The following is a 275,589-nucleotide window of genomic DNA, read 5'->3' as shown; positions in this document are numbered from 1 at the left end:
GTGACAGTTGTGAGTGTGCTCCCAGCATGTGCGCATTCTTCTGCACTCGAACAGGGTGAGGGGATCCATAGTTATGCATGTGAATTGGGAGTTGATTTTCATCCAACTGTGCTGATTGCTCTCCTCACTATGTATGCCAAGTGTGGGAGCCTTGTAAAAGCCCTTAGGTGCTTCAATCGTATCAAAGAGAATGACAAGGGTGTTGTTGCTTGGAATGCAATGATCACTGCATATGCATCTCATGGGCTTGGCATTGAAGCTGCAGCAGCATTTGAGGACATGGTACGATGCAGAGTTTTACCAGACGCGATCACATTTACCGGTTTGCTCTCTGGGTGCAGCCACTCTGGGCTGGTTGATCAAGGTTTGAAGTATTTTGATTCAATGAGGGCAGTTTATAATGTGGAACCGCGATTGGAGCATTATGCTTGTGTTGTGGATCTTCTTGGCCGGGCAGGACGGCTTGCGGAGGCCATGGAAATGATCGACCAGATGGAGCTTGAACCTGGCCCAAGTGTTTGGGGTGCACTTCTGTCAGCTTGTCGGACTCATCGGAATTTAGAGATTGCAGAAATTGCAGCAAACAAATTGTTCATATTGGAGCCTGAGAACAGTGGCAACTATGTAGTGCTTTCCAACATGTATGCAGAGGCTGGACGGTGGGAGGAGGTGAATAGGTTAAGAGCTCTTCTCAAGGGCAGTGGACTTAGAAAGAGCCCCGGCTGTAGTTGGACTGAGATCAACAGAAAACTCCATGTATTCTTTGGTGGCGACAAGGCTCATCCCCAGGCAACAGAAATCTACTTGCTGTTGGAAGATTTGCCAAAGAAGATAAAGGCTGCAGGATATGTTCCAGACACCAGTTTTGTGCTTCATGATGTGAGTGAGGAAGAGAAGGAATGCAATCTCATTACACACAGCGAAAAGCTGGCTGTTGCCTTTGGCCTTCTAAACACATGCCCTGGTACAGTTTTGAGGGTGACGAAGAACCTTCGTATTTGTGGAGATTGTCACATGGCCATTAAGTTCATATCAAAGATCTATGAGCGAGAAATCATAGTGAGAGATATAAATCGGTTTCATCATTTCAAAGATGGCTCGTGTTCCTGCAGTGACTACTGGTGATTATATGCACAGAATGCAAATCTACAACAAGACTGGAATTGGACATATTAATCGGTTTCATCATTTCAAAGATGGCTTGTGCTCCTGCAGTGACTACTGGTGATTATATGCACAGAATGCAAATCTACAACAAGTCACTGGAATTGGAGATTGGAGAACCAAACTTGGTATTGAGTTTATCAAACTACTGCCAAATTGATTGCAGTCAATCAAGAAAAAGAAGCGCACACAATTCAGCACAGTTAGATGATGAACAAAAGGTATCTGTTGATTATAATATATAACGTGAAAAACTTGGGAGTGTATCGAAGGTGCATTCCGGTTGTAAGATGTATAATCTGCAAGATAGTTTATCTATTTTTGCAGATATATTCTTGACCGCATAAAACTGAATAATGTGCAAGGTAATTTCACTTTATAATCCTATTATAGAACATGAACCAAAATCTATGTTGCTTGCAAACAAGGGCAGTTTTGGCTTTCTTAAATTGCTTATTTTAGGTATGATGCTTCTCCTTTAAAGAGTGAAATCTGTCATCGATGAGAATAGTACACTCTTAATGTATTTCACAATTCACAGGTGCAGTGCATACCTGTGCAAATACATGATTACATCAAAAATAGACCTTATATGCAAGAAAGATGAGTTTGTCCTATGTTTAATGAAATGATTATAAAGTGAAATTATCCTGCAAATTATTCATGTAACCATGTAAGATATATTTAGTATAGAGCACCCTGCTAATTGGATTTTTTTTTGGAGATAACCCTACTGTTAACCACTGCTCAGTGCCCATCAATATTAATTGAGGAGGTATTTGAGAAAAGGATTTAAACTGCCAAATCCAAGTATGAGAGATAGTTGGCTTCTAGTTATCATTTTCCTAAGAAAGAAAAGGTCAGATATTTAGAAGCTTCAGAGGAAGAGCAAGGGGCAAGCAACTTGTAAATGACATTAATATTACACTGGACTTAGAAGCATGACAATTGCACACCACAACCTTGACTTATAGATAAACCTTCTCTACAAAACCCTCATGGCTTTTTAACTGAAATTCCAGAAGTATGACAAAACTCTCTACAAAATAAGACTCCTAACCTATAGTAGTGAACTTAAATGACAGATTTTTCTGAAAAAGCTACTAGAAATTTTTATATATCATCTTTCTCAAGCAATTCCAAATGCACTTTGGAGCATTTCCCTTAGCTGTGTAATCTCATCTTCTGGCAGGATCACCATTAAAATTCTCCCTTTGCCATCACCACCTTGATGCACCAAAACTGCACCTTCTCTGCCTACTCCATCAATGCTATACTCCACATGAACTGGCTTCTCACCCTTCAACTCTAGCCCATAAAGATCAATCCCTTGCATGTCAACAAAGGTCAAATTTGCACCATAAACTACAACATCTGGCTTGCCAGTATCCTTATCCACCAGTCCTTCAACCATCTTTGTCTCATCAGTTCCTTCCTTGGCTATCAGCATTGCTAGCTCCGAGAGCTCAACATCGGCAGCAGAGTAATCTAAAGCGACAGAGCTTATCTTCTGCTCATTGCTCAAATTCCCAATGCCTCTAAGTGGATGATCACTTCTGCATATGGTTACTGTCTTGAGCTCTTTCCCTTCCCTAACCTTTGCTAAGTTCTGCCAAACTAGAGCCGAAATCATCTCAAAAGGAGTTGCTTGGCTTGACTGCATCAGATATTTAAGCATGGCATCAGTGATTTGAAATGAATATGTTTCCATTTTACAATTGTTTGGAGATAGCCAAGAATCTCCAACAGAGTCAACTAGTTTTGCTGATAGTGGTTTTGTAGAGGCAAGTGAATCTCTTGCAGCCTTTTCTGATTTCTTCTGGGTATTGTGGAGGGTATAAGATTTCGGTGGTGGACTACCACCAAGTAGTTTTCCCCATAAGTTGATGCAGTTTGTTGCTGAAGCTGCATCACCAAGGACATGAGCCCAGCTGAAACCAATTGCCATTCCTCCACACCTGAACCTAGTGAACTGGTGCCCAAAAATTTGTTAGAGCAATACTATGAGTAATATAATTGTCATTCTTACTAGGAAAACAAAGTTATATGCCTGAAGTATTCTTATACAAAATATCTAACAAATCAGAAGGTGCAGACCGCACCGAGAAAAAAGAAATAAATCCTGAGATCACCCTAAGTTTGCTAACCGTATAATTTGAACACTAAGAAAATGAGATTGCATTGCAAACAAGTATAGAATCAATTTAAGATAAGAAGACAAAGGATTACCTGAATATAGACCATTGGAGAGAAGTGTAAGTCTGGACCAAGCACATTATCTGAAACAAGGTACCTCCACTGAGACAATTCACTCACCTCCAACCACTCCTCAATTGTCTTACTACATTTTGCCTCTATGATCCTCACACCACAATCATTACATTTAACAAACGGCCGCTCAGTCTCCGATGATCGCCATATTCTTCCACTCACCGCAAAGTAAACATCGAGCCACGGGAACATCGGTTCCTTCATCGACAAAATCGCTAGGCCATTAATGATTTCACTTTGTCTAAAGTAGTACACACCCCTTAAGTAATGTAGCTTCATGGCTAAATCCATATTGGTTAGCTCATGGGCGACAGTCTCTCCGGTCACCGACGCAGGCACCACTGTCGATAGTGTGTGGCCATAGACAGCCTTCGACTCGCCATTAACAAGAACAACCATTGTTTGTTTTGCTATAGGAGTGAACCAGAGAGAAGAGGTAATAAATTGAGGCATTTTGGGGACTTAGAAGGGAGTATATATTGAAGGGGGAATAGAGCCGGGTGGTAAGGGAGGTGAACTGCTCTTGTGACACATAGTAGATTTAAATGGCAGGACCGTTGGTAGTTAAAATTGGTACTTGGCCAAAAAAAAAGGATAAATAAAGAGGTGGGTAGTTGGGTGGCAATGAATAATGGAGATTTCTCTCAGATAAAGTTTGAGGACATAAAATTCCTTAGATTGAAGTAGTTGTGGTGGTGTTCACTTTAATAAAAATTAGATATTTCTCTTCGTTGCAATCTTTTAGTACTTGTTGTTCAGCCTGTGAAATTAAGTTTATGGAAGTTATCTCTCCTTCCTTTCTATTTATCTCTTTATATGTTCACTAAAGAAGGATGGAAGATTGCTCATTAGCTCACATCATCCTTAAATAAAGAAAGAAAAAGTATGCATTGGATTTGTTGAGAGACAGGTGGACTAAAGAGCCAAAGTTGTCTTTGTATATAGAAACCAAAAAGGTACATAAATTAGTTGAGTTAGATATGTCTCCTGTAAAGAGAATTCATTGGATTTAGACTTTAGTCTTTCAATTTGCAGTGGTAGGAAGAGAAGGTTAGGGAAGTTGGGAGAAAAGTAGGTTATATATTGTGGAAGAAAATGATGACCATCCAGAAGACTTGTAGATGAATCATTCATGGATAATAAATAGCACTTAAACAATAAAGCCTGCTTATATTACATTGAGACTGAGATTAATAAGAACAATAGAAATTTTTTCCATATGGAACTATATTATATATTTATTTAAGTTTGAAACTTACAGTTAGGGGGTGTAGCTCATATGGTAGAGCGCTCGCTTCGCATGCGAGAGGCACGGGGTTCGATTCCCCGCACCTCCATCATCGTCTGCTTATATTTTTTTCCTTGCGGGTTGGAATTGGATCCTTTTTCCAAACACCCACCCGGATCCGATAACTGATTCACAATATCAGACCAAGAATAAATACTACTAACTCATGCTCTCAAAGAGGAATAAGGTCGACCAGGAGAAGTGCGATAGAGCGGAGAGGAGAGGAGAGGGAGATGGATCCACAGTTGAGAGAAGTAGGTCAGCTCTTTGGTCGGTTCAAAGCTGCACTTGTGAGGAACGATTTCGATACCTGCAGCAATCTGCTCTCCCAGCTCAAGGTAAGAATTTGTTCCTTTTATTTCCGAGATAAAGAAATGAACAAGAAAAGAGATCTGTTCATCCTCCATCTCTTTTTGTAAGATTTAGAAGGATAGTTTCTTTTCTTGGTCTTAGGCGTTGGAATAATTCGTGGCGGTTTAGGGCATTTTGCTCGTAGGATCGAGTTCCGATTTTCTTGTTTCTTGGATTGGTTTTTTTGTTCTTTTCGTGCTAGAAAGGGAAATGGCATCCCATTCGGAGAAAATTCTGGCAATTCTTTTACTTCTCTGTTGTTCGTTCTTGATGCCTTGTTCAACACGCTACCACTTTCTTGATCTGTAGCGCATTGAATTCGTGCAGTTCTTTTACCATCTCTTTATGCGTAGTAGAAGTTAACTACAAATCCATACGGCTTACCAGCCACGCAGACCAACATGATCCAATCCGTTCACTTATTTGGGGCACTCAATTTAGGTCTGCATTTCTATTGAATTTGGGTCGAATTGGGTCAATTACAGTGGCAGTATTTGGTTTTCTATTTTCAAGGGGGACTTGACTGTGCGTAGGAAGGCGAGCTACCATGTTAAATTCTGTACTTGCTGAAAATATCATGAGTCTTGCAAAGGCACATATTTACTACAGTTTGACATCCCATGAATAAGGATGCACCTGTGTCCCCGACTTGTGCTCACTGAAGATTATCATGCATACCTTAAGGATGCGCTTTGAATATTTGTTAGCTTGGAAGGACCAAACTATTTGATTACCTGTAATTCTGTTATTGTTTCCCTAAAGCAGGGCATATGGTTTTCATTGCAGGTGCTCTTGACAAAATTTCCTAGCCTTCCTCCATCCTTCCAGCATACGACTAATGCTGTTGAGGAGCTGACAATAGCAAGTAAATTTTCAGATTGATCATATATATTATAGACCTTATTGCTGTTATGCTGTTATATTTATATGAATACTAATTGATATCAACTCTACATTATATAGTCTTATGCTGTTTCCATTTTATCTAACTCTGGCATATTCCTGTGTTTCACATCTTACACCTTTAATCCTGGTCTTAGATCTAATTTCTTGATATCATGTTGGAATTTTTTTTGTCATGCCTGTTACATGACCTCAGTGTCTAGTGGTTTAAGTTTATTATATTGGTTAACACAAGGATTGGTTTTTGTTATGTTATTGTTTAGCTAAGAAATTGCAAGATCATAATAATCAAGTTTGATGATGTTGTTTGAATAATTTCAGGGGATGTCTATGAGCATGCTGTTGTTTTGAGTGTCAAGACTGAAGATCAAGAAGCCTTCGAGAGGGATTTCTTTCAGCTGAAACCTTATTATACTGATACATGGTAGCTCAATTTACATTATTTTCCTCGAGTATCATGTAAAAGCTAATCTTCCTTATCTATTTGTGTATGCGGTCCTATTTAGATTAGGATTGTCACAGAAACTCTTTATTTTGCCAATAACATAAGAGCCTTTTCAAGATATTGCTTGGTCTGACAAATTATATGCTAGTGTATCATTATTTTAGATCAAGTATACCCATGCCACAATGACAGATACCATGTAATAGGTGAGGGAGATGAGAAAGAAGTAGGGAGGTCGTGAAGCATTAGCTTTGGCCCGTCCTATTGGTAGGGAGGGAGGAATAGTACTAGAGAAGGAACAAGAGGAAAGAGAGTGATAAAAGTGATCCTTGGCATCTGATATGATGTCATCATCCCTGTCAAAGAGGATGCCATGTTGCTAGAATATGGCATCTTTGTCATTACAGAGATACCTCTTCACAGTCTGGGGAGGAAATAGGTTTATCCTAACTCTTCCCCTTGTTTGGAATTGCAGAACGACATGTGCTGCCACTGCTGCTTGACACCATTTTGTCTTGAGTGATACTTAACAAATGGCTTCGGTTTTTGGGCGACCTATGATATATTTAAGTCCAATCCATTAAGACCTAGCTGCACAGATAGTATGCGTAATGTGCATATCTGAATACATGTATAGATGACTTTGGATTCCTTTCTAGTGGATTCAGGACTTAATTTCTTTGTCAAATATCAGAACTGGAGCTATGTGAAGTGATTGTGAACAAAAATAATGCTTGAGATATTTCTCTAAATCAAATGGTGACAGTAAATGTTTTACACTATTAAAAAGATGTAGATCATAAGTAAAAGTCCGTCTGAATGTGACAAGCATTTATATGTGGTACCAAAATAGTTTATGTGTGTATGAGTTTATGTATATTAGACTGTTCTGGGTCTATTGAGCTCAAATGCTCTTCTAGCATCTTGTTATCTTGGAATAGGTGACAATTTTATTGGCTCATGTCCTTCAAAATATGAGTGCTTATGCTTTATTTTTTAGATTTCTCCGACTAATGAGGAGCAGGCATTGTTTTTAAAAGGACTGGAAGGTGTGGCATTTAAAAGGTAACGGAGATTGATTATGAAGGAACATAATCTTGAGAGAAAATGGTAATTCAGGAGAATATGGCACTTTGTTAATGCTTTTGGAACTACAAGCCATTATCACTATATTAGGAAATTTTTGAAATTGAGCTATATAATATATATTGACACTTTACTACCGTAAGATAGATTTATAGAGCTTAACAGAGATCTGTTTGGCAGAAAACCAAATTAGCACTTGTTGCAAGCATTTGAAATACTTTAGACATGATCATGGGCAGGCAATCATATATATGAACCACACTATGATAGGAATAACTGGAATGTTGGATGAAAAATTATCTTGAGATAAAGGATAATAATTTGTATTTTTATCTCACATTTAAATTATAATCGGCCTCGAAGGAGAAGAAATTAGTAGTATAGGCCAAATAGTTTGTTCATTCTTTGTTGCTTGATTTCATTTTATGATAATCTTCCGTATTTTTTAGCTCCATCGAGTTTCTCTGCACAACCTAGTATTTGTTGTATTATCAACATTATCTGCATGATTTTGCATTGTGTTCAACCATTTTATGTGTCTTTTTGTAGTGGCATTCTTCCTCCATCACCACAAGAGTACCCAATCTTAGGGCTTAACCTACTGAGGCTTTTGGTACAAAACAGAATAGCAGAATTTCACACTGAATTGGAGCTTCTTCCACCTGGTGCTCTAGAGAATCCTTGTATAAAGCATGCTGTAGAACTGGAGCAGTCATTCATGGAAGGTGCTTACAACCGTGTCTTAATTGCCAGGCGGACTGTACCACATGAAACTTATGTTTATTTCATGGATCTTCTTGCAAAAACTGTGAGGTTAATATCTTGGCCATCCTGTACTATTATTCTTTATTTCAGTTTCAGAAGTATAATCAGAGAGGTTTTACAACCCTCTGACAATTTTGCAGAGATGAAATAGCTGGGTGCAGTGAGAAAGCCTATGATTTTTTGTCAATTAATGATGCAAAGAAGATACTGATGTTCTCGTCTGACCAAGAGCTTTTCGAATATATAAATCAGGTACTCTTTTTGGGCCTTTAATATGGGAACTTCTTTTGTCTCTTCGTCTTTAAGAATGATAACAGTTTTTTTTTTAAATTACAACTTAATTTCAGTGGCATTGTATCTCAAATTTAGTTTTCCTGGCTTACAGGGAGTCTCTTCCTTCTAGTTTATTGCATAATTAAAGCAATCACTCTTATATTTGGCTCCTTTGTATGTCCACGGGACACATTTTCCTGCAAGAAGGATGTAACTGAATGAATGCATTTCTTTTTACGTAGTACAAAAGATTATGGTAATTTCACTTAAGCATTTGCCACAATATGCTGCAAATGAGCAAATCTATTGAGTTAAGCTTCCCTAGGCTCTCTGCTTAGCTACACTTTGGAAATGAAGATAGATGTTGAAGAAAGAAAGGATATTTATGGTACAAAATACACTTTTTGACGTTTCTTCTTTATTGTTTCACATTTTCTCAATTCCACTCTGTATAGGGTAACTTCATTACCGCAAAAAAGTCTCTCTCTCGATAGTATTTCTGCTCTGCAAACACCAACCCCAACCCTAATCAATAGCTGTCATCTGTCTTCCCCTCTAGTCTATTTTTTTCAACTCTAAAGGATTTTGAGGGACAAATCTGGACTTCATCAAAGAAGGTTGGTAAACCTTTCAGGTGGACTTGCAGAATCCCTGGTAGTTTTCTTTGTTGTCCCATTCTGCTTTGGCTGTAATATGATATCAATTTATAGATTGACAAGTTAGACATCCAGGTTGTACACTAGCTGAATTATATTGTTTGTGAAATCTTGCTGCAAAGCTGATGAGGTGATTGTTATGGTTGTCCGACTGGCTGATTACCATCACTTTGTTTATCACTCCTGATGTAACATCAACTGATCATATAGGTCGAAAATCTTATTTCTATGGACAATAGATTCTTTATCTTTGCTCGTCATCTCTGTTGCCATCTCAAATAAGGGCAGTCTGATGTCAGTTGCTGTAAAACTATTACGCCATGTTGGAAACTGCATGGATTTAGGTACCTCTCTTGCATGGTGAACATCTATGCAGGACAAGTGATGCACTAAAACCTAGTCCTATTATTCCTAATATGGTACTTGTTCATCCACCTGCATCATAATAGTCTATCTGATGATGCTCGTCTTCTAATTTGCTGTTGGCAGGAACGCCCTGAGTGGGAAATTAAGGATGGATCAGTTATCTTCCAAAGGGCCAAAGAATCTCAACCCTGCAAGGAAATACCGTCACTGCAACTGATCAACCAAACACTGAGCTATGCTAGAGAGTTGGAGCGCATTGTCTAACAATTGAGGAGCTAGGCTTCCTGTTTTCTTTAACCCCGGTGAAGTGATCGGTTGTAATATCCCAAGGTGTATTAGATGCTGTTCTATTCTTCCGTGATTCCATGAAGCTCAACAGTCACTCTTGTGTTGCAAATATATCAATCACTCTTCTGATCGCATGTCTTTGGTAGACTAGCGGATTGGAATACTGTGCTCTAAGTTGTTTAACCTGCAAATTTTGGTGGTGGTGCTTATCCGTTATTACTTATCCTCTGACACTTTTTATATATCATTGCTTTGTAATGTGTGAATGGTACTTCGTACAGACGGTATATTTATTATCTTCCTTTATTTGATGCAACATAGAAAAGGTCCCTCCTGTGCTTTAGCTATATATCCTGAACAGGTCACATATGCCCTCCGTGGAAACAAAATTAAAATGTATATAACATGTGAGCAGCAAGAAGAGGGGAAAGAGGAGGGAAAAACTATTTGCTCAATAAGACGACGCATAGTTATTGCTCAGACAGCATTGCGCAACAATAGAGATGAGGAGTACGAAACAACGGATAATGATGAGAAATAGATACATCACAGTAATGTCCCACAGCATCATTCATCGTTTCCATTTTCCCAAATCCAACAAGAAACCAAGCAACCAAAAACAAATAGGAAGCTGAGAGCCACCACCAAAATTTTATGACATTGGGGAAAAACGTACTGCCCTAATAACAACACATTAGAGATTGCTCTAGCTTACAATAAATTGCAGCAGATCCGATCCAATCCGATCCAGATACTTCACACTCATGTCAGTCGTACAGATCTTTTAAATGCAATGCAGAATATAGTAGAGATCGTGCAAACTTGCGGCATCGTTCTAAAAAGTTGTTGCAGCAATACTATCAACAGCAGATTACCAACCGAGATACACATGCCCGTGCCACAGGAAATTGCCTTACTGACTGTTGAGGCCGTCAAAGGGAGTAAAAGAACAAACAAAAGCTTGTGCAACACAGCAGTTGTGCTATAAAAATCTCTCCTTTTCTTTTCTCTTCTCATTCACGCCTGTATTAAACTCGGTTACACCTTTTACCTAGAGCACGGCAATACAAAATGACAATCCCGGTCTGCCAGGCGTAAGAATTTACACAGATTGGCAACATGTCAAGCAGAAGGAACTAAAATTCATCCTTCAATTTTCATGGACTTCATCTGTGCTATTGGAGGTGTCGATTTCAGCAACTTCTTCAGCACGTCAACGATGCTTGAAAAGGAGGGACGCTTTCTTGGATCACTGCATAAGGCGGAGGTAGTAGATATTCTCATTCAGATGATTCACATAATAAATAACAAATACTGCTAATGTTTAACAAATTGAATAAAACAACGTACTACTATCTCTATTATTACAAACAAGCACAATGCAATACCCCTGGAGCAGTAAGTTGTGTCAATTGCCAGAATACCAGTAATTATGTAGAACAGCATGTAATCAACTTTACCCAACGCAAGATAAATACTAACATTCGATGGAAAATACTAATAACCTTAATTCCTTAAGCCAAAATTGATCCAACAATGCGACTATATCTTGCTGATCTCAAATCTGAGGACCCATGCATGCCCTTTGTTGTCATATTTTCATGAATATCATTAAGTGAACATAATATTTAGCACAGAAAATAACATGTATCCTTCCGCCCTGGCTTCACAATGGAATAGCTATAATTACATCAAAAAGTGGCAGCAGCAACTCTGATCAACTAATTAGTCAAGTTATGGAGATTCGAGGATTCACTAGAATACTTCCAATATCTACATCTATGTGATTCAGAACTAAAATACTTCCAGAAGCAATTAATGCAAAGAAAGAAAAAAAATTGACAAAGTTACAACATCTCATCAAAACCTACTTCTTCATACCCAGAAGCCAATCTGAAGTAATAAGAGGACTTACTCATCCCAGCAAGACTCGAGAAGCGCTGCTAATTCCGGACAAGTAACTTCTGGGATTGTGAGCCTTCTGTTCTGAAATGCTACTGCTCCAACTACCTGTGATATTAGTCCATTAACTATCAGAACAAACAAAAAGGCATGTGGTTGATCTTTGTTAAAGAAAGTCATAATGGCATTGATGATGAAGATTAAAATGAGAACCTAAAGTGGAATTTTTATCAAAACTTGAGAGAGGAATACCTGAGCTGCACTAAGACCACCCCATGGTTGTTGCATCGTTAGAAGCTCCCATAATATCACTCCAAAACTGTAAACATCAGACTTCTCATTCGATGGTTCACCACGAAGGAACTCTGGAGCCATCCATTCAGGCTGCAAAATGTATTTCACATCAAGAGATCTTATCATAATCCAAGGGCAAAAGCTCACTTGAAACTGCAAATAAAAGTGATATTGTCTGATTTTCATCTCACACCATGAATTAAACTTACATCATATAAGAGTCGACAACCATCATAGTATGTTAGTATATAAAACATGTATATCTACATTTATACAAAAGAATGCCAGCAGTAACACATAAATGGACAGTTGGAATCTATTCACAAACACATGTAATAGGTTTTTGTGCCATTCTTTGTACCAATCAGCATTAACAAAAGCACAGTACACAGGTACCACCATAATGCACTAATATTGAGCCAAAACTTAACATGATACTAAAATCATAGCATAACAATGACCATCAGATTATAACTGAAATCACCGAATGGTCCAAAACTGCAAAAGTATTACTGCTTTTCATGTGGACCAAAACAGAGTATAATAGAAGACTATGCATGATCCAGTATTAGGCAAATCCAAAAGAATATACTTCTTTTTATGGAACAATTTATGCCCTTATCTTGTCTGAGAACTCATGTAAGTCTATCATTCTTTGTACTTTTTTAATAAGAAGAGCTATTAGATTCATAGCTGAACTCAAATCATATGCTCAAATAAACATAGTAAAGTATGCTTTGAGAACAAAGCCGGACAACATAATAAAAGATGCGTTGAGAACAAAGCTGGTTAAAATAAAATAAAAGAGTGCTCGGAAGACAACCAGTTAGGAAAGAATCAATTTCTTGATGCTAGTGGATTTTACGTTCATACAATGATGACACGTCTGGATATTTCCCTAAAACTAGAAAAGGTCCAGACATAAAGAAAGGAGCAATGTACAAATAATTACAAAGGCATACGAATAAGATGAAATCTAAAATTAAAGCATTCTGTTGCAAGACGAAATTTGAAATTCCAGTCAATAGAACACTTCCAATCAAGAAAAGGTAAGCTATTAACTTTCCAGCAGATTGTTAGACAGACAATTAGTTTAATGACATTAAATTGTAATGCTCACCGTTCCAGCAACAGATTTTGATGATATGAATGTATTTGCCTTGAATCTCGACAAGCCAAAGTCACATACCTATCGACATAATATTGTAAGAAAATAGGGCACAAATGAAGATATAAAAACTTGATAAAGTCATGATAGATTAACATCTAACCTTTACCGACCAGTTCTTATCTACCAATAAATTCGGAGACTTCAAATCCCAATGCACAATAGGAGGATTAAGACAATGGAGATAATTTATGCCTTTGGCCTGCATATGATGTGTCATCCAATCAAATAATAATTGAAATGATGCTGCCTCCCCCCAAAAAAAAAATCCTTCACTCACAAATTAGATTAATAATATACAAACCACGTCTAATGCCATACGCAATCTATGCCTCCTGTCCAAAATTTCTCTACCAGATGCTCTATTTATGAGACGGAAAAGACTTCCCCTGCTTCCAATAGTGTGAAACCTCAGTAAAAGGACCAGTGATCTAAAGTAGAAAAGATTCTCACTAAGCAAAGGAACATTTCCTGAGTTACCTTGGCAGATATTCCGTCACTATTGACAGGTGTGGGCTCTTCGTGACTGCACCCATAAATAGGACAACATTTGGATGACGGACAAGTTTCATTATTGCAACCTGGAGGTGAACATAACACATCATCAAGTTGTAGGAAATCAGTCCTAAGCAATAATTGATAAGCTCATCTCACCAAAGGTGCTTTTGCATTAATATGACAAATTAGAATTGCAGCTATGATCCTTTCTATTTGCTTTCAGTCGTCATGTAATTATAAGTGAAGATAATCCATTACTGCATCCTGAAGGTGATTGCCATTTATAATAACTAACAACATTTATTTCGGCATCAAATGATGGGAAGAATTTTATGAAGATTATACATATCCTTGATACTTCCACGGACCTAGCAAAATTGTATGCTGAACATCTTATTCCTGCAGATACCTGTATATAAACTTCTTTCAGATTATTCTGAGTGTCATCTTTAGTAAAGGAGGGTTTCCAGATAAAGCAGGAGAATACAGTCCTAACAAAATGAACTTGTCTATCTCATGACCAAGTGGATTTAAATAGTAACGAGTCTCGAGGAAAAAGGCCAGGATTACTTGAATGAAGTAATCAATTGAATCTTCAATAAGTTACCAATCATCCATTCTCCGTGTCTATAACAGACACTCCTATTTAGCCCATGTCTGTCCTCCCTTGGGCTATGCTAGTCCCACAATTAAATCGGAATGTATCCTTTTGGGCTCACAAAATAGATATAGCATTTGGCATAAGGATTACATGAGGTGTAACAAATAACAGTTATGTCACTTTGAAAAGGAACGGATAGCTGCATAAGAATCTCAATCTTTGTCACAATGTTTCATCATTCCTATTACAATTCAGAATTTTGTTAATTATTCTAGTATTAGGAATCAAAACTATGGCTGCCAAGTCTCCATTAAGGTAATAAGGTACTAACTACTACGGTACTGAGATAGTCCATTGCTGTCCATCTTGGGTCTCTACCAAGTTGGTTCCCCATGGCCCATGGTGTATCATTCCAGTTCTCTCTCTCTTGCTCCAGTTAAGGGTCAAAGTAGGCTACAGAAGTGCCTCACACTGAAACGGAAGATATCAACTTCGGGAAGGGGGGAACATGTAATCATCCATGGAAGAGCAGTATGTAGAGATTTATAAAATTAGAACCATTTCCTTTACCGATTAAGAAAATTGAAGGTTTCTTTACCAGCTTCTCAATAAAGCAAAATAAATGAAAGCAAATACTCTATCAAAATAAACAATATAAACCCTAAAATCAACATGTTCATGGCCTCCATAACCTGGGTCCTGGGATACAAGAAGACGGCTATATTGATTAATCATTTTGATCCCATGATACGATATTAATAGCCAATAAACTATTGGACAGCATGTTTGCTCACAGTTAATCGAGAACTTGTAAGTAATTCATTCACGAAACATGTTTGATCTTATAAATTTGACTGCATTATGGATCACAGAATAGAGTTGCAATATTTAAATTCATAAAAGACTTGAATGGACTGATATCTGCAAAAGCTACAAAAGTCAAATAAGATTGAATTTTTGAAATTGATAATTGTATAGTTCTTATACAGTAAGATTAAAATTATATGCATGATCTATTCTACTTCTTAAGACTTTTTAATGACTAATTACTAGATCTTATAATAATGATATTCCAACTATCAATTGTCAGTTAAGGATGCATGAAAAGTGGGATAATTCTCCTTAAACCCCTTGAATTATTATTGTTTTCATATACACTTTCTGAATTTTTTTATTACTCATATACACCCTCTGAATTAAGAAAAATATTTACATATATCTCCTTATACTAAAAAAAATAATAAAAACTATACCGATCTGATTAAAAAAAAGTTCAAGAAGTGCATATAGGAAAAGGTAATAATTTGGGAGGTCTAACTGAAATTATCCAAAAAAAAATACTTGCATGTGATGTCCAAAGTCCAAACATTATCAAGTGACAACATATCAGTTTGGTATTAGTTTCTTTTTAGTGAATCGTTAAGGTTAATGACTGCAAAATAATATTTCTTCCATTACAAGAACAAAGATCAAGAGTGAAAAAGTACAAACTAAAGAGATTAATCTGCAGAAAAGGTCATGAGTTTGCTCCTTTCAAGAATAAGCAAATATAAGAACATCATCAGAGTCAACTTGATTGTATAATTTATCACCTCTCTCAGAAATTCCTTGATTTGATCCTCATGAAAATCTTGATCAATAAGAACCTTCACAGCAACATCCTACAGATAGTACACTTTGTTATTTATGTGTTACAAAGAATCCTGAGTTCAGCTCGGAAAAAATAAAAGATCCAAGACAACAAGGAAACACCAAGATGAATATTTGAGTCATTTGCTCATACTTACTCCAAATTGCAGTGTAACATTGTTAAGTATATGTTTCTGTTTGCTTTTTCTACTTCAGTGACTAAATGGAAGAAATCCATATATGCAGACTGATAAAGACAGTGATATGCATAGGCCTACGAATGTGCTACCTTCTTTGAGTCTCATTTTACTCCAAGAATCTCATGATAGAAAATGGAACTTCTAGTCTTCTACATTTAACAACACTATAAAATAAGAAAATACTATCGTAGATTCATATAGTAACCACAGCTGTCTCCTTTCAACTGCACTGATTGAAGCATAGACAAGAGTGAATGTCAATGTCAATTGAAAAGGAAACACATAAAGGCAAACTATTGGACCATAAGGTTCCACCAAAGTGCCAACCATTAAATATTTAGTAATATCTCTTGATTCTGCACCTGGCATCATGTACTGCTAATCAATTCTTCGTATTATGTGAAGCTAGAGTTGTACGGACTATGGATTCTTTCAGTAGGATAAAGCATGCCAGTCAGCTGGCTGAATGGCTAAACCAATTAGACAACAGCTAATTACACACTCCAAAAACCAGGAAAGCAGCTGCATCATGATAGCATGCACTTCATGTGAACAGTTTCCATTCAATGTACAGTACATAAACTATATATCTGCATAACTTAAATGGGTGGCATCAAACGCACTAAGTGACTTGATTTTAATACCAAAAGAATTAAGTACTTACAGATCCATGCCATTCAGCATGATAGACGGTCCCAAATGAGCCTGTGGAGCAAATAAGTAGAATTATGGTTAGATATGAAAATCATAGCATGGATTGCCAAATAGAGTAATAAATTAATAATATCATGACCACAGAGGAAGACAGACCAGCTCCGATGCGTTCCTTGATATCCAACTCATCCCATGATATCTCAAGCCAATCCATTGCAAGAGATGGCTCAAGAGTCAAGTATCTAGGTATACTGACATTCTGATGGCTCCCTCTGCTCCCAACCTTGTCACTAGTGTCTACTGATCTCAATTGCTTAAGTACTTCTATTTCAGACAGGTTATTCCACTTCTTTGTCAACTGACCACAGCCTGAGACTGCACCTTCTTTACATGATACTTGGACAGAATTCATTTCTCCAGGTCCAATATCAATAGGGTTTCTTGCAAATAGATCCAGTACACCTGAAATGAATCTTCTGATCAGTAATGAAGAATTAAAAAATTGTATAAAATAAGAATATGACAAATACGATAACACCGACATAACAAATCTTCAAAAGATAAAGTGTGATACAAACTAGATATAGTTCCAACATACCAAGTTTCCATTCCGATTCTTTAACAAGAGAACCACATATATATATATATATATATATATATATATATATATATATATATATATATATATGTATGTATGTATGTATGTACGTATATATGAGTACAAACCCAAATAAAACAAACACCAACAAGATAAAAATTGTAATTTGACTCTAGAATATTCCTTCAATACAAATATATCCAACATATGGGCAACCTCGGACTCCTCCCCTCATCCTTCCTGTGTCCAGTTGCTCCAAATCCAACATACCACAAATCTCTAGACCATAACAAAGAACACCAGCAAAATTTAAATTTACCAATTCTATTTCCACAATTTCCCCAGGCCAGATGTCTTGCACCAACTTCTACTTCCCAACCTGAATTACTCTCTTGTTCAAAATCTATCTAACCCAAAACATTACACAACTTTGACAAGAGATACAAAATATATATAGGAGTTCTCAATAACTAAATATAAGAAGTAGGGAAAAAAAGGTCTCTATAGATCATAATAATCATCACAATAACAACTATTAAGAATACGTTCCCTTCAAGTTCATAAATCATACTCGAATAATATCCAAGCTCAATATCTGACATTAAAATATCACCACACCTAAGTAAAGAATAAAGCCTCTTTTAGGTTGTGTTTGGTTATAAGACTGAGTAAGGGGGGATATGTCATCTCTAGACTTAATCCCAAGGGATAACATATCCCTTGGGATTATTAATCCCATGTTCTAAATTTATGTCATTATTTGGTTTATACGGACTATATATGAGATAACTAAATAAAATTACATTATTATATTTGATAAAAAATTTAATAACGTCCATTACTATTTTAAACTAATGTTGATTATCTCAAACTTAAATTATATAATGTTAATTATCAAAATTAATCACATGCAATTCAAAATAATCGAATTAAAACTAAAAGTAATAGAAATAATAGAATAAAGTTAATATTAACATGCTTAATAATAAAAAATAAAAATGTAAACCTTTATAATGTAGCAATACTTCAAATAAGATAAATAAATAAATAAATATATATATATATATATAACTATGTATCTAAATTTATTATTTATTATATAAGGGTCATAAAACAATAGGACCCTTATCCGCTCACTTGGGATTATATAATCGCACCCCATAGGTAGGCCTCTTTTGAGAGATATGGCATCCCATCCAGCTTCCTAATCCCGTATATTATTTTCATACCAAAAATTGAAGATGCTCCGATAATCATCAAAATTAATCACTAAAGGCAATTCTCTATCTCATATGAGATATTATAATGAACATAGGAACCTGTAAACCCTAAAATATCAAAATAACTTTACTAATTTAATAGGAAAGGCCAAATTTATGCACAAATTAGAACTGCTCTAGCACATTCACTTTTCTTGGCAATGCATTCAACAAAAAGGTGCAATCTCAGAGAAATTTGCAAGACAAACAAAAATTGTTTTTGAGACATTGAACTTCTAATGTCTCTAAGATTGAATACGTGGACAAACCCCTCATCTCCAAGAGCGAAGTTGAAGCTAGTTCCTAGCTCATAGGAAATAAAGTTGGCAGCAATGCAGTATCTCCATAATGCTATGATTATGCTAGAGTACTAGGGACTTGTTGCTGAGATTTCAGAGTACCAAAAGAGTATGTATCTTTGTACTCAGAAGTCAGAACCACAATCAAAAGTATATTGAAGGTACCTTTATGATCTCCAATCAGCGTCCGGTTCCATGAAATCTCCGGAATATAAGTATTTTTAGAACCCGTTAGATGCGAAAGTTGGAAAGGTGACGGTACACAGGAAAGTAACTGGCCATTAATTGATGAATCTGGATCATAGATATTTCCTGGTTCTCCAACAAGATCTACTACATACTCCCTGTTGGAGATCACATGTACAAAAAAAATAAAAACTGATCACGAATTTCAAAATATATACATATGTCCATGCTCATTTACAAACACAATTAATCAACCTCAACATCAAGTCCATCATCAAAATCATGGCAAGTTTATGTGCAAATTAAGGTCCTAATCATGTCTACAAGGCCCTCACGAGCTTGCAATTCAAAAGCATTTGGCTCTCAATTTTCCCTCAAAAGCATTTGGCTTTTCAGAATTGCCAGATGAAACAGTTGGTTCTCTTAATCTTTTATCTTTATCGAAAATCAAAATGAGATAAGAAGATGAAAGGGGAAAAGTTAGACATTCATAGTTAATATGTGAAGCAATAACAGACCCCATGGACCACAGATTGCAAAGGATTCTTCTTCTAACATGTTATCAACATGCATAACAGAATATAAACCTGAAGATTTGATCAGCATCTGTATCCTAACTACATGTTCATCTCAATGATAAAAACCAGAAAGACAGAATTATGAACCCGATTGAAGTCAAAGATCATTCTAAGAAAGAAGTAAGAGTGACTGAAATAATCTCAAGTGACATGTTAGTCCAGGTGCAGATAAGGTTCTAAACTCTAAAGCCTGCAAGCATATGGAACCAGCCAGGTGACTCTTTGTAGATCTAACACAAGAATCGTGAACATGAAATTGCACAAGTCATACTTCAAACTATATTTACTTATTTAGAACAATTCAAACTGATGTGCAAGTGAAAAAAGAAACCATTTAAAAAAAAAAATCTGCTACTTTTCATTATTTTCTATCATTTTGTGAATTCTTTTGTTATTCCTAAGAACACTTCTAATATTTCTAAGTTTTTCTATATCTATAAGAAAAAACTGAAACCAGCAGAAAATCTGAAAACATTTTATGAATCATGACCAAAAAGCAACTAGAATCAGAACTTTAAACCATGGTTCAAAAAAATTGGTATTTTGGGATATTAGATGTCAAAGAACTGAAGTCAAGAGAACACTCAATATGATACTTCCCACATTTAGTTGATCTCATAGTTTAGACTTTAAACTACACATGTCCTCTAGAACATATAGATAACCCAACAACATGAAAACCACAAAACAGAGAACAACAAACCACACACATGCACTGATTCACACAAGGAAAATAACGTGAAGGAAATCAGTAGACATTCAGAAAAGGCCAGCCAGTAAGATGCTCTTTTCTCTATGAACACAGGAATTTAAAATAGAAGATAATGTGCAAAAATAAGAAGATGAGGATAAGAAACCTTCCTCAAGAATCTCCTCTTTTCATCAACTTTAACAAGGCATGAAGAACGATGTGCTGAAGAACAGTATTTGCAGCCTTGAGCTATCCTACATGGCAGACCTATTAGATCAGCGAGCTCCTGCATTTTCGAGGACATAGTGTAAGAGAATCAAAGATGAGAGCTACACAGATATTTACAAGTGGCACTGGACAGAAGCAAAAAGGTATTTATCATCCATCGACTCAACCTTAGTTCCAAAGAAATTTACATGATATCAGTATGTTCCACACGTTATATGTAACTACAATCATCGGTACAAAAGCCCCTTCATACACAATTCTCCCATTATTTTACTACCCATAATAGTGTTAAGAGAAGGCCCATCTCTACCTCGTGTCAAATTGACAATTTATTATAAATTATATACAAATATATAACTGACTGACCATATATTGTGAAGTGAGGGGGATAAAATATGGGTCACATGTTGGACCAGCACATTGTGATATAACATACCTTGAAAAGGATAGCACGATGCCTACAAAAGCCAACAGATAAGCTCCCAATAGGGACAACAATGCACTGTTGTTGCCTCCTCAATTGTTTGCTACGTGATTTCCATTGTCTATATAGATCTCCATCCTCTGATTTCAATGAACCCCTTCAAACTCACAAAGCAAATTATTCAGACTCAACAGCAGAACTTTAAAATATCAAAGCAATCTGTATCATGGACATACCCCATGAAGTCAGAAACGAGTCTGGCAAGCTTTTCAATAAGATCTAAGGTTATTCCTAAGGCATGATAAGACTCCAGTGCTATGTTTTCAAGTTCAGTAAGGCCAGAATCAACATATTTGTCGACAAGAACAACTTCCACTGAAGACTCACTAGGAGCAACATCCCTAAGAGCTCTTAATGTGGGCAATCGTCTTCCTTCCTTTGGTTCATTGCACATTTCCCACAGGTATGGGTCCATACCTAGAATGCTGTAGAATCCATGGGTTATCTTATCTGAAAATGATAGGCAACCATTGACCTGCAAACAAAAAAAAATGTTTAGCATATTTAACAGCAAACTAACATACGCATCTAAGGGGTCTCCTAGCATTGTGGATGTCCTTAATCATCAACAAGGAATTGATCGCCAAGTTTCTTTAAGTAAAGTCACGTAGGCCTTATGAATTCGTTCAATAAGGTGATTCTCTAAAAGCTCAAAGAAGATGTTAGGTGGTAGATGAAATACCAGGCAATAATGGACTTCATACGGATAGGTGGGTACGAGCAAAAAAGAAACAGGAAAGCAAGATAAAATCTCTACATGTCCAAATCCCTCACAACAGCACGAAGTTCTTGCCGACCTTTTTACTTCACTCTCTAATACCCATTTGGATCCAGGTATAGGGTTCTACCCGGAAGGATTTAACATCTCAATTTCATAATCCCAAATTGAAAAGTCACGCAAGTCAAACGCTCTCTGCTTATCAGAAATATGTAAGATAAGATTGTATCAAAGGGGGCAAAAATAAAAAAATCCAATTTTGGCACGAAAACCGTTTTTAGAAGAACATACCCACAGTCGATAAGAGACAGCTTCCGAATCCGACGCGACTATGGAAATCTCCCTTGCTCCCTCCTGTATAATTTGCGGCTGGTCCGCCAAGAACGCCTGCGAGGTGAGCCGCATCGCGAGTGACAGCTGCAAGTAGTAGCCCTCCGTCGCCCTCTGCGCCCAACTCCGGTCCATCCTCGTCTCCTCCCCCCTCACATCTTTATCTACATCAAACACCCCCAAAGCCGACCCCGTACCCTCCCCGGTCACCGTCGACCCGGATAACCCACTCCCCTCCACCGTAAACAAGCTCCCGCCATAGCTACTACACCCACTCGGCAGCCGCTGCAGCGGCAATGAGCTCCTCTCGAACTCATCGATCATATTCCCATCCAAACCCTTCGACTCCAGCAAAGGGCGGCTACCCTCATCATCCGCGAACCCTAGCCTCGACGACGTAAACCCTAATCCCAAACGGCTACATGAGCGATCGGATCGCAACGGGGGATCCAAATTTACGTTATGGCTGCGACGTCTGTGAGGCATCGTCACGGGCCTCACGGGTGTCACGGGGCGATGGCGGAGGATCCCTCCGCATCGCTCGATGGCGAAACCCTCTCTCCAGGACGGCGCAAACTCTAGCCCACTGATCCAGAACAGAGGAGAAAGAGAAAAGGATAAAAAAAAAAAATTAGGGTTTCGCGGCGGTGAAGGAATCCGAAGGAAGACAAAGGAACTGGACGTGGGAGGAGGAGGACGACGAGGGAGAGGTATATAATGCCATGGCGGTGGAGAATTGAATAAAGATTTAAGCGCGAGAGACTAACATGCACCGGGCTCAGATGCCTATGGGGGTCTGAGGGAGTGACACGTGGAGATGAGAGAGTTCAGGTGGCGACACGTCATCGCGGGTTTTCGTAATTTTTTTTTATTTGCTTACGGCGGGAATAGTACATTAGTCGTTACTAACGACTTCGTTTTCTAATTTTTTTTCTTTTGATTTTTACATAATTGCCACTGACATTTTTCAAAATATTATAACTATCACTATATATTTCAAAATATTATAATTAAACCTATCTAGGGGGTTTTCTGTGATTTAATTAGAAAGAGAAAGGGTCAAAGTAAAAATATGAAAAATATTGGGTGTAATTGAAATAAGTACAATGGCTATTTGCCCATACTAGGCCTCCTTAAAAGTTTAAATACCTAAATAAGTTTATCTCCAATATCATATTAAACAATTAATCGATCCAGAAACTTAAACTATGAACATTTTATATCTTAAGTTGGTGACATAATTAAATGCTAATGATGAGGATAATCTCACCAATCTAGTTAATTTTACTTTAAAAAATTATCTTATAAATTAAAACTGCTCTATGTCTCTTTTTCGTAATTAGAAGGGTCTAAATGTAATTAACACTTTTCTTAATAACTTTTCCTGGCGTCTTACATTAATGGCACCTCGTGAGAGCATGTGAAGGTCGTCGTTGCCAAGCTTTTGGGAGTTGGTCTTTTTGACTCCAAGCAGCAAGCAAGGCTTCATAAAATATCTCAATGGATTCAAATAGTGCATGATATTATCAAAGATACAGCTTTATTGGTTCCTCCTATTTATGTGGATTAAGACACCATAACAAGGACTGCTAACTGCTGATTTGATAGCTAACAGGTTGCTTCAAGTATCATCTTCTTTTATTTTCAACCCAAAATAAATAATTAAAAAAAGATTATTGATATTAAGGATAGCAGGCTACAATGAAAAAAATATGATCCATCTCATGGGAGATCTATAGTTGGTGCTTAGACATAAATTTTGATGAGATTCCTCTCAGAATAGCAATAAACAATCATTATAACTCCTCTCAGCCACCCCCCCCCCCCCCCCCCCCCCCAACCATCTCCTTGTGCCTCCCATGATAGCAAACTAGCTTTGATTTCAAGTCCTTTCCTACAGAAAAAATGGATGCATCTCTGTAAAGTTCAAAAGGAGCACAGGGAGATTGGTTGTTAGATAAGCCACGCCTGTAGGAAGTGAAAGAGAGCCTTTTTCTCCTTCCACTTTTAGAATGTCCTTTACTCTATGGCACATACTTTTGCTAAGATAAATAAAATAAAATAAATATAGTCTTACTTTATTCCTCTCTGTTTCTACCATCCATATCAATATCACTGCCCTTAGATTTGGGCAAAACTTTCTTTTATCTGGTAATCATGCTCCAACAAACATGGAAAGAGACACCAGAGTTAATAAATAAATAAATTTACCCATAAAATAATAAGGGAACATGGTCTCTTCTCCAGTCAATGAGGGTAAACAAAGTAGGAACATGGTTGGATTATTTTAAGCAGAGTATGTTTGCCATCATGCAACATTGAGGAGAGAGAGTGAGAGAGGGTTGTGTTCTTATCTACAAGCTCAATATTAATTGAGAGTGGAAGGCTATGGTTCTTTTATCAACCAATTGTTTAATTATTATTGTGCCTTGATGAGCTAATACTTGGGGGGACAAGGGGTGCTCTTTGTCTCCACTCATTTTAGCAATGGATGATGGCTTTAAAGGGCACTTACCATTATAATAAGGGATAATAGTGCTTGTCACACTAATCAGATGAGTAACCAATAAGGAATATAGTATAATTCCTTTATTTCTTGAGTCAACTTCAAGAACTTGCTAATAGGAGTTGCAATTCTGGCTATTCCTTTAGAACACTCATTTAACATAGTTTATCTCTACAGATTAGTATGTTTACTGAATTCAACAGAATATGAAAGATTTGGGCAAAGAATTGATAAAAATGCAATTTTATAAACATAGAAGGTAGAGGACTTGAGTCATAAGATAAATGCATTCTAAGTGATGTGTGCTCTGGTATCCACTGAAGGTCCAACCAGCAAAGTGCATCAAAGGAATGCCCACTGAGGAATAGCTAAGAAAACATCCATATAAATGATCTAGACTAGCTTCCTGTCTTAGTGGCTAGATGCCACCCACTGATTCTTTTGTTTAATATATGAAGCTAAAATATTAGCTAATCTCAACAATCTCAGCAAAAAGATGGGAGCAAGATTTAAACAAAGACAACAAATGAAACATAGAAGATGAAGAATGTCGACTACAACAGCTGGTGCTTTGCCTTGGTCCTATTCATACAATTGATCTGGACCACAAGAGTATTTAAATGTACAAAAGCATCACAGATCTTTTTATTCCATCTGTACTTCATTGCTCCAAAGCAAGCTGCTTGTGCCGATGGAGATCGTTGAGGTACCTTGAACAAGTGTAATCTTCTGAGTCGCATGCATCAAACAGTGGAGCTGTCGCAACTTTAGGTTTCATTTCTCTTCCTATGAGCTCAACTGATCCTTCGTCCCCCCTTAAAAGCCGGACCACCTAAAGTAATAGGAGATTGCTCACTAAAGTTACTAGGTTCTTTCAATGTTGAGAAAAAGAAAATGTTTAGTTTGATAACAAGCTTACCAGATTCATACTAGGACGTGAGTTAGAGAGGTGGTGAATGCACATGGTAGCCACTGCTAGTGCACGCGTCATCTCTTCCACATCATATGCGTCACCAAGAGAAGGGTCGGCAAGGTCTTTCACATTGTTTGAATCAAGTAACGGTTTTGCCTAATGCATAGCAAGAAAGTCAAGGAAATCTGATTCACAATTTAGTCATAAACTGATAAATTACAAGTCCTTTGCACATAATATATCTGTTGTTACCATCCTGTAATGAATGATCCATGTAGCCTTCAGCATATCAGCTACTTCATTACTTATGCTATCATTTAACTTCTAAGTACCTAATGAGATTATGAACACAAAGTTCAGAGATAATCTTGCAAGGGGAATTTCTATGCAGCAAGAAGGTTTGGTCCAACATGAATTTAAGTTCCAGGTCTGAAAATACGTTTATACCTGGGTTTGGATATTGATGATCTAAAGATGCGGTGTCAATCTTACCTTGCTCAAATGATCAAATTATCAGATATAAAGATGTCTGAATTCAAAATTTGACCATTCTTTAGGCTTCTTTTGTGGATCCTAAGTGCAAATTTACTTGAGGCATAAACTCATTACTAACGCAAACCTCTAGCATCCTAAATCCTAAGAATCACATTGATATTAATCTAGAGAACTCCACAGTCCAAGGTAGATGGCAAAGTTCTTAGTGCAATCTAACAATACCCATATTACTAGGCTCTGTCGAGAGGAATCAACTGCCTTCCGTCCTGTTACAAGCTCAAGCAGCAAAACTCCAAAAGCAAACACATCGGTCTTCTCGTTCACCAACCCATGCATGAAGTATTCTGGCGCTAAGTATCTGAATCATCACACAGCATACTAAGTGAAAAGTCACAATTAGGTACAAAAACTTTCAGCAAATGATGAATTGGTCTCACCCAAACGTGCCTTCTATAGGGAACACAATATGCTGAGGCCAATTGTCAGGAAGCCACTTTGCAAGTCCAAAATCGGAGATCTGCATTGGGGAGAGTATATTTATCATGTAATGTTCAGATGATGGAAGGAAAGACTTGGGGGCCTGGGGTTTGACGGTACCTGAGGTTGGTAGTCTTCAGTTAAGAGTATATTGGAGGCCTTAATGTCTCTATGGATTATGCGCCTGTGGCAGCCCTCATGAAGATAAAGCAGCCCTTCAGCTACGCCTATGGCAATGTTAAACCTGACCTTCCAATCAAGGCCCTCCTTTGAACCTGATCCACTGAACTCCTTTTCATCACTAGACTAAATCGAAGCAGTGCAAGCTTGATATGTACATTAGTGATGAACAGTTATAAAGGTGTTGCTGATTGGAATTAACATCTTATATTTTATAATATTCCTAGCATAACTGGAGGGTTAGTTCAATATAATTGAGCAAAAGAAAAGAGATGCCTATTATCACATTAATTATTTGGAATCATGATCCCTGTTAATGCCTCTGCTTTTATCATCTGAAACATCGAATGTCTGAATGAGAATCAAATAATATATGATGGGTCCTGTTTTGGAGTGTATTATAGATTGACATAGCAGAACAATTTAAACTTTGTCATCAGTTCAACCAATTCATACTACATTATGCATTTAGATTTGACTACCTAAAATTTCAGGTTAACTGTCATAAAGCATTAAAGTTGGTTAACTGTCATAAAACAATAAAGTTGTTATTCAGTAGCAAAGAATGATTTTTATATGGTAAGGTGTTTCAAATTTGCACAAACAGCTTGTTGTGCATCACCAATTCCTTCAGTAGTAAGACTGCCTACTTTTTGTTTCCAAATAACACTCAAATATGTAACTGTCTATTAGAAATTTAAACTTAAGTAACAAGCTGAACGATCTGGTCATTGGGATTAGACTAAGCAATATGAATATTCACCAGTTAGGTTTCAGCGAGTTGTAGGCCCATGATCTAGTACTAGACCTCTAATCAGGCTGTACTTTGCGATGATCTCTGTGTCATTGTAGACCACTTAACCAGCATCTACAAATTGACAATGGTTTTGGCTAGAGAAAAATAACTATATTAAGCCCATATTAATTAGATTATTCTTTGTGATCTAGTCAAGCTGGATGACTCCTTCAATTTCTTTCCTAGTGTGGCTAGAAAAAACATACTGTACTAAGATCAAAACAAGGCTCAAATTTGCTATTTCAATCCAGCCCGACCTAAAAATTTTATTGTATAATACAATACTTTTATTGTATTGTACATGCTAAATGGGATATCAGAGAAAGAAAAAAAATATACCATGGAGTACAGAAGCTAGGCTTCCATGGGGTGAGAACTGGAGAACCAAGTGCAAGCCCCCTTCTACGCTGAACCCCAGGAGTTGTGCAGCATTTGAGTGATTAACATGGGCAATGATTCCAAGCTCAGACAGGAAATCTGCAACCCGATCCTCCTCATTGTTGCCCTTCGTCAACCTCTTCACTGCCACAAGTTGACCATCACTGAGACACCCCCTATACACTTCTGCATGTCCTCCCTTCCCAATCAACTTATCTAATAAAATTAAACATGAACCGATGGTTTAGTGATCAATTGAAAAAACAATTGGAGGTTAAAAGTTCTTCTTATTGTGACGCAAGAAGAATACAAGTGCTTGAAGCTTAGATTATTATTTATACTTCTAGCATTTGAGGAAATCCTATTCTTGACCTGTATTTTAAGCATGATAAGTCAGAATATATCTTTAGCATTCACTGTTTTAACCAGCTGACTAGATCTTAGCATGCTGATCAATAAATTTAAGATAAATGAAATCTACGACAAATATATATGCATTCTCTTCACAAGTAGTACTTAAATTTCTTTTATTGGCTTTTGGAAATTGTGCTGCTAATTTCTTCATCTTCGGGATGAATGTAGTAAAACAGATGAAAATCCCGCAAGTAAAAGTAAGTTGCAAATAGATGTATAAATATTACCTGGATTGAAGCCATCGGTTGCAGTTGCAAGCTCCTGGTAGTCAAAGCTCCTCCAAGTAGGCTTACATATTTCAAACTCTGGCATTGTAATTCTGTTTTCTGTCTGATCCTTAGCAATCCGAATCTTTTCCAAGCACCTTCGAAAACCTGAGCTGGTGGTTGCTGGTGGAAATGTTGCCACCCTCATCATAGATTTCTTCTTCCTCGATATGAATCGACCAATCAAATTCCTCCACTGCAAACTCTGTGGTTCTGACACCAACTTATAAGGAGTAACTGATTGATCCACAGATGAAACTTCACTGCTGCTGCTGCTGGTGCCACCATCAGAATATGTAGTCGATATTGGAATCTCTAGTACACCTCGTGGAGAAGTTTGATCAGCACACTCTTTACTGTCATCAGCTTCTAGTTTAGAGCTTTCACTATTTTTTTCTATCCCTGGTAAAATAAAAATCATCAAGAAAATTAAAACTAGCCTCATGGAGGACAGCTTCTTAATTTTGGGTTAGTTCTTCTACTACCATGTAATACGAGCAAAAGACAATAATATGAACTTGGTTTCTGTCTTCAATTCTTTTAATAGATTCTCTACTTGGGTTTTCTTTGTTTTGTGCTATAATATTCAGAAAAGATCAAAGAGATTCAGAATATAAAAGAAAGGGCAAAGAAATCACTCAAAACAACTTACCATTAGGGGTATTTGGCTGATCAATGGATGACATTTGATTGCTGCTGCTACCATCAAAATCTGTACCACTTGATATTGGAATCTCTACAACATCTCTAGGAGAGGTTTGCTCTTCATAGTCAATTTTCTTGTCATCAGCTTCCAGTTTAGAGCTTTCACTGTTTTCTTCTTTCCCTGGTAAGTGAAATGGGTTTTTTTTAAAAAAAAAAAAACCAGGTCAAGCAGGATACCCCAATAAAGTTTTGGTTCTTGTTTATTTAATTTCTACTTTGAACTCAAGATTCTTTAGGAAATACTTTAAAGAAGTATACAAGGAAAACGTCAACTTAAATACAACTAAAAATTAGCATTAAATTGGATAACATAGGAGATATATCCTTATAATTTAATTAAATTTCTTAAACTTATGAAACAAGGTGGAAGTACACAAGATATTTATTTTTTTTTCCCTCTTTCTTCTGAAACACATTTCTAAATTAAGTTCTTGGACTCTTTTGTTTCAAAGAACTAAAAGGCCAAACAAAAGTAATCAGAAAAAATGGACACTGGCCTCATGAGGGCAGCTTCTCTCTGCAATACTTTTAAGTAGATTGTTCACCTGGATTTTCCAATATTTTCTCTACACTCTTCAAAAAGGAATAAAAGGCCTTTAAGAATATATATATATATATATTTAAAAAAAAGTGGGAAAAAAATTAATTCTTTTTAACAGCATCAAGTTAAACCTTACCTTCTTCAGAACCCAACGAATCCTTTGGGGTCTCATCTGTACTTGGCTCTGGGGATTGAAGAAGATAGTCTATCATTTCCATTACCAAACACTATTTTCAGCAACATTAAGTACAGCTTACCTTCTTCAGAACTAAAATCATCCTTTGGGGTTTCCTCTGCACTTGGCTCTGGAGATTCAAGAAGATAGTCTATCAGTTTCATCACCAAAGACTTCTAAACAATGGTTCTCTCACAGAACACAATATATCCTAACACTATAGAATCTACTGAAAGCTTACCTTCCTTGCAAGTCATTTCTAAAAACTCTCTTGGGCTTCCTTCCCTCCTATGACTTCTTGACCAAAGAACAAAAAACTTGAATGGTAGGAAACTATCTTGGTGGTCTTGGTTTTGGGTCTTTCTGGGAGGAGTACAGAGGGAAGCAGTTGTTTTCAAACTTGGCAGGGCATCTCTTGGGCTGCAGTTACTCTCAAAAGGAGGGAAGGCAAAGGAGGAGTACACTGCTGCACTGGAATCAAAGGGATGAGAGGAGAGCTCTTCTTCTTAAAAGGGTGCAGGTTGGTCAAGGTTGGGCACTACTTTTGGACTTGGGGTTCTTGTGGGGGATGGGGGGTCCCCCGATGTCATGGAGGAATTCATGGTAAGAAGAGTTGGTGGTGGAATGAAGAATACTTAAAAGGGACCCACAAAGGGAAATGGTTGGATGAACATTTTAGATTTCTTCCTTAATTTTGATAACTAAGTATAGATACTTCGAGATACAGATAGATTTGCTTCACTGTTGAAGACAGTGGAAAGCTACTTACCTTGGACAAAACTCATTTGTCTTTTTAAATCATTGATCAAATTATAAAAAAATTTCCAAGCAAGCAGATATATACATTTCTTCAACCAAATCGCTCTCAAAATGATTTCCTAGCATTTCATTCTAAGCTATTCTACTCCATTTATAATATTCTGATAGATATATTGGAAAGCTTAGTAATATGATAAGATTATCTAGCAGGAACACTTCCTCACATGCCATATTTTGAGGTTAGTCCAAGCGTCTTTTTCCCATTACTAACGCATGCACGTGAAAGATTGAGACCTTCTTTGGCTCTTATTAATAAATTTTTCTATCAAGAAGACTAGAAGCATTTTGGAGAGGGTAAAGATTGAGAGGTTGGAATAATAAAATTGAGAGTCTTAACTCAAAACATAATTCACTTTTAATCAGAGTTGATCTAACTCGCTGGAACAAATTTATTTATATCAAAGCCTAAGTTGTATTGTTGTCTGTCTTTCTTTTAGAATTCACCAACTACATTGACAACAAGAGTTCTATGTTATGAGCTAGTAGGAGTCAACTACTGAGTTACTCATGTCAACTTTAACAATCTTAACAGCTTCAATCAATAAAATACTCAAAAAAAGCTCTCACTTGATGAGACTACACAAGCATGGAGAAGTGGGTAAACCAAACCTAATCAAGCACCCTAACTGAAACTAACAAGAGTGTTGCTACCTTATCTAACTTCTCCAAGTCATGAGCTCACACACAGACAGCTTCCATATTTTAATCCTTGAGGTCAAGATTTCTGACTTGACTTTGATCCATAACAACTAAACTAGTCAAAGTTTACAGGTGCTCCTAAGCCTACCATGAAGTGACCTCAGTAACAAAGATTGAGTCAGTCTACAACTCCACTTGGTGGATTTAATACCCCCACAATAATTGAAGTTGGTTTGGTACTCCTAACTTCCTAATTCTCTTCTTGTTTGCTTCATTTATGAGGTGAGGGAGTGATGAGAACCTGAAACACTTTGGAGAGGTTGGCAATTAATTGTTAGCTTCAATCTTGTCCAATCTGAGATCAAACTGGACTTGATGTCAAACTTGGCATGTTATGATCCCAAAAAGAAAAAATAAAAATAAAAAAAAACTTGGGCATTCTACAATTGTAAAGATTAGAGTTAATTACAACTAGATTTTATAAACTATTGCCCATTTTAACATAAATACATTTTGAATCATGAGTATGAGAATAATTATTTGTTTAATCCTAGGAGCATTAAAGATGTGCTTAACACTAAGTACTTAAATCATGATGCTGGATGTTGTTTTCCTCTTGAGTAAAATATAGGCTTGTGGCCTGTGGTGGGTCTTTTGGCATAATAATAAAGCATTAAAACCCTCATACTATTAGATTATTGTAAATCCTTTTAAGAAGTATAAAAGGGTATTAAAAATCCACTCTAATTAGCTTCATTGGCACTTTGACACTATTTCTTCTCAATGGTCGTGCACTTGTGCTTCTTTTTTGTTCTAATCTCCGGCGTAATCTAAGGAGGGACTGTCTCCGAGATTTCTTTGTTATAGAAATTTACATTTAACACCCTTTCGCTTTACGTATTTGCAGTTTAACCCAAAGTATATCCTGGAAATAGTTGGACCGGCCCATGCTCTGTTTTCTGTGGGCCGTTTTAGGGGCAGGCTGGTCTATGGGCAGTCCCGTTGAGAATGCAGTGGCATTCGAGCGGATCGGAGCTCCAAATAGTCACGTAGACATTCATTCAAACGACTGATGGGCGATAAAGGATGGCTTTATCCGATCACAAACACTGGTTCACATTTTCTTGTGTAATTGGAGCCATGTTCTCCTCCTCAATCTCCACTCCTTCGTCTCTCTTACGTCTCCTTCCCACCCCTACCAAGCTCCCGAGCATTCCCCGCTTCTGCTTTCCCACTCCCGTCTCAATTCCCAACTCCAATTCTAATTACGATTCTAGCCCACATCCTACTCCCCCCGCTTCTCCCCTCCCCTTCTCTGAACTACGCCCAATTCAACGCAGAGAAGCCTCCCTCGCCCTCGCCGCCCTCCTCTCGTCCCACCTCCTCGGCTTCGCCGCTTCTCCCGCGTCAGCCGAAGCGCCGCCCGCCGAGTGCCAGCTCACCGTCGCCCCCTCCGGCCTCGCCTTCTGTGACCGCGTCGTCGGCTCCGGCGACGAAGCCACCAAGGGCCAGCTCATCAAGGTGTTTGCTTTTAATTCTTTTTTTTTTCTTTTCCTGAACGAGTTTATTGCATTATGCAAAGGAGCAACCTTTGATTATGATTTATGTGGTCCTTTGGGTAGGCGCATTATGTGGGGAGGCTGGAAAATGGGAAGGTGTTTGATAGTAGTTATCAGCGCGGGAAGCCGCTCACTTTTCGCGTCGGTGTTGGTGAGGTGAATCCTTAGTTATTGTGTTGCAATAATTGACTTGTTTTTATGCATGAATAAGTTGTTCTGTAACTTTTTATGTCAAAAAAGAAAAGAAATACTGAATGCTCTAAAGGATCATATGTTTATGTTGTAAATAATGAACTACTAGAAATGACAATTTAATAGCAAATAATGTTTTTGTGACCAAAATAATATTATTCGTTGCAACTGATTGGCTTATGCTACATTGTTGTTTAGGTCATTAAAGGGTGGGATCAAGGAATACTAGGTGGTGATGGTATTCCAGCCATGCTTGCTGGTATATAGAACACAGAATTGCCTTAGTTTAAGTTGATTAAGCATGATTTCATTAGTTGCTCAAGTTCCTCTTTGCAGGTGGTAAGCGCACATTAAAGCTTCCTCCAGAACTCGGATATGGTATGAGAGGAGCAGGGTGTAGAGGAGGTGAGATTTCCTTTGTTTCACTAAATTTAGTTGTCGCCTTACATCTTCTTTGATACGAGTCTAACAATTCTTAGGCTATCTTTGGTGTCGATGGTTGTTAAATGGCAAGTATTATCGATAGTACCAATTTGACAAAGGAAAAGCTAATAAGAAGAGAAACCACTTCGGTTGCTCTCTCTACAATGAATTTTCTCTGTTTTAGAGATGCCTTATTGAAAAGGCAAATAATTCAAGGTCTGCTAGGTTGTTTGAATTGCACGAATCAACTTATTTGATTAAGTAAATTTGTGTATCTGTGATACGCTGAGCTACCCTGTCAGAATCGTGACGTACCAAGTGGCCAATGAGGTGTGAATTGTGATGCACCAAGTGACCCTATCACAAGGTATAACCAAACAATGTCTATATCACATCTGACGCAGTCACGTGTGATCCCCTGCCACCCAATTCCACATACCAAACAGACCTTCAATGTTCTTTGGTGCTGTTAGATAAGTTGCTTCAAGATATACATGGTTTGGTAAAAGTAAATGGTTGATGTCATGTTAAGTTATATAACAGCAAAGAGACCGCAGAAACTAAAGCAGATTACCATTCAATTATTTTGGCTACTATCTGTATCTTTGATATGAAGTAACCCTAACTTATTCATGCTTAATACGGTCTGAAATGTTGACGTCAGTTGCTCGATTCCTAAGTCTTGTCTACTCCCAGAAATTGTATTTGTGTCATGTCTTTTTACCTCCACATCTTGTATGAGCTGGATTTATATCTCACCAGAGATTCTATGTGCCATATGCCCTCGGTCCATGTACCAACTATGGAAGTCAGCTTGAATTACAATCAGCACTATGTCAACGTGATCTATGCTGACAGTCTGTATGTTGTATTTCAGGTTCTTGTATTATTCCGCCTGATTCAACTCTTCTATTCGATGTCGAATTCATCGGCAAGGCATGATGTTTTGCCTTGATGATTTTGGTGAAGAGGACTGATCGAGTTGGTCACATTGGATGCTGCCAATTGAACAAATTAGCAGATTACTTCATCACACGTTGTGAGTTTGTGACAATATCTGAGATGGTACATCATTCTGGATACCTCCGTCGAGAACCCTGCAAATTTAGTGGGAAGCATTATCGTGTAATATCTCTTATTCTCCTAAGACCTGTACCAGAAGATTGTTCATATGCGCTTTCGCCATGCAAGCAATAGTTCTGTTAGATGTATCGAGATCAATCAATACTTTTCAATTAACTAAGAGTGGTCATGATGATACAAGCCACTGAATTTGCAATGTATCATGAATGCTCGACTGTCAATGCAACTGTAAGCTACTGAATTTGATATATTTCATACTGCGGTTATGGGTACATGATGAATAAATGGTGTTTATCCGGTTGTCCCAAGATGTGTGGCACTGGTTCATGTAATCTTATGCCAAACTTCTTTATGTATGCATAATTATTCACATAACTTCATAATTTAAAGCGATGATATCACCTAGAACAAGAGAACTTTATACATATTGTTTGCATGTTTTAATACTTAGGGCAAATTTGCATCCAACACCCTACCTTTTCACATATTTACGTCCCATCTTTTTAGTATTTATAACTCGCACCTAGTCTTTTGCTAGATATTTGCATAACACACCCTTTAGATCTTTAAGATGTTCAGCAAATTTTGGTAAAAAATATAGGTTGCGATTTACAATTATTAAATACAAGGTGTAAAACGTAAAAATCTAATAAAAAGAAAGTAGGGTGTTTAATACAATTTTCCCTTTTGTTTACTTATAGAAGTCGGTGACGTCTCCTACTACGCTCTAGCTAATACCGCCAAGTCGGCTGCGTTATATTTACAATTGCGTCCTCTATCTGTCGCCGGTGACGATACGATGGTATCCGCCGAATTCTTGCAATACGGTAGAGAACGACCTCTCTATGGGCCAAGTCCAGCAACCAATTTCCGCTAGTCGCTGCGATCGTGTTCTTCGCGAGAGGTAAGTTGCCAAAATCCCAATTCCTCTTTCATCTATCCCTCTCGTTGTTTCTTTTGGAAGCAATTTGATAAAGAATTCTTCTATTTTCTTGATAACCTTCTGATGTATTAGAAGAATAGCTAGGAAGAGGTATGAGAAAGTCGAAGAATAGCGAATCTTTTTTATTAAGTTTAGTCCAAAGAGGTATGAGAAATTCTTAATTAATAAACCTAGTCAACTCTTTCTTCCATTTGGGATCCATGTCGTTCTTGGGCTTGGAAATTGGGATGGTTCTGTAGTTTGTGTTAGATTTTGAATGGTTACTGAGCTTGCTCTTTTGGCGCTTTCTTGACGTTTGTGTGTGGAAATCAAATTTTGTTTAAGACCTGCGTATTAAAGTAGCAAGGGAGTAACTCAAGCTTCTTCCAATGAGATGGAGTTTTAAGTTAAGGATTCATGATTACATCACTGTAGGTCACACAGTCTTTAGTGGTATATAGCATCATGGGCTCAAGAACTGGTATGTTTCACTCAAAGATTTGTACCTCCGTGTTCCATACTGTTACGTCTATTTCGTGGACTTTTTCATATATAGCATCATGCTCTATGAGCAACTTGAACCTTGTTTGAGAGCACAAATTTTTTCAATTAAATTTGTGAAACAGTTATTAGATGATCGATCTTAGATGACCAATCTTTTCTGCAGGCATATCTGAACGATCAGATTTCATTAATACTGGGACAACTGTAACTATCGAGAGACAAAACATGGATAGTCCTTCTTGTCAAGATGATGAAGTCTTCTTGTCATATAAAAAAGACTGGATTGAGTATGCCTAATATTGTTCAATGGTTTCTTTGAAGTGAGAAATTTAAGAGGTTTCTAACTATATCTTTCTATATCTCCTGTGGATTATTTGGCTTGTAGAACACAGGATTTACTTAAGAGGAAGCTAGTTCTTGAAGATGATTTCAGATGGATGGTACCTTCACAGGGGTTCAGTCCAGATGGAAGCAACAAAAGGGAGAAGCTAAAGTTTATTGGTGGGGTTGACATGAGCTTTCTAAAGGAAGACCCTTCAGTAGCTTGCGCTGCTCTTGTAATCTTGGATGCTGATACTCTAGAAGTTGTCCATGAGGAGTTTGATGTTGTCCGCCTGCAAGTTCCTTATGTTCCTGGTTTTCTTGCTTTTAGAGAGGTACCAGATATTGGTTCTTGTTTCTTTGTAAAGGATTTTCTTTTTTTGGCTATTCATGTTTTTACTTTATTTTTTGGTTAATTGTTGCTACATGATCAAATTTTATCTGAATTAATTTATATTTTAATGTCACAGTTTGGATAAGCTATTAAAATTACCTGATTTCTCCTTTATCTGCAGTAAATGTGTGCAGAATGATGAAACATTTGCAGTAGTTTTGTATTGATGTAATTTAACATATATACGTAGCACTCACATGTAGGAAACTCACTAGCTGCTTATGGTTATTGAATCAATCGAAAAGAAGCTACTTGTTTAGTCAACCGTGTCCCATGCAAGATTGTTGGTCACTGCTAATTTTATATTGTCCCTTTAGTCAAAAGTGCATTAGATGATCACAATTAGTGGTTAACCATATCCTTGACATTTGCAGAATAGTTCATGATAACAAAATGGACTTGAGGAATCTAGTGACCTAGATCTGTTTCACTTTGAAATTGCACCCGAAAACTCCATTTTTGTTTGTACGCACTACGCAGACTCTTTTCCTTCACTTCCCATTATAACGTTCAAAGTTCAAAAATCCACTTTTTATTTATTCTAGAATATGCATATATTCTATTGATTTCTCTCTTTTATCTAACATGTTATCTACAATGAGAGAATGCTGACTCAATAGGTTCAGCCACCTACATAGAGATTAGAGAGTTCTTTTTTTTTTTCTCTAGTTCAGTTAGGTTCGTCAGTATGCTGGTCTAGTAAGTATTTGCATTGTATATTTTCTTCAAATTGTTCAAAGATGGAGTAAAGGAATTACTTTTGAGTGTTGCCATGTATGATAGACCAAGAATTGGTTGTTACCTTGTCTTTGCTGAGTTAGCCAAATAAAAAGGTTGCCCTAATGAACAAGGTTCCCACCAACATGAGATCTTTGGAGGGATGATTTATTTGGCCTTACTGTCATTATAGTGACATAAATTTCACTGATCGAGCAAAGTAGGAGAACCACTAACATATATGCAAAATTAAAAAAAATTTAGAATTCCTTGTGAGCTTGTTGAAGTTTCTGTAAATGACACTTGTAATAAGTTTTGTGTTGCTAAGTATGTCATTTCTCATATTGCAGAGCCCAATTCTTTTAGGACTCTTGGAAAAGATGAAGAGTAATGCTTATCCTTTTTACCCTCAGGTAAAATCTGGTTTTTGTTGCACTTGCTTGTGAAGATATTAGTCATCAAATGTTTAGATTTTAAAATGCATCTCGTTCTGAGATGCTTATATGCCAACTTTTCAACTCCTTTGCAATAATATAACCTATTTCATGAATTTTCAATTCTAACTGGCATCACAGGCAGAACATCTATTTTCTTGAAATTGTCACAAATATATCACTCATATTTGATGGTCATGTAATAAAAGAGTATAATCATATTACATTCTATGTTTCATGTAACATTCATTATTAAATGTTTTATTAACTTTATGGTTAATGTGGATTCCTGTTTTTCATGATAAGCTTTTCTGAGGCTGTAAGCTTTGTTGGCCACATTTGAGATTGATTATATAATTATGTAAACCGGTTTTTAGGTATACTCTATAGAAGATTTCAAATATTCTAATTAATTAGATTGACTAAAGGAATTCCATAGAACATATCTCTTAATCTAACAACAGTACTTGATGTATTCTTATTTCTGCTGACTAGTTAGAATAGATATACCATGCATGTGAAAGATTGAATTAATATTTCATCTGAAATCTATTTTAGCATTTGCTGAATCAGTTAACTGTTTCCATCTTCTGACTTGATATTTTCTGAAATCTTAGTAATTGATGTAGAGCTCCAAATGAGTTGTGCACACCAAATCTTCTCATTATCTTTTCACATGAATTACCATTTCATGAGTTCTCTGTCAGCAAAAAAAGTTACAAATTGTTTAATTACATCAACTATCTTGGCCAACATAACTCTTGTAGTGGCATATAGTATTTCTCATTATTGTGAAACAATCTTAGTTAGTTGGACACAGTTACTAATATTTGCTTGTATCTTCGATTTTTTTTTTCCTTTTAGATTTCTTTTTCTTTTTCAACACAAGAAGAAACCTAAGTTGTCGTTGTATCAATGCTGCCAGTTATTGATGGTCGATGGAAATGGAATACTTCATCCACGAGGTGAGTATCTCTAATGTGTATTTCATGATTGCTCTCTGAGAATTTATTGGTGCAACATGTATGTTCTTTCGAGATCTTAATCTCGTTGGAGAACTGTTTCATAATTTTCCAAACAAAGTTTGTGCCAGATTATCAGATACCTTTCCAATCAGAAGATAGATTCACTAATTCTACCTCTTTGGCAGATGAATAATCAATAATTTATGTTGAATATAGACTAGGGTTATATCCCTCGGATGTTCTCTTTAGAAAAAATGTGCAGTTATTTTGTCAGAGCAGAAACATTGTTTACTACCTACTTATTTGGCTGCATATGTGTTTGCAATCCACTCCCTTGGCAGTTTCACGGAAGAGGCCAAATGATGTAGAAAAGATAGGCCATATGAACCTTTCCTTATCATATATACAACATTTACATAGAAATGAATTAGAATAGTGCTTTGCTCCAGTTTCCTACTTCTTTTACATGTATTAGGGCATATGTTGTACTTTCCTATGTACCAAAGATATGGCATTATGTCTCAATGTATTAAATTCATGACTGTAGTCATCAACTGAATTCTATTTATAGGAATCTTCATTCTATTAGACACCTCCAGACTACCTCTTTGGTTGGCCCACCTAACATAAAACCTGCAAAATTGCCATCTGTATTTTTTTTTCTGAAAGAGTTAAACTGGTGACAGATTCATAAAATCCGTTCTGTAATACCGCCTCTTCATTGCATGCACAAGAACATTTCTGGTGACCTAGTAAGGCAAGCTAATTTCAACTGTTAATAAATTGTTCTTCATGTTCTTTCCAGAGTGCTCTAGATGGATACTGCCAAAGAAAGAGGATGAATTAAAAGATTGAACTCCACCATATATTCTTCTAATGTTGGTTCTTAATCCATGCTGGAGCATGTCTCCAAGATTTAATGCACTCGACTTTTGTTTTAAATAAGTTGGCTCATTTTAACTATTGATGCATCATATCTGATCTATGATAACTCCTAAATTAAAGTGCTCTATCAGGATTTGGTTTAGCTTGTCATCTTGGTGTTCTTGGAAACCTTCCCACCATTGGGGTGGGGAAAAATGTAAGTAAAATCATTACCCCAATTATTGTGGTATACAAATTTGGATTTTTCTGATTGAGAGCATGTGTTTTAACTTTTAACTCGTTAATCTGGTGATCTCAGGACTTTTATTTATGTCTAAGTTCTTTTTCTCTCTTCTGGTCTTTGTGAGATAGAATGTGAAGAAGGAAACCTTTTTAATGTTTTCATGTACTTTATAAGAGATAGATATTAGTCTATTACTGTATGGGATATGAGCTTATCAAACAATTAACCATGGTGCTTGTTTAGCATGAAATATTAGTTTGCATACATTCCCAAGGATTACTCATTTGACCTACGTCATTAGTTGGTTGCTTTTATGCTCACAATTGAGCATAATAGGTGAAAATCAGTAGTGATATAAGGCTTTGCTTTTTTATGTATCACAGGATAATCCTATTTATAGTCTTGGGCTTTCATCTGACTCTTAGGCTTCTAAGGTTTGGAATATAGAGTTGAACTTTCACAACAATTTTGAGCTTGTTACAACTTGGACCATAGACAGTCCTAACTTGTGTAACTCTTGATGGTCTGAATTGCTCTTTTCTATTGAATTTTTGGCCAAACTGGTCTTCTCGCTAATTTTATTTTGCAAAATAGATCATGCTCTAAACTTAATATCAAAACGGGTCAGTTTACTGTAGTTTATCATTAAAACGTTGATAAGATCAACTTTTAGATGAGTTTAACATCTTTTCTTCTAAGTAAAATGCCGAATTTATTAGCATTTTACTTTTAGATAAAAATGCTAAAGAGTTTAACATCTTACTTTTTGAGAAATCGCTGAACAACTGAGTGTTTTTCTCAGCAAAAAAAATGGACAAAAAAATTTTAAATTAAAACTTGGAGTTGTCGTCCTGTTTTTGCGATTTTGAACCCAATTTGTTCGAAGAATGGCTACATCTATTGGAACATTAAGCACAAAATTATGACGCTCTAGATTTTTTCTTTATATTTTTGTTTATATCTTTCTTGTTTGAAGTCCAATTAAGATCTGATCGAAATTATTATATTCTTCTTTTTTTTTTTATCTTCATAATGGCATATCATATGTCTAAAATAGACTATTGCTTAGAAAGTTATGAACCTTAAAACTGAATACTTCACCTTTTTAAATAAGATGTTGAACAATTTAATATTTTTAACAATAAGACGCTTAACTGTTCAATATTTTTTTGTGAAAATGATACAATCATTTTTTCCCTTAGTACACTAAAACTGTTCGACATTTTTATTTTAATAAAAATGCTAATCTTATTAGCGCTTACTTCGAAGATAAGATGCTGAATTCATCTAAAAGTTAAAATGTTGATAAGCTCAGCGTTTTTCTAACAGCTATAGTAAATTAGACCCATTATGTAATTAAGTTTAGGGTGTGGTCCATTTCGGTAAATAAAATTTGAAAAAAGGCTAGTTTGGTCAAAAACTCCTTTCTATTGGCTAAATTGCTAAATTTTCATTTTCTATTTTGTGACTTTTGTCTTCCAGCTGCATCATGTGGATGGACTTGTTCAGTCTGAAGTGAGGCAATATCTTGAAGCAGGAGGAAATTGTCATAAGGAACTATTCTCATTAGTTGGACAATCCGGCAAAGTATGGGGAGTGGTAAGAGTATCTGAGCTAAGTCAGTGTTGCATGCAAAAATAGAAAATATGACTAAATCCTCTATGGCTTATTTTGTCCTTTTTTCCACCCCACAAACTAATGTCTTTTTAAACCTTCAATTCACTACCTATTGTCTGAAAATTTAAAAACTGATCTAGAAGATATTTTTTGAATGAAAATTGTCAAGTAAATGTAAATACGATACTCAAAAGCAACATACAAACACATGAACTTTTGTAAAAATCTTTTACCAACTAAGGCTAAAACACCATGGATCCCTTCTTTGGGATTAAACCAAACATTATAATAGTTAGCAGTTATAAACATACTGACAAGTCATCCGTTGTTCCTCAAAACTATCTCTGAAGTGATTTGCTTGACTCCTCAATATACTACTCCTCATGCTTGATTTATAACCTTAGTGACTTTTGAAATTAAAAATCGACCTCTATAAATTTCACCAAGATGAAGCAAAGCAAACACTTCACCCACGTGAACGATCAACACACCTCTTTTGGTCTTCACTGGAATGTATGATAGTCTCATGGAGTCGTACCAATCCTCTCGACAATTTTTTTCTTTAATAGATCCAAAAAGGAGTTCACCGATACATTTGAATAACCAAAGGCCCCATTTGAATGCCCGAGCGTTCTGTGCCCTCCATCCGTGCCACATTCAAACGCCAATTAAAGTTCTGCCCAAATCCTGTTTCGGGTGAAATCCAAATCCATTTGAAACTCATTCAAACGAGGTTCAAACACTTCGGCCACCTTGCTCCTGGTTAGGAACATTCAAAAACCTTTTGAACAATTTCAAATGTTTGATGACTTCAAAAGTTCGCACGATAAACTGTCTTAAAAAATCCAGTCCGTTCAAACGTCTTTGAACGATTCCTTGCAGTAAGACTAGAAGCTTTGATTTCCTTCACTTTGCGTCGTCAACCATTAGATGTGTGGTACAGTTTTTACACATGAGTCTAAATCATTTACATCATATGTGACTTTGTTTTATCACAAATTTGCCGATTACAAAAATTAGCAGCGTCCTTTTGATTTATTGGGCATTTACATATGCTTAATTGGAGATCCACAACTCATATCCTTATACAAATAGGAGAATTTGCATAATCTGCTGCTCAGTTAATTATTTTCTAGATAAATTGATGGTAGTATTTAAGCTATTGAGGCATGAGATATCATTGCTTCATTTTTTAAAGCTATTGATGTATGAGATATCACATTAAAGTTCAGCTCCCTGCTTCATTTTTGGATTCATACTGGAAAATTCAGTCAGTTGCACTATACAAGAATATGCAAACCATTAATAATCGTGATAGTTTTTTGGATGTATATGCTCATAATGAGCTAGTCATATGTGGCATCAAAGTCTCCTTAGATAATGCTATAGTGTTATTTTACCCGACAACATTTCTGTTTCAGGCAATGTGTGCAAGCTCTGGCTCATCAAAACCCATTTACATATCAGTCGGCCATCGTATTTCTCTTGATTCAGCCATCATGATTGTGAAACTCTGCACCAAATTTCGTATTCCTGAGCCTGTTCGGCAGGTAATATTTAGTGATTTCTTGAAGTTGTAGTAGTTGGCCTCTCAATAAATTGTCTAAATTGTTAGGTAATAAAGTTTCAAGTAAGTCTCAACTCTGCTTTCTGCTCTGTTGACGCAGACACTCCAAATGCAAGATGAATTTAGAGTTCAGCAATCTTCTTAGTTGTTAGGGTTTTGAAGTCCTTGTCATATGATGAAGGGCATTTAGCATATGATAAAGGAATTCCATGCATGTTTACGGTAAAATGTCGTGATATAGTATAAGAGCTTCATTTTTGTCTGCGAGCATTATAATTCTTCAAAAATTGCCATTAGCTAGTTCCTGGTTATCCATGAAAATTGTCATGTTCCTTGCTTCCTAAAGTGATTTCTTTCTATGTAGGCTGATATAAGATCAAAGATATTCCTCCAGAAGCAGAAAAGATCACTCCATATAACAAGTTGGTATACCAATCTTCACCTCAACATTTTTTTTTAATCACCGATCATTTATTTATTTTTGCTTCAGTAGATTGCTTCTTTTGGATGTCTTTTTATGCGGCAAAAAGTGATATCGCCATATAACTCAAGTTTAAAAGACAATTGTTGGATGCGAACATAATTATATGTTCAGTGCAATTATTTTTACTTCTCTTCTTGCCTAGCTACCTTTATAATATTTTGGAGGAGCATCAAAGAGATTAATTTGCTTTCTATATATATATATATATTTTTTTTTTTTTTTTGTCTCAGAACAGTAAGCTGCTGCAGATTAAAGAGCATAAAACCACAAAACAACCTATGCCCAGATTTCCAGTGGGTGGCCTTCACGTAAATCTTACGACGTAAACAACCTATGCCCAGATTTCCAGTGGGTGGCTTTTACGTAAATCTTACGACGGCTCGGTTAAAAATATGCGTCAACATCGAGTATCTAGCATAACTTCTCTGAAGCAGGCAGTGAGAATATTTCTTTGATCTTTTCTTGTCATTATGACAATGATGTGACGAGTTTGAGTTCCTACGATTCAAATGTTTTCTGCAGCTCACCAGTACGAGAGACAATCTTTATATGCAATGTAATGTCACAAACACGATCTAATTCCTGCCCTTGGAATAGCATGTGATCTAAATTTAAGAGGTGATCGTTAAGGCTAGTCTTGCCAGCTATGCATGTCTATTCTTATATTAACTTCACATGGAATATTTAGTAAATTGATTATTAATATATAAGTAACTAAAATATCTTTATAGAGAATTGCTCTTGGTCTAATAAGATATAATATTTTTTAAATTCGGCTTGATATGTCTAACTCAAATTCGATATTTTATGGGCCAGTAGACGGTAACAGGTTATAGTATTTTAGTCCGACTTGAACCAAGCATGGCTTAATAGATTGGTGGGTTCGATCATGAACAAATTTTCAAACCTAATCGATCTAAAAAGTCTGTGAAAAAATTAACTTAGACACTCATATGCATTTAAACCCTATGCAATGATATTAACAATTTGCTTAAATAAATGTGGAATAAATATCAAAAAGTAAAGTAAAGATGAACACCAAGATTTTTACATGAAAAAACTTTAACGAAAAAAAAATCACAGATCCAAACTCGAATCAAAATCAATTATTAAATTTATAGCAGTTATAAGACTGACTTACAAAACAACTTATCGATCCCTACAATTTTGTTTCTTTCGCTAGAAACGAGAACCCACGATTCATCGCTTTCCATGATTGATCTCCAATTTCAATAGCCATCGAGATTAATCTTTCGTCTAGAGAGATTAATCTTTCGTCTAGATGACCCTTAAGACGAAAGCTTTGTGCATTGTAAAAAAGACGAACCTTGTTGGTGAAAGAACGTTATAGCTTTAAAAAATCATTTTCAAAAGCAATCAATCACCCACCTCTCTAGGGTTAAGGCATCTCAACCCTTATATAGGTTAATAAAATAAAGCTAAATCCAAGTTAAAACAAAACTCTTGAAAGTCCAAAAATTTGCATGTTACATGAGTGCATTCGAACGTGGCCCAAGTCCGTTTGAATGGTCAAAACACGTTCTATATACATGCGAACGTCTGATTTTGCGTTCAAACGTGTTGTAGGGTGTGTTCAAATGCTGCACTAAGTGCGTTCGAACGCGTAGTTCAAATAGCAAACTTGATAGTTAAATGCAGAGTACATGTTCCTGTATCTTTAGGTAAAATTGCATACTTCTTCAACCATCACAACACCGTTTAATTACTTCAATAATGATTCTAAAATCGTTTCATATACTAATTTCAAAATTAATCTTTCACTTTAATATTCTTCATCAAATATTTTATAACTGTCATAACTTGTATATATGCTCATGCATAAAATCTAGACACATTATATAAATAAATTTATATTTTAAAATATAATTTATCAATTATATTAGTACAAATAAAACCTAACAAAACAGATCCAGCATCGCCTCTGTTGAAATTGACCTGATTAAAAGAGTTTCTGTCGTTCTCATATGCATGGTTTTGTATCTCACTTAATTCTGGCGGACCACTTTATTGGAGTCCATGAAAGTTTAAAGGAACGTTCTTTTTCTTCTTATATTTCTATATTCTACCTAACATTTTCGGTTGAGCTTTCCCATTTCGTACCTAATCACTAGTATTATGCATTGCTGGACACCAAATTCATTCTTATTCGTCCTATTTAAAATGTGAAGAAAATAGATAGACATACCTTGCAACCATTATGATCTTATGAGAGCTCTGTTAACTGTTAATCACTCTACTGACCAAATTTCTTTATCTCAACTTTTCCCACCTAAAAGTTGAGATGAAGAAATCATCACGTTTTTTTAATCTCAGCCAGTTTAACACTAATTTTGGCTTCATTTTTAATGGGATAAGTGAATGTTTATTTACTTACAAAACCCATATTTTATTTTGATTCCAAGTTCGGATTATATAAGTAGAATAAATGAAGATTCACCCTATTTTAAACAAATAATATTTTTGTCCTCAAATCCTCCATGACATTGGGAAAATAATTTATTTATTTATTTATTTTTAAAAAAAAAGAGTTAAGGTAATGGCATGCACATTTTCCCTTTTATTTAACTCTCTGATCCACCATCTGAATTGAAAGGGCAGATAAAACTTTTTTATAAAGATATCTACGCAGTCGACCTTACTAGTGGGGGGTTGTTTATCTATTTCTTTCCATCGTTATTTGGTACCCTAATTTCCTGTCAGTAGATAGAACAGAGTAGGTTTAGGTGAGACTTGACTTCGACTCAGCAGCAGCCGGCAGCCTTTCTCTCTTCTTCTTCTTCTTCTTCTTCCTTTCCCATTTTCTGAGAGTTACTTGGGTCCTAAATGAAAGGTTTAGGTGCAAACCTTGATGTATGTTAGACCCATAGTTTGTTCTTCCACTTAGATAACTATATATATATATATATATATATATATGCTAGTTAGTAAGATATGTTCCAAACTGCTTCACTATCTCCTAAAACTAAGCAAATTTAATTCTTTCCTCTATGAATCAGAATTTCTTTTAGCACTCTAACTGGCAATATTTTTTAGAGCAAGAGCTATTTTCCAGGCACTCACAAAGTCACGGAGTGCTGTAGAGTTGGTGGTTTAACTTTTTTTTTGATAGATGCTGTTTGTCTTCATTGATTCCTTCTGATAATTGTGGCTCAATATTTGATTGTTTTGGCTTTTCCCTTGGCCAAGTAGGTCACGTACCTACTTAATCACCAAGCTTACCTACCTCAGTCTCTCTTTGGTTGATCAATTAGGGTGTAGTACACTTGGAAATGGAGGAGTTGAGTTGCAAATATATCAAATGAGGATGCCAGCCTTCCCATATGTGGGAAAAAGAAACATATCTACATAAACAAAGGTTTTGATGAGACATAAAGACATAAAATAAAGTTTATATCACTCTAGCTCAATGGTTGAAGTCAATACAGCCGATGATGAAAGTCAGATATTGGGATGATATTTGGTATATTTAAGCTAATGTAATAGTGTTCAGATGGTTAAAAAGAATTCATGTTGTATTAGTATTTAAGTTTCCACTTTTCTTAAACATTGCAACAAAGTCTATAGAGGTATGATTACTAATGGAGTGGAATGGAATTTTGCTGTGATTAGTTGACATGGATCATCAAGATATTGTGGAAATTGGGTTAGGCAGGGTGGGTTATATAGTCTACTGAATGATAGGTTTGTTTTGTATTTTAAATAGAAAACAAACAAAAAAGGAGGGCCTTATGCAGTAGAAAGTTGGCCAGTCAAATTAAATTAAATTAAAAGTTGGCCAGTCAATTTGAACGCCCAAGTTCGTCGATTTGATTGCAGAGAAAATGCATTATGCTGCCCTTGGATTAATCCTCCTTTTTTATTTTGATCCTCTTTCAAATTGGATAATGTTTTTATAGTGTTCTTAATCTTAAATACAACCAATGAGTAGAATTTGTAACCTGTTGTGTTCTAAGTTCTAACATATTGCACATTTAGTCTTTCCATGTATTATATATTTTTTTTCCTCAATGACTTGATGCATACCAATAAACTGTTGAATTCATTACTTGATCAAACAATTAATCTACCTATATTTTGTGGAGAGATAAAAGAAGTTGATTTATGAAATGAAAGGCTTGTTTTAATTAATAGACCACCTAAAAGTCAAATAACGATTAATTATTCTGGTCATATTAATAAGCACTTCCACTCAATTTTGTTAAAAAGTCATAAATTTCAGCTTCAGCTCTTTGTCCAAGAGAAAGAGATATATATAAGTATTGATTGTTCTTTATAGTTCCACCATTGTTACATAGAATATCCTACTCATTTGCAGGGCCTCTGGTGGCCAAGTATTATCCTATGTTCTTATAACGTGTTCTTTCCTCTCTCTCTCTCTCTCTCTCTCTCTCAATTTGGTGAGACTTCTGGTCATACTAATAGGCACTTCCACTCAATTTTGTTAAATAGTTATAAATTTCAATTTCAATTTTCACCATTGTTATCTAGAATATCATAGAGTTAAATATATTTTATCTTCTTTTTTTTATACCTAAAATTATTTGACTTTTTTATACGTTGAAAAATCTGAAATCAGTTCCTGTACTTACGACTAAAATGATACTGTTAACTTAATAAGGTACGGCCAAATTAGTACTAAAGTCAGCTGACAGGATTATTTCTCTCTATTTCTAATTTTTTAAGTACAAAATTGTCATTTTCTCTTATATAAGACTAGTCTTTCTTGTTTTATCCATTTTCTTTTATACTTTTGTTTTCCTTCCCAACCAGTGGTCTCTTTCCGACCATCAATTTCGCCCATATGTGACTTGTGCCAAATTTTAAAAATCTAGGAAAGGAGATAATGTCCCTCAAATGGAAAAAAAAAAATTTAGGTAAAACCCGTCAATTAGCCTAACAAATTGACGGAGTATTTTGATCATTTGGTTGTGTCCCATTAAGTTAAATAGTAAATCTGACGGTATCATTTTAATCGTAAGTTGTAATTGATTTGAGATTTTTTAAATTAAATAGAGTAAAGTAATTTTAAACATAATTAAAAGAGTAAAATGTATTTAACCCATATCGCACGGCCTCACGTGACCAAGTTTTATCCTATGTTATTACTTCGTATTCTTTTCTCTCTCTCCTAACTTGGTGAGCCTTCCCCTCTATAAGTAAACCATATTCTCCTTCAAACTCCTCATCCTAGATTTGTTAATCTCTCTCTCTCTCTCTCTCTATAGATTTCTAAGAGATATGGGTATAAGCAAAGTATTCAGGGTGACTGTTAAGGCAAAGGAGACAGTGGCTGCCATCCTCCCTGTGCAAGAGCACTGGCTCCAACTATCCAACCTTGACCTACTCCTCCCGCCGTTGGACGTCGGCGTCTTCTTCTGCTACAAGAAGCAAAGCGCGACGGCGAACCCCTTGCTTTCGTTCGCCGCCATGGTCCGTACTCTCAAGGCAGCATTGGAGCAGGTTCTTGTCACCTACTACCCCTTCGCAGGCGAGATCGTCGTAAACTCCCTTGGTGAATCGGAGCTTCTTTGCAACGACCGTGGGGTGGATTTCATCGAAGCCTATGCCGATGTCGAGCTCGCAGAGCTCAACCTCTATGACCCCAATGAGAGTGTGGAGGCTAAACTGATGCCGAAGAAGAAGAAAGGAGTGCTTTGTGTTCAGGTAGCTACTCTCTCTCTCTCTCTCTCTCTCTCTCTCTCTCTCTCTCTCTCTCTCTAAAGTATACGTACACAAAAGGGTAGCCCTGAAACATGATAAATGATTATTACTAATATCGTTCTTCGTCAACTTAAACTTTCTATAAAAACTAATAAATAATATAATATGAGAGCATGTGTTCCTGAGCTTAATTAATTATTTGATACTACACAAAACCGTTAGATTTGTTGTCCAAATATCGATTACAAGTAAGTCATTAACTACAAAGAGTTAAGTGTGGTAAATGAAAGTTGAAAGAGCACTTTGATAATTAATCTAGCTCGTGCAGCGAGGAAAAAAAATAGTTGATTAATTGTATATTAAGCTTTAATTAGCGTAACTCTAAAGTAGACTTTACCAAAGTTTGAGATTTCACTTGTCCATCACACATCACACATCACACATCAAATAATTGGACTTAGCATTATCATGCGTGGTTGTTGCCTTGTTGGATATCATTTTCAACATCATAGAGCAGCATCTGTGCATATCTAATCATATATTTCCATTTTTTTTTATCCTCCGAGGTAACTGACAGGATTATCATCCCAACTAAACTGTTTATGGGAAAAATAATCATGCACTAACATAATTGATACAAAATAGAAGTCATGTCCTATCAGACCACAATAGAAGTTAGTCAGAATAATGATTTGGTCAGTTTAAGGCTTATTTTCTTAGAAAGATTAACCCAGTTGTTCAATTTAGTATTAATAGAACTAAAGTAGTAGGTAAAATTAGAGGATAGGCAGTTGACCGTGCAGTACGAAGAGAGATCTTGCGTGGATATGGTAGGCCAATGAGTTGAGTATACCCACTCAAATACTAGAGAATTATTTTTGCACGTCACGACTTGCTTTCTTTATATTTACAAACAGGCAACAGAGCTCAAATGCGGCGGAGTGGTGGTGGCGTGCACCTTCGACCACCGCGTCGCCGACGCCTACTCCACCAACATGTTCTTGGTGGCCTGGGCCGAGACGGCGCGGTCGAAGCCTCTCTCCCGCCTCCCCTCTTTCCGCCGGTCATTCCTGGCCCCCCGCCGACCGGGCTCTTACGACCCCGCCATCGGCAACTTATACCTCCCCATGTCCTCCATCCCACCTCCCTCTAGCGCCCTTACTGAGTGCGTCAACCGCATCTACTACATCACCGCCGAAGACATCGCCCTCCTCCAGTCATCCGCCGGCAAAGGGAGGACTAAGTTAGAAGCCTTCACCGCCTACCTCTGGCGACTCCTCGCCAAATCCTTCGATCAGAAGGAAAAGAAGTGCCGCATGGGCGTCGTCATCGACGGGCGATCGCGGCTTGCTGCGTCTACTAACGAATCCATGGAGAATTACTTCGGCAACGTGCTATCGATCCCATACGGGACTTCGGACCTGAAAGTTCTGCTTGAGTGTGAGCTAAGTGACGTGGCTGACGACGTGCATGCATGGGTGTCGGCCGCCGCCACCGGAGAGCATTTCTTGGGGCTGATCGACTGGGTGGAGTCGCGGCGGCCGGAGGCGTTGGTGGCGAGTATATACTGCGAGGTGGAAGGGTCAGGGCCGGCGTGCCTGGTGTCGTCGGGTAGGGGGTTTCCGGTGAGGGAGGTGGAGTTCGGGTGGGGGAAGCCGGTATTCGGATCGTACCACTTCCCGTGGGGGAGCTCCGCCGCTGGGTACGTGATGCCGATGCCGAGCCCCAGGGAGAACGGAGATTGGGTGGTGTACGTACACGCCATGCGCAGCGTAGTAGAGCTGATCGAGGAGGAGAAGCCGGTGGTGTTCCAGCCTTTGACGGCTGAGTACTATCTTGCGCCGGCGGAGGATAATACCATGCATGGCCATTGCTATTAATGGAAAGTGACCAGTAATATATATGATGGGACTATGCATGTTTTACTACTTACTAGTATGGTTGATTAGTGTTATGCTAATGTATATAATAAATATAAGGGAAGATGGAGTCTGTAATCTATTTATATATGTACGAAGTAAATATGATTGAAAGTACTAAATGTATGAATTTGCGTACTGCATTCGCTCTAGTTTAGTTTGGTCGAAATTTAAATTGCTCATAAACTTTTATTTGTGACTTTTGATCTTTTTAGACGATGCGTAATCATTAGACTTTTTCCATTCAAAGATTTGAATGCAGACAATTTTCAATTGGGATTGTTATTCTTTCTGGTTTGTTTTCTTTGTTTCTATGTTCTTATGATATTATCTTATTAAGATAGGAGGAGTCTAGTACGACTGAGACTTTTTTACTTATATCTTTCTTACATAAACTTTTATTAATATTATTTTAGATATATTAAAAAGTTTTATTTAATTATCTATAATTTTATTTTTTAATCTTTAAATTCGATTCTAGAATATTGAATGAGCTTTCTATTTGCATCCAAAGTAATATTGATCAGTATAAATATACGAGAAACATAAGGATGGATTATATCAGTTATTAATAGATAATATTATTTTTTTTAGTAGATTATATTAATTTGAAGATATTATGAGATAAAATTATAGAAGAATAAGTAAAAATAAAATTGATCGGAGTTTATATTTAAAAAAAGAAAGATATGAATAAAATAACAAGACAAAAATGAATTCCGTTAGGGATATTTTTAGCTCTTAAAATATCAAACTTGAATATGCATGATTGTAAGAAATCAGTAAGTTAGAGATATTTTAAAGGTATCGATCATCTCTGTGCATGGAAGAGACCAAGAGCTAGCTCGATGAATTCTCCATAAGTTATTTAGCTGTAGCTATTCTCGGCTCTGTACATGTTGTACATGGATGCTACTATGCTAGGTGGAGGCAGAGCAATCGAAGAGTAGTCCGTGCTCAATGCTTTGATGGAGATGGAAGAGCTACCATCACTTGTGGGGTGTTTGATGATGAGTGGATTTGCATGATAGCATTGGATTCATGTCGCCAATAAGCTTGTTCTTAAATTTATATATATATATATATCTCACTGTGATTCTTCTTTGCATTAAACAGCACATTTACTTGGAAAAATTAACTACACACAGATTAATTATGGCTCGACAAACTTCTAAAAGCTTAGTAAGTGTGTATATATATTCTTGAACAAAAAGCAAATAAATTAATGGATTACCTAATATACTCATAAAAGAAAAACATTCCAAAATTTGAATAACCCGGCAGCTGATAATTTTACTTGGGTTATAGAGAAAAGTTTTAGGTGCAACCTTGACGTATATTAAACCTATAGTTTGTGCACCCACTTAGATATCTATATGCTAATTAGTAAGATATGTTTGTCTTCTAGATTCCAAACTGCTTCACTTTCTCTTTAAAGTTTAGCAATTTTAATTCCCTCTTCCATGAGAACAACCTTCTAGCCTTCAACTATCATTTTGTTGGCACTCTAACCGGCAATATTTTTAGAGGAAGAGCCATTTTTTTCTGGTACTAATAAAATAATGAAGTGCAGTAGAGCTGGTGGTTAAACTAGAGTTGATAGATGGTGTTTGTCTATTCCCCATGGATCCCTTCTCATAGTTGTGATTCGATAATTGACCCATCACTACTCATTGTATCTAAATTGCACTGATTAGTTGATCCATCACCACGATTTAATGATGAGATGCAGTGAAAGGTAGGCTTCATCTAGTGGAAAGTTGGATAGTCAATTTGAAGTTGGTCCTCTTAATTATTTCTTTATCAACCCCAGCACATCTTTAAATTGGAAAACGTTTCTAGTTCTTTGTAATATTCTTCTAAATGCAGCTTATGAGTACGATATACATGTGGTAGGTTTCTAATCGGATACTAGTTGGGGTAAATGTTAACAGTTGTATTTAAATGTACTACACTTTTATCTCTATTAATGTCTATTCTTTTTACATCTATTATATTTTTTGCACAGTAATTTGATACATACTAATAGATGGCTGGAGCAAGATTTCCATTCCTAAATTTAAAAAGAAAACAAAAGTATCGTTTTATATATCTTGGCCAATTAATTAATTTGCATTTTCTAAAGTGGATATGAAATTTTCGTAAATCTAAATTTAAGTTTGAGATAGATATTTGAGTACTACAACATCAAATAGAAAAAGAGTCCGAATAGTAGGCGCATGAGCTTATATATTGTTTGTAAAAACTATAATGGTAAGCTTATTTATATGAAATAATGCCGGTAAGAGAATGATGAAAAAAAAGAGATTAATTATCTAATTCATTGAGTTTTAAAAAGTATTGTCTTTTATTATTTTCTTTTGGAGAAAAAAAAACAATTGGCATTAGATAAAAAATAGACATTTCTCTTCCCACCAAACAAAAAAAATAAGAGAACTGTGGTCTGAAAACAATATAATATAATTGAGTGATTCTGGGGTGGGTTTTTAAAGCGCAAACCCACTAATCTTTTAAGTGCAAAACGCTCAAACTATGCCCTCTTAAAACTTTTATTTATATTACTTGGACTCCTCCTCTTGGTCTAAATTAATATGAAACCATTATTTCTTTTCTATTCTCTCTTATTATATATATAAAATATGAGAAATTTTTAATAAAATTAACATAAAGTTTTTCATCAGAATAGATATTAAAATGTTCTGATTTTACATATAAACAAAGGGATCATTCTAGGATTTCGTAGAATTATTCCAAAATTATTGGATCCTCATATTATTTATATTTCATCTACAGATATCATCATAAGCTTTCGTCTTTGTAGACGAACTTGATGCAAGTGAGTCAGGTAGTCAGTAGTAATATAAGTATGATTAGTAAGTTATTTTATTACTTCTGTTAACAATGTCAGTAGTAATTCAGTTAAAAGTCAAAAGGGTAAGTTACTTTTCGCCGAAAGTACATGATGATAGAATGCTTCTAACTCTCAAATCTCTTTCAAGTTATGTCTGTGTGAATGTCAATGCTTGTATTCCCTGTATAGCAAAGAACTCTTATCCATCTTCTCTTAATGGAAAGAAGAAAAATGTTTGAATGTATCAGAGTTGCTGAAAGGCAACATATATAGTGCAATGAGGCAAAAGGAAAACACTGCCCAAATTAAATGGCCTGCGACATTTGACGCCATTTCTTCAAGTTGGCCACCAACCTACCTGCATTCTGATGCCTAATATACAACCTACTCAATGAAAAGATAAAACCCAGCTAGGTAAGTTGGTCAGTTATGATTAATAGTGTAACCACTCCTCGGGACATTTGTCTTCTATGTATTGAAGCTTTGAAAGTTTGTTAAGCTAATCACTGTAAGAGTTGTAATCTTTCTATATGGCCCCTCAAGATTATCACTTAAGTTAGGCTACCATTTTGCACTCAGTCGGATTCTATTGGCTCATAACAAAAGTCATGTATTAATAAAAGAAATATAAGAGACTAGTTTACCTTTGGAAATTAGTAAAGAGGTTGACTGATATTTCTTTATCATACTATTACTTTCCATCAATTTCATTTCCAGGAATATATTATTTTATGATGACAAATTTGTAGACAAAAACAGTAGTAAGTGGAATGGTACCCCTTAATTGGTAGAAAGGAGTACTAATACATTTAATATTTTAATTAATTTTATTTGTGTACTTTTTTTTTTATGAGAAGAGTATGGGCTTATACACTGCAATGCAAACCTAGATAGGAAAAGTTATTGAGATAGAGAGGAGAGTACAAAATGTGAGTTTTTGAGAGAGAAGATAATACACTTGATGTGGCTTTTTAAGAGAGAAATGACAGTTAATTTGAGTGTCGTCTCTCAAGATAAATATATAAAAAATTTATTATTAATTTGGTGGTACAAAGTGAGAGGAGTGATAAATATAAATTAAGCCTAAGTGATTATTTAAGTTATTATACTAGTATAAATGTTTATCTCAAAATAAGCTAAATCTTATTTCAGAAGAAACTAGTTCTTTTTGGATTTTTGGACGTTGTTGCAAATCTTGAGTTGACATGCATGAATTGGTATTATTTGAGATTGTGATGGTATAATATATTGCTATCTCATGACTATATATTATATGATCTTCGACGCTATGATTGGTAAGTTTGGCGGATTTTGGAATTCGAGGTAATCTCCTGTCAAATTGGAGTATATTGAAACTCTTTACTTTGACAAATTGGAGCTTTTTTTTTTTGTTGAAAATTTCATTTATTAATTTATTGAATTTTTTTCGGGGGATATGCTCAAGGGGAAAATAGTTTTAAAATTTTTCATAAATCAATATTTGTATGTTTTAATTGTTCATCGACATTGGATCATACTTATGTATTTTGATAAATTATTTTAACGTGAAATTGCTCGAAGGTGATTGAATATTTTGAAAGCATTATGTTACAAACAGATTTAATTCGATCTGGACTAGTTCGAAGACGTGACTTTTGAAAAAAGCTGCGGATGATCTAACCGTTCGATCTTCCTGAAATTTGGATATGTTGTCGCACTTAAAAATAACTTTCCAACAAATCCAAAATCTCAGAGTTTGGACGGCTAGATTTTGAGATATCGGCCCAAAAAGTGGTCGAAGGTTGGATAAACCCTAGCTTGATAGCTCTTCAATGGCTAAATAGGTGCTATGTTAATTCCTTAGAGTGAAGGAGGAGAAGTTGTAATAGAAGAGGGGGATTGAAGTTAGAAGAAGCCGATCAAAGACTTGAGCAGTGAAAATGAGGTGGAGAAGGCGCCAACAGCTAGAGCAAGAGAGAAACAGATAAATGCACAATATCATTTTTAATTATCAAATAAACGCTAATTAGGGTTTCCTCCACATATTTATAGAGGCTCAGCCCAGATACCTAAGCAACTAAATTGAAATCCTAACAAACCAATAATTTTCACTGCGGTGCGTTTGAACGCATCCATTCACATTCGAACGCTCAAATATCATTCTCTATCGTTGCAAACACGTGCGGACGTTCGAACAGCCTCGTTCAAACGCAGATCGTCGAACACCCCTTTTGCAAAATGTTTTGTTCTCTCAAGTAAACACAAACTAGATAAATAGACTTATCCCAATGAACCCAATGCCGCAAGTGGATCCAATCCAATAGAGTCGTATCACATTATCTTTCCTTAATTATTGAATTTAATGTGTGATAAATTGATTTAGTGTTTAATTTGCAAATCTTTTGTCAAATTAGTGTTTTGTTTTATACATTTGCGTTTGACGTGTGTCTAGTGTTTTGGGAAGCATTATCTATTGTTTTGTTTTGTCCACAATCAATTGGATTCATGTCTTAATATTTACAATTTTTTTTCTTAGTCTCGACTTTGCTTTCCATATCTTTGGACCTACCTTATTTATTTCTCCCCTACCTCCGAATTTTAAATTTTATACAATGTCATAGAATTTCAGTCGTAAAAAAGGAGATTATTAAAGGTAAGTATTAAATCATTTCTCTATGTTTAATTTCACCTTTGTCACATAAACTATCCTATAGTTGTTAAAGAAGACCACTAGGGACGAAGTTTTCTCCTATCTTCTTAACTATTATATATTCCTCTTTGGTGAGCCTTCCCCTCTATAAGTAAACCATGTTCTCCTTCAACCTCCTCATCTTAAACATAACTCCTAGCTTACCCAACACACCCACCCTCACCTCTCTTTCACTTTCTCTCTCTCTCTCTCTCTCTCTCTCTCTCTCTCTCTCTCTCTCTCTCTCTCTCTCTCTCTCTCTCTCTCTCTCTCTCTCTCTCTCTCTAACTCTCTCACTCTAAGAGATATGAGTGGAAGCAAAGTATTCAGTGTGACTACTAAGGGAAAGGAGACAGTGGCTGCCATCCTCCCTGTGCAAGAGCATTGGCTACCACTCTCCAACCTTGACCTACTCCTCCCGCCGTTGAACGTCGGCGTCTTCTTCTGCTACAAGAAGCAGAGTGCGAAGGCGAACCCCTTCGCCGCCATGGTCAGTACTCTCAAGGCGGCGTTGGGGCAGGTTCTTGTCACCTACTACCCCTTCGCAGGCGAAATCGTTGTAAACTCCGTTGGTGAGCCGGAGCTTCTTTGCAACGACCGCGGGGTGGATTTCATCGAAGCCTATGCCGATGTCGAGCTCCCAGAGCTCAACCTCTATGACCCTAATGAGAGTGTGGAGGGTAAACTGATGCCGAAGAAGAAGGAAGGCGTCCTTTGTGTTCAGGTTGTTGCCTCTCTCTCTCTCTCTCTCTCTCTCTCTCTCATATAAGTATACGTACACAAAAGAGTAATGCTTAAATATGATTAAAATCAACTTGCTTTTCATGGGAAATGCTCATGCACTAACACAAGTCCAACTAGCTCATGACTGAGATTCTTAGTTACATTTCTGTGTGAATATTAGGTTCATATTTAGTGGGGATATTTTTACTGGAGTACTATATGCGTATTATTTAAGTCCATTTGTGGTATCTCCAGAGAGTTAGGACTATCGATTATCTAAAAATAAACAATAGATAACTGAAGGAGGGTAGGCAAGTTCACCGTACTATCTAATTGGTGAGAATCATTGCATTGCATGGCTATGGTAATTCAATAAGTTGACTACCGACTCAAAGTCTATAAAATACTAGAGAATTATTTTTGCAAGTCACTACTTGCTTTCTTTATATTTACAAACAGGCAACAGAGCTCAAATGCGGCGGAGTGGTGGTGGCGTGCACCTTCGACCACCGCGTCGCCGACGCCTACTCCACCAACATGTTCTTGGTGGCCTGGGCCGAGACAGGGCGCTCAAAGCCTCTCTCCCGGCTCCCCTCCTTCCGCCGGTCCCTCCTGACCCCCCGTCGACCGGGCTCTTATGACGTCGCCATCGGCAACTTGTACGTTTCCGTCTCCTCCATCCCCCCTCCCCGTCGCTCCCCGACCGAGGCCGTCAACCGCATCTACTACATCACCGCCGAAGACATCGCCCTCCTCCAGTCCTCTGCTGGGGAGGGGAGGACCAAATTAGAAGCCTTCACCGCCTACCTCTGGCGACTCCTCGCCAAATCCTCTGATCCGAAGGAGAAATCGTGCCGCATGGGCGTCGTCGTTGATGGGCGTTCGCGGCTTGCTGCGTCTACTAACAAATCCATGGAGAATTACTTCGGCAACGTGCTATCGATTCCATTTGGGACTTTGGACGTGAAAGTTCTGCATGAGAGTGAGCTAAGTGACGTGGCTGACGACCTGCATGCATGGGTGTCGGCCGCCGCCACCGGAGAGCACTTCTTGGGGCTGGTCGACTGGGTGGAGTCGCGGCGGCCGGAGGCGTTGGTGGCGAGTATATACTGCGAGGAGGCCGGAGGACCGGCGTGCCTGGTGTCGTCGGGGAGGAGGTTCCCGGTGAGGGAGGTGGACTTCGGGTGGGGAAAGCCGGCGTTCGGGTCGTACCACTTCCCGTGGGGGAGCTCCGCCGCCGGGTACGTGATGCCGATGCCGAGCGCCAGGGAGAACGGAGATTGGGTGGTGTACGCACACCTCATGCCAAGGATAGTGGAGGTGATCGAGGAGGAGGAGCCGGCGGTGTTTCGGCCTTTGACGGCTGAGTACTATCTTGCGCCAGTGGAGGAGAAAGCCATGGCCGTTGCCATCAATGGAAAGTGACCAGCATAATATATAATAGTGGAGATGGGACTATGCGTGTGTTACTACCTAATTACTATTGTATGGTTGATTAGGTTATGTTATTGTATTAAAAGGGAAGGTGAAGTATTCTCTTCTTCTCCTTCTTCTCCTTCTTCTCCTACTCACCAGTTACTACTCAATACTAGCAACATTTAGCACCCAACCCATGCTAGATGCATGAGGAGATGACCCAGTCATCAGGGCGGTAGGATTCCAACTCGATCATCGTCCTCCTCCGCAGCAAAAAGAGGGTCAACCTGCACCTCCAAAGAAGCATCATCACTGGGGCTGCCAGAGCCAGACGTACCAAACTAGTTTCGATCACGAACACCCATGGAGGCAACCTGAGAATCTGTGTTTCTCTCGAGGGATCAGGACATGAACTGATCTGATAGTAAGAAAAGCAAGAATTTGGTATACCCAATTCCAACCAAACCTCGCTATATATATATATATAGGTGGCTATCTAATTGACTTCCGTTGAAGAGAAGCTTGGAAGTTGAGAACTCGCGTCCTTGTAGTACGTACGTCCATGGGCCTTTAATAAGCATCCTGATTGTATCTTCCTCAGAAGCAAGATTGAAAGAGGTATAACCCTTCTACCAAATCCGAATCCACGAATGGCCTCATAATCAACCAGATTTTAGCTAGGATCTCGCAAAGTGTAGTTAAAGGAACAACCTAGAGGTGGAGTCAAACTCCGAATTGCTTATCAAAATCATCGCAGGCGATCCGCAAACACCTTCGGATGCTATCAAGCTTAATTGACGATTGCAAATCGCTTATCTTTTGTATTCGTTTTTCTACTCATACTTCACGGTGGGTCCTATTAAAAATTGGCTCAAAACTAACAAAATTGTTCCAACGAGTTAACTACATTCATTGAATATTACTAACATTTTAAATTTATGTGCTACGAGATGGAGAACGGTTTGGATTATTGAGAGTTTGGAAGGTCACGATGTTCCTATAGTCTTCCAATGGTGCATCTGCGTCTGAACGTTATTCATCCGTTTGAAAAGTTTACAAAAACGTGTTTGCAACGATGCACAGACGTACAAACGTTGTCCATCTGTTCGAACAGCCCGTGATTTTCTTCTCCTTCGAGTCATCCCTATAAATACCTAATTGAGATTTTATAGCATAATAAACTTTAGAAATACTTGAGAGAGGAAACTACTATTGTATTCAGAGTTCTAGAGTTCAGAAAACTCTTTGTATTTATATTCAAATAGTGGATTGAAAATTTGTATCATCCACTGACGTAGGCACATCATCGTACCACATAAAATCTTACGTCTCTCTTTATTTTCTCTGTGAATACTTGCATTTGGAGTTACTTATTCATGGTTAGATTGATCTCTATGATTTCTTTACTCTTCGGCATCATATTTGTGATTTTTCTAATTTGGATTGCATTTGTCCATTACTATTCCATTGAGATTGTTATTGTTTGATCAGGAATTCACTTCCCCTGCCCTGTTCCCTCACTCCATGCCACTTAATTAATCAAGTAGATCACCTCTCTTACATCAAAAAAAGAAAAATTAGGTAGAACCCAAGAACAAGGGGGTAGAATGTTTAACAATCATTTGGTATATATGAACCGTAATGATGGAATAATCCAGAAACACAGGGTGTTAAATATAAAAATTCATTCTAACTGATCTCCCCCTCACCCCCAACCAAAAGGGCCCGAACTCTCATTCTAGGGTTTTCTTTCCTTCTGTGGATTTGAGAGAGAGAAGGGGGTGGAGAAGGAAGGCGAAGAGAGGCAAGAATGGGCGGCGGAGGAGGAGATCACCATGGACACGTGGACCACGGTCATGCGCCGGACTTCCGTAACAAGGTATGGAGCATGACGGGTGGGCCCTACTGCCGCCCGAAGCACTGGAAGCGCAACACCGCCATCGCCATGGTCGGCATCTTCCTCGTCTGCATTCCCATCGCCATGAAGTCCGCCGAGCTCGAGGTATCCTTATCTGACCTTCCCATTTATTTGATTTTGTTTTTATTGTTACCTATTTCTTCGAAATTTCTCGTGGATTTGGCATCCGCCGCGACGGAACAAACAGATCTGGATAAATTGGTTATAAATCTTCAATCTTGTAGCAGGGCAAATAGAAAATTATAAAGAAACAAAATCATTAATTGGGGTTTCTGATGGATCTCCCAAATACCATCACATTTGGTGGTTTTCGATGCTGAAATCTTTGGTTGCACGATCTACCTGGAGATCTTAATTCGAGTATGTAGATGAATCTTTATAGTATTTTGTTATTAATTTTGCACTGGAAAATGGTTTTGCGTGCAATTGAAATGCTTTTTTTATATCAAAGAGAGAGGAAAATGTATGAGTTTGGGTACATTATATTGGATCTTGCATCCCTTGTGCTTCTTGCATTTACTTCCACTTAGGTTGTGTTTGATTAATGGAAAGTGAAGAAAGAGGGTGCTAGTTTTCTGAATGTCTACCATTTTGTGGTGTTCAAAGGAAAAAACTGGAGTGAGGAGTGAATTCTCCGCTTACTTAAATCCATCAAATTTTTTTTCATTTCACTTTTTATTTTAAAGGAAGAGAATAATATTTTCTACAGTTTTATATATTGCATGTCATCATTAATTGCGATAATTACTCTACACTTTCACCAAACACTTCTAATTTCTACTAAGAATAAGAAGTTCTGATCATTTACTAAGAGTGACTTTAATAAAAACTTTCATCACTTTCTTCTCTCCATTTATTATCAATCACACACACTATTAAATTTAGGGTTATTACAAGCACATCTCAGAATAATTAATGAGAAATACTACAAGATTATTGCAGCATGGCATGTCTGTTCATTAGATTGTTAGACAAGTTGATAAGATTAGTGCAACTGATATAGAAATGGATGAGTAATCTTACTAGCAAAAATAGTGTTCAACTTGAAAATTAATGTGAGAGACATTTAAAATGATTAATGCAATCATGCAGAGACTGCATATAGTGCCTGTAAGGAAAAGCAATTTAATTTGAGTAGAAGATGCTACTAAGGAGCGCAGTGTAGGAACATGTGCAAAATAAACATTGATAGTAGTAACAAGAATAGTGGGTGTGAAATTCCATATTATTGTTGACAGGGTTTTAATAGATTATAGGTTTTAGACTGGCAGGTAGCAATCATTTGTGCTAGGTGGGTGTCTAATCTTTGGGATGGCTTAGGTATTAATAAGTAATAACTAAAAAAAATATTATAGGAATTCAGAGTTTAAAAATAATGCATGAAAACCAAAAGGTAATAATTAGATTTCTTATTAAAATCATAGAAAGCTACTAGGATCCATTGATTTGGAAACACCAACAATTATTTTGAACTTTGAGAATGTCCTACATAGCAAAACATCACCTAAATTGCTAGGAAAGATGCCTGTGTTTTAGGCAGGTTTTGCATAAGGGGCATGACTATGAAGTATGAAACAAGGTGGCTATTTTAGAACAACAGCCATTGTTTTACACTTGAATATAACTTCCTGATTTCATGAAACTGGAAATGGGAGAGACATCCACTGTAAGCAGGAAGATGGAGTGATCATGACCACTCTTTTTTGTTAATAACTGCAATAATCTTGCTGCTTAATTAAGGTTGGAGCTTAATTTTTATAAATCTGATCAGTGTAAAAAAATATTGAAAAATAAGAATGGTATAAACGTCAGAGTTTGTTGTCACAGTTCACAAAAGTATAGCTTATTATCTTACCTTAAACTCGAAGGCCACTAGGTTGGTAGGGACATGTTGTTAGTCTTATCTACAGTATTCTGAAAAGCAGTGGATGCTCTTGCATGCCCTGTTGAATATGCAATCATCCCTTGATCATCTTACATGAACCACATCTGCGTAGGGCCTAAGCGCAATTGGGCCATAAAATAATAACCTGACAAGCTGCCTATGGCCACATAATATTTGTAGTAGCTATAAGAGAAATAAGAATGGAATATAGATGAATCGATACTTAAAATAATTGAACACGAAGTTGTATGGATAAATCATTGTTGTTTTCATTCTGATATCTATCATTCCATTATTAGAATGTTTGGTTCTGATATTTGCTTTTCTGTAACTTCAGTATTATCTTGTTGATACAATATCCTTGAACATAGGGGCTTGAAAAAATTTACTATTCTTATTTCTTCTTGATTCTTTTATGTTATTCTTTTTTTGTTCGTTATGTATCCATAAATTTTCACCATATTTAAATATCTGCTTAACACAGGCATTGTAAGGTATCTCTGGTCCACTTTATCATACAATTTTGAATTAAAACTTGTGCGTAGTTTAGTTTTTTCATCCTTCTGCTTTTATGCCTTTGAATATAAAATATGCATAGGACTTGATGCATTTTGTTTCATTTTGTGTTTCATTCTAGCATGAAATTTCTGGAAGAAAGGCTGAAGCTCGTGTTTTGTGGATACTTAGTGACTAGTGATAGGTAGAACCTTTAGGTAATTTCAGCTAATAGGTTGGTTAGCGTTCATGGAACAGTTCCTGCTATGAATTTCTCAGTGCAGTAACTTGTTTCTTACTCAAATGTTTTTTCACTAACAATCATTTCTAAAACTCCAAGACTGATGAATTCTTTTCGTGCAGCAACGACCCCATTACCCGGTCCGCCCGATACCTTCACAGCTATGGTGCAAAAACTTTGGCAAGAAAGAGTACTGATGCATGACCGACATTTGCCAACAAATATTTTTCTGTTTGCAATCTTGCTAAGTTCTGCAATCAGGTCCCTGCTGCTGTAATAAGGATACAAATGACCTTCTGTGGATGTGTATACATTTTATTTTTGGATATACTGCTTGAGGTGTTTCTAGAGTGAATAAGAAACTCTGCCTTTTCTGGGTGGAAATGAATTGTGGCCAAATGAGCTAATGTCGGTTTCTTTCTGCCAAAAAGGTGGTAATAGGTTCACTGGGACTTAGAACTCTTTATAATTCTGTTGTTAAGCGATACTATCTGCATTTGAAAATTATAAGTTGCTAGTTGATGAATTTGAAAGAAACTTCTTATTTCCAGTGGGAATTGGCTGATATTTCTTCCTTCGGAGTTTTTAGCTCAATACTTCTGAAAAGATTAGAAGGTGGCAATAGCATTCTGTATATTCTGATGGACAGGTTATGTCGTCCTCAAATTCGAATTTGTTCTAACTCAAAACAAGAGGATTTTAAATGCTACATAATCTATTGTTGCAAAACCAAGTGATCCCAAGCGATCAACTGTTCAGGAAGGCGAGGCGTGGGAGGTGGTGTGCCCCTAGAGAAATTTCATTAGTTGTAAACAATTCTCTACGGCAGGATTAGAGCCTTAAAAAGTATTCTTAAGATTCTGCTAATTGAGATGCTTCTTGGGACCTGTACCTGCTATAATGTTTAGGCCTGGATAACGGTAAACTAGTTACAACGATCAAACTCAAGCACAGATTAAGGTTAGCACACTAATCTCAGCCTGCCAACTTGCTTGCTCCACTTCACAGATCATATCCATATCATACAAGACTTATTTCAGTTGTCATCGAAAGTTGACTTTAAATGTATAAAGATCGCCATGACCATCTGGTGATTCTTCACTGATGCAAAATTCATCAGTGGCAAGAGACAGCTTGCTTCCTTTCATTTTTCTGCTGAGGGTAACAACACTTTGTAATTGCTGCAGAGTCTCCATTTTCTTATAATTTTGTGTACAACGAGGTCTGAATAAGTGAAGTCCACAAGAACTTCTCAAAATATTAATGAAACTGTGACCTCTCTACAACTGAGTTTGGGGATTGTTATGTGATCTGTTTACATAATATACAACATATAGGCCAAAAAGGAAAAGAAAGAAACTTTTACACCGAGGAACGCAATTATGTATATACTCTGAATTTGTAGACTGACCTTGAATGGCTTAACCCGAAAACTGAATAGCTGCCAAACTAACCGCAAAATTTGATGAATGATCAATCAAAATGCAGAAAGAGAAAGTCTTTTTTCCCATGTCAATCAACATCATGAACCCATGATAAATCTGCCACAGCAAAGTTAAAACAGTGAAGAAAAGGACAACCAGGGAAAGGATAGTAGAAAAAAGATTTCTGACGAATAGGTAATAGTACAACTTTATCATATCACTGCAGACTGACCAGAATGCTAGATTTATTAGATGAGAATGTTGAGAGGCATATTATGTCACGAGTTTTAAAAAAAAATGAACACCAACATTGACTTATTGACAAACATGGAAATGACTCAAATAAATAACTAAAAGAATTATTCAAATATATCACCAAAGACTAATCAACATTATAATCTGAGAAAACAGAATGTATGTTGGCCTTGTACTCTCTGCATCACTAAGGATCAAATATAATTTGGTTATAAACCTCTTTCTCATTAAAGTAATAAATTGGAACTCAAGAATAGATGATGGCAGAGGGGATAGAAAAGAAAAAAGAAAAAGTAAAATGACATGTCAGTTAAAATGCAATGAGAAAAGAATGTGGTAGGATCTGACTATTATAAACCATAAAAATAATAATAATAATAATAATTTTATGCTACAGGAGAAATCTGCCTGCAAAACTAAATATCTGATGCATATCCAACTTGTTCACATTTACCACATTAAAGGAAATATTATTCAGTTGCTTTAAACAGTTTAGCAGTGATATTTTACAAGAACCATGACATGGTTATGTGCTATGGTGCAAGTCATTTCCAACTGTACTGGTTGTTGTATACCGTACACTAATGAGGCAAAATCATGCTCATAGCTAAATCTTCTAGCAATAACTGTACAATCCAATGATGATATGTCATAGTACTATAATTTGCATCAAAACAAAATATTATATCCTTTATTTCTAATATGCATTGTTGCAATAGCAATGACCATATAGAGAGAATTATCTCTTGCAGACCAAAATTTAAGGAAAAAACCTTGCAGCACAGCTTCCACTGCTGCATTTGGAATAAAAGCCCAAAACTAATTATCTGATGCATATCCAACTTATTCACATTTACCACAAAGGAAATGTGATTCAGTTGGTTTAAACAGTTTAGCAGTGAAATTTACAAAAATCATGCCATGGTTATGTGCTATGGTGCAAGTCATTTCCAACTGTATTGGTTGTTGTATAACCGTACATTAATGAGGCAAAATCTTGAGATACTCATAGCTAAATGTTCTAGCAATAACTGTACAATCTAATGATGTTATATCATATTACTATAATTTGCATCAAAACAAAATATTCTATCTCCTTTATTTCTAGTATGCATTGTTGCAATAACAATGAGCATATAGAGAGAATTATCTCTTGCAGACTAAAACTTAAGGAACAAACCTTGCAGCACAGCTTCCACTGCTGCATTTGGAATAAGAAGCCCAACAATCCGCTGATTGTCAGTTGTTGTCTCTAAACGTACAACACGTATCCTTTTATGACTTTGCCGAGCCTGTAGGATTGTTAATGTCAGCATAAAATAGAATAGCAAAACAGAAAGTTTTAATAGACCAACAAGGTGATCTAGATGGTAACATCAAATCATACAGTAATATCGAAGTATTATTTATGTTAGACATTAACTATGTTAGCATATACAATATATTCACTTAGGTCTAAAGCTAGATATAAGATGTCTTTATCAGATCAAGGAACCATTTATCTTGTCTCAAGATTATACATACTAGAAAATCTTCATTAGACTATTCTCTATTTCTGAAACTACTAACTTGCACATCTAGCGCTCATTGTAAATCTATCATTTAAAGAGATGCCATCCATCTAGCGCATTAACTTTGTAAGTGTGAATTTATGTTCGTGGATAACATATACTTTAAAATATTGTATACAATCTAGTCTAAAATTAGGTCTAAGACATGTGACTTGTGGAAGAACGTTCGTGCGAAGATCGAAGAACAAAAGTAAAAAATCAAGTCAACACGACAGAAGTTTAATTCTACAGGTTAAGTGTGCACCCTAGCACAAAGTTTACATACGAATCTGTATCTAATTCAAAGCAGGTCAAAAACAGAAATTTCTGAAACTGTTTCAAAACTTGGTATTTCTTTTTGAGATTCTCCTAGAACGAATCAAGAACATTCTACTAATCTTATAAAAGGACGTCAAATGTTAGATTAAGTCAGAGAACTCAAGGAAAATCAAAGATTAATTGTTTAAACGGTCTACTTTCCTCAAGGAGTTTATTTTCTATTAAAAGTTGAGGAGAGCTTTCTCTCGTCTGTTGCTTGGAGATCATCTACCATGTACTGAAGCAACAGAAGAGCTTAAAGAACAGCGAACACATCTACTACCTTCATCGAGTGATCCAAGTAGAATCTATTTTACCAGTAGATCATCGACGCAGAAAATTCCAGCAAAAGGGCTTCAATCCGAGAGACCATCCAGAGCACAGTGACAATGGTTGTAAATAAATCTTGTACCTATATTTGAGTGTGAAATAGATTCATCCATGAGAGGTTGATTGAATCCACATTTTTTCTTTCTTATTTGAAGGAGGTATTTCTATGTTAAAAAAATTGTCTCGATCTTTTGGTGTGTTTTAGTCTCAATTTAGATTTTGCTTTTTTTATGTCTCCTATTTGATTTCTGCGTGGATCACAATTTTTGGTGATCCTTAGACAGATCAGCTGAAACGGATCAAGAGCCATAGCCAATCCCGATCCTAACTTGCAACTAGTCTGATGATTGGTTTCGGTCTAGGATTGGCCAGCATCAGGCTATCAATTGACGTCTCTAACATATCAGCCAAAATTCAGTTGAAACCAGCTGAAATAAGATTTGTAAAGGTTTAAGTCAAACATACATAGATCCAAATCGAGGAAACATTAGTAATTGATATCCCCATCGGCCTTCTTTTTAAGTTTTCAGCTTTCTCACTCACACATAAACTCCTCCCACCCTCGACATTTCACCGAGCTCATTTAGTGGCTGATCTGATGAGCTCTTCCGAATGCTCCACACTTTGGTGAGTTTGGATAAGTGCTTTTTTTTTTATTCTTTTTTAAAATCTCAAAATCCTTTTCTTATTGAAACACTTAATGCATCCATGCTCCTAATAGTCCTGGATCTTGATAAAGATTGACACTACCCATCAAGCTACCCAATGTAACCTCCTTTACCCATGCTTGCTTCACTGAGTACTCACAACTATAAAATATGAATAGACATATAATAAGTTATTCAGTACACTTATCTAACAATTGATATCTTCCATAGGAACATAAGTATAATGCTAGTAAACATTTTAGTGCTGCTTGAAGAATTTAAGATAACATCCACATTTATAAAAAGATTGTGGAGAATAATGCCTCAAGTATTTGTCCCAACTATCCATTGATAAAGCAGGTTAAAATATGAACTCTACCTGCTTAGATAGAGCCTTTTCTATAGTTCCCCAGACAGGAAAAATGAGGCCTCCCAAAACATTGACATCTTGTAATCTTCTCCCTACAGTACAATAGCTGCCGACTTTACATTTGGGCCCATGCATGCACTGAAATAAGAACAAGAACCCATAAGCGATGATATAAAAAAATGATGACATTCTAAAGATAAAGAAGCAGACTTCTGAGGTTATATTTCTAGCTAAATTAAGAGAAAAAGAAATACACGCAGCTCAATCATATTACAATTTACAAGGTATATTATTAGGACAGCACTACATGAGCCCTAATCTATCGTTAATAGATATTTTTAGATTGAAAGAATTGTTAACTAGATCTGTGAAACCTGCCAATACTTAATGAAAACATATATCTAGGGGTGGAATAGACAAAATCATGTGTGGATATTAAATCCATGTTATCTCCAGGGTTTAATGTGACACGTATATGCAGGACAGAGACATGATACTAATACGTCAAATGTCAATGATTCCTAAGGTCCAGAACTTTTGGTATCAATGTTATTAAGATTGGTGCCAACTTATAGAAAATGCTATATTAAAAAATACTGAGAAATAAAAATAACCAGTTTTAAAATTATCATCAAGCTAATTATGGATTTATGGTGCATGTTTCTTACAGCTATTATGATCCATGAACATTATGTCACTACTTCATGCAAGTAATTTCAATCCATGTAAATGTGTGTATGTTAGACATAACTGGGTGACTAAATCAAACCAAACCACTACTTAAAATAAGAATATTTTCATCTAATCTCATAGGTGTGCAACCATATTAGTAGATTAAATGATGGAGGAAACAAATTAAGAATGTGATAGAAGTACTCTGAACTATAAGGATATCAGTATAGAAGACAATCGAGGAGGTGCCTATTGCATAGAACCAAACCCCTTCTTCCGGCTTCTAGAAGACCCTAGAGAACTTTGCTTGACAATTGAATCCTCATATAAGGATCTAGAGTAACAAGTCAGCAATCAACAACTCCATATAGAAGTGACATTTCCACACAATAGACAAATCATGAAGATTGAAGCATCAAAATGGGTTTCTTTATAGCATATATGATGGTCTCGAAGACCACCACCATAATTTATCTAGGAATTTGTTCAAGACTAACAGTGCTTACAAAGGACTTTGCCTCTGATTATATCTTTTTTAAAGTATTTATGAACTAGCAAAACTGATAAGCCGTTGCTGATTAAAATATTAGAAACCTAGAAGCTGAAAAGGCTGACAAGAAGATTTTGTTTGCAATACGTATGCAACAGTTCTCAAATGTTTGTAACTTCTCCCATCACAATGGAGACGGCTACTAGATTTAATCAATCAACTTACAAAAATTATTGCCCTTTGAAGGGTTCATTGGAAAGCATCAACCCCTGTTTCAGACCATATGGATGCTAAAGTAGGAATAAAATCAGTCAGTGGCCTATCCTGGTGTGACAATCTAGCATAACAGGAAACAAATGAAATATGAGAAAAAAGGATGACCGTGTTTACTTTATAGTACACGAGAAGCAAAATAGGTTATAAGTAAGTGGTTTCAAGAATGAACCAATCATTGTCTGAGTAAAACTTGTGCTCTAGCTGTTTAACCAATTATGTTTATCTAATATCAAATTTTTAAGAATAAAATAGGAAACTAAAGAAAAAAAAAAGATAAATAATAATAGAGAAACCAGTTTACAATTTATGAATTACTAAGTTAATCAAGAACCACATGTGCAATTGTTCGCATGCTATGAAACAATATAAATGAATCAGATCGATATAACTAGAATTCAGACGACCTTCTAGGAGGTAGCTTTATGGACAAGGAGAGCTAGAATTCAAAATAATATAGTATCTAACTATAATCAATTTAAGACATGTATTAACATCACAATGGGTGTAGAACATAATGCACTTAATTGTTGAAAAAGGAAAACTATTTAGCAGTTTTGGTACGTGGCCAACACAACCTAGTATTAGCCAACTCCACCAAAATCCGACCGAAACTAGAATCTTTCTTAGTTTTGGCCGTGATTTCGGATCGGCATCACCCGATACCGATAAGTATTTGTATCGGCCAATACTTTGAACCATGGTAAAATCTATTAGAGCTAAGTCAAGCCATCAAAGAAATCACTACTTAAGGAAGCAAGTATAACAAACTTATATGACTGATGTTGCTCTCTCATGATACTGAGTAATATATCAGAGAGTAAACAGAAGAGAAAACATCTAGCTCCTAAGGACCTCAAACAAACTTTCCAGTGGACAAGTTACCTGTTTAGAAGACACCTCGTACTCATCTTGCCAACCTTTGCTGGCTTTCTCAATTGATGACACTTTTCTGTACTTACTTTTGAGTTCAGACGAAGGCATCTCCCTGGTGGTATTACACAAGGAATAACTACAACAGAACATGAATTTGTAGCAACTATGATGAATCTATTGCAATCTTAGGTACCTTAATGCTTCACCAACAGCAGGACGAATTATCTTAAATACTCCTGCGGCTGACCTGATGCAATAGATAAAGAAGTATACAAATGCAGGTCAAACATTAATACAGCACAAGCAATCGCAACTAATTTGAAAGTGGAAACATCAAGGACTTGCAAAAAGAAACCTCGGCAAAGAAAAGAGAAATGCAATGCATATGATTGTATGTGGTTTAACTATATTTTGACGATCATACATGCTACTTAGTTACTATATATGTGGTCAATGCAATTATGCAGACAAGATAGTCTCGCAAGCTAGGCAAGTCGAGGACATCCAAAATTAAAATTATATCTATATTATTTGTTTATTGATTTATTTCATGTAGCACTAACTAGTAAACATTTGTAAGCTTCCTTTGTTTTAGATATTCTGATGTGCGAGAATTGCTGATATCCCTATTTATGTGTCATAACAGCTTGCCGTACAGATGGCATCTTTCAGATGGTTACAGAAAAAACTTACTAGCAGTTTGGAATAGTAAAAATCCACCATTTTGTATTTGGCATACTTATACAGAGTATGCAATAATAATTTACACATAATTCAGTAAGATTCATTGGAAAATAAGGTTGACAAGATTTAAAAAATTAATATGTATCCTTCCACTATATATTTGCACTATGACTTCTAATATAAATTCGTTCTACATGAGCTTATTGTTCATTAGAGATAATTGGATGAATTTTGTTTCGCAATAAAATACTGATTGCCTGAATTCATTATTTTAAAAAAAAGTAAATAAGGATTTATGGCACTTTGACATACTTTAAAAATAAGTGCAAACTAACATAAGTTATGGTGTTCCTTTACTGGAGAGGTAATGCTTAAAAGGATACAAGTAAACTCTGACTTTCGGTAGATATATCTAGAAACATGACGAGCAGATTGCACCATCACCTCTTTATCTAGCAGATATAGCAAGTCAGAATATCTAATCTAAGAAAGCTTGAGCTCGTAAAAGCTACACCTACTCAATATAACCTATATCAACTACTGTATAAGAGACAAAGAGAACCTTCTCATCTGCAACTTGATCCGTGCAGAAAAAAATTAACAAAATTAATAAAGAAGAAGAAGCTTCATGGATAAAATTAGGTAGTTAAAAATTTTGCGGACTCCACATGATCTCGCAAATCTTACGGTAATTGTTCTTGTTACCCAGAATCATAGACAAGAACAATAAAATGAATAACTTGAAAGTGCACTGCATGAAATCACTGCTAAGAAAAGATGGATACCCCTCTACTGCTAACATAAAATGCCTCCTGCCCATCCATTCCCTTTTGGATTCGTAGAATCCATCATTAACTGAACTAGCTCCATCTTTTTGCCTATCATCAAGAAGAGCTTTTGCAGACTAACATGTCCACAAATTGATGTAAGATAATCAAGAAGAAAAAATATTTCAGTATTGAGAATTAACAGATCAATGGAAGTTCTCAGAAATCATATTTTACCTCCCAAGTAGTTCCCCGATCAATGGTAAAAGTAAAGAGAACAGTAGAAGCACCAGATAGGCTATCAACATGAACAGTCTGAAAAAGAAAACTATCACATAAAGCTGTAGAAGAAACAAAAATAATGTGGTAACATGCCATTCCAAGAAATTTTACCTTGGGTTGTCCCTGCATTTCAATTATGTTAGCTTTGATATCAACAATTCCAGAATCAAGTTGTCCTTCATTACGTGCATTGTGAATTAAAAGATCAAGAATGCTGGTGAAAAGTTCAAATAGCCTGACATATATGTCCAAGTGTTAACTGATGCCCATCAGAAGTAAACTATCATCATTGAGGAAAAGTAATCAACAAAGTACAGGCCTATTTTGGATGTCAGGAGGCAACCCCAGAAGACGGTTAAGAAAACGTCCAACATCGTGCATATCTGAATCCACTATACGACCAGAAATCTTTCCAGAATCTTTTCCATTGCCTGTATTGATCATTTGCCATAACAATTAGTAAGCAAATCCTTTTCCCGATGAAATAGAGTTTGGAAGATCAAAAAGGGTTAACTGGCACAGCCATGTTGGTTGGTTAACAAAGATTTCGGAAATATCCTTTAAAAAATTGGTGCTCTTGCATTATAATTCAACAGCCCACATAAGTGAATTAAGAAAAGAAGCACCACAATGACTGGACATAGCTAAAATAGAGTCATAGACATTGATATCTAACATTAAGCAGTTATGCACTATTGCACTTATACATCAACCGAGATCACAGTACACATGAAATAATTTAGGTTTGAGAAACAACCAGGCTTTCTCCCAACTTCCAAAGCAAGTTCTAATTTCTGACATGAGTATTCAACAAGATACATTGAACATATATTAACAGACACTTTTGGACACGGGATTGAGAATAATATTACACTGCATTTGTTTCCTTCTTTTGGGCTAATGTCCTGATTAAACATACATGAAAATAAATAATTTATGCAGTATTGGTGATTCAGTGCAGTATTTACTCCTGATAATCAAATTCATCAATTACGAGTAAATTGGTATTTACTACTTGATTGATTCATTCATTGACCTTCTAATTAAAAGAATAAGAAGAATCAAAAGTACTCACACAAAATAGTGTCCCTGACGATTCCTACTGATATTAAAGCAGCTTTTGCTTTGGTGATAAATTCTTGAATGCTAGCTGGATTCTCAGATGAACATCCAGGAGGCACAACTGCCAGAGGGTCCTGATAAGCTTGAAAAACTCTTTGCTTAGAACTTCTCTCATATAGCAGAAAAAGGAACAGTGAACAGGTCTGGATAGAACTTGATAAAATTACAAACCTGTTCCATTATTCCCCTGTACATCATCATGAGGGCCCTCTTTCCATAATTGCTATCATAATTAAAAGCACTCAGTGAAGGTCCAGCCCTACACATGTTAACCAACAATGACTTGTAGAACATACAAAATTTTATTGTTCCTACTACTGTACCGATGAACAAGCTTATCATATATCTCAGTTATAAAGAATAAACTATGATCAGCTCACCTGCGATCTCCTTGTGTTAAAGCTCCAAGTGTCTCTAATCTTTTTGCAACTATTGATGCAAATCGCCTTTCACCACCAAGATTTGTGAAAAGAAGCCTAGACAACATAGATAGCAAAGACTGCATAGTCTAAGATAATACATCAAGAACAGCTGCTTAAATTCTATGGGCAAGAGAGTTTTTTTTTAAAAAAAAGAGAGAGAGAATAATTTATGAAATCCTACATCTCAATATTTTAGGGCAATCATATGAGGGTATTTTGTATGCATCCTCACATAGATCAAAATCTCATGTGCTTACCATCTTTCCAGATATTGAGCAAGGAACTCTGTCAATGAAAGGGTAATCATATGCCCTCTCATTGCTTTCTCAAAGTTATTTTTCACCTTATTCTACCTGTTTAAGTGCCTTCAACTACAATAGACTACCTCTTTCTTACTATAGCTCATGTGGTCTCACCTGGGTATGATGGAGGCCTTAATATTCAATACCCAGCAACACCACTTAGGCACTAACCCACCTAAACAATCTCATCCCAGCAACACATAATTTTTGCACGTGCTTTTTAGTTGCTGAACATATTACCAGCAAAGAATTGATAGAAACCAGCTGCATGATAATTGTTTACTTTTAATTAGTTTTGTAAATGAAAATTGAACATATCAGAAGCATCCAGCTATCAAGAAAGTTTGCTTCATTCTGCATGCATCTGAATAGCAAGAAATTCAACAAAGGTATGAAGAGTCGTCTTTAACAACCATATAAAGCCCATCAAAAAGAACGAGATTAGAGGATCAGCTCCAGAATAAGCACTAAAATTCTGATTCAGTAATTTCACTTCAATGGACCAGTCCCAACGTATCAATTGCGCAGCCATGACAAGTACTTTAAAAGTAAATTTAATTCCTCAAAGTGTGGTCAGCTAAACTGATAACTAGTGACAGTAATAGAAACTTGAAGAGCAGTTGGACATGGTTTTTCTTGCTCAAATCTTTGGTGTCACCAGTATTCAACTGTAGTGCAAGCTGAAGAAGTTGCAGTTCAGCTTAGTCTCATGGCACATCCTACTTCTCGTGCTGCCAGTACAAGATGTGCCACCTAGCAGAAATTCAGGTCCTTATCCCGCACTACTCTTTAATCTTTTAATGATTTTACATATAATACATATACCACAAATGAAACATTTCCAAATTGCATTTAATTTTGTCAAAGAGAAGTTACCAATGAGTTAGTAATGCCTAGAACACAATTACCTAAATCAAATACTATATGATTGAAACGAAGGTGAGGAAACCAAGGGGAAGCATTGCTTCACTGTAATAAGAACAAACCTATATTGAGGCGCTGATGCTTGATTAGAACGATGAGTTCTTCCAAACTGTTGAATTGCACGGTCAGCACTCCATGGAAGCTCAAGTGTTAAGTGTACCCTCCTATGCTGAAAATTCCTTAAGATTCAGTAAAGGGAAATCTTCCAATAAATCTTGATGAAAACTTAATCTAGGTTAAAGTGTAAAGCTCTAAAGTCTAGACCTGATTTAGTGCCCTTCTATCAGCTTGCAGAGAGACACCGGCGGATCCAGCTTCTGAGATTATAGCAACCAACTTTTTTCCATCCATAAACAACTGCTTCTCATGCATGTTTATCATTTCCATTGTAACTTCCTTTCTGGAAAGAAATGCACAATGTAAGTTTGACTTAATTCCACAAGGAAAAAAAATTAAAGATAACAAACCCATTCTCACGTGTTCCGCGCCTGATAAATAACGCCCTTTCCACCTGATGCCCTTACGAGCATACCCCGGCGACCAGTCATTTCTGCAACATTCTCAGGGCCCCCTAGCTGCAAATTTGCAAACAAAAATTAACTAGAATAATTAATATATATATATATATGACCTAAAGTCAACAGAACCAAGTCAGCAGTGACTTATGGGAAAAATCAGTGTTTTAAAAAGTGTTTGGGCGTCTGCACATGCAGCCGTCCCACATAGGTGGGCTCTAGCGATTGACAGGGTTCAAAGCGGATCGGACTGCTCACAATGCAGATCGGATCAGTGACTAGATGGGATTTTTTTTTTTTTAAAAAAAAACTATGTTCCTAACCCCAATTGATCCCATTATGCCAAATCCCTTCAAAATCCCCAAATTTTAATCCTCTTCCTCTATGCTCCAAACCCTAATTGATCCCATTATCCCAGATCCCTTCAAAATCCCCAAGTTTTAATCCTCTTCCTCTCAAGTAGGGTGACAGTCAGTGGCTAGTGACAGCTCAGCCGGCAACCATAGTGGTCATCTCTTCTCCTCCTCCCATGGATTCTTGACTCCTCTCCTCCCACCTCTTCTCCATGCTCCCCTTTCTTCCCCTCAGCTTCCTTTCTCGACCTCCACCCTCCTCCTCTGTTGTTTTCTTTTCCTTTCTTCACGTTCTCCTCCGATGCAAATTTGCTACCTCCTCCTAACAGCACTGCCCCCATTGATTTATTAAAAAAGCAATTAATTACTTGTTACTGCTTAGCGATTAATGTGAACACTGTGAAATTGTGATTTGGTTATTTAAGTAGTTGAATTAGTGGTAAATGATAATAGTGTAACCTAGAGTCTTAGACTATTTAGTAATTTACTGTGAGTTCATTATTAATAATTGATCATGTTATTTGTTTACTACATTTATACATAAAATAGTTTATTACTAATAAAACTTTATATATACTATATACTATATAGTATATGTTATATATAATTACTTTTAATTTTTTACATATTAGAAATGTTAAACTACATAGGCGCCTGCATACTATCAAGACATTATATGGTAGGGTCACTGCCCACATACCATGGGCAACTTCTATAATATTGGATAAAACTATAAAAGTATAAAGGTTTAGTTGCATTGACCATTAAGTCTCTCTAGTCATAATAAAAACAACATATTATAACAAGTTAATCCCAAAAAGTCTGACCATGCTACCTGATCAATTATATCATCAAGAGGATTGTTAGGCAGATCCAATGACCGGATTATCTCCAAGATCTTTAATTTTCTCTCCTGTGCAGCTTCATACCTGATAAATACAAAATCTGATAGCAAACTATGGTATGTGGTGGCTTTTAAGTATGTCTAACATAGTATTAACTAATTTTCAGCTTTTTGAGAGCATACCTCTTCGAGAGTTCAGCAATGTAGGCGTCTCTTGCCTTGAAATATTCATCCGTTTTCTCCTTGCATGAGTGGCATGACCAATCATCAGACACTACCTCAGTCCAAGGAGGTACTAGACAAGCAGGATGAACAAGTCGACTACAACAGGAACAGCGAAGCAACATCTTTTTCTCCTAAAAGATGATGACAAGTACATTACAAACTTAAGGAAAAGAAAGGAACACATATGTAGCAAAAAATAATCACCAGATAATAGAGAATTTACTACTAACCAGAGAATATAGTATATCAGAAATTCTAAGAAAAAGTATGAAGATCAAAGAAATATGTTACATAGGGAAAAAATAACCTCTTCACTGTTGCAAATTTCACAGATTTGGAACTCCTCATCCGATTCTGTTGACTCCTGATCAGAGTCAGCTGCAATGACCATAGGAGATTCATTATCACGTGAAAGTAAAATCCAACCTTGAAAAGAGTTACCCTTGATAGCAGAAATATAGAATACACTGTCTGTTTCAGATCACATTAAGTCACATATGACAGATAGCACCATGGTACAGCCCTGCACATAGCATTGGCATTTCAATAAGACAATAATGGTACTCAAAAGTCCCTCTCAATTGACACATGCCTAAATCTCCCCAATTATACAATGCAACTCACATCAAAACTTCTTTTTTTCCCTCATCCTGCTCAATTTAAAGATCTCCTGACTTGTCAACCTGTTAACCCACTGTGGCCAGTTAGCCAAAATGTACCCTAGAAGAACCTTCAACTAGAGCAACTATAATTATTTCCACACTACGCATTTCTCCATCCCCTTTTCAATACCTTACATCTCAAAAACTCTAGGACAACCAAGAAAACAAGGTTTTAAGCCACGAGAGTCGTGCAGTGCACCATATGTCGTGATGGTAAGATGCTGGCATGAGAATAGGAAACCACCATACTGGCCTTCATCACCTTCTTTCATCATCGAAGTGCCTATCGAGGGAGGATCTGCCCCATCTTGCTACCACTTGAAAAGACAAAAGGGGAAGAGTTTTCCTCCCATTTAATCAGTTAAAACAAGATGCGGAGCGGTATAAGGACTTCTCTCCGAAGAAAGACGCCAACATGGGATGGGCCACCCCTTCTCTCCAAATAGAGCAGTCTCAAAGGAGGAAGGGAGGAAGGGTCTCTCTCAAGCTAGGTGCTTCAGCACACCTCCAAAATGCAGAGAGGGACAATTTACTAACATATATTATGTAGACAGGCCATTTAAACAAGGTGTACCAATGGTTTTTAAATCCTTATAAGGAAACATTTTAGTTCACATATTCCCAATTTACATTTCAATCTAATGTCAATCAACTTCCTCTCTAGTTAAACATGTTCATCGGCATCGTAAAAATGTGGATGCAGTTTAAAGTGTATAACGATAAAAGGGCAATTTAAAAAGCTTGACCTCAATGTTAGGCAGATTGTGTTGAAAGATATTATATCTACAAAATCTGAATCAATCAAATTTCAAACTACATATGTACTTATAAACTATACCACCTTAGTGTATGATTATCCATATGTAACTTCTCGCTAATTCAAGCAATGTGATATAGACTGTAACTAACTATGGAAAATATATGATGCTCACCCAGAGATCCCTCTACGTTTAGACTTAAATAAATATCTTATGTTCTAGTAACTAAGCAATTTAATAAATAATTCTGCATCTTATATTTGATGGTCAATTGCAACTAATATATAGAAGCGAAGCTCACCCAGAGATCCCTCATCACTTTCACCATCACTAACTTGCCACTTTGCAACTTTCCTGACTCTTCCTTTGTAAGATACACCAGGTGTTGCAGAATGCCGCTTGCGTTGGAGTTCTTTAACACTTTCTTCACCTATGACAATTAGTGAAAAAGGATAACATATGCAAAACTTGAAGAATTAAAGTATGCAAACAAGTTAAAAACAAACCAGGTATTGAATCAGGCTTTAGTGGAACAGGATAATTTTCTTCTACCAATTTAAGAAGAAGCTCCCTAGGACCAGATACGAAGTCATCTAATTCAACACCCTGCTCCAAGACTCGACAAATAAGCAAAGCAACATTTAGAAAAATAAGCCATCAGCGGGTACCCCAGTAGAAAATTCATCACCAATGTTCAGACAGGAAGAAAAACAGTTAAATGAACAAGAAGAGAGCACACATATTTTGTAACAGCTTCTTCAGTTCGAGCCTCTCCAGTGCTCTGAAGACCAATAACCACACATTTATTTTCTGCTAGGGCTTGCTTAGCCAGTCTCACTGCTACAGGTACTTTGGCTGACATACACATGTGCCTGAAAAAACGCTGCAAAAACTACAGTGTTAAAATTTTACCTTTAATTTATACATAACTTAATAGGAAAAAGATTCAGCTTATAAGCATTCACTCGCATTTGAAGACACTGGTTGTATCCGAAATAGATGTTCAATGTCATAGAGAATACCCTAGAAATGTATCTATAATTTCTAGAAGACTAAATGCTAAAAGCCACAAGATTAAAATGCACACAAACACAAGTACGCAAAAAATAAAATCAAATATAATAAAAAAGTTTAAGATATAACCTGATGGCTGGCCCAATACAGCCGCCAAATTTGGCTTGTATTTGGCTTCTCTTCTGAAAGAAATGCACTTGCTGATAGCAGTTCAACGCGTAACTCGGCCCAAAACTCAGCTGCTTTCTTATACATATTCTGCATTGCAAATTTACTATCAAATAAAGGCTGCTCCAAAATATATGCTTTGAATGTATAGCAATCACCAGTAAACAGAAAGCGTACATGAAAGTCAATTCACTTTCACCGGCTTCTAAGGAAAAAGAAAATTGAGGGAAAAACTTAAAGAATATAATCCTGACTATCAGCAAATTCTGAAACTAAATGTTGCAGCAAAAGCTGGCACATTTAGCCAGTGCCAAGTGTATTCTGATGAACAGGCCAAACCACAAAGCGCAGCATGTGTAATGAGTTAAAGCTTCAATTTAATGATTTATAACCACCAAAATAAAAACAGCAGTGAAACTTCAAATAAACAAGCAACTATAAAGAAAGTTAATACATAAAATCTAGATGATTTTTAACAAATAAAAGGCAGAAATATTATGTATCAAAGGAAACGACCATGTCATTGGCCCTAGTGTATGTTCTCTCCAAGGTTTCCAATGGTTTGTACTTTATAATACAAAAGCTATAGTCTACATTAAGTATTGGTCAAAGATATAACATACCGAAAAAAGACAAAATTAGCCAATTTTACCATACCCACTAATAAAAGAAGAATCAGTAAGACCAGCATATTTACCTTCAGAAGTTGCAAGTATAAGATCACCTATAAAGAAGCGGCCTCACTCAAATGTATAGCAGTCTTTCAGTTTTCTTACTTAAAGTTTCAATAAAGTAAAATTGCCATACATCAGCTATAAATATGATATTAATCAAGACAGTAGGGCAATTTATAACATAAATAATTTGCAAATCTAGCATGTAGTTATATAGACCAAAGAGCAAGCAGTTTAGAGACCAAAAGAAAAATGAAAAATACAGATGCATCCAAGTATATGCAAATAAGCTTAATATTGTAAATGCCGGACAGATTATTAAATAGAAATCAGAAGGCTCCATGGAATATCTGCAACCTACAAATCTGAAACTAAGAGAACTTATAAGAACAGGACTAGTCCTCTATTGATTTTAATTAATAAATGGAAACGGACAACAAAAAACTAAATATATTCAAGGTTTTTTTTTCTATACTGAGAAAACATTAACAGTAGCAAGGGGAATACTCTCTTTACCATCATTCTTTCCTCCAGAGGTGCTTCTATTACTTCGAACTCTGCACCCTTATAGCTTAGAGTGCGACAAACGTACATGCCCCTAGACAAGGTATTTATATATTGTAAAGATATCCTTTGAACCAAAAAGCACTTTGTAACAACTTCTAAATTCTAACCTAGCCTTCATGTCCATTGCAACAAGTTCAAGTGCTCCAACACCACCTTTATCAAGAACTCCTGAAAAAGATTTGTTTATAAGAAAAAATAAAGTTGTTTTTGCTACAAATCATGCATTAAAAAGTATACAAACAAAATAGTAAGAAGAAGAAGAATGGCAAACTATTCAAGTGTAACTAAAAGGTAAAGAGTAAAGAGGATATAGGAAAAGACCGAAGACAATATTAGTAGTTACAATCTTGGAATTCCACTTTGAACTGTGTGAAATTTATTTTTATTTTTTCCTAATATTTCGGCCCTCTACTCCTCTCCAGAAATTGATTTTCATGATTTAAAAGCTTTGGAAGTGATGTCAAGGCAGGCAAGCGCGTAACACACTCATGGCTTAAAAAATGTTATATCAGTTGATACATAAGGACTGTGGATATACTCCTTAAGGTGCCGATATGTGATTAACATGGGGCAGCACATCATTCTTGACTTGCAGTACTTCTTCTACATACTCTCTTCTTTGTTTCAAATCCTAAAGTTAAGACAATACCCTGCTTTTTTATGGTTGTCACAGAACACCGCCTAAAATTCATCGATGTGGTTGACAAAAAATATTCAACTGTTAACCTCTGTCCGGTCTCAATATTACAACTAACTCTAAATCTGTTAGTACTTTCTAGATATTAAACATTGAAAGAAAACGTTTGCATTAGGATTTGCAGACTCAGTTTGTCAGAGGCTTAGTGGCTCTACTGTTCGCCTCTATATTTGATATGTGGTGTGGTCCAGTTAATCAGTAATGTCAACTAATCACCAATCTGTATCCGTATGATTTGCATTACAAAAATTTAGCCTGATCAATGACAATGAGTACAATGTTCTATAGAAACTTTTGGCATGGCCTTTGCCAGGCCCTGTTGGAACCTAGTAAATACCACATCCATGCATCAAAAAAAGTCAATGGGGGAGAAAAGCCTTGCACCATCCACAAGTCCTCAAGATTTTGTGCTCAAGAGTACTAAATTGTCTTAGGAGGAGAATGTCAGAAATGCAGTTGCATAATTATGTAGCGTAGTCCTTTTAATAAACTAAAAATAATGTTGTCCTTTCAAGTTTCAATGCAAGCAGGTATAAGTGAAAAATGGAAGAAAAACAATTGTAGATCATACCAAGATGGAAAGAACAAGCGAAAAGTGCATGAACATTGATATTTGTCATGAAAAGTAAAACTGTAATCATTTGTCTCAAAATGATTACCAAGATCCAACATTTAATACCTTTTCTTCTTGAAAATGAGAAGAAAATAATTCATGCCATACAATCAAAGGATTGCAAAAATTAAGCAGGATGGGAGAGGCAAACCTAAGAAATCCTGAAATTTAGAAAAAGATGTTCCAGCCCCCCAAAGTCCAAGCCGGACCATGTAACCCATGTTTCGTGGCTCAGAAGCACCAGTTGCTGAGCAATAAATAACTCGAGCCTCAGGTAATCGTGCCTGTAATGTGTTAACATTGTGCTCATGTACCAATACATACACAAAAAAGAAAAGTAATATTTACAGCATTTAAGACCAAAATATCAATAAAATACATATACCTGGATCTCAAGAACAGCTTCACCTGTACGAGTAGGTTGCCCTCCTGCCTCAGGAACTAGATTCTTGGCCTTGTGGCACTGAATGAAAGGTAGTCTTCAAGTAATCAACATTCAACATAAATGAAGATTGACTAACATAAAGACTGAAAGATGGAGCTGTCGTTAAGCCATCAAAAACAGAAAGCAATACATCTTGGGGTACCTCATCAAACACAAGAAGACCATCAAAGTCTGACCCACACCACTGCACCAACTGCTGCAAACGAGAACGCCCTCTCTCAGATGATGCTATCAGGCTACTGTATGTCAAGAACACTACTCCATCCTTGATACCAACAGCTTTGGAGTCTAGCTTAGAATATGGAAGCTTATTTAAAGCATGTACTGCAGAACAAAGATTGAAGTCCTCACATTAATCAAACATGAGAAAGAATTTGTCGCTACAAATAAGAGATTTACATCAGCAATACAGGTGATAATTGACGAGATGTGAGACCAGTGACCAAGAGATAACTTCAGTAGCTATTATTGATAATAATGAAATAAATTCTTTTACGCACGACCACATACCGTGTTTCTTAATAAATACATACACGGATACTTTAACCATTATGCAACAACACTAGGTCAGTATAGGTAAGAACAAGGATTGTTGTGACAACCAGCAAAGGATGTGTTGATAGTTACCTTCAACACATGTAGCACCAACATCATCCAAATCTCTACGAGCATCGAACTTTAAGTCTGACCCAACAGAAATCCAACTGCAAAAGTGCCGCTACAATGAGGAGAAAGCAATGAAAGACAAGAAATTTAACATCTTAATAGTTTAGAAAAGAGAGAAGCCTGAGAAAAGGGAAGATGATCAAAAGATAAACAACCATGAAGTGCGACAAGGTTAACAGAATTAAGTGCAACATCCAAGTTTAAATTATTCAAATGCTTACAGTGCTTTACGTCTGCGACGTTGCCAATTCTCCCAAATCAATCCAGCAATAGTTCGACCCTTACCAACACCAGCTCCATCACCAATGAAAAAACCTGCTCTTGAACCATTTTCAAGATGATGGAGATGTCTCTGCATACAATTAGAAACAGAATAACATCAATTAAACAGTCAGCCAAGAACAACCAAAACATTGCCAATTGAAAGGTAAAAAAAGAATAACCTGACAGGCATAGACTATTGTTTCGATTTGCAAGCATGACAAAGCCTTGGTTTCATCAAGTTCATCAATTATTTTCAGATTATAAGTCGGTTCTGGAGGTTGCACAGCTGACAAGGAAGAGGTTTCAACAACAGGATCTGGATGAGGCTGACCAAGTGACAGCTTGGGAGGGCACTGCAAACCAAATACATATATGGTAAGAATATTACTATACTATGAGAATATCTTGCTAAAAAGAACAGAGATTGACAATACATGGAAATAAAGATGTGATGAGCATCTATTCCATGAATCCTAGTTTCGGTCGATCCCAAGAAGGATCGGCTGAAACTGGTTGAAATGTTTTTTTTTTTAAGATTTAGGTTGGAGAAAAATAAATCCAATTTGAGGAACATTAGTAATTAATTTCCCCAATTTTCTCTTTTTACGTTTTTAGCTTTTATTCTCTATCTCTCACACACACTCTCTTTCTATCTTCACACTTCACCAAGCTCATTCAGTGGCCAATCCAACGAGTTCTTCCGACTGCTTTGTACTTTAATAAATTCGGATAAGCATATTTCTTTTCTATCATTCTCACCAACTATTTAACTCCCTCTTTCTTACTCATGCAAAATAAGAGTGAAGAGAGATAGAGATCTCTTTTCATTTTACTTCTGCAGCAGTAATTAACAAACATAGAGAGCTCAAAGTTCATTATGGCTTTGAATGAATTTTTTTTTTAAACTTCATATGTGAGTAGTTTTTAATTTTTTGTCTTTCTATCACTTTTTCTATATATTTACAAATTTTTATATATTTTTAAATAATATTTACAATTTTACGTTATAAAAAATTGTTTAATCTTATCCAAGCTGCCGATTCAAATCTCAAGTTTCAAAACCTTGATCTATTCCATTTATTTTGTAATGAAATATTAAAATGTACCTACATAGTCCGTAAAGGTTTCACCAACAGGACCACCTTCATCTTCTTCTCGCTCCACATCGATAGCAACCTGGGCAAGATATCAAGTATAATACCCAAGAAATGTCAAATTTCAAACAAAAATTTAATAATCTTTCTTAAAGTAAGAACATGGCAGATAAGATAATCCTCAAAGGAATGAGAAAGTTGTGGCTAGTGAGACCTGACTGCGCTCTGTATTACTGCTGGATAACTACTGGCATAAAATGGAGTGAACAAAAGTGCAGAAAATCCTACAACTGTTCTTCTTTATAATAAATGGAGGTCAATTAAGCTATTCTTTGTCATTTTAAATTTGATAATCACTATTATTTGTTTAACAAAGAGTAAAAAGCATGAGAGAGCATGGGAGACCTCCTCCTATGTATCCTAATGAATTGAAGAAACATATCAAACAGCATCACAACTTCTGATCATTAGTTTAAAAAAAAAAAAAAGTTAATTTCCTAATGAGTTGAATCATGAGGCGCCTTCTTTATTCCGCTTAACACCCCCCGCCAAAAAAAAAGGCAAACATCAATACCTAGATATATCATTATTAAGTAAACATGTGACACATATGGTGTCAAGAGTATGATAAACAAAACTAGGGAAACGTCACCCAATGAATGGGAGAAAAATTAAGTAGAACAGTATAAAACCCCCTACCTAAAGAATGAACGGGTAGCATGTGAATGTTAAAATGAACAAGGTCCACTAAGTTGACAGGACGGCAGCATATTACAGGATTTTGTGGTGGCATGTGTTATCTACATTCCTTTCTGAGTATTAGCTCAATCTTTTCTACCTCCTGCTCTTTCCATTTCATCTCAAAATTCAAACGTAAATAACTGATGAATCATGCTTCAGATAGTTCGACGAATACTATATCTAGAAAAAGCTACGCAATTAAGCCAGTTGGGTTTATCGAAATCCGGACCAAAAAAGGTTAGCCTTAAAAAGAAATTCTCGAATTGCATCGAGAAGAAACAATTTAATTAGTCAAATTAGTTTATCTCAGTCCGTACCAAGAACGGCATAGAAAAAGTAATATTTTTTTTACATGTCGCACCTCATTGATCTCCTCCGGGGGTTCCTGAGGCGGCATCCCTGGCAGCGACGGTGCCCCGGACGAGGAAGCCCCGAAGAAATGTTGGAGCTTGGAGAGGTCGACGGCGAGGTCGACGCCGCACTGGGGGCAGGCGAAGCGGGAGAGGCCATGGGGCACATTTAAGATAGCCTTGCATCGGGCGCAGGGGAGCTGGATCTTGGTCGGATCGATGCCCTGGGCCTGCGGCGGAGGTCTCCTGGGAGGAGGCGGGGCCGGTGCAGGCGGCGAAGGGCCTTTCGCAGCTGCGTTGGCCATCAGCTCCGGCGGAAGCATCTGTGGGAGCTGACACTTAGGGCAGATGAACTCCGTCATCCCCGGAGCCACGGATAGGATCCCGTGGCATCCGGCGCATCGGACCTGGCAACTCCCCGGTGGCGCTGGCGCCGGCGCCGGGGGCGGGAGGGGCGGCACCTGCGTGCGAGGACCCGACGGTTGCCCCATTCCCCCCCTCTCTCTCCCTCTCCCTCTCTCTCTCTCTCTTAAAATCTCTCTCTCGATTTCTTCTCTCTTTAGCGTAGGAATTGGAAGCGAGAGTGAGGGAGGGAGGGAGAGAGAAAGAGAGAGATGGGAATTTGAAGGTAAAGGGAGGGTTTCGTTTGGTATAAAATTATCTTCCTTCTTTCAGAGCGGGATGAACAGGTAGGGGAGGAGTTCGGGCGAAAAGGAGGAAGGTTTAGATGTAATAAAATGGAGGGTTGCGGGAATTTTGCTAATGGAAGTCACGTGCCGCTCGTCACCAGAAGTAGTTATTTAATGGAATTGTTTTGCATTTACACCCTCCTAATATCTTTTACTTGTTTATGAACCCCTCTTGAAAAGAATTAGTTTGTCTTATTAATCTCTTGATGAAAAATTAACACGTGTACTTTTATTTTTCTTTAAGTCCTTTTATTGTAATTAATATTTTTTTTCCCAAATTTTATCTTTGGTGCAATAGTGTAGGTTTGACCGAGTACTTAAATTAAAAAAGTAACTATATTTTTTGATTTTATTATATAACTTATAGTTATTAAATGCTTGGATCAAAGTCCACAATTAAGGAGTTTAAATAAAAAATTAATTATATTCCAAATTTTTACTTATTTCTTAGTTTGTATTAAACAAAATGTAAGTTGAATTCAAACTTATTATTTACTTAATAAACAACCAAAATATACAGTAATTACATAATTTAACTGTATAATAAGTTGTAAATTTGATTAATGTCATTTTGCTTAGCATAGACTAACCATGGAATTTATTAAATATTTATGTAATACTTTATAGCTAACTAATATTATTTTGAACTTAATACATTATATATGCATATGTGAATAATACTATCGTCCTTATAGTGCAAAATAATAATATTATTAACATAAAAGAATCATCATATTATGGTTGGATGATCATTTTATTCTTAAAATTATAGCAAAAGAGGGCGAGAAAAGATCAAAAACATGAGAAATGAAAAATAATTAAAAAGATACCCTAGTAACTTTGTTTTCCGTTCTTATGACACTAATTAATAATATTTATATGTACAAAATAAAAGAAAATGGCGTACAGCATCTTATAAGACACACAAGTAAAGAATTTTGATGCACAAAATTCTAATGGGAATTGGCTCACAGATACTATTAATCAGAATTACATCTTATATCACACACTAACACAATTACTAATTTATCTTAGTATCTATACCATCAATCTACTTTATATCAAATTAAAGATCATTCATGATAATTTCATAAAAAAACACATATTTTTCAATCTTTTTATTTATTTTTGTATCACATCAAAAGTTATTATCACATTCTTATTCCAGAACACAAGTAAACATAAGAATAGCTATTCCTAAAATAAATATTTTCTTTTAGAAATAACAAAAAGGAATACATATTTCTAACGTGAGACGAAGCCATGTGAGTTCAATTGTCTTAACTCACTCGTCCAGAAAAGGTCGATGTTCGCGTCCGCCTCTAATCTTGAATTATGTATAAAGAAAATAAAAAATAAAAAACCGGCCTGTTTAATCCGTCTTTTGGGCCGGCGAGTTCTTATTCCAATGAGCCCAACGTATGAATTGGGCCGAGGTGAGCAAGCCCAAATAACTCACAGAATTCTTATACTATAACAAATAGTGGGTCTCCTTGGCAAAGGCCCATTAACCCCCACTAAAGTCTCTTATTTGCATAGATACCCTTTTAAATTTTATATTTATGTTTGTACTCTTCAGAACATATGATTCGTACGTGGGTTACCTTTCAAGTTTCTTTTTTTGGGGTATACGTATAATTAAAGAATTTAGAAGGGTGTGAATGCAAAAGGGAAAAAAAATTGAGAGGTTTAACGCAATGACGTCCTACTATAGTGCTCCTGACGTTAATGCGCAGGTTAGCCGCACATTTCCAATATTTAATCGTTTTTAGGATACACCTCATCATGACTGCAGTTAACGGACACGCACCGATCGACAAAAAACCGAGCGTGAATATATCAGCATTCTTACAAGAAAGTCCTTATCATTATTAATATTACAATTTATTATCTAAAAGCGAGTGAGGCCGCCAATTAAGCGCGGTCAATTCCTCCCGTAAACTACGCCGCCTTCCTCCCTCCTCCCCCCCTTCTCCTTCCCACTTCACCTCTCTATAAATACCTCAAACCCCCCGCCCTCCCTTCTCCTCCTATCTCCTCTCTCATTCCCCTCTAAAAATAGTAAACTAATAATTAAATCACTTCTCGCAATGGCTCCTAGGGCAAAACCAAACCCCGCCGCAATCCGATACCGCGGCGTGCGGAAGCGGCCGTGGGGCCGGTACGCGGCGGAGATCCGCGACCCGGCGAAGAAGTGCCGCGTCTGGCTCGGCACCTTCGACACAGCCGAGGAGGCCGCGCGGGCCTACGACGCCGCCGCCCTCCGGTTCCGCGGCCCCAGGGCCAAGACGAACTTCCCCGTATGCCACGTCAGCCCAAGCAGCAGCACCGTCGAGTCCTCCAGCCGCGAGGCTGCGGCACCGCCGTTCCCGTTCTTCGATCCGATCGGCAGATCCGGCGCGGATCGCCGCGGTTTGCCGATGGATCGGGCGGCGATCGTTAGCTCTTTCCCGGATTTCGGCCGGGCAGAGAGCGACTCCGATTCGTCGTCGGTGGTCGATTTGCCGGATCTAGCGGACACGAGGAGGGTTGGTTTGGGGATCGATCTCAACTACCCGCCGCCGCCGGAGGCGGCTTCATTAATACAGTCGATTTAATTCTTCTTTTTTTTCCCTACTGTTGTTAAAATTAGTATATTGTGAGGTTTTATTTGTTAATATTTAACTACTATTTTTTTCTTTTTCATTTTTGTTGGCACTGAGAATTGTGAGGCGTGATGCTTTGTAGCAGGGGATCCATCTCAGGTGTTGTAACTGAATTATTCATAAGTACTATGACTATTTGCACGTATATACCTCTAAAATTTCTTATTTAAATTTTATATATCACATTAAAGATAAGTATTACACTCGTATACCTATTTAAAAAATAATAATAATAATATATATATATTAATGTTTGTCTCCTGTAACGAGGCGTTAAGATGTCTACGTGTGAATATAAACTCTTTGACTGGCGTATACGTAAATAATAAATCGAAAACCATCGAGCTATTTAGTTATTAAGAAAGATATTTAGGCATCCAACTCGTTTTAATTACCTGTGATGGCCCCACTTAAAAGGCCGCTCTTAGCGTGTCGACAACGTCAAACGCGACGCCTCTACCACGTGTCACAAAAATGCTACTAAAAAAAGAAAGAACTTACCACGTCACAGCATTCCATATCAGCTAGGAGGGCATCTTTGTCGGCCGCCTTCCGCGGGCCCCGCGCGAATCCACCCACCAGATCTCGCCGCCTACCGTTTAGTTATTAAATAATCGTTAGATTTGTTAAATTTCTCCGCATGTTCCCTCAGAAATCAAACCACTCTAATCGCAGGTTTTTGACCAAACTAGCCCTCTTTTCTATTCTTTTTTACCGAAATAAATTATCTCTTAAATTTTATTATTAAATAGGATCTAATTTACTATAACACTAATAAAAATACTAAACTAATAATTAGTTCAGCATTTTATTTTTAAGTATAATATTCCTTAATTACTGAAATAGTAAATTAAAAATATTTATATCATAGAACGCTAAATTAATTAATATTTTTACTTAGAAATAAAATATTAATTAGTTCAACGGTTTTATCAGACTACCGTAAATTAGATTCCTCTATATAATAAATAAATAATCAATTTAATTTCATTTCAATATCCCTTACAAGTAAATTACAATAAGCCCAAAGATTCAAACAAATCTAAATGTGTTCAAACACCCGACACCAGTGATCCTTTCCTTTTGTACATCCATTTCTAGATTTCCTAGAACACGTTTTCTAATGATGATGTTACATAAAAACAGTACCAATTTTTTCCATTTGAATCTCTCAAAGTGCTTAAAACCACACCCAAAAAATATGACTTTCATTTCAAATGTACCTTCCAATCTCCCACTTTAATATATTTATGATAAAATAAACTTTACTTAATAATAGTATATCACAAGTGTGACAAATAAAAATATTTAGCATGCTAATCATGCCAGGATAAATCAAGGCAACATGGTCAACCTAAAGATATAACTAAACAATGAATATTTAAGCACAAGGTAATTATGCACATCATGCATATAAATTCAAATCTTGTAAAATGTTTTGCTGCCTCTCATGGGCTATTTGTTGTGCTTCTTGTAGAGTATCATGTCCAGTTACATGCCAGTCATTTCATAAGAAGCTGGCAATATTACAGTAGACTATCTTAGGGTTGTTACTTTAATGGAGTCTCTCCCCCCACACAGTGCAATGACCAGCCTTCTTTTAAAGGCATCGAAAGTGTTCCAAAAAGAACCGACATCTGTCACTATTTAGTAGGTAATCCAAAGCAAACCTCTCAGAATTGTACAATATAAGATGCAATTAGATCTCAGTGCTCCGAACAATGAACCAAGTAGAAGACCATGATGGCAGCTGCCACCTTCAACTCCACTGTGGTGAAAACCTTCATGGCTGTTGCAATTCTTGCTCTAGTTCTCTTCACTTATGGTATCACAAATGACTCACAAATCCATCTCTCTCTCTCTCTCTTGGTGATAATTTAAGGGTTCCTTTTGTTTTGTTCTTTTCTTGGTCTTGCAGGGAAAGCAAGGTATGTTTGTGAAGCGAAGTGTGAGGAGATAGCAGACTGCAACAGTTTCTGCCTCAGGTTCTACCCCAAAGGTGGGAGCTGTCTTCCACCTCTCTACCAGTACTGTTGCTGTGAAGATTTGAGAAGAATGATCAATTAATTCCATTGCTGCATGGGTATGAACCCAAATGGTCTTGTCAAGTAATCTTCTGGGATTAGTGCCATTGTTGCATGGTAAATATTTTTGTATATCTGTGTTCTTTGATAGAAGATCTCCCAGATCTTCTAACTTTTTCTATAGATCTTGCTGCTCAGAAGATTAACCACGTATATTTCCAATCACATCTCATCGACTCACTTAACAAGGATCAAGAAAGAAGGTATAAACAAAGGCATATAATCTGCTACCGATCTTTCCCAAACCTTCTATTTCTTACACTAATCAAAATAATAAATACATAATTACACTAAGGACAACTAAACTGCTGCCCATTTTATACGAGCACCTCTCTATTAGTAAACAAACTCCAAATAATCATTTACCCAACTTCTTCTTTTTCTCAACAAATAAAAATATTTGATCGAAGCCATGCTATTTTTGACAGAAAATTTTAAGATAAGTAATAAAAAGGAACATTTAAAAAAAAAAACAAAAGAAGATCAAATAGAATCTAAGTATAATTATCCCAATAGTTAATTGAAAAGTTAGAAACGCTAATTGAAACAATAACTAGGAACGTAAATTGGGACTTTTGCGGCTTGTTATATAGAAATAATGGAGCCGGCCAAAAGTATACATGGGCCAAAGGACATAGCATAATCACATGACATCACAGTAATTAATAATTGAGTCCTTATAGGTTAATATATTCTATCCCGAGTAATCTTATCCCATACTAAAAAATCTTTCAATAATATATATAGTTTCTTTTCCTATTAAATAGTAGGAAACACTTCAAGAACTGAGTGCTTAACCACAGGCGTAAGATAAAGTATAGTTTGGATGGTCCTTCTATTTGACTATTTTATTGAAAATATAACGATCGATGCAATTAAAAAGTGCTAAAATACCATAGCATAGAAAAAGGGTGCAATTCTTCACTTGCTCAGCAGTAGATCAAAGCTAATTAAATCGTTTCCTTCTCCAATTATCATGCTCTCTTCCTCCTCTCCTCCTCCTCCGCCGCCGCCGCCCTCCTCACCGGATCCTCCTCCTTCCCTCCCACCACGCTCTCCTTCACACTCTGCACTGTCTCCTTCGCCGCCCCCCACGCCCCCTCCGCCGCCTGCTTCGCCTTCTCCCCCACGCTCGCCACCGTCTCCGTCACCTTGCTCGTCCCCTCCTTCGTCTTCTCCGTCGCCCCGCTCGCCGTCTCCTTCGTCTTCGCCTTCGCGTCCCCGGCCATCTCCTTCGCCTTCTCCGCCATCTTGCTCGCGGTGTCCTCAGTCTTCTCCTTCGTCGCCTCAGCCTTCTCTTTCGTCCTCTCCATGCCTTCCTCGCTGGCGTCCTTCGCCTTCTTCGCCGCTTCTCTCGCCTTGTCGCGGATGTCCTTCTCGTCGTCCGATGAACTACTATCGTGAGCCTATCAAATTAATTATACTCGTAAATATCTCGATATGATACCATAGAGCTGGATACGGAGTTTCAAAACCAAAGTACCTGTGACGATTTGTGTGCAGCTTGGAATGAGAGGCGATTGGGTTTGAATGCGGATGGGGATCGAAGACCAAAAGAAGAGCCCGGGAACGCCTTGGCGATCATGGCGTTGACCAGCGAACTACCTCTTGCTCCAAATGTAGCAGCCATGGATTAATTCTTGTATGATATCTTCGGAATGGGATTTTTATGGCACTGTGGGAGAGTTCGACGAGTTATAGAAGAGTGCGGGGGAGGGGATGAGACGTCGGGGAACCGACACGTGTTATGACACGTTGCATGCATATTGGGTTGTAGGAGTACACGTGGCGTCGTTTTTCCGTCTCGACTACCGCTAGCTGTTGAAAGTTTCCATGAGAGTTTTTTTGTCTGTCGATAGAAAACGAGCCTGAGTATTTAACTTAAAATAGCTTTTAAATATATATATATATATATAAATTATGTTTGGTGAAGTAATGGCTAGATTTGCTAAATATTTTGAATGAATTCACTTGCAGTAAGCTTATGTTTGGGATTTAATTAGATTTTCTTTTGAATTATAAAGCTCATCTTCCATCAAACTCTAAATCTTTACATTTTGAATGAGGGTCCAAATTTAAAATCCGCTATAGTGCAGTGCAACCCATAAATTTAGAGCCAAACTTTAAATTATTATTCACTTTTAATATACTAATTCTGTATAAGCCACTATTTTATATTTTATTTGTATATTTTGTTTTATAATTTAACTACCTAAACTGAGAGACTGTGGCTTATATAATTTATATATTTTTAATTATTTATTTTTTAGATTTTTTAAAGTTAATATTAGCCTTCGACCCATTAAGCCAAGTGAGTCATCTAGCATATATTGAGCATTATCAAGCCAAGTTAAGCTGAGTCATACTTTTCAAGCTTGAGCTGATCTTTTTTTATAATTAAGTCTAGCCGAGTTGAGTCTATCTCACTCAAGCTTAGTTCATTTACAACCATCAGTTACACATTCAAATTCATCTCTAAATAAATTTGCTGTGGGTAAATTATTTGGTTATTGTGAAGTAGCTCGGTGGCGTGACAGCTAAGAGCAATATCTCGATAGCACTATGTTTTGAAGCCTAAATTGGATAATTTCTTCAGTTGATTCAAGATTTTGGTAGAGCCTAAATATCTTTATAATAAAAGAGTGTTGGTAATTTTACTCATCCATATTTAACCTCATAACTTTTAAATATTTTTTTTCTCATATATGATAATTAAAAAATAAAATTTCCTATGATATCTAAGTTGACATGTTAAACTATATAGGCTTATAGTTCAAACAATGCACAAAATGATAACTGTATATCTATAGTTTTAGTTTTTAAAGAATATTTGTAAGTATTTATGAATTAAAGCTTTATTAATAAATATGTAGGAAAATCCAAAAAGAAGAAAAAGAAAAAGAAAATAAAAGGAAGATTGTGGTTTTCATAGCCGTTACGGTAGTACATTATCTTTAAACTCTCAGAGAGAGCGAGAGCGAAGGATAGGGAGTGAGACAACCGCGCAGGAGATTTCGATTAGGCAAGAAAGAAACAAGAATCCAAACGCCACGTTTCCGCCTCCCTTATCCTCCTCTCCTCTCGAGCGAGCAGAACCCAACGAACAAAAGGAGGAACGAAGCCCTCACCATTTCTTGGCTTCTTGATTGGAATCGGGGCCAGAAATCATTCGCGCGAATCCGGTTCCAGATTCTGATGGCCCCTCCATCTCCATCTTCAACTCAGTTCTCGAATCCTCTCGGTTTGCGTGGAATTTCCCCTCGTGGAGTGTAGAATTCAGCGCAATGCGAAGATTTTAGGGTTCGGAAAGTTCGAAAGATGTGGCCTTTCGTTCATGAAATTAATGAGCACTTGTATGTTTTCCTTGGGCGCGATCAATATATTTCACGCCGGGGAAAGAATTCGGAGGAAGACTCATGCCCGTAATATGTTTGGTCTTGGTTCCCAGAGAAGGCGAATTGATTATTTGGTTCCCTTTGCGAAGAATAAGAGGCACTCCAGAAAGAAGTCTTGGTGGGAGAGTCTCTTTTTTGATGACGATGGAGAGGACATCCTTGGCGATGCCGATTCTTCAATCGAGGATGTTGAAGGAGAAGGAGTTCCACAGAATGAGAAGTTTGAAGCTTGGAAGAGGAAGGCCGAGGCCATTGTGGAGTTGCGGGAAGCGCAGGAGGACGTGAGGAATGAGGAAGGTCGGGCATGGGAGGATTGGGTTGGAGATGCGCACAATTCATCATGGGATCAAGATTTGGGTGAAGGACAGGAGCTGCCAGATGAGGTCTTTGATGATCCGAATGAGATAATGCAAGAGAAGGGGCTTGTTGGAGCCATCAGGAATGCACTAGATGGCAATGATGATGAGATGTTGTTTGAGGATAGAGTTTTCAAGTATGCCTCGACAAACTCGGTATGCCGAAAACCACTTGAACTGTTATACCTGCACCGACCTTCGATGCTTGTACGCTTAGTATAGTTGTATGCCTAATTTTAGTTCATTTACTTTGTGAGCGCTAAGTCTACCTTGAACCCTTTCACTTAATCAAGTTGAGTAATTAATAAGTGCACTGCGAGGCATCAATATCATTATTGAAGATACAGATAATAAATCATGATGCTGAATGTAGAGGTTGTAACTCCTAAAAGTCTAAAATACTTCTCATGCAAAAAGAGGATATCCATTTCTGTGTTTGCCCTTCCTGGATATCAGAGTGGTCTCATTGACTTCGTAGGATCCATTTAGGGAGATTGTTCGAGACTTTTTACTGGCATAAGAAGAAGTTCAACATAATCTTTTAGATCAATTGCAAATCAGATAGTTCAAATACATTTTTCTACCTAACCTTGTCAATACTTGACACTTAGGTAGTCAGTTTGACGCATGGATGCAATATAGTATTTGTAAAAAACACAGAGGAACCAAGATGAGCCAAAAAATGTTCTCTTCCTAGAGTTTGGTTAAGTATGTTATAGTTCCTTAAAATTAAGTGTTTTAACCCTCACATCTCAATTCAACTTCACACAGCTTTTATCAAACCTCAACCACTAGGTTCCTTAAATGTCATATGCAAGTCACATAACCCAAAAGATAATATTTTAATAAGACTGCTCTCCTAATATCTGATGGACTTAACGAGCCTTTTTGACTTGAATTTTATCTGAAATGTTCCTGCATCAAAACCTCTTGGGGTGAGAGAAAACTGGGATGATGATAAACTCAGGAAGTCGCTCGTCAAACTTTGTTTGAGATAATATAGTGTGACATAAGAAGCTCTTAAACATGAGCAGAAATGGTCCATTTTGTCAAACTCACACAATAATCACAAGGATAGAGTTTTTCCTTTCATTTCTTTTAACTCTAGAGATGAAATCTGCAGTCATATGAGCCACTTTGATAATGGTGAAAAACAGCAGAAAGTACAACAAAGAATGAGTAAGACTCAATTAGGAATAAAGAGTTCTGGGTTCTAGAGCTGAGACGCAATTTTAGATCTGGAATTGTTTATCAAGAGAGCAGAGTGCTTACAGAGACCCTTAAATACTTAGTTGACCTTTTATGGAAGTCCCTAGTAACCCTAGCATCTCAGACTTGCTTTTCAATTAAAGAAATTTCTATAAATTCTCAATCATCCAAATCATTTCAACATCACACGCAAGTCACATGACACAAAACAAAACATCAAATAAGACTGACTTCTAATAGCTAATGGGCTGACCTAGCAGGCTTAATGACATCTCTCGGAGAGAGAAAAGTGCTTCTGCATCATGCATGATACTGTTTTGTTAAGTGGTCGTTCACTGTAATACTCCTTACTGTACAGGTTTTTACTCCATTGGTCTTTTGCCTTATCTTCTAATATACATAATAAAATTGTAGAAAATCAGAACATATGTCCTTCACTATAGGTCCTTCTTAACTAATTGACATGTGCTCCTTTCAGGCAAAATTTATTGCTTTGCTGGTCTTCATTCCATGGGCATTAGACTTTGCAGTTCATGACTATGTCCTCATGCCATTTTTAGACAGGTATATTTTTCATATGTTGATTGCTTGTTGGATACTGTCGTTTATGCTTCATTTTATAGTACATCTGCACTTGGTGAAACTTCAGAGTTTCTAGAAGCAGTACAAGCTTTGGAAGAAATGCATTGGAAAATTTAAATAAGTTACATGGTCCTTTTTCGAGATTTCATTTAGTACTAAACTGCCTATTATTTTGGAGGTTGTAAAATTTTTGTAAATATCTTTATGTTCTTATTATTATAAATATAGATATAAAAAATAAGTTCATAAACATTTAAGAATCTAGAGAATGAGGCCTCTACTCTATGCCTATAATCTAGTCAAGATATGATTAATCTAATGAGTTAAAGGCAGATTAGATTTGTTGTTTTTCTATGTCTTGATAGTAAAGAAGAAATTTATGTAAAAATATTTGGAGCACTTTATATGGTACATACAAAGTAATGCTGCAATAGTACAAGTGCTTTATTCCCAGTTCTTTTTTACATGCTAAAACCTTTTAACTACTTCATAGTTGAAAAAATTGTCAGTTCCCAACCAAACTTATTGGATCGAGTAGAAAGTTGAGTATTAATAACTTGGGTCATATGATTTGTGTGGACTTAATATATATCACTATATTACGATCCTATGTAGGTTCAAACAAAGTGTTACATGAACTTTGATCAACATAAGCTAATGCATTTAATTTTCTCTATTAGGATCAATGTCTTTTTTCTACTATTGACTGGTCTGTTGCCATATGCCATGGAGGGAAGAATGTTCTTCCGAGTATGTCAATAATGCAGATGACATGACATGAATTGTGCTTCATTGCTAATTGACTACCATGTACATTTATCTCTTTAAAGATAGCATTGATCAGTTTGAACTTGATTAACTTGGGGAAGCGTTGATATTGTTGTCTACATTGGTGCTGGATTAATTATAGAAACCATGTTATAGCTTACCTATGTGATTGGTGTTTGGTAGTTCTATCTTTATTCTCTTACATTTTATACATTATTGTTTTTTATCACGGTGGATTAGGCTGTGGTGATTGCATATTGGTGTTTTCTGGGTTAAGCACTTAAGCATTCATTGTGTGAATCTGTACTATGTATAGATATGTAAAGACTGTACCTCTTGCTGCTGAGATGCTTGACGTAAGAAGACCGCAAAAGCTTGAGATGATAAAGGCTCTAAAAGTCGAGAGAGCAAGGTTCCACTTTGAGGTAGAGATTGGCAAATCTCCACCTCTTTCTGATGATGAGGTCTGGTTGGAGTTGCGGCAGAAAGCGTAAGATGCATAAAATCTCATGCACATTTTTTCTCAAATCACCTACCAAAAAGCTAGAATTTTATTAGCTGTATTATGTATAAAATTACTCGCTTTTATATCCCTCTTTATTTGTTACCATGAAAGAACTGAATGACTCATGTCATGTTGTAGCATTATATCAACGCTTGCAACTTAAAAATTATTTGCTGCAGTAATTGAAGTTTTTTCTCGTTTAATGGTGGGTATACTGTTATAGTGTGGATTAGCGGTTCTAAATAGTTTGTTTTAAATCTCCTCATATCATGTCTATATGCAGCCTTTATCTACTGCCTTTAAGTTGCTTTTATTTATGTACTTTCATCTGTATAGTCTACAGAAATTGTCTGTCGTGTCTATCCTCGATTGCTTTAGCATCATTTTCTCTTTGTATATATATGTAAGTAAATAGGTTAATTGTTTTGCAAGTCTTTTAGCTAATTGCATATACTTCTTGAGTCTATTTGTAACCTTTTGCTGCTGCTTTATCAGGATAGAGTTGAGAGATGAATGGAGATTAGAAAATCGAAAAGCATTTGCAAATATTTGGTCAGATATGGTGTATGGAATTGTACTATTTATTCTCATATATTTCAATAAGAGCAAAGTAAGTTTTCAATCTACTACTTTACCAACCTCTTTTTTTTCCTTTATAATATAGCATTCTTACTCTAGCAACCGTTTGGATCTCGCTTTTTTTATTTTTAAATGTCCTATCAATCTAATCTGAAAGTTGGTACTTTTTCCCAAGGTTCCAAGTTTCGATATCGAAATCGGGATTGGCCGTCCAAAATAACGATATGTTTCGACGGTATCAGCCCGTCTGTATCAATTTGTATTTTAAAATAATAATAATAATAAGATATGAAAATAAATTATTTATATATAAATCTAAAATTTAAAAAATTATTATTATTTTCTTAATTTTTATCTCTTGTTCTACCATTCACACACACTCTCTCACTCTTATATAAATACAAAAAATTCTTACTCTCTCCCTCACTTTTTTTCTCTCTCTCTCTCTCTTATTAATTTTCTCTCCTACTAATTCTCCTTGCTCACTGACTCTCTTTTATTAACTCTCCCACTACCACTCCCTCTCCCTTACCGACTTTCCTCTCTCTCTCTCTCATTAACTATCTTTCCAACTCCCTTCTCTCGATCTCTCCCTCTTCGATTCTCTCTTCTCTCTCTTCCCACTAACTCTCCTCCCTCCCCGACTCCCTTCTCTCTCGATCTCTTCTTTTCCAATTCTTCTTTGGCGATGCTTTTCTAACGAGCTCTGACGAGGTAGTTTCCTCTTTTCTCTCTCATTCCCTCCCTTCGACGACTCTGTTTATCCCTCTCTCCTCTCTTTTTTTTTTCTCTTTCTCTCTCTCTTTCTCCCTTTCTCTCTCCCGATTTGGTCGATTTTGACCAATACGATCCATCCCGACCCAAAACGGATTGGGTATTGGCCGATCCAGCCAATACCAAGCCCTATGGCTGATCTCGATCCTTTTTGGCCGATTCGAAACTTGGAACTATGATTTTCTCTATTACTCCCTAGCCAGGTTTGTTCTTGTTTGGGCATCCTATCCGATGTTTAGATCTGGCAAATTAGTTATGTAATAGTCCCATGGTGAATGTTCTAATCAAGGTTCGAAAAATCGGGATTGAGATTGGCCTTCCGAAAAAAACGATGCGTATCGTTTGGATCGGCCATATCGGCCGTATTAATTGAATGGATCATATTGGACTTTTTAATTACATAAAATGATTATTTAAAAATGCAAGAAAACTTCTAAAAATTTAGAAGCAAATTTACCAAAAATAAGAAAAGAAAAAAAGAAAAACTATGGTACAATAAAAATTGAAAAGAAGAAGAAATTAGAAAGAGCATGAGTGGAAGAAAATCAAAAAAAAAAAAACCATGATGCAGTGAAGAAGAAGAAGACAAAGAAGAAGAAAAGATAAGAAAAAGGGAGAGAGTAGAAGAAATAAAAAAATTGAGAGAGAAATAAAATATTTAATTAAAAAATTATATACCAGAGTTTGTCGGAGTTCACCGAAGTTTGCCGGAGTTTGCCGGAGTTTGTCGGAGTTCGTCGGAGTTCACTGGAGTTAGATATCTTCGTAAGAGAAATAATGATTATATGTAAGGAGAGAATAAAAGAAAGAAAAATAGTAAGAGAGAGTGAAAAGAAAGAGTGAAAGAGAGAAAGAGTGAAAGAGAGAAAGAGTTCGGATCGGGCCTGGATCGACCAATCCGTATTGGGATCGGCTGATACAGCGAACCATGGTTTTAATAGTCCTTGAGCAGTTACTTGTCTTACTTTTCATTCTGTATTTTATCCTATTATAATGAAAATTTTGGATGGTTGTTCATGGGCTGCATGAGCCTAAACCTGCTACAAGTTGGAAAACTTTTCTCACCAACCTTGTAGCTTTCCTGAAAAGATCCTTCCTATGCTTTTCTTTTGAAGGAATCTACTCTGTTGCCTAAAAAATGTAATGGCAACTAAATTTTAGTTAATTCAATTCTTTCATCAAGACTATGTTGAGTCCTGTACATGTTTTATGCATTGAATTATGTATAGGGGTGAGCACATTAGAAGTGCATTTCAATATTGCAGAGAATTAATTTTTCATGTTCGCACACACCAACTTAAACTGATTAGATACAATTAATACAAATCTAGATTGAGAAGATCATAGTCTATAAAATGCATCTAAGTAAACATCAGAACAGCAATTTTTCTTTTTAACAGCATGCTTTTATTGATTGGATGATTACCATCTTTTTAGAAATTGCGAGCAAGTGTAGTTTGTGACTGCTGAGGATGTTTACTCTGTCTAATTTTATAAATTCGAATTGTTTTTTATCACATATGTTGGCATAACTGCCATGATATCAATGTTAAAATAAGCACAACTTACTCTTGGTTCTGTAACTGATAAAGATGTTAGATCACATTTGTTGTCAATAATCATGCTTTTACGACCAGTTTCTTGAATGGTTAAAGATTGGAATGCTTAATTCTCTTTGTAACATGTAAAGAAGCTTCATTCCTTTCTTTTGATAAAACTTCTTATCCTCCATCTTCTTTATGATATAAGAACTCAAACCCTGTTTGATACTATGTGCTGACTGTCTTCTTCTGTCTTCAGGTTGCTTTGCTTAAGTTTACAGGATATAAGCTATTAAATAATATTTCAGACACTGGAAAGGCATTTCTTATTATTCTAGTGACAGACATTTTTTTGGGGTACGTTTGCTGAATCTTTACATATTGACTAATTTTTCTGATGTAAATCTAACATAAATACGCCGGTACTACGGTTCATATTGTTTACATGCTAATGAAACCGCAGCTGTTTAATATATATGTTACTCATATCAAACTTTTGAGAATACTTGGAGATGGAATATCTTGATATTTGCATGATGTATAATGTGTCTTTATGGTGATTTTGACTATGTCCTAAAGTGATTTGATTGCACAAATGCAGGTACCATTCGGAATCTGGTTGGCAGGCATTGGTAGAAATTATTCTTGAGCGTTATGGGCTTGAAGTTGATCAAGCTGCAATTACCATATTTATCTGCTTGATTCCTGTGATCATTGACGCATGTGTGAAGTTATGGGTAAGTGTAATTCTAGGTGTTTGTCACATTTCTAACCAACTTAAACATGATGAACTGCATCGGTAGTAAATGCCGCGTAGATCAATTTTACTGGGTTTTGAGGACCTCATACATTTGATTAAATATTAAAATTTAGAAGGTGGTCTTTCGAATCTAAAATAAGTAGGCGGTCTTTGAACTCCAAAATGATTTATTGTTTTTCTCACTACACCAACTTATGCGTGTAGAACTTCTCCATTGCATCATGCTAGGTGCATTGCTTCGAATTACTTGACATATATGCTTTACATTATTATGATGTTCACTTTCTGGTTGCAGTTCTTTTTTTCCTCTTTTTTTTCTCTTTATATAGCTCTAGTCTTTTACTTGATCTTGCGTGCCACCTGAATGGCATTTCCTTCTGAATTTTCAGATTAATCTTCTTGTATCCTGGTATTTATCAAATAAAACTTCTTGGTCTACAGATATTTTTCTTTTAAAAAAAAATTTAAATAGCTGTTAAGTTCTCGTTCTTATCAAGCACCTACCAGTTAGAGAATCTTGGTAGTCATGTTGAACTTTTTGCGCCTATGGTCTTTTCGTGCATTGCCACTTAGCTGGTAACCCTCTTAGTTTGATAAAACCATACAACTCTAATGTATGGACTAGGAAATCTATTTTATATGCTTTATTGTGTTATTGTACACTTATGACTAACTAAGAATGCTGGCTTGATTTTAATATGTGTATGTTGAAAGTTGAACAGATTAACTCTTAAAGCGTGTTTACCTTGAGAGAGAACTTTGCTCTATGACTATCTTATATAAGTTCTCAGGCAACTTTGGTTCTGAGGCTTAGTTTCCAAAGTTGTATCAGTTGAAACTTGAAACTTCATATCTTTAGCATCGAAAATTATGCAACCTTACAACCGATGAAACATGTTTGTCAATGTGACCTTTCCTTTTCCATATCAATTAAATCAGTTCGTGACCCGTCTTTTATCATGTTTTCATATCAGTCAGATGGCCATGAAGTACAAACTGCAGGATATGAATATTTCCCAATCAGTCATCCAGTTATCTTTCCTGCTAAGATTCCCAGAAATCTTCTAATCTCTGCACGCAACAACAAACAAAATCAACAGGCATAATATATATTGTATTTTCCCATTCTGCATTCAAGAAGCCCTTAATATAGAGATATCGATTTCTCACAAAACTTATCAATAATTCCTTGCTTCGTTGACAGAATTTTAGAGTGATGTAGGTTTGACAGCTGAAAGCATATTCAGATGGAAACTTACACGCATATGCATATATATTAGGTTCCAAAGGACATAGCTTGTAGAAAAGTTACACACAACTTACCTGGAAGTCCCAAAATGTCACTGTTTATTGCATTCTCTTTTGATGAACAATCCTTCAAAAGTTTTGTCTGAAAATCTTCCTATCCTGGTCATCTATCATATTGTTTAATGGAGTCTCATGATGGCTAAATTTTTTTTATGATATCTTGATGAATAATGTTGTTGGTGCATAGATTTTCTGTACTAATTGCTTTTCTCTCTTTGCAGTTGTTCAAGTTCCTTCCAAGATTATCTCCAAATGTGACAAATATCTTTCAGGAGATGAAGCGTCACTAGTGAATGTTATATATTTTCATCTCATCTGACGAATCACTGGATGAAGATCGGGATTCACGTATGATAATATTTCCTATATTCTATCTTCTACTAGTCTACTAGTTGAAGACTGAAATATTTAGAAGGTAGGATTCGGTGGGGCCATGTGGGTGGTCAGTCTAGGCGGACTGTCGGATGTACACCACTGGGCCGTCAAGCATGTTGCCTGGATGGTCTTAATTTGCACTAACATTGACGAAGAAGGGCTGGCCTGTTTTCTATTTTGCAGCATCTGTGTGACATGCTCAATATGCTGACACATATCTGCCAGTCTGCCCAGCTAGGAAACATAGATACTTCCATACTCTTATCTTATTCGTATCGGATATCGTATCAGATACGATACTCGTCAGATACTTCCGGATACAAATCAGATACGGTACTAGTTGGATATTTTTGGATACGTATCAGATACTTTCTTAAAGTATCTAAAATTTTTAAGTGACATTAATATTATGGATACTTTTGAGATACTTTTTAAATATTTCTTGGGTACTTTTGAGATTCCTGTTGATAGAAGCCAAATCAGAGGAGACTATCACTTTTCATTTCTTATCAGATCTAGAACGTTTCTTTTATGAAAAGATTGAGTTAATTTTTTTAATTTTATTATCTATATCAGAAAATTATGTTATATCGACCAATTTCTTTTGATTTATAGATTGAATTGCTTGTTTATCTTACATCTAATTTGTAATATACTACATACTACTGGTTCATTGTTATGAATGGTAGTCCTTTTAATAAATTATTTGATGATCTCCTTATATAAACCATCGTAGAATTCCTCAATTAAGAAAAGAAAAATATAAAAGCTCATTAATACATATATGTTATACATATATATGTATGTGTGTGTGTGTATCATATCAAAATGTCCATATCCGTGCTTCATAGCTGTCCAGACAGACTCAGACTGTCTTGCCCATGCCAAATCTGTGTTCAATATTTAGTTTAATCAGATTGCCATGGAGCTATTTTGACAAGCTATTGATTTCATTTACTTCTTATTTTATTTTTGCAGTTCTAAAATTTTCTAGAGAAGCATATATCACTAGCTTTAACTTTTGAGCTTTTCCCTGTTAGCTAGTAAATACTTTATTTCTTTTATGCTGAAAGTGAAGTATGTTATAATTAATAGCAGATACCTTTTATTGATGGTCTATTCTGACCCTTGTATGGTACTATCTCTATATGGCCCTGTTTATTAGGGCACAATTGAAAATATATTCCCTAGGTTAATGTTTATCATTTGTCTGCATTATAATGGACCAAAATGGCTGTTCCTTTTTTTCTGGTTGTACAGGTTGCATCAGGGAGGTGGTTGTGCCAGATTTCGCTTGGTAGGGTGACAAGGATGTCTTAAAGGGCAACACTGCTGGGTGCCCTCCAGCATTTTATTTTTCGCAAAGTTAGTGGAGGTATTAAGTTGTCCCCATTCTTCGAATGAAAGTTATTCTTTCCAATTATTTCAGCACTGCTAACCTTTCCAACCAGAGAGGATCATAAAGTTTTGGCCAATTGTTATTTACTTAGAGATGGGTCCTTATCTCACAGTAGTTTCCAAGATGCTCTCAGTCTGCATCAAGTTAAAACATTAAACGAAGTTGTGATATAACATACATAGAGCTGTTCATGCCAATTTGGAGTAAAGAATTGTCCAGTTGTGCTTAAAGCTTACAAAACTTATATTCCTCTCACTGCTCTCGTACAAGGAAATCATCAAAACTGTTACTTGTGAGCAGGACCTTCAATATTTTCTGAAGGAGAAATCAATCATCCCATCATTGTTTTGTTTGGGTGCTTCCATTTTCTTCTTCTTCTTTGTGTTTGATTTACTTGATCAATCATCTACTTCCGTCTGTACTTTCTGGGGAATGGGATTGCTTTCTGTGCACTTATTATCTATAGGAACCCTTAGAGGAATAACAATAGAGTTCCCACTTCCTCCAGATGTGCGAGATGAGCCGAGAACTTGTTGAAGATTTTGCTCTTTCTTTTACTCCATATTTTCCACAAAATGATTGCAATCATCATTTTTAGCTCATTTCTTCAAGAGATACAAGGGAATACAGTGAGCCTTCCATGAATGATAGTGTTCCCAGGAAACTGGCCAACTCCGGAAGGCCCAGCCTTGGAAAAAGCTGGCTGTAAATTCCTTTGATGTACTCATATTCGAAGAGAATGTGGATGTGGGCAATGGATTCTGAATGATTGTCGCAGAAGATTGTTGGGTATGGGAATTTTTCTAAAACCTTTTTCCTTTTCTGAGTGCATGAATAATGAGTTTTTGACCCAACTAGTCCTGTCTCAATTTTTTTTTTTACCGAAATAGACTATTTTCAAACTTATTTATTAGATGAGTTCTAGTTCACGATAGCCCTAACAAAAATGCCGAACTGATCAGCGTTTTTGCTCTGGTCTTAAAACGCTGATTAGTTCAACATTTTATATATCTAAATCCATAGATTAGGAAAAAAAATTATCCGGTGACCGATCACATTTTCGTTAGGGCTACATTATTTGGTAAATAAATTTAAGAGTAGTTTATTTCGGTAAAAAGTTCAAAGAAATAGTTTTATTTTAGTCAAAAACTGCATGAATAACCCTCAAACCTGTCTAACCATTAAAGATCTTATCAAGTTATCTATTTATTTCTATTCTATTTACACACATCTCTTTCAGTTTAGGATATCTACGTCTTTTCTAATGTCAAGTTACTATCAAAAAGGTGTCGAATATCCACACAAAAACCATGGGTTTAAAAAAATATACATATGATATTAAATTTTGAAAAGGTACACACATGCAAAAGAAAACAAAAAAGAGAAATAGTTCTTTCTTTTTACGGCCCTTTGCAAGAGCAACCCACACATTGCATCCATGGGTGCAATCATACCCATACATGGACCCTTTGGCACAGAGACTTTGCAGAAACTTTCCCAAAATCCCATGAGGATTTATTATTAATTTATTTTCTTTCACCTCATGAGGCATTTGGCGTTCTTGCTGCATGCTCATCGTGATCACCACCACTTATTATTATTATTATTATTATTTAAATCTTATAGTTGATTAAAGTTTCTTATCTTGTGACCTGTTAGGATCTAGGCTTCTACAATATAAATATATACTTGATATATAATTATTCTTGCTTTTGCTTCTTTATAGCGGCCTAAGACTTTGTAGAGCCAAAGTAAAGTAGCAATTCTAGCCATTGTCATCAAAGAGGTATCCATTCTTGCCAAGTTCTTTTTTTTAATTCTTTTTTCCAAGTCTGAATCAAATTTAAATTAAGCTTGAATTGGATTATTTACACTTTGTAAAATTAAATCAAATTGAAAGTAAATTTTAGAGTCTCAAATATGAGTAGAACTGAGTCTAGCCTTATCGAGCCGGCTTTAATTATTTTAATGGCCCTAATATTAGCCTAAGCTGCAGAGTATTATATTCTAATCATTTGATGGATTTTAACTCTTTCCCTTTAATTACACATGCTGCTACTTCTATCTATGGACTATCAATCTACCATAGTAGCTTGGAGAGACTAGTTCAGCCATGAATCAACATTGCTTCTATCTAACCATCCGAATTCATTTATTTATTTTAAAATAATGAACTTAGACTTTCAATGACAATGGACTTGTTTGATTATTAGAAAGTAGAATTTAATCAAGTGTTTCTTAAAATTGAAAAGTAAAGAAATTCTTCAAATTAAGTATTATTTTTTTACAATAAATTATAAATTAAATATCACAAAGGAGAACATAATTTCTCCTATTTTTTAATCACTTATTCTTTCCACAAAGTTTGAAAGGAAAAAAGAAAAGAAAAAGAATGAGATAAAGAGAGAGGAGATGTTTCATTAGTTAAAGAGCAGCATTTACTAAGACCAAATAAATATATAACTTCAAAAGTAGGAGTCAACTATTTGACTGTGATCTTGTGAGCATCTAATAAATATTCAAATCAAGAAGAGAGTGGAATCTCGTACCTTGGTCTTGGTGTGATAAACCCGGGTGGTCACGTGGAAACATTACCATTCTATTTTGAAGTTGACTTTCAAATGTAGCGTGTGACATGGCGTTATCTTTCCATGAATCTTTTTAAGCATTCCATCGTCCAAGCTAAGTTTTATATTCTAATCTGTAACTTTCGTTCGTTTTCGTATGCGATCTTTTTGCAGAACGTTTACGTTATTTGATCCACTTTGACGTAAAAAGAATGGGCTATACTTTTTTTTTTGGTAGATAAATTATAGTTTATCGATTCAAACTTAAGTTTTTTTAATCTTCACGTAGTTTATATTAAATTATAACGGGTATAAAATAATGGTTTTATCGTCGGAGATATATTTGGGAGATCTCGGAGGTTTTACATCTATCCAGCTATGTTAATATCTCGAGGGATTAGTAAAATGTGGATTGTTACACGAAAGTCGTAGTGACACAAAATAAAGTTTTGGATAGTGCTGGTAAAATATATTCAACCCTAGATAGTATTATGGATAAGTGATAAATCTACGATCGAAAGTTTGTGTCCTTTTCTCAAATCCTAGCAAAGTGCGCACTACGTCACTTAAGGGATACTGATACGAGCTTCTCTTTTTCCCTCTCTCGTGGCCACTCTAGCTAGGAGAAGGGGAGATTCGGTTTCTCTTTTTCTCTCTTCTCTTCATTCTTCTTCGGCTTCATCATGAGGGATGGCCCTTTCGGTTTTCATCGAGGCGCGGGATTCGGGCTTTTATTTCCACTCACTCTTCTTTTACTCGCTTCTTTACGAAAGGTCGAAGATAAGAGAAGCATAGCTTCCCACCCCTATGAGGAAGAGTTTTTAGTGGCCCCTCATCTCCTTTAAAAGCTGTTCCTAAAGAGGGAGAAAGCCTTCATTACCTCCTCCTTTGGGAGTTATGGGTGGTAGTGATGGTGGATGTATCATGTCTGAATTTTCTTTTCTTTTCCTTTATTTCACTATTGTATGCCGGTGGTTTTTGATTCTCTGAGTCCTCGGCGATTCACAAAATCGTGCCTTAGATTGTTGGATTGGGACGGAGCCACAAACTAACTAAAAACTATGTTGTTCTAATTAAAATAATCTAGTACGTGGCTTGTGTTAAAGTGTCGTCGCTTTCTAATATAATTATTTAAATACTAATAAAATTAAAAAAAAAAACCAGCCACAAGTCTAGCAGTACAAAAATAACAAAATTCTGAGTGATATGTACAAATCTAAATCTATCTCCAACCTTAATCCTACTCTCTTTAACCATAGAGTAATGCCGGGTGGGGTCCCCACCTAACCACAAATAAACTACTAAAAGTAGATGAGAGACAGGACCTATAGCTTATTATAGGTCTTAGGAACAGCTACAGAAGCTCAAATCTAACAAAGAATCTAGGGCTAGATCTTTCCTACTATAATCACCTCACATCGGCACATGCGTAAATAAATCCTCCAAAAAGTGATAAAGAAAAGTTAAAAGGGGGTGGGAGGAAAAAAAAGACCGGTTTTAGGACAGCAAGTGGAAAAGAGATGAGAGATAGCGACTATAAAAGAATGAGGAAAAGGAAAAAAAGAAAGTAAAAAAGTAATCGGGCATCATCCATTGCGGCGGTGATATGAGTATGTGAATGCGCAGGTGGAAGTGGGAGTTGGTGCGTGGGATTTCTCCAATCTCACCATCACCGTCGTCGTCATCATCATCACCACCACCTCGTCCAATCCGGTCCCAAAATCAACTGCGAGACGTTTCAAAGGTAGCAACTTTTTAAACTCTAACCCGTTCCTCGCTTCAATTATTTGCTCCCCCAATTCGATCCAAGCCCAAGTCAACGCAGCTCTCGACGACGACGATGGAGTCGAACGCGAGGCCTCCGCCGCTGTGGGATTGGGACAATCCCCAAGTATTCAACGATGGGTCAATCTCCTCCAAGAGCTCGATCTCGGCGTCGGTGGATTCCTTCCCTTTGATTTCGCCCGTGAAGAAGGATTCGGAGGAGGTCGGTTTGGATCTCCGGAAGAGGACTTTCGTCGAACACCTTCCGCGCGCTTCTTCGGAAGCGCCGGTTAAGAAGGCGAAGCCGTCGCAGCCGAGTAATCAAACTATTTTTTGCCAAGTCGAGGGCTGTAGAGTTGATCTTACCTCGGCGAAGGATTACCACCGCAAGCATAGGGTTTGCGAGATCCATTCGAAGAGCCCGAAGGTGGTTGTTGCTGGGCAAGAGCGCCGGTTCTGTCAGCAGTGTAGCAGGTGAAGGTTCTTAGATTTAGCTGAAATTTTGTTACTATCTTTGGGATCTTTAATATGATGATTGCCTTCTTGGTTGTCTGTTGAAGATTCCATGATTTGTCGGAGTTTGATCAGAAGAAGCGGAGCTGCCGCAGACGACTTTCTGATCATAATGCACGCCGCCGCAAGCCGCATTCGGATGCGTTCTCGTTTACTTCTGCGAGGGTTCCATCTACGTTTTATGGTAATTTCTTTTATATGCTTGTTTAACTTTTGGGAATTAAGTAGTTGATACTCAAATTAACCTTGTATGGTTTGTCTATCAACGAAAGAAGATGCTATTAGTAAATCCAAGTGTATTACTTTCTAAGTTTGCTGCAAAAACAAGAGTTTTTAACGCCATGATAGATACTCTATATGTTGTAGTTCTTCATTTATTTCATTCCAGCATACAACTTACTTTACTCCCGAAGATCGGTAAAAGAGTTGTCCTTTTGCAGCCTGCATCATGTTGCACCAAAAACTCGGCTGCTCTATGCTCTGAAATGGTTTTATTAGTTTTGGCACATGAAGTATGACTACATACGCGAAGAACTAGATAATCCCTGGCACTGGGAAGCCTTTGATAGAGCTATCTGAGTAACTAGATAGTTAGATTTAAGTAGATCTTGAACTCCTGACTGACAGAAACTGCATACTTGCTTAAGATATTAGTTTGTGGCATAATTGTTTGCCTGACCTAGTTCCTAATTTGATCATTCGAAGATGTTTGTGTTATAAGTAGCCTGCTAAAAAATTACTACAGTTGATGTTCTGCTGCAGTATGGTGTTTCTTTGTGGATTTATTATTTTCCAGACTTCAAAATTCTTCACATGAAAGCTCTTTTTTATACACATCATGTCATTTTTGTTCGGTTTAATGGTTGTCTCTTGATTACTTATATTTTGATTGCCTATTCAGATGATGGACCACAGATAAGTTTTATGTGGAATAGAGCTCCGTTAGGTCAGACGAGACCCATGACAAGTACAACATGGGATGTCTCATCTGACTTCAAGCTCTCACAAATGAAAGAGACGTGGATGAAGTCCACAAAAGCAGGAGGCATTGATGGACAACAGCACTTGGGCAACTCTCAGATATCAAATGCATTTTCAACTCTCCGACATGAAGGAGATAACCTCTTGCCAAGTAGAAGGACAACTGCCAGAGTTCTCAATCAAGGTAATGTTTCAATACTTGTTGGGAGAAATTTCATTGCCTTGCTGCTTGAATCCAATGGTTAGATAGTACTACTTTGGAATTCATCTGATTTATGTGCAGCATTGTTTATTTCATTTCTTTATTGTGAATTGTTGAGATTGAGGAAAATATTTCTCAGGATAATAGCAGGTTAATAGAACCAACACAGCAGAAGAAACATACTAAGGAATTGCTTACATTTTGAATTTTTTATTTTGATTCTGTGAACTCTTATATGCAAGACAAACTAAAGTAGAAAACTATTGCTTGTAGCTTAAAACCATTGCAAGCATCATTGTAACAAAATTTCTGCATTGAATGATCATGTTCTTTCATGGAATAGATCAATGGATTCTAGCATCTTTGTAATTGGCTGATAGTCACAAGCACTGGTCATTTGAAACAAGATAACTGATTGTAGGTTTATTTTATCCTACTTCAATTTATTTTGTACCAATTATAAAGCAATGTTCTTCAAGACAATCAAGCTGGCTGTCTCTAGAAATTTAAGTATGAACCTATCTATTTATTTCTTTCCTTTTTTTATTTGAGAACATGTTTGCGTCACTTATCTTTTCAAACTTATAAGAATTTAAGAACATATAGACATCTGTGATAACAGTTTCTGCTAAGAGGAAAGGAGGAGAAGGATGCATCAAGATCTAGCTAGAGGAGAGGGATATATAATATACTCCTCATGGCTGTAGCTAGAGGAGGGAGTAGTTAGGTTACTCTAACTAATGACATCCAAATACTTGGAATCAGGAATTGGGTTTCATTGTTTTGGAAGAAAAAATGAATAATTTTAAATATTTTCCCTTAATATTCCTAGACTAATACCATGATGTTCTGTCTGGTGATCTACTACAAGTAATAACTCATGCGACAATACTAAGGGCTACTTAGAAGATGCTGCCTCAGATCAAAATGAAATACTACAGGCTGATAATTTTGCAACTTGCATAACTTGAATTCTGGAAGATGAGCTTGTTAGTCATAGGAAATGAGCTTAATTTGATCATTGTTTGTTCTCCATTTAGTTCTTTCTAAATCATTGGCTAATTTTAGAGATCAAAAACTCTTAACATGAGTCATCGGATAACTTTAAGACCAGATGTTGGCTTCAAAGGCATTTTGAGACCAGGGAAGTAGAGTTTCATATGTGGTGTAACATATCCTTCAAATTCTATATATCTAATTTGCCAGATGCTGTTCCATTACTGGTTTGTGCATAACTCCATATATGGAACAAATTCATCTGTCCAGTTTTATCATATTTGGTTTACCAATACTACTGTCATAATTAATCTTATCACTGTCTTACATTCTTCTCTGATTCTGGTAGTCCTTTTGTCTTCTTCATTGTCCACCCCAAAACTTATATTTTTCATGCCTGAGCACATTGAAGTCATGTTACACTTGTCTAAGATATGAGGAGAAATGAATCAAAAGTCTGAATCACATGTGTAAGTCTGCTTTCCAATGTCTGATGTCTTTTCAGGTCAGGAAGCATCTGTTGCTGCTTCAAACTTTGATGGAGCACCAGATGTTCAGCGTGCTCTCTCTCTTCTGTCATCTAGCTCTTGGGGTTCACCAGTCCACGGACCAACATCTTCTCTCATCAATTTTGTGGACAATAACCAAACTCAGCCTGCGCCGCAAGTAGGGTTCTCAGCTTCTGCTTACTGCCAGGATGGCCAGCCTCTGGCTCAACAACTGCGGGTGGTTCCATTTGCCATGCATAGCAATGGTAATTCGATGCAGGAATTTCAATTGCTTAGAACTCCCTTTGAGACCTGTTTATTTGATTCTAATCAGATTCATTGACGCTGAAATCAGCGACCGGACTTCTGCCGATCAAAATAGTATGTTATCATTCTTCCAGTCACTGTTTTACTTGATCAATAGGATTCATTTGTAAGATTTACCTTTACACGATCTCTCAATCTTGTGCTTGACAATTGTCTTTGTATTGACAATTCTTTTCAGCTCGATCTCCGGTCTTCTCAATGAGTGATCACTTTAAATTGTAGATCAGCATTCTTTTGCATTACTGGAACTGCTTGAGCTGCATGCTGCTGGAGATTGCCCTTAATTGTCTCTCATGTAAAACCAGAATGGTGGTTAAAGGACATGAATAATGTTGTTATGCTTCTTTTTGGACTGTGAAACTTGCCTTATCCTTCCCTTTTAGGTTTCTGTGTAGCAATAATATTGTAACCCTCCTCCAAACATTAATGATCAATGCTCTGCTTCTAGAATAGGATCTATATGAGCATCTTCAGTCCCATTTTGCTTTAATGGGGCTCCAAATTTTGAGTTTCCTACAGTGTAGTTTTTTATTTGGATCTAGAGAATTTTTTTGAACCCATATCCAAATTGTTATCATATGTTTAAATTACAAAATTATTCTCTAAAGATATTGAACATCTTTCTTATTTCTATCTATACCATTTTCTCTTTATTCACTAATTATTTTAATTTAGTGCATAAATAGTTTCTTTAATAAGTTTTTAACAAAAATACTGTAATTGAGGACATGCCATCAAACCTTCAAAATGAATCTAATAACAAATAATTAAAATTAGAGCCTTCAAAAATGGATCTAATATCTGTGTTTGTAGCTCACCTAATTTGCATGTAGTCCTATTTGATAAAAATTGTTTGGCAGACTTAAAATCTTATTTTATTAGTTTATTTATCAATTTACCCCTGAAGGATGTCTGAATTATATTAACACCCTTCGGTTCCTCTATGTATCCACACACACATACATATATGGATACATTATTTCATGGGCTTTTTTATTTTTATTTTTACCTATAAGAAAATCTCTTATTTAACTTATACTCTTGTTAAAGGTGATATTTGCATAGACACCCTCCATTATTTTCTTAATAGATGTAAGATTAAGTCTTATAATTTAATTAAAAAAATATTCCCAACTAAGAAAAATGTATGAAAACAAGAATATATAATATTTTTTATTTTTTATATCTAAATTATTTCAATTTCATGTATATATATATATATATATATATATGCGAAAAACTCAAACAAGAACTCCCTCTTCCCTTATTGCCAGCTTCTCTCTCTCTCTCTCTCTCTCTCTCTCTCTCTCTCTCTCTCTCTCTCTCTCTCTCGTTTCTCGAATTGAATCGTAGGAGGGGGGGAGAAAGGAGGAGGGACGGAGGAATAGGAAGAAGAAAAGGTGCAGCTTTTTCCGCGACGGGTTTGTATTGGTTCTGTTTTTGTTGCAAATGGAACGCGAGGACCTTTCGGAATCTTGGGTTCTTCTGTCGGAGACGAGCCGAGAAGCGCCGGATCAAGCCGGTATGGAGAATCGGTCACGGAGATTCCTTCTTCTCGTTGGATTCTTGGGTTTCTCGTCGCGTCCATTGGCTTGGGTTCTTTTCCCGCCTTCTGGCGTTTGATTTGGATTTGGATTTAGCGGCCGGTGTTTCTTGTTGGGTTCGATTCGGTTTGCTGTTGTTTGAGTTATTCCGGTTTGGGACTTATCGGAGTATCGAGGTTTTGAGATAAATACACGTTCTTGAAGCGTTTCCTTTGTTGCTTACTTGAGATGTGATTCGAGATTATGTCTTCAATGGTTCTTGACGACATTTTAAATTGTCTTGCCTAAATTGATGTATGATTAGTTCTTCATTTCTAGGATTGTGAAAACATAACTATAGCCTCCTTAAATATGAAATTGCAATTTGATTATGATGAGGCCATAACTGAGTCGTGAAAGTAGTTTCTTTCCACTTCGTTGGAGATTATGTTATGTTGATCATCCGGCTGTACTTTGTAGGAGATAGGATTATAATCAGAAGAACCACTACAGGTAGGTTTCCTTTTGTTTCTTAAATCGAAAAAATGTTATCCAAGCAACCCGCGCCTCTCTGCAAGTGGGTCTCGTAATCTGGGTCAAGGTACTGTAGGTTGGATTTGGACGTGGTATAGTTTGTATTATGCACTTGAGTAATTGGGTGTGAGGTTGATATGAGTATTACAAGAAGGAATCTTGAACCAGGTAATACAGGAAACAGTCAGTTGTATTGTGTCTGATGGATTGTGGAAAGAATGTGTTGAGGCTTAACAAATGGTAGAGTTTTGTATCGGTTGTATTGTATCCTTCATCCTTTTTTGTGAAGGATGAAGGATTAGCTTATGTTGGACTGACCTTTTCAAGATTGAGAGAGGATGAGTTTTAGGGTGCGAGGGGTGTGGTCGCAATCAAGAAAGATCGTAGTCCAGGTAGTATGCGATGGACGATGATAGTAATGATCACGGTGACGGAGGAACTGCCCAATAGGAGCCTTTCTCAACATTCTTCTCTCCTGGATTTTAGCTTCTGATGCTGGTTATTTTCTTGTTTTACATTTCTTAACTAATTGCTTGTACATCTCTTCATCTGCAATTAGAAAACACAAATGCAGAGTAATTTATTTGTAGAATTTATGTCACTACTTTGAAGTAACGTATTGAAGTATTTGAGCTCATTTTAGACTCCACTCCAGAAACGTCAATCACAGATGCTGAGCAGAGAGCTCCTGGTGCTCAGAACTCTGAAGAGCAGGTTATTACTTGGCCAATTTTTTCCTTTCTCAAACATTAAATTCTTAACTAATGCTAACCACGTTGTAGTCATCTATCAGCCTCTTTCTAATAGAGTTCAGGAGGTGATAACTCCTAATGCCTCACTTGAATCAAATTATGCCGATCAGTCAACAGATGCGCAAGTCCAGGTTGGCTCTTTGGAACATAATTTTGCCAATCCAGCAAATGTCTATGCACCTCAGGCACAAAATCTCGTGTTTCCAAGTTAGTATGCACATACCTTAATTGGTCAATCTCGGTGTTTTATATATGATACTCCTATTTGTAGAAACTAGAAACTCTTGCACATTCAATTTGTTTGTCTTATGATAAACTTACCATCTTTATATTCTCTCAGAAGTACTGCAGTGAAGTTCTTGCTTCCTTTAATCTTGTATTACTTAATATTTTGCATAAGGAATTGGTGCAATTTGAATTCCTAACTGGAGAGTAGCTAGTTTAAAGGACAGAGATTTCTACCATCATGATTGATGAATGTCAAGATTGTAATGTGAACTGGGAATCTAGTAACATTTTGCCATGTTTATTAGTTTAGTGGGATATCTCACTATCATGCTTTATATATTCCTAGGTTTCTTGTCTAGTGAAGAATTTACTTTTGGGTTCTACGACTGGAAAGGCAAAGCAATTGGCAAATGATTTGCACATTGTACTGCAAAAGGATTGTTATTTTTGTGCGCTTCATTGTCCATCTTTGTTTGCCCATCAGGATCCTCACCTTTGAGTTTCTGACTCAGATATAATCTTATATTTTTCCCATTAGGATATCAGAATCCTACGGGTGAGTGGGAAGAATATCCCCGTAATTCGAGATTTGATGTTTCGGACACTAGACCAGTTGTAAGTAGTCTCTTCTGTCACTCCTTTTCATTTTAAGCTGATGAAGTCTATTCTAACTCCTTGTTTATTAGGTTGTTTGCCAAGAGAATCCATCACTTCAGTTCAATGCTGGATATGAGAACATTCCTCAGATGCCCTATGTAGCATATTATCCCATTACTACACCACCTCAACCTTTATTTTTTGGAGATGGACAGCTCTACTCTCCTCAGAACTATCCGTTCTCAGGCCATCTCTACCAGCTAACTGTGCCTCTTGTCATCCCATATCTAAATTCTCAATCTCCAATGTGGCCTACTGGTACCATGAATTCAAGTAGCTCAATTCCCGGGTCAAGACAGGATTATCTACCCTATGGTTCTCTCAGAAGAGATAGTTTTTTTTTTCTGGAATTTCTGATAAAAACTTTCATGATTGTCAGCAAGGTTTTGATGGTTTTGGCTCTGGCTGTTTTTTTTTTTTTCCTTTTTTTTTTTTTTTTTGGGGTCAGAATGGCAGGAATCATCGGATGGGACTAGATTGTTGGCACCTGCGGCTTCACTCTCGGTAGCTTCATCTTCTTCGGGAGCTGATAATGCTTCTGCTGCCAGACAGGGTCCTCCAATTTGTGCGCCTGGTTCCTCTGGTCAATGCACTGTACCTCTAAATGCTGGAGCGGTACTGAAAAAAATATTTTTTTCGTTTAGTTTACATTAAAAGAGAACCATCTTTTACAAGAATTTTTGAAGCTACTTGTGGTGTGAGCTTTCAGTTAAAAGAGGTTTTATACTTGAAAGACAGTTTTTCTACCATACACAAAATTAGCTGTAATATCATATGACAATTCCACTCTGCATGCTCTGGTTTCCTGTTGGGACTTGACATTTGCTGCAGCATTCTCCCAAACAATAAGTCATTGTTAGCTGTAGTTTTTACTCTCTTATTTTCATTTGTCTTAACTAATAAAATAATCATCGATTACGAGCACTTTGAAGACACTTATCATGTGAGGCATTATATATTTCCTTAACAATTTATTTGTAGGTGTCTGAAATTTCATTTAAAGCAGCTGTTATCCTCAGATGAGAGTTTCATTAAGACACGTGAAATTAGCAATAATATCATAAGATAATTTTTCAGTTTAACTAGTATTTTCATTGTATGTTTGCTCTGCTTTTCTCTTGGGACTTCAGAACCGCTGTTTCGTTTTACGCATAGTAATTCACAATTTAGCTTGGGTGACGAGTTCTAAGTTTTTCTTTTAAATGTGATATAGTAATATTGTATATTAGGGAGAGGCAGTATGCTAGATTTAAGAAAACTTAGTAGGTCACTATAGATGTAGCAGTTGGTTGCAGCTTGCAATAGGAATCCATTTTAGGATTCCATTACAGTATTTAATACATTCAGGCTTGGCAGCATCAGACTCAAAGATCCTTGTATAGTTATATTGTTCCATATCATCTAATAGCTTCTATGACATGGAGTATTCTTGTGGTGGCATATTTCAGCAGGTCAGTGGTATTGGAAAGTCCAATCCAGGCTTGGGGATGCGCGATGAGAGTCCTAATTTTGTGACAGAGTACAAGGATGCTAAATTTTTTGTTATAAAATCTTACAACAAGGATGATGTTCAGGCAAGCATCAAGTATGGTGTTTGGACCAGCAGTGTCAATGGGAACAAGAAGTTAGATTCTGCTTATCGTGAGGCAAAAGAACAAGAAGATTTCTGCCCTGTTCTTTTATTTTTCTCGGTAACTTCAAGTTTTTGTCCCTTTTGCAAGTTTTATTAGTGTTACCCAACTTGTTGTTTTTAACTTGATTGGAATGTAACAAACTTTGAGACAATGAACTTGGCCAGGTAAATGCAAGTAAAAATTTCTGTGGGGTGGCTGAGATGATGGGGCCTGTTGATTTTGAGAAGAGTGTAAATTATTGGCAATTCGACTGGAGTGGTCACTTTCCTGTCAAGTGGCATGTTTTGAAAGATGTCCCCAACAATCAGTTTCGTCGTATCATTCTTGAGAACAATGGCAATAAGCCTGTTACTCTCAGCAGAGACGCACAAGAGGTAAAAAGTTACTTCTGGGAGAATACCATAGCTGTTATGGTTTTATGTAATTCTTGTTTCTTCATGTTTACTCCTAACTTTTTTGCTTCTTTCTGGACTAGTTAAAAGAAAGATGTTATAAGGAATAATGTTCTTCTTGTTTATTTTGCAACTCTACTCATATATGCTTTCTGGGTTTCTTACTTTACTGTCTGGTTTCAACTCATGCAGGTTAAACTGGAACAGGGACTGGAGATGCTAAGCATTTTCAAGCAGCACAAAGCTAACACGTCAATCCTTGATGACTTCCATTTGTATGAGGAGAATGAGAAAATGAGGCCGGAAAATATGGCAAGGCTGCAGCACTCTGTTGTTGCCAATGAACCACAGATTCCAACAGCCGCCCAGGTTGTCCCCATGAGAGAGATCTCCGAGAGCTTTTCTCACGCCGTCAGACTGGAAGAAATAGATACTACAGGCTCACCATCAGATAGAACTCTTCCTGGAGATGCTTCTGCCACTATTGCTGAGCCTGAAGAACCGATAAATTCTGATATCAGCCTCTCAGAGAAGCTCTAACTGTCGGCTGGCGTTTCTTTTCTCGGTTCCCCTTTACTGGAAGTAGGGAAGTAAAGTAGCAGTTGACAATGGTGCTAGAATTAAAAAGAAGAAAGATAGTCCATACAATTAACGCTGGGGCTGCTGGTTTAGCTCAACATACCTACCATAGGTCTTTCACTGATCATGAATCTGTAATTTTAGTCCCTCTTTGATGATATTCTCTTTCTTTGACTCTTTCATGATAGTTGCTTAGTGGCTAGCCTCAAGGATGCAATCATTCGTAAATCATGAGTTTGCTTTCAGCTGAGTCAGTGTTTGTTTTTTTTCCTTTGTTTTTCTTTTTTCCAACCTCTACCCATATATTGGACAGGTGGTTCTTTGAAAGATTGGACTGCTTCAAGTTTTATTGGTAAATGCTCATATTGGTATTTCAATTTGCTTTAGATGCAGTGTTGTCATCAGTCTTATAGGGTGGACTTGGATGTTGCCCTTCAATCGAATAAAATGTGTCTCGAGATCATTGACCAGAAGATGTAGTGACTTAGTTTAGAAATAATGTTATTGTTGCCTCGAGATCATTGACCAGAAGATTTAAAACCGGTGATATATTTGATCTAAGATTTAAAACCAGGGAAGCTCCTATCCATTCTCTGCAGCAAATCGGAGCAGATGCAATTTAAATATTTCTCTTGGAAATCTTTTCCTTAGCATTAATCCTTCGGGAAATGATTTAAAAAACAAAGAAGAAGCAGTTTTTATTGCTTTATTAGGATCTGATTCAGTTAGATATATCTGACAAAATTCAGTCCAAATACATTTATTTCATTGGAGCTCTAATTCATATTAGATGGGATCTAGTTAGATGATCCATCTCCAGAACACTACGATCATGACCATTTTGGATACGAATTGGGTTAATTGATTGATGTTAACTTCAACTATAATACTAATTTCAACATGCAAAATATTCTGATTATCTTTACATCTATACACAATTATAACGGAGCTTCATACAACATCCATTCAAGACCAGATCTTTCAAATGCCAAGACATATCAGGCTGATTCAATAGACAGATAAGATTTTTCAAGACCCATAATTATCTTAAATCTGATTCAGAAGGGATGATTCATTTGAGAACCCAGATCCAATTACATCCCTGGTTAATCTCACACAAACACATCTGGTAGTAACACACAATGTATTTATAACAAGCATTAGACAGAAGGTTGATCAAAGATTTTCTTAAGCTATTCAGATATTTTCAATAGGATTATATATAGATATATGCCAGAAAGGAGAATATGGAGATGTTATCAACAAAGCACTTAATACAACGGAGCGTCCAAGTATCCAACAAGGAACTAAGTAAAACCTAAGAAGTAAAGAAGCCTGTAAAAGGGAAGCAACTAAAGCCCACATACACAAACTTTCTACTTCAAACAATCAGTTCATTAATATGGTAAATACAATGAAACTGCCTCTCTCTCTCTATTTTCATTTTTCTTCAAGTTTTTCCGTTATAAGTTTCAGTCAGTGGTCATTGGTTGGGAAATGCAACACCGGAAGCGTGCCTTGCGAACAGTGCTCATGATCTCCATCTCGGCGTTCTCAAGCATTATGACAACCTCAGTGAAGGAGGGACGAACATCAGGGTTTGCATCCCAGCAACGAGTCATAATCTCACCAAGTGAAGGCAGGCAATCTTGTGGGACGACTGGGCGAACACCTTTGTTTACAACAGCAAATGCTGCCTGAACAGCTGTCATGTTTGCAAAGGGGAGCATACCAGTAATGAGTTCCCAAAGGACAATACCGAAACTGTAAACATCAACTTTTTGATCGTAGGGTCTGTGCTGTATCATCTCTCTGCAAAGCAAAAGGAAGATGTTCTTGTAAAGTTCAGTTAGGGAGCAAAACGGTTTGCAGAAGCATGAACTTACATGTCATGTTATTGTGCTAAAACATGAGTTCAAGCAATTAAGAACACACAAGGAAAGAACATAATTGCTACTAAACAGTAAATTGCTGTCAAATGAAAGCAGCAAAAACATGCGGAAATGTCTGCATTGGGCCTCAGATTTAACACTAGAATGCATTCAACATGAACAAAAATATTTGAGCTTATAGATTTATGTATGAATGTTACTCCATGTAATTCTGCATGGAGATGCAAGTAAAACCAATCTTTGTTTACTGGCATGCACAGCATCATTATTGGGTATCAAACAAAAGAGTAAAGTAGGAAGATTAATTATACAATTTGGAGCAAAACCAAACTTCTGTTCACCAGCAATGCCAGGCATCGCTATTATAAACCAAAGAACAAAATAGGAAAAATCCTGGACAGTCACTCAACTACTGCCAGGCTATATGATCCACAATACTAGATTGTGCTATCAAAAGGAGATAAATATTCTCTTTCAAAAAGATGAGGCATGGCCTATATAGAGCACATGGCAACATAGGTTATATGTCAGAGCTGCTTCTTTCCTACCCATTTGTCTAACAGCTTGAGATAACTTCACATTAAGGCCTAACTTCACACCGCACATCACAGAACACACGCTCAGATATAGTAACAGAGTAACTTGGGAGTCTTGGACATGGTTGCTTGATCTCAGAAATAAGAGCAGTAACCACTTCTTCGATGAATATGAAGCATTTTGAATGTCCATCCACATAAAATGAGATATTAACTTTAGCCATGAGATATAGATATGATAAAAGATTTTAGATTAAAAAAAGGCCATAATAATTTCAAGTTAGCAGCTGAATACATTCTTTGATCTTAGATTCGATTATACAGAGAATACTCTGAAAGTAACATATTTTCATAGATGTTAACTAGTGCTACTAAGGAACTGCATCTTCTTTGTAGCTAAAAACAGGAAACTTAAAGTGGAAAAAGAAAGATTATGGGAAATATCTATATCTTCTTTCTAATGAAAAGCAACCTATGGGCATGAAATATACAAGCACAGTGTGTCACATAAATGAGTAGGCATATACAGGTGCATAAGGCCTCCCAGTGCCTAAAACTCCACCAACGCGGGGTCCTTACGAAGTTACCATCACACACCATGATTATTCCTGCCTACACCAAAATTCTCAAAAATTAACACCGGGCAAGTCAAATATGGTATACAAACAGCCCTTTCTTCTTTCGTCCCTGTCTTCTTTTGTAAGTTTCCAAATTTATGAAGAATAGGAATGTAGAGCTATTTTGTCTAATCTGACTCATTGGGCATCTAGTGAAAATATAAGTATCTTTAGGGAAGTGTCTAAAGTGAATCATATTAATGTGAAGCTAGGAAAAACTTGCTTAAGATGCATTGATCATGGAATTTATCAAAAACATTAAACTATTCGACGGTTCCTTTTATAGATTTCAATCGAAAGATCTTCACCGTGGAATGTCAGAATCCCATGGATAGCAAGTCATAATCCTTGTTATGATAAATGAATCCCAAGCCTCTTTCTCAAGATGATAATATTAAAATTAGAAATTATCAAATTAATTGTATAACTAATAGTAATGTTAACGATTGGTGATAATGATAATAAGAATAACCATGAAGTGAGAATGAAATTGCTTTAGATTGTACATGTTTGGAAAATGAATTGTTCATATACCATATGTCATTTGCACACCAATATGGCATACATGCAAGTAACAACACATGCATCAAATCGTACTTAAGAACATCCTTCAATTTTTGTACATGAACAAGCTTGCGCCTTACAGTACGATTATCACATATGTATATCCTAAGAACATAAATCCACCAATCTACATAAGTACGTACCTGCAGTTACTCATCAGAATATACAACGCATGCTTGTAATCTGCATACACTAGAACACGTAAAGAACTGGATTACTAATCTGCCTGCCTCTTGCAATACTTTTGACTAATCTGGTGTATATTATTAATTTGTTATTACAGTTGACTCAAAATTCTTAACATGTTTCATAGCAGAACACAGATCACATTATTTTGCTTAAAACCAGCAATAGTAAGTTTACTAAAACAATAATCTTATTACCATCAACCTTAGTCAAAGTTTACTCGATTTAAAGTGGATTTGATTGATGATAAAACAAAAAGTCAAAAACTGATTAAGAGCCAAAGAAAATTCTTACTAGACCATGACCTAGTATTTTGCTGCCAAATTTATCCTGCATCGCCTTCTGGCAATGGAAATGACCCAAGGTAAACTTTAGCTCATTTGGGTACTTACCCTTTTTATTTGGACAAGAATGTAATTATTTACTTAAATATAACTCTTAAGTTGTATATGAACTTCTCAGATAACTACATTGCAACAACCACAATAAGTCCTTGATAATAAGACTGCAGTTTCTGAATTGCTGGATAACTTTCTGTTGATTAGTTTCCTTATGACTTGTAGGAAGCTAATTGCCGAGAAGACGATAATTCAAATTAGTGGCTGGTCCATCAAGAGCAGATTGATCAGATCACATGTGGCCAGTTGGACAACTATCAGGTGTAGTTCTCCAGAGTAACTGTTGATGCGACACAACTGGACACTGTTAGGTCACCAACCTATTTTCCCTCTTTTTCTAGCTGGCCGGACAATAAAATTTCTATATAATTGCAATCTATTTCAGTTCCCTTTGAAAACCTTCATGAATTGAAACAATGATTCATCAGGTGTGCACCATAGGACATGCAACAAAAACATGCTGATGGAGGAAGCAATTCTCAGAATTCTACAAGGTTGATCATCCTTTAGAAGTAGATAATCAAGCATAAGATGATGAAAGCACTGGGAAGAAGAGGTAAATAGGATATTAGTTGAAGGGTGCAAAATTTGGATTGTCATTGGCACACAACAAAAGAATGAAAGAATTGAAACTCAATGCAAGACATCACAAAATTCAATAAAGCCACTTTATGATATAAGAAGTTGCAAGAGAGAACTTTAGGAAGAAGACAAATCAGGATAATAGCTTCTGGAATTCTTCAGAAATAAGACATGCCAAGTCAGTTAAAAGATGAATGGTTTGAGAACCAACCTCAAGAGCATATTTTAGCAATTTCATTCTGCCAGACAACAACTGAGGGATTGAACTTCAGTCAGGGAAGGTTCTAATAGTCAATTTAACAGCTGGGTCGAACAAAGATCTATTAAAGGGTAAGGTGCAATGGAATCATATTATTGGACTAAGTTATCTTGGAATGCAGATAACCTCTTTATCGATACAAATTATATATGTACATTAATTGTAAATTCCTGGGTGTTTCTTTTTTCAGTCATTTTTTATGGGAAAATTTTAAATAACACTACATTTTCATCATTTTCCAGTTAACATCTCTTTTTTGAGGATTTTGAGATTTTATAACTCGACCCCTTATTTTTCTTTACATTTTTCATCTAACCTCTAAGTTGACTTGATCTAATCATTTTCAAAAATAAGAGTATCAACCAAAGAATATTCTTGGAGAATGTTTGGTTGGAATGGAGTTGATTATAGTATGGGTTGTTTGTAGATTGCTCCGGGTTAAGTTCTTTTTTTTTCAATCACTAATACTAAGTGTAATTTCTAAAATACCTAAAATTACCATTTTCTCTCTTCTTCATTTCATTTAAGAGTTTATAACCAACATTCATGGTTAAGCCCTCTTTCTTGCATTGGTGGAGTATGGGTTTTATTTGGGGAAAGAGATTAGATAATTGAGAGGGTTCTAATTTGGTTGGGTAGGAGAGGCTGATTAGATCTAGAAAAAGGTTTTTGATTTGGTGGAGTTGGCTAGATGGAATATGACTTAGAAAGAGTTTGATTAGTGTGAGTCCAGGTTAGAAATATTTCAATTAGGAACAATTGAGAGGGTTCTAATTTAATAGAGCAGGATAGGGTGATTAGATCTAGAAAAATGTTTTTGTTTTGGTGGAGTGGCCTAGGTGGAATATGACTTAGAAAGAGTTTGATTAGTGTGTCTAGGTTAGAAATATTTCAAAAAGCATTTTAGTAATTTAATCAGTAGGATTACATAAACCATAGACCATAGTTAACGATAGTTAGCTAAAATAACAATGAAGTGTTAGATAAATATATAGGAAAAAAGAAGGGTGTTAATTGCAAAATGATAAAACAGAAGGGTGCTATTTGAAAATTTTCCTTTTTATTAATATTAAAACTAGCATTTGATGATGATTGGCCGAACTAACTTTTTGAACCAAGAATAATAATAATGATATCAGTTATTTCCATAAAATGACACTAAATTATTTCTTAATTTTTTTTTAATTTAGGCAAAAAGGAACCAATGGTGGTATATTAAGATAGCTCACTCATTAAAAATCTTGAAAATATAAATTCAAGAAAATAAGAAAACAAAATTCCAAGTTCACAATAACCGATGGAAATTTGATAAGTAAAAGATGATAATCATTCAAGACCCATGGGTTGAACAGTAAATTCTCATTAACTTTTGGGGCATGTGTGGTTTAATAAATTGTAATCTGACAACATATTAACCATGATGGTCTAAAACAAAGTATTAAAAAAATCATTATCATCACTCCTTGCAGAAGGACCACCATTATCCATATGACATATAAACCGCCAAAATAGAAAGAGACAAATTCTAGACTGATTTGTTTGTGAGCAACAGAAACATCATACATGCCCTTATTCATTACAATTTAAAGATCATCCAACTTATGTAATGGAATAAAGATGCCAAGGGAAAGTCTGCATGCATCAAAACTTTTAATGTGGCTACAAATGTAAAAAAAATTTAAAAAAAATCCCTTGGAATAATGATATTTCTAGAATGCTTCCAAGTTTCATGACTTCATCAAAGATAACAAAGTTAGGCACATCCAGAAATAGTGTAAGTCATACCAAGCATGCCTACTGTAAAGCATTCATTATGCAGTTCCCAAAATTCACATCTTTCAAACCATGCAATGTATGATTAAAGTTAAACAATGGAATGAAAGTTTCTATATAAGGTTGAGCAGTTAGAACAGCATGAAAGAAGTGTCTCAAGCAATTCCAAATTTCTAACGGTAGCACATAATTCATCAGAGTTTATTCAACTTACGGAGCCATCCAACGGTATGTTCCTGTTTCTGGTGTCATCCCTTCTGTCTTCACCTCAATGCGAGCTACTCCAAAGTCTGCAATCTTAATTGATTTGTCTGCAGAGATCAGAAGGTTGTCTGACTTTAGATCCCTGTGAATGAACCCCAATCCGTGCACATAGGCCATCCCCCTGGCAACATCGAGTGCCTGCTTGACTGCAAGCTTCAGAGGCACCAACTTGTGCTGCCTTCTCATCAGAAACTGGCGAACAGAACCACCCTTTGCATACTCTGTAACAATGCACCACACAATACGCTTCCTGCATGCCCCAATAAACCGCACTATATTGGGGTGCTTCAAAGTAGCCAGCATCATAACTTCTTGCACAAATTGTTGTTCCATCAACTGAGCTCTCTCTGGGTCATTCTCTGGCCTTTCCAACAGCTTAATAGCAACATCTTCTCCATTGTAGGTGCCCCTGTAGAGCTTCCCGAAAGCCCCTTGAGCAAAGGGCATCCCCATATTTAGCTTTCCCAAATCAAGAGTCCACTCTTCATAATCCTTGAGTGTCTCTGTCGGATGACTTAGGTCCATCAAAGCCTGAGCTAATGCATCATCACACAGATAATGAGATGTACTGCCGGGGCCAACAGCACTGTTGCCGACAGAATAGCTGGCAGCAGGGACATGGCGGAGGAAGACGGTATGGGAGTCAGTCGAGCCAACGCTGCTATTGTCAACAGACATGGCAATTGACCCGCCATTATTGGTAGTCTGCAGGCTGTTGTTGCTGTCTATGGACATGTTAGACCCCTCTCCGAGCTTCCAATAGAACGCAGAGTCGTAGAAGCTGTTCACACCATCATGCCCGCCGCCACCGCCCATGATTCCGGGAAATTTTGGGCCTTCCAACATCTTCACAAATCCAATGTAACAATAAAAATCAATCCAAGTTCTCTCTTCTTGAAACAATCAGTAGCATCTAAGTTCCCACCAGCTTAGAGTCGAATCAAGAGAACCTAGAAACAAAGCCAGCTCTTATCAGAGATCACAGAACTTCACTGCAAGCACTAAAAAAATTCAGACTTTCTCTCCCTCTCTCTGCCACAAAAACCGACGCAGAACATAAGAATCGAGCCCTAAAACCGTAAAATTCTTAACGAATTACAAACTAAGATCACCTCAAAACATTATCCGTTGGGTAATCAACAACCAAAACCGCAAATGATCATTCCACAAAAGAAACAGAAGGAAAAAAAAAAAAAGAGAGAACAAAAGAAAATCCTAGAAACAAGCAACGTAATCTAGAAAGAAACAAACCCTCCAATCTGAGCAACGGGAGCACCAATTCAGGCGAAACTTACCTCGATCGGGAGGGGATCCTCCCGCAGAGCGAGTACGACGAATGGATCGCGTGTAAGAGGATCGAGATTCGCGCGAATAAGAGGGTGAATGGCGTTTTCTTCCCCCCTTGGTCGACTACGAGAGACGACCACGACTACGCGAGCGAGAGAGAGAGAGAAGTCGTTTTTGGAGTTTTGCTCCCCGTTTCGTCCCCTTGTTCCCGTCCTATCATTTTGCTTGCTGATTAATGAAGTGTTTTGCTTTCACATTATATTTGCAGAATCATCCAAACTTATCTTCTAATAAGTAAAAGACTTTTCCTTTGGAAATAAATTTTTAACGAAGGACTTTTCTGTAAATATTTGAGTAACCAAAACATTAAAAAAATTGAATCATTTATAATTTTTGAAAACCGTAATAATAAATTAATAAGAGACTATTTTGCTCTTATATAAATTACTTTAAACAGTTCTAAAAAGACTTATTCTTTTGTGAGAAAAACAGTATTTTTATCTGTATTTATTAATTTCAACAACTAAAAATATAATGATAATTCTGAAATTAATTAAAATATTTTAAGAATAAGTCAAAGTTTTCTATGGCTACTATGTGAGAGCAAAAAAAAAAAGGTGGAAAATAGAGTTGTTTAATAATAAATCAGAAAAAAGAAGGGGTGTTTTTTGAAATAAACCCCTGAGGAAGTGATTAATTAGAGAAAGTAATTTAATATCCAAGCTTTGGACCGAGTGGTCTTAGATTCCAAGCCCACGCCTCGGGTTCCGTGCAAAGCATATTCTCTCCGCGGTTTCTCGCGAGATGCAGAACGAGATAAACGTGAGTTCTTTGGTTTTTATCCTTCCTGTGCTTTTGCCCTTTGTAAGTAATTAATTTGCGATAACGCCATTCTACTTTGGTATCTGCTCACCGTTAATATTTCTTTTTTTAATACCGAAATTACAAATTTACCCCCCCCTTGTCTGAATTTAACTTACCTTTTTAGCTTGGACCAAATTACAAACGCGGTTGATTGGTATTAGCAAGTTGCTAAATGCCCAAATTAAATTTTATTTATGTGAGGATAATTAAGTTTTTTGAGATCTTCATTAATGATTTTACTAGCGCTCGCAAAAATGTTCAAATTTTAAGGGGATAATAGTAGATTAAAACCAAAGTCACCGGTGAATATTTATTCTTTATTTTTATATAAATTATGAGCTAATTATAGACTAAATAAAAAAATTAAATTATTTTCGATATATAAGTCAGAAAACTGACTCAGAATTTTGTTCTAAGACATTGAGCCGGCTCTTTTTTACTATCCTTATAAAATAATTTCAGGGGGTAAGGTTACCTAGCGAGAGGTTCACTTCACACACTAGTGTGAAGCTGGGTGTAAAGCGAAAGTGGGCACTTTCGTCATTTCAGCAGAGCCGACGAAAAGTCTGGTGCTTTACCGCGGGTTATCACGAGGTGCACTTGCTATCTCGAGCATCCACGTGGCGTTTGGCGTCATTGCTATGTTCTCTTTAAGCCTTATTGGCCTTTTCCGAAGTAGGTTGATGACTAGGACATTGTAAGTGGGCCCACTAATAACAAAGGTGAGGTGAGGTGAGGTGAGGTGAAACTGTAAACCATAATAATGTTAGTTAATTTTAGGAAAGAATTTATATGGTTAAGAAATTTACTTTTACTCCTTATTTTTTTAATTTATTTATGACTCTTTAATCTTATGGTTATATTTAAATTAAACTGTTATTTTCTAATGATATAAATCATTTGAAATTTAATTAATATTATTTTTAATATATTGAAAAGCTTATTTGATTATTTATAACTCCGTTACCGATGGGTATCTTTAAATTAGACATATAAATTAATTAAATATAATAAAAAATAAATTAATTTGAATATAATTATAATGATATAAAGTAATATAAAATATAATTATAATAAGGGGAAATAAATTTTTAGGCTTATATAATTATGATGTTTCTTTCGTAGATTACTAAATCTGAGTGTTGACTAATCATAATCTAAACAAAAGTGCCTAACTTATCTCGATGTATAAGTTATACATCTCAATCAATCCTTGTAAGAAAAAAAATTAATTTTCTTACTTTCTTCGATACACAAATTAGATAACTCACCAAATCCTGCCTTCTCGATGGAAAATAAAATGATGGGCATTTTATTTCTTAGTCTTGTTACAAATAAAACTATAATAAGGTGAAATAAATTTAGGCTTATACAATTATAACTTTTTTTATATAGATTATGAGTGTAAATTAATCATAATCTAAACAAAAGAGCTAAGCGCTATGTCTTATCTCGATGTATAAATTAAAAATCTCGATCAATCTTCGTAAGAACTCAGCAAATCTTCCCAAAAAATTTCCACTAATTTCTCTCTTAGGTTCAACCCTACTTCTCGAGGTAAAATAAAATGATGGGTATCTAATTAAACAAGGTTTTTTTTTTTCCTCTATCAAAATTTATGGGTCTCTTATTTAGATTATACAAATGGTTCCCTCTCCTCATCATACCACTATTTTATTCTAATAGTTGTAAATATTCCTAGCATTCAAATTGAGATCTGTTTGACATTTCTATTGGACTGATGCTGTTCATAACTTCATATTGAAATGGACATATAAGACTAGTAAATCCTTCAAGATATTTGAGTTCTCTAGCATATTTTTTTGTACTAACTAAATTCATCAGGGTCTAAAATTAGGTAGGATTGGTTGTCTTGTTGATGAGAGGGACCATCTGTATAATTTATGATTTTTTTTTCAAATTTAGCTCACCCATATAAAGGGCTCCAAATTGTTAAAAGAAAATATAATTTGTGTTATAATATTAAAATTGTACTCTAATAAGACATATTGCAAATCACATAATATCATTCTAATTAGGACATCATTAAATATTTTACTTGTCTAAAAAATTATTATTATGTAACAATATTATAACTATGCATATGGCTTAGTTAATGCTCGTTAATTTTTATAATTATTCTGATCATCAACAATGTTATAAACAACGTCACCGAGCTCTTTTAATCTTTTTTTTTTGGTGGTAGAATTGATCTAATATTTTAGTCACAAAATCTTTGGTGTGGACCATTTATTTTGTTGTCTAAATTTTCAACTATTACTTCCAAAATTAGCTTTAGAAGAAAAATTCCATGAAAATGGCCCCTCTTCAAAGTCTACTATTCCTCACAATGACAAGTTTGACTAGTGGTGATTAATATACATACTTTTCATGACATGTATAATGTTTAATGGAAATCACAAATTAGTATACTTTGCAAACAAATTTTGATTCATATTTGGTATTATAGGAGTTAATTATGTGTATTGAAAGGAAAATAAATTTAAGAAGTGTGAAAATAAATAAATAAATAAATAAATAAATAATTGTGTGAAGATGAAAAATATATTAAGTATAATTATTTTTTTTTTCTTTTATCATTATTACTTACTTATGAAGCCCAAAGAGCAGGCAACCAATGACTGCCAAGTGTCCCGTTGAAGCAAATTCCTGCATCTCGAAATCGTCGCGGGAATAAAGAATCCGAGAAGAGCTCTTCAAACAAGAGGCTACCCGCCACTATCGCTCCAGCGTTCTCCCTCCTCCTCCTCCTCCTCCTCCTCCTCCTCGATTTATCTCCTAAAACCTAATTTTGGAAGCCAATGCCTTCGTCCTTGCGAGAAGAAACCAACCGATCCTCTCCATTCTCGCCGCGTCTCCTTCCCAATTTACTATGGCGGGAGTCCCCGAACACTAGGGTTCCGATCTCGGAGATATGGCTCGCGATCTCTTCCTCCATCACCACCATCTCTTTGTCCTTCTTCCTGTACTTCTCGTCGTCCTGGATCGTTCTCTTGCGAAGACGGACCAGCCCGATGGTGAGTTGTCTTGGATCCGTAGCTCTCGTTCTTGAACCGAAGATGCCTTTTTTTTTAATGATCGAAGAATATTCCTTTGATATTGTATGAATATTCTTGAGAAGCGGGCACATGTGATTGCTGTGCGAGGGGCATGATTCAATATTTGTTGAATTCATGACATTTCTCTCAATGGTATAAATATGGATAGGGGTAGATACCGCTCTTCTTTTGTTATGGAATGATTATCAGCACATAATTCAGCACGCATTCCCATTGCAAAGTCATTATATGCATCCCAAAGATCATCCAGGAGGATATGTGATTATTGTCAGAGTATAGATCAAGTTGATCATTTGCCTCAGCAATAGACAGAATGAACTAGTATCTTTCTTTAACAACTTTTATGCATATGGATTCATGTTTCATTGTCTGTGATTTTCTGCTAACTGTTAATATTTTTGAGATCCTTAAAGTTGCTCCTTTTGTTTGCTTTTGCAGTTTCTGCCCTTAATGTTATGTACGGCAGCTTAAATTCCCCCTCTCAGTTGACTGGTTGGAGTTCAAGTGGTGGTGATCCCTGTGGAAAAGGCTGGAAAGGAATCACGTGCTCAGGCTCATCTGTGACAGAAATGTATCATCTTTATGTTATTTTGATTTTTCATTGTGCATGTCTTGGTTGGTCCTCAAAAAAATTCAACAGTATCGGAAATGGATTTTACTTTTTTTGGGAGGAAAGGGAATCTTCAATATAAGTTTTTCCTTTAAATGAGTTCAGTTCTACTTTGCTGTCTGCATATTTCATAATGGCATCTTCCATTGGCATAGGATATTTGCCTTCTTTTTTAGTTCTCATTTAATGCCATTTCATGAGGAGTTCATTAAATTTTCTTTACATCTCTTGTTACAATCTTGATACAGGAGTCACTTACTTCCATAATTTCTTGTGTTAAATGATCAGCTCACTATCAGGTCTTGGATTGACCGGCACACTGGGTTACCAACTTTCTAGCTTGACATCAGTGACTAACTTGTGAGGATTAGCTTTACTGTCGTGAAGCTTTACCATTATTAGTTTTGCAACTTAGTGCAAGTTTTTCTTTCTCTTAGTACAGTGACGTGAGCAAGAACAATCTCCAAGGTGATATACCTTACCAACTTCCACCAAATGCTGTTCATATGTAAGTCACTCCTCTGTGATGTGCGTAGCTAGCAAATCTACCCTCAGGTTCTTTTCTCCCCTTGTACATGAAAATACATATTAGACATATGGTGTTCCTGGCTACCAGTATTTCTTCAGAGCAGATTTCCTTACCATGAGTTCATCGTTATACTAGTTGGAACTAATCTGAAACCATCTTTGCCTACATGCTTAACTGAAAAATGATGTGGATCCTTCAATGCAGGAATCTTGCTGGGAATGCTTTTACTGGTGGTGTTCCTTATTCTATTTCTCAAATGGCTGATCTTGAAGATCTGTAAGTATTATGTTCTTGTGCTGGAGCACCTTTTTTTGGTCGTCCTCTGATGGTTTTTGAACTTAAAAAAATATTTCTTGTGGAATACAGAAATCTTGGTAGTAACCAGCTAAATGGACAGTTGACTGATATGTTTGGAAAGCTTTCAAAGCTCTCTTTGCTGTAAGTTTACAATCAATCAATTAAGTTTTTATAGCAAGCCTTTTTTATTGCTCTTTAAAGGGGATGTTTTATTTACTTTTAGTGACAGCACTTATTTTAACCTTGGTGAGGATACTTTACACTGATTTATTTCAAATTTCTGAAACTAAAAAAATATTTAGAGATCTCCCTCATTAGATCAGAACAAAATGAAAAATCTAAGTTGTCGCTCTTCTAATTTTAGGTACTCATTATCAGTTCATTCATGAAGAGTATGAATTATATTTCATTTTTTTGCTGAAATTTTGTTTAACTTTCTGTAAACAAGAAGTAACAGGTTCAATCAACTGGAGAGAAAGAAAGCCTGTTGTGTGATATTCAAAATCTAAGTTATATAAATTCATTTGTTGGTGCATCTTTTAGGATTTAAGCGTTGCTTTTGGTCCTTCTAATGAGAGTAAATCAGCTAGTGTCCAAACAACTATTGCTCTCCATCAACTGTGGAGAAGAATAACTACCTTTCATTTGAGTGGATGAAGATGCATATTGCTGTAGTAGAGACCCTGTTAGAACCTGCTTTGTGTTCTCAGTTTGTGTAGATGGAGAGGTGGAGGTATTTCAGTCACCATCAGCTTGAGGTGAATAGGTCTATGTAGCATGTAGGGTTCGTATTCCCATCAGAAGAAAATGAGGGTCTGGGTTTCCTCTATATAAGGTGAAGCAGCCCTAACTATTATATCATGACCTAGTGATCAATTGATCACTACACACTCTAGTCTTTACATGTGCACACGCACACAAGCGCATAAATACATTAGACAGACTCCTATATGTACCTACATACGAGGCCAAAGATCGACACAATTCTTTAGGTTGATCTCAACTTGTTTAATAAATCTGTTAGCTTTAGTCCTGGAGCTCAGCTGATAGCTTGATACCCCTATTCAATAGCCAGCACATTTTCATAATCTTACTGAAGTGGGAGCGTACAAAGCTAGTGTCTTCTTGAATTACATTGAGCATAACTGTGCCATGGTCATTCATTGCTTAATGATCTGTAGGGGATTTCAATTTTCAATATCACACATTGGCAAAGTTGGTATTATAAGTTTCATTTTCATACTCAACAGTTCAGTGGCACAGTAGCTTGTGTTGTGGACCTGTGGTGTTAAAATATATAACTGGGCCTAACCCACTTTCTCTCAAAAAAGTGTTGGATTGATGATGCTTGTTGGTTGTATTAACAAATTGGCTGACTGGATATGGTAGGTTGTATAGCATACAATGGGTACAGCAAATAATGATGATGCACTTGGTGATACTTAAGGTAGAGTGTTCATTGAAAAGCTGAGGGAGCAACCTGTTCTGCAACTTCTGTTTTGTTAAATTGGCTGATGAGGAGTTTGAATTATATATAGCATTCTCGATGAATCTACAAATCAAAGATGATGATAATCCTTACTCCTTAACTGCATCTAATGTATTAGACATAGGATTGCCTGATAACATTTCGAGAAAATTTGAGAAATTTTTTCTTTCTGCAGTAGGCTGAAGGAATGATATTGAAGTTGTAGGTGTACAACATAACAAAGATATTATCATATTACCAAAAGAAAGGCATAATAGTCCTCAGTTTTATACTTTCATGGAGTACAGTCACAATATGCAGTTGATTGGTAGCAAAGGAGATGTAGCCTACTATCTATTAAGATGTTCCTCTTGTTGTTTTCTAGTTGTTTTAGCTTTCTACTGATTTATTCACCAACTTCTCTAGCATCTCTAAACATTAGGTGCTTACTCGCATAGCATGGCCTGTTCCCTACCTACATATTCTACATATTGTGGCCTTGTGGGCATACAATTTGCTTATTTAGACTGTCAACTGTAATTATGGTCCATGCCAATTTTTTTCTTGTATGTTTATTATATCTTACTGTGAGCTTTTTGACATCAGGGATCTGTCTCTCAACCGCTTCTCGGGTAATCTGCCTCAAAGTTTTAAATCCCTCTCAAGTCTCAAAACTCTGTAAGGAACTGACTTCATCCCATCTATACTTTTTCTCAATTTCTTTGAACCTACTACTGATTCTTATTATGTTTATCTGGTGCACAGGAATTTACAGAACAATCAATTCAGTGGTACAATAGATGTTCTTGCTAATCTTCCTCTTGAAGATCTGTAAGTGTGCCTCAGAATCAGATCTTTTCCTCCATTCACTGCTTAGTATTAAGGACCTCCAGTTTCTGAACTTTCGACTACATGTTAATATGCATGTTTTGCACTTAGTAAGATATACACGATGCGTGTTAATATACAGCTGACTAATAGAATACCAAAGCACAAAGTCTTGGTTCCTATATGTTTTCAGTTTAACTACCTATCTATATACATGAACATAGTATATGGATGTACAAACTTAAACAAAGCTCTAACTGAAGTTTCATTAACAATGTCACTATTCCACTTATGTGTTGAAATTACTTCAACTGCAATTTCTGTATATTTGGTCTCCCTATTAGTTTAGCATTGAATGTGTTGCTGAAGTTGGAGCTTTGACACTACTGACGAGAGCTAAGGAAAATGATGGAAAGGGCAAACATCTTAAAGGAAACAGGAAATTTTAAGAGAAAAGAATTAATTCTTCAGAACTCATTAACATGCACCCCCCATCTCATATCATCACTTTCTTACATAACTAAGGACATAAGATATCCCGAATTGTCCTGTTTAGTAGCAGATCAAAGGCTTTCAAAAGTTCTAGAACTTCTCTGAGTTATTGTGCTTGCATTGGCTGGTAAAGTTGCCATCATTATCTTTATTTTATGGGATGGGGATGGTTAGTATCATCTTTAAGTTTGGTATATTCTATAGATCCAGGGAATCATAATTTTTGGAATAGTTTTTTTTTTTTTAATCATTCAGCAGTAACCCTTGAATTCACTGTTAAAAAACTTGGGAAAATTTTACTATATGGTTACATTTCCTTTTGACAGAGTTATGCATGTTTCCTGGGTATCTTTCTGAGGGAACTCTAACAAGGATTGTTTTGTTATGTTTCAAGGAATGTGCAAAACAACCAGTTCACTGGATCAGTTCCACATAAATTGAAAGATATAGAAAACCTGGAGTAAGTACTTCACTTGTACTTTTTGTTATTCTTTTTTGAAGAGTTTAGTAGACCTTATGTTTGAATTTCTTCTAATCTTGAATTACTCTGGGAAGGACGGGAGGAAATTCTTGGTCATCTGGGTCTTCAAATTCGGATGAGGACTCAAATGGCAATTCCTCTGGTGGAAGGGAAAGACACTCAGCTGTGAATGGAGTAGCCATTGCTGGGATTGTAATAGCTGTGTTGGTTGCGGCTTTGATTATACTGACTCTTGTTAAGCGAATATCTCGATCATCATCTCATTACATAGATGGAAGATCCCATTATATTGATGAACAGCTTAGTCAGAATCGATCATTTACGCCTCTTGTTTCTGATGACTTTAGAGGTAGTTCTTTTCATATGCTATGCATATTACTACAATTATCTAGAATCTTCTGTTGAACTGCTTTCATATACGTTTTCTCTCATATTGTTGGCATATAAAAATTTGCAGAAGTTATTTTCAGGTACCCTTGTTAAAATCATTTGTTGAGATAATCATGGAATTGTTTATGACCTTGTTCTGCTAAATGAATCAATTTGGTGCACTTATACGTTCAAAAAAAATTTCATCTTCCCTTTCTGTTTATTGCCTGATGATACTCTACGATACTTGTTATTTTCCTGCTTATATTATTGTTAGCCCCATTAGATGCCTCGACTTCATTTTCCTAGTTCATAATTAAAACTCAAATGTTTTTGTTAAACTAAAGTTGTTTTGATTTGGTTAGTCGTGGTAATAAGATCTACTCTTGGATTGAATAGTGTGCCATTGATGCTTTAAATTTGTACACTCATTTGCGAAGCATGAGGAAAAAAGCTTGGCATAAGAACTTCTCGCTTGTATTTCAGACCTTTTGTTTGGCTGTATATATGTTTGGACACAATCATATGTTACTTCCCAGAGTTGACATTTTCATTGCATGGAGTCTGAGAGATGTCTGACAGACAGCTTCTGAGGAAAAGATAGTATTGCGACTTGCAAGTTATCATTTGATACCAAGGAGTTTGAATTTCTTTTTTTCAATGGATAACAGTAGAAGGAATATTACAAGTTATTCATAATGTTGAGTTCTTGTAGTCTAAAAGCTTAAACTTTTAGCGAAATTGGTAACTTGACATGGTGTCAGAGCCTATTTCTGAGCGTTGATGGTTTCAAACCTCGTCTAGCCACTTTATTCCCTATTTTATATCACTATTTTGGTGCGCTGTATATTGGCTGCACATTTTATTATGGTTGCACATCTTATTATTATTTTTCATCTCTTCATGTGCAATATAGAAATCGCATGTGAGGGGGCTTATTAAAGATATGGTAGGCATTGTTAGTCTATTATTTAATAGTTTAAATTCTTGGGTCAACTAGTTATCGAACAATATCACTTGGCATCTTTATAATTGTGATATTTTTCTTTCATTTGATGTCTTTACGAAAGAATCTGTGCTTGAGACAAGACTGTCTGGTCTTTGCCAGCAACTTCCTGACTTAAGCATCCAGGAATTATTGTTTTTGTACATTGCTATGCTGCTGTGTTGTGATTGTTTTTAATTTATTACTTAAACATCCTTTCTACATTAAAAAAAAACAAAATTTATCATATATTTGAGAATACCTCTATTATAGTATTTTGATGTATCTTTTGACAGTTCTTTCTTTTAATAACTTCCTGATTTTATACAGAGCATAAGGAATCTTCTTCAATCGACATAAAGGATTTGCAAAAATCTCCTTCTGTAGGCCTTAAGCCCCCACCTTCCATTTTACGCAAATCATCTAATGATAATGAGTTTGCAAGTAAATTCAATTCAAAACGAAGCACAGAGCCCATTAGTGTAACAAGTTATCCATTAGTAGATCTGCAAGAAGCTACAGGAAGTTTCAATTCAAGCCGGCTGCTTGGACAGGGTAACATTGGTCGTGTCTTCAAAGCAAAATATACTGATGGAAAGGTATGACTTTTGATACTTATATAGTTATGCCAATGAATGTCAGATTATTCTCTTGTCTCACATCTCTCTTTCCCTGTAGCATTTGTATGTCTTTTCCCTCTTTTTCTGTACTCTTTTAATTGCCTATGTTTCCTTAGATTGTAGTGTGTACCAATCGCATTATCTAACACTAGCAATAAAATAAGGACAGTTGCTCTTTTATTGATCAAGGATTTCAATGCATTTCCATACGCTGGTAAAATGTAAGCTACTATAATGAAATTCTGTTCGTAATTCTTGTCTATTGTCTCATTTTACTTCTCAGTTTCATCCATGTTGGTGAGTTTTATTTTATTTTCTGCAGGAAATGTGGTTTTTTGAATTGTTTGGTATGGCTGGGATATTGTTTGAAACAGTATAGGTTTTGTATTGTTTAGTATTGCTACTCTTAACTTGCTCAAAATGAACCATTCCTTAACCTATGTAACAAACATCCATCTAAATATGCCAATAGCATTGACTATGTTTGCTCCACTACAATTGCTATGAAATTTGGCATCTTGAATGAAGTCCAAGGCCTTGTTTAAATATAATATGCACTTGCTAACTTTGTCTACAGTTGAATTCAGTCATAAACAACAGTTAAATGAGTTTAGGATAAGTGAAAATTCTTAATTGCCCTGCTAAATAACTTATTTATTAACCACTTTGAGTAAGCCATTTTCTCCACAATTAACCTAATCAAGCTGTCGTAATAATCTCGAAGTTTCCTTCTCTCCTGCATGAGCCTAATCTGCTATTAATTCTGCAGATTACTGGGAGAAAAATCCTGCAAGTTTCTTTCCCCCCTGATTCATCTTTGCTATCAAAATGTCAGGATAATGACAACTGTAATCAGACAAAGATAATGTTCTATATATTTTGATCATCTAGTAAACCATTGGAATTACTTTTTTGTTGTTTATTATGTGGTTTTGATTGGATAAGTACATTGAGTTGTCATCTATCGTCTGAATGCTGTATTTCTTCTTTTACTGTGTGATTGCTCATCTCTCTCTCTCTCTCTGATACACACACATGCACACAGTGTTTGTCTCTTTTCTATTCTTCTCTCTCATACATGGACACACAAACAACTTTCATGCTTTTGACATGCTGCTTAATTCCCATGCTTTCTTAGAACTTTAATTGTTGGTTCTGTTGGCTGACTGGCTGTTAATTATGATATAAACCATATGGTCATAACAATGGCTACAGATAATGAAAACTGTGAGGTGATTAAGAATTTAGCCTGTGCTAACCTGAGCAGAAGATTGCAGCTCAGAATTGGTGAATATGTTTTTGTTCATAAATGCTTGTTTGCATGTAGTTGTAATAATGATCATTTATGACACTTTCTCAGGTTTTGGCTGTGAAGAAGATAGATACAATAAGTTTTTCCGGAGGCACTTCTTATGAATTTATGGAAGTTGTTACTGGTATTACCAAGTTACATCACCCAAACATTTCTGAGCTTGTGGGTTATTGCTCAGAACCTGGCTATCATTTGTTGGTCTATGATTTCCAGAGCAATGGGTCTCTTCATGGTTTCCTACATCTGTCAGATGATTACAGCAAGCCATTGACCTGGGATACTCGAGTTAGGATTGCTCTTGGTACTGCCCGTGCTGTAGAGTAAGTTAATAACTGTGCATGCTCTAACTTTGGAAAAGTATATACTTTCTTTAGTGATAGTGCTTTAGCATTAAATTCTTTATTCAAGATACCAATTAGGTTCAGTATCTAGTCAGGATTACCAGTTACCACTGTTAGTATAGCATAAGATGCGGACATTATTGTCTTCTTGATGACACACCTAAGAGGTAGGTTTGGTGGGTTCGTGTTGGGTTGATTACTAATACTAGGTTTAACACATCAACCTGAACACTGCCTGTCTAATAAACGGTTTGGCCTTTTTAGCACGATAATGGTATGATTTTTACACGGATTACATGACTAATGGCTTAACCTGCAGGCCACAGAACTTGTTTATTGCCTGTGAAACCATGTTAAAATTAACTATATTGACCCAGATGCAACCTGAACATGATACAAACATGACCCAAACATGGCAAGAACCAAACTTGACACTAACACAATACACAATGTCAGATGGTAGTAACACTAACAATATCCATTTAATATTTGTGTTACCGATTTATGCTAAACCCTGACCAATTTAGAGGCCTTGGTTTTGTATTTGGGAAATGTATCAGATTGAGAAATTGCCATCCTCCACGGCTGATGGAACTGCTGCCATATTCTATGATAATAATTTTTGGAATCTTGCCTTCAATTCTTTCACTAATAATTAGATCCCATCACAACTTGGTTCCATATGGATAGTTATCTTAGATGCAATGTTAGAAAAAATTCATTGTGAGATATTAATTCTAACTTCAAAGTTCTGTTCCATGTGGGCATTGTTTTCTTACACGCAATGTCAGAAAGAATTCATTGTGAGCTATTAATTCAAAGTTCTGATCTTTTAATATGAGCTTTATGTCCTCTTCAGGTACCTTCATGAGGTTTGCTCCCCTTCCATCACTCACAAAAATATTAAATCTGCAAACATCCTGCTTGATGCTGAACTCAATCCTCACCTATCTGACTGTGGTCTAGCCATGTTTTATGAGGTGTCAGAGCTAAATTTTTTACAATATGGTGAATTATATATATGATTCTCAAACCATAATATTGAATTTGCATACATTGGTACATTTGTATCAGGATACCAGTGAGAACTTGGGGCCAGGTTACAATGCTCCTGAGTGTGCCAAGTCATCTGCTTATACAATCAAGAGCGATGTCTACAGCTTTGGGGTGGTTATGCTAGAGTTATTGACAGGTCGTAAGCCATTTGATAGGTAAGAAATGTCACTGGCATACTTTTCACATTACTAAGAAGTTCCGTATGCATGTCATTGTAGCATTGCAGCATGTTGATTACAACTACAAAGATATAATAAAATTTCACCAAATATCGTCAACCTACGTATGAACAATGAAATCTTTTTAGTTGATCTACATTGATATTTTCATCCGAAATGCTTAGCTAACATGTTACACATACAAACATAATAAACCTGCTGCCAACATGATGGTAAAAAGGCTATACAACATGAGTTCCTCTGTTATGCTGGAATTGGTTCAGTGAAACCTCCTGGCTAGAGCATATAATTATGGTTTTCTCTACTTAATTTGGTCGTACATATGCGAAGTAAGTCATGGAAATGTTATATTCACTTGTCTAGTGCTTTGCTGCCTTTTTAATATAAAGTTAATTGTAGGATCTCCAGTATTTTTTAAAAAAAATAAAAACTTGCTGATCATAATATTTAAGCCGGCTGAGTAATACTCTTTCAGTTCCTTACGAGGTTTTCCCTATGCATGATTCATTTATTTGGCATTGTTCAACTTGTGAAATGGCTAATATATCTTCTACTTATGTTGACGTTAAGCAGAGAGAGAGGAAGTATATTGGATATATATAGCTGTAGCAATGGTTTTCTTGGCTTTTCTGGGTTACATAGTATATTCTGAATTTGGTTGTAAATGTATTTATTCCCACTTGATGTGACTACACAAGAGTACCTTTTGTCTTTTACCACCATTATATTCCTGAGACATCATATTAAGACAGAAATGCATATGAATAATCATGGTAAAAGCAGTGATATAGGGACTATATTATTAGCAAGGTCTGACAGTGTGCCAGTCTTACATTTCAGTTCTAGGCCAAGAGTGGAACAATCCTTAGTTCGGTGGGCAACTCCACAACTCCATGATATTGATGCCCTGTGCCAGATGGTAGATCCTGCACTCCGTGGCCTCTATCCGCCTAAGTCATTATCTCGATTTGCTGATGTCATCGCCCTCTGCGTTCAGGTAAAAAATGTCAAATTATCAATTACCCATGTTACTATGCTTTAAAGAGGTCAAGGGCATGTCACAGCATTTTTCTTCTTTCTGTTTATGATTTTCCTTTGGTCGGATTAAATCATTTCAAATTTTGAGAATCTCTGGAGATAACTGGTGCTATCCTTTGCCAGAAGCATACTATTTTGGAGAATTTGTTTCCACAAAAATTTATTTGGATTGGTGCTAATGCCAGTATTAACCATGAGTCGTTTAGAATTTTTTTCATTTATCTGTCTAACTGTCTAAAATTTTCTTTTCTTTTAATCCAGTCGGAGCCTGAGTTCCGGCCTGCTATGTCTGAAGTGGTGCAAGCGCTGGTTCGTTGTGTACAACGCACAAGTATCAACAAGAGATTGGGTGGAGATATGAGCACTTCACGCCGTAGTGATGACTCTGATTCATATTATTGAAAGAAATGCTTTACTTGCTACTTCCATATGCCATGAGGTCAACCCTAGCTCCATCTGTCTTGGACTCTTCATTGGCCTAATTGGTCGTTTTACCAAGCTAAAGGTTCGCTATGATTTATCCAGAAGAAATTGATTATCAAATAGCATACTCACATTTCCTTCCAATGATTCGGAGTACAAAATAACCATATGGTAACAATTATACACTCAGTCGATTATGATTTGTTCGTGTAACTACTCTTTATGTCTATTCTTCATCTTTGTGCTTTTTTTTTTCCACTTGAACTAAATTATACTTGAGAGTCTCAAAGTCTGATCAATCTTCTTCTAGACAGCTCAGTAACCTTCATGCATGGGAATCAACTCCTAAATATTAACTTCTTCTAAGCACCTACGGCATGGTGTTATCATCCTTGTTCAAATCGAGGTGTTAAATTTTGAAGAGGTGGGTTTCTGAGAATGCCACCTTATGATTATAATCCCATTATCCATATAGTGACAGTTATTTGATTTTTTTTTTAATCTTTTGATAAAAGGCTGTAGCTATTAATTTATTGCCATTTTGTTGTATACGTACTTGTTGAATTCTAATTTGAATCCTTATCATTTGCTACAGATTGAAAAGAAAAGAAAAAAAAAGATTTCAATCTCATGCAGTTAGCATATCATTATCGATGGTAATAGCACAAGATTCATCAGTTAAACTTTCTTCAGGGAAATTCTTGAAAATAATGAACTAGTTATATAAGTGAATATTCCTCATCAGATGAACGAGATGGGCATGGAGCCCCTGCATTGTCCTCAAGTGCATGTTCACAGGATAAAGGAAAGAAGAAGAGTATGCAAAGAAGGTAGGAGTCAAAGAGGTGCATTAATCTCACAATAAATTGCCGATAATGATAGGTTAACCTACAAATTATGAAGCTTTAACTGTATACTGAGGTGGACTGCTTGTCAAATTTTCTTGGACAGCATCAGCATACTAACATGCAAGGCTTCATGTAAATGTAGCCATTAAAGATAGGATCAAAAGTAAGAATTAAACACCCATAATTTTATATGTAGAAAAAATACTAGCAGAGACGAATAAAATGGGGTTAATTAGTCATTAAGGTGAGACGGGTTTGGAATCTGCTACCCTGAGATTCAAACATCTAATCCTGGCCCAACACTTAAACCCAAAGAGTAGATAATATATATTTCTTTTGAGTTTTCTGTAAATAGGTTCAAACCCAAACTATTTAAAAAAAAAAAAACAAAAATTTCTTTTGAGTTTTGATCCGTAGGATGAGACCGTATCTTAGATCTTTGCGAGGATTGCAGCATAAAAGAAATAGAATATTTATGTGTTTATATATGCATATATAGCTGCAGTAAATTGTTGTCTTTTTTGATAGGATAGAAATAATAGGCTATTAAAGTATGCCCATATGTCAACAAAAAATCCAGTAAATATCAGTTTATCAAATAAATACTTATAATATATGTTATGAGTTGCTAGAATACAATCATTTCTACAGTAGTAACCTAGTTGTAGGAAATTATTCAGGAGGCTCCTGCTTACATGGGATCAGACCAAACTCTCTAGTTTTCAAACTTAAAACCACTAACACACTAATAATCCCCTCTAAATTTAAGGTAAGTTTTGAAAGAAATCAGTCAATTATTATGAGTTATTTATATAAAAAATTCATCTGTTTTTTAATTTTATGAATTAGAATCGTTTTCGATTTCCTTTGCAGATAAAACATTTGTCCTTCTTTTCTTCTAAGTTTGGTCTTTTGACACATAGAACTTTTATATTTAAAGTTTCTTCATATTCAAAATCTATCTATAGCGCAATCGTAGTTTATAAAATTCTGATTATAATTCACAGTTTTTTTTAATTAGATACTAAATTTTATTTGTAAGAGAGTTTATATTTATTTAAATTATCTCTAATTAATATTTTACCGTATTAATTAAAGATTGATTAGATAAACTTATATAGAAAAACAATTAAGAGAGAGCAAAAGAAATTAGCAGTAGTAGAAGAACAAGAAGAAAAAACAACAAAAGAAGAAGAAGAAGAGGGTATGAACATATGAGTCATCTTATTCTTATATTGTCCCATTAATATTTAGTGAGCACTAAACACAGAAAAACAAACTTAGAATAAAAGGAGAGAAAAAGTCTTATGTACAAAGGAAATCGAAAATGACCACGAACAAAAACAAAAATACAACTGAGTTTTTGATACAAATAACCCTATTATTATTCACTTTTTCTCATTCTTCATGTTGAAAAATCTTGACCCTTACTAGACAAGAAATACTGTTAATGTGACACTTTGCCAACAGAAAGACAATAATAGAGCATTCACAAACAAAACAAATTTAATGTGGAAAAACCCTTGTCAACCAAGGATGAAAAAAACACATACCTCTTTCATGAGGTAAAACCAAACACTATAAATATTGCGGTTTCAAAAACACTTACAAATTAATTGCAATTACCGCAATCGTCACAATAGTGTTTTGCTTGACTCCCCTCAATACACCACCTCTTGTGTTTAGTTCACAACCTAGTTGACCCTGAAGGTTGTAACTTAGCCTCGATAACCCTTGAGGCAATCTCAAACGTCTTCTTCAATCTTTGATTAAGTTAGTATGGAATGACTCCAATGCCTTTAAAATTTGAAGCATCTCTAAGAGCTCACCACTCTTCCCTTTGGTGTAACTTCAGCTGGCCTAGAGTAGTGCCTTAATATTTTTTAAGTTCTCTTTTTATATGCCTAGAAAGATAGCCTCCAGAAAGCCCTAATCAGAACCAATAAGAGCCAACTAAACAAAACCATTCGAATGATATTTAGACCATTCAAACAGTTTGAGTTCCAGCTAATGGTGTTCCACATGTTCCGTTCAAGTGGTCTTCCAACGTTAGAAGTCTTCAACTAGTACATTCGAACGTCTTTCCCACATTGGATACAATGAGCTCTCTAAAATTTTTCGCTCGAACGCCTTTCCCACGTCGGATACAGTGAGCTCTCCGGAAAATCCCATTCGAACGTTCTTCCAACGTTTAATATAGCGAGCTCTCAAGAAAATCTTGTTCGAACGCTTTTCCAACATTTGTTAGGAACTTATCTCTTACCGCGTACTTCGTTCGAACGGAACAACGTTTTGGAAATTTGTTTGAACGCCTTCCGCACTTATGAAAGTAATACTATGTAGGAGAAGCCGTTCGAACGGAAAAGCTTCTTTTCCTCAACGATGTGTTTTTGGTCTTTACAATTCAATCTAACAAGTCGCAACTCATATAATTTTTGTTTCGTCACAGATTTGCCGATTACAAGAGCTAACACATGTTAGTAAACATGGAGTTCCTTTTCAGCTCCCTACATAATACTGTTAAAAATTCGCTGGTAAGATGGTACTCAGTTAGTTAAAATAACTCAAATTGTACGAGAGTTCCCGAGTTTAAGGGGTTCAAATCTTAGCCACTAAATGCAGCCTCGTGATGCTAAGAAGTATGATTCAAATTTCAAATTGGGATAATAAGACAAGCAAAGGAGACTCTGAGCAAACGCGTTTAGTTTGGTACGAGTTAGACCGTGGGGAAGAAAACGCCATGAGAGTACTCCACAGCATGCATAGGCTTCGGTTCCATGAAAGAAATCAACCAAAACGCGTAAATATTTAATAGATAGATAGATTCTGGGACAAATCTTCTTTGTCAACGGTCAAAACTCAATCATAGATTCGTTTGAAATACTTCTCTGTTCCTGAAACAGAGTACATAGAGAAAGACTTTCGAGACGAATCAAGATATCTACTATTTATTGATGTGATATTAAAATTTCTTTCCTTCAAAGGTTGTGTAAATGCCACCAACCTGGCCAAGTTTAATTAAGGGTTTTTTTTTCCATGTATACCCTTAAAAGATTTCATATCTCTCTAAATTTCATATTTGAATTTATATCTTGTAAAATTTATTGATTAAGAAATAGGATATTTTACAAATCATATTTTATATTTTATTTATTTTGTGATTCACATTCTGTCTTTGAGGATTTGGTAACACGACTCCTCGTTCTCGTTTAACACGTTAACGTTATTTTGACTAACTGGTATCGACCAAATTACTAAAATACCTTCATCACTATTTTTCCTTCTCTGTGCCCTCATATGAAGAAGTGATGTGTAATTTAAGTATTTATAAACTATTTCGTATATTATAACGGAATAATCTTTTGCAGGTACGTTTAAATTAACGGAGAGTGTTAAATAAGAATTATAAGAAAAAAAGTAGGAGTCGGATTATAAAAATCTCAAAACAAGTGTGAATCATAAAATAAATAGATAAAATGTAGGATGTGATTTATAATATTCTCTGAGAAACATATGAAAACTAGATTAATGACTTTTTTTTTTAAATCTAAATAATTTAAATTTTAAAAGCTAGTTAATTTTTATTGTCTTTATTTCCCCTATTTTACTCAAGGGTTTCAATAAGAATATAACCAAATAAGAGTTATTTTTGAGAAAAATTAACCCAAGTAACAAATAAATTATTTGATCTCAAATCACTAGAATCAATTAAAAATAGGAATCCCAAATTAATTAAATCCCACCGATTTGGGGATTTCAAACAAGGTGTTAGTGTTACATTAAGCAAATAGGGGCTCTACTTATAAATAATGAAAAAAAAAGTAGGGTGTTATATGTAATTTTCTCTTCCAAAGTCTATTAACAAACAACATAACCATTTAGATGAGTTTAATTACTTTATCATGATTTAATAAACTATCAGGTGACTTGACAATTAGTCAATGCTATAATATTATAATATTATAATCTGAGACGTGATTTAATATCTACTCAAATTCCTTCTGGTGTTAGGCTAATTAGCACCAAAATTAAGGAAGTCTTTTTTTTTTTAAGTCAATTACTAGCTCTAATGTCAATCTTCTAGAAGTTCTATTTCCTACTTTATTAATTAATCTAACTCTGTCGGTATTTATAAAAGAAAATTAAATTGATTTTTTTATTTTTAAGAGTATTTACATAATTGCCATCCAAAACTTTTAAAATATCATAATTATCACCTGTACAAACACCATTATGCTCTTTTTAAAAAGTAGCGTAAAGATAGTTAGATCTAATTAATCATGATTAAAACACAACCTAGATAAAAAGACTATTTTGCCCTTACGTAAATGATTTAAAAACTATCAACTGTTATAACTAACACTTTAGTACAGTGAAATATATCTTGTTTTATGTGAGATAAAAATTAGGATTAATTACGTCGACACCCATTGAACGGTTTTTATGGAGACTCCGTAAACTTTTTTAGGTTACAATGTCATCCTTAAACTTTGGGGTAAAATGAAATAGGTAATGACAGTGACGGAAAACGCATAATGATTAACTATACCCCCATATCTCTAATTAATATATCACAATATTATTAATTTTAAAAAATAAATTAAAATATTAAATATCATATCTTATATCTTCTCTCTCCTTATTCTCTTCTCTTTCTCTCTCCCGCGACTTCCCCTCGCCTTTTCTCTTCTTTATCCCGCGGCCTCCTATCTCACCTGGCTTAGCTGCGGCCTCCACTCCCAAGTGGCGCAGCAGCAAGCTCGTCGTGGCCTCCTTTTATTTCTTACTTTATTAATCTAACTCCGTGGGTATTTATAAACGAAAATTAAATTGATTTTTATTTTTAAGGATTTTTTAATAATTGCTATCCAAATCTTTTAGAATATCATAATTATCACCTATACAAAAACCATTATGCTCTTTTTTAAAAAATAGATAAAAAGACTATTTTGCTATCAAATATTATACCTAACACTCTAGTACAGTAAATATTTATTATTTAATGTGAGATAAAAATTATTGTATCTCATACTTTAAACTTCAAAAAGAAGGGAATTTCAATTATTTATATGTGTTTATTAATTTCGATAATAATTTATTATAAATATTATATAAAAAATTAACTATAATGGCAATTTTAAAAGAGTCAAAATATTAATATTTCAAAGAATGTAGTGATAATTTTGATATTTTAAAAAATTTAGTGGCAATTATGTAAAATACCATTGTTTTTATAGCTATCAGCATCAAAATAATCCTTTTATTATTAATTAGTAACACCATGTTATTTAAAGATGCATATTAATTTAAAAGTGACACCAAAATTATGATTCCTTTAGCTAAATCTAACTAATAATTATTAAAATACAACTTATATTAAAATAATTTAAAAAGTTATTCAATATGATACTCAATATTTATATAGTACAATAAAAATATCTTATTTTATGAGAGACAATTATTAAATATTTACATGTGTTTGTTAACTTTAATAATAATATATTAAATATATTTTCAACCTTTGTCTATTTTATTAGGGGTCTAAGATTAATTAGGCTAAAAAAATAAATTAATCAAACCAGAATCAAATTAAAAATGAAAAATATTTGCTCTTGGATTCCAGCTATCTTTGTTGAAAACTTTGACTACTTTGAAAGCCAAAGTTGATGGCCCCCTTCATTTGGGCATAAAAATATTATTATTATCAACCCTAACATTAAAAAAAAAAATATTATTATCAAACTTTGACTACTTTTACAACCATTTAATAAACAAACCTTACAAAAATATAAAAATAAAAAATATAATTTAATATTTATTGTCTATCTAATCTATATACACACTTTGATCATAATTTAATTATGATAGTAATTATAAACTGTTATGATAATGGCACTTTCGTATTATTTTGGAATGATAGGGGCATTCTTTTAGAGCTGCGCATTATTAATAAGGCTAATATCTTTCCTCCGGTATAGCGAATCCAGCGGCTCTTTTCTCGAAGAAAAATATACCCAAATTGGAGGGAGGAAATAGAAAAAAAATCGAAAAAAAGAATTTTGTTGGAGGATTATTCGAATCCGATTCTTCGGAAGAGGGCCGGAGATCTTTTAAGCTGGTTTGTGTACTTGATGAATCAAACTTGATTTTGGTGTCGGAGGAGCTGCGGATTGGATCTGGTCGGAGTTTGGAGCATGGAGTGGTGGGATTGAAGAGGCTTATTTCTTTTCTCTAGGGAGAGAGAGAGAGAGAAGAAAGGGGCGATCTTTGTGGTGTGGTTGGTGTTTACATGGGGGGTTGCTTGTCCTTGCAGGATCTCCAGCTTGAGAGAAAACAAGGTGCCATTCTACTTATATTCCTTTGTCATTCTTTTTTGGTTCATGTTTGCCATTGTTTTTGAGCTTGTGGAGATCGTGATGTGAATTGGGTAGTGTTCAAAATTCGATTTTGAGTGGTAGAATGAAATGGGTTCTATTCAAAATCTGAGTTTGACAATGAAATGGATTCAATTCAAGGTGGTAGCATTTAATTGGATCTCTTGAAGCATGTTAGGGGTTGCAGTTTTTTTTTTTCAATAGTTCGTCACAAATGCATGTATATGTGCGGCTAGACGACACAAAGAAACAGGAAAAAAACAGAGACATGCAGATAAGCTAATCAAAGACCTGTTGGCTTCTTTGCCGCAACCTTGTAAACCTACTAATACTATTTGAGCTGCATTACTACCAATCTTGTCCTGATTTTTCTATCAAATTCTTTCAGCTGAAATAGCGAAGGCTGATGAATCATCATCCTCTTCTTCATTAAGAAAAGCTCAATCTGGCTCTAAAGTTGTAGTCAGTGTGCTCGCCCCTCCCAAGGATGTGGAAGGTCTACGACAGACTGCTGCGAATGGAAATGTCCATATTTTCACGTATAGTGAGTTGAGAACAGCTACCAAGAACTTCCGGCCAGATCAAATTCTTGGAGAGGGAGGGTTTGGAGTGGTCTATAGAGGTGTTATTGATGAGAACATCAGGCCAGGTTTGAATTCCACACAGGTTGCCGTGAAAGAACTAAATCCAGATGGTTTTCAGGGTGACAAAGAATGGTTGGTAAGTTTTTCTCTTCTGGTCCTCTTTAGTTTAAACCTAGATCTTCCTACTGTTCATCCAGCATAGGAAGATAAAAAATGGTAGTATATTATGAATGGATTGATACAAGTATTTATATTTTCTTTTAAAACAAAATTTTGACATCTTAACTAGTAGGGTCGACATCTATTACTCTGAATTAGAAACTGGAAGTGCAAACTATTATTTGTTTGCTTTTGTTTGGTTAGGTCGACATCTATTATTTGTTTGCTTTTGTTTAGATCTTGCATCAGAAACCTATCACAAACCTTTGGCTGCTGCTGCGCCTCTGCTGCCCTTGTTCATCTACTAAACCAAATTTAGAGTGAAGTCATGTAGAACAATACAAGGACTCGTTGGCTTTTTAGTAATTTACTTGCATCATAATTTATTAAGACTTGTTGTTAAATATTATATCTAGTAAAAGCAAAAAGGACTTAAAAATATTTTATACAAACATAGATTATGAACCACACCTGACTTCGAGGTAAATGTACTGACGACTTATTTGATAAATGATAATATATGGTGTAAAAACATCTAGATACTCTTATAAATTTTTGTTTTTTCTGATGTCAGTTCAAATCCTTGAGACACGGTGTAGCATTCTGATTCAGAACTTTGTTATCTCGTTGATTATTTAAATTTCAGGAAAATATGTCTCTTTGCCACTTAGAGCCCTCCATAGTTGGTATGACTGTTTGTTTAAATTTTGACGGACTACCCATCAGATTATATGAAAGGATGTTTTTGATATTTTATGATATAAGTCTATTAGTCCTAGAATATACATGACCCTAACTGTGGCCAACACAGTCAGTAAAGTTTGATCTGTGAAGCTAAATAGTTTATTTCAATATTTGATGGTTCTTGATGTACCACACTTACAATTTCCTTTTCTTTGTTCTCTTTGCCAGGCGGAAGTCAACTATCTTGGGCAGCTGAGTCATCCGAATCTTGTCAAACTGATAGGTTACTGCTGTGAGGGCGCACATAGACTGCTTGTATATGAGTACATGGCTTGTGGAAGCCTTGAAAAGCACCTTTTCCGGCGTATGCTCCACTGCTTCGCTTCAATATTAGTTTTTCTGTACCATGATTGGTGGTATTCTACTTAAAAACATCAGTTTGAACATTATACAAAGAAATTTGTTATTAATAACATGCTCATAGTACTTTCAATTCGACACTGGTAACTTAAAAAATTGCACTTGAATGAAAGATACAAAATGCCACCACATTGATTAATAGGCACAAGATGTCACCAAAATATTTCAGATTTATGATACAATTGATAACAAGTTTGAAGTTTGATTTTAAGTGAATTAGGATGGCCCTTTTAAAAAGTTCATTCGTGTATAATTAGCTCACAACATTGAACATTTTACATTTGATAACAAATTTGACACTGGAGTAAAAAATAGTAATTGATTAAAAGTCTAAAAGATACAAAATGCCACAAAATTGATTAAAAGATACAAAATGTCAATAAAAATCTTTCAGATTTAAGATACAGTTTATAGCAAGTCTGAAGTGGGTGAAAATGAATTGGACTATACTTATGGGTGAACATGCATGTTTAAGTGTCTTTTACTTTGCCCTGTAATACTTGATCTAAATCTTGTAGTTCTAATTACTTGCAGTATAAAGTTACCAGTAAGTCATAAATCATGTATGATTCCTGCGGATCCATAGTTCACATGTGTGTGTGGATTATGGAGATACTTTATTTCTGTCATCTCATTTCTTGTACCTTATCAGGTGTTTGCCTTACAATGCCATGGTCTACTCGTATGAAGATTGCCCTAGGTGCTGCCAGAGGGCTTGCCTATCTTCATGCAGCTGAAAGATCCATCATTTACCGTGATTTCAAGACATCAAATATCTTGCTGGATGCGGTTTGTATTTCTTTCTATACCTTTAGAAGTTTTGACTACTGTAATGCATTGTGTGAATGTGAAACACACATTAAGCTACACTATCTGTGCAACCACTATAGCAGCTACAATATTATACTTGAATTTTGAGTCGTAGAATAGAAAAGCTAGTATATGAATGCTTCTCAATGAGGGAATGTACATTCAGATGTAAATTACCTTAATTAGCATGTCACCAGCCAAGGACCTATATGGTGGTTAGAGATCTATCTGATTTCACAGTTTTCAGAAGGAATATGGTCTTGATTTTCTTTAGGAGCAAATATATCTTTGTTGACCACTTAGTAGATTTTAAGCCAAAATGTCATGGTGCATCCATGAGGGCAAAATAATTTATTATTTTTCTAAAAAATTAAACTGATCATATATTCTTTCTGGAAGATGCATATCATAGTCTATAATCTGATGCATTCTCTGATGCTAATTAACATCAATTTGCAGGAGTATAATGCCAAGCTTTCAGACTTTGGCCTTGCAAAGGAGGGACCTATGGGAGACCAAACCCATGTTTCCACCAAGGTCATGGGGACCTATGGATATGCAGCTCCTGAGTATATAATGACTGGTGAGTCTGGTAAAACAATAGCTCATTGTGTTATACAACCTATATATGATACTTGAGGATAAACAAAATGAAAGTCATCAGATCTATCCTCGGTGTCTTTACTATATAGTACAGAAATATGTTCTCCAATTGTGGGATATTTGCATGTAAGCCAATATCCCTGAGGTGCTGTCTAGGTTTCTTATCTTTCTTATGAATGCTGTGATACTAATGATTTATCTTAATGGAATTTGTTAAAAAAATGTTTTCTCTTTATCTCTTACCTTGGAAGGATCTTGAACTTGCATTTCACTTTTGTGCAAGTGCTTAGTAGATGCTATTTTCTTATTAAAGAAAATAAATGAAATATATAATTTTCTTTTCCTCTCTTCAAGTTCCAAGACACTTTTTATCTATAGTGAATTACATTATTTTGATTATGTATACATTATAAAATTAGGTTCCACTTCCTGAGAATGTGTAGTTATATGAACTTCTACTGAAAAATGACAGTCATCCGCCATCTCCAGCTCCACTAACAACTATTCGCCGGTAGATTCTCTAACTAATATCTGTTACACCTCTACAATGTGCGGAAGTAGCTTGCTAAACTGATCGTGTAACTTGATTTGCCACAGGGCATTTGACTGCAAGGAGTGATGTATATGGTTTCGGGGTTGTGCTCCTCGAAATGCTGATAGGAAGAAGAGCAATGGACAAGAGCAGGCCGAGTCGGGAACACAACCTGGTCGACTGGGCTCGCCCACTCCTGATCCATAACAGGAAGTTGCTGAAGATCATAGATCCGAGAATGGAAGGACAATACTCCACCAAAGTTGTGACAGAGATAGCTGGCTTGGCATACAAATGCCTCAGTCAGAACCCCAAGGGGAGGCCTACCAGTAGCCAGGTAGTCGAAACATTGGAGAGCCTACAGAACCTGCCTGAGAGCAGAGAAGATATGCTGTTCCAGAGCAATGGCAGTGCAGTGACTCTCTATGAGGTTACAAGAGACACAACAGTAGATAGCAGCATGGATAAGAAACTTAGCAAGTCTGCAGGCGAACATGCACTGGCAATGCAGAGCAGAAGACCTAGACCTGGAAATGGCAGAAGCAAAAGCGAACCTCCTGCGGAATACAAGTTGTACATTCCTTCACCAGACTCTGATGGGCATCAACCACATACACAATCATCATCTCCTACTCATAATGGAAGAGCAATATCTTCTGTCGCTGAGGTCAACACATAACATGTAACTTATATATAAATCCCTGCAATTGATTGCTTCTTCTTTATTACTGTAATATCAGACTCAATTACTATACTATTAGTTTAGTTGTAGCTAATATAGATTCTACATGTTGTACGTTTATCATATTAATAAAATCTTCAAGAGAGTTACTTGGAATTTCTATTACATAAGTAGTGAAGCTAGTTGGACTCTTAATAAGCTTATTGTGAGACTTATTTCATTGATTCAACAGGCTATATCCTGGTACTCCTCTTCAATTGCAGGAGCAAAAGATGATGTTAACCTGTAATTTTTAATGACTAAACTGAAAAACAAATTACTTTTATCTTTCTTGAGGAACTCATACAATTATCATTATGAAATTGTAGCAGAGTAAACTACCATAGAACTTGCAATTCCGAAGGTTTAACATTCCATTGCTATGCTATCCTCTTCTTTGTTGCTGTTGGAACCACAGCTTGAATAGCTATTACCATGTAGGCCATGGGGGCATTTAGTCCACTTGTTATAACTTTGATATAAAGCAACACCAGTTAGCACATATTTTCCTCCAGTTCATTCAACAGAAATGATAAGAGAATCATCTTACAGACACCAAGAAATTTCTTGACCAGTATTCAAGATACTGAAAATAGATGACTTTCTTTTCTACTGGCATCCAATTGCAGTGGTTATCTCATTTTTTCTCTCTCTGGATACTCTAATCGGAAGAATTTTCCTGCAAGAAAAACTTGCATAAGCATAAAGGTTGCATTAAATAGATTTAACAGAACATTATTAGGTGAACATTCAAAAACTGCATCCTCAGACAAATTGAAAACAGGGTTGTCTAGAAGTTCTCTAGTTCAAAGTCTGGTGAGTGACTAGTAAATATTTGATGGTGGACCAAGATAGAGTCCCAAAAATGCAAATAAACTATGAATAAGCTGAATAATGTTTGACTGAATGAATTGTACAAAAGAATAACTAGTATTGTCCAATGCATACCTGTTTGTGCATTTGGGAACATCATTTTTACGTTCACAAACATTCTATCATCTCTCAGGCACGCATTCCAATGAATTTATAAATTAAATAACCTTAGGGGAGAAAAAGAGGACCATAAAATACACGGATTTCATTGTCCCCTTATGAGACAGTATATGTGCATACATTATAGTTATAGACATTACCTGTATGAGATCTCGCTGCAAGCTTGGCTGATCTTCGCTGCTAATTGTGAAATTGATTTTCTGTACACTGGATCAATACGTCCTTTAGATGTTACATGATTTAAAGCTGATAGGAACTCCATCTGTGCTCTTATACTCAGGAAAAGGTGCCGTGGTTCATGAGAAGTGCTTAAATCCAAGACCTATAACCCAAGAGTGCAGAAACTCCAATTATGAGGACTAAATATTCATCATTGTAACAGACATTACAGTACTTAACAACTAATTTTTGAGATGTTCTCTTATAATCATAAAGAACAGAGATTTGCAATAATGCAAGATTTGAGCAACTCACTTGTTGCAACCAGGGTATTATGGAATCAGGAGATCTTTGATCTAGAAAACTTGTCACCAACACTCCTAGAACTTCGTTGGCTATCTCAGGTGACAGTCTTTCAAGAACTGGTCCAGTTCTATCCATTAGCTTAATAATACTAAGATCATCACCAGAACAGAAAGCTTCCATGTATGCAGAATCCAGATCCCCAATGTCAAGAAGTTGTCTTACCTTTTCTGTAAAGACCCTCGGAGTTTCCAAATTAATAATTCTTGCACTGTCATTACTAGCAGAATCAGATAAGCGCCATCTAGAGTCTCTTGCATGACCATTACCCAAGCTATGGGGAATTCTTTCTGAGTTATTCTTTATACCCTTGGCTGTTGAATTCATAGTTATATTACGAGTAGGAACCCTCTGCCGTTCAATTCCCTCCTTGATTGAGGTGCTTAATCTGCTCTTGCAAGATGAATTATCCTCCCACTGATACCTATTTTTCATAGATAAAAGCAATGGTCGTTTACAATCAGCATCCACAGATGGGGTGGGAGAGTACATAGGAAGCCTAGGAGATGAATTAACACTTTGGTTCTTCAAAACTTTGGAGCTAGCCATGCTAGAACGATGTTCACTTTGAGTTGCATCTTGGAATACTTTATCCACAGCATCCTCCAGGTTATGCACTTTTAACTGTAGTGTTGACATGTTATCCATTGAGTTCTCCATGAACACCTGAAGTATGTGAATTCAAAAATCAGCAAGCAGGTAAATGCACACATGCATTTGTATCTTGTGCATATATCAGAGTGAGTTTCTGTGGATATCTTAGAGAGAGAGAGAGAGAGAGAGAGAGAGAGAGGGAGAGAGAGAGAGATGACTGATATAGCATCCTGCAAGAAATACACAATATTTAACAAATCCTAAGCACTAGTGAAAATTATGGAAGCTACATGTTTTTTCAGATATATAGTGGGATGGAAGACGTGCACTGGTTTATATTGCATCAACTCAGTTTGGCAACTAACCCAAATTTGAAATAGCATGATGTATCACAACAGGGGTTTGCCAATTAAGTACTCTAGATTTCTTACAGTCCTCCTAACTTTGCTTGGGGCCGAGAAAGCAATAATAAATTTAGTTTAATAAGCTAATTAAGAAATTTTGCTTGAATATATAGATAAATCCTAGCAGGAAAAACCAAAATAGTACCTGTAAGAGATCAAGCAAGTATGCTTGCTTGGTTTCAATACCCTGGAGTTGCTTCTTGATGGAAGACAACTCATTTGCAGCATGCACACAACAACCATGCATTCCTTGTGAACCAAGGTCTGTAATAGTTGACTCTAAGCTCTTACGGCCTTGACTCCTAAGGCAACCAGGTTCGATCTCCTCAGGCACAAGCCTGCCACTAATTCCAGTTAATGAGTCCCAGTCCCCTGCTAAACCACAAGAAGCAGATTCCATGACATGCTTTGTCCCAATTAAGTTTGCTTGATCACAATTATCAGTGGATTTGCAGACAGCAGAGTGAGAGACATGCTTGATCTCATAGCTCCTACTAGCTAGATCAGATACAGAGGAGCACTCTAGTTTCTCGTCAGTGGGTTCGTATTCATACTTAAGTAGAGTGGGGTCATATTCATACTTACTTTCTTGCCTGACATTTGCATCTTCTCTTATTTCAACATCCATGGATATGCAACTACCGCCAGATACTTTGTCTTCAGTATCAGCAATACGAGTCTTTGGTAGTGATATCTGGATGTGCCAATCATTTGATTTTACTTGCTGCTCATTAGGCATGTTATATGTGGATGATTTTCTGACAGATAAAGGAGCTCTTTTCTTTATTGAACTGATAGAATTGCCACTTTGAGCAGAGACAGAAGTGACCTTCCTGATGGATGTACCTCTCCATCCACTGTCACTAACACTTCTAATGTCATGATTATCTTCACCCAAATTATCTGTTAGAAGGAATATTACAAAATAAAGATTTTTAGTACTTAATAGAAGATACAGCAAAGCAAGTTATCTAATATATACATATAGATGAAAAGAAACTAAACCTACCAAGGATTAAGAAATGAAACCCATAAATGGATATGATATAAAAATAAAAAATAATAAGCATTTAGACTTTTTACTAGGACAAAATGGAATGTAATTAAAGAATAGAAAAGCATGGAAAACTAGATCCAGAACCATTTCAGAAAATTTTCATAATTTATAAGAAGTCCAGATTGCCATGGCTGAGATACGAATACAAAATTCTTCTGTACTTCTCCTCTTCCCATCCATTTCAGAAAAAATTTAAATTTAGTACCAATCAGTATCTTCTTCATTTAATGATAGGGCAGTTGTGTTGTAGTGATATAGTTTGCAAGCTTAGTTGATTGTTGTCAGCATTATTTTTCTGAAAAGTATGGCTGTCTATACATGCAGGTATACTATATTGCCACATTTAGATGGACTATTGATGGACCAATTGTCTTTTATGAGGAGATTATTTAAATTATGGGTTTCATAAGAGCACTCTATTATGCACATTCCTGTTTGGAGCAATTTTTATTAGCTACAATAGATTGCAAAAATTATAATGTACATATTGAAGAAACTAATAGAGATACTAACCACAATACATACAACAAATATTTTGAACCCAGCTGATATATGATTTTAGATTTATCTTAACCTAACCATATAAAGGCTTAACCTTTCAAATAGTCTCATGAATCATCACTGAGTAGAACTTAAAATGATGTCTTTAGTTTACATATTTCAGTTTTCCAGAAGTGATCAAAATTGCATATTTCACAACAGCATCAAAACCTAGAAACTTTCTAGACCATTTTGCTCAAAACTGCAAGCACTGGCTATTACTAATAAAACATGATTTCTCCCAAATACCTGGAGATGAAAGTTAAAAAGTTGTACTTCATTTCATAACAAGCTGAATTCAAGGAACATAAAGATATAATTTGAATACTCTACATATTATATATACTTGCCATGGAGAATAAGGTATAACGTAACTAATTGCAGTTCAATTAATAGTTTTGTCAAAACACAAATCAAGGAAAGGAAGAAATATTTAAAGTAGTAAAGAAGAAATAAAATTGAAAATACAGAATGCTTGTCAAACCTCTTAAAGATGATCCAGCTTCTGAAGGTTCAGGAGAACCAGTGCCTGGAAGAGCTTTCCAACACTGAATGGCATGAAGGATTGCATCACGCACTGGTTTAACCTATAAATGGAAAGCAACCAATCAATTAGAAACAAAGAATGATATAAAGTCCATCTCAGTTTTAACTGACCTTGTCAAATCGACAGCGTTCAAGGGAGCGAATGCAAGAAGTTTTGAAGGACCCCAGCAAGTATCCACCACCAAGAGAGATACTTGCCAAAGCCACGGAAGCAGCTTTGCGAGTGGACCAATCACTACTTTTAAGAGCATCCAAAATGCTGGTAAGAGCAGCAGATAAAGCATGCTCTGTAGAAGCACATCCTGCCTGAAAATATGAGATAAAAGTACTATGTGAGTCACTGAGACTATTAAGAACAACGGCAAAGAAGACAATAACAAAAAGAAAATTCCTTATCTACATGTCAACCAGTATAGCCAAGTGTGAGTTTTTCCCTCCAGTACCAACATTATGAAAGCTCCTACATCTAGCTATCTTAGCACATCAAACTATCAAAGTTGATTGTAAGAAAGTCTCACGCCTTCCAATGGGGAAAGACATTGCTTTATATTTTCTCCTGAAAACAATCACTTGTGAATTGTAATACAATTTTGGGTGTCATGTTGGAAATCTGGAAGAAGCACTATCAAAAAAAATTTAGCAAAGTAATACCCACGAAAGATAAAAAGAAAGGCACTCATTTCTTTTATGTTAATTGAAACCATTTTGTTGTAGTACTATTAAAGCAAAAGAATTAAAAAATGGTAATGAGGAAAGGAAGGGAAGAAAAAAATGTGGCTATTAATTGAGGCAGGTCTAGCGAATTACTTATCGTTTTCCTATGACGAATCCAAATCCCACTCTTATTTATCTTAGAACTTCTATATAATCTGTACAAATAAATTAATAAAGTTCTCCAGGACTGATGACTTGACTGTGTCAGGAAGTTGACGCAAGCTAAGGCTCAAATACAGGATGTTGCATGCTAATCGTGATGTATAACCTTGAGATCTTACGCATTTTGGAACAAGAAAGAAACGAAAAAAACTAGGAAAACAATTGGAAGGCCTTACTCAGCAGCTTGATTTTGAACCCAGTTACGAAGAGGATAATAATAAGCAAGCAAGCAGAAAAGGAAAAATTTATCCTACACTTATTTTAACTAGCCAATTATTAATTGGACCAATGATAAACAGAAAGAAGATAAGAAGGATAAAGTATCTGGCTAATCTGCAATAAAAAAGAAAATAAAAACAGTGTTTAGGAAAGACAGCAAGATAACCTGAACAATGCTTCTGATCAGCTCAATGACTGCTGGCTTAGCCATGAAATGAGGATTCTTGAGCAATTTAATAACACGAGTCAGCATCTGGGACAGAAACGATGTAGGGGAATCACTGCTTTCATCGATAACCTTGGCCAAACACAATGCCGCGCCGGCCTGTACATATCTGTTTTGTTCACCCAAAGCTTCAAAAAGAGGCCTCACCAATGCAAGAAAAATGCTGCCGCTGCCACCTTCGCCACCGTAATTTCTTATGCTCGTAACCAGAACACCGCATGTTTCTACACAAGCATCCCTAACGACAGAGTCCGAATCCTTGAGACGCTTAACTATACTACCCGTCATTTTTGCCAGGTGCGGAGCTAGCAGACTTCCGTGAGATCTTGCTAAGGTACCCATTAGCTTCAAACATTCCTTCCGCACAGTAATCTTCTGTTCGGAATCTGTGTCGGTTATGCAAGAAAGAAACGGGGCAATCATATCTGGAGATAAACTCACGGCAGCCTTCTGGATCTCCTCCACAGCGATCTGATGGGTGTCCCTATCCGCAAGTTTATTCAGCGAAAGTAGCAATCTTTGCTTCATTTCAAAGACCGCTTGCTGCGTCGAAATCGTTCTCCCACCTGCCTTACCCTTTAGATTCATCACATTGGACTTCATAGCAGTTCCCATCCCAAACAGAATAGGAATTTGGATTCTAGGAAGCAAAAACCAACTCAGATTGCAACTCTACTCTCTCAAAGTTGACAATTTGGAGTGAGATTTTGTGATTTGAAGCAAACCCATCTCGAATATTACCATATGGATCAGATTAATCAAATTTCCTCCACCCATTGTTGCTGATGTAAAACAAACACATGAATTAGTGAATTAAGCCCGACAAATCTTCACATGGGTCACATAGATTGTCTACTTCAAATGAGCAAACTAATCAATGACGAATGTTCGCATGGAAATCCTACTTACCCAATCCTCCAAACACCTGAAATAATGCAATAGAAACTAAAACTGGAAAGGGACATAATAAATGAGGCGAGAAAAGAAAGAGAGATCTACTCTACGGTCTCTACTAGAGAAAAAGAAAGGGGAGAGAGAGATTAGAAAAACCTTCGATGCTTTGAGTTCGAATCCTACTGCGATCAAAGTTAGCGCAGAACCCGATAAAGGAGAGAACTGAAAGTGTAAGATGAGCTCTCTCTCTCTCTCTCACTCACTCTCACTCTGCGTGCTGCTAGAGAGAGAGACAGAGACAGAGAGAGACAGAGACAGAGAGAGGAGTTTGCTTCGCGCTTTTGGGGGACTAGATTCGAAATTCCGGAATGGGAGATGTACGGACGGACGGACGGATGGGGTTGAGGTCGGAGAAATAAGCCGTTGGATGAGAGACACGTGTGGTTCCAAGCTACTCCATTTCAAATTCGTGCCAGCCGACTCCAATCGTACAGTACGAGTTGTTGTGTAAGTGCAATACCTCTCCTTATCTTTTTTCTTTTCTTTTTTTTTTACCTATAATTTCCATATATTATGCTATTATTATTTTAACTACCTACTATTCGTCCTTATCTATAATTTATCTAACTTTATTGATTAAATTAGAAAATTTCAAACTTTAACCCACACTAACTAAATTCTTTTTTAAATTGACAGTGGATGCTTATTGTGATTATCTAAGGCTCATTAGATAGGAGCCTCTAATCCTTTGGTTAAGTTAAGGTCAATATTTACGGCTCATTTATAAGTTGGGAAGATGACACGTTTCTTACCCAACAGGCTAATAAAGTACTTATATTTTACTGGAGTCAAATATGAGGTGTACATAGGGGTGAAAACGGGTCTCGGATTAACTCTGACCCGCTATCCGACCGACTCGAATCGGATTCGGATAAAAAATTTCTATTTGATTCGGATTTGATAGAATTTTTGAAAAAAATTCGGATACGGATTTTGATACGGGTCGGATATATTTTTCGGATTCGGATACGGATATCGGATATCCGTTTACCCGCATATTTTTTTAAATGATTTACAGTTTTTAGTTTGCTTATTTAAATAGTAAGTATTAATATTATTACTAATAATACGTTATATATTATTTATAGAGATTAATTTCTCTAATTTTATATATTTGACATAGAAAAAAATTATTTGTTATAAAACTCTTAATAATTTTATGTTAATTATATTTAAATAAAAATATTATAATTATTTTAAATTTAATCAATATCCGTTTAAGATCCGATCCTTTATCCGAAAATTATCTGTATCCGTTTAGTTAGGATATGGTTTTAAATTTTGCTATCCGTCCAATATCCGAATCCGTATCCGAACTAAAAATACGGATCCGGATATAGATTAAGCACTATCCGATCCGTATCCGATCTGTTTTCACCCCTAGGTGTACATATGCATCTCCTGAAATGGTTCAGGGACACCTAATATGGTTCAGTACTTAAATATCTTTTTTATATCTAATCAAGTTCACTCGTAAAAAATGAGTCTTATCATTAATGATCTCCGACATTAATAAAACATTTTATAACGGTAAAAAATTAACCTATAAATTTTTTTTAATCATCTTATCCTATCCCACCAAAGAGTAATCTGTATTTTAAAAAGTTCATGTAGCCTTCTATACTCTTAATTCAAAAAAAGTTGGGTTTAGTTAATTAAGGTTCCATATAAAAATTATAAGAAAAAAAAAATAATGTGTCCAATTACAAAATTCTCGAGTGTTAAACAGAAAATAATAAAAATATAGGGTGTCATTTAAAAAATTCTCTAAAAATATAAAATAAAATTACACTTTACTCCCTTATAATTTAACCCAATTACATAAAAACTCCTTGTACTCACAACTTTAATTCTTGAGCAAGTTGGAAGTATAGTAGAAAATATGTTGATGAGCATGATCTTGGAATTACTATTATTATTACTAATTCTGTTGTTGGCTTCGGCGAAGAAGGATTGATTCTAAATATTTATAATCTTGTTTATCTCGATAAAGTTTATATTTTCTATTTTTTATATTTTGGATTTGAATACTTTTCAAGAGAAATATTTTCTTAATTATTTGTTATATTATTATGGCGGGAGAAGTTGGTCAACGGTTGTTGCTGTTCAAACCACCCAGGATTAAGTGCTTAATGTGAGAGTGAAAAGGGGTAGAGTGCAATTTGGTCACACTACATGGGGGCAGAGTGCAATTATCCCCGAAATTAATCATTTGTAGCCGGAAGGAGAGGACTCTTTTCAAGATGAACAAAAAGGAAAGGATTGTTCTACAAATATCCATACAAAGTGTTCTGCGCTTACATGTAAATAGTATCAAAAGACAAAGCTATTGATGGCTTCGAAGAAAGCTCGCAGCAGCATATCTACAAGTGGAGTCACATCATTCTCGAAGTTCGCATTCCCCATTCGTCCACCCAGTTTGCGAGAAGATTTGTAGAGGGAGAGATAGAGAGGAGGAGACCCAGATCACTTGCAACAGCCGAGAGGTCAGCAGCTTAATTCGGAAAAGAAACATTTTCTAGATTCTCCGCATGTTTTCTTTGATGGATCAGAGCTGCCATGATCCATCCTTTTCCATCGATTTCTTTCTTGGGTTATTGGTTTTGTCTTGCGTCCTGATAAAATTATGGGATTTCGTGGAAAAATCCTTCCTTGATTAGGAGTTTCGGGTGGGTTTGCTATGATCGGAATGACCCAAATGGCAAATGTGTTATAATCCTTCCTTGTTTGCATGGATTTTGAGTTCTAATCCGTTTATCTATTTTGGTTCATTTTGTATTGCATTGCTTGACATCTAATTGTCCAATTTGAATCAATTTTACAAGTGGAACATGCAGAGTGATCGGCTTTTGTGGTTTGGTCGGCACACTCATCAGATTAGAAATAGCAGCGATTGATTCCAGAACGATCAAAGGCTCTGTTTTTAAGGGATCATCGTAGGAATTATCCGATGTGATGTTCTGTGAGTGCTTTGGTTTTTGGAGGGTGACAATGCAAAAAAGTTGGCTGATATTTTCTTTCTATCCTTAGGAAAAGATATGGACTTTGGACATTCTGGAATTCTTTCTTGCTGCTTCAGATGTTAAAGAAGTTAAAATTGGAAGGACAAATCGATGCACTAGGCTTTAACTTGCAGAGAAAGTGCTGGGCCTTTCAGCCTTCTTCTCTTGCATCTCACTACTAGGCCTTTGATCATCATAGAATTTTCTGTAGAGAATTGTATTCCTTGTTAGAATCACTAATCATATGTTAGAGATAAACAATTTAGGACCTTAAATCTGAACCATTTCATATGGTTCTTTTAGCCTCAAGGAGATAATTTAGTCTTCTTAATTCTTATTTTTCCAGCCTGAAGGATTAGTTCTTGAAGATAGTTCAGTGATATGCAGCTGACCCTAGATAGCGCATGCTTGCGCTCATTTTCTTAGACTGTTAATTTGCTTCTCCTTTATCCTCCTCTTTATCTCCTTCCTTCCATATGCGTCCTACTTTCCCTTTATTTCTTCTTGATCCTTATAGATGTCATCTCACAAGCTCTATTTTGGAAATTACCTAGTTCTGTTTTTAAACTTGCTAAAGAAAAAAAGAAAAAGAAAAATGTAACTTTTAGTGATAACTTTGTTTCTGATACTCTGGATTTATGAGATGGGTTACATGAAGTAACCTGCTACTTTGTTTGTTTTTGTCCCCTCTTGTACGTTTGAACACATCAGCAGCATGGAACAAAATGAGCTTCCTTGTATAGTTCAAGCCCTGCCAGCCAGTGTGGAACATCAGCACTTTGAAGTTCCTTGTATTGTTCAAGCCTTACCAGCCTTTAAGAGGGATGTAGAATCAAGTTTGAAGCGAGATGCTAGCACCAGCAGTCCTCAGAGTATCTCCAAGAGGGCCAAGGAATCTTTTGCAATACGAGATGGCAGTGGCACCACCAGCAGTCCTCAGGTACCAGTGAGTTCCCGATGCACTCGATCCCAAGCTGCTCCTGACTGGACCACACATGAAACACTTATTCTTGTTAATGAAATTGCTGCTGTAGATGAGGGTTGGTTTAGAGCGCTTTCTTCGTATCAGAAATGGAAGATCATATCTGATAATTGCATGGAATCAGATGTTATCAGGTCTTCTAACCAATGCAAAAGACGATGGCAGTCACTGCTTGCTGATTATAGGAAGATAAGGGAGTGGGAATTCAGAAGTGGAGTGGGTTCCTATTGGCACTTTGATGGTGAGAGGAGAAAAGAGTTAGGGCTTCCAGTATTATTTGATCAGGAAATATTTGATTCAATGGATGCTTTCATAAAGGCAGAGGAAGCTCAGAAAAGCATGACAGATTGTGATACAGAAGACCTTACTGGTACAGGTGGCGAATCAGAAGCTGTGATGGTTACAGCTAATGCAGAATTGCTTGATGCTGGTGCTGCTTTGGGTATGTTTTACTAGTTCACTCTAATGAAACCATTTGCTGCAGTAATTGGATGCTGTTAAGTTGATTGTGATGACAATTGGGTTTTAGGAGTAAGTTATTGTTGATTCGCGTATACAATCAAAGTTCTAGAGATATGGAGGGTGAAAGTAAACATTGTTGTTCTTTTATTCTTTCACAATTCTTGAGCACATGATATGTGGTAATACACATGGATTGCAGCGATTGCTGCTGGACAAATTCTCTTCCTTCTCAGTCATTCCTGGGAAATTATATTGATATGTAGGCATGTATGTTGATAAGATAAAATAGAACCCTTTACGTCAAAATAACTTAAAATCTAGGTAAAACTACAGAAGCTTATTAAATGGGCCAATATGTCTGAGTAAAAGATTATGTAATTATGTTTAGGTGAAAAAGTGCCATTCACTGTGCCCTTTTGGGTATCATCTAATAAGAAAACTATTTAAATCATTACAGTTACTTGAATCTACATTTGGAATTGGAAATGACTAAAGACTATATACATTCATAGAGCAGTGGAAACATTTCCACTAAGGCACCAAGATGTATAAACAAATAATTCTGTCATCAAGCTTTCTTTTACCTACTCAGTGGCACTAAGATATACGAGTATAGACTTACCCATGCACATAGAAATGCATATATTTATGTGAGCACGATGTGTTACATGAGACTTGCATATTTACAATCTTAACCATACTATTATACATTTGTTAATATTACAGTCTATGCTTAAAAGGTTAGTTTGTGTGTCTGGGTCGCATTCCCTAGTTGTCTCTTTCCATGCTTAGCACTACATTCTCTTTCTTGTACTATTCGAAGTGTATATAGTACTAGGGGTGTAATCAAATTTGGATTATTTGTCAGATACTCTGATCCAGATCCATTTAGTTTGGATCCAGTTGCAAAATCTCAAATCATTTATTATATGGGTCAGATTTGGTTTCAGCACTTCATGATGACAAGATTTGGTTGGATCCAGATCAGATCCAATTCTATCGTTCCTATCCATCGGAACTCCAATGGATAAAGACAATAGTTTAAAATCCTTCTTTCTTCCATCCTCTTGTGTTGATGATGTGGTCATTCAGTTAAGCCATAAAGGTAAAGTTAGAGGAATTAAAGGGCCTTTTATGGGACTCCATCGATCATGGCTAACCACATTCTACACATTTAATATTATCTAAGGTCAATAAAACCTTGTTCAATGTCTTAAGATGTATATTTCATGATACATAGATCATCTGAATTTTTGGTTTCTATAAGTTGTAGATCAAGATTAAACAATGATGGGGTATTCATATACCGTGTTTTATTTCTGGTAATGCATTAAAAACGTTAAGTGCTAATAAGACATAAATGATTGGCAGATTACTATCTTATGATGTCTGTAATAATTTTTTTAATGTTAGATCTTCAAACTATTCGACCAAAATCCAAATCTGATCCATTGTTTAGTTTGTGTTCGAATCTGACCCAAGTTCAACATGATTCGATAATAAATGGTTCAGACATGGATATTATGTTTAACTTTCCATTTACAGTCCGATTCATGTCTGAATCCAAGAAGTTTGGATATGGATTCAATTCTTATTACATATCTTACCGATTCGCTTACATCCCTTACTATATACATGTTTATACAAGTAAAAGGAACTTCTTCTCAGCATTGGATATTTTTCCGTAGCATTTCTTTACTTGGATACCCTAGTGCCATTTGGTCTTTCTCAAATTGTTTTCTTACCTTTAGTTCTTGTTTGCACATTTTAGATTCTGAAGAAGAAAGAAAGAATGACACTCAAGGGAGCTCTAGTAAGGCATGGGAACTGGCCGGTAAGCTGCACGCCAATTCTGAGCATATACATTCCATATTAAGAGGAGAACTCAAAGATAGTGCTAGTTGCAATCATGCTCTTGTGGATCTATCGAAACCCAATGCTATGGAGACCGAGTTTGCTAGGCGACAAGCTGATGAGCTGATCAAAGCCTTTGGGGGTCTTGTTACTACTTTGAATCAATTCACAGAACTAATAAAGGATGGCGGAGTGGAAGGAGTTGGAACTATGAAGTAAATATCTCGATGATGCAGTTCTTTCGCAAGTTCTATGGTATTTCGAGCTCAAATCTTTTTCTACATCACTAGGAGTAAATTTTGTCAGCAAAGGGTATATATGAAAAGTATATCGATATTTCGACATGATCATGTGGGTGTACAGACTGGTAGAGAGCCAAGATAATCTGATATGTTTTCTTTGCTGAAGCAAAAGAGAAGCATTGAGAGAACCTTCATGCTGCTGGATTTGATCTTTTCTGGCAGGAAATAACAAATTTATTGTTATTAGGAGAGTAACTTGATTAGAAGCATTGATGTCTAATTTTATATGTACATTTTTTCCTTTCCTTCAGTCAGTTCTACTGCATCATCCTATTACTGCACTGATCCACAACTGTCCACCAGTAGTCTGCTCTTCTTAGTTGAGAAGTGTATATGTTTTGGGAAATTAAACCTTTGCATGTCAATCTTAGTCTAGATTTCTTTTTTTTTTAATTTTCTTTTTTCTATCAAAAAAAAAAGAAAAAGGGAAAGATATATTTGGGATTATAAAAATAAAATATTACTTCTGAATCTTATAGAATGAGTATTCCACTGTTGCCAAATTTGTTTTAAATCATATTAAAATCGATTTTATGCAAGTCCTATTATTATTAACACTAATTATGTGGTGCTAAGTGTAATTATTTCTTTTTTCTGGACTGGATCCAAAAAGAGACTAATATCTTTAAATCTAATATGGTTTGAGATCCGTACCCGATCAAATTTATCGGATCGGATTGGACTGGATTGATCGTTTAAAGAAGTCTAAGGAGTATATAGAGATGACCGCAAAAGTTCCGGCTTTGGCGGCGGTGGCGGGGCGAGAGGCGGCCCGATTCGCCGCGATGGAGAAGGCCAAGGATTACATCCACTACAACCATACTGACGCCTGTCGCCTTTCACGGTGGACCGTAAGGTTTCTCTCCTACTCTCCTTTTCTCTCTCTCTCTCTCTCTCTCTAGTTGCGTGTTTCGTGTGTCATTTGTGTTGGTTTCTTGGTTGAGATCGATGGATTTTTTCTTGGATCTTTGGGTAGGGAGAGCTACCAGTACATGTATCGGAGGCCGTGGGATAAGGTGGTGGATTTCTATTCCGAGTTGGTGCGCTGTGGAAATGGGGCATCCGCGCTATTGAGCTTGTTCGCGAATGAGGTGAGAAGGAAGGATCTCTAATGGGTTCGATTTAGTTTGGTGTCCTCTTTAATTTATGAGTTTGGCATGAATATCTTCTTAGTGCAGTGTAGTTTTTTTTTTTCTTTTTTCTTTCAACAGCATTTGAATACTCACTACTATTGTAAGACTTCTTAATGTAAGTGAGCATATTGACTGCTTTTATGATAATAGCAGACAGAAAATATTCTTCCTGTTGATCACAAAATTGTTCTAAGGTCTTGTAAGCATCATAGTAATATGGTATTCCAGTTGAATTTGAAGTTGAACCTAGTGGAATCATACTGGAGAGTTGATCTTCCCCAGTGAATTTTCTCTTCTCTTCTTCCTCAGGGTTCCTCACTTACCTTATGTATCAACGTTTTCTGTTCTTGTCCGTATATTCATTTTGCTCATTTCTATGCAGAAATATCAGTCTCTTGAGGAAAACGAATTGGCAAATATACCTTCTAAAGGTAAGGGAGGGAGATGGGAGAGATCAACTTTCAAGATTGTTTTATCTTACCATGGTGGGTCCTTTGATGGGTGGCAAAAGCAGCCTGGTCTGAACACTGTTCAGGGGTAAGCCAAGTGTTATTTGTACTATATTAGATAAGTTTTTGTCTCAAACAGCTCTTCCTTTAGCTTGTTTTATTGATATATCTCTTGGTCAATAGTTACATTGATAGAAGAAATTTCATTTTTCCAGATTCAACTAGGCTTCTGATTCTTTTATGTTCTCATCTTGGTTTTGCAGATCGGTAGAAAAATCTCTTGGGAAATTTGTTGATGAGAGGAAAATTGAGCAACTTAAAGAAAGATTTTTGCCCGTGGAAGGTTGTGCTTCTGTCGCTGGGCGCACTGATAAAGGGGTGACTGCTCTTCAGCAAGTTTGTTCATTTTGTCAGTCAAAAGAACTCTTCTTGTCATTTTTCTGTTGCTTTTATGCCCTAGTTTATCGACATGTTAGATGACATGCTGACTACTTTGCTCAGTTGCAACCATAAGGACGATTCCTGTTATTTTGTCATTGCTTCTTAGAATCCTTTGGTGTCTTAAGATATTAGGTATATTATATTATTACTCGTTTCAAGGATAATAGCCTTTCTCAAAATGCTATATTGTAATTTAACATTATCTGTAACATGTTTTATTTAGCTTTTCTTATACAAACTGGAGTTTTTCTTTTTCGTGAAGTAAGGTGGTTCCAAGATTATAATATTTGGCAATGTTGTTTGACATCATCCTTGTTTTCCAAATAAATTCTTCTATTTTGTTTACTAGTTAGTTCTTTTGATGATTTCAGATACATGGAGGAAGGATGTGAAAAGTGGAGATATAAAGGCTGCCATAGATGAAGCTGCTCCAGGAAAGCTGAGAGCTTTGCTTGTCTCAGAGGCAGGGCTCTGCTTTACTATTCTTCATTGCTAAATAAATTTTGTAGGACTTCCTCTGATAGCATTGAGCAGATCCTTGTGTTTTATGTGTTTGTTACTGTTAGTATTCCTAAATTTATGCAACTTTTTTTTTTTGTCTCCTACTAAAACATTACAAAAACAGTAGTTATCAATAGGTACTTGATGAGACAGTCTTCTGCTCTAGCAGCTCGATATCCTTTATGGGCCCAAACATATGCAAACTGCACAATTAAATTTTGCCATCCCATTTGAGTTTTTTGTTGTGTTATATATTTTGTCACTGTGAAATTTTAAATCTTTAGAAACTTAAAGAAGACATTTGGACACTTTGAATGATTATTTCTCAGCATTATTACATGTATCATGTATCTTTTTTGCTACTTCTGCAGTGAAACTTTAATGTCGAACATAGCTGGGTGATTTATCCATAAATGAAATGAAACTAACTAGAAAACTCTAGATTTTTTTATTTGGCCTCTTCTTTATGAGGGTCCTATTCATTGAGGAAAAACTGGATCTTGCAGGTTTCACGTGTGTTCCATCCTAATTTTACAGCCAAATGGAGGCGTTACTTCTATATTTTTCCCCTTGATGGAGGACAACACCTAACAGATCAGAGTGGAAAGGATTGTTCAAAAAGTGCACAAGGGTCAGATGATGAGGAATTGAATCAACAGTATGAATTAGAGGAGGAAGAGCAGTCCTTGACTTCATTGGATGGGAATGAAGATGATGCTTTGTATAACATCAGCATGAAGTCCAACAGTTTCAGTGTCAGCAAGGTGAACCAACTTATTCAGCAGCTGGAAGGAAAGTCATTATCCTACAAGATGTTTGCACGTGATACAAAAGCTTCGAGAAGCATGTAAGAAAAATCAATCTGCAGGCAATTTTAATGGACAACTAAAATATCTACCCTGATTGTTTTTGCAGTGGACCACCAACAGAGTGTTTCTTGTTTCATTCTAGAGCTGCAGAGACTGAACTGCCTTGTGCTGATAAGGTTATGCTGATAGCAAGTATCTGCTGTTATTAATCTGATGACAATAGTGCAATTAACTTCCTAAATTATCCGCATATGCCACCAAACCGGGTATTCTAGGAAGCTTCTTGCAAATAGTCAAGAACATGGAAGAAATATCACTAACATTGGATGCATGTTTTCTCTGGTTGTAGGATGGTAGAGGCCTGAGGGTGATGTGTGTTGAACTAGTTGCAAATCGGTTCTTGCGCAAGGTAACCACACTCCCATGATTTTCTCTTAATCTTGCATTTGCTAAAATATACTGGACTACTGGAGCACACTATAGCAAGACTCATTGCCAGATTCAGATTGATGTCATTTGCTACTCTTGGAACAGGAATACTTGGAACATTAAATTTTTTATACGGAAGAAACACATTTTAGAGGCCATTTTCTGTCTATTGAACGGTGAAAATCATTTCACTTCTGATTGCATCTGAGTTTTGTCATACAATGTCCACACAGATGGTTAGGGTGCTTGTTGCAACTGCCATAAGAGAGGCTGCTGCTGGTGCAGGTGATGATGCTTTACTGAGCCTGATGGATGCTACATGCAGACGTGCGACAGCTCCTCCGGCACCTCCTGAGGGTCTTTGTCTTGTTGACGTTGGCTATGGAGAATTCAATAAAGAAAATTGTCTAATTATTGATTAGGTAAGAAGATGTTTTTTCTACTGATAGATCATTAACTAGACTGACACTTACATAGCACTCACAATCACAATCCAAGGAAGAAGATAATAAAAACATTTGACATTATTTTATCTTATCTTAAACTTTTCCTACTTGATCAGATAATGACAACCCGAACTGTGTTGTATTCAGGTAGGTGAATATCGAAGGCTAGTCTTAATTGCTTGTGAGCACAAGTTCTGACTGGTTGGTCTCCTTATACATGGAGCCTTAAAAAGATCTACTCCCAACCCAGCCTGACATAAACATCAAGGAAAAGTAACAAAGGTATACTGAATATTGTGCAACATATTACCTGCTTTTTATTAGACTGAAGATGCCGAGGCCAGAGCCTCAATTCTCGTTTACTGATGCAGTGTGCAGCATTTCCTTAAGATGTAAAATTACTACATGATTTCCAATGAAATTTTAGTTAGAGAAGATATTATGTTTGTGAACTACAACACTAACATAGATGATTTTAGCTCCACTAGATAAGGAGACCACTTTGATCTTAGAATATTCATGTCAGATTTTCTACCATCATGTGATAAGCATGCAATTGTTAAGAGTAATTGGCTAATCAGAACAAGCTTCTTTGGATTAAGCCAAGGATTTCTTTGTTCATTCAGGACTTCCATTCCAGGTAACTATTAAGCTGGCATTCTTTAGCCTAAATCATGGGCATCTTTGCCTGACCCAAGTCTAGATGCACATATCTACAGTAATTTTACATTTCTTTTGTGGCTCTACATATTTATTAAATACTGTCTGATTTGATTCTCTTTGAAATTTGGAGACTATAATATATATATATATATATTGTGGTTTATATCGCCATAAAAAATTAAAAGAAAAATGTTTATTTATTCCTCGACCACATAGGTATCAAAAATGTGAGCAGCACTCGTTGTTATCGTTGCTATCATCGTGCTTAACAACTAATTATTTTCTAGTGATAAGATGCTCTACCTGGGGACAAGATTGTCCCCAAAGTGGGCATCACGATCCACAAGGAGGCACACACTATGAGCTATGTTCTTCAACTACAATTTTTTGGTAGTAGGTGAATTTGAGTTTTAAAATGGCAAAGATTAATTTGAAAAAATTAAATTAAAATTGAAAATAGAAGAAAAAAGAGATGATTTGGGCGTTAGGAAGGGGCTGGAGCAGATCCTCCGCGTTCCGAATTTAATTGGTTCAGCCAATTAGGACCGGCCGAGTAACCAAACTGCAGGAAATTGCCACAGTCGGGTCTACAGACGATCCTTTCCTATGTCTTGGAGATTACTTGATTCGAGTTATAATTTATTATTATTATTATTATTATTTACTAGAAAAAAGAAAATCATTATTATGATTATTAATATTGTACCAACCCTTTTTATAATAATAGTTATTGTGAAAATTTTATTTAATAGTTTGGATGAATAAAAAATATTATATATATATATATATATATATATATATATTGCCGGCCTTATATCTGTCTGGCCACAGCTCAAACTTCGTAGTTTGGTAGGCAAACGGAGACGTGCCAAGTGGACTCCGACAACTACCTTTACCCCCCTGAAAATTCCTTTTTTGTCGTGACCTTGTCTCCAATCTCATTCCCTTCCAAACACTATTCTTAGCTCTTCACGTCCCACCCTTGTCCTCCTCTCCCATTCCTCACCTCTCTCTCCTTCTCTATTCATGCTATCAAAAACCACCCGTCTCCTCTTCATTAGAACAGCCACCATTACCCCTCGAAGGTAGCCGCGAAGCCGCCATGGCCGACCGCCCCGTGCCGTGGCCTCTTCAGCTGCTCACTCTCGGATTCTCCCTTACAATATTACTGCATGCCACTTCGCATGCATCCGAGGCCGACGTCCTCCTCGCGTTCAAGAAGACTCTGTCGTCGGGCGGCGGCGGGGACGCTTTACCTAACTGGATCGATGGCACGAAGCCATGCAATCTAAATGTTAGTCTGTGGACTGGTGTGAGATGTAACATTGATGGAGAAGTGCAAGGCTTGCAGCTTGAGAACATGACCCTCTCCGGAAACCTAAGCCTCGATTTGCTCGTCGGATTGCCTGGTCTACGCGCCTTGAGCGTCCAAAACAACAGCTTTGAGGGACCAGTACCGGACTTCACGAAGCTTGCGGCGATTAAGATGATATATTTGTCGAGGAACCGGTTCTCCGGTACGATACCGGATGACATGTTTGCAGGGATGCTGGGGCTGCGGAAGGTGTACTTGTCTCATAACGAGTTCACTGGGCCGATACCGGGGTCGCTGACCAGGCTGCAGAAGCTGCTTGATCTAGGATTGGACAATAACCGGTTCGACGGGAAGATACCGGATCTCCGGCAACCAGGGCTGCTGATGGTGAATATGTCATACAATAATCTGGAAGGGCCGATTCCAACGAGGCTTAGCCAGTTCAATGCAAATTTGTTTGCAGGTCAGTTTATCTTTCTCTCTTGTGGAATATTTTTACTTGAATGTGCCAGGGGATGGAAGAGATTAAGTGTTAGAAATTGATGATTTTGGCATGATTTGCTGTTTTTGATCTCTGATGCAAGTATTTGATCATTTAGATGAATGTCCATGGAAGTATTGGCAGAGTGAAGATGATTACATAAATTAAGGCCTTGAAATTTTTTTTGTCATACATATATTATAGGTGCCTCAAATTTAGCATCACAATTTTGCTTCATTTATCTTCATTGCTAACAAGTTGATCTAGTAGTCTAATTATATCTGGATTATAAATTTATAACCAAGCTGAAATATACCTCAGCTTCAATTTGGTGTCCTTGAGAAGACTCTCTGAAGTCATGTTGAGTCACAGTCAAATTGAGTAATTTAAATTTTGTAAACAACTCACACAAGCTTAGTAGAAAAAGTTGATGATCAGCATTTGGTAGAATAAGTTCTTCTCTGAGGGCATACTTGTATGATAATTGGGAAGAAGATAATTCTGTATGTGTATAAAAGATACAAAGAAGTGTGTTCTTCTTTCCTTGTTACTTTTCCAGTTCACATCTGACTCTCTCTGGACTGTGTAGGCAACAAAAATCTCTGCGGTCCGCCGCTCGACGTCCCCTGCAGTTCACCATCTTCATCAAGGAAGGTCTCACCCATCCTGTTAGGTGCCATTATAGTGATAGCTATTGGTGTTTTATTGTCACTTGTTGGCCTGGTCATGGTCATACTAGGCCACCGACGCCGACAACAGTACAAAGAGACTCAGATGGGTCAGCCTCAATCCAGTAAATTCAAGATGCCAACGAATGATGACAAGCTTGAGCGCGGTGCATCAGAGCGGTATGGAGGTAGCAAGAAGGCTCCAAAAGAAGAACATGGGAAGCTAGTGTTTGTTAGGGAGGACAGACAAAGGTTTGAGATTGAGGACTTGCTTAGGGCTTCAGCTGAAGTGTTGGGGAGTGGAAACTTTGGGTCTTCCTACAAGGCTTCATTGTTTGATGGCCCCTCTGTTGTTGTAAAGAGGTTTAGAGAGATGAATGGGGTTGGAAGAGAAGACTTCCAAGAACATATGAGAAGACTGGGGAGATTGTCTCACCCAAATCTTCTGCCATTGGTTGCTTATTTGTCCAAGAAGGAAGAGAAGCTGCTTGTAACTGACTATGTCCCTAATGGTAGCTTGGCACATATGCTACATGGTAGGCCCTTTTGCTTTCTCGAGTTTACATTTTGGGCAGTAACATATGAGCATCTCATGCATGACAGAATTGAATCTTTTTGTTTTCTCCTTGAATTGTTCATGTCAAATTCTTCAACATAATGAACCTTATCTATTCTTTCTATCCTTCCTCTTTTTCGCAGTTCTAAGTATCATAAGATCAACTCCATGAACATATAAGCACATTGATTCATCCAAAACTTTACATGATTTCACATAATAGTTGTGTGTTCATCATTCACATCACAAGTTTACTGCATCCAATGTCTGTAAGCAAACTACAGTTACATATAATTATTTTCAATACCACTTGTGTTCAAATGTTTTAGGTAACCGTGGCTCGAATCTTCCTCCTCTCGACTGGCCGACAAGACTAAAAGTGATCAAAGGAGTAGCAAGAGGCCTAGCTTACCTCTACGAAGAACTGCCGATGTTAACAGTACCCCATGGCCATCTCAAGTCCTCTAATGTGCTTCTCGACGACTCCTATGAGCCTCTGCTAATGGATTACGCCCTCGTGCCGCTGATGAACCAATCCCATGCTTCACAGGTCATGGTGGCCTATAAGTCCCCTGAGTGTGCTCAACATGGCAAACCATTCAAGAAGAGTGATGTATGGAGCCTTGGTATATTGATTCTTGAGGTGTTAACAGGTAAATTTCCAACTAATTATCTGAGACAAGGGAGGGCTGAAACAGACTTGGCAAGCTGGGTGAACTCAGTTGTCAGAGAAGAGTGGACTGGTGAAGTGTTTGATAAGGAGATGAAGAGGACTAAAAATGGGGAAGGGGAGATGTTAAAGATGTTGCAGGTTGGACTTGGCTGCTGTGAAGTAGATGTTGAGAAGAGGTGGGAGTTGAATGAAGCAGTCAGAAAGATTGAAGATTTGAAGGAAAAAGGGAGTGATGATGAGTACTCTTCATTCGCTAGCGAAGGCGAAGGAAGATTCTCATCAAAAGCAAGGACTGAAGATGACTTCTCCTTCACAAAATAACACAAGAATTCTCCATGTTGGAGATAAGAGATATGAACACTCACATTACAAATTTGTAACACAAAGGGTGGTAGATTTGGTTAAAAAGCTCACGTTTGTCGTAGGTTTTGCGAGATTAAATTCTTCTTCTTTGCACACATTACCTTTCTGCTTCAATTTGTTGTTAGAGCGAAGATATAAGATTGAAGGGGAGAGCCAGAATAAATCCAAAGACTTGGCTGGATTATATCAAATATCTCTACTCGCTAATTTGTTGTACTTCCAGTAAACTTTTAGATAAGCGATATATTTTAGAATAAAGTTTACTCTGTTACTCTACCTCTGCGTTGAGACATACAAAGGTTTCATACAAAGCTAGCATAATCCTAGTCTTTTGGATGTCTATATTCTATAAAGCAGAGGTGGTATGAGCTTATGATCAGTTTGTCTTTAGAATGAGAAAACCATCCAACTCACTACGCTGTTGATCATGTATTTCTTTAAAAATATCAATCAATCCAATTCGATTTCAGATCAAATGTTTCTAAAGTGCCAAAATATTCTTTATTCTATTAACAACTGAATTTATAATATAAATGACACACAATTAGTATACTCCCTATCTGTTTTCCCCTCTGTTTGGCAGATCATACTCTGACATAATAAAACTCTACAAACTTCCAACCAGATATTATGTGGGTCTGACAACTATGTCACCTAGACAAACCTTTTCCCAACTGTTTCTAACCGAAAGGCCATGCCATGCCATGCCATGTCATGTCATGTCATTGAGGGGCATCCGAGATCCATGCTATGCCCCACAGAAGAAGGAGATCAAAATAGTCATGGTGACATAATGGCGAGTTGGCAACATAGGAATTGCCTCCCTTCTCACACCTCTCTGGAAGAGAGGAATCAAACAAGTAAAGAGTTTCAAAAGGTACAAAATTAACGAGAGAACACGCACAGAGAGAGAGAGAGAGAGAGAGAGAGATATTACTAAGGTGATGTATGTAAGTGCACTGGAAAATTAAGGAAAGAATAGAGGAAAGAAGAAGATGACCCAGAAGGGGTTGCGAGCCGGCGCGGCGTTCCCGTCTGTGGTCGCCGTCGTTATCGACAAGGATAAAGGAAGCCAGGGTGCCTTGAAGTGGGCATTGGATCATATCATCTTCAAGGGCCAAACTGTGACACTCATCCATGTCCATACCAAGGCTTGTAAGTGTCTTCTCTCTTCCATGTGTGTTATATATATATATATATATACATACGAATGTGAAACAAAAGACAACCAGAAGATACCGTATAACAGTTACTAACCAAGATTTTTCTTTGTTCATTGTCCCCTGGCTTGTGTAAATTTCTAGATATTAATTTGAAGTTACGTTGGATTTAAGAGTCTTCATATTTTACATTCACTTTATTAGTTATTGGATTAAGTTAACATATATCATATCTTTAATAATTATATACAATTACATACTTAAAATTATGGAAATCATACATACAAATGTTGTTATATCCTCCTATTTTTATTTTTATTTTTACATGAATGCTATTCAAGTTACTTTCTCATAATTATAAATTAAAATTGTCCTTATTTAAGAGCAGCTCATCTAAAAAATAAATTAAAAAAAAAAAAACTCTACTAACTATACCCTTCTCCTTATGATGAAATGCAGCAGGAAACCAAGAGGATGCTGCTAATGCCATGAGGGAGCTATTTATTCCCTTCAGATGCTTCTTCAAGAGGAAAGATGTGAGTCTCTATATTTTGGTAATTAAATTGGCATATATAATTAAGCATTAATCCATGGCCCTTGATACAAGATTAAGAAAAATTAACAACTTAATTATCTGAAATAAAAAATGGTAAAGAAGGTGTACTGCAAGGATGTCGTACTCGAAGGCGTCGACGTAGCGAAGGCGATCATAGACTTCGTTTGGCAAGCCGCAATCGAAAAGCTTGTCGTCGCCGCGCCGTCCAGAGGATTTGCCAGGTAGAACCAGTAGCTCGGAGACATCTACGTCTAGCTTAGTTGATTCTTAATTCAGCTTTTCTTAATAATTTCTTCTTGGAAGGTCGTTGAAGGCCACCGATGTTGCTACGAGTATTTCCAAAGGTGCACCTGACTTTTGCACTGTTTATATCATCTCCAAAGGTAAGCTGTCTTCCCTGAGAAACGCCGCCAGACCGGCGACATCCCCGCCGGCGGCCTTCCGGCCTCAAATCCAGAACCAGTCAAGCCTCCGATCTGCCTCGCTAGGACAACGCTTCACTGCAACCAAAGGCATCTCTCTCTCTCTCTCTCTCTCTCTCTCTCCCTCTACCTCTTCATTTCTGATACAACTATCATCTAATCTCCTCAACTCTACCTCATCACAAGATCTTCCATTGCACAGGTGAAGCTGCACAGGAGACTCTCAATCTACTTGCGGAGAGGGATTCAGTCAAGTAATGTTCTACTTGCAGATATGTCTGACAGATTTTGAACCCAAAATCTCTGCTCTAATATCAGGATAATAACTGTAAAAACTTAAGTCGTTAGAAGGTTTTGCTTTTGTTTTTTGAGTTAAATTAACTACAAATGCAAAAATAACTTTAATTTCCTTGGTTAAAGCGAAAGGGTGTGCACTTTTATTTCCTTGGTTGCTGCTAAGATAAAGTTAACTCAAGCATTTTTAGAGATTAATACTAAAAGAATATGTTAAGGGCCGAATAAATATCATTTATATAGTAGGATTAAAAAATATTAATCGGTCCAATATATGGTGAACTTACATGCATGCTTGAATTCTACGTTGAATAGGTCACCTTTGGGCAGGGGATGGACACGGGTTGCAACGCCAAAGAGGATTAATGGAGATAAGATGGCAGGAAGGGATATGCCATTTGTGAGTCTGGACAATGGAAGTAAGGATGGCAGCTTCCACCAGAGGTTGTCAGATATCTTTGATCACAGCTTAGATATGGTGCAGTCTCCAGGCAACTCAGCAATGGATGCCTTCATTCCCACTTCCTATGAGAGCTTCTCATCTAAAGCTGCTGTCATGGTATGTGCACACATATACATGCATTCACATAGGATAAATTCTCAAGCATGAGTTTTTAAGTCGCCAATTATATTATAAACTTGAATGGTTTTAAAAAAATAGTAATTTTTATATTTAATAGAGATAATACTTATATTCTAGATTTTTTTTTTGTTGAACTATTGTTGATTATTTATTTATTTTTTATGTAAACCTCTAACACTATATTAGGTAATGAATCAACTATGTATATTATTACTTTACGACGACCCCCTAATTCAAATATCATTATACTTAATTTCTTCTATTAAGCTAACTAGTATATATATATATATATATGGACTCTAAATTACAGGAAGACATAGAAGCAGAGATGAGGAGGCTGCAGTTAGAGCTGAAGCAGACTATGGACATGTACAGCAACGCATGCAGAGAAGCACTAGCAGCTAAACAGAAGGTAATATATATACATAGCACTAATCCTTAAAACTTCTCTTAAGTAAATTTATATGTTCTGGATCCGTTGTAGGCGATGGAGCTGAATAGAATGAGAATGGAGGAAGAGAGGAGGGTGGAAGAAGCTCGAATGGCAGAAGAAGCCGCGCTGGCAATGGCGGAGGAGGAGAGGGCAAAGTGCATGGCAGCAATGGAGGCAGCCGAAGAGTCGAAGAGGGTAGCAGAAGTGGAAGCCGAGAAACGAATGGATGCAGAGGAGAAGGCAGTGCAAGAAGCCGAGGAGAAGAAGAGAGCATTGCATGCTTTGGCACTGCAAGCAGACGTGAGGTATAGGAGATACGCGATAGAGGAGATAGAGGCAGCCACGGATCACTTCGCCGAGAGAAGAAAGATAGGGGAAGGTGGGTACGGACCGGTGTACAGATGTCTGCTGCATCACACGCCGGTCGCCGTTAAGGTTCTCCGTCACGACGTCGCTCAAGGGAGGTCTCAATTTCAACACGAGGTATCGAACTCAAAATTGTTTAATTAGATTATTTACTTCACAAGAGCATAGTAACTATTTCTATATATTAATTTCACAGGTTGAGATGTTAAGCCGCATTCGGCATCCAAACATGGTTCTCTTACTTGGCGCCTGCCCGGAGTACGGCTGCCTCGTCTACGAGTACATGGCCAACGGCAGCTTGGAAGACCGTCTCTTCCGGCGAGGGAACACGCCGCCCATCCCTTGGCAGCACCGCTTCCGCATCGCCGCCGAGATCACCACCGGCCTCCTCTTCCTCCACCAGACAAAGCCGGCCCCGATCGTCCACCGCGACCTCAACCCAGCAAACATCCTACTGGATCGGAACTATGTCAGCAAGGTAATCGACGTCGGCCTCGCCCAGTACCGTACGACCTCTTCCTCCACCGCCGCCGCCAGAACGTCGTGCTACGTCGATCCGGAGTACCACAAGTCCGGCATGCTCGGGACAAAATCCGACGTGTACTCTCTCGGGATCATGCTGCTGCAGCTGATCACCGGGATGCCGCCGGCGGGGATAAAGCAGCGGATGGAGAAGGCTATCGAGGCGGGGATGTTCGAGGAGATGTTGGACCCGACGGTGGCGGACTGGCCGGTGGAGGAAGCCCTGCGGCTTGCGCGGGTGTCACTCACGTGTGCGGAGCTACACCCGGCCGACCGGCCGGACCTGGGCCCCGTCGTGCTGCCGGAGCTGAACAGATTGAGAGAGGCTACGGAGGAAAAGATGGAGCACTGCGCCGCGTGGGGTCGACTCCATAACATGCCGATGCATCCCCCAGGTACGTTGTATTAATAGTTTTCTAGCCAATGTCAATCAAAATCACAACGTTTTTACTTTCACTATTACTCACATTTCACATCACATGAATATTTATCTTTTAATATCTGAAAAATATTCTGGACTAATTTTGAAAATTTAAAAAAAAAATACTTCGAATTCTCTCTATTTGACTTTAAATTATTAGACCAATCAATCATTTTAGATAAAATACAGGAGTTGAATAATAATGAATAATTATTTCTATAACAACTAAATTAGAAAATTAGTTATTTTTTGTGAAACTTTTATACAAAATATCCTAAAAAGAAATAATATAAAAGCCAAAAGTTGATAGTTAGAACTATAAAAATTCAAAGAGATGCTCTAAATTCTAACCTAACTTTTTATTTCCAAATATTAACGAGGAAATTGACAAGACTAAGATTACTTAGGTACATAATATTGTCTTAGGGTATTGTATATTAGCAGCAGTAAGTCATTTGACAGTGTTAGAATGTAACATATTAGCAGCACTCAACATCCATTAAACAAACAAATGTATGACAAAGAAGATTGATCATCTCCAATAATTCTTCTTCTTCTTTTCCACCAAGATTATGAGATATGATATCCCAAGAAGCTGGAGAAGCCAAAATCAGATGCATACTCCTCGAGGTAAAGTTTTGAGAATACTCTCAGGAAGATCATTTCCCTGTAAGAAAAACACTCTTTTGAGTCAGCTCTGCACGAGGAAATGGCGCAGGAAAAGAATATAGGATCGTGTATAATGGCAAAGGAACGAGACAAAGCAGGTGTTACTGTACAAAAACAGTGTAAAATGGCATGGGATCCCCATTGCAGTCAATCTACAGATGGAATCAAGAAGGAGAGAAACGCATGCTTCTACTTTCTTTCATTCCATACTCTTCGGTTTGGCGAATATATATTATGATTTTTATTCTTACCAACTGTAGTTAAAGACTCGCTTGTCTGAATTGAGACTCGACATGATGAAGCCTGACCCAACTCCTTTCTTTTGGACTCTCGTCATTTCAATCTTGTACCATTATTTTTTTTTTGAAGTTCAAAGTTATAGATATCAATCAGTAGCGGAGTGTAAGATGGATGCAATTTGGGTGACGTGGGTGAATAAGCATGTCAGTACTATTCACGTCAATAAGATTGAATGTGGTCCATCCAAGGAAAGAAGAAGAAAACAAAACACCTTGGATCGATGCTAATTGTCCTTCTAACTGGATGACTATGTTGTAACTGTTATTAAATCGAGCAATAATTGATGTCAAATATTATGTTTGAAGAGACGAGGTTTTGATCTCCTCTTCTTATGTTGTTACACTTCTTTTGTTATTTCTTACTGAGAGATCTCATGAAGTAATACAAAACAAATATCTAATAAGAAGCATATTATATTAATAATATTGGTAAGATGTGTTGCTTAATAAATAATAAATTAGTCATGGCCTGATGAGGTGTTTAAATATTATTTGGCTGTGAGCTTTTCTTGATTGACATGGAATAAAATGATTCGAGAATACTTAAAAATAATCTCTACTTAAAGCTTTTCAAATAGTATAATTCTCAATATATTCTTCAAATTATTGTAATTGCCATGGAAATACTGATCTGTCTAAGAATTTTTCTTATAAATTTCACAATCTAGCTAATTATAAATTAAATTAATATAATACTATTTTGGCATTTATAAAATGGTTTAAAAGTTATTTAATCTTACTTAGATATCTGCTATACAATAAGATTTGATGTTAATTATAATATTTTATATTTTACAGAAGAGACAAACATTTGATTGGTAATTATAATAATTTAAAAGTTTTGGGTGCCAATTATGTGAACAAAAATACTCCAAAAAAAGTCTTGCCGATCTAATGACAAATAAAAGTTGGTTTTATTCTTTCAGATGCTCCTAAGATTCAACTGGGGTATTTATGCCATTGTAGAGTAATTTCTCTGTCACCTTTGGTCAGTAAATAGCTCATGGAAATGGCATGAGGGGGGGACTTTTCTATTCAATTCTTTGTGAATGGTGATTAAGACTAACTATGCGGCAAATATACATTAATTACATTCCTTAATTGTATTCATTTAATTGAACTCTTCCTCCAATGTCTACATTCTTTAGTAAATTTGTACTTGATAAATGGGATAGCTCACTCCTCATGAGAGTTAATTGAGAGATTACAAGTTAAATTAATGCTCATTCATTTTCTTTAATGCACAAGCAAATATGCTAATTATATAGTTGATAGGGTAACGGCAGATAGTCTTCTATACTCTTTAATTTCATATCAATTTGGCTCAAAAATAAGAACTTTGTAAATAATTTTTTCTCTTAATTTAGAAATAAATGAAGATTATTTAAATAAATTTGAATTCTTATTATAAGTAAAATAATTTAAAATGAAGGGCGCTATATTAATTCTCACAAAAACTAATTTGTCGTTAGTGATATTATACTATCCTCTCACTAATAAGTAATGCGTGCGCATATCCGACAAGAGCCGGAGAAAAAAGAACAATATATATCTACCGATTAAATTACTAAAATAAATTTAGAAATTTTATCACCTAAATTATTTTTAGTATTCTAACATAATATTTCTACCTTTTCATATGAAAGAGAAGGGTTATTTTTTTTTGCCAAAGAAAAAAAAGGTCTTGTGAGGTAATACTCAAAAGTTGGGGGTGTTAATCGGAAAATAATAGTGTAGGGTGTTATATGAAAACTCCGACCCTTTCTTTTTTAGTCTCTGTAACTCATTTCCAGATGTGCTTATATTCTGCCCCAATCCCACCGAGCCTAGTGAGAGAAAAGAGTGTAGAGAGAGAAGCAGAAAGAGAGAAGAAGAAGAGGCCCCTTCCTCTTCCTCTCTCTCTCTCTCTCTCTCTCTCTCTCTCTCTCTCTCTCTCTCTCTCTCTCCTTACCTTCCAAATATGGAATTGAGGATTATAAGTACGTACAAATAGCAAGAATTTAGTCCCATCTTACATCTCTGTCTCTTCCTTCTACTATCTCCTCCCGAGAGAGAGAGAGAGGGGGGGGAGGGAGAGAGGAGGGAAAAATGTTGCGATACCTCGAATCCAGCTCGCCCAAAATCTCGGTGAGCACCGGTGCCGTATCCCAGGAGCGGAAGGCGGCCACCTCCTTCCTCAAGCTCGCGCTTTTCGGCGGCTCCGGACCCTGCGAGCCGGCGAGAGCGCCCCGAAGCTACGACGCCGGGGCCGTCGGCCTCGGGATCGTCCTCGCCCTGGATTCCGGCGAGGACGCCGGCGGAGCGGTGGTGGCGAAGAGGATCGCGATCAAGAGGCCGAGGGCGAAGGAGGAGATGGAGAGGTCAGAGAGCTACACGTGCGTGATATCGCACGTGGGGGGGAAGAAGGTGAAGAAGCGGGTCTACTTCGGCGACGGCGCCGACGGGTTCAGTGCCAGTGGCGAGTTCGTCGAGGCGCCGAAGCCGGCGGCGAGTCAGCTCGCGACGCAGTATTTGCCTGCTGATTTCCTGCGCAACTGCTACCTCTGTGAGAAGGACCTCGATGGGCTGGACATCTACATGTACAGGTATAGAATCCACTTCTTGGTTTGCTCCCTCCCATTCGGTACTGCAAACGAGTGGCTTATTATATTATATTTTGTTTGTTGTTGGTATACTTCCATTTCTTTCATCATCATGGCTTTGACTTTTTTTTTTCTTTTCTTTTTTCCTTCCTTTTTTCTTCGATGATATTGGTAATCTTCTCTCTTGTCCTTTATTTTTATTTTTTATAAGTTTATATTATTCTTTCTGCTCTAAATATCTGTTTCGTCTATAACGAAAATTATTATTTTTAATCTCCACTGCTTTGCTTTCACTGCTGATGAAGACATCCATGCATGCATAATATATAATATGTATGCATGCATATATGCATGTGGGATATATTCATATATATATATGGGTGGCTCCATAATCTGGAGATACGGTTTGTGCATACTTTGGTTTTGCTTTTACGTTGGCTTCCTCTTTTTTTTTTCTGTATATATATATATATATATATATATATATATGCTTGGTTTTAAATTCAGTGAATTTGTTTTTCCGATACCTTTTTTTTCTTTTCTTTTTGTGTGTTATTGGGAACTCAAGGTAATAGGCATGGAAATTATAATGGAGTACGCTGGGGCTTTTGGAGTGATTTATATCACTGTCCTTCAGTATCATGGAAATTATAATTAGATCTTCATTCTTGATCTTGGCCTGGGAATTACCAGTGATGAAAGCTGACTGCTCGTTTGAGTTTTTTTCAGGTTTAATCAACCTAATTCTTATATTTGCTTGCTCTTGTTGAGATGATCGCGTAGTGATAGAGTTATGAGATTGCTTATTTGGTAAGTCATTTGCGACAAATTATGTCGTACATAAGCCATTTACATGGACAAAGATTTCATAGCAAATCTGGCCTATAAAGAGGTAAATCTAACAGCATTGATTGGCAGAGGAACTCTTCTCTGATTTAATATTTTGGAGCTGTTGTCGGGATTCACATAACTTTTTCGTAGTTCCTTTTTAGCGTATCCAACAGTATCAACCAAATCTTCCGAATTCCTATATCTGGCAGCATGTTTCGAGTATCGAGTAGAGTTCAAATGTAGCATAGATTTGTCGTTTTTGGGTCTCAATTGAGAAGGCTGCATAATCAAATTATAGGAACCGATTCGAACATTTGACATTGTCTTCTATTTGCTCACAAGAATCAAGTAGTTCAGATAATTTGAGTTCTACTTAGGATAATGCTACTATTCGACCTTTTAGAGTGAGAAGGGCCAGAGTAGGAAGGTTTTGCATTTGTCTCATCCCGAGCCACCCTCAAATGTCACAGAGACATAGCCAAGCCAAACAAATTTGTGTTAAGGCTGAGTCCAATTGAAACTCGTTAGTAGTTTGTAAATGAAAAACAGGGTTACCTTTGTAATCTGCTCTCATAATATTTGTGAATTGCTCATTCATAAAAAATATTAATGCACATTTTCGCATCGTGACTTTGGCCCTCCCCTGCTGAATAATTGTGAAACCATCCAATACTCTTAAGATTTAATGCCACTATCTGTCGTAAACTTCATGTCATGATCTATTTATTTGTTTATTTATTATTTGAACAATTTTGAAGATGTCAATGACAAAGATGCTATTGAGGTCTTGACCACTTCCTGAAGGTCCTAAAGTAGTACTGTCTGACAAAACAAATTAGTAAATGTTTCTTTTTGTGTTACAGCAAATCGAAAAAGTTCATATTCTGAGCAGAAAACCTCTATCATCCCCATTAAATGAGTATGATGTGTTCAGTGATAGCTTATTTTTTAAATTGTTCAAAAGTGAATTGGTAGTCGTTGCATACTTAACTATATTTAATCGGGTTTGACTTCATCTTCCTTTCCCTAAGTTGAAATTTGGATTTCTATCTATGGCCATACTTGCTAATTCAATCTTTTACGGTGCAACTCTGGTTTGTATGCAATTTCTTCAGGCTTTTCTGTTTTTTTAGGGGCAGCACAAAAATGGCTTTCTAACCAGTTTCCTGAGAGACATTTTCCTTTAAATCTTAATCAGTTTTCCCTTTATGAGAAAGATTTCTCGCTATGATTTACCTGGTAGGTCAGATTCCTGTTTTAAGTTGGATATGTAATGAAGAATCCACTTCTGTTTCTCGAACCTGATCCAGTTTAGTTTCCCTTTTTAGGAAGTATTCATGACTTGGTTGTCTGTCCTTAACTATGGTGTTGTGACAGTGCTTTCATTTTTCTTGTGTACTACTAACTATCAACTTGTGCAACTGCTAATTCTCATTTCTACCTACTATATTAGAAATTGAAAGCATTACTTTTTTCACATTTAGATTCTCTCATTATAGAATAAAGAAGGATAAATTGCAATTAAACAGTACTGTATTTATAAGAGCGTTATCTCTTTTTTTTTATTCTTTTTGAGAATGTGCATTCGGATGTTACCCCATAAATTATATTGATTTTTGTTTATCTTTGTTCATTGATTGTTGCTTTTAACTATCAATGCTATTTTCCTTTGCCAAATGCTGTAACATTGAATAGTTCTCTTGTTGAAAATTTTATATTTGTTCCTTCAGATGATTGTTTAACTCCATCTGAACCTTCTTGTTTGTCAATCTCGTTAATTTTGCAGGGGAGAGAGAGCTTTCTGTAGTGCTGAATGCAGAGAGCAGCAGATGCTGACTGATAAGTACTGGGAGAATTGTGGATCTGAAGCAATGGAGTCACCCTGTTCTGGCCTCTGCTTTGCTGCTAGTGTTGCTGCGGCATAGCTTATAAGAATGAACTAAATTCAAAGAAATAAAAATTTAAAAGTTTTACAAATTAAAAGAAGTGGGGATATTAGTGGTGAATTACTGGTATTGCTGGTATAATATAAGCTCATATAGAAAAATGAAGAGGTTACTGTCCTGCCCAATTTTCTGATTAATCTTATCTTTAAAAGAAAGACTCTCAAGAGAGGATGTAAGACATGGGACTTTAAAATACCAATAAAACAGGGAAAACATTAAGTTTGGGACTTCATATATTCTCCAATTTGTCAGCATGTTTATTTGTTCTTCTTGCTATATTCTATTTCTCTATGCATCAAGGCATGCCCCCTTTCTTTTGTTGGAAGAAAGGCATTCTCCTTCGGTACATGCTCAGGATTGAGGATGCTACAAATAAGTAGCACTTACGTCGAAGCACTGAAGGCTTGCCAAAGTTATTATGGAGATCTTTGACTTCTTTTTTTGCTCAGGTATATTATTTGAACTTGCATAGTCTCCATATTGAGAGATTCATTCCATATATATGCCTCTTTTGTTCTTTTTCCTTTTCATTTTGTAGAAATGATGATATATACGTTGAAAGAGTGAATTTCTTACTGACTGCTTATAATCCATCTTGTATCTTAATAAGTGCTATAGCTTATAGCTTTATAATGAAGCAACATTCTACTACAACTGATGAATTTCTTGCGTGGAGTAACTTATCATGATTATTGCATAGATTGGAGTTCTGTACTATGACTAACTATAGATTGATTACTTGCTGAGTGAACTGGATGTTGAGCATTGGCAGGAACAAGCATAAAGTATCCATATTGGCTTGGATAATTCAATGCTAGATGGTCTTTGCAGTTATTCTCAATGTTAAATTTTCTTATTCTTCTGTTGAAATCACTGTACAGATGTTTACTTAGACTTCCAGTATTAGATATTCTTAGTTTTGTCCCCATGATTTCATATTTCTAGGATTCAATTATTACAGATGAGAACTACTAGTACATTTCATGTATGAATACTTGTTATTGCAGCATAGTTTGGCAGGGTTTGAGCATAGCCCAGGCCCTCATTTGTTGATATTTAGATTGACCCAAGTAGCAAATAAGAGGCCTATGCCCAGTCCAAGCCCGTGTCAGGTTATCATAGTATCATACCTCAATCATCATAGCAATTTTAAACTCATTATCAATTTTATACATACAAATTTTATCTCTTTCTTTTTTCTTCTTTTATTTATTTATTTTTATTTGGTGGAATACAGATTTCTTTTCATTTCACACTCTTCACTACATTATTATGTGTTTATTTCCATTTATACGTTGTTTTTTTAAAAACTATTTTAATTCAATGACCAATTTTCTTTTCTAAAATACTAAAATTTAATGAAAGAATGCTAGGTCGATGGTTTTTCTACGAGATTATAAGACTTGTTGACTAATTAATAAAGCTAGATAACCTTTTCTAATGTATAAGTTTTGACATTTGGAGGCTAATGTGTTCTATATTTTTTTGTAGATATTAATTTTACTAATATATATATATATATATATATTTGACTTGCAAGATTTTTTTTCTTAAAACTCTTAATATTTTTTTTATTAATTATCTCTAAATAAGATATCATAATTTATTTAATTAATATCTGATTTATTATCGACAAATTATATGTATCTATTTAGTTAGAATATAGTTTAAAATTTTACTATTCTAGCACTGGTGGATAATATTATCCTATTCCCCCCACATCCAGAAGCCACCGTCCACAGGATCTAAAAACAGTAAATTTATAATCGAATCCGAATTGGATAAACTAAAACTGTGGCTGGTTCATTGCCACCGGTAAAGCCCACTAGAGCTTCAACGGCTGATAAAAACAACGTGGTATTTGAATATGACCGCGAACTCGTCCACATTCATTATGTTCTTTTAAAGTCTCTTCAACGTCTCGCAGTTTTCAAACTTCCGGACATTTCAAAGCTACGAGATCCCGTCCAGATTCGATGTAACTCGAAACCCAGGATCCACGTTCCCAAGTGGCCACCGAATCCCCGTACGAAAAGACCAAAATGCCCTTATTTTGGACACGCGAGCGTTGAAGAAGGGGAGACTTTCTGGTCATTTCGTCCCGAGATGCGCATCAATGCCCATGATGCCATATGCCTACGTGGCATCCCGCTTCCGTACCGTAGCCATATATATATATATAATGAGAGCCGAAATCGTCTCTCCCCCCTCACCAACCAGAAGCCCCAAACTTTGGAGATAACTTTGGGGGGGCTCTTTTTGCAAAACTTCCTCTCCTCGCCTCCAAAATTTTCCTTTCTATTTGCTTTAAAGGTTCGGTTTGCTTTTGCAAAGATGGGCTCGCGGGCTCGCGCATTATGCATAATGCTTCCGTTTCGTTTATTCTTTTGGTTAATTTCTTGGAATAATGCAGGAAGTACCAAAAATGGTGATGTGGGTCTTCGCATACGGATCCTTGGTGTGGAACCCGGGATTCGACTTCGATGAGAGGATCATTGGGTTCATCAAGGACTATAGGCGTGTTTTCGATCTTGGTAGGTTCTTTTTCTTCTTCTTTTCTTTCTTTTTTTGGGTGAAGATTGATGAAGAAAAATATGGTCTTGATGTTAAATGGTTTGGATTGTAACACTGGGTATGCTTGGATTTTGTTTCTTTAGCTTGCATAGATCATAGAGGGACACCGGAGAATCCCGCTCGAACTTGCACATTGGAGGCGAAGAAGGGAGCAATCTGTGTAAGTTATTACATACATTTTGCAAGACATTGCGTATATATAGTTTCGATTTTACATGGATAGATAGGGGGAGATGTTAATGTATTCCAATTTGTAAAACGACAACTTTGGTGTTCTTCTTATGACCCAATGCATACATACATCATGATTCTGAAAGGATTATCTTCCCTCTTTTCTTTACCTATTAATTACCAAATTGATTTTTTTTTTTTTACATTGTTCTTGGTTCTTCTTTATAGTTAATATGCAGTTGAAATGATGATCCGCATCTATTGGGTCTATTCTTCGCATATTTGAGAATTTGAGATGAGTTAGGAAAGATTTAGAACTTTAAAATGTAGCTTTGTGTTTGTTATTTTTATCTGCATACTCCTTTTAACAAGATCAAATTACTTTCCAGTGGGGTGCGGCATATTGCGTTAGAGGAGACAAAGAAAAGGAAAGAAAAGCAATGGAGGTACTTTCAATATTTTTTTTCTTTTCATTTCATTGGATTGTTACTTGAGCTCATTCATTGTTGCAAATTATTGATGAATTTTCTTGTCTGCAGTATTTGGAGAGAAGAGAGTGCGAATATGATAGTAAAACTATTGTGGACTTTTACAAGGTGAGAAGGAAGTTGGTTGTTGTTGGTCTCTCAAGCATTTCTTCATTGGTGTTGTATTATTTTCTCAATGTTCTCATTTTCTCTTTCTCTTTGCTTTTCTTCTCATGTTTTATTCAGGAAGGAGATATTCTTGAGCCGGCTGTGACAGGAGTTTTTGTGTAAGATGTCCTACTTTGCAAGCTAAAATTATACATTTTGATACTAATGTGCATCCCATCATTAAAGCCTTTATTAAGCTACTCTGCTTAAAATTTGTGTTCTTAGAATAATGATCTATAATTACTCTACAGATTCACATCCACCCCAGATAAAGTAGCTAACAAGTACTACCTTGGTCCAGCTTCCTTGGATGAAATGGCAATGTAAGTAGAAGAATAATATATGACCTTCATAGTTAATTCCTTTTCCTTTTTCCTACTTGTTGCTGCATCTCATTGTTTCCTAGTTATTCGATAAAAGAATTTTCTTATATATTGCAGACAAATTGCTACCGCCCGTGGTCCTTGTGGAAATAATAGGGATTATCTATTTCTTTTAGAGAAGGCATTGTCAAATATAGGTGAGGTTCTGTTATGAGTAATCTTACATCAGCTAAAGACATCATTCAATAAATTGAAATAACTGGATAGAAGGAGCTAATATCATTTCTCAAATGGTGCAATTGAATGAGTGACATAAACAACTCTCATGATAATGTAATTGCAAAAGGTAAACTTGTTTTCTTTAAAGCAAAGGACAGATTTTTATAGCAGATAAATTGATGACATTGAGAACAAAATTGCAGGTCATGAAGATGGTTATGTGATAGAGCTTGCAAATGAGGTGAGAAAGGTTCTTGAGAGTTTAACAAAAGAAAAGGCGGCACCAACAGATATTTCTCGCAATTCCTATATGTCTTTTGTGCATCTTGCTGTTGCGGCGGACTCATGAAGATTTTGAGGCTATATTGAACTGGAACAGGCTATCTCTGTTCTCATTGTTTTGTTTGACTCATCGTCATTTGAAGCCCTTGGAGGCTTGGAGATGTTTCTCAATTGCTAATGTTATTTTCTTCCCTCCTTTTTCTAACAATGGAGGAACGTAAGAGATCGATCTCATGCTGATTGATTTAAAAATGTCCTTTGGATTATACGTTCTAAGTGAGAACACGAATATTTTTCGAGAGATTTTCCTTTATTCTAGCTTGAGATGTTCAGATTTTATCAGAAACTTAGAGGTATATGTTATGTTATGGCATCTTTTCACAGTGTTTGTATTAGATCAAGAAATCTGTAAGTTGGAATCTGGTTTTCGCAATTAGTCAGACAGTTTAACTATAAAGTATCACACATCTCCAGGAAGGATTGAAGCAAATGCTGAATCACTAGTTCTGTAACTTTGCTAGATTGCATTATGCTTGCAATTCTCTTTTAAAATATGTAGCCCTTTGAGAATTTACTCAAAAATATACCCTGGATCTAATGCAAAACTGCAAAAGAGAATGAAAGGCTACACAAAGATGTGGGAAAGAAAGGCACTGGAAAGATATGCAGGAAGAGAAGTTGGATATAGTTATGAAGTTGGTTGTGAAGAATAAAAAGTGAAAGGGATCTCCAGAGGAAGTAGTTGATGTCTAGCTTGACTCATTATTCTTGTTACATAAGCTCCAGAATCATTAAGATAGGTTCATTGATCTGGAAATGGCAATAAACAACATTCATCAACTTTGCACAATTGGTTCATTTCATTCCATTAAACAGTTAATATCTCTGCAAGCATTTATGTCACAATGCTACTGTAAAGAAGTTGCCCAAATGAAAGAAAAGAGCTTCACCATTATATAGGGAGAAAATTGGTGCCATTAAATTATAGGAAATCCATACCATATCTGATTAAGGATGTAGATAGAAAGTCAAAGATAATAAACTCAATATTTGCCAAATTAACCTTGTGATTATAGGTTTTGGTTTATATTTGGTAGTGTGATTGATTATAAGGTGATTATACTGGGTCTAGAAAAATAAAGGGAAATTTATCAACAATATCCTCTCTTTTATTTTTATTATATTTTATACCATACCTTACTCCTGTACTTTACTTTTAATACCTTCAAATCATTCCGAGTTAATTCTACCTAATATTTTATTACTTTTAAAAATACAAAAATAAAAATACCTGAAATACTTCTTATTTGACTTCAAAACCTAGTTTATCATTTGTTTTTACGCTAAAATAACTATTCAAAGGTATTATGATCGTTTTGTGTGTATAGAATATAGATAACTGTTAGTTAACAAAACTAATATAGAGATTTTTGAGGCATTTTGTGTAAAATGGAGTGGAGGGTCTACAATAAATATCCATTCGGTAGGGTATGAAAAATAATAAAAGAAATTTGTAGGGTGTTTATGATAAATTTTTCGCAAGCGAACCGGGCCGGATCGAATCGAACCGGACCGGACTAGGTCGGTCCCGGTCCACATCTCCCGCACGTGCTACTCACACATATCCCCTCCTTTACTTGCAGAAGGGGTCGGATCTCGTTCAAGGCCTTTGCGCTTCTCTCACTTCTCCCAAATCCGTTGTCTTCGTTTCGCTTCTCTAGGGTTTGGGCTTCTCTCTCACTCCTCCCCATGGCTTCTCCTCTCTCCAACTCCCATGGATCACTCGCTTCGGATCCCGATCTCAATTCCCCCCACTCCATGGGCACCACCATCATCGGCGTCACCTATGACGGCGGCGTCGTACTCGGGGCCGATTCCAGAACCAGCACAGGTCTCTCTGCTCCTCTTCCTTTTTTCTCTGAACTCTACGTCTTATACGAAGGAACGGTAAGATAGATTTTGGTATGGGTTGTGATCTGTTTGCCTTTTTCTGGTCGGGTGTATTTGTGCAGGAATGTATGTTGCGAATCGGGCGTCGGACAAGATCACGATGGTGACGGATAATGTCTACGTGTGCCGTTCTGGATCGGTAATTACTTTGAGCAGTTAGAAAACCATGCTTTTATCTTTGATCTTGTGGTGAAAAATTATAATTTGGTGCTCATTTTTTATAAGTTGGGAATGATTGAGTTCATTATAGTCGAATAAGAATGGGAACGAGTCACTTTCTTGAGTGCTATAGTGTACTTTTTTGTTTAACTAACTCTCGCATCGGTTTTCATCATTTCCTCTCCCCTAAGGTACTTTCTGATTGATTTCTTTTTCTTTTGATGGTGCATTACGTTCTCCTTTGAACATGTCCAATCCACATTAATCTATTTTCACGTAACTTAATCTTTACAGTTGCTATCCCTAATTTGTTTCGGATACACTCCTGCTATTTTTCTTAAGTAACCCACTCAACTCAGTATTCTCAGTCAGCTGGTGCAATTTATGCACTGGTTGGTTTCCTAGTTGACCGGCATTCTGATTCATAAATATCAGACAAAATTCTTCTAGTTTAAGGTTGTACGAGTTCTTTAAAGCTCAAAGTGCTAGCATCCTTTCATTACATTGTGCTGCATGTTCTTGTAACCCTAATAGCTCGTTGGCTTATATATGTTCTATTATTAAGAGCATGCTTTGCCACAAGACATGACTTTGTATATTTGAAATGTTTATATTTAGGGGAACCTAAGAGAATTAGGAGCAACTAATGGGGATCACGGAAATTTAGCAAGTGATTGATTATTTGAGAGAAATTATTGTTCTTTAATTTTCTTTGTACGTCAAAAGATAATGTCCTAATTCTTGGTGGGCTACATCAGTCGTATGCTTGCTGTAAATATGGACATAGATTAATCAGTGGAATTTAGGTGGGTCTTCTATGAGTTTTGAAGAGCCATAAAGGACCACTATATACTAAACAACCAACAGATTAATGTAACTGTTTGAGATTGCGAAATTATTGTTGCACTTCTCCTTTATTATTCTCAGAGCATGCATTGCCATAACCCCTGCTCATGTGTTTAATTCTTTGTTCATATTCAAAATTTTGAGTTATAGGAGAATGTAAGTGCCTTAGGAGTCACTATGTTAGATCATGTAAATTTAGCCAGAAAGATTTATTTGATTCAGCTGCAAATGATTTGGCTCTTATGGGGCTCTTAAATGGGTTTAAATCATCTATCATTAATCGTCTGGTGATGCCTAAAGATAATGATAATGTCCTAATTCTTGGTGGGCCATGTCAGTTGTGTGCTTGCTGTAAATATGGACAGAGAACAATTGGTGGAATTTAGGTGGGTCTTCTATGAGTATTGGAGGCCCATAAAGGACCACCATACACTGTATGAAAAAAAAAAGAATAGCTTTAGCAGGCATATATTGCCAATACTCATTTTATATTTCTCATTTACTTCCACTGGTTCCATATTACCATTTGGTTTTTCTGTTCTGTAGTTTTCTTGTTGTAACAAGTTATAGTTGTATCACAGGCTGCTGATACCCAAGTTATTTCTGATTATGTTCGCTACTTCCTCCATCAACACACGTAAGCACCTTTTATGTCCCCTTGCTTTTCATTTTGCTTGATTGTATTCTTTTCCTTGATAGAGCATTGTCACTCACATGTTACATAAATTATAGTCAAATAACGAATGATTATGTCCCAGTTTGTATTTAGATGTCTGAGCTAAAATAATTATTATCTCTGAAACATATAATTGTCTTGTCATTTAGTCTTTCACGAAGGTTATGTTGTTGACATGCCAAATATTGGGATTTCGTGTCCAATAACTATTTTTTTTTTGTTCCTGTAGAAGTGTTAGAGATGGCTTGCTGTTAGCTAGTCTCTTTAAATGTTGAATATTTTTGTATCTTCATGACATACATTGGCTATTTCATTTCTCTCAAGTTTATTAAAGATTTAAGCTTTGATAGATATCCGGAAGCCCTTGATGACAAATGATGGCAAAACTTTCTGGTTTTTATCTACCTTTGAAGTTTTTGATCAATATGGTCTGTGAAGATGCTTGAGAGAGCTGAAATGTATGCACTTTTTGCAAAATCAATCACTGTTTTTGATTTCTGACTTTTGTATATCTCCATTATACTTCTAGCAGAAAGACATTCTTAAGACCATTTCTCTTTTAATGCTTTATTGAGTTGGAACAACAGTTCATATCCTTATTCATGTAGAAAGCATATGGTGACGCAAATTTGATAATCGTCTATAGAAGCTTGATGACAGAATTAGACTCTTGGTAGGTATAGCTCTTGGTGGTAGTGGAGCTCAGTGTGATTGGTATGCAATTCTTGATAAGCATATATTTGATGTGTATTGGTTGAACTCAATAGAAGCTCTTTCTCTTTCTAAACTAGTACATTGGTTATCATCTTAAGGTATGCACACTATCTTGAGTAATAAGTTGAAAAAATGGATGGCATCATAGGAAGAGAATGGTGATAGCATGTCATTAGAAGATTGAGAGTTGCCAGAGTGAAACTTTTCATATAACTATATGCCCCTTTTCTGCACTGGAAATATATAAATAAATGTACACTATTTTGTGAGTTAAATTAGATTGGCTTTATTTGCAATAATTATAAACCTATAATAATAAAATCTGATACTATGCCTTCTATTGTTCCTTTCTTGCAGAATTCAACTCGGGCAACCTGCGACTGTCAAAGTTGCTGCTAACTTAGTCAGGTTGTTAGCTTACCAGAACAAGGTAGTTTATGAAGCCTTTCTTTCCAACTTGTTGACTCTGCTTTTTAGTGTAATAGCTTCATCTATGAATTTCAATTTGTCAATTTCCAATGATGCATGTTTGCTATTTTTATGTAATCTAAGTGCCGGTAGGTCCTTAGGTGGATGGGCTTCCTGACCACCTTAGCATATGTAGGCGTCTAAGCACACTGCTTACAGCCTCTAGCAGTGAATTAAATTTAAACAGGTTCAAAAAAAAAAAAAAACTTGGAAAATATTCAAGTGAAAGTAATATTAATTTAGTTTTGCTAAATTCAAATTTTCATCCGGGGAATTGTGTCTATCTGCTTAAGTGGCTGCCCTGGGGATATGTGGTGCTTAGATGTCAGCCTAGTGTACTAGGTCCTGTTTGCTAGAAAGTGCCTAGTAGCACTTATGTAGTTTGGGCAAATGAAATGCTTTGATAGATCAGCTATTCTGTTCTTCTGGTAACCTTGTGTTTTCTTTATTATTGTTACTCCCCTTTTGTGGTTAATAGTACATGTTATTGGTTACATGATCTTTTCAGAACATGCTGCAAGCTGGCATGATTGTTGGTGGCTGGGATAAATATGAAGGTGGCCAAATATTCTCAGTGCCCCTTGGTGGAACAATTCTGAGACAATCTTTTGCAATTGGAGGTAAATAGATTTCATCTTTTTATAAACTTTCTTGTAACACTTCCTTTGTCATCACTAACATCTATGATGGCTGATAAAACATATGGTGTCTTTAGAGTGACTGAGAAATGCAGAACTTCCCCTTTATCTGTAATCTGATATCCTGATAATTAGTTGTCACGGTATTCTAGGCTGTCAAAAATATATGGCATCCTTTTTGATTCTCAACCTTTTCTTAATTTTTTTTATAAAACAAATATCTTTTATTTTTCTAGGAACATTTTCATTTGTGAATGTAGTTTTATTGTGAACTAACCATAATGACTATGTCAAGACTGACAATTGTGAAATGCTGCTATTAACAGGATCCGGTTCCAGCTACTTGTATGGTTTCTTTGATCAAGCATGGAAGGAAGGAATGAGCAAAGATGAAGCTGAGGTACATAACATAGCTCTGTATGAAGTTTCTTTGATGTAATAAGTAATAACCACTTTCCAAAGGGCAGGGTTATATCTTTTATGTTTTGTGATGTTATAATTGGTATAAATTGATGCTTGAGTATCTTAATTTTTTATGGGCATTTAGTTCAACAATACTTATCTTATATGTGGCTATCCAGAAGGTACATTCAAAATGCTCTTTACATAAACTTCATAAAGGGTGTACATGTTATGACTTATGAATGTACATTTGAATGAAGATTCTCATAAACAATTGGATGAAACTAGTAGATAGGGTGGTGACATATTTCTTCCCTCCATATTTAGGAGGTGGAGAGCAGCACTCCTCAGACCAAACTGCCCAGATTTTTTTATTAGAAATTCAATCTTAACTCGACAGCATTCCTCTGATAACTATATATCCAATTTTATAAGTATCCAGTCCCTAATAGTTTTCATTTTTATAAAACAGTTTCAATATGTCCCCTTTGAATCAGTTGGAGTACAAGAAAAGTTGAAAATATAAACAAAAATACCAGATCATCCTTTGTACCCATGTGAAAAGATGTAACCTATTGACAATTAGAAGGGGAAACTTACAGTTGACAGCTTGAAATATTTTACATGCTTAAGTTTGATTGAATATTTAAATTGAAGGGACTTATACAATATGTTCCTTTTGTAGTTTTGGCTTTAAGGTGATGAAACTTTTACATGATATGACTTTTGCCTCTAGGATTTTCTGACTTTAGCTTTTGAATTGGTCGTATGCAGAAATTAGTGGTGAAGGCAATCTCTCTTGCCATTGCCCGTGATGGTGCTAGTGGAGGTGTTGTTCGTACTGTTATTGTAAGTTTTTCTGTACTTGCATATGTTCATGTCATCTGCATATTTTCTGTGAGAACTTTCCAGTGAGACTTCTCCTATAGATGATTCTATAACATTGTCTGGACTCAATATCAAAAAATCAGCATTTTATGCTTCGTTATGCTTTTGATTCTCCTAGCTCAGAGAAATTTGTTGGTAATATCAAACTTTACAGAAAAATCATTTTGTATATTATATTTTTCCCTGTTGTGTCACAATCTAATGATGTGCCAGTTGGTTTGTAAATTTAGAAAATGCATTAGTATCTGGTTTCTTATTGTGAATTTTAAAATATTTTCTATATGTTCCATAAGGTGATGTCACATACTCATATCGTATCTTTCTCCCATGACATACTCAGTTAATCCATGCTTCCAGAGTTATATGCTGTAATCTCTCTTCTAGTCAAAATTCACACAATCGATGCATTCCGAGTGAATCAAGAATTAAAATTTCTTTTGTTGAGTCATTGCATTTGTGATCATGCAGATTAATTCTGAGGGTGTTACAAGAAACTTCTACACTGGTGATTCTTTGCCGCTGTGGCATGAAGAGCTAGAGGCACATAACTCACTTCTTGACATACTCTCTTCAAGCAGCCCTGAGCCAATGAGCACATGATCAACAGGATCCTTCTTCTGAATGGAATATTTTGTTTCTGCATTGTTATTTCAGTACTGGAACTTATGATGTAGACTCCTCTTATGTGATAACCCAGGCAAGGCAGTGATATTTAGAAAGACGTTTTCTTTAATGTGAATTCATATAGTCTTCTCTATACTTTGGATTCTTGGTTACGGTGCGGTACTATGAACAAGGATTTTTTTTGTTTTTGTTTTCAAGGCCATGGACGAATTCATCATGTACAATTTGATTCCGGTGAACAAGGAATTCTTTTTTTCTGCAACTGCTTTAAGCTAATGAATTCTTTAAGATAAAAGTCAAGCTAAATGACCAGTGTATGTAATATCGCCCTGGCTGGTATGAGCTTCTTATTTCATGAGTCCACTACTCTAGTAGTGGATTCCATTTTGAAAAATAAGGTATCATGAAGAATAACTAAATAAAACTAGTGATGAGAGGGAGAAGTAGGTTATAAGATTATTTATTTTGACCTATATTTCATGCCGTCCATTTAAATTTTTTTTTTTAACTATTAAAATCGAAAAAATGGAAAATGTGTAAACTTATCTATTATATATATATATATATATATATATATATCGAAGCCTCCTAGACTAATTATAAACTAGATAAATGTATTTATATATTATATATAGATTGAAACAACTGAATGTTCTTCAGTCTTACAAACCAAAAAGAGTCCAAAAGGTATGCAATATTAACAGTCTAGCTCGTAGCATTATGAGTTAATACACGTGTCTCTTTTGGCAGCGCCAAAACTCAGTATGTATAGCTCTAGCTACTTAAAATGATGCTATACTTCAGCACGTGCAAGGACACGTGAGAAAGAGGTGGGGGGAGCTGTATCGACCGGAAGACCAAGAAGTAAACCAAATCGGTCCGGTTCGGTACGATATCTCTCATTTCGCGATTAAGATCACCACCCCCTCCCCACCTTCTTCTCTTTCTTAGGTTTGCTCGTCCTCCAAGTAAAGGTCTCTTCTCTCTCTCTCTCTCTCTCTCTCTCTCTTGGAAACCCTAGGACCGGAAGGAGAAGTAGGAGGAGATGGCGGTCGTAAGCTCCGCAAGCGGCCTCTTGGCGATGCTGCAAGAGCCGCACCCAGCGCTCAAACTCCACGCCCTCGTCAAGCTCAACTCACTCGTCCACCTCTTCTGGCCCGAAATCTCCACTAGCGTACCAACCATGTGAGTCCGTTTAACCCTAACCCTAGACCTAATCTTGATTGCTTGATCCGGATCTGTCTTGCCAAAACCCTAGGTAGCTTTGTGATTTGGGTGTCGTACTGCGGAATTTGATCTTTGTGGCTTCTTGATTTGGTCGGCCTTTCTCGGAATTAGCGAAAGAATGGATCTTTATGTGGATTTTTGTTGGTTTTCTTTCAAGAACTTGGTTAAAATTCATTCTCTAACGATTTGGGCTCGTGTGGATGCAGTGAGAGTTTGTATGAAGACGAGGAGTTCGATCAGAGGCATCTTGCTGCTTTGGTTGTGTCTAAGGTAGTAATCTTTTTTATCCTCTTTCTAATGCGTGTCCTTCGTCAAGATTTGGTTTGTTGAATCTTGATAGAGTTTTTCTGGATAGGTCTTTTACTACCTCGGAGAACTTAATGATTCCTTATCCTATGCGCTTGGTGCTGGACCTCTGTTTGATGTATCTGAGGATTCTGACTACGCTCACACACTTCTGGGTAGAGATCCCAACTGAAATTGCTATTAATAATGAGTTCCTGTTTTCCGGTGGTTTGTGGCTCTGATGCAATTTCCTTCTTTCTTCAGCGAAGGCACTCGATGAGTATGCTAGTCTCAAGTCAAAGCCTTTAAAATCCAGTGATGAAGAAGAGAAGGTGGACCCTAGATTGGAAGCAATTGTTGAAAGGATGCTGGACAAGTAGGTCACTGTTCTCTGTTTCTTGTAGTTGGTTAGTTGCTTTTGTTGTATGAAGTCTTATGGTCTGCTTATTGTTGGTGCAGGTGTATTTTGGATGGGAAGTATCAACAAGCGATGGGAATGGCTGTCGAATGTAGGAGACTGGATAAGCTAGAGGAAGCTATTACTCGTAGTGATAATCTTCCTGGAGCTCTTTCATATTGCATCAATCTCTCCCATTCATTTGTTAATCATAGAGAATATCGCTGTGAGGTGAGCACATAGTGGTACTAGAACTTCCTCATGCATAGGTGATAATATTAGCAAAAGCCACATTTTAGTCACTGGGTTTTCTTTTTAGAGTTCGTATATCAAATGATTTTCAAGCTATATTTTGATCTATTGTTAGCATGTTATGCTCATAGCATTGATATGCTGGCTTTTGCACATAATTTATGGATGTACCTTTCCATCTCTCACTCATAAGTTGAATGTCAATATCAGTCGTTAACTCCTACGGTAGATAACATCTGACTTCAAAGAGTATGTTGATGTTAGTAAGTTGTAAAAAGAATTTTCTTGTTACTGGCATGACCCTTGTCAGTAATTTATGTGCATGTAGAATGTGCCATGCCAAGAATTGGCATGGCTGACCCTATCAACAACAAAATGGTTGTGGAGAAAGCGAGGGGGAAGAGGGGAGAAAGAGGCAGGCCTAAGAAAGATTATTGTCAGTCCTATCTTTATTCTATTTATGTAGTTATATGTTAAACTGTTAACTGGCAAAGCTCATTTAACTACACTGAATATTGAGAACATTTCATAATTGTTTTAGTAATTTGGATTATGGGATGCATTGTGGTGCTTATTGAAATAGTGAATACAATGTACTTATATATTTTTGGGAAATTACAAATAACACTGACTATATTATAAATATTAATCTCTCTTTTCATATAAAGCCCTCTCATTTTATTATTTATAAGCAAAACCTCCTATTTGCCATAAATTACTGAGCAACACCCTGAGTTAAGTTTATCTTAACAAGCATCTAATAGAATGCAATATAAAGCAGAATATTTTGTCTGTTTCAAATGATGTTTTTATATTCTCTATTACCTTATCTCACTCCTCTAACATGACCTTTGAGATTACAACACTAGTTTTGGATCCATTGATCTTATGGAATTTGGTGTTTGGATGCTAGTTTTGATTTCCCCCCTTGATTGATATTTGTACTATTTTTTATTTTACTGAAATAATTCTAAAACTTGCTACTAAGAAAGGGAGCTGCTGTGTATTGGATTAGTTACTTTACCTGCCTTCCATATTGCTAGAGAAGGATGCTCGAAATGTTATAACCAAAGAGGTTCAGTTGGAAGACATTGACATATTTGAATATTTATTCTCTAAGCATTATTTATATATTTTATATCTCGTATCCATATCTAAATCTTACATTCTAAATTATGAAGTTCAATACATTTTAACGATCATGCTGGATCAACACTTGATTAGATGGGTTGAAATTGACATGGCATCACCACATAGTTTTAATTAATCAATAAATCTCCCCTTTATTTGTATTTGTGCTGGTTTTGATTTACTCAAATAATTCTAAACCTTGCTACTTAGAAGGGAAGCTACTATATAATGGCCTAGTCACTTTATGTGCCTTCTGCATCGCCATGGAAGGATGCTCGAAATATTCCACTGTTTTCAAAGGCGGCCGCCATGGATGCCTTGGCAGGGTGGCGAGCCAACTGCCCTGCCATGCACTTAGGCAGCCTGCTAATGGCAGGTAGGCCGCCATTCCTCCTCCTTGTTGTCCTTGTCTTCTTCTCTCTCTTTCTGCCCTGGGAACCTATTTCTCCTTTTCTCTCTCTACTTTGGGAACTCACCTCTTCTCTTTTCAAAACATTGTGGGTTTCCAATGCAGAGAGGAGTCTCCTTTTGCTTTGGGAATCCATTTCTCATGTTCTCTCTGCTTTGAAAACCCACAACTTTTCTTTTCAAAGCATTGCGGGTTCCCAATTTAGAGAGGAGGAATGGTGAGAAAAATTGTCATGTTTCATATATATATATATATATGTATAACATATTATTAATTTGTGATTTTTAGTTGTTATGGCTGTAAATTATCATTAAAAGATTTATATGCTATATCAATATGTAGTTAAATAATTAATTTTATATATAAAAAAAATGCTAAACTGTCTTGACGCCCATCTTCTGCCTAGGCACTAGGCGGTGGGGTGACCGCCCGCCACTCGTGGTCATCTTTCAATACATTGAAATATTCCAAAGAGATTCATTTGGAAGACATTGACATATTTGATTATCTATTTTCGAAGCATTTTTATATCTTGTATCCATATCCTAGAAATATCATTTTTAAATATCACATTCTGAATTGTGAAGTTCGATACCTTTTTTGCTTATCAATATTTGTCACTTCTAATGTATTCAGAATATCAGACATTTATCAAAGACAAGGTACACTGTGGATATACTTATGTGGTTTGAGATTATATGTGCTTTGATCACGCTAGTTTTGATTAAATATGCCCGTGAAATATGCTTGTTATATGAAGTGGTTTTCCTTTGAACTAACCTATGTTATATATCTTATTAGTACCCTTCATTATGTAGTAAGTGTTTTACTGTTAGCGATGTATATTATGGAATCCCTACTTGATTGATAAACATGATTTCAACAATTGTATTGTGCTTTGATCTATTAAACTCCTATTCTTTTAGCTGCCTTCCTTCTTTCTGGTGATGCAAAAATGGGTAGATGAATAGTCCAGTTCTGCTTTTGTGGTTACAGGTTCTTCGTCTTCTTGTCAAGATATTTCAAAGATTGCCCTTTCCTGATTACTTGAGCATATGTCAATGTCTCATGCTTCTAAATGAACCTGAATCTGTTGCAAGCATTTTGGAGAAGCTGCTCTCTGGGAGCACGGTACTTAATTTGTCTTTTGGTGTTCCATACTCTAGATTATAAAACTAATTTCATTGTGGTTTTCCGTATTTTTTCAGGATGATGCTCTCCTGGCATTTCAGATTGCTTTTGATCTCGTAGAAAATGAAAATCAGGCCTTTCTCCTCAATGTGCGGAATCATCTCCCAAATCCTAGTCCCCAAGCTCCTACTCAGGCAAACCCTGAACCAGCATCTACTTTGCCTAGTTCGGAAAATGGTAGTGCAGGTGCTGACAACTCAGTTGCAGCTGAGGATGCTCATATGACAGAGAGTTCTCAAACTGCGAATGGGAATGCTCATAACCTAGATCCTAATGAAGTTGCCTATGCTGAAAAGCTTGCAAAAATTAAAGGAATACTCTCAGGAGAGACTTCTATTCAGCTGACTTTACAATTTCTTTATAGCCATAATAGGTGAATTACATACTGTCTTCCATTGGCATGATTTCTTAACATCTGGAAGTAATAACTACCATGTACTGATATTGCAATGAACTTAACAGGTCGGATCTTTTGATTCTGAAAACTATAAAGCAGTCTGTGGAAATGAGAAACAGTGTCTGCCACAGTGCAACTATATGTGCCAATGCAGTAATGCATGCTGGAACAACTGTGGATACCTTTCTCAGGGAAAACCTGGTATTATTATATACTAATTCCTTTCCGTGTGCTTGTCGTTGATACGGTACTTGTAGTTTTTTATTTAACTACTTCATTGTTACTCATCAGGAATGGTTGAGTAGAGCAACAAACTGGGCTAAATTCAGTGCGACTGCTGGGTTAGGTGTCATTCACAGAGGCCACCTTCAGCAAGGCAGGTCTCTAATGGCACCATACCTACCTCAGAGTGGTGCTGTGGGTGGTGGGAGTCCATACTCAGAAGGTGGTGCTCTTTATGCACTAGGATTGATTCATGCCAACCATGGTGAGGGCATCAAACAATTCCTGCGCGAAAGCCTTCGTAACACTACTGCTGAGGTGCTCCTTGTCACTCTCCATCTTAATTTCAAACCTTCTCAATACCAGCACTCTGAAGCTCATTCTGGTATTTCAAATTTTGCTATGCAGGTCATCCAACATGGAGCATGCCTGGGCCTAGGACTTGCAGCTCTAGGAACAGCAGATGAGGAGATATACGAGGATGTTAAAAATGTTCTTTACACTGACAGTGCTGTGGCTGGTGAGGCAGCTGGTATCAGCATGGGCTTACTTATGGTTGGGACTTCTAGTGAGAAGGCAAGTGAGATGCTTGCCTATGCTCATGATACGCAGCATGAAAAGATCATTAGGTAATTGAACATTGTATATACATCGTCCTATTAAAATTGTAATCGAATATTGGGTACTGGACATCTTCCCAACTGTCTATGCTGCAAAAGTTCATTTTTGATTCTTAGTTATCGCCTATTATAAGAGGAAAATGGTGTCTGAGCAATGTACACTGACATTTTTGTGGCTAATGCAGTTTATTGTATAAGCATGGTATCTGATAAACATCCTCAGTGCTTATCTGGATTTTTTACCTTTCTCCAGGGGCTTATCGTTGGGAATTGCATTGACTGTTTATGGAAGAGAAGAAGAGGCTGATACTTTGATTGAACAGATGACTAGAGATCAAGATCCTATACTTCGTTATGGTGGTATGTATGCATTAGCCTTAGCCTACAGAGGAACAGCAAATAATAAAGCCATCCACCAGTTGCTGCATTTTGCTGTATCTGATGTCAGTGATGATGTACGAAGGACTGCTGTTCTGGCTCTTGGTTTTGTCTTGTACTCGGAACCTGAGCAGGTCAGTTGTGCTGATATTATATTTGAGTTGTGACTAGTACCTAAGTTGTTTAGAGTGATACAGTTGAAGCCTTGTTTTATAAAATTAAATATTATTTTCTTAAGCTCTAACACCAGCCAATTTATGCTTTTAGTGCTACTGTTTTAATAAGCATCTCTAAGATTTGAACATTTGACAAACCAAAGATTTTTGAATTTCAGATTTTTCTTTTAGATGTTTGCAGGGGATGTATCCTAAGTTTAAACACTAGTCAGATTATGTTTCTGATACATGCTACTATTGTTTTAAAAATTATAAGAATGTGATCCTCAGATTTGATAGTTGTATGTGTGAGAAGAGATGGTCGAATTGCAGGTTTCCGTTTATGCATTTTCTTCATTTGTTTGAATAAATATATTCTGCATAGTATCCTTCAAATGAGATAATTAGATTTCTTATAGTCATTTAGCCATTTCCTATTTAATCTGTACGTATGTAATTAAGATTTTTTGTCCCTAAACAACAAGTGCAAATTAGAAGTAAACGATTCAGTAGCAGAAACTTATCTTTCTACCGTCCTGTCATAACTGGTGAACTGTTAATGATTTTTCTTTCTGTTTTAGTCTTACGTTTTCACAACTTGCAGACTCCAAGAATTGTTTCCCTTCTCTCTGAGTCATACAATCCGCATGTTCGATATGGTGCTGCTCTTGCAGTTGGCATCTCCTGTGCGGGTACTGGGTTGAGTGATGCCATATCTTTGCTGGAGCCTCTTACCTCAGATGTTGTTGACTTTGTCCGTCAGGGAGCCCTTATAGCAATGGCTATGGTTATGATGCAGACTAATGAATCCTATGACTCGCGTGTGGGAACTTTCAGGTATGCTTTGTTGAATTGTGATATGCATCTATGCAATCTCATATCTAATTTATGTGCTTTTGAAATTTATTTAGGAGACAATTGGAGAAAATAATTCTGGATAAGCATGAAGATACAATGAGTAAGATGGGTGCTATATTGGCTTCTGGAATCCTTGATGCTGGTGGAAGAAATGTAACAATCAAGCTACTCTCAAAAACAAAGCATGATAAACTTACTGCTGTTGTTGGGCTTGCAGTTTTCAGCCAGTTCTGGTACTGGTATCCACTTCTATACTTCATCAGCCTCTCCTTTTCTCCTACCGCTTTCATTGGACTAAATAATGACTTGAAAGTGCCAAGATTTGAGTTCCTATCACATGCCAAGCCATCCCTATTTGAGTATCCTCGTCCAACGACACCCCCAACTACTACTTCAGCTGTCAAGCTTCCAACTGCTGTTCTATCAATGACTGCAAAATCAAAATCCAGAGCAAAAAAAGATGCTGAACATAAAGCTTCTTTAGAAAAGTCATCTAGTGAAGAAGCTTCAAGTGGTTCAAGCTCAGGAAAGGGTCCTAAATCTTCTGAAAAAGATTCTGACGCAATGCAGGTTAGTTGCGTTTTTCCTGCATTCTTGCTTACTATGGCATAACTTCCTTTTGACAGGATGTCTTATATGAGTAGTTTTAAAAGCAGTAATACTCATGCATATCATATTTTGGGATCATGTTGAAAATTCTGAAAGTTGGTTTTGTGTAAGTCCTGAGAATGGTGATATCTTGTCTGATCCTTTTCCAACACTATCTGACAACCTGAATCATCTGTAAAGTTGGCGCACATATAAAAAGCTGCATGTGCACCTTTCTGTGGGGTATGTTGATAGATCATCTGATGGTATATTTCCTGCATGCAAGGTTTTCAATTCTCATGTATCCTCTATCCTTTTAGCTGTGCATACAGGAACCTAATTGCAAGTTTTTAGTCTGATATAAAGCTTATCCATGGAATGCTGGAATTAGTGACCCTCTGCCTAAGTTGTGAAGTGTCTTACTAAATATACCATTTTCTCCTTTTCAGGTGGACGGTGCTTCTGATAAAAAGGCAGAACCTGAACCATCTTTTGAAATTTTAACAAATCCAGCAAGGGTTGTTCCTGCCCAAGAGAAGTTCATAAAATTTTTGGAAGGAAGCCGGTATGCTCCTGTGAAGCTAGCACCATCTGGTTTTGTCCTCCTGAAAGATCTACAGCCAGCCGAAGCCGAGGTACTTGCTCTGACAGACACACCTTCGACATTGGCTGCAAACACCGGCAATACTGGAACAACCACCGCAAGCCAGCAGGGATCAGGTTCTTCAGCAATGGCAGTAGATGAGGAGCCTCAGCCCCCACAACCTTTCGAGTATTCCTCGTAAAATTCTGTGGTCTTCCACATGACGAAAGGAGGTCAGCGGAGGGATCCTCGCAGGGTGGAGAGCACAACCTCTCCTTTTTCTTTTTCCTTTTTTGTGGTCATTTCATATTTTTTTAAGTAACAGTTAGTGTGAAATTTGTTGGTACGGGAAACAATGTACAATCAATCGAGGGAGAAAGCTGGCACATTGAAATCGATTGATGAAGGTTGGGACTTGGTAGATGCAGTAATGACAGACGTCCCCTTCCCACTTAGCTTGCCACAAGATCTGATCTCCTTTGCGGAACCCTGCAGACATGATTTCTTAATGCTCTTTTTTCGGTCTTATAATAGATCTCATTGTGAACAAGATTTGTTGCTTTTATCTAATGCGAAGTCTTACTACTATCGATTGTAATCTGATGACCGGTTGTCAGAAAATTTTCAGTGGGAGTATTAGATCAAGCAGCTAGTTGTCCTAGAAGCGAATTCACTTCGAGGTAAGGATTTACACTTCTCAAACTCTAAAAAAAAAGGGTCGAATCAACAATTACAAGGGCAGTGATAAGAACATTTTACGTTCTCAGCATCTACCAGTTTAAATTCATTCCTCTCCTCTCAATTTAATGGCCGATATCAATTGGAAAGGAAGCATTGTTAGAATATCGATAGACTTCATCTTGGTTATTGAACAAAATATTATTCTACGCCATGATGAGCATACTTGATAATTGAATGGAAAGTGCTGATAGGAACCGACGCTTTTCAGTCTTTGTCAAGACACAGCCATATGACGATGTACATGCATAGAAGGAGATGACCTAAGCCGCAATTTTAGGTATCCAAAATAACCAGCACCTGGAGAGGATCCCTCGAAGATATAAGGCAAATAACCCGTAGCAGCTTTGTATCTCTCTTGAATCTGACAATTCAAACCAGAACATTAGACTGGTTGAATCAAACAATAAATTGGGGCAAGGAATAGGGAAGCACGAGTCATAAGCGTTCAACATTATGGAGGTGCAGCATAATGGGTGTTGAGAAAAATATATGCTAAACTGATGCTTCTTTTGGCGGTTTGCCAGTTCTGGAAACCATTGAGTAATATAGGGAAGCAAGTAAACTAACCTCAAGAATTTCCTCACTACTTTTAACACAGTTCCTTCCAATAACACAAACAGAACCGCCCGAACCACCGCCTGTAATCTTCGCACCAGATAGTGTCCCCTTTCCCTGTTGGGATGATCTACGATGCTGCACTTCTCGCACTAATTCGACAAGCCTGTCTGTCCCATCTGAGCCAAGACCACATTCATTGTAGCTGTAATGGCACTGCAGCAGATGCAAACAATAAGAAAGAACTCTTTCAACCAAAAGAGTTCAGCAAGTTGATGAGATCAATCCAAACTAGAATATTAAATTAACAAATCTGATGGCATAATAATTTATGCCCAGCTCACACAATCATCTCATCACTTCTCAATCACAGAAGTTTCAGATCTGAATGAAATAATGGAAGTATATCTTATGCAGTCTTATTTAAATGTCATAACCTACAGTGAACTATGCTGGTTCAGCATCATTAAGATTTATACCTGATACATAAGTTCCCCAAGAGTATGAAGTTGTTCATCTGTTGATCCTGCTGTCAGCAGTGCTTTGAAGGCCTATATAGATCAAACAACCATAAGAAATCTACTCAAGTTATCTCAACATGAAGATCTTGATGCATAATAATTTGCAAACTAGCTGTGTGTCAGACTGACACTCAATATGAGAACTAGTGGATCATATCATGTGGATAATAGATAAAGGTTTGCTAACAAAAGAGCATCTTTATACCTTGATGTTACTTACAGTGAAAGTAAATTACTTAATGACCAACCTCGACACGAAAATTTTCATAGATGGGATGTCTTGTGGGTGCTCTGACCCCATATATATGCTGGGGATTGATCGTAGTTACTGTGTCATCATGATCAACATACTTCTCTAAGAACGTCTTACCAAGTATGCTTTCTGGAAGCTTCTTTGCGTAAACAGCTTCGTATCTGCAATGGAAGAAAAGTTTACAGGTTAGAATGAGTTGAATGGCTTCCCAGCAAAGATATGCAGATTTTCCATGTAAGAAGGAAAACAGTGTCAGCAGCTATTCAAAAATGTGAAAGGTAAAACTTCTCAAACCACAAGTATAAGAATTCTGTAGAGATGTTACCTATATGTTGAGAGGTTGCATAAATAGTCTAAAGAAGCTTCGCTTTTAAGTAGCCCAACACTCCGCTCTTCACACTTGTCAGAATTTACCACACCATCGAGTGACTGGGACAACAAAGCAGATGCAGCAAACTTTATCATCTTACGCCCCATGAATGTACCTACTCTCACAGATCCATAATCCGCCCCACCAACACTGAAGGATAAGAGTTTATTAGTATTTTTATAGTTAAGTTTTTCAAAGTTTAGATGCTGCATTTTTGTTCTTATTTTATCTTTGTTAGTTCCCATGCACATGGGTTGTAATAGGTTAACGTAGGGATTTTAGTAGATTTCCTCATTTACATATGCAGCATATATTCAGGTAGCTAAACCTATCAACTTACAGATCAGGCAAGTCAAAGTATTTTAAAAAAATGGTAATTGTAGTGGAAAGGAATTTGTATTCAATTTGTTTTTGATGGCGTCAGAAGATGCTCGCTCCTCTTTCTGATGTTTTATGCAACACAATGACATGACAAAATCACTTTCTAGGAGGATGTGAATAAGATCTCATCACCGGAATAACTGTTTCATAATGTTAGTCCAATCAGGTGGTGAATTTTGGTCAACTTCTCTGTATACTGCTTTTTTTAAATCAAACTTCACCAACCTTGGACTTCTAATTTAGCCATCTCTTGTTAATTGCAGACTTCAGACATCATGTAGTTAAATCTTACTAAGGAACACTGCATTGCTAACCATGGATGCTAAAGAGGTTAGCTGGACAATACAGATTATCATGATTATCATGTATAAGTGTACCAAAGTAGGCTCTGAACTGTTAAGTCCTCAAGTTATTGACTATGAACATCTGACTTTTGAATTTATATATATAGAAAAAGAATCATTCATCTAGCCCATTCATCACAAGTGAAGGAGATATAAACCTGTGCCTTATGCCAGAATCAAAACCCCAAAAACGTAAGTGGGTTGGGATGGTAACTAGTTCCTTTATCTCTGCAGGCTGCACAAAAGAAGAATCTAAATATTGGTACATAATTATAAGCACATGCAAAACATCCAGAAGCAGCACTTTCGATAAAGCATAGCAATGCATACCTGGCAAACCATTGCAAGAAGCTTGTTAGCTTCGCCACAAGCAGAAGTCATTTGGTCCATCACTCCACAAGGAGCTCCAACAATATAATTCTCAACCTGCAATATTTAGTGATGAAGTTAACTTTTAATCTCAGAATTTACATTTCAAGAAGTAACAAATTTAATCGTGCCTTCTGACAGAGAAGTGCAATATCTCTTGAAGCAATATCCAGTCCTGCAGTAAAAAGATAGCGATAAAATAATATGTAAATAGATTGATATAGGGAAGATATTAAGGCACATGCAGTCATGCAGACAGGTTTTAGTTGCTGCAGTGACAGGTTTAAGCGATAACAAATTCCAAACCAAATGCCAGAACCGTACTTAAAAAAGTATAAGAAGTTCCAGAATTATATGATTATTGCAAAAGATTTAATGAACCAGCTGATTATAAACCTCACTATCTTACTAAGAAGAGGAAAAGGCTAGATTCTGCCTTTTAAGCAAAGATCAACCATGTTACTCAACTAATTTAAAATCTAAAAGGCCTTCTAAAATATAATGCTTCACCATAAACTTGCAGATATATGGCAATTGTTCATCAACATCTTTCTGTCTCCATATACTTTTTTCCTGTCAGTTCAATGAAGATACTTTAGCTTTGCTCGAAACTGCTGGAGTCAAAATGAAATAAAGATCTCCTTTAAAAACATTTTCAAAAACTAACGAACTAAAATAGAAGTTTTACAAGGGTTTATGTTCTAAAAAGTGCTTCTCTTTTTGTGGAATTGGTTAGATGGACTGGCTTGTTCACCGGATGATGTTTTAAGAAAGGAAAGTTAGGTTCAGACACAACCATTATATAGAATCTATTAAGTTATGAATCAGATCTTTAGAATCTTAGCTTGCCTTAACTGTTAACATGATTGTGCTTGTTTGGTTACAGGACCAATAAATATGCATATAGCATGACTAGAGAACACCAGAAAGAAAATGCAGCAGGACATACAAAACAAGGAATTGGAGAAAAGGACATTCCACATTATTCACACAAAGTTGAAATTGAGATATTTCACACATAAGTTGAAATTGAGATAATTCAGACACGAAGAAATAATCACTAGATTATCTCGCAGGTGTTACCTTGTTACTATTTCAGGAAATTACAAGTAGCAAGTTAGCACTCTCATTTTCTTTTTTTCTGGATGAAATTAGCAACTCTCAGTTGATTCATTGTGAGACTAGCAAGAAGATAAAATTATCTTAATTTGGCATTGACATCTCAGTAGCAGATAAGTCTGATCAACTCAAATGTTGCTCTCCAAGGCTCTGTATGCATCTATGGTACTTTAATGAGAGTTTCCAGAAGAAAAGAAATAATTGCTTTTGAGAAATAAGAGGTTAACCATGAGCAGCAGCTATTGCAAACATCGTAGCAACCTCCACTGCTGCAGAAGAAGACACTCCTTTACCCTCTGGAACAGCAGAAGAAACCTGAAGCTCATATTGGTAAGAAGAACAAGAGGATTGAGCATTAGCTATATTAACAAAAGCACTCGAATGACTTTTATGTGAAAAGATCCAACAGCTATTTGGAAAATCATTACATAGTATTCATAATTCCATAGACACAGAATAACTATTAACTTGTAATTCCACATTCAGTCATAAATAGTTGTATAAAACTCAATATTACTACTTAGGCAACTTGCAAGCAAACTCCATATTTGTTTGAAATTTTGAATCAACTGTATTTCAGAACAAATGAGAAGCAATTGTATCTCTTTTTTCTGCAGTGTAGCAGTATATTTACTTGAAAGATCAAGGAAACACTCCTAGGATCAACTAAATATGTAAAAATAGTTATGCCATTTATTAAGTGACATCTAAGATTCTAAAAAACAAGGAAAGAATCTCCAATAGCCTTGTCCAGTGGAGTTCGAGTGTTTATGCTTTACTTCCTGTTATTGGGTTACATCTTACTAGAAGGTCCTCTACTACAGAAAGTATCTTTCAATTTAAAATCATGAATGCTGACAAGATGTATTCACCAAAATATGTGAATGCTTGTGTCGAATAGTTCAGGATAACTAATAGAATATAACTATAAATGAGAAGCTACCAGAGATGTACCTCAATGTTGCTTTTAAATTATATGGCATGAGGTTTCTTGATTTATCTTAAGCAGAATGACTTTGTATCTTCATATGGTAACATCTTTTTAATTTATCCCACATGATTTCCATGTCTTAATGTTCTACTTAAGCTAAGTCTGTGGAACTAATCCATTACTCAGGACAGGCTATATGCCAACCTATGTCAGTTGGCATGCCTGGCAAGGCAATACATGTAAAAGTAGCTAGTCATGCATGTCAAATATTTGCATTTCATATTAAATTGTAGCATACTTCTTATAACCAATGTGGAGGAGTTGAACTCACATGCTATTATCATACAATTAGGTGTTCTATATCAGACTGTCTCTGACACTTGAGGATTATTATCTGTTAACCCTCCTTAAGGACACTAACTACAAGTGTAACTTGACAAAGGATGTAAAATAAGATTATAGTTTTATAATCTAGTTTCTCAATATAAGAACAGATATATCAGCAAGAAATGATGTCATACAAGTATGCTGATACTGTCAGTAAAGCGCACGCCAAGCTCAGACATCAGGACAATGATTGCACCTGCAACATATGCTGCCCACCTGTATTGAACACATTTTAGTGGATATATGAATTGTAAAGATGAGATGCATCAATAAAGGAAGTGATACTGACTTCTGGGATGGGTCCTGTGCAAAGTATTTATATGCCTTCTCATATGATATTGGTTGGTCACCATCCATCAAATCTGACAAGTCCATGTCAAAAGTTGGTGCACGATTACTCAAGTCAGAACCTAATGACACCTGAAAATGATATAATTTAGCAGCAAAAAGAGTGTCAGGCACATGACACGACGAAACTTGTCCCTACATGGATAGGGCTCACAAAAATTAATAATTAGATGGGTTTGAAGTAAAATAGGGGTCTAGTGTGTGTGTGTGTGCAGGTGCACATGCGTACACATATATGTTTCCGAGGATGAAGACTTTGGGATGATAGTTGTAGAAGAAGAGAAAAATCACAGTTTTAACCAAATAAGAATCTACTTCAAAATTATTACGAGATAGTAACTAAACTACACATCAATTAAATGACATCCAAAAAGATCATGCATTAGATAGGAACATAGAATGTGTACATGATTAATCAAGGCCACTTTATACTAAGACTTCGAAGATAACCCGATTTCACAGTCAACTTGACAGAACTGGATATATGTAGAAAATAAATTAGGGATGGTTATACTCTGACATAATTACTGGGAATTCTTTCTAGTTCTAAAAAAAAAAAGGAAGAGCAAATGCATGTATTTACAGTGTCAATTCTGTAGAAGGCATGCCTTGACCTTTAGCTTCATATGACATATTTGAAATATTAATGGCCTATTAAAAATCTTGCTTGTGGTGACAGTACATATATTTTAGGAAGCTGGTTCTATACCAGCTTCAAAATATTAGGTCTCTTTTCTACAATTTCACTATTATTTGGTATGTATCACTGTCTCTGTTACGTAACTATGGACCTCTTTGAAAGCATAAATCCAGAAAACCATTAGAGTAACTTCAGATATTGATTACAAGTTCAAGCCATGGAGAGGGCCTGATCAGAATCTAATATTCTTATAAATGCGTTTAGTCCCTACTATTTGGGATTGGTTCTGCATAACTGCAAAGGTGAACTTCTAACACATGAGAAGATTAAAAAAGAAAAAATGATAAGGTGATGAAATATGAAAGGTAGATGCAGGAACATACAATTTGAAGAACAGGAAGACATCCCCATCCTTTTGCTGTCTGCCGTGCAAGGGCAGGCTTCCAGAGCTTTTGCTTACTAGGATGATTCCTCTGCACAGCGACATGACAAGCCTCCCTAATAGGCATCTGTTTACAAACATAAGTTTTAAAACCAGAACAAATAATATACAGATTATGAGGAACATTACCAACTATAAAGTTAAAATTTCAATAGCAACTGACAAATTTGGAGTGCTCAATAACTCTTTGCACACTATATTTTATTTTTGTATTAGCAATTCATGTACAAAAATCCTATTTGGGTGTACTTAGCAAATTTTGTATGAGCATGACTATAAAAGGCTTGAAACTATGTTTAATACACTTGTAATAAGGCTGCTACATCTCCAGAGAGCAAGTGTCATGCAGACATTCAAACAATTCCACGACGGGCGTCAACAGAGAGCAAGTGTCATGCATACGTTCAAACACTGCCAGAACGCAAGTCAACAAAGAGCAAGCATTTTACAAACGTTTGAAGGGTTCTAGAATGCAGGTCAACACAGAGAAAATGTTATACAAATGTTTGAACGCTTTTGGGACGGACCAACATGATAGCATCAAGCATTCAAACACAAGATCAGGATTAGGCATTCGAATGCCCGAGCCAAGATGTGCCTTTTCCAGATCCAATTCTGAAACATTCTTAGGTCTTAAGTCTTAACCTATGTAAGGAAAAAGAAATCCTAGAAGGTGGGAAAGCACTAGGAGATTATATTTGGAGCCCATTAGATAGATGAGTTTCAATGGAGATCTTTGATCGCGGTTGTTACATTCTTCCTTAAAGCGAGTTATTGTCCGGAGAGTCACTAAAACAAGACTCTGATCTTCAGAATTATTGAGATCGGTTAATCAACCACAGAAAGCAATTTATCGCGGATTCCAATGAGCAAGAGAAGTTCAGATAAAATTGTCAGATTCAACAGGTGGTCTATAAGTGGTTCTTATATTTGCTATATTATAGTAGTTGAATTGATCATAAGAAGATGATCTGTAATTTTTAGATGTGGGTTTTACAGGGGGTTTTCTGCGTAAAAATAGTCTGTTTGCACAGCTTTTAATTTTGCTTATTTTCATATTTTTGAGTATCCGTTGTAGGTCGTTATCTCCTAAATTAAGGCATGGTATAAATTTTCACTATAACTAGAGCTAACATAGGCAGCAAGATGATTATCATATTCCCTTTGAGTATTTTACTTTTCAGTAGCTTGTTATTCCTACATCTGGATTTGTTAAACTTCCTAGGATACAATGTGAATGGCAAGTGAATACAAAGATTTGTTCTAATTAACATGGAAAAGGTGGAAAACTTGCAAAAAGGAAAAAGAAGTGAGCTCTAACAAAAGCAGGAAAATTTTGGAATATAATATCTCTACAGAGAGCATATGTTGAAGAGCAAGAAACAAGATGGTCCCCAATTCAAGTGCATCAGTGCATTGTGTGACTGTTGACATTATTATGAGCATAACTTTGGCAAACATAACCCTCAATTTTGTTGCACTGCCTACTTAAACAACTACAAGTCTATTACAATAGCATTCTAGGCAAATTGCACACAATCAGTATTTCATGAGGGAACAAACTCACAAAGTATATAGAGAGTCAATGTGATTTTCTCCTGTGATTTTTCATGTGTATACTCATTTACTTACCACTTCATGGATGCATGCTAGGTGTAAAAACACTTTAACTTCTTGTCTAACTCAGATCTTTAGTCCACCTTTCAATTTGAGGACTATATGAAAGATTGAGATATTTATAGCCATGTTCTGCACAAAGAGTGTAGACTTTTATTAATCCCACTTACTCTTCATGAGGGCTTTTGAATAATCCACATAAGATTAGGTTAAAAAACAATGGGTTTGCTCATAGATGCTACATATTCAATTGAGAGAAACCTGTTATCTTGTAAAGGAACCTCTTTGCTCCTTGAACTAGCACTGCAGTTTTCAGCTCAATTTAATTTTAACTCTAGCAGCTTATGTTTTGCATAAAACATGTCAAATGGCCACTGTGCTACACTAGTTCAGACATTGTAAAATAGGAAGACATTCCTGCTTAGTCAAGTTAAACTGTGCACTTAAAGGGACAAAAGGAGAAAGGAAAAGAAAACCATGTATGGCATTGAATCAATTTTTTTTATCAAATCTCTCTGTGGTTTAGGTATATTATCACAGGTCACCTTCACCATGCAAATACTTATTCCTTATTAGCAATTACAAATGCTATCATATAAGTGTCACATAGTTCTTTAAAAACAAAGCTGACCCAAATAGTCGGGACCCAAGGGTAAAGGTTTGGCTCTCATAGTCATTTAATAATGAGAATTTGCTGATTTAACATTTCAGTTTCTCAGCTAGAGATGTACTATTCTCCTTTATACTGCCACTGAGAGCTTGCAGATTGACAAGAATATATCTACTGCTCCTTTTTAAAGAAAAATATTCTTTTAGGGCAATCTGTGGTCTTACAGCAAGGTTAACGCAAAATAACAGATAAAAGCCTAGATGACCAAGGGCACAAAGAAAAAGAAGTTATGCTAACCTGCAAAACTAAGCTTCCTGAGTAGTCTGCAATCCCTCCCATTACATCCAATCTTCCAGGTGCTCTTGCCACATAAAACTCCTCCTGCAAGGAAACTGATGAAGCGCCTTCTTGCATACTATTGGCATCTCCTCATAGCTCTATTATATCATAATGTAAGCTACATGCTACTACATCAAAGCAGAACAAAATATTGACTAGCATAAAGAGAACACTTGAGAAATTAGTTAAACTGACAGGTTAAATCATACCTAACATTGGAGAGGGGAATGAAACTAAACAAGGGCACATAACTGACTCAGAAAGAGGCAAAACATGACTTCAATCAAATATAAGTAGAACTCTTCCTTCTAGCTGTCATATATTTGAGAAGTATCACCATTGAAGTGAGATGGACCAATTACATTTGAAGAAAACTTATAAAAGAAGAGCTAAAAGGAGAGATTCATTGTTTCAACTATGATGACCAATGATGACCATGCCGACCAGCACGAGACGTGCCAGTCAGCACTTACAATGTCGGCGGTGTATCAACACATGGCACAAGGGGTGTCATGAGTCACTCCTCCTGACAGCTTCACTGTTCACCATCGACCTCACAATAGACCTCACCGTCGCCAGAGGTTGAGGTGCCGCTAGCACCTGCCTCAACGTCGGGTAGCGGCAAGCGGTGAAGGGTGAAGGTGATTAGTATCCTTATCTTTTTCTCTCCCTTTCTTGAAGCACAGTCTGCACGTGCAGTGCCGACCGGTCAGTGGTCAGCATGGGCCGGGCCACATCCTTGCAACTATCCTTATAAAACGTTGGGAGTGTCAATAACAAGTTCACTATTTAGTAAATGCAAGCAAAATCGTGATGATAATCATCTAATTTGCAAGAAGGAAAAAAGAAAAGACAAAGGGCAATACGGATCAAGAGATCTTTAGTAAACATGCCAAAAATTGCAGAGAGGGATTAGTTGAAGACCTCCCAGTTGAACATAGCAGCTGCAGCAACTTTGTCCCTCAAGAAGTGCTTCTCGATATTCTTTCCTGGCTCAGCTTCACTGACTAGACTTGATAAGCTATTTAGAAAGGCTACTGTGTCAGACAAACCTTGTAAATCACCATAAAGAATCTCAAAGTTCTCAGTGTACCTAGCATAGGATATATGTGAAATAATATCATTTCTAAGTTGAAGAGATACTCCATTTCATGGCTACATGAACAAGTGACATAACAATTAGCAACTCACGACTCTACTGAAGCCCAAGTCCCATTTTCTTCAGTATTTGAGGATGCAACGTGAAGGCATGCTTCATTCTCAGCAAGCAAATACCATTCTGGAATATTGATTTTCGTACATGGAGCTCGTTGTAGCTGATATCCAAGAACTATGGCATCACGCAACCGCCTTACTCCACTCTATGTCAAAAAGGATGTGAGAGAAATCAATGGAGTAATCCAGAAGCCTAATCCACCATGAATAAACTGAGAAAGAAATTATATCTCCAGTTACGGAAAAAGGACACATCATACTATATAATAATAAAGGAATCCAAGAAATGAAAGACAAAATTCATGTCATAACAGTAATATTAATGATCGCACCATGTAAACATTGTCTGAAGTAATAAATGAATTTGCAGTTTAAATTATATTCCATTTGGACATGGTAAGCAGCCAAGGATTATAACTGTTAAAATATAAAGGATTAAAACTACCGTTCTCTACCAACTTAAACTTTTAGAGAAGATGGCGAGTTAAGTATCAAAGCAGCAAATCTTGACTTCCAAGTTCAAATCCTACATGGTCTATTTGCTATTAAGATTTAAAAATATAAAAGCTCAACCTATTCAATCTAAAATTCATGCCCAGAGCATATTAAAAATGTCCCGAGCCTAGAAGTAAAGGGCATTTAGAATATAAAAAATTAATACCACCATTGCCTACCACCTTAAGCTTTTAAAGTAACTAATGAGTTAATTACAAGCATTATGGAACAAGAACAGTTGCCAGCAATATAGCAGAAATTTGAGCCTACAACTGGAAGTTGGGAAAACAAGGCCCAATTTACAATAATAAGGGCATGCAATGTACCAAAATAAAAGGAATAAATAAATAAATAAATAAAGTCATTAATAAAACTCAACAAGCATATGACCTGACCCGAACAATTACATTAAACTCCTATACTAAGGGTACCTTCTAACTATCATACTAACATATAATATAAAATGAAATTATTAGCTTCACAATTTTGAGCTTAACTTAGATAAGTAGATCAGACATACCTTAGCTGATGCATGACGTTTTCCATTTGCAATATCTTGTAAAATGTCAGAAACAACCTGAAAAGGCAGTAAATAAGTACACAGTATTAGTGGGAAGTAGTGACCAAAGATACAACAGGTATCAGTTGCTGCTTGTCCACAAGCCCGTACACCTGTCAATCTGAATAAAAATTAACAGCGTCATATTTATCCCATAAACTCTATCATTTAGCTGTTATGGAGCACTACTGATGCTATCAATTTTGAGTTCTGTAGATGCATATATAAGAAATCTTCTAAATGAGACAGTTTTCTCCTTTTGCAGATTACTTCAATATATTTTAACAACTTCGGATGCCTCATCATCGAGATTGCTCCAACAGAGAACAGCTTCAGCCTTGTTGCTAAGCTTCTTGTCAGGTATATACAAAAAATAAATAGATTATAAATATGCATATACATATACATATTATATACACACACACATAAACAAATACACATATACATATATATAAGAACAGGGGAATACTTCGCCACCATTAATGCCACCATCATAGCAGGGGGTAAGAGTAAGTGCACGTGCAAGATAAGGCATCCACTGCCCACTAAGCAAATCTCTTCTGATCATCTCAACACCACCCTTGTAGTACTGCATAGGATAACAAACAAACATATACACATTGCATGGAGTAGATATATCATCTTCCCTAGAAATGAAGCGAAGCAGAAAGGGCAATATGTTTACCTCAAGCATATGTCTTAGAAAAGGCTCTTCATTGAAATAATCTCGCCGAACAAAGACAAAGGGCAACTTGAAAGCTAGAGCTTCACTGAGTGTCCCATACCCAATTTTTCCTAAAGGATAAATGAAGCAGCATAAAGATTAAAAACAGGAATACAGAAGGAGCTTGTACTTCAAGTCTAGAATTCATTCTATTACCAAGCATACAGTCAGATGCTGCTATCAAGTCAGGAGTGTATACATCTTTTGCAAGCCTTATGAAGTTAGGAGGAAGCTCTTGGTCTTCAGGTGCTCCACATACCTTAATTAATGAGAATAAGAAGGATGTGAAAGCTTGCAGAAATTCAGAGATAGGATTTCGTTAAATATCTAGAAGGGAACCATACCAGACATAACCAACCAGCAGGCAACCACTCCTGTTTCAGTTTCCAACTTGCTGGCTGCAAAAGAGAAATATAAAATTATGTGGCAAATCATTACCAATTAACCCATGTACAACACATATTTTATAGTTCGGAAACTATATCCACAAGCAGAAAAGTAAACAATTAAAAGAAAGTGGTATTGGAACTTACTACTTAGAGCTACTTTCTAAATTCTATCTAATAAATAAACTATGCTTCAACATGCAAAAGGATACAGAGATTTATCGGAAAGAAAACTAAATGAGGCAGCACCAAATGAGAATTTCCTTTCCCAATGAAGCCTCACTCATGTTAGGAGAAGTGCAAGCAAGCTACTACTACAAGCAATGAACTAGGAAATTTGAAGGTCACTAGGTCAGTTTAGACTTAAAGTGAGATGTTCAAATACCGAAATCATCTTTGCAGTGTTGATTTAGATATTAATATAATTGATGACATCTCCCCACTTCTGCTACCACATAAAGAAGCATTTCAGTGTGTTTCAAACTATAAAATGCATATAGGAATCTCTTGGTGCACGAGGTTCCATCATTGCAGATTCTAGGGAGGAAAAGATGTACACAACCTTATCTCCATTTTCTATAGGCAATGACCAACTTGGGTGCAAGAAGTAAAGTTTACCACAGCACAAGTCACTCTCTACTCCCTAGGCTATGAAATGTATTGTCTCATGAAATCAGAGCTTCACCATTTGCTTTGGGTCAATAATATCAAATGCTCTATTAAGCCTCTTGAAGCTCCAATAGATGCAAGAAGAATGATGCAATGGATATGTACGTTTGATTCCTTTCCCACTCTTCTGCTCCCTTTAAGTAATAAGGATCCCTCTTCAAAGCCTTTTTCTCACTATTTTTCTCTTCTCCAGTTGATCCATGACCTATTACTCTTACCTATAACAGCAAATATCAACAACAGATATTCAATCTTTTTATCTTTTGTCAGACAGAAGGTGAAACTAGACATTTTCTTCAGGGTTCTATTCTTTTCCTCCTTTTGTCGGAATCCAATTATAGAGAGAGATAGAGGGGAAGGAAATATATGCTTTTAACAAGTTAACAATAGACAGATATCATGTGAAACCATCAGATCATATGCATTTGACAACTTCATATTAAGTATTTTAGCATTATATTCAAAGGTTTCTACTCAAGGTAACAATAAAATATAGAATAGATAGCCTAGGAATTGAATAGAAATGCAATGAAATAGAATATCTGTTCCTGAGATCAAAAAAAGAATGGGTTGTAAGCAATGATGGTCGTGCCACAGGCACGAACCCTGTTGCGCCATCTGTTGGCCATGCAGCGACAGTTGCCGACCGTGCCGTAAGAGAGGAAGAGGAAAAGGTAAGGAACTACTCACCTTCACCCTTCACCGCTCGCCGCCGCCCGAGCTTGCACTTGCCATTGGCAACGGCAAGTTCAACGATGAGGTAAATGGCGAGCAGCAAAGCTACTAGGAGAGGTGCCATGTGACACCCCTAGTGCCACGTGCTGGTACACTGCTGGCACGGCCATCCATGGTTGTAAGACCATCTACTATAATTAATTTCATTTCAAGAGGTTAAGATGCTTCTATCCTTAATCTTCTCATGATTTTCTAAAGAATACGACACTTAGTTAAATCCCATTAAATTGAGAAAATAAAGGATATTGTTATTAAACTATCTTGTTTGCAATAGACATATCTTTTATATATCATACCTGTCCGCCAAAATTGAAAATGACTAACTTCACATCATCTCCAATCCCAAGTTCCTTCCTCACCTGAACAAACAAGACGATCACTTTTTTATACACTAAATGATCTTTTTATTCAAAATCTTCCCAGCTACAACAGCAACCAACCTCTGGTCGAGATCTACGCAACCTCCTGACTACTAGAGGCACGTCAACAACATCCTGGAAGGCAGGCACTTCAGAATGAACATTTAGACCAATTACTTTCTGTATACAAGGATAGTGGAAGATAATTTACCAATCACATTAAAAGCGTGTTTTTAAACTCACTGGGGCAATAACCAGGAAGCCGGAGAACTAGCTCACAATGAGAATAATCTTCAGCTATCTGCATGAGGAGTAAACTAGAAAGATTATGTACAGATTCATTTTACAATAAGGAAAATGACAAAATAAACAGAGCCTCTATTCACACAATGGTGCTCTCTAGTTTCTTTATCATAACTGGAACCTTATTATTTATTTCATATATGAATTGCTCTGCTGACAAAAATAAGCTGATTGCTTAATTGAAGACTACAGATAATGATTTACCACATGAAGTATCTTAACTATAATTTGTATAAAATTTGGAGAATCATTTGATAAATTGCAATAAATATGGTCTTATGGAAGTTGTATGCTAGACGAGCATAAAAAAGCGTCCAATTGCATGATGCTCCCGCCTATAGGAAGTTGGTGATGGAAGTTGCATGCAACCTAACCCATATTCTTGAAGAGGTTTTTTCCAAAGCTTGCACCCATGACCTCTTGGATGCGATGGGCAAGCATTATCTCGCACCAGTGATGCCCTCAATTATCATCATAGACAAGAAGGATGAATCATTACCTTCCATTATCAAAATTAAAAAAGGCAGTAGAGATTATAATAATAACATATTAATTGCAGTTTGCCATTGAAGTTTGAAAGTCGCAAACCAAAATAGATATCACAACCCTCCCTTGTTCTTAAAGCAACCTCAATTGTTGCCTGTTTTTAATCCTCTAGCAGCAATGGTTATAGTTTACTAAGGTTTTTACTAAAGATGAAAGGAATAAAAATAGTACATATTACAAACAAAAGAATTGTATAATTTATGTATTAAATAGTATAATATGTCAAATATCTAAATATCATCTAAATTGAGAAATCTTCCAGAGATTTCTGTATATTGTTGTCCTTTACAGAAACTTTTAGGGTACAATATTTAAGTATTCAAAAGTAAGGAAAATTGTTGGACAATTGGTGAGGAAGAATGATACCATGAGCATGGCTACAAGTATTGTACAATGATATGTAGTACCTTCTCAATTTACAAGCTCACAAATATATTTGATCATGTCAAGAAGCTTGGAAGTTGGTGTTGAACCAGAAAGCAAGAGGTGCATATTAATCTAGATATCTTGGATAGATATCTATTTTCAAATGGGTTATTCTATCCCTGTTCAGTTTTACTTTTCTCTTTTGTTTTTTCTGAATGGAAGTAGCCAAACCTTGGAGAATCAAATGGAAAGGAATAAGGGTAAGAAGCTCAATTTATGAAATACTGTAAGATGAAGGTATAAAAAGACAATGAATTACCTGCCAAACCGTAGACCGATGATGATATCCAGCTTCTATCACATACTCTGCATATATGAAATCCCAACTGCAGAATCAAGTAATGAGAAGTTAACATCATAACATCTGCTTAACCTAATTACAAGCAAAAAGGTACGATCCACTTTGCAAATTGGTTCCAAAATTGACACCTAAATCTAAGATTCACTAAATCATGTTATCCACTTCTAATAGAGGAACCAAGTATGAAAAGCACTTAAACCAGTAACCATACTGTGCCCTATATATACATATACGTAATGTATTTTGTATATTCATAGAAATTTATAAAAACAATGAAATGTTCATCTTTAAAACAGCTGAAGGCTGTTATGCATCAAGAAAATCTGCATTTGTTAGTTGAACTAAAAATATTTCTGAAACTTTAGAATGATTAAACAACATGAACATGGATGATCCTCATAATTTAGGATATATTTATCTTCCAAATTACTAAAGCTGAAAGACGAGGGCAAAGTCATTAATTTAAACATGAGAGAATAAATCATCAGTAGAGAACCAAAGGAAGAAGCTCCTTGATCAGATTTTAATTTGGATTTCTCATGAAGTTACATGATTTGTTCAGCATCCATTGAACTTGAACTCAAGGATCCTGGTGCTTTAGCATCCAGGTGGTTCCTTTAGTTGTCTAATCTAAGTCATTGAACTCAAGGATCCAAAGAAGAACAAATGGGGTGCATTAGATATGAAATTGGCATTGATTATCATCTAGCTATATCCATGAAATTGAGAACACTACTGAAGCTTTCAGCACTAAAAGGAATGCTTAACACCTAATAGGTCGTATACTCGTATCACGTTGATCGATGTAATTCTAAAGAGTGAAATTTGAAGGTATGACAGGTAATTCCATATCACCTAAAGTTTGTGACACATACAGAGCGGATCCCAGCATCTGCTGCTGCTCGACATGCTATAGGAACAACATCAGACACCTGTCTCCATAGAAAGGCATAACATCTAGTTAGTGCAAAACATTCTTCCTTATGGAGAATGGGAAGAGGCATTGGAATAAGAAATCTTATATTGCAGATTCATCAGCAGTAAATGGAGGCCAGAAGTATGATGAGTTTCCTGTATCACATAAAATGGTACAAAGTAATGCAAGTACCACAAGATCGGCCTTAATCGATTTCAGCCACTCTACTTCAGTTTCCAAAATGGAAGCGCGAGGTACCACAGCTGTCTGAGCGTACTGTTTTACAAGAAAAAGGATCAACTATTATATGTTGCCAATTAAATGGTGCAAAAAATGATATAGAGGGAAACCACCCAGTAGATTGGAAAAACTGGAAGCTTAACGGCTGTGAAATAAATAAAAGGAAGACACCACACAATATTTCCTTTTATAAAAAATGTGAATATCACCGCACCATAAGAATTGCCCACTAGAAAAAGTGAACAAGAATAGGAATGGATATGTCACCTTCTCCAAAGAAGCAAGGCGATCAACCGTTAAGGCATCAGCTTGCACAGCCCCACAGTCCAACAGAACCTGTCACAATTCATCAAAGGAGCCATATATAGGAAGTGAACAGAAATCGGTAACTAAGCATCCAAGAACGCAAAAACCCTCTCTCAAGAACCGACCTTCCTAAGATGGAGATTATGAGAATTTATCTCACTTGTGTACACGTAATCCGGAGCACCCGTGACAATATGAACTCTATGACCTGCCACAATCAGATGATGCACGACCTGAAATTAGGAGAAAACCCGATTATTCTTGGCAAAGAGATCAAAAATCACAAAAAGATTCAAATAAACAAAGAAACAAGAAACGAGAACTATAGCACATTCCAATTCCTCGATAATGTTTTCCCCTCAAATGTTCCGATCAAGACCAAGAAACAAGAACCAAAAGGTGCAAAGATTCAAATAAACAAAGAAACAAGAAACAAGAATATAGCACATTCCAATTCCTCGATAATGTTTTCCCTTCAAATATTCCGATCAAGACCAAGAAACAAGAACCAAAAGGTGCAAAGAAAGAAAGAATCTGTACAAGAAGAGGGTCGAAGTTGGAGGGATCTTGGATACCTCGGCGACGCGGGTGGCGTGGCCGAACCCGTGTCCGGTGACGTAGTAGGCGAAGGTGAGACTACCGCTCATCCTTCTCCCTCCGATTTCCGAGCCTTCTCGAGGCAATAATGGGGGTTTAATTGCTTAATTGCTGACAGAAATCAAGATCCAAGAAGCGGAGATCGTAAAACCCTAGTCGGGTAGGAGGAGGAGGAGATTGGAGATTGGAGATTGAGGGAGGGGGGAAGAGCGAGGTGGCTCCGAGATATTCGAACTCCTGATGAGCGGGGAGGAGCGAAAGCCGAATTGGGGGGAGTTATCCGACATCCACCGCCGTGGCCACACGAATCACGAGGCACACCGGAAATTCCAGCTGTGCTGGGGGTGTTTTTGGGTAGTTAATGACAAGATGATTTGGATATGATTATTTATATTAGTAAGTGTATCCAACATCAAGCCCATGCATGCATGATTGATACATATGTATTAAATATTATTTAAATATTATATATTTTTACATTATTGCTGCTAATTTTTTATAAAAAAATATCAAAATAAAATATTATGATAACTACCAAAATTATTAAACTCTTTAAAAAGTATCATTCCATTAGTTAAATCTAACTAATCACTGTTAAAACTAAACTTGGAGCAATATAAAACCATTTTGCCCTTGTATAGATTATTTTAAGTACTTTTTTAAGAACTATCAAATGTCACCCCATATCATAGAACAAGAAAGAAAATTCTTTCTTTTTTGTAAGACAAAATTGGTGATAAAATTTTATGCTCTAAACTTTGAAAAAAGAAAGGTATTTTAGTGATTCATGTACATATTTATATATTTGTTAAGTTAACAACCACCTGTCTGGAAAATTTTATTAATATGGCATCAAAAACTAAGTGTAATGACAATTTTGAAAAAGTTATAGATCAGAAGAAGACTATGAGAGTAGTTGAGTAATTGCGGCGCAATTGAACAGTAAATCTTCTGAAATGTAATCAGACATGGAACTTTCAAGTTAAATGCCTATCTTACAAACTTGCTGTTTATTTTGGACCTTTACTTCATATCTGATGAGGTTTTTGCTTCTGAATTGTCTTTAATGGTGCACCCTTTCCTGCAATGATCTTATCCTACTAAAGTTCTATCAGACCTGATCATATTTCCTCTCAGATAAAGAGCATGAGAAGAGTTAAAGATGATTCATTTCATTTGCTCCAGTTGTACCTCTTCTCCCTTCACAAGCATGCCGTAGTTTTTAATCAGAACTAACTAGATTTCCCACAGCTGCTCGAATACTAGTTATAGAAACCGATTCAGGCAAATTTGCGGAACAAGTAAATATCTGTAATAGCTTCTGTGTCAGCTTAGTTTGCTCTTCATCTGGCAAACAGAGAGATATTTGATCTCAAGCAATGCATACTTTCAGCAGCTGGTAATTGTTACTGCCATTGTTCACTTATTAATGCAGTATAGTCATTAAAAGTTCAAAACAATTTGCATGCAGTAGCTTGATGGTAGCATAAAAACTTTTGTACAGAAGTTATAGAAATAAATCCAACACAATAAGAAAAATTATAATCCTTAAAAATTGATGGTAATGGACATTAAAAGTCATTCATAGCAAATACTACAAGCATTGGACAACTTAAAAACAAAAATTTGTTGCATGCTGAATAGATAATTTAGAGAAAAAGATATTCACATTCCATATGATCAACTTGCTGCCCATGCTGCAGGATCCTACTTGGGTGTCAATAGCTGATAATATGATCAGGCTCATCTTCGCCATGTTGCTGCATTGGTGACACATCAAGGACTGTAGTCATAAGTGCATCCAGTCAAATATGTGAACATCACCATTAATGTATTTGAGAAAAGATCGTGAAGGCTTGCTGAATTTGCAATGTACTCTGCGAGTCTATTTCCTCAACCCAGCAAACTGCTTCTTTGTCAGAAAAACCCTTTCGACCATAGAAACCACAAAGTTTAAGGACTTATGAGGCAAAATCATAATCTTATTGTACTGCACTATGTATGAAGTTAATAATGGGTAAAGAGTTAAGAATGCGTTTCTTCATTATCACCTGACCACAACATAGTAGTAGGTTTGCTAGGCGGAACTTGCAGCATCATGTCATATTGTTGCGAAATTCCTCCCTCCTCTTCAACTTCCATTGATGCACATTCTTCTTCTTCTTCTACCTCCATTTGCTCTTCTACCACTGTCTCAGTGAAAAATTTATTTGTAATAGTTGTAAATTTGCAACAATTAAGTGTCAGAAAAGGTCTCAAACATTTCAAGGAGCATTGACCGTGACAAATCCTTACTGCATCTTTTCAACAAGATTACTTGGGTAAGAACATACTCTTAAATGCTATATCTTCGTTCAAAATACGATCATGCAATGTTCCCGCTATTATTACGCGGAGTGCTTGCATGCTGCAAGAATTTTGCTCTTCCTTTAGTTGTTCAAGCTGCAAAGCGCCAGAAGAATCTTCTTGTTTTTCTTTCATTAACGGTAGCAAATCCGCATCCTTTCAAGAGAAACAAATGGCAAACCATATATTAGAAATATCCTACGGGCACATAAAATTTGGCATACTGACAGAAGAACACATACTTTTCGTCCTTTTGCTTTAATGATCATCACAAAAGAATGGCAGCATTCAGAATTTAAGAGGTATTGAATCCTATATAGGTTCTTTGTTCAGTCTTTCTATAGTTATGTTTTTGAACGCTGCCTTTAGACTAAGAAATTAAACTATCACCTTTATTGGCTTCTTTTACAAAATCTGAAGAAGAACAGCAACAGGAAAGAGTTGTTCAGCAACGATAAGACCTACCCATGATCTTGAAGACTTGGATAAATTAGATAAGATAGACAAGAGAGCAAAAAGAGTTCACAAACTTGGTTAAAGAATTACTTAATTTACAAAAATTCCATTGACCTAGAATTGCGAAGGTGTTTTAAAATAAGAAGATGCTCAAATTTACATTGCTGTGTCAACCAACAAGAGAATTTCCAAAGAAAATAGTTCAAAAGGAAGAAAAAAAAAAAAGGTATGTCAAAGAGAAAATTAGTACCAGTCCCTTGATCTTTTTTTGCTGGGAAAAGAGAGCGAAATCAAAGACCTCTCCATGAACTCCTTCCAAATCCTTCCTCTTCATGTTGACTGCTACAAGTTTAGCCATCTTCAAGAAATCCAAGATGGATTATCCGTCTGACCTCCAAGCTCTTGTCGAGAGAAAAAAAAAACCCACTTTCTTTTGCCCTTTATCAAAGTCCCCAGTTATCCCTGGGGAAATGTCAACGGTCGCGAAGAGCAAGTAAACGGATACAGAGCAACTCTGTGAGGATTTTATTATTATTATTATTATTATTATTATTATTATTATTATTATTACACATGTAATTAGTACGAGAACCACATGCATATGCATGTGAAGAACCACCAAGAGAGCGGAGTTGACATTTCCTATTATGTTTAGGATCAATTAAGTTGCTATTGGGGTTGACTTTTTAGAGTTTTTAACAAAATTCTTACTTGTTTGACTTAAACTCAATAATGATTCAAGTAGGTAACGAAGGCTTACCAATTATTCGTATTATTATTATTTTTTTCTAACTGTCCAATGATGTATCTGAAACGAGGAAACACTATGATTAATATAGAGGGAGGAAAGAATTCATGCATTCAAATATTAAAAAGATGTGATTTTTAATTGTCAATTTATGTAACACTCTTAAAAGCATCTTTCCAGTGCAAAGTCCTCAGAATGAGACATGGAATTTTGGCTGAGCAGCCACTGCAAGCAAGAAAAGAGCAAGAAAACAATAAAATAAGATAAAAAATTCGACGATATGTTTTTCTCCATTTTATAATCTATGCTTGTACTGGTATTAAATTTCAATGCAAACTAGTTCCATTATCTTTAGCTTTTTTTATTTCTCAGCTTAATGTTCTCTGATATGCTTAGAAGCATGCATAGACTAAGGTGATGCTTAAGATTCCTTCTTCCTGCCATCCATTCTGGGGTAAAGAAATGTTCCTTTATACAACCAGGTTCCTGAATAAAGCATGCAAAATTATTCTTCTAATCTCTACCATTGCATCTAAGAGCTTTCATCCTCTCAAAGTTCTCCTGCCATGTGCTGCTGTGGACCAACAAGAAAGATTAATCTAAGATAAGAGCTTTGACAGAGTGAAACTTGTTAAAGAAGCCACAGGGGGAAACACAGCTTCTAGATCTATGGCTTGCAGATCTACACCAAATCATCCTCACATTTGGAATAATCTTCCTTTTGAAAGAGTGAATTCGCATTCTTCAGAAAAAAAAAGTATTATCTCCAGTTTTACGCAATAGAAGCAATATTTTAGCAGTGAACTTCCACATATTGCATGAAATCTATACTTTTGCTATCGACAAGAATGAATTCCTACTGAAAGATTCTTATATCAAAATGAGAATATATGATCTAGGAATTCTTGATCTTTTCATCGTATCGGCATCTGCATTGCTATTGTGGGCATGTCTAAACTTAAGATGGTGACCCTCTGCAATCTCCAGCAGCTTGCAGTGCTAGACTTTTCGAAGTTAGTTGGTGGAGAGGCACTTGTTTCTCTTCTTGACCTACAAGGATAAGCTGCAATGTTAAATGAAATATCATTGAATAAACACGGTAAGAATAATATTGAAGGAATTGACAAGCATTACTGGCTAGGTAATGGCCTAGGATATCAAAAAACTTGTATTCCAATCTTTAAAGCAGACACTGCCATCAAAGACATGGAAAAATGATTAGGCAAGGAATTTCATCATTGATCCTTACATATTTTGCCTATCTTATCCTAGAACCTTGTTAACGAGTCGTTCAGAAAAAGACTGAAGTATTACCCATTTAGTCTTCATATTATTTCCTCATGCAAAATCTGATCTCTCATTATCGAGATTAGCAAGCATGAAAATTTTGACTATAAGGTCAGTATCATAGTAAAGAAACTAGTTTCCATCACTTTCTCGGTTTCTCCTCATTTGCAGTCAACCCTTTTATTTTTTTCTCTGCATAACAGATCCACTTACTCCAGTAATTACTTTTATGTTATATTTATGGAACATAGGAACAGTTTGATGGTCTCCCATTTTCACCTACAATCCTGGAATACTCTACCATCAGGATGTTAATTAATTTTCCCTGACAAATCCAGATTACGCATCTAGAACCAATATAAAAAGTCTAAAACATGCACCTATATACTACATATATATAGATACATACTTGCACCACCTCTACTTGATATGTGCCATATGATAACATATATCGAGATGTGCATCTATGCAAATTACACAGTTACAAAGGACTTTTTCAAGGGGTACAAATGCTTGAGATCATGCTTATCCATAAACACACACATAAAAACACCCTAGATGGAATAATCAGAGCATAAATACACACTGAATAGAATAATCCAGAGAACATACCGTTTTTTTGCAGAATCTTAGGTCTAATGTGGTGCCAACAAACTTTTTAGTATAAAACAATATCTTCACAAAATCTAGCATGTTCTACGAGCGTAAAGCTAGGCCAAGTAATAAACCACAAAAAGAAACAAACAAGAACCATCTGAAAAAATGTTAAGGTTCCTGGAAGCAAGCATGCAGATCAGGCCCTCCTGCCACTTGACTTTCTTTTTTTTGTTGGTGCGCTACTTATCTTTAGAACCACAAAAACAAATTTCACTGTGAATAATGACATGTCCAACTAGTCCAAATAGTTGAGATTAGATGCTTGATTGTTACAGTTACACGATACAGGGGTGTTACGATGATGAGAACCTATTGACCATTGTAAACCATAATCTATACGTAGAGTACCTCATCTCCTCACACAATACCTATGCCCTTTGAAGATGACAGAGATTGTCCAAGAGATCATACAGACAAAAAGAAAAAAAAAAAAAAAAGGAAAACAGAAAGAGAAGCATAGGGTAAATTTCCTTTTCTGGCAGCTATCTTATTTGATCGCCTTTTTCATCCTCATGTATGCTACTGAGAGGAAAAGGCTCCCTGAAGATCCATAAATTTGTGTATTAAACAGTCACAAAAATAGGCAGACAAGGACATTAGTGTCGACAGGAAAGAAACAAGCTTCGATATTATCATATGACCTAAGCTATCCCTAACTTCCTTCAGGAATTAACTGAAAAATAATCCCCGCTTGCGTGTGGACCTACATAATTGACCTAGCAAATGAGAATAGACGAGGGACAAACGGCAAGGCTGCAATCTATTCTATATAACAAGCCTTAGATATATATCCAAAATCATGAACAGATTATAATCCATCAACATTACCAAGTATTTGGAATTTCCTTAATTCAGATAAGCTTTTTAAAGCAACAGTAAAGATTCAATTTATGAAATCATCAGCATTTCTAGCATCAACATTTTAAGTTGAGAAGCATGATAGAACATTGTGTATATGTCAGCATGGAGAGATGTAGAGATACATCATATACCTTTATATAGAAAAGTATACTATGAATATATAGAAGTGCAATATCTTAAACAAACAATCACAAGTGCCTCAGAACATAATAATCCTCTCAAATCCATTCAGGAGATAAGAGACAATCAATGAGTAAGAACGATGATCAAAGCTTTACAAGTAGTTGCATTCCACTATTCCACTTGCGAGTCACAATATTGATGCAAGTTTGGTATAAAGCTAGACTGTGGTGTGATGTTTCTGCGAATCGTATCAAATCCTAGAACTTTGGAACGTAAAGATCAAAGAAGAGTGCGCAGAATTCACAGTTGGGTGATGCTTGAACCAACTAACAGAATAAGCATCAGAAAGTGCACTAGTCAAATATTGACTAACCAATTATAGAAAATTCAGAATAAAAAGACTGAATATGTAACGAAGGACGCAACATAATAACGCATATTTAGCTCAGAAAAGATGGCCTTGCACGGCATGTACCTCTCAGACATTCTTCTGCATGTAGATTTTTGCAGATTATTGCAACATAAGGACCACCGCAGTGGTAGCATTATAGTTGCACTTGAGAGTATTAATTCTCTTGTTGAGAATTTAACATTATTCCTCCTATTAACAGAACATGAAAGATCTGAATGTCACTCTAAATGATCATGACCCATCACTAATGAGTTATACTTCTTTGTTCCCACATCCTTATCTTATTCCATTCTTTATTTTGAGCTTGCAACAATTCCAAATTCGGCACATCTTTAGATATGTATACCACTTAAAGCAAACATTTTTGCACACACACTCACACACACACACACACACACACACACATATATATATATGTATGTATTCAATAATATACAGGCAACTTCCAATCAATAACTCTTCATAAGCATTTCTCCTCATCTTGAGCAAACATCCCCAAGAGAAGATGCATCCTCTTACTGTTTTGGTTGAAAAAAGTCATCTGCTTCATGCCTACATATCAATGAAGCTGTCCTCTCTTGCCAAATCAGCTTGGGATCATATGAAGCGTTCCTACTGGTTCCTCTTCCAAAGTAATCCCTTCTTACCTCAGCTGATCTACTTCATCTTAATCTCATTTGTTGGTTTTCTCGCTCTGAAGATGTTAAAACCAAAAAATAAAATGAGTAGTCCTAAGGACTTAGACTTATTCTTTACCTCTGTTTCTGCATTAACTGTTTCAAGTATGGCCACTGTTGAAATGGAGGTCTTCTCAACTACTCAGCTTTGGGTTTTGATTGTTTTGATGCTGATTGGAAGTGAGGTATTTACTTCAATGCTTGGTCTTCAATTCATGAAGGCCAAAATCACAAGGGAGAGGTCATTCGACAAAATAGTTAAATCAAATTCAGATATTGAGAGCTCTAACTCCACAAACTTTGATGGTCAAAAGTCTAACATGCACAGTAGTTCAGCTGTCATTTGGCCTGAAAGTCATCTGATAGATAGTGAGAATCTTAAGCATGAAGCTATCAGATATTTGGGTTATGTCGTGCTCGGCTATATTGTAGTAATCAATGCAAGCAGCTTCATATTTCTCTCTATGTATCTTAGCCTAGTACCAGAGGCAGGAGAAATTTTAAGGAGCAAGGGCATTCAAATCTCCACGTTCTCCATCTTCACAGCAATCTCTTCATTTGGAAACTGTGGCTTCACTCCAGTAAATGAGAATATGATGATCTTTAAGAAGAACTCTGCTCTTCTACTATTAATTATTCCTCAGATTCTAGCAGGGGGCACTTTATTTCCCTCATGCTTGAGATTCACAGTGTGGCTCTTGAAGAAGATCACTAAAAAAGATGGATACAACTATATTCTTCAATATCCAAGTGCCATCAGATATAAACATTTGCTTCCTCATAGACAATCTGTTTACTTGAGTCTCACAGTTTTGGGATTCATTGTGGGGCAAACACTATTGTTTTGCTGTTTGGAGTGGAATTCAGAAGTTCTGCAAGGAATGAACCCCTACCAGAAAATAGTAGGCATACTATTTCAGTCAGTTAATTCAAGACATGCTGGTGAATCAGTGGTCGATATATCCACCCTTTCTTCAGCCATCTTGGTGTTATACACGGTCATGATGTTAGTTCTCTCTCTAACTCTCCTTTCAAAAAGATCTTTGCTTATCAGAAAACTAACAAAGAACCTAACTGAAATAAAATCCTGATACTCTAATGTTGCTTAAATAAACAAAAAGAAGGCCTTACACACAATTTCCAGCAATAAAGCACTCATTAAATCAGTCCCTCATACAATGGCGTTTCTTTGCCATGCATATATGTCCTTGAGCTTCTGTAATGGCTCATAACTTGGTCAGTAGAGCAATATTATCTCTGAACCTTGCATAAGTAGACACACAAGACCCTAGAACTTTTACAGGAAGACCAAGATTAGCCTTTCTCTTTCCTTAATAAGCATGTTTATTGTAGTTCTGTTATTTTTCTCTTTATTGCTTGGAAAGATAGCAATAGTCTCTGACTTAAGTTATATGGAACTTTTGAGCAGTGTGAGATTAATTTTAGCAACACGTCCCCAGGAAGAGAAACATTCAGACATCAAACTAGATTTTCCTTATAATATTCTCAAAAGAATAGCACAAGGTCTAACTTATTCTCAAAAGAATAATACAAGCTTTCCGATGAGGCCTCTGAATAGCTTCTAGATTACGTCTACGAGGAAACTATTATGGAAGTCATGAAAATATATCATCGGATTCTAACTTCTGTGTCAGTACATGGACGTTTATGAAACCCTCTGCTGGTCTATGTCAGCAAGATATAGGGCCAGTACATAAATGTTAATCAGCTGTATCACCTCTATAATGTATTGGCCAGCGACAATTTACAGTGCAGATGCATAGAACCACCAGTTGACATGCACAAAGAATGTTATATTTGCACACACATAAACATATGGAATTACAATTTGCATAACATACTTACATCGCATGCACAATTATTGTAATGTTTCTCCAATCAAATTGTTTGCAGGTATCTTCCTCCTTATACTTCATTTTTACCCATTAATGATGATGAGAAGCCTTTGCTAGAAGAAAGCAGAGATGGTAAAAGGAAGAAACCATTTGAGAATTTGATACTCTCCCAGATCTCCTATTTGGCAGTCTTCATTGTTCTAATTTGCATTACAGAAAGACAAGCAATGTTCGTCGACCCATTGAACTTCACCATCTTTAACATAGTTTTTGAAGTGATCAGGCAAGTCTCCCTACCACCCTTTACTAGAATCCTCAGATGCTTCTGAAAATTATATTCCGACATTTTCGAGAACCATCACATTCAAGTATGTAACATCTGGATGATAGCCAGTATTTGGCACTTCTCACCATTTTTCTTGGTCATCTATAATGTTGCAGTGCATATGGAAATGTGGGATTCTCACTTGGCTACAGCTGCAAGAGGTTACTAAACCATAATAAATTTTGCAAAGATGCTTCCTATGGGTTTGTTGGAAAATGGAGTGCTGAAGGAAAGTTGATCCTCATATTTGTTATGATCTTTGGAAGGCTTAAAAAGTTCAACATGGGAGGAGGAAAAGCTTGGAAGCTTTGCTAGTATATGATGTGAAAAATCCTAAATAGCTATTTAATTTCCATTAGTTGAAAGCATCGGAAAATTTTGGTAACCAATAGTCTGAACAAAGAAAGTAAGACATATAAGTGTGACCGAGCTTTTAAAATGAGAATGGATTTAGATATCTTTCACGTATATAATGTGCTTACAAGCCTGTAAGTGTGGATCAATAATATTCTATCAAAATACAAGGGAAATGTAGCATTCGCCAACAGGTCTAATGACCAAAGTTATGATTCAATATCATTTTGCCCCCTCGACTATGAAAACATACAATTTTCCTCCATGAACTATTTTAAATGTTATAACGTTCACCATTACAAAGGAGTGCCGAGTGTTACACAATAAGGAAAAATTTATAGAATTTTATAGTTGAGGGAGGCAGAATGATATTCAGTTTCATGAGAGCAAAGTGTAATTAAGCCTAGCTAGTGTTAAAACAATAAAAAATTGACCAAAAACATCCTGCATTTTGCTTTTATTATCGTTTACACCCTACTTTATTGTTATTTATTATTCAAACCGTGCATTTTAGGTTTAATCCTCAAATTGAGTCAAATTTAACCAACAGCTGACAAAATAAAGAATATCTTGTTAATTTTGAAAAATTAAATACTTAAATTACGTCTCATTTACTCTTCTTCCCTTTATCTTAGCCATCTCCTCATCCTCTCTCCTCCCCTAGTTGTCTTATTGCACCACTACGCTACCATGCTGTCAAGGTCACCGTGAAGCCCTCTTCTTTCATCTTCTCCTCCTCTTTTTCTCTCTCTCATTTTCAACCAACAATGGAGGGGGAAACTATCGGCAATGTGAGAAGAGTTAGCAAGCTCACTCCAGTTATTTGCACATACGGTTAAGTTAACTAATGTATATAGTTAATTTCAGTTAAGAAAGAATTAATGTTGAGTCATTTTTTATGATTAAATCCAAAATATAGGAGTTGAATGAATAATTATCTGTAAGGTAAAGTGTGAATTTATTGAAATTAAAAGCATTTATTTAAATCCAAAAGCAATAGGATGAATAATATGGCGTAGATCACCGAAAAAAAAACTACAAAGTTCTTGTGATCTCAAAGTTCAAAGAAAATGTCAAAATATTTAACCAGCAATAATCGATAAAATATGCTAAAATTTGGAAAGTAAACTGGAAAAATAAGTGGCATTTTTAGAGTGGAATGGGTTTGAGAATTACTTACGAAGTCGTAGTTAAGATTTGTTGGGTTGGACTCGAACCCATCCATGCGCCTTGGATCCGGTCAGGTCGGTTTCGGATCCGGGTTTTGGAATCATATATAGATGCTGACGTACCCCAAATCTGAAACAGAGATTCCGAATCTTAAATGATTTTAGAGATCCGAACTTGGGCTAGCTTGGTGGGCCTCGTCGGCAATACTCTAGAAGGTTCCCGAGCAGCAGATCCACCACAGGAACTTTCTTACAACCAAGGGTACTTGGCACTTTGGCAGCCAAACGAAAAGGTTTGCAAGTATATTGACTACATCAAATTCCTGTAACTGAGAATGTAGACGATCAGCTTCCTACAAAACTCGATTTGATTAGCATAGAAACTATTTTAGCTAGTCTAATTGCAGGGCATTTAAAAGTTATAAAATTCTTAAGTTTTAATAGCAGTAATATTAAGCTTTTTTTACACGCCTTATATATAAATTGTGTGCACTCAGCTTAAAAAATATATATATATAGTGTAACTGTGTAGAAAATGGATGCATTTAGTTTTTTGCCATTTTATTTATTTATTTATTTATTATTACTAACTGCCACTCTTTTATCAGGGAAAACAAGATTTGGAAAGGATTCTAGCAGACTCTCATATCACCAACAAAATCAAAGGTTCATGCTTGGCGGCAAGGGTTGTAACGACAAGGTAATAATCCTAATCCCATTATCCATTTTGTGTACGTTATGTGTGACTTTGTTAACAAATGTAGTAATTAATATCACACGAGTATTATAGTTATTTGATGACTATATCAACTGTCATTTAGCAAAATGATGTAAATAAAATTTTAGTAAGGTGGTTTGATACCGCACATAATCACATTGCTATCCGACCCGATTTAAATAAAAATTCCTATTTGATTCAGATAAATTTTTTTAAAAAAAATTGAATACCGATTCGGATACGGGTCGGATATAATTCTTGGATTTAGATACGAATATCCACTTACCTGCATATTTTTTAAAATAATTTTTAATTTGCTTATTTAAATAGTGAATATTAATATTATTATTAGTGATGTGTTATATGTTATTTGTAGAGATTAATTTATCTAATTTGATATACAAAAAAAAATTTAGTGAAACTCTTACTATTTTTATGTTAATTATGTCTAAATAAAATTATAATTCTTTTAAAATTTTATAAACATCCGATTCAATTTTATATTCAAAAATTATTCATATCCGTTTAGCTAAATTATAATTTTAAATTATTATCCGTCAACTATTTATATATGGAGTAAAAATATGAATCTAAATATGAGTTAAACCGTATCCTTTCAATTTTCACCCCCTTCCAGTAACATTTCTGAGTCCTTATAACGTACTTGGAGAGGTTGTAAGTGATAAGAACCTGTACGACAAGTAACTACTTATCTAACACACTCGTTAATATGTAGCACACTTTACACTAGATCATCCTTAATTGTCTACTCATAGTCAACATTATAAAGGAGATTTATACGTAACACGTAGCATCACTCTTTTTAAAAAGATAATAGAAGGGTCCGTCCAAACACCCGACAACGACGTCTACCTAAAGCCCATTTACGTCATTTCATCCCCCCCGCCGATCAGCTGTCTCCAACTCAACAATTTGGGTGTAAGCCCGGCCAGTGAGAAGGCAACACGTTTCCAGGGCGAAGGGTTTGGAGCGCAAGACCGCGCAGCTGATCTTGGGATATGCGGACGTGGGCGAGATGCCGAATGCCGCCAAAAGCCTGAGTCACCTTTCCGATGTGGAGTTCATATGACTCCACCTCCCTTTTCCCCATGGCCGGTGCGAATCCAAATCAACCTCCATTAACCCCCCCACCCCCACTTTACCAAAATACCCTTTCTACCCCTCACCGCACGACTACGGCCTACGGGTGGATAAAAAAGTGCCCTCACCATTAAAATGTTCAATAAATATAGAAATTAATTAATATTAGAAAATATAAATAGGTAGAAAATAGGAAAATGGAAAATATTATTTACTGTTTTATTTATTTTTTAATTCAGATAATGTAAAGTGATGACTTAGAGAAGGTTTGTCGTTTGCGATCCCCCAGTGGTATTCTAAGTAATTAAGATCAAAATTGAGGGGTAGTTGTACTTACCTGTCCTTCTCGCAGCCGACTTTTGCTTCTTTTTGCCTTTTGTTTTTGTTTTTCTCCATCTTTTCCCTTCGCCGACCTTGTCTTTGGATCCAAAGAGACAAAGCAATCCTCCCCCTCCCCCTCCCCCTCCCCCTCCCCAATTCGCCATCGAGAAGAAGGTGGCTACGACGACGACGACGACGTCATCGGAGGCGGCGAAGGGGAATTCGAGGAGCCGGACTGGAAGGGGGGATGAAGAAGTGCGCGTCGGAGCTGAATATGGAGGCGTTCCTGCGGTTGCCGGAGGAGAGGAACGACGTGGGGAAGCGGTGGCCGGCGACGTCGACGGTGACGTCGGATCTGGAGCACCTCTTCCTTCCGGACGCGGAGCAGAAGCCGGGATCCGTCGTGGACGGCGGTGGATTGATGCCGTTCGCCGACCTAGGGTTTGGGATCGGGAATCGGGTGAGCTCGACTAGCCTCTGTGATTATTATAGCTCTCTGGCCGCTTCCGCTGGTGGATGATTTCGTAGTCGCTAGTAAATAGTGAATATTACGAAATTACCCCTATGGTAGAGTTGCAATTTCATAGTTCTTTTTTTGTGATCTTAGGTACGAATTTTAAGTTTCTAATAAAAGGTTCATAAATCGTCAATATGACTGCAAATTGATTTTATAGATTTATTTGGTTTACATCTTTTATATTTGTAGCTAGATTATTTTTTATTATATAAAATCCCAGTAGAGTGTTTTCTAAAATTTAATAAAAATATAAGTGTTAAGATTGAAACAAAATACTGAGAAGAGGATGTAAATCGAAATAAACACATATATGAGGTGTGAAATGAAAACAACCCCTGGTACTATAAAAATATTCTTATCCCTTATTTCTACAAATTTCTCTTAGTTAAGAAATATTTTTGTGCCTTTTATTAAATTATTGAGATTGCTAAGATATTTTTTCAGGGTATAAGTGTAAAAAAACTCTATTTTTTAAGAGGGTTTCTTCCGCGCAATAGAATTAATTCGTTATCAATCAATTTGATGAAGATCTAACGGTTAAGATCTTTAAGGGTATAATAGGAATGAAAGATATTATCGGTTCAGCAAGTAATTTTTTTTAAATATATAATCTTGCACATTATTTTTTAACAATTATATTATCTTAATATTTTATTAAGTAGAAGACATATATATCATTAACTGAGAGTAATGTATATATATATCAAAATAAGGGTATTGATGTCTTTTATAATTAACTTGATGAAAATTTAATTACATTTTATCTTTTTGATTATTTTTATTATTTACATATATCTCCCATTAGTTTAAGATTGATTTAAATTAAATTTTAATAGATAGAGATAGATAATTATATTTAAATTGAAGTTTATCTCCAAATAATCAAATTTAAATTATTTAATATTAAATGATATCTCCTATAATTAAGGCATAATTATATTTAAGAGAGAAATCTTAACGGAAGAAAAGAAAACGTGTAGAGCGCTTCTTCCGTACAGTAAAGTTAATTATTTATCAATCACTTTGATGAAGATCTAATGGTTAAGATCTTCAAAAGTATAACAAGAAAATTGGGAAGTTAGGCACACGTAATTAATCTTCTTAATTAATATACTCTTTTTCTTACGTAATATAGTTTTGGAACCGGTACCGGATATGAAAACCGGCTATTATAGGCTTATAGCCATTGGATTAAGATTATAATTTTTAAAGGTGCATCGAAGTATTTACCATTTTTTAATATGAAAAACTTAAATGTTACCGAGTGTGATCCTGAGACAACGCGACGTACATCAAATTAGCCACCAGTGTGGTGTGGATTTGAATGACATAATTACTATAGGAAAAGGAAACTAAAGCCAATACCTCAGAAATATTTTACTCGGAAATATTTTCACTTAGCATGAGTTTTAATAAATGGATTTTGGGCATGGTAGCAGGATCCCATGAATGGAGGAGGCATCGGCAGCCACGTCTACTCTCAGAACCTTAACGGTCGAAATTCCAGCGTTTCTCTTACCATGGAATCCCAATCCTCCATTTGCGGTAACATGATACTACTACTCTCAAAACCTTTTACCTCTACTCAGCTTGATGATCCTGTATAGATGCTAGGCTGTGTCAATTTAATCACGGTTTTTTTCTCGGATATTTATCAAACAGGGATTTACTTCCTTTTTTTTGTTTTGAAAATAAGAAACTCACTATGCCCACCACTATGTATTGTATGTTTAGAAACTTTCAAGTTTAAAAATAGTCTGTCTCCAATTTTTCTCTACTTTATAAAATAGCACACGAGTTTTTGACCGTTATAAGTATACTCATTCCAAACTTATTTAGGGGACTAAATTACTTCTAGTGTATGTAGAATAATCACTGTTTTTAGTGTGGACACCCTTCAAACAAAACTAACCATTAAGATTAACTTAAAATTATATGTACAGAAGTATCATTGTTCTTATTACATACTTGGTATCTATATCTTTTTATCTATTAAAGTACTAAGCCTTTTAACAATCTTTCAAAAATCTCTTATTTATATATATATCTCTCAAAACATCTAGTTTTCTTTTGTGTGCATGTATACTCTTTTAATCCTTCATATTTTTACGTGGACATTCCTTAGAGTTAACTAATTGTTAAAATTTGAATAATTTAGATATAAAAAGAGAATATCTTTATTCTAGTTTTCATATATTTATATTAGTTAAAAGTAATAATTGAGACTTAAATATGTTTTGAAATGTATACATACAAATATTAACTTTAGAGAGGTATATGCGCAAAAACCATGCGTTTTGAAAGATAGGCAGACTAAATTACTAGCTAGCATGTTAATACTGAAACACATGACTAGCTATTCTTACCTGAAATTCCAGGCACCGACTTCCTTGAGAGCTATCACTTTATATAGTATATAGAGTTTGCTAATTAGCTTTCTTTCTCAAAAATCTCTGCCAGCTGCAAGTCCAACATCATCTCATAAACTTAATAATGGGAAGGAGAACCAACCTCTGGGAGGGACTAGTGGTTCTGAGCAGTCAGATGAGGAGTCAATTGAAATAGAGGACGAGCAGGGCACAAATGTACAAGACACAAAGCGCATGAGAAGGTGCAACAAAAAAATTTCATTCATTTACTTTGACAGATCATCAGTAGTTATATGTCTTGAACATTTGATTGGTTCTTTATGTATCCTTCCATGCATCAGGTAAGTTGGAGGACAATATGATCAGTTGGTTTCCAAGCCAAAAAGAAAATTCAGTTGCCTTGAGTGATTGTTTTTAACTGTTCAAAGTTTTTAAACGAATCTTATTGTTTATTTTCAAGGATGGTATCCAACCGGGAGTCCGCTAGACGATCGAGGAAGAGAAAGCAAGCCCATTTAGCTGATCTTGAGTTGCAGGTATCATTTTCACAAGATCTAATTGATAAATTTTTCTCAGCTTCGCAGGTCCAGTTTTATGTGTAACTTGAAGAATCTCCATGTTGAATTAGTATTCTGTATTCACCCATGTAAACTAAATAAAATGGAATAAGAAATTTAAGGTGATCTGTTGTAAATTGTAATGCTAGTGAATCTCTGCATACCAGTTTTGACAGTGAAACCAATTGAACATCATAATAATATTAGTAAGGCATGCTGTATTAGAATATTTTTGATAGAATATTCCTTATTTAGTTCTGTAAGAAATACAATCTTTTTATAATCCAGTTGTGTGGATTCGTGTAAGCTTCCAAGAAGTTGCTATCTGACCTTTTAAGAGACCCAAATCACTTCAGATTTACTGCATATGAAGTCAATAAAGTACTATTGATGTGATGAAATGAACTGCATTAGGGACACATAGCTTCTTTATTCAAGCTTTTCTGTTACCTCCTTTGATAGAAAACTATATCACATTATATTCTATGTATGGTTTACTCAGATCAGTAGCCTTACTTATCCTTAACAAATGGAAGCATAAGAACTGGATGTTATTTGCATCTGTTGTTTGATTCATCAGGTTGACCAACTTAGAGGGGAAAATGCCTCTCTCTTTAAGCAACTGACAGATGCCAATCAACAATTCACTGGTGCAGTCACAGATAATCGAATTCTCAAATCGGATGTCGAAGCCTTGAGAGTTAAGGTACCTAATTTTCTCCTACAGATCTACAACTATCCCCTGCTTTTTAGATTACAAATGAAAAAGATTTGTATCAAATTCATAAATTTGTGAAGGAGAGTCATGCATACCGTTTGAATATTTTACAGGTAAAGATGGCAGAAGATATGGTCACGAGAGGAGCCGTAACATGTAGCCTAGATCATCTCCTCCAAAGTCATATCGGATCTCCGCAGATTCTAAACACGCGGCAGCCATGTCGGGTATCATCAGAAGTCCTTCCAGCCATGGATTTCCAAGTAGATGATCTATGTCACGTTGCAATGTCGGCAGCTGGACCAATACAGAACATGGGTATGGAGAACAAGAATGATGAGATCAGATCAAGAATGAATCAGAGCTCACCAATGCAAAGCATTGCAAGCTTAGAGAGCCTAGAAAATAGAATTTCAAGTGAAGTGACAAGCTGTGTGGGTGACATTTGGGCATGGGATTCAAACACAAATGCAATAGCCAAGATGCTTTAAGTTCCAATTGTAGTCCAGGACTGGTACTGTCAAAAACTGTTATGACCACATTAGATGATGTTGGCTTTCTTTATCTGTCTACCTTTCAGTTATCCAAGGGACTTTATGTTGACATCCATAAAAGTTCAAATTTTGATCTCTCATAGTTATATGCATTAGAATCATAGTCAAAGATCAATCAGAGAAGAGCCATGGGCAGCCAATTTTCCAGTCAAGTGAGAATATATAAATAGATATATAGTAGTATGGATGTCATTAGAAATCATCTTTGGACCTCTATCAAAATTTCTTCTTACATTAGCTCAGCAAAAGGAGAAAACCAACTTCCTATTGCAAGTAATTTACTCTCCTCTATTCTGCAAATAATTTATTACAGTCCAACGTAATAAACATGTGAATAGTGATTTGTATATTAAAAAAAATTGAGTCCCCACCACTATCTTTGCATTATATAATATATATAACCTGACCCTTATAATTTGGATACAATACTAAAATAATAACCTAGCTAGGCAATCTATGTAGTTGTAATTTTGGCCTTTGGAAATCATCCAGGGTAGATTCTTTTCTGTGATTTAAGTGAAAATTCAGGGATCAAGGTTTGAAATGAAAAGAAAGAAGGAAAATAATCCCTTCCTTTTCCCATGGATACCTTAACACAATAGAAGTTTCAATCTGAACAATATTTCCATGCAAACTAACAAGTATCACAGCAAAGTTTATAATTTGAGGTGAGTGGTGAGAGATGCTAAAAGGGAGGGAAAAGTTGATGAGGGGGAAGGAGGAACAGAGCTATTTATTGGTTTAGTTAAGATGGAAGAGAAAAGTGGCTGGGTGCTATGAAGAGAGGAGGAGAAGATTGGTTTAGTTAATACTTAATCTAACTCATCTATATGTCAATTAGCTAGAGTAACACAACATTCTCTATTGCATTAGATGAAGCTGGGGTAAAATTAACTCAAAGATATCTTTGAGGGAGTAAAGGTAAAATGAAGGGGTTGAATGCTAAATTTACATTCGACAGGGTGCGAACTATAGTAAAAGCAAAAGTTAGGGTGCTTGTGATAAATATTGCAAAATAATAGATATTTTATTGAAAGATATACTTACTAAAAACTCAAAGGTTTGTCCTATATATCACAATACTTAAAGTGTTCCTGCGGCACAACATGGCTACAGTTTGTGGTCAAGGAGACCGCCCACGCGGCCGATTAAAAGCTACCAGTTGTCCCTCCTCCTAATCTCGCCTCTTATCTTATTCCAACTTAACTAATTAATTATTCCCTCTCGTCTTATCTTAACGAAACCTTTCTTTAAATAACCCCTCCTCGACCCTCGTGCTCTCTCTCTCTCTCTCCCCCTTATGCTCTCCTTTCCATATCTATGTCTCCTTAAGTACTCTTCTTCTTCTTCTTCTTCTTCTTCTTCTTCTTCTCCATCTCACAACTCAGACTACACTACTACACATGGAGATGAACTCTAACTGGCTTTCCTTCTCTCTCGCTCACCATCCTGGCCTCTTAGAAGCCTTCTCCACTGCTCCTCCTCCTCCTCCTACTCACCCTCACCATGGTTCTTTTTTATATATAGATACTTCCTTCCTTCCTCCTTATAACTTCGTATTAATCCTTGTCCTCACAGCGATCTGTCTCTTTCTCTCCCTCTCTTTGTAGGTGGAGAAGAAGAGGAGCCAAAGCTGGAGGACTTCCTCGGCGGCGGCGGCGGCGGCGGCGGAGGAGGAGGAGACCAAGAAGCCTTCGGCTCTGAGCTCGGGAGCATCGCCGCCGGATTCCTACGTGGCTTCCCGGGAGAGAAGAATGGGACGAGTGACGTCACGATTGCATCTGCAACGGAGGTGGCGGCGGAGGAGCCGACGAGGAGGTCGGAGACGTTCGGGCAGAGGACTTCTATATACCGCGGAGTCACGAGGTATATATATATATATCTATGTACGCAGAAGTAGCAGTAGTAGTAGTAGTAGTCATAGATGTATAATGGGAAGAGGGGGAGGAATTCTTTTTTTCTCTCACACTACTAAAGAGGGGGGCATTTTCGTAAAAAGGCATCGGTGGACGGGACGCTACGAGGCGCATCTTTGGGACAACAGCTGCCGCCGGGAGGGACAGAGTCGGAAAGGCCGCCAAGGTGAGCGCCCCCCCCTCTCCTTACTAACATGCGCCGGTTCCGGCGCATCCTCAATATCACGCCGCTCCTCCTTTCTAACGTGCTCAATCTTTCCATCCTCGCTACGTGGCGCGTCCTGATTCGTCTCCCGATCGCAGTCTACTTGGGTAACTTTCGTTTTTTCTCATCACCATTTATTTTATTTAAAAAATGTCGAAAATAATTTATACAAACACGTAGGAGGATACGATAAGGAGGAAAAGGCGGCGAGAGCGTACGACCTCGCAGCTCTCAAGTACTGGGGTCCGAACACCACCACCAACTTCCCGGTAGGTGACCGCCCTCTTCCCCCACCTCCCGACACCCCTGCGAGGGCAAAACCGGTATTCTAAAAATGTCCGTATGTTATACCGTATAGGTGTCAAACTACGAGAAGGAGGTGGAGGAGATGAAGTCGATGACACGTCAGGAGTTCGTTGCTTCCATTCGAAGGTACATGCATGCAGTTTGCACGTACGTACGTACGTACGTACATGCATGCATGCACATGTAGCACGTACATGGACATGACATGCATGCGTGGCATCTGTGTGTTCTCTTTCTCTCTATTAATTCTTTATTTTCTCTATAGGAAGAGTAGTGGGTTCTCCAGAGGTGCATCCATCTATAGAGGAGTTACCAGGTGAAGTAATATATTATTAACTTCTTTTATACATTATTCTAGAAAATATGATACATTGTCTATTTTTTAGTAAAAAAATTAATGGAAGCGATATTGATCTGGTAACATTCGTATGTATAGGCACCATCAACATGGAAGATGGCAGGCGAGGATTGGAAGAGTGGCTGGAAACAAAGATCTGTACCTTGGGACTTTCAGTAAGTAGTTAACACAAGACCTTGTAGAGGATCCAACATTGGATCATAGTATAAGTAGTAGGTACGACCTCTTAAAAATGTACAAATATTGTGATTTAATTTTAGGCACACAAGAGGAAGCAGCAGAGGCCTACGACATCGCGGCGATCAAATTCCGAGGGCTTAACGCCGTGACAAACTTCGACATGAGCCGCTACGACGTCGACAGCATCCTCAACAGCGATCTCCCCATCGGCGGCGTGTCGACAAAGAGCTCCTCCAAAGGCTCAGAGTCTTCGACGTCGGCAGCCGGCAACGGAGTAGTCTCCGCGACCGTAGTAGCCGGAGAGCCAGGCCAAGACTACTGGTCTCTACTTGCTCTCCACCAATACCAACAACAACAACAACAACAACAACACCAGCAGCAGCAGCAGCAGCATTATAATCCATCATCAGGATATGAAGGATTTGGATCAGGTACAATAAACATGGATTTCTCAGGTGGAAGTAGTGTCATGTGGAGTAGTGGTGCAGTGGTTCAAGGTAGGAGCTCATCATCTAATTCTAATAGTATTCCTTATGCTGCCCCTGTGGTTATGGGAGATGGAAGCTATGAGAACTCCAATACTATGGGAAGCTGGAGTAATACTACTGCTCCTTATCTCTACAGTTACCAGGGTGCAACTTCTGATGCTGCAGCTTTGCATACAGCTCTTTATGGGATTGAGTGATATATATATATTAATATATATGTAGATGAGATCTAGAAAGAGAGAGAGATCTGGAGAGATGTGGGACTGACATGTACTGATCACTATAGAAAGAGAACAAAACTGAGAGTGATAGGACTAATTAACATGGGATACGTACGTACGAAGTTTTGCTAATGGTCAAGAGAAGCTTTAATTCTGCACTGAGTAATATTCTTTTCATTCTTTCCTGCAATAACTCTGCAACCCCTTAGTACTGCAGCAGAAGCAGTGGCAGGGATGATAAGCACTTTAAACATGCATCTCTTTTCAATTTTTTTTTTCTTTTACCAAGCTAGCCCTCGTCACAGATTTAATTATTTACTCAAATAATCTACAATAAGTGTTAAAGGCCGGGTGAATTATTCTTATAAGTTGGTTTCTCTGTGTTCAACAATTTATATTTGAAAATTATTCAACCAAAAGATAACTTATATACAAAATTATCCCCTAAATCTTAATATAAATCACAGACCTGATCAGCCACTTATATTTGGAAGTTGCCGTAGTGGTAACGGTTTTACTAACGTGGAAAAATGTTTGGATAGTTTGGTCAAAAACTCTCTAAACAGGTATAAATCCCAGTAATAAAACACTAAATTCTTCGGTGTCTTATGTAACAGCTAAAACACTAATCTTTTTTCGTATTTTATCTCAAATATAAAGCATTGATCTCATATGCGCATTATATAAGAAATACGTATAAATATGAGAATATGTGAGGAAAGAGAAAAATATCAAGATCAGAATCTGGTATTTCTCTCTAATTTATCTTTAACTTATCCAATTAACGATCATCTCTCTCTATACTTATATACTAATAAGATCAGAAAAATACTATACGGTAGTAGCTGATATATATGTTCAAAACTGACACCCTTTTAATATTAAGTTTAGAGGATAAACCATTTCCAGTCTGGTCAAAAACTCTATATCATTCTATCAGTCAAAAGATAAGTTTTTATTCATATACGTCAATGTCATTCTATGGTACTTTCCAAATGAAAACGACTATGATAAAGAGGGGTTCGATCATATAATTGAGTCTGCTCTAGTGCATACATATATAGTTCATTAATTAGAGAAATGAAAAACGTTGCATCATAGGCATATTCTCGGATATTAACTAATCAAACAGTAGATGTAGCTAGGTTTTAACTAATGCTCTAATCTCTAAGCTTAAACGGTTAGATAACCGATCAACTTAAGAATATAGTATATATTCTTGTTAGAAGTTCCCATATTGCAGCCAAGGAAATGTTCCTGAAAGTCTGGAGAAACTGCCTATAGAAAGTACCAAGAGGAAGTCACTACATAGATGGATCCACTCTTAACGAATGCAACAAACCTATGGCCTAGTTGTGCTTCCTAATTAGAAAGTGAAGTTATAGGTTTGGTTAATATTATATATATATATATATGAAGTATGTGAAAAGTTGAATATAGTAGTGCCTGGGAGCTTGGAATTAATTAAGGAACAAATAATCTTATATCCTTGAATTCTAAACTTAAATCACTTAATCTCTTTGCTGTCTAAACCAAGTTGGGCTTGTTAAATTTCTTATCTTAAAGTAATCGTTCAAATGTCTAATAATTTATACGGAGGTAATTAAGTCTTTCTACATCTTCGTTAATGATTGACTATCGAGTACAACTTGGATAAACCTCTAATTGGTTAAGCTTAAAATATATGGGATAGTTAAAATTAAATCAAACCACAGGAGATTAAACTATATATATATATATATATATAATTAATTACCTTGGAAACTTTGTTAACTTTTCATACTTAATTTCCATAATGTCTGCACTGGAATTCTTGAATGAAACCACACCAACATGATTCTCTCTCTCTCTCTTAAATGCTTACCATCTCCACGAAATATTCCTTGTAACCATTGTTGACCAGAGAGAGAGAGAGAGAGCCTCCTTGGTCAACTAATGTGGCGTTTAATGGCTGCACAGTTTAATCTCAGGCTCGTCCATTCACACTTACCACTTACAAAGGGCACAGCTCATTTTGTTCCTCTGCACGCCTTTCCATGCACCTCACTTTTAAATTTTCTGTGTGTGTGTGTGTGTGTGTGTGCATTTCACACCCTATATTATGTGTTTCTTCAGTTTACATTGTTATTATTTTACTATTTCAATAAGATCATAGAAAATATCCTAGGGTTTGAATAAAAAGTATAAATTATGTTCAACAGTAAGAAAATAAAAACCTCTTTATGGCAGGATAACTATAAGAATGGTTAACTATAATTTGCTCAAAACTATAAGAATGAAATAAAAGTAGTGAGAAGATAAGTATAAACCAAAGTAAAGAAATAATGTAGGGTGTGAAATGAAACAAATCCCTAGAATAAATTATAGGAGACAACTGAGATCTTCTTCCCCTTCATGGCTGAGGGGTGTCCTTCAGTTGTCCTCTTTATCCCCCCCATAAGGGGTTCAAAATAGCAAACCCAAATTATAGAAGTGTGTTTTGAGATGAATGCAGGACAAGGGGAGAATATATTAATCTATGGTTCTTCCCCCCCTCACTAGAGTAGTTGCCAACTAGTTCAATAATCATATTAAAGCTACACCACCACCATGCAATGTATCTATGTCCTTTTACTAGGTGGTAATTCAAATCTAGTCTTCTGATTCCTCCATCAAAATGTTTGACCAAAATCTGACAAGCTTTGATATAATACCATCTCTCTTTTCTTTCTCTCTCTCCCTCCCCTAAACTTGTGGTGCCTTCTTTTAAATTTATACACATGCCCATGAGAGATTCTTGCAAGATCTTTCACATTCTATACTTACAAAGACAGTGACTTTCTGTGACAGAAGGGTAGGCAAAGTGGGTCACTAGTCAAAATTAAGGACTATAAAAAGTCACTTCCTTTGGTTGTTGGGGGGGGGACCTTCACTTAGTTTTAGAAAGGGAGGTTTGGCTGTTCCCTTTGTTGTTGTTTAAACTTAAGAGGTTATGCAGGCCAGACAACCTGTTCACCATTCATCCAATATCTTACTCCTTGTAGTATTAGGGAGTCAGCTAGATAGAGCTTAATCTTTTAATGGGTCTCAATCATTGGTAAATAGTGTGCTTATAACAAAGAGAACAAGGGATTAGATAGTCTGCATCTTTAGCTCAATATTTCAGACAAGACATATTCTTACTAAATAACTAACAATCATACAGCCAATGAACTCATCTTGTATGAGTATCTCTCAGATTGAATGCTAATGCCAAGTAATCATCATGAAGTTTCCACTTCTCTCCCTCAAAAGAAAAAAGAAAAGAAAAGAAAAAAGAAGAAGAAAGAGCCAATTATACATAAAATTTGTGAAACTTTACAAATATCAAAATCCAACTTACCAATTGCCATCCAGAGTATTATAGCTGGTATATGACTGAAGAGACTGCAACATTACATCTCAATACTTACACCCAGTTAACATTCATTCTGGCCTCCCGAAATTCTCTCTTACAATTTTTGACCTCATGGTCTTCTTTAAGCATGAGAATTGAAAAGTAGGTTCTTCCTCTTTATAACATAGACTTCATTGGCATTTATTAATGCCCAACCAATGATTTCTTAGTTCAAGAAAAATTAGAAAGATTATTACTATAATTCTTTTTTTTTTTCTTTTGACATCATATCATTTAAGAGAGTTATAGGCTAGACAAAAAGTCAACTCATCTTTGATTAAAAAACACTTAGCCAATATGCAAAGCCATACAATCTAAGCATCAAGTCATTATACCACCGAGACACTACTCCTAACTAATTGTTGACTAGCTATTGCTCTAAGCCGCTTCTCCAAGCCAACAAATGGTTAAGCTATTAAATTGAGTCGAATTGAGTTGAGCCACCGAGCTAAGCTAAGCTGCAGAATCAACAACTAAATTCAAATAATAAATTTACTTAGAGTTAGACTTGAACTAGTGACTTCTTAGATCATAAATAGATACCCTCCCAACTTCCTAAAGTTAGATGACAGATTATTACTATTCTACAATATATATATATATATTCTAAATTTCACATAACCTAAGGGATCCATATAATTATAATTCATTAGTAGTGCTATTAAAACTATTTGCACTGCCTATAAATTCAAAAGAGAAAAGAAAACTTGAATTGGTATAAGGACTATCTATCCTTGAACATATAATAACAAATCTCTCTTAAGAACTAGCAACTAGAAGAAAGGAGGTAAAAAGAACTATTGCAATTCAGTAACTCCGGAAATTCTCATGCTACATCCGGTACTTATTATTAAATGGCTTTGGACTTATGCACTGATCGAGATCAGGAGGACATCAGGAACAAAAACCAAAGTATCAGAAGATTAGCCTAACAGGAAACAGTGAAGAAAATCACCACAAAGCTATGAAATCGTAATATGAGAATATCACATTTTACAGATCAAAGAGACAACTCGAGAATGCAGGATTTTTTTTTTTAGAAAGAGAGAGAGAATGGACGCCATGAAATATCATTTTATTCACAATATAGCATTGTGCAGTGATTATTATCAACCAGTGGTCCAGTAAAGATTTAGATATTCCCCATAGAACAGGTATCACTGACCAAGTATTCCTACGTGTCCTGTAAGCGAGACCGGCGTCTTCGATAGCTGCAACGTGGAAGGAAATGTCAGCAAGGGAGATTAAGTACAAGAGAGGATACTAGCATAAATGACAAAAATCATTCAAAAGGATAAGTTTTTCCTAATCACTTCCATCTGTAAGGTCATAAACCTTGAGTTGAGGCGATGAAGGGACACAGTTGATTCTCTAAAACATAAAAAATGATATTTTAACAAATGATGAAATGAATGAGGCATAAATAGTTACAACAATTAAATGAAGTTAAACAACAGGACTAGTACTTATTTCAGTATCCAGAAGTTCTCGGTGACAGTGATAAACTCATATATTATTATGTGAGACTGATCTTGCAATAGTTTAAGACTTTGATGCTTCATACTAACTATACAGATGTACATTTTCCATGACAAGAAAGACAGGCACTTCTAATTGAAACAATCAAGGACCAACAAATTCAGATGCTGTTTTAGTCTCAGGCAGAAAGAAAGCAAAGGGCCAAGCAAATCCATTTTCTTATAATGCCACAAATATAAAGTCAAGAATGTGAACCAAAGGTAAATAACAATAGCCATATATAACCTGCGTCGGCTATTGCTTCTTATCAATGTTGTTCCAACAGCGCTAGCTGCCCCTCCAAACTCGTCATCCGTTTCATCAAGATTAGACTCTGATATTCCTACTGATGATGTAGAATCGTCATCAACAGAAGCAACATAGCTTGGTCTCTGAAAACTTCTCCCAATTCCACTGGATCTTGATCTCCACCGGTTTCTAGAAGTCCTGAAGTTGTCAAAAACATGATACAGGATACAAGAGGTCCACCAATTGCCATCATCACCAGGAAAATCTTCATACTCATCTCCACTGTCATCGCCATACTCAACGACATAATCCCCCAAAACTACACTATTTGGCACTTCTGAATGGATAGTACTTAAGATGTCTATGATTTCTGAAGATTCCTGGAAATTAGCCCAATCTTGCTGTTGCCCAGGATCTATCTCTGATGGCCGTGAATGGGGGTGCTCTTGTTTGGCATGCTGTTGCAGCTCCCTATAGTTGCCAACATAGGAGCACAGTTTCTCTTCGCAGCATCGCCTTTTCATGTTCAGATGCTGACGGGCCTCATCAATGACTATCCATCCTGTTACCTCTCCTCTACACAGAGGACAAGTTGGATGGCTGTCAGTATTTGAGCTAATAGCTCGAACACCCTCAGAAGAAGACCCATTTGCACTACCCCTTAGAGCAGAAGGCACTCCATGTACTATTTTGAAGCGATCAAGACAATTTGAATGAGTTTGGTCAGTATCACACATAAATGTTCTACAGCCTTTCTTGTGTGAAGAGCAAAGGAGAAGAACCCCGTTATGTGGAAACTCCAAACATATGGGGCAAATCGCATCTTCCCAATTGCTATTCAACTGTAAGTCTTCCAAGTCCAAAGAGCTGGGCTCAAATGCTCTCTTGTGAGAGATACCAGAAGCCATGACGAACTATCCTAGAGAAACATGCAAATTGGCTTGAACTTCATAGCACCTGCTCATTGAAAAAGAAGAAAAGAAATATGCATGTACTTAATACATCAAATTGTAAAATCTTCTGCAAAGTGCAAACATTATTATGAATCTACCAACTGAGGGGCAGAACAGAATAAAAGGCAATTAATACAGCACAATGAAACAGACCCAAATAATAGATGGGTATTGAATATTGATCTATCCATCCAAAAGGGTGGATCAATACTTGATAAAACAGAGACGCCTTTATAAAGGCATTTGTAATGCTTCATCTAAGTTACAGAGGATACTATCATAATTTGCCAAAGCTTACTGCGAATTTAGTGTTTAAAAAACTTCTTTAATCATCCTAACAGGTCCTAAAGAATCTAAATATACAGTGTGACAATTTCATGACATCGTATGTCAACAAATCAACCATGGAAAAATTTCATGACATCATCTTCTCTCTTTTTTTTCTTCTAATGCAAATTATGCAATCAAATCGTGTACTTTTCTCTCTCTACTTGTTGTAAAACAAAACAGATGGATGATATATAATATATGTGTTGCCCAGATGTAGGTGAATATGTGAACAGGTAAAGAAAGAAGATCAAAAGACTACACTCTCATCAACAGGACATAATAAAGCCTTAGCAAATCGTCTCATCCTTTGGGAGTTCTACATGATTAACTACTAAAGAAGAAGAGTTGCTGAGCTTGATGATGGCAGCAGTTGTCTTCTAACTCTAGCCCCATAATATGCCTAAAGCTAGTTAAAGATGAGTAGAACACAAACTATGCGCTTCGATATTTATTAAAATCTAAAAGAAAATCACAATTCGTCTCACTAACCATAATCAGATCACACAAACCCCCCAAAGAGGCCAGAAACCCTAGATTCAGCTGGGAAACGACTACAGACAACGGAATACAACCGAGAATTCACGGGGAAGAAGGATCGGTTCTGATCGGAGGAAGAAGGAAAGAATCTACTTTACCTCGACGCGTCTCGGGCCCTAAACCTAGATAGCGAGATTGGGAGAGGAGGGACCACGGCCTACCGATGTCGGTGTCTAATGGTGGCGTCGTGGTGGAAGGAGGAGAGGGGAGAGCGAGACTGCGAGAGCGAGAGATTTCTCTACGAAGTGGAAGGAGCCCATAAGTGGGGCCCAACGAAGCCCACGGCCCAATTCCAGCCCAATACTTTACATAAGCCTAATTTTGCACTACGGTTAATTACGTCAACACCCCTGAACTATATCAAGTTTTCACCTAGACCCTCTAAACTTTTTTAGGTTATAATGTTACTCGCAAACTTTGTGACAATATATCACAATATTATTTATTAAAAAATAATTTAAAATATTAATTCTCTCTCCTACTCTCTTCTCTCTTCTCTTCTGTCGCCTCCCCTACCATGCGAGGTAAGCTTGCCGCGGTCTCCCCCTCCAATGCGAAGTGGTAACTTGAGGAGAGAGGGAGAGAATAATATGGTGACGAAAAGGAGCGAAGGAGCATTTAGGTTATCTAGAATTATCTGATATAACTGTTACTTAAGTTATATCGGATATCGGATATCCGTTTATCCGTATATTTTTTAAAATAATTTACAATTTTTAGTTTGCTTATTATAATTATTTTAAATTCAATCAATATCCGTTTAAGATCTGTTTCTCCGTTTAGTTAGGATATGGTTTTAAATTTTGCTATCCGTCCAATATCCGTATCCAAACTAAAAATACGGATCCAGATATGAGTTAAGCACTATCCGATCCGTATCCGATCCGTTTTCACCCCTAGATATAACTGTTACTTAAGCCGAGTCGCCCAATTTTTCTGACAATATACTAACGGAAGAATGACATTTAGGGTACTTAGGGGTGATATTGTAAAGTTCTGGGGTCCCCTCAATGTAATTAACCCTCTCTGCACTACTATAACCCTTACCGTTGGATCACACTCCCTCTCAGATCCAACAGTCTTGGTGCATTTACCTTGGGGCACAATGGAAGCCATCGGCACGCAATCAATGACGCACTCAGACCTATCCAAATTTATCAACTCGCTTGTCGGATAACTAATTCCGTGTCCGAATTTTGTTGGATGTGGGCCAATAATTTATTTATCGGTCTTAAATAGAAAATTTACGAATTAATTAATTCTTTTTTCATTATCCATAGAAGTTCGAATTTTCTCTTATCAACTTAATGGGATCGGGAATCCGAATCTGTTAAAGAAGATCCGCATCCTATTCGGAAGTAACAACTGGAGAAAGATTTTTATGATGAATTTTAGTATTTCACCCCTTAACTTTTCAGTATTTATATTTTGGATTCCATTCTCAGTTAAGTCGAGAGTATTTTTAAGAGGAAGTCCAAAAATATGAGGACCAAAATATAAATAGGGAAACGTATGGGAGTGAAATGTAATTCACATAGCCTTTTATGAAAAAGAAAAGGGGGCTAGAAAGGGCGTTGGAGAAGTTATGGGAGAGGCTTAGACAGAGACAGGTAAGGTGAGGTAAACCCCAACCCCATGCCCATGGATAGGGAGATATAACACTCTCCCATGGCTCTTCCCTCACTTGGGTGGTGGCCTTCGTAGCTAGCGGAGGAGGGCGAGGAGGAGAAGAAGCCATTTTGGGCTATTTGGGCATTTGGGTAGTTGCTCTTCTTCTCCACCGTGAGGATAAATGGCTGTGGCCATGGTTTCCGGGTGCCTCCGGGTGTGCTACGGCTTCAAGCCGTGCGTGAGATGCTTCTCCTATCGGGGCTTCCAATTTATCGCCCCGGCGCAGGCGAAGACGAGGTTGGGCCTCCGATTTCTCATCTGGGTCTTGCTTAATTTGATCTTTTATTGCTTCGGATCAAGTGGAGTCGAGTGCTGATTCGTTTTGTCCATTGATACTGATGTATAAGGATTAGTTCTTGGGTTCGTGCAAGCGTCGATTGGCCCAAATGGGTTTAATTGAATTGTGATTTATTACTTCTGTTTGTGCTGATTTTGGTCTTGTGATTTTGCTAGATTATCAACATTTCTGGCCCTGAATGTTCCTAAAGCTACATCCCCAACAGCTGTTGAGGTATGGAATAATTTTTGCTCTCATGGAGGTGGTTGGAGTTGCATCCAATTGTTCATATTTTTGGGTTAACAGGATGGAAGTTCTAGTTACACTGATACAGTTCCTACTCCAAAAGTTATAATAGATCAGGATTCAGATCCGGATGCAACTATTGTGGAGATAACCTTTGGGGATCGCCTTGGGACTCTTCTTGACACTGTACGTGGCATCAATAAGATAATTTTATCATTTTATCATTAAGAAAGAATTGGTATTATGAGTTTCTCGTCTAACTCAGCTGACATTCTATTTCCATTATTCTTAAGATGAATTCGCTTAAGAATCTAGGGCTCAATGTTGTCAAGGCAAATGTCTATCTGGACTCTTCTGGGAAGCACAACAAATTTGCTATCACTAAAGTGTGAGTTTCTCTCTTTTCCTATGCACAGTAGGAATATAAATGAAATTTTCAAGAAAATTTGTTTAACTTTGCTGTTACTCTTAAAGACAAATTTTTTTTAATCGCATTTATTGTGTATCGGTTGTTGCTCAACTCATTGAGAAGATACCTTGCAGTTCTACTGGCCGCAAGGTTGATGACCCCGAGTTGTTAGAAGCAATCCGCTTGACGATTATTAACAACATGATCGAGTATCATCCGGTAATTAGTGGACCTTAGAGAAATTAATCTTTTATAAATTAGTTATAATTTTATTTGTTGAAAAGCTTTTGTTGATCCTGTAATTGGATGATTAGGAGTCTAGCAGCCAATTGGCTATGGGAGCAACTTTTGGAGTTGAACCACCTTCCCAACAGGTACTTAATATGTTCTTCTGATAAGTAAATACTTTAGTAATCAAAACAAATTCCAAGTTTGGCAAAAAGCTTCTATGTTAGCTAATCGTGATTTTTCTCATGCATTTTGCTAATATGCTTATTTATTTCTGACTTCAGGAATAAGAGTACATTGGAATATCTGATTATAGTACTCTGGATTTCTATACTTTCACCGGTCACATATTTAGTAGTATTACCTAAGAAAAGCCTCTCTTCATGGACTAATAAATGTTATACTATTTGTGGTCTAAGATAACAAGGTAAATGAGCACTTGCAGTAACAGCCAGTGGAAGCCTATGTTATGTTCTGAGGTTCCCCTACTACTTCCGAGTTGATGAGTCCTTGTGGCTCAATTTATTTGAACCTCCTGTGGAAATCTTTGGTACCAAGAAGCATCACCAGAAATATGATTTTAACTTTTTTAAGTGTCATTGACATATCCCTATAATTTTAAAATGTGTCATTCTTTCTTCCTTTTTCATAAGACCATCTTCTTGCAAATTTGTCCGTTTAAATCAAGTTCCTTCATGCATTACAGTTTCATCTGTAACAGAATTTATGCCAGTTATAGATCTCTTTTCATATATATCTTTTCCTTTGCTCTTCACAGGCATTAGGCAATCACTTGAGGATTTACCATATTTGAGTGCTATGTTTGTTTCAATTGAACAATGCCTTTGTATGCATTTTCCTAATATTCCAAGTTCCAGCTAAGCCATATTTTATGGCCTATGCTTGCTTGCTCACTGAGGTAAAGAGAAGGCATCTTGCCATACTTTGCTTATTGCTTATATGTCATAAATAAATAGGGTCTATAAGTCATTTACGTGCCCTATTGTTGTCATTCAGAAAAAGAAGAAGGAAAAATTGCTTTGATTGGTCACAAAACCACCAGGCTTCTTATATTCTGTGTTATGCACTTAAGTTCTCATCCACTCTTTTACATGATCAGGTTGATGTGGATATTGCAACCCATATATACATATATGATGATGGTCCTGACAGAAGGTATGGATACTTTGCTCATTGTGTACATTTCTCACCTCTCATTTGTAGAAAATATATTTGTGCATTTGTTTCCCCAGTTAGTTATCAGCCCATATTGTATGGATATTTGTTATGATGGTCTTTCACGCCCATCAACTTATAGTGATATTATTAAAGTTTACATGCACATGCCTTTCCTTTTGCCTAATCATTGTTTCGATTAGCAAGCGCATGCTTTATTAAGATGTATAGTATTGTACATAATTCATATGTATCTGAAAGCCTGAACATTATCTGGCTCTTGGTTGCATGGATTTGATTTTCATCTGAGTAACCCACTATTATCTTTTGCTTAATTAATTGTTTGCATAAAGAGACTAAAAACATATGAACATGTTCAACACAATAGGTACAAATTTTTGATTTATTCAAACGGTTTTTTTAATTAATTGGTCACAGTATAAGCAATCTTCCAAATTTTTTATAAAAGCAAATATCTATAATCCCCTAGAAATGATGGTTTTCTTTTTTGGATTGAGGCTTATCTTTCCCTGGAGTAAAAGTGAGACAAAATGTAAACTGACACAGAAAACCATATCATGGAGGGTATCATGAATATGTGATTAGAAGCCGTTATATCTCACAACATGTGTGGTAAGACTACATGATACTTGTCTTGACATGATTATTATGTTTTCAGCTTACTAGTGGTGGAAGCAGCTGATCGTCCTGGATTGCTGGTTGATCTTGTTAAGATCATCACCGACATAAACATAACAGTCCAATCTGGGGAGTTTGACACTGAGGTATAATTTCTCTTGCTGAGATTATTCTTCATGGTGAATATCTTGTTTATTGAAAGTTCCATGCTTACAGGGATTACTGGCCAAAGCAAAATTCCATGTCAGCTACAGGGGTAAACCCCTCATCAAGGCTTTGCAACAAGTAAGTTGTCTGCTGGACTGCTAGCATGCCATTGTATGATCTCTCGCGCACAGAGATGTGGGTTTGGCTAGTTGTTGATCAAGCTTGATCCAAGAGGAACTGGCTGGTGTTCTTAAACTGAGATGTCACTTTTTTATTTTCCATGTGAAGTGGTTTAGTTGGCTCCATTTCCTAACCAGCTTTAAGCCGTGAAGATTAATGTGGGTAATATCAAGTATCAAGTACCGACTAATGTCTAAAACCATTCTGATTCAAGCAGACAGATTGAAGCTCGTCCTGTTATGTCTATATGTCATGATTTGGGACCCGTACCAACCATTGGGTTGCACCACCTAATGCTACTCTTAAAAGTTGTCATATAACTGATCTTTCATTTCACGGTCTTCTTAAAGCTTGCTTGCTAGTGCATGGAGTTGAATATTGATTTTAATAATGTGCATTTGTAGGTGCTTGCTAATAGCTTGCGATACTTCCTGCGGAGGCCAACAACAGAGGATGCAAGCTTTTAGTCAATTTGGGAGGGCCATAGTATATCGTCCAGAAGTTTATGCCTGAACTTCTTCATCGTGGAAGGTGGCGTGGCATTCTGGTCTAAAACTACAAACATCCTCTTCAATAGTCTATGTTTCAAAAGCTAACTAATTTGTATCAGATTGTACTGAGATGCATACAATGAAAGAATTTCTTGATTCATACAGGACCACCTTTACTCATAGCTGCATTTATCTTTCAAAAGCTTCCAGTGGCTATCTTGTTTTCTTTCTTTTTCCATAATTGCAGCACTTCTGAATTGTACTTATCATGGTTTTCAACTCTGCTAATGGTAGTAAGCTGTGGCAGCTGGTATGCCAAGAGCTGAAGTATTGAGAATAATAAGCTCTTCATTCCAGAGAAAGTTTTAGTAGGTAATTATTTGATTTGTTTCTTTGAAGGACAAAAGAAATAACCTTGTGTACTCTTTTTACCCTCTTTAGGACTGCCTTTTTTGAACTTATTATCAATGATTTCTAAAGATTAGTTGAGATGAATCATTGTTTCCAGAGACTTATATTAGCTTTAACAGGATAAACTTGCCATTGAAAATAATTACTTATCCCCTCATTTTGCTTCAATGGCTTTTCTTTATATATTTCATCTTAATTTCCTGAACTTTTTTTTTTTACTTATATTATCTTTTATCCTACTTCTAAGTTGTAACCTAAGATGAATTAATTCGAAATGCTAAACTTGTTGTGATGCTAAATACTAGTAAGAGACCTAGAAACAGATGGCTTCCAGAACATTATTTAAGATGAGGGTTTGTACAAAGAATTGATTTCTCAACTAAAAAAAAAAAAAAAAGCCATCTCTTTAAAATTTTCTAAGAGAATATAGAGGCACTTTCGAAAATATTATGCATGCCCAGATATTCATCATAAGTAGGGGTGACAAAGGATCCAAAATCAATTGGATGCTCATGCTTCTTGGATTGACTTCATACATACCCAAAAATCAAACCCTAATATTTTTTTTTCTTTGAGAAAGAATCAAACCCTAATATCAATATATAATCGGTTTTGGACCTAATGGCGATATCCAATATCTTATTGGATTTAGATAGTGTCGAGTTGTTTCTCATAGAAAACGAAGGAGGATCTAAGCAGAAGCAAAGCGCAGGTGGGTTAAGGAAGGTGGAGAGTGGGGAGTGAAAACATGAAATACGATAATATTTATTAAAAGATAATTTTGAATATTTTCATTGCACACAAACGCAAATTTAATATAAATCATGTGAAGCAACTATTGTAATTAAGTGGTCTTGCTAAGTTAGGATTAAATCCGTGAGTTTGATTATCTGTATAAATATTGAGTTTGATTTTTAGAGAATTTTCTATTAGAGTTGACTTAGTATAACTTATTTTTTAAGAGTATTAGTCTAATTATTTAATTTATATATCAGAAAGGATTAATCTCTTTATCTAGCCTATAAACTATAATCTCATTATTAATAAATAATAATAATAATAATAAAACTATGCATCTATATATGAGAGAAGAATACTTTTCTCTCCTCTGTTTAGATATACTATCTAGAGAAAAAATTGGAAAGAAAAAAGTCTTCTTTTCAGCTTTTCTTCCCCCTTTCCATCTAATCTTTTTGACTTTTTTTTTCCCCTTTCCTTTCCTATTTTTTACATTTATTTTCGTATTCTTTTCTAAAATTTTGATCTTTTTTTTTTATCTAAACGAGAGAAAATATTTTTAGATGTGAAAAAGAGACAACAACATACAGACCACCCATGCAAGATTACTCCTCCACTGCTCACATCCTATTGGAATCATCTCCACTCTCTGTGTGTGTGTGTGTGTGTGTGTGTGTGTGAGAGAGAGAGAGAGAGAGAGAGAGAGAGAGAGAGCATTGACACCAACCATGCTAGATTAGACTTCTAGCATTTAGAAGAAGAGCATCGTCTCCCTCCTCTCTCCCTCTATCTCTATACTCCAATGGAGGGAACTCTCTTCCCAAATCGGCCGACTCTACCCGCCCAGTCCGCCAAAGCCACCAGAAAAGCCTCCACTGATCACCCAAAGTTCAACCATTCTCTCCCTCCTCCTCCCCCTTCTCCCTCCCAATCCCTTCCCTTGGACTCCCTCCTCCACCACCTCACCCAAGAAACCACCAGCACCACCACTACCAATCCACCTCTTCAATCCCGTAAAAATCGAATCTTTCCTTCTTTGCAGGTCTCCTCGACCTCAGCCCACCTCGGGAAGGCCGCCCCGGCGTCGCGGCCTCGGCTCAGGGGGGGCCACGATTCCCGCCTGGAGTTCCTTTCCAGTAAAGGCAAGTCTCTGGTGAATTCCATCGTCAAGCAATCCCTGCCCACGTTGAATTCTTTTCTGAATGCTTCGAAAGATGAGATTTTTAGCGTGGATTTGGTCAGCCTCCTGAAGGGGCTCGATATCTCGGGCAGTTGGGAGAAATCAATTGCGTTGTTTGAGTGGGTTGTTTCCAATTCAAATGTCAGAGAAGCCAAATTAGACGTGTCGGCAATCGAAATCATCATCCGAGTATTGGGTAGAGAATCCCAGCATTCGGTTGCCTTCAATCTGTTTGATTCTATTCCCATGGAGGATTACTGCTTGGATATTCGTGCTTATACCACCCTCCTCCATTCCTATTCCCGGACGGGGCGATATGCTAAAGCTGTCGCCTTGTTTGAGCAGATCAAGGAGAAAGGTCTCTCCCCCACTTTGGTCACCTACAATGTGATGCTTGATGTTTATGGTCGGATGGGGCGGTCTTGGGAGAGGATTCTAGGCCTCTTAGATGAGATGAAGAGTAATGGATTGGGCTTCGATGACTTCACTTGTAGCACGGTTATATCGGCTTGTGGAAGGGAAGGGTTGTTGGAGGAGGCGTCGGAGTTCTTCAAAAGTTTGAAGTCCCAGGGTTATGTTCCCGGGATCGTCACATATAATTCTCTATTACAGGTGTATGGTAAGGCAGGAAATTTTACAGAGGCATTGAGTGTTTTGAAGGAAATGGAGAATAACAACTGTGCGCCTGATGCGTTTACGTACAATGAGCTTGTATCTGCTTATGCTAGAGCTGGTTTTCATCAAGAAGCGGCAGCTGTACTAGATACAATGACTAGTAAGGGAATCATGCCGAACTCTGTTACGTACACCAGCGTGATCAATGCATATGGTAAGGCTGGAAAGGAGGATGAGGCATTGGCTTTGTTTGATCGGATGAAGAAATTGGGTTGCGTACCTAATGTGTGCACATATAATACTATCCTCGGAATGCTTGGAAAGAAGTCAAGGTCGACTGAGATGTTGCACATAATTAATGATATGAAGCATAATGGGTGCACTCCTAATAGGATCACATGGAACACGATGCTGGCTTTGTGTGGGAAGAGGGGTATGGAGAAGTTTGTGAATCGAGTTTTTGGGGAGATGAAGGACTGTGGGGTTGAACCAGATCGGGATACCTTCAATACTTTGATTTCTGCATATGGTCGGTGTGGGTCAAGTGCCAATGCTTTGCGGATGTATGATGAGATGATCAGGGCTGGTTTTAGCCCTTGTCTTACTACCTACAATGCGCTATTGAATGCAATAGCTAGAAAAGGAGATTGGCAAGCTGCTGAGTCTGTGATGGTAGATATGAAGCACAAGGGGTTCAAGCCTAATGAGCTTTCTTATTCTCTGTTACTCCAGTGTCATGCAAAGGGAAAGCATGTTGAAGGTCTAAAGGCAATTGAAGCGGAAGTTTATGCAGGTCAGATCTTCCCAAGTTGGGTGATCTTAAGAACTCTTGTGATTGCCAACTTCAAATGCAGAATGCTGAACGGCATGGAAAAGGCATTCCGAGAATTGAAGATAAATGGCTATAAACCTGATTTAGTTATTCTCAACTCTATGCTATCAATATATGCAAAAAATGGAATGTATGATAAGGCTCGTGAAATGTTCGATCTGATCGATCAGAGCGGACTGCAGCCTGACCTCATAACTTACAACAGCTTAATGGACATGTATGCAAAAGGCGGGGAATCTTGGGAAGCAGAAGATATACTGAAACAACTAAAAACTTCTGGGATTAAACCAGATATAGTATCTTACAACACAGTGATCAATGGATTTTGCAAACAAGGGCTAATGCACGAGGCTTTGAGAATTCTATCCGAGATGATGGGTGAAGGAGTTCCTCCTTGCATGATCACATACAACACGTTCATTGGAGGGTATGTGAGCTTGGAGATGTTTAGAGAGGCTAAGGATGTTATCAGCTACATGATTCAGCACAATTTCAGGCCTACTGAATTGACTTACAGGAGTATCATTGATGGATATTGCAAAGCCAAAAAATATGAAGAAGCTAGGGAGTTTGTCTCTAAAATTTTGGAAATAGATCCATCTTTTGATGAACAATCACTGCAAAAGCTAAAAGTTCGTATACAGGGGAATGCCGAATCTTGACAATAATCAGATATTTTACAGTTATTTTTGTTTAAGTCCCAGTATCCAATCTTTCCAGGTACAGGACATTTTGGTTGGAAGATTTAGGAGTGATTTTACTGTTATTATTAATTTGTTCACTCTTTTCTTGTTATTCAATAATGCAAAGTTTGTAGAATATTTTTATTGTCTGAGATAGTATTTTGTTCAGCATGTACAAATTTCACTACATATTGCTATACACATATAGCTGACTCACTGGAGTAAGGTTTGTTAGTGTTTGAACTATCTCGCTATCACAAGAAGTGTTTAACTATTCTTTTGGTTTTTGTAAACCAAAACATATTTACCAGTAAACATGTAGTCCTCAGGCACGACACTCTTTTACTGGATCCAGTTAACTGGTTTAGCTGCTATCTTAGAAGCTAATAAGCCACAGGTTTGATAGTGTTTTGCTGCATATTTTCCTTTAGAACCTTAATAAGCTGCAGGTTTCTGTTACCGAATACTTTTACATTTTTACTAGTATACTAGTACTTAATATTTACTAGCAGATGATTGATGCATTCAAATCTTTGTGGAAAGCTGACTGAAGGTTTCTACTCAGCTTTAATTTGTAGTGGACTCAGGTAAAATTTTTTCTATATTATTATGTAAAAACAGTGATCTCTCCTATTACCTGTTATCAAAAAAGTGTTGCACAAATGAGCGGTGCTTGCCATTCTGCTGTCTTTCTTTATCTTATTTTCTGTTGGTTCAGTCCACATTTATTTCTACGAATGTAAAAAATAATTCCATGAGGGAACCAAGGATCAGACCAGAGATTAATGGTTTAGCGGCTTTAGCCTAGACCGGAGGTGACAATTCAAGTTTTTCCTGTTTTCATTTCTGGGGGTTTATGTAGAAAGTGCAAATGGTGGATCAGGTGTGAACATTTAACCAAAGGCGACTTGGAATAGTGTAAAACTGTGAATTTGCAAACAATATGTGCCTGTTAACATGCTTCTGTAAATAGGAGTTTTGGCTCTTGTTGCCTTTATGTCAGTATTGATCTCTTATAAAGTGGCAGAAACAATAAAAGATAGTACTTAGACTAGTGTTTTTATGTTATATTTAATTTTGGGGCAATTGACCTTTGGATGAAACTGTTGGTCTGATTCATTCTCATCAAATGATCATCTAGTCAAATAGACAACTGATTGTACCCTACCCATCAGAACCCTCCACCATTAGAAGAAACTTTTGGTTCCTTCATTGTGTTTTCCTTCTTGATGATGTTTGGCATCCAATATGTTAAATTCTTAACGGTTAGTGGTGTCATACTTAACTTCTTTAAGCAATAAATATTATAGAAACAAGGAAATAATCCAAGACTCCCTTATGGCCGTTTGATGAGGACAATGTAAATGAATAGACATGGGCCAATTTGTTGTCAAGGTAATCTCTTTCCTTTGCAAATCAGAAAAGCATATGGATGTTTGTGATAATTTTCCCACTATCTATTAGTTGTCTGAAAACTTTCCATTCACAGATCGGTTAAGTGAATTTGCTCATAGTCTCTATTTTAACTTTTAAGTTCTTGTAATGTTTTGGGTTAGTGCAAAAAGTCTCATCTTAGCTTTGGGTGTCTTAAAATCTTTCCCTTATGATTTCTTTCTTCATTAATGTAATTCAGAATTTAGGCATACAGAAAGTCCTTAATTTTTAATGTTGTTGGCTTGGCAGCAGTTTTGTTTTCTTGGCATTGGTTCAGATAGTAATAATTAGTATGGAAAAGCTTGATGTACCTGATACAAGAAGGTATGATCGATATGGATCCATGTTTGCCTAATCCCATTTCTGTTTCCAATCCTAGTGAAATGATTAGGGCCCTTCCCTTGATCTCTCAAAAAATAAGTATTGGAAAAAAAAAGATCTTAAACTTACTATTTGTGATCCAGGAAACATAGGAAATCAAATGTTATCTGTGGATCTATTCTGATTTTGTCCCATCATCAGGGTCTGCTGCTTGTGATTATTCCAAATTATGAAGAGCAGTCATAGGTGGCTTTCAAGGGACACAATATGATTATACCACTATGTGGCTATATTATTCAACAATCAACATCCTGTCACAGTCCAATGTGATGGGTTATGGGCTCATCACTTTGTGCTCATCCAGTCCATTGTACCAAGTCATGTCTTTTGAAATTACTGGTTATGATTCATGTCACTACTGCTAGTCTTGTACTGCATAAGTTTGATTTATTGATTAGAAACCCCAAAGGTAAGGTTGAGATGTACACTAATTTTGAATGTGCTTTGGGTGTGGATGTTGGCCCATGCTCCTTTGGACTTGACATCAGATCTCCCCGAGTGCATTGGCATTTGGTAGACCTGGACAATCATTTCTTACAAGACCAAAGTCAAATTTATTCAGTTATAGAGAGTTGAGACTTTAATTTGGCATGTTGATGTTATTGCTGTTGTTGCTGCAGATTTGCTACTGCTGATTTTGCTATATTTCTATTCCATTATAGAATATTGCATGGGTTTTCTGAAACTCTTTGTTAAAACTACAATCATCATTACCTTTAAATATTGGTATCTGAAATATTTACTCAAATGAATGACTGTAAGCATTTCTATTTATCATTTCTCAAAACAGACTTGCATCTATGTAGTTTATATTTGTTAGTAGTTGTGTATCTGTGTCTACAGTTCATCTTGATGAAGATTTTTCCATAACCTTAATGGTCTGCTCCATTATGTGGCGATCGAGAGCGAGTTCTTCTTCCAGATGGAGACTACACCTTCCAAGTTGCTCCCCACTTCACATGCAGGTAAATCAGTGGCCTCTGCCTTATTATTCTTATACAACTGTGCATCAGAGAACACAGCATGATTGGTTATGTATGGCAAAGGCTAGTTTATCCTAAGATTCCTCTCTAGTGGAGGACAGAAGAAGGGAAGGAGGGATGGAAGAAGTTTGTAATAGTATCTGCCTTTTTTTCTCCTCTTTTTCTCTAGTGGGTATCAGAGGCCACTGCAACAAATCATGCAATGGAAGACTTAATAGGTCTCAAATAATGGTGGATTGGAAAGAGATACTGCAGATTGGAAATGGGTGTTCTGTATCTAAAGTTAGTTTATTTGTCCCCTTCTTTTTTTAAAAAAAAAATAACTTCTTATGTCCTTTGAAGATTGGAGCCTTGAAACACAATTCTAACTTGCTAAGACAACTTTCCCAGGGACCTCTTCACATGTCTGCTGTTCTAACACCAGCCATTTTTTCCCTCCTTTTGGCTCCCCCATAAAGTCTTCTCTAAGGTTTTACTTGTGACTGCACCTATACATGTGACAACTTTGATGAGAACCCTTCTTCAGATAAGGGTCAGATAATGGAAAATGATGGGGTAAAAAAGCTCTATTAGTGTGGAAGGATGTACCTTCAGAGTCTTAATGCTAAATGATTCAGGCCATTTAGTTTGGTTGATGGATTGGATATATGGTGAAAATTTCTCTTCTTGTTCCTTGGAATCAACTTACTAGGAACTTATTTCTTGTGAATCATGAATTGCTGATATAAACTTTAGAAACTTCAAAGATTTTGCTGATAATATGATACTTCTACCTTGCGCGTTGTTTATAAATCTTCGCTCTTTCACTCATTCATCGATCTTTTTCTGCGGCTTATCAAATTTGTTTATTTTGATTAAACATCATAAGATTTTAGGAATATTAATATCTACTGTTTGATTCAGTACATATGTAATTTATACGCAACAAGATCTAGCAATTCCTCATTGGCAGGAGCTTCATGCGCGAGGGCGACCGGAATTGCGCACATAATCTGAAAATATGTGCACATAATATGGCAATCTTGCTAAGCAAATCTTAGTGTCAACGTCTGTGCTGGTCGATTTCAATCAAACTCTCATCCTCACCACCACCATTCACCAAGATTTATGCAAAGATCTCATGCATTGCCATAAAGAAAAGAAGAATAGGAAAATAAATAAATAAATAACTCTGGTTTCACTCACCCCTTTTAGGGCCTTTTTGGTCCACTTCACAAGAATCTCATTTCTGCACCACATGCATCTGATCATGCTGTCTTCAGTTGTCAACTTGTACACAGTGTCTCCATTGCTTCTCCATCTCTCAAGCAAACAGAGTAAAATAATAATAATAATAATAATAATTCTGATGTTCTCAATCTGACAGTGCTGATATCAAATCCATGGATCCCAAAATTACTCCCAGATGGTGTGGTGGGCACCACTAAGCAAAAGAGAACTTGCTTGTTTCTGCTTGTCCTTCAAAGGACATGAGAATGAAACTAGTGGATTACAAATGATACAGGATGGAAGAAGCCAATCAATTCTTCTTCTTTCTATCTCTTTTTTCTTTCTCTCTTATTTTCTTTCTTCTTCTCTCCTTGGATGATTGGATAAGCACTACAAGCAAAGCACATGGGCAGAGGGAATTATTCTTCTAGGTCAGTGATAAATCTATCTGTCCTGCAAGAACCAACTCCACCTCCAAAAAAACAAAACAAAAAACAAAAAAAAAGAAAAAGAAAGAAAGAAGAAGAAAAATGTTATGCTATGCATCCATGCTTGCCTTTTTAGAAGTAGGTCTTCCATATAAATGATTGGTTCATCTTCTTTTATCTTTCCTCTAGAAGACTTTGTATATATATATATTATATATTTTATCAAGTAAAGATTGGTGGTTTTGCTTTTAGTTCTTGTACTGCAATCACTTTAAGAGAAGCTAAGTTTTTTTTAAGGGTTAATTACACATAGTTCTTACTTAACTATCTAATATCGCTCACTCTCCTTAAACGACCATCTTAGCCTCAACTTTTCTATATTTATTTCATCTGAAATAAGAGTAAAATGGTTCGTAAAACTCTTAAAACTAGTGAAGTAGATGTGATAAATTTTTAACATAAAAATCAAACATATAAGTTCAATTAGGTGCTAGTGCAATTCCCTTTTGGCAAGTGAAGTAGATGTTCCTTTTCAGAAGAAGAAAAAAGGAAGAAAAAAAGTGAAGTAGGTGTTTGCATAGAGATGATTGGCTTTGGAGATAAGTATAATTGAGACTATGGAAATTGTGAAGCATATGGTGTACTTTAATCATGTAGGTAAGCTATTTTAGGCTGCTTATGTTTGGTTGAACATGGAATTATGTTCCATAGTGCTTTGAGATCATTTGTGATGCAATCCTCTTGGAATATTACTTGGCAAGGATAGGGATATATGCCAAATGACTCTCCTTTGGTATATGAACACATGGAACTTTTGATTGTCTACATTTATTATAGTGTAAGCAAGGTTTTCCTTGCCTCTACTGTTCTACTTTGCATCCGAATAGAAGCTAGGTATTTTAAAAGAATAATTACACATAGATCTTCTGAATTACGTAAAAGTTCCAATATGCTAATTTCATCGGTCAGTCACGTGACAATTTCGTGACCACAAAGATCGTTTCCGTCTATACCATTAAGAATGTGAAAGAAAGATATGACGGCTTGATGATGATGATGATGATGATGATGATGAAGACAATGATGATGCCATTAGAACATAACCAAAAGGGCCTTACATATGAACTACACTAGATAAGGCCTCTTATAAGAGAAGAGTATTGAACTTTGCTAGTGAGAAGACTTTGATCTAACTGTTGAATCGTGTACACTAGATGTTTCAATAATGTCACTGTTAGACCCTTTGGCAAGGGGACCCAACAAAGAAATGCAACTCCACTAGATAAAGCCCCCCTTGTAAGATGGGGCTGGATTGGCTGTGAAGGAGTCAATGGTTGGAATCATCTGAAAGAGCTTTTTTTGTTGTGTGACATGACAACTTTGTAATTCTTGCAAGAGATATAGACCATCCTTTTCAGATGGTCTGGTCTAACAGTTCCTGTGTGCATTTCCAAGTAATCTCCTAATACTTTTCTTTCTTGTAGCAAACTCATTATAATTATATAAATTGATTAAAAATACTTTGAGTTTGTGTTTCAATTCTGTTATTGTTTATATCCTATCTTTTGGGTAGTTTAATCATTAAAGATACCCTAGCGGTAGTCTTCTTATAGGAAGGCAACTATATTATTAATTAACTTAACTGTAGGTATAAAATGACTGAAGTGCTCTCTCTATTTTTTCTCCGAGTGGTTCGGAGAAGAAAATGAGAAGAGAGGAAGAAGAAAGAAAAGAGGAGGGAAGAGAGGATTAGGTGCATCCGCATTGACTCCAGTGGGGGCGGTGATGAATTCCCTCCTACTTAGAAGAGGAAGGAGAAAGAAAAATAGATAGAAAGAGAAAGGAGGAGAAGATGAATGACAGGATATACTTTAGATAGTAAAAACAATCATCAAAGTAGTAGGATGTGAATAATAATAGAGGTAGATCATAAGGTTTAAGTGTCCAAAATAAAAGTTGCACTTTTAATCTTGGGAGCATGATGCTTGAAGTCATCTAAGACCAAGAAGCTTCTGCAACTGTCATGCTCCCCATGTTTTTCTGACAATAGAATGGCTTGCTATTTGTTGATGAAACCCTGCTTATTTCCATTTATTTTGGTCATATATTCTTTTTGGGTGTGAGAAGGTATGTGAGTAAATTAATTGTTAGGCATACAGCTTTCCTCATGGCATATACTTAGTGGATGGATTTGATATGAAAATTAATAATCTGGTCCCTATCTATCATGTGATCATGTCTTAACTTTAGTTTGTGGGTCATTAAACAAACCTTCTATTCTTTTCAACATTAATTAGTTCATAATTATTTTATTAGTTTGCCACATTCTCATGTTAAACATCCCTCAAAAAATGGGGTTTTTGTTTTGGCAAATAAACATCTATATTTTAATCTTAAGCCACAAAAAGCCCACATCTGATTAGCTCATAAGGAATATTCTTTTTCTTTTCTTTTTTAAATGAAAATATCCACTTTTTGTCTCCCTTCCTCATCTTGGAAATAAGATATATTAAATAATAAATATTATAAAAAAGAAGGGCTAAGCCTCAACATTACTCCTTTCGAGGGCCCTCTCCAATAATGATTTTGAAGTTTTTTAAATAATATTTTAATCAATTTAAGGAATGGAAGAAAAAGGACTATGTAATCCTGTGACAAGGATGGTTCACAAAATAATACTAATATTTTGATGTCTAAATTGACTCTTTATGCTCACAATGGTTGTTGAGATTTCACTTATCATTCAATGACTTCAAATGCTAAATTAACATATGATCTTATTTTATTTCTGTATGAGTAGCACTAAGGTTCCTAGTGTTGCTTAGCTTTCTCCTTTTCTCATCTCTTGAGCGCCACCATTAGCACTGTTATCCCTTTCCCCTCCCTTGGCCGACTTAATACGGTGGATGAGGAGATGCCTTTCATTCCTTATACAAATCCTCTCTTCCTCGCCTATCTTCTCATTTCCCTTATTGTGAGCCGTGCCCCTCACAATTTGACAAGGTGAGTTACGGGGGCAGGTCGAGGACCCTCCTCTCTCCCTTGGTCCTTGCCAGCCTTTGGCTAATAGGGACCAAGTGGAGAATATGGTTGCATTCGGTTCCTCTATCACTCCACATTCGTTTTATCCTTGGGGCTTTTGATCGTGGTTGAGTTTTGTCTAGGACATGTGATTCAATAGATTTGATTTTTCGTTAGCTGCTTCTCTCCTTTCTATTGAGTTTTCAGCATGGGGAGACTTTTATGGTGTCATTGCCTTCTTCTCTGCCTCCTTCGTGCAATCTTGCTTGATGTTGTTGGTTGAATTTTTATTTATCTTGTTAGGTTGTTATTTGTGGTATTTCAAAGCTGCAATTGACCCTTGTCTCAACTTCCTTTGCATCCAAGTAAAATAATTGTATGAGTCTACAAAGGTTGTGGTAGAGATGTTAGACATGGGAATATTTATGCATGCGCTTTAACCTAGGTTGCTTTTTATTAATCTTTTATACGCTCTTGAGATATAATATGTATTTTTTCACTGTCAGGCATCTTGTGTAGTTAAATTTAGGGCTTTTTTAGGATCGTCACCGGATTGAATCCTAATAGCACTGATTTAACTGAGATATTATTATTTTTCTACTCCGCTCAATTTTTTTTTAAAAAAAGAAATAAGTATAATAAATGAGTATAACAGTGAAATGCTCATTTAGTACTCACAACTAATATTCTTATAAAAATGTGACATTTAATACATGTGAAACATACCAATGTCTTATCAAAATTATATTTACAATCAATGGCAATCTCTTTTCCACCCAAATAAAAACAAAAAACAAAAAGAATTTGACCTTTTTAACAATTTTATTCCAAAAGGTTTTAAAAAATAAAATTAAAACAAGCCTACCTAGGTAGACTAATGTATGCAAGTCCAAATGATTAAAATGGCCAATTAATTGATATCTTTTTGTACTATTTTGACTCACAATTAGCTCCTCTTTTTTGGACTAATTGGAGATATGATTCACGTAAGTCGGTACTATTTTGAAAAAAGTTTCCTTCACATTGACTCATGAACATCGTTGACTCGTTGACTGAAATAATTATCGTCCGTACAAGTCGAACGTACACATTTTAGAATACATTTAAAATAAAATAGAAATTATTTCGAGCTTCTCATCATTCGATATTCAGATTCGGATGCATTCGTTAAATTTAGGGCTAAAATCTAATAATTATTTATCCTTATCACTAATTTCTTTTTAAAATTTGATAACAGATGGACCCCCGAATACGGATTTTTTAAAGTTATTTCTTAATCTAGATTAACGAGATAATTAGTGATTTTAACTAAATTATATGAGGTAAAAAGGTCCTGGACCCTACTTTAGATTTTATTCTCGAAAAATATCCACGATTAATAATTTAAAATAAAGGTATTAAACATACCAATTTGAATGGAGAAAATCCTCCTCGTAGAGAAATAAAATTGTTTATTTCTGAAAATAGTATTTATAATAATAAACTTTAGTATGTATCAATTATAAAAACAATATGCACTCAGTATTATACGTTAAAATAAAAAATTAGCTAAATTCAATTACGGGTTAAAATATATTTTATCCGCTGCACTTATGACTAAGATAACTTTAACCCTATATACTTTAAAAAGTCTCAGACCAGTCTATATATTTATATCCAAAGTGAAACCATCAATTCTTCTATCAAAAATAATGAAACACGCCCAAATGACTTTTCGTGTTTATTAGTCAAAATATATGAGTTTTTGATCTAATTTTTTTTTTCCTAGATGTGATATAACTGTTAAATTTTATTAAAATTATTAAAAAATTTAGCACAATCTAGAAAGTAAAAGAAGAAAATATGTTGGTAATTTTTTAAGAGAAAGAAATGCTTATACAGAGGGAAAATAACATTTTTGTCCATAAAAAAATTATAAATGAAGCGAATTCGGTCATCCAATTAATTTTTGAAATTTTTTTAGACATGCCCCGTTAATTTAGATAGAAAAACTAGCGAACTTACTTTAGTCGTAAATATAAAGACTTATTTGAGACTTTTTAAAGTACGGGGACTAAAGTAATTTGACGGGGATAAAATATATTTAATCGATTATAAAGGTACTTTTCTAGACTCAAAATGTAAATACTGAAAATAGTAGGGTGTGAATCATAAATTATCACAAAAAAAATATCCTATTAATATTTTAAGGTGCATATAAATGCGGCGGTGGCGGAACGGAAAGGAGTGGGATCCATTCAATCACCGCCCCTCCTTTCCCATTTTTTTACTGCACCTGAACCGTGAACCCCGGGGTTTGACCATCGACTAATGGACTCCCCAGACCCACGTGTCCAAAGACCCGACCACAAGCCGGCAGCGGGGCCCACTGTACCTTTAGCCGTACCGCAGTGTTTTTCCTCGTTGACCCAAAATAGCATTCACATATATAGTTTTTAATTTAAGGGTAGCAACAAATATTTAACGTTTTTTTTGTTTGAAAAAAAAGAAATTGGCCCAGAGTTTGGTCCAATTTGACCTTTGGCTCATTTTATATTTGCCTTTTTGTATTTTATTTTAGATGCAATGGATATCTAATATCTAAGATTGTAGGAATTTCCTACTGTCTAGTGGTTAGATATAGTAGCTCTCCGGTAGTAACTTACGGTAACCTTCACGCGTCCAAGGCCATGAGCTTGGTCAGGTGGGAAGCCCCGACTGATGGATGGCTAAAAATCAACATTGATAGGTGTTTTGCCGGCTATTATAGGGGAGCAGGATTTGT

The 275,589-nt window shown here is 36.4% G+C and overlaps 36 protein-coding genes, 2 long non-coding RNA genes and 3 other non-coding genes across 72 annotated transcripts in view; 30 read left to right on the top strand and 11 right to left on the bottom strand.

The window, feature by feature from the left end:
• LOC140767252 (pentatricopeptide repeat-containing protein At5g66520-like) overlaps positions 1-1,618 on the top strand; it is a 2,604-nt gene extending 986 nt beyond the window's left edge. Inside the window, exon 1 of the mRNA XM_073107100.1 lies at positions 1-1,618. This exon is cut by the window's left edge and continues 986 nt beyond it. Within this exon, the coding sequence (XP_072963201.1) occupies positions 1-1,125 (1,125 nt within the window). The 3' untranslated portion in view covers positions 1,126-1,618.
• Positions 1,619-2,063: 445 nt separating this feature from the next.
• On the bottom strand, positions 2,064-3,838 carry LOC140767769 (protein ECERIFERUM 26-like). Its single transcript, XM_073107808.1, has 2 exons — positions 3,394-3,838; positions 2,064-3,136 (listed from the first exon to the last, which is right to left on the bottom strand). Exons 1-2 carry the CDS (start codon positions 3,832-3,834, stop codon positions 2,294-2,296), a joined length of 1,284 nt encoding a protein of 427 aa, XP_072963909.1. The 5' UTR covers positions 3,835-3,838; the 3' UTR covers positions 2,064-2,293.
• An 861-nt stretch (positions 3,839-4,699) lies between these two features.
• On the top strand, positions 4,700-4,772 carry TRNAA-CGC (transfer RNA alanine (anticodon CGC)). The gene has a single exon. It is a non-coding gene; the product is annotated as a tRNA-Ala (tRNA).
• Positions 4,773-4,908: 136 nt separating this feature from the next.
• Positions 4,909-10,143, top strand: LOC140767770 (26S proteasome non-ATPase regulatory subunit 8 homolog A-like). The gene is made up of 6 exons (XM_073107809.1): positions 4,909-5,061; positions 5,861-5,939; positions 6,299-6,401; positions 8,058-8,321; positions 8,414-8,525; positions 9,692-10,143. The coding sequence occupies exons 1-6, from the start codon at positions 4,957-4,959 to the stop codon at positions 9,830-9,832; spliced, it is 804 nt and encodes a 267-aa protein (XP_072963910.1). The 5' UTR covers positions 4,909-4,956; the 3' UTR covers positions 9,833-10,143.
• Positions 10,144-10,478: 335 nt separating this feature from the next.
• LOC140767768 (serine/threonine-protein kinase CTR1-like) lies at positions 10,479-22,895 on the bottom strand. Of its 4 annotated transcripts, none has more exons than XM_073107804.1 (15): positions 22,135-22,895; positions 21,302-21,600; positions 21,078-21,222; positions 20,580-20,699; positions 19,124-19,298; positions 16,959-17,264; positions 16,813-16,853; positions 15,912-15,980; positions 13,701-13,801; positions 13,525-13,609; positions 13,324-13,422; positions 13,173-13,241; positions 12,011-12,205; positions 11,772-11,866; positions 10,479-11,108 (listed from the first exon to the last, which is right to left on the bottom strand). In XM_073107804.1, the coding sequence occupies exons 1-15, from the start codon at positions 22,657-22,659 to the stop codon at positions 11,000-11,002; spliced, it is 2,433 nt and encodes an 810-aa protein (XP_072963905.1). In that variant the 5' UTR covers positions 22,660-22,895; the 3' UTR covers positions 10,479-10,999. The 4 variants fall into 4 exon arrangements, 3 of the variants coding, with proteins under 3 accessions (XP_072963905.1, XP_072963907.1, XP_072963908.1); XM_073107806.1 differs by having other exon boundaries at positions 12,011-12,142; positions 22,135-22,894; XR_012105620.1 differs by lacking the exon at positions 10,479-11,108 and having other exon boundaries at positions 12,011-12,142; positions 13,334-13,422.
• Positions 22,896-25,115: 2,220 nt separating this feature from the next.
• Positions 25,116-30,555, bottom strand: LOC140767124 (receptor-like cytosolic serine/threonine-protein kinase RBK1). 3 transcript variants are annotated; one of them, XM_073106917.1, is made up of 11 exons: positions 30,261-30,553; positions 30,102-30,149; positions 29,981-30,028; positions 29,251-29,424; positions 28,560-29,000; positions 27,880-28,134; positions 26,685-26,839; positions 26,525-26,604; positions 26,310-26,445; positions 25,599-25,748; positions 25,116-25,511 (listed from the first exon to the last, which is right to left on the bottom strand). In XM_073106917.1, the coding sequence occupies exons 1-11, from the start codon at positions 30,274-30,276 to the stop codon at positions 25,341-25,343; spliced, it is 1,674 nt and encodes a 557-aa protein (XP_072963018.1). In that variant the 5' UTR covers positions 30,277-30,553; the 3' UTR covers positions 25,116-25,340. The 3 variants fall into 3 exon arrangements, with proteins under 3 accessions (XP_072963018.1, XP_072963020.1, XP_072963019.1); XM_073106919.1 differs by lacking the exon at positions 30,261-30,553 and adding an exon at positions 29,801-29,876; XM_073106918.1 differs by lacking the exon at positions 29,981-30,028 and having other exon boundaries at positions 30,261-30,555.
• Positions 30,556-32,548: 1,993 nt separating this feature from the next.
• Positions 32,549-35,006, top strand: LOC140767025 (peptidyl-prolyl cis-trans isomerase FKBP13, chloroplastic-like). Its single transcript, XM_073106770.1, has 5 exons — positions 32,549-32,998; positions 33,100-33,192; positions 33,427-33,487; positions 33,565-33,633; positions 34,529-35,006. Exons 1-5 carry the CDS (start codon positions 32,564-32,566, stop codon positions 34,591-34,593), a joined length of 723 nt encoding a protein of 240 aa, XP_072962871.1. The 5' UTR covers positions 32,549-32,563; the 3' UTR covers positions 34,594-35,006.
• Positions 35,007-35,465: 459 nt separating this feature from the next.
• LOC140767723 (uncharacterized) lies at positions 35,466-44,382 on the top strand. 6 transcript variants are annotated; one of them, XM_073107730.1, is made up of 10 exons: positions 35,466-35,638; positions 36,324-36,447; positions 36,546-36,816; positions 37,943-38,005; positions 38,952-38,991; positions 40,008-40,072; positions 41,582-41,698; positions 43,138-43,266; positions 43,648-43,705; positions 44,003-44,382. In XM_073107730.1, the coding sequence occupies exons 2-10, from the start codon at positions 36,386-36,388 to the stop codon at positions 44,077-44,079; spliced, it is 882 nt and encodes a 293-aa protein (XP_072963831.1). In that variant the 5' UTR covers positions 35,466-35,638; positions 36,324-36,385; the 3' UTR covers positions 44,080-44,382. The 6 variants fall into 6 exon arrangements, with proteins under 6 accessions (XP_072963831.1, XP_072963829.1, XP_072963832.1 ...); XM_073107728.1 differs by having other exon boundaries at positions 43,648-43,709; XM_073107732.1 differs by having other exon boundaries at positions 35,468-35,638; positions 43,998-44,382.
• Positions 44,383-48,967: 4,585 nt separating this feature from the next.
• Positions 48,968-51,494, top strand: LOC140767721 (coniferyl alcohol acyltransferase-like). The gene is made up of 2 exons (XM_073107725.1): positions 48,968-49,452; positions 50,367-51,494. The coding sequence occupies exons 1-2, from the start codon at positions 49,027-49,029 to the stop codon at positions 51,327-51,329; spliced, it is 1,389 nt and encodes a 462-aa protein (XP_072963826.1). The 5' UTR covers positions 48,968-49,026; the 3' UTR covers positions 51,330-51,494.
• Positions 51,495-57,109: 5,615 nt separating this feature from the next.
• LOC140767722 (coniferyl alcohol acyltransferase-like) lies at positions 57,110-59,214 on the top strand. Its single transcript, XM_073107727.1, has 2 exons — positions 57,110-57,611; positions 58,070-59,214. The coding sequence occupies exons 1-2, from the start codon at positions 57,195-57,197 to the stop codon at positions 59,033-59,035; spliced, it is 1,383 nt and encodes a 460-aa protein (XP_072963828.1). The 5' UTR covers positions 57,110-57,194; the 3' UTR covers positions 59,036-59,214.
• Positions 59,215-60,749: 1,535 nt separating this feature from the next.
• Positions 60,750-64,130, top strand: LOC140767725 (uncharacterized). Its single transcript, XM_073107735.1, has 2 exons — positions 60,750-61,028; positions 63,688-64,130. Exons 1-2 carry the CDS (start codon positions 60,837-60,839, stop codon positions 63,760-63,762), a joined length of 267 nt encoding a protein of 88 aa, XP_072963836.1. The 5' UTR covers positions 60,750-60,836; the 3' UTR covers positions 63,763-64,130.
• Positions 64,131-64,790: 660 nt separating this feature from the next.
• On the bottom strand, positions 64,791-86,665 carry LOC140767720 (protein FORGETTER 1). 2 transcript variants are annotated; one of them, XM_073107724.1, is made up of 32 exons: positions 85,935-86,661; positions 84,849-84,914; positions 83,918-84,091; positions 83,696-83,826; positions 83,436-83,512; positions 82,951-83,132; positions 82,749-82,826; positions 82,515-82,647; positions 81,161-81,221; positions 81,003-81,084; positions 79,774-79,902; positions 79,370-79,513; positions 79,137-79,236; positions 78,932-79,060; positions 77,518-77,588; positions 77,169-77,341; positions 76,977-77,070; positions 75,751-75,848; positions 75,538-75,673; positions 75,336-75,442; positions 74,006-74,101; positions 73,797-73,884; positions 73,579-73,699; positions 72,823-72,934; positions 72,615-72,738; positions 72,459-72,536; positions 72,240-72,358; positions 70,964-71,017; positions 70,780-70,882; positions 68,469-68,597; positions 66,425-66,536; positions 64,791-65,106 (listed from the first exon to the last, which is right to left on the bottom strand). In XM_073107724.1, exons 1-32 carry the CDS (start codon positions 86,412-86,414, stop codon positions 65,078-65,080), a joined length of 3,810 nt encoding a protein of 1,269 aa, XP_072963825.1. In that variant the 5' UTR covers positions 86,415-86,661; the 3' UTR covers positions 64,791-65,077. The 2 variants fall into 2 exon arrangements, 1 of the variants encoding a protein (XP_072963825.1); XR_012105612.1 differs by lacking the exons at positions 64,791-65,106; positions 66,425-66,536; positions 68,469-68,597; ... (1 more) ...; positions 70,964-71,017; positions 72,240-72,358 and having other exon boundaries at positions 72,512-72,536; positions 72,819-72,934; positions 85,935-86,665.
• Positions 86,666-88,630: 1,965 nt separating this feature from the next.
• LOC140767724 (ethylene-responsive transcription factor 11-like) lies at positions 88,631-89,402 on the top strand. Its single transcript, XM_073107734.1, has one exon. It carries the CDS (start codon positions 88,703-88,705, stop codon positions 89,207-89,209), a length of 507 nt encoding a protein of 168 aa, XP_072963835.1. The 5' UTR covers positions 88,631-88,702; the 3' UTR covers positions 89,210-89,402.
• Positions 89,403-90,736: 1,334 nt separating this feature from the next.
• Positions 90,737-91,490, top strand: LOC140767726 (uncharacterized). The gene is made up of 2 exons (XR_012105613.1): positions 90,737-91,082; positions 91,176-91,490. It is a non-coding gene; the product is annotated as an uncharacterized lncRNA (long non-coding RNA).
• An 814-nt stretch (positions 91,491-92,304) lies between these two features.
• LOC140767611 (uncharacterized) lies at positions 92,305-93,249 on the bottom strand. Its single transcript, XM_073107597.1, has 2 exons — positions 92,825-93,249; positions 92,305-92,747 (listed from the first exon to the last, which is right to left on the bottom strand). Exons 1-2 carry the CDS (start codon positions 92,969-92,971, stop codon positions 92,316-92,318), a joined length of 579 nt encoding a protein of 192 aa, XP_072963698.1. The 5' UTR covers positions 92,972-93,249; the 3' UTR covers positions 92,305-92,315.
• A 1,048-nt stretch (positions 93,250-94,297) lies between these two features.
• LOC140767204 (protein DAY-LENGTH-DEPENDENT DELAYED-GREENING 1, chloroplastic) lies at positions 94,298-105,136 on the top strand. Of its 3 annotated transcripts, none has more exons than XR_012105553.1 (8): positions 94,298-95,248; positions 96,780-96,865; positions 97,968-98,141; positions 98,652-98,766; positions 101,310-101,407; positions 101,652-101,787; positions 103,340-103,466; positions 104,754-105,136. XR_012105553.1 is itself a non-coding variant. In XM_073107038.1 (7 exons), the coding sequence occupies exons 1-7, from the start codon at positions 94,676-94,678 to the stop codon at positions 103,406-103,408; spliced, it is 1,251 nt and encodes a 416-aa protein (XP_072963139.1). In that variant the 5' UTR covers positions 94,298-94,675; the 3' UTR covers positions 103,409-105,136. The 3 variants fall into 3 exon arrangements, 1 of the variants encoding a protein (XP_072963139.1); XR_012105552.1 differs by having other exon boundaries at positions 103,340-103,826; XM_073107038.1 differs by having other exon boundaries at positions 103,340-105,136.
• Positions 105,137-108,953: 3,817 nt separating this feature from the next.
• LOC140767728 (squamosa promoter-binding-like protein 11) lies at positions 108,954-113,232 on the top strand. 2 transcript variants are annotated; one of them, XM_073107739.1, is made up of 7 exons: positions 108,954-109,203; positions 109,285-109,697; positions 109,784-109,920; positions 110,638-110,901; positions 112,421-112,669; positions 112,738-112,784; positions 112,909-113,232. In XM_073107739.1, the coding sequence occupies exons 1-7, from the start codon at positions 109,078-109,080 to the stop codon at positions 112,930-112,932; spliced, it is 1,260 nt and encodes a 419-aa protein (XP_072963840.1). In that variant the 5' UTR covers positions 108,954-109,077; the 3' UTR covers positions 112,933-113,232. The 2 variants fall into 2 exon arrangements, with proteins under 2 accessions (XP_072963840.1, XP_072963839.1); XM_073107738.1 differs by having other exon boundaries at positions 108,957-109,203; positions 112,421-112,784.
• A 798-nt stretch (positions 113,233-114,030) lies between these two features.
• Positions 114,031-119,373, top strand: LOC140767362 (uncharacterized). Its single transcript, XM_073107234.1, has 9 exons — positions 114,031-114,252; positions 115,431-115,501; positions 115,581-115,746; positions 116,306-116,382; positions 116,454-116,739; positions 116,873-117,039; positions 117,873-118,115; positions 118,223-118,432; positions 118,643-119,373. Exons 1-9 carry the CDS (start codon positions 114,180-114,182, stop codon positions 118,988-118,990), a joined length of 1,641 nt encoding a protein of 546 aa, XP_072963335.1. The 5' UTR covers positions 114,031-114,179; the 3' UTR covers positions 118,991-119,373.
• An 828-nt stretch (positions 119,374-120,201) lies between these two features.
• Positions 120,202-127,602, bottom strand: LOC140766918 (serine/threonine-protein kinase STY13). 3 transcript variants are annotated; one of them, XM_073106609.1, is made up of 4 exons: positions 127,396-127,602; positions 126,051-127,050; positions 122,782-122,830; positions 120,705-120,841 (listed from the first exon to the last, which is right to left on the bottom strand). In XM_073106609.1, exons 2-3 carry the CDS (start codon positions 126,944-126,946, stop codon positions 122,788-122,790), a joined length of 939 nt encoding a protein of 312 aa, XP_072962710.1. In that variant the 5' UTR covers positions 126,947-127,050; positions 127,396-127,602; the 3' UTR covers positions 120,705-120,841; positions 122,782-122,787. The 3 variants fall into 3 exon arrangements, with proteins under 3 accessions (XP_072962709.1, XP_072962707.1, XP_072962710.1); XM_073106608.1 differs by lacking the exon at positions 122,782-122,830 and having other exon boundaries at positions 120,202-120,841; positions 126,051-126,946; positions 127,396-127,600; XM_073106606.1 differs by lacking the exon at positions 122,782-122,830 and having other exon boundaries at positions 120,202-120,841; positions 127,396-127,599.
• Positions 127,603-130,997: 3,395 nt separating this feature from the next.
• On the top strand, positions 130,998-142,877 carry LOC140767303 (protein STRUBBELIG-RECEPTOR FAMILY 5-like). The gene is made up of 16 exons (XM_073107160.1): positions 130,998-131,289; positions 131,770-131,902; positions 132,230-132,301; positions 132,384-132,449; positions 132,675-132,746; positions 132,837-132,908; positions 134,842-134,913; positions 135,001-135,066; positions 135,950-136,015; positions 136,111-136,385; positions 137,721-137,989; positions 139,371-139,642; positions 140,523-140,643; positions 140,738-140,874; positions 141,739-141,895; positions 142,198-142,877. The coding sequence occupies exons 1-16, from the start codon at positions 131,187-131,189 to the stop codon at positions 142,336-142,338; spliced, it is 2,094 nt and encodes a 697-aa protein (XP_072963261.1). The 5' UTR covers positions 130,998-131,186; the 3' UTR covers positions 142,339-142,877.
• Positions 142,878-149,198: 6,321 nt separating this feature from the next.
• LOC140766956 (probable serine/threonine-protein kinase PBL17) lies at positions 149,199-154,211 on the top strand. Its single transcript, XM_073106673.1, has 6 exons — positions 149,199-149,545; positions 149,970-150,301; positions 151,237-151,372; positions 152,081-152,217; positions 152,698-152,821; positions 153,439-154,211. The coding sequence occupies exons 1-6, from the start codon at positions 149,497-149,499 to the stop codon at positions 154,050-154,052; spliced, it is 1,392 nt and encodes a 463-aa protein (XP_072962774.1). The 5' UTR covers positions 149,199-149,496; the 3' UTR covers positions 154,053-154,211.
• A 264-nt stretch (positions 154,212-154,475) lies between these two features.
• LOC140766954 (TORTIFOLIA1-like protein 2) lies at positions 154,476-161,259 on the bottom strand. Of its 5 annotated transcripts, none has more exons than XM_073106670.1 (9): positions 161,122-161,259; positions 160,981-160,996; positions 160,012-160,853; positions 158,862-159,056; positions 158,689-158,791; positions 156,753-157,510; positions 155,562-156,275; positions 155,228-155,409; positions 154,476-154,773 (listed from the first exon to the last, which is right to left on the bottom strand). In XM_073106670.1, the coding sequence occupies exons 3-9, from the start codon at positions 160,684-160,686 to the stop codon at positions 154,704-154,706; spliced, it is 2,697 nt and encodes an 898-aa protein (XP_072962771.1). In that variant the 5' UTR covers positions 160,687-160,853; positions 160,981-160,996; positions 161,122-161,259; the 3' UTR covers positions 154,476-154,703. The 5 variants fall into 5 exon arrangements, 4 of the variants coding, with proteins under 4 accessions (XP_072962771.1, XP_072962772.1, XP_072962773.1 ...); XM_073106671.1 differs by lacking the exon at positions 160,981-160,996 and having other exon boundaries at positions 156,753-157,105; positions 157,193-157,510; XM_073106672.1 differs by lacking the exon at positions 160,981-160,996 and having other exon boundaries at positions 156,753-156,979; positions 157,193-157,510.
• Positions 161,260-163,384: 2,125 nt separating this feature from the next.
• Positions 163,385-168,190, top strand: LOC140766910 (uncharacterized). 4 transcript variants are annotated; one of them, XM_073106593.1, is made up of 4 exons: positions 163,385-163,511; positions 163,863-163,987; positions 164,742-165,451; positions 167,243-168,190. In XM_073106593.1, exons 3-4 carry the CDS (start codon positions 164,743-164,745, stop codon positions 167,542-167,544), a joined length of 1,011 nt encoding a protein of 336 aa, XP_072962694.1. In that variant the 5' UTR covers positions 163,385-163,511; positions 163,863-163,987; position 164,742; the 3' UTR covers positions 167,545-168,190. The 4 variants fall into 4 exon arrangements, with proteins under 4 accessions (XP_072962694.1, XP_072962695.1, XP_072962693.1 ...); XM_073106594.1 differs by having other exon boundaries at positions 164,739-165,451; XM_073106592.1 differs by lacking the exon at positions 163,863-163,987 and having other exon boundaries at positions 163,393-163,511; positions 164,739-165,451.
• A 120-nt stretch (positions 168,191-168,310) lies between these two features.
• On the top strand, positions 168,311-172,272 carry LOC140766909 (uncharacterized). Of its 2 annotated transcripts, none has more exons than XR_012105505.1 (10): positions 168,311-168,483; positions 168,604-168,718; positions 169,143-169,297; positions 169,473-169,618; positions 170,022-170,113; positions 170,658-170,998; positions 171,067-171,136; positions 171,310-171,369; positions 171,495-171,565; positions 171,675-171,814. XR_012105505.1 is itself a non-coding variant. In XM_073106591.1 (10 exons), the coding sequence occupies exons 1-9, from the start codon at positions 168,350-168,352 to the stop codon at positions 171,809-171,811; spliced, it is 1,302 nt and encodes a 433-aa protein (XP_072962692.1). In that variant the 5' UTR covers positions 168,314-168,349; the 3' UTR covers positions 171,983-172,272. The 2 variants fall into 2 exon arrangements, 1 of the variants encoding a protein (XP_072962692.1); XM_073106591.1 differs by lacking the exon at positions 171,495-171,565 and adding an exon at positions 171,983-172,272 and having other exon boundaries at positions 168,314-168,483; positions 171,623-171,811.
• Positions 172,273-172,473: 201 nt separating this feature from the next.
• LOC140766908 (pollen receptor-like kinase 4) lies at positions 172,474-176,807 on the top strand. Its single transcript, XM_073106590.1, has 3 exons — positions 172,474-174,276; positions 174,884-175,498; positions 175,848-176,807. Exons 1-3 carry the CDS (start codon positions 173,601-173,603, stop codon positions 176,510-176,512), a joined length of 1,956 nt encoding a protein of 651 aa, XP_072962691.1. The 5' UTR covers positions 172,474-173,600; the 3' UTR covers positions 176,513-176,807.
• A 742-nt stretch (positions 176,808-177,549) lies between these two features.
• On the top strand, positions 177,550-181,299 carry LOC140767666 (U-box domain-containing protein 52-like). Its single transcript, XM_073107660.1, has 9 exons — positions 177,550-177,709; positions 178,174-178,268; positions 178,373-178,491; positions 178,574-178,782; positions 178,895-178,946; positions 179,302-179,545; positions 179,880-179,981; positions 180,054-180,485; positions 180,565-181,299. The coding sequence occupies exons 1-9, from the start codon at positions 177,550-177,552 to the stop codon at positions 181,297-181,299; spliced, it is 2,148 nt and encodes a 715-aa protein (XP_072963761.1).
• Positions 181,300-184,084: 2,785 nt separating this feature from the next.
• On the top strand, positions 184,085-187,870 carry LOC140767165 (FCS-Like Zinc finger 13-like). Its single transcript, XM_073106982.1, has 2 exons — positions 184,085-184,864; positions 187,479-187,870. The coding sequence occupies exons 1-2, from the start codon at positions 184,368-184,370 to the stop codon at positions 187,615-187,617; spliced, it is 636 nt and encodes a 211-aa protein (XP_072963083.1). The 5' UTR covers positions 184,085-184,367; the 3' UTR covers positions 187,618-187,870.
• Positions 187,871-189,848: 1,978 nt separating this feature from the next.
• Positions 189,849-192,310, top strand: LOC140767257 (gamma-glutamylcyclotransferase 2-2). Its single transcript, XM_073107104.1, has 9 exons — positions 189,849-189,951; positions 190,052-190,172; positions 190,296-190,372; positions 190,773-190,829; positions 190,923-190,979; positions 191,097-191,137; positions 191,270-191,341; positions 191,459-191,538; positions 191,764-192,310. Exons 2-9 carry the CDS (start codon positions 190,064-190,066, stop codon positions 191,907-191,909), a joined length of 639 nt encoding a protein of 212 aa, XP_072963205.1. The 5' UTR covers positions 189,849-189,951; positions 190,052-190,063; the 3' UTR covers positions 191,910-192,310.
• A 1,186-nt stretch (positions 192,311-193,496) lies between these two features.
• Positions 193,497-199,340, top strand: LOC140767840 (proteasome subunit beta type-6). Its single transcript, XM_073107911.1, has 8 exons — positions 193,497-193,733; positions 193,855-193,931; positions 195,379-195,434; positions 196,545-196,617; positions 197,164-197,275; positions 197,620-197,693; positions 198,470-198,544; positions 199,052-199,340. Exons 1-8 carry the CDS (start codon positions 193,592-193,594, stop codon positions 199,181-199,183), a joined length of 741 nt encoding a protein of 246 aa, XP_072964012.1. The 5' UTR covers positions 193,497-193,591; the 3' UTR covers positions 199,184-199,340.
• On the top strand, positions 194,701-194,806 carry LOC140767920 (small nucleolar RNA snoR103). The gene has a single exon (XR_012105645.1). It is a non-coding gene; the product is annotated as a small nucleolar RNA snoR103 (small nucleolar RNA).
• Positions 195,129-195,232, top strand: LOC140767918 (small nucleolar RNA snoR103). The gene has a single exon (XR_012105644.1). It is a non-coding gene; the product is annotated as a small nucleolar RNA snoR103 (small nucleolar RNA).
• Positions 199,341-200,123: 783 nt separating the features above from the next.
• Positions 200,124-208,500, top strand: LOC140766509 (26S proteasome non-ATPase regulatory subunit 1 homolog A-like). Of its 2 annotated transcripts, XM_073105894.1 has the most exons (14): positions 200,126-200,392; positions 200,641-200,704; positions 200,790-200,895; positions 200,984-201,095; positions 201,179-201,347; positions 203,905-204,039; positions 204,117-204,472; positions 204,562-204,697; positions 204,788-205,036; positions 205,127-205,347; positions 205,592-205,850; positions 206,476-206,708; positions 206,783-207,299; positions 207,767-208,500. In XM_073105894.1, the coding sequence occupies exons 1-14, from the start codon at positions 200,253-200,255 to the stop codon at positions 208,100-208,102; spliced, it is 3,033 nt and encodes a 1,010-aa protein (XP_072961995.1). In that variant the 5' UTR covers positions 200,126-200,252; the 3' UTR covers positions 208,103-208,500. The 2 variants fall into 2 exon arrangements, with proteins under 2 accessions (XP_072961994.1, XP_072961995.1); XM_073105893.1 differs by having other exon boundaries at positions 200,124-200,392; positions 204,788-205,347.
• Positions 208,501-208,574: 74 nt separating this feature from the next.
• LOC140766510 (L-arabinokinase-like) lies at positions 208,575-226,991 on the bottom strand. 3 transcript variants are annotated; one of them, XM_073105895.1, is made up of 29 exons: positions 226,623-226,991; positions 226,173-226,280; positions 226,009-226,077; positions 225,694-225,777; positions 225,441-225,517; positions 224,544-224,610; positions 223,253-223,310; positions 223,091-223,158; positions 222,947-223,009; positions 221,205-221,258; positions 221,017-221,119; positions 220,822-220,931; positions 220,606-220,725; positions 220,098-220,154; positions 219,059-219,228; positions 218,792-218,960; positions 217,826-217,909; positions 215,243-215,368; positions 214,161-214,291; positions 214,006-214,087; positions 212,781-212,868; positions 211,566-211,609; positions 211,396-211,491; positions 211,224-211,300; positions 210,296-210,490; positions 209,966-210,131; positions 209,676-209,747; positions 209,209-209,412; positions 208,575-209,002 (listed from the first exon to the last, which is right to left on the bottom strand). In XM_073105895.1, the coding sequence occupies exons 1-29, from the start codon at positions 226,692-226,694 to the stop codon at positions 208,856-208,858; spliced, it is 2,961 nt and encodes a 986-aa protein (XP_072961996.1). In that variant the 5' UTR covers positions 226,695-226,991; the 3' UTR covers positions 208,575-208,855. The 3 variants fall into 3 exon arrangements, with proteins under 3 accessions (XP_072961996.1, XP_072961997.1, XP_072961998.1); XM_073105896.1 differs by having other exon boundaries at positions 218,792-218,888; XM_073105897.1 differs by lacking the exons at positions 226,173-226,280; positions 226,623-226,991 and having other exon boundaries at positions 225,461-225,517; positions 226,009-226,064.
• Positions 226,992-228,174: 1,183 nt separating this feature from the next.
• On the bottom strand, positions 228,175-229,923 carry LOC140767310 (uncharacterized). Of its 2 annotated transcripts, XM_073107168.1 has the most exons (4): positions 229,697-229,923; positions 228,978-229,146; positions 228,696-228,833; positions 228,175-228,572 (listed from the first exon to the last, which is right to left on the bottom strand). In XM_073107168.1, exons 1-4 carry the CDS (start codon positions 229,802-229,804, stop codon positions 228,562-228,564), a joined length of 426 nt encoding a protein of 141 aa, XP_072963269.1. In that variant the 5' UTR covers positions 229,805-229,923; the 3' UTR covers positions 228,175-228,561. The 2 variants fall into 2 exon arrangements, with proteins under 2 accessions (XP_072963269.1, XP_072963268.1); XM_073107167.1 differs by having other exon boundaries at positions 228,175-228,833.
• Positions 229,924-230,931: 1,008 nt separating this feature from the next.
• LOC140766514 (uncharacterized) lies at positions 230,932-240,175 on the bottom strand. The gene is made up of 3 exons (XR_012105449.1): positions 240,072-240,175; positions 237,927-238,244; positions 230,932-231,244 (listed from the first exon to the last, which is right to left on the bottom strand). It is a non-coding gene; the product is annotated as an uncharacterized lncRNA (long non-coding RNA).
• Positions 233,992-237,339, top strand: LOC140766512 (cation transporter HKT1;3-like). 3 transcript variants are annotated; one of them, XM_073105899.1, is made up of 4 exons: positions 233,992-235,217; positions 236,126-236,199; positions 236,284-236,350; positions 236,509-237,339. In XM_073105899.1, exons 1-4 carry the CDS (start codon positions 234,040-234,042, stop codon positions 236,705-236,707), a joined length of 1,518 nt encoding a protein of 505 aa, XP_072962000.1. In that variant the 5' UTR covers positions 233,992-234,039; the 3' UTR covers positions 236,708-237,339. The 3 variants fall into 3 exon arrangements, with proteins under 3 accessions (XP_072962000.1, XP_072962001.1, XP_072961999.1); XM_073105900.1 differs by having other exon boundaries at positions 233,992-234,166; positions 234,318-235,217; positions 236,126-236,350; positions 236,509-237,335; XM_073105898.1 differs by having other exon boundaries at positions 236,126-236,350; positions 236,509-237,334.
• LOC140766513 (bZIP transcription factor RISBZ4-like) lies at positions 240,156-244,819 on the top strand. The gene is made up of 6 exons (XM_073105902.1): positions 240,156-240,515; positions 242,012-242,117; positions 243,033-243,183; positions 243,402-243,477; positions 244,079-244,204; positions 244,330-244,819. Exons 1-6 carry the CDS (start codon positions 240,303-240,305, stop codon positions 244,705-244,707), a joined length of 1,050 nt encoding a protein of 349 aa, XP_072962003.1. The 5' UTR covers positions 240,156-240,302; the 3' UTR covers positions 244,708-244,819.
• A 1,268-nt stretch (positions 244,820-246,087) lies between these two features.
• On the top strand, positions 246,088-248,602 carry LOC140767346 (AP2-like ethylene-responsive transcription factor AIL5). Its single transcript, XM_073107213.1, has 9 exons — positions 246,088-246,279; positions 246,381-246,636; positions 246,770-246,852; positions 246,990-246,998; positions 247,072-247,160; positions 247,250-247,323; positions 247,463-247,513; positions 247,634-247,710; positions 247,816-248,602. Exons 1-9 carry the CDS (start codon positions 246,174-246,176, stop codon positions 248,418-248,420), a joined length of 1,350 nt encoding a protein of 449 aa, XP_072963314.1. The 5' UTR covers positions 246,088-246,173; the 3' UTR covers positions 248,421-248,602.
• Positions 248,603-252,801: 4,199 nt separating this feature from the next.
• Positions 252,802-255,701, bottom strand: LOC140767608 (uncharacterized). 2 transcript variants are annotated; one of them, XM_073107592.1, is made up of 3 exons: positions 255,545-255,701; positions 253,624-254,583; positions 252,802-253,070 (listed from the first exon to the last, which is right to left on the bottom strand). In XM_073107592.1, exons 2-3 carry the CDS (start codon positions 254,532-254,534, stop codon positions 253,034-253,036), a joined length of 948 nt encoding a protein of 315 aa, XP_072963693.1. In that variant the 5' UTR covers positions 254,535-254,583; positions 255,545-255,701; the 3' UTR covers positions 252,802-253,033. The 2 variants fall into 2 exon arrangements, with proteins under 2 accessions (XP_072963693.1, XP_072963694.1); XM_073107593.1 differs by lacking the exon at positions 255,545-255,701 and adding an exon at positions 255,399-255,538.
• A 1,334-nt stretch (positions 255,702-257,035) lies between these two features.
• LOC140767366 (ACT domain-containing protein DS12, chloroplastic-like) lies at positions 257,036-261,070 on the top strand. The gene is made up of 10 exons (XM_073107239.1): positions 257,036-257,354; positions 257,571-257,628; positions 257,701-257,826; positions 257,934-258,028; positions 258,184-258,268; positions 258,364-258,423; positions 259,398-259,453; positions 260,133-260,238; positions 260,309-260,377; positions 260,824-261,070. Exons 1-10 carry the CDS (start codon positions 257,239-257,241, stop codon positions 260,884-260,886), a joined length of 834 nt encoding a protein of 277 aa, XP_072963340.1. The 5' UTR covers positions 257,036-257,238; the 3' UTR covers positions 260,887-261,070.
• A 1,638-nt stretch (positions 261,071-262,708) lies between these two features.
• On the top strand, positions 262,709-265,540 carry LOC140767385 (uncharacterized). The gene has a single exon (XM_073107268.1). The coding sequence runs from the start codon at positions 262,862-262,864 to the stop codon at positions 265,346-265,348; it is 2,487 nt and encodes an 828-aa protein (XP_072963369.1). The 5' UTR covers positions 262,709-262,861; the 3' UTR covers positions 265,349-265,540.
• The last annotated feature ends 10,049 nt before the right edge of the window (positions 265,541-275,589 follow it).

The sequence above is a fragment of the Typha angustifolia genome, chromosome 9 (assembly GCF_048772165.1).
Source record: "Typha angustifolia cultivar Huaian chromosome 9, ASM4877216v1, whole genome shotgun sequence".
NCBI classification, from domain to species: domain Eukaryota; kingdom Viridiplantae; phylum Streptophyta; class Magnoliopsida; order Poales; family Typhaceae; genus Typha; species Typha angustifolia.
Note: the sequence above shows the minus strand (reverse complement) of the source record. Positions and strands in the feature narration are given on the sequence as shown.

Excerpts from the sequence above, each read along its gene's own strand:
- LOC140767769 (XM_073107808.1), bottom strand. The coding sequence starts at position 3,834 with ATGGTTGTTCTTGTTAATGGCGAGTCGAAGGCTGTCTATGGCCACACA. Across the intron at positions 3,137-3,393 it reads CTCCAATGGTCTATATTCAG|TTCACTAGGTTCAGGTGTGG; the intron begins GTAATCCTTTGT and ends TTTGGGCACCAG.
- LOC140767770 (XM_073107809.1), top strand. The coding sequence starts at position 4,957 with ATGGATCCACAGTTGAGAGAAGTAGGTCAGCTCTTTGGTCGGTTCAAA. Across the intron at positions 8,322-8,413 it reads CTTCTTGCAAAAACTGTGAG|AGATGAAATAGCTGGGTGCA; the intron begins GTTAATATCTTG and ends ACAATTTTGCAG. Across the intron at positions 8,526-9,691 it reads TTTTCGAATATATAAATCAG|GAACGCCCTGAGTGGGAAAT; the intron begins GTACTCTTTTTG and ends TGCTGTTGGCAG.
- LOC140767768 (XM_073107804.1), bottom strand. The coding sequence starts at position 22,659 with ATGCCTCACAGACGTCGCAGCCATAACGTAAATTTGGATCCCCCGTTG. Across the intron at positions 20,700-21,077 it reads ATCGTGCTATCCTTTTCAAG|GAGCTCGCTGATCTAATAGG; the intron begins GTATGTTATATC and ends TCGAAAATGCAG. Across the intron at positions 13,610-13,700 it reads GTGACGGAATATCTGCCAAG|GGGAAGTCTTTTCCGTCTCA; the intron begins GTAACTCAGGAA and ends TATTGGAAGCAG.
- LOC140767124 (XM_073106917.1), bottom strand. Across the intron at positions 30,029-30,101 it reads TGATTTTAGTTCTGAAGAAG|AGCCAAGTACAGATGAGACC; the intron begins GTAAGCTGTACT and ends TTCAATCCCCAG. Across the intron at positions 26,446-26,524 it reads CCTATAGAAGGCACGTTTGG|ATACTTAGCGCCAGAATACT; the intron begins GTGAGACCAATT and ends GTGATGATTCAG.
- LOC140767025 (XM_073106770.1), top strand. The coding sequence starts at position 32,564 with ATGGCTTTATCCGATCACAAACACTGGTTCACATTTTCTTGTGTAATT. Across the intron at positions 33,488-33,564 it reads TATTCCAGCCATGCTTGCTG|GTGGTAAGCGCACATTAAAG; the intron begins GTATATAGAACA and ends TCCTCTTTGCAG. Across the intron at positions 33,634-34,528 it reads AGGAGCAGGGTGTAGAGGAG|GTTCTTGTATTATTCCGCCT; the intron begins GTGAGATTTCCT and ends GTTGTATTTCAG.
- LOC140767723 (XM_073107728.1), top strand. The coding sequence starts at position 36,386 with ATGGATAGTCCTTCTTGTCAAGATGATGAAGTCTTCTTGTCATATAAA. Across the intron at positions 36,817-37,942 it reads GTTTTCTTGCTTTTAGAGAG|AGCCCAATTCTTTTAGGACT; the intron begins GTACCAGATATT and ends CTCATATTGCAG. Across the intron at positions 40,073-41,581 it reads CCATTGGGGTGGGGAAAAAT|CTGCATCATGTGGATGGACT; the intron begins GTAAGTAAAATC and ends TTTGTCTTCCAG.
- LOC140767721 (XM_073107725.1), top strand. The coding sequence starts at position 49,027 with ATGGGTATAAGCAAAGTATTCAGGGTGACTGTTAAGGCAAAGGAGACA. Across the intron at positions 49,453-50,366 it reads AAGGAGTGCTTTGTGTTCAG|GCAACAGAGCTCAAATGCGG; the intron begins GTAGCTACTCTC and ends ATTTACAAACAG.
- LOC140767722 (XM_073107727.1), top strand. The coding sequence starts at position 57,195 with ATGAGTGGAAGCAAAGTATTCAGTGTGACTACTAAGGGAAAGGAGACA. Across the intron at positions 57,612-58,069 it reads AAGGCGTCCTTTGTGTTCAG|GCAACAGAGCTCAAATGCGG; the intron begins GTTGTTGCCTCT and ends ATTTACAAACAG.
- LOC140767725 (XM_073107735.1), top strand. The coding sequence starts at position 60,837 with ATGGGCGGCGGAGGAGGAGATCACCATGGACACGTGGACCACGGTCAT. Across the intron at positions 61,029-63,687 it reads TGAAGTCCGCCGAGCTCGAG|CAACGACCCCATTACCCGGT; the intron begins GTATCCTTATCT and ends CTTTTCGTGCAG.
- LOC140767720 (XM_073107724.1), bottom strand. The coding sequence starts at position 86,414 with ATGGGGCAACCGTCGGGTCCTCGCACGCAGGTGCCGCCCCTCCCGCCC. Across the intron at positions 77,589-78,931 it reads AAGTGATGAGGGATCTCTGG|CTGACTCTGATCAGGAGTCA; the intron begins GTGAGCTTCGCT and ends TGGTCATTGCAG. Across the intron at positions 65,107-66,424 it reads AGTGGAAGCTGTGCTGCAAG|ATTTATCATGGGTTCATGAT; the intron begins GTTTGTTCCTTA and ends TTGCTGTGGCAG.
- LOC140767724 (XM_073107734.1), top strand. The coding sequence starts at position 88,703 with ATGGCTCCTAGGGCAAAACCAAACCCCGCCGCAATCCGATACCGCGGC.
- LOC140767611 (XM_073107597.1), bottom strand. The coding sequence starts at position 92,971 with ATGGCTGCTACATTTGGAGCAAGAGGTAGTTCGCTGGTCAACGCCATG. Across the intron at positions 92,748-92,824 it reads CTGCACACAAATCGTCACAG|GCTCACGATAGTAGTTCATC; the intron begins GTACTTTGGTTT and ends TTAATTTGATAG.
- LOC140767204 (XM_073107038.1), top strand. The coding sequence starts at position 94,676 with ATGAAATTAATGAGCACTTGTATGTTTTCCTTGGGCGCGATCAATATA. Across the intron at positions 95,249-96,779 it reads AGTATGCCTCGACAAACTCG|GCAAAATTTATTGCTTTGCT; the intron begins GTATGCCGAAAA and ends TGCTCCTTTCAG. Across the intron at positions 98,142-98,651 it reads TTGGAGTTGCGGCAGAAAGC|GATAGAGTTGAGAGATGAAT; the intron begins GTAAGATGCATA and ends CTGCTTTATCAG.
- LOC140767728 (XM_073107738.1), top strand. The coding sequence starts at position 109,078 with ATGCGCAGGTGGAAGTGGGAGTTGGTGCGTGGGATTTCTCCAATCTCA. Across the intron at positions 109,698-109,783 it reads TTCTGTCAGCAGTGTAGCAG|ATTCCATGATTTGTCGGAGT; the intron begins GTGAAGGTTCTT and ends TGTCTGTTGAAG. Across the intron at positions 109,921-110,637 it reads GGTTCCATCTACGTTTTATG|ATGATGGACCACAGATAAGT; the intron begins GTAATTTCTTTT and ends TTGCCTATTCAG.
- LOC140767362 (XM_073107234.1), top strand. The coding sequence starts at position 114,180 with ATGGAACGCGAGGACCTTTCGGAATCTTGGGTTCTTCTGTCGGAGACG. Across the intron at positions 114,253-115,430 it reads AGAAGCGCCGGATCAAGCCG|ACTCCACTCCAGAAACGTCA; the intron begins GTATGGAGAATC and ends AGCTCATTTTAG. Across the intron at positions 117,040-117,872 it reads TACCTCTAAATGCTGGAGCG|CAGGTCAGTGGTATTGGAAA; the intron begins GTACTGAAAAAA and ends GGCATATTTCAG.
- LOC140766918 (XM_073106608.1), bottom strand. The coding sequence starts at position 126,946 with ATGTTGGAAGGCCCAAAATTTCCCGGAATCATGGGCGGTGGCGGCGGG. Across the intron at positions 120,842-126,050 it reads ACATACCGTTGGATGGCTCC|AGAGATGATACAGCACAGAC; the intron begins GTAAGTTGAATA and ends TTTGCTTTGCAG.
- LOC140767303 (XM_073107160.1), top strand. The coding sequence starts at position 131,187 with ATGGCTCGCGATCTCTTCCTCCATCACCACCATCTCTTTGTCCTTCTT. Across the intron at positions 131,903-132,229 it reads GGCTCATCTGTGACAGAAAT|CTCACTATCAGGTCTTGGAT; the intron begins GTATCATCTTTA and ends TTAAATGATCAG. Across the intron at positions 140,875-141,738 it reads GGTCGTAAGCCATTTGATAG|TTCTAGGCCAAGAGTGGAAC; the intron begins GTAAGAAATGTC and ends CTTACATTTCAG.
- LOC140766956 (XM_073106673.1), top strand. The coding sequence starts at position 149,497 with ATGGGGGGTTGCTTGTCCTTGCAGGATCTCCAGCTTGAGAGAAAACAA. Across the intron at positions 151,373-152,080 it reads TGAAAAGCACCTTTTCCGGC|GTGTTTGCCTTACAATGCCA; the intron begins GTATGCTCCACT and ends GTACCTTATCAG. Across the intron at positions 152,822-153,438 it reads TCCTGAGTATATAATGACTG|GGCATTTGACTGCAAGGAGT; the intron begins GTGAGTCTGGTA and ends GATTTGCCACAG.
- LOC140766954 (XM_073106670.1), bottom strand. The coding sequence starts at position 160,686 with ATGGGAACTGCTATGAAGTCCAATGTGATGAATCTAAAGGGTAAGGCA. Across the intron at positions 159,057-160,011 it reads TGATCAGAAGCATTGTTCAG|GCAGGATGTGCTTCTACAGA; the intron begins GTTATCTTGCTG and ends TCATATTTTCAG. Across the intron at positions 158,792-158,861 it reads AACGCTGTCGATTTGACAAG|GTTAAACCAGTGCGTGATGC; the intron begins GTCAGTTAAAAC and ends TTCCATTTATAG.
- LOC140766910 (XM_073106593.1), top strand. The coding sequence starts at position 164,743 with ATGGAACAAAATGAGCTTCCTTGTATAGTTCAAGCCCTGCCAGCCAGT. Across the intron at positions 165,452-167,242 it reads TGATGCTGGTGCTGCTTTGG|ATTCTGAAGAAGAAAGAAAG; the intron begins GTATGTTTTACT and ends TGCACATTTTAG.
- LOC140766909 (XM_073106591.1), top strand. The coding sequence starts at position 168,350 with ATGACCGCAAAAGTTCCGGCTTTGGCGGCGGTGGCGGGGCGAGAGGCG. Across the intron at positions 168,484-168,603 it reads CTTTCACGGTGGACCGTAAG|GGAGAGCTACCAGTACATGT; the intron begins GTTTCTCTCCTA and ends ATCTTTGGGTAG. Across the intron at positions 170,114-170,657 it reads GAGCTTTGCTTGTCTCAGAG|GTTTCACGTGTGTTCCATCC; the intron begins GCAGGGCTCTGC and ends TGGATCTTGCAG.
- LOC140766908 (XM_073106590.1), top strand. The coding sequence starts at position 173,601 with ATGGCCGACCGCCCCGTGCCGTGGCCTCTTCAGCTGCTCACTCTCGGA. Across the intron at positions 174,277-174,883 it reads CAATGCAAATTTGTTTGCAG|GCAACAAAAATCTCTGCGGT; the intron begins GTCAGTTTATCT and ends TGGACTGTGTAG. Across the intron at positions 175,499-175,847 it reads CTTGGCACATATGCTACATG|GTAACCGTGGCTCGAATCTT; the intron begins GTAGGCCCTTTT and ends CAAATGTTTTAG.
- LOC140767666 (XM_073107660.1), top strand. The coding sequence starts at position 177,550 with ATGACCCAGAAGGGGTTGCGAGCCGGCGCGGCGTTCCCGTCTGTGGTC. Across the intron at positions 178,783-178,894 it reads ACGCTTCACTGCAACCAAAG|GTGAAGCTGCACAGGAGACT; the intron begins GCATCTCTCTCT and ends TCCATTGCACAG. Across the intron at positions 179,982-180,053 it reads CACTAGCAGCTAAACAGAAG|GCGATGGAGCTGAATAGAAT; the intron begins GTAATATATATA and ends GATCCGTTGTAG.
- LOC140767165 (XM_073106982.1), top strand. The coding sequence starts at position 184,368 with ATGTTGCGATACCTCGAATCCAGCTCGCCCAAAATCTCGGTGAGCACC. Across the intron at positions 184,865-187,478 it reads CTGGACATCTACATGTACAG|GGGAGAGAGAGCTTTCTGTA; the intron begins GTATAGAATCCA and ends TTAATTTTGCAG.
- LOC140767257 (XM_073107104.1), top strand. The coding sequence starts at position 190,064 with ATGGTGATGTGGGTCTTCGCATACGGATCCTTGGTGTGGAACCCGGGA. Across the intron at positions 190,373-190,772 it reads CGAAGAAGGGAGCAATCTGT|TGGGGTGCGGCATATTGCGT; the intron begins GTAAGTTATTAC and ends ATTACTTTCCAG. Across the intron at positions 191,342-191,458 it reads TCCTTGGATGAAATGGCAAT|ACAAATTGCTACCGCCCGTG; the intron begins GTAAGTAGAAGA and ends TATATATTGCAG.
- LOC140767840 (XM_073107911.1), top strand. The coding sequence starts at position 193,592 with ATGGCTTCTCCTCTCTCCAACTCCCATGGATCACTCGCTTCGGATCCC. Across the intron at positions 197,694-198,469 it reads TGAGCAAAGATGAAGCTGAG|AAATTAGTGGTGAAGGCAAT; the intron begins GTACATAACATA and ends GGTCGTATGCAG. Across the intron at positions 198,545-199,051 it reads GTGTTGTTCGTACTGTTATT|ATTAATTCTGAGGGTGTTAC; the intron begins GTAAGTTTTTCT and ends GTGATCATGCAG.
- LOC140766509 (XM_073105893.1), top strand. The coding sequence starts at position 200,253 with ATGGCGGTCGTAAGCTCCGCAAGCGGCCTCTTGGCGATGCTGCAAGAG. Across the intron at positions 201,348-203,904 it reads ATAGAGAATATCGCTGTGAG|GTTCTTCGTCTTCTTGTCAA; the intron begins GTGAGCACATAG and ends TTGTGGTTACAG. Across the intron at positions 206,709-206,782 it reads TCGCGTGTGGGAACTTTCAG|GAGACAATTGGAGAAAATAA; the intron begins GTATGCTTTGTT and ends AAATTTATTTAG.
- LOC140766510 (XM_073105895.1), bottom strand. The coding sequence starts at position 226,694 with ATGAGCGGTAGTCTCACCTTCGCCTACTACGTCACCGGACACGGGTTC. Across the intron at positions 224,611-225,440 it reads GTATGTGTCACAAACTTTAG|TTGGGATTTCATATATGCAG; the intron begins GTGATATGGAAT and ends TTGATTCTGCAG. Across the intron at positions 209,748-209,965 it reads ATGAAAATTTTCGTGTCGAG|GCCTTCAAAGCACTGCTGAC; the intron begins GTTGGTCATTAA and ends TGATCTATATAG.
- LOC140767310 (XM_073107167.1), bottom strand. The coding sequence starts at position 229,804 with ATGGCTAAACTTGTAGCAGTCAACATGAAGAGGAAGGATTTGGAAGGA. Across the intron at positions 229,147-229,696 it reads AAAAAAAGATCAAGGGACTG|GATGCGGATTTGCTACCGTT; the intron begins GTACTAATTTTC and ends TTCTCTTGAAAG. Across the intron at positions 228,834-228,977 it reads CGAAGATATAGCATTTAAGA|TGGTAGAAGAGCAAATGGAG; the intron begins GTATGTTCTTAC and ends TCACTGAGACAG.
- LOC140766512 (XM_073105898.1), top strand. The coding sequence starts at position 234,040 with ATGCATCCTCTTACTGTTTTGGTTGAAAAAAGTCATCTGCTTCATGCC. Across the intron at positions 235,218-236,125 it reads GTGTTATACACGGTCATGAT|GTATCTTCCTCCTTATACTT; the intron begins GTTAGTTCTCTC and ends AATTGTTTGCAG. Across the intron at positions 236,351-236,508 it reads ATAGTTTTTGAAGTGATCAG|TGCATATGGAAATGTGGGAT; the intron begins GCAAGTCTCCCT and ends ATAATGTTGCAG.
- LOC140766513 (XM_073105902.1), top strand. The coding sequence starts at position 240,303 with ATGAAGAAGTGCGCGTCGGAGCTGAATATGGAGGCGTTCCTGCGGTTG. Across the intron at positions 242,118-243,032 it reads ATCCCAATCCTCCATTTGCG|CTGCAAGTCCAACATCATCT; the intron begins GTAACATGATAC and ends AATCTCTGCCAG. Across the intron at positions 244,205-244,329 it reads TCGAAGCCTTGAGAGTTAAG|GTAAAGATGGCAGAAGATAT; the intron begins GTACCTAATTTT and ends AATATTTTACAG.
- LOC140767346 (XM_073107213.1), top strand. The coding sequence starts at position 246,174 with ATGGAGATGAACTCTAACTGGCTTTCCTTCTCTCTCGCTCACCATCCT. Across the intron at positions 246,280-246,380 it reads TCCTACTCACCCTCACCATG|GTGGAGAAGAAGAGGAGCCA; the intron begins GTTCTTTTTTAT and ends CTCTCTTTGTAG. Across the intron at positions 247,514-247,633 it reads ATCTATAGAGGAGTTACCAG|GCACCATCAACATGGAAGAT; the intron begins GTGAAGTAATAT and ends TCGTATGTATAG.
- LOC140767608 (XM_073107592.1), bottom strand. The coding sequence starts at position 254,534 with ATGGCTTCTGGTATCTCTCACAAGAGAGCATTTGAGCCCAGCTCTTTG. Across the intron at positions 253,071-253,623 it reads AGAAGCAATAGCCGACGCAG|CTATCGAAGACGCCGGTCTC; the intron begins GTTATATATGGC and ends TCCACGTTGCAG.
- LOC140767366 (XM_073107239.1), top strand. The coding sequence starts at position 257,239 with ATGGCTGTGGCCATGGTTTCCGGGTGCCTCCGGGTGTGCTACGGCTTC. Across the intron at positions 258,269-258,363 it reads ACATGATCGAGTATCATCCG|GAGTCTAGCAGCCAATTGGC; the intron begins GTAATTAGTGGA and ends TTGGATGATTAG. Across the intron at positions 260,378-260,823 it reads TCATCAAGGCTTTGCAACAA|GTGCTTGCTAATAGCTTGCG; the intron begins GTAAGTTGTCTG and ends GTGCATTTGTAG.
- LOC140767385 (XM_073107268.1), top strand. The coding sequence starts at position 262,862 with ATGGAGGGAACTCTCTTCCCAAATCGGCCGACTCTACCCGCCCAGTCC.